Here is a 288358-nt window from a genome sequence, read left to right on the forward strand (position 1 = left end):
AAAGTGACCTATTGGCCTCACTAGTAACAGCCTAATCCCATCAAAGGCTGACTGCAGTAGCTTGCTGACGTACTTGTCCCTATAACAGTAGGAGCTTGTGGTGAAACCGCTGTGAAGAGAAAAAGATTCTACACTATACTCTGTACACTTGTCCAATACTGCTATCAAGAACATAACCAGCATAGGTTGAGCGAGACAACGACCCACTACCCTCACCCAGTGATCACATCAAACGTGCTGGTGATCTAAAAGCAAAAGTTACGACCTAACGTCCGTTTCGGCGCTATTAGAGCGCCTTTGTCAAAGGTGAACCGGTTCGAGTGCCTGGCTGGGTTTATATATCCCACCCGGTAGTGTAAGCGACCAATTACGGCGCTGGGCGTGTCTTGCCTCTTCGCGCCGTATTGCCGTGTAGCCCGTCATTGGTCCGTGAGATCGCCCACGTGGGTGTCAGTGGGGCGGGTCTAAGGACAGGGGGAGGGTGTCAGTATCACACTGACTGGAAGAAAACTCCTCCCCTGTAAAAAAGAGACGGCTTATACGGTTAACCCTTCGTACCTTGTCCAAATACTAGTTTGAAACCCTTGTTACACGGTAATATGGGTTAAAACCCATGGTCCGTTGAGGCTTAAATGCTAAGAGGGTTTAACATGTGCCGATTGGTTCCGTGTTGGTGTTAGGGAGTGCAGGGCTGTAGTGACCCTTTCAGGGCTTCAGGACTATAATAACCCTTACTCGTATGTAACAGGAATCATGTTACAATGGAGGGCAAGGCAGGGTATGTCACCCACATACATAATTAATTTATGCAGGGGGAGACACTGATATTAGAATGGTCCTAAGGATAACTGAACCCTATAAAACGTATTGACGGACCTTATCCCTTCAGCTATTAGGCTACAAACACAACCTCCAGCAATGTACCTAAGGAATGTAAACTTCTACAGGCCTTTACAGACTTTGGATTACAAATACAATTACTACTTTTAACTTTGGATTACAATTCGGATCTGGATCCATCCAAGAATATCTTACTCTGGAACTTGGTGTTCTTTTCAATTCTTTCCTAGACAAAAGCTTTGCTCATTTTAATCAACCACCTTTACAGGCAAAGATCACACTACGGATGTTTTACTGTTACAACAATGATCAAAGATGCTGGGAGCACAAAAAAAACCTAGACTGTTGGAGAACTTTGGTTCACTAATTTAAGGAAGAAATTATCTACAATGCCCACAGTTTAATGGAGAGGGTGTTATGGGCAAATGCAAATATTACAAGTTTTAGAATGAAATGTTGTATTACTTAAACTGTGTACTTTGTCTTTAAGAGATATTGCAAATTGACAAGGTGTTAGAAATGGAACATATTGTTTTTCATAGATGTTTCTTTAAGCAATAACCTCAGTGCATAATATGTTTGCGCCATTTTGTCCCAGACGAATTACAATAACAATAATGCATAAACAAGCTTCAAGGCTATACTACGACTCTTTCAGTACACAATATACTGTGGTAACCCCAAGTTAATGGAACTTCCCCAAATCCGGGAATCTCCCACGACTGTGCACTTACGTCTTAGTATAAACAAGAGATAAGCTATTCAGACTTTAAGATGCCATCTTGAACTAAGTCAGGAAAATTTCCATGACGTATGCACCCTTTAGTTATTGCCTTGTATCTTTGCCAATTAAGGGAGGTCCTAAATTGATTTAAAGTAGACAAGTTACTTTTTCATATATGAACTATGGTGACTCTAAAATGACGACACTTAAGGTATAAATAAGTGTACTTTTAAATGTTAAGAAACAGAGGAGATGCTATTTCACTGTTTAATAGACTTACCCAGTATTTAAGGACGACATGTTTCTTGCAAAGTAATCGGGACTTTGAGGGAGGTTCTAACTATGTTTAATTAATTAATTAATTTACTAAAGAGAAAAAAAAAAGGAAAAAAGGTTTTGTTTTTTTTCCCCTGCAAGTGAATTTTCAGCACAAGGTCATTTTTTGTTCACAGACTATTCGGATTTTAAAAAAAGCTGTTCTTTATCTCACATTATGAACGGCCTTGTAATTCCTATGCACACTAAAAGTTGGCTTTTAAATGTTATTGTTTTAACTTTAATATTTCATAGTTAATACAGAGGATAAAGTAATTTAAAGAAAATATATTGAAAGTATATTAATTGATAGGAATTGATCTCGAGTCTCAGTCTGGTGTTCAAACAGTTTTTCTTACGATACGTTGTGAGTTTATATCCACAACTGCATTTTGCTTTGTGGTAACAAATTGAAAGCCTGGCATTGTAATATGTGTATGGACATGCTTATAACAAAGCATGGTCCCTCTCCTCATATAGTTGGCCGTTAACAGGCACTTTGATGCAATGTGTTAATGGTCACTGGATCACAAAAGCATATCCTATCTCTCAGTCATGATGCAGAGTTTATGCTTGCAAGGATATCCAGACCTTATCCACCTGGTATCCGTATAAATACTCCTATGGTTTAGAGGGGTTAATTACATAATAACCATTGAAGGTAATATGTTGGTTGTTCTTCCTATAGAGGAAAGATAGACTTGCCCTAAAAGCTTTTTCATGGCTAGGACAAGCTCTTATAGAGAGAGGTAATGTACTTCTGACTCCTGAAAAGGAATATTGGTGGTCCAATATGGGACATACTGTAATTCATGTCATAGGCATTTGCTTATTGTCACATTACTGATGTACGGTTTATTGAAATATTAATATCTAACGTACTTTTTGAATTACTATACATTGGAAGTTTGTCAACATCTCATGGTTATAAATACCGTATATACTCGAGTATAAGCCGAGTTTTTCAGCACATTTTTTGTGCTGAAAAACCCCAACTCGGCTTATACTCGAGTCAGAGTCTGTATTATGGCAATTTCCATTGCCATAATACAGACTGGGGGGAGAGGGGTGCTGGCAGAGCTGTACTTACCTTTCCTGCAGCTCCTGTCAGCTCTCTCCTCCTCCGCGCCGTCCGTTCAGCACCTCGGTCAGCTCCCAGTGTAAGTCTCGCGAGAGCCGCGGCTCTCGCGAGACTTACACTGGGAGCTGACAGAGGGAGCTGCACAGACCGCGCGGAGGAGGAGAGGGCTGACAGGAGCTGCAGAAAAGGTAAGTACAGCTCTGCCAGCCCCCCTATCCCCCCCACTGAACTACCAATGACACTGGACCACCAGGGAAGGAGCCCCCCTCCCTGGCCAGCTAGCAAGCAGGGAGGGGGGACGAAAAAAAAAAGATAATAAAAAAATAATAATAATAATAATTAAATAATAATAAAAAAAAAATAATATAAATTTTTTTTTAAAAAAATAATAATTAATAATATATCAAATGCCCACCCCCACCAACACATACACAAACACACACTGCATCACACACTGCATCACACACTCACACTTCATTCATATACACACACTGCACTCACACACACACTGCACTCACACACACACTGCACTCACACACACTGCACTCATTATATACACACACTGGAAATAAATATTCAATTAATATATACGCACACACACTGCACTCACACTGCACTCATACACACACACACACTGCACTCATACACACACTGCACTCATACACACACTGCACTCACGCACTGCACTCATACACACTGCACTCATACGCGCAATACACTCATACGCACACTGCACTCATACACGCACTGCTCTCATACACACACACTGCATTCATTATATACACACACTGAAAATAAATTCAATTAATATATACGCACACACACTGCACTCATACACACACACACTGCACTCATACACACACACACTGCACTCATACACACACACACTGCACTCATACACGCACTGCACTCACACATGCACTGCACTCACACACTGCACTCGTACACGCACTGCTCTCATACACGCACTGCACACACACACTGCACTCATACACACATGCACTGCACTCATACACGCACTGCACTCATACACGCACTGCACTCATACGCACACACTGCATTCATTATATACACACACTGTAAATAAATATTCAATTAATATAATTTTTTTAGGATATAATTTTATTTAGAAATTTACCAGTAGCTGCTGAATTTCCCACCCTAGTCTTATACTCGAGTCAATACGTTTTCCCAGTTTTTTGGGGTAAAATTAGGGGCCTCGGCTTATATTCGGGTCGGCTTATACTCGAGTATATACGGTATGTTTTTGTATGTGTTGATGCATGTACCAGGTTTACTTGGATATATCCTGTTCGAAGTGCAACCTCTGATGCCACGTTTTCTAGTCTCACTTCCTTAGTATGCATTTGATAATCCCAGGACCATCCATTTGGATGGTGGTCCTGCAGTTACTGCAAAGGAAACCTAAAACTGGGCAACCACATTTGGGTTACTTTGGGATTTCAGTGCCCCAACCACCCCCAAAGTAGTGGGGTTGTGGTCTGGGAAAATGCTGAGGTTAAATGATTATTAACCAAGTTACCAGTTGCTTGCCCCACACAGTGGTATCTATTTATTCCTATGGTACAGATGAGCATTCACAACATACCTGATGATACAAATGGTGAGACACCATATGAAATGTTACATGTTTTTCACTGACAAACAAATTTCTGTACCAGGGACAACCATTGGTTCTATTAAAGAAATTTAGGGAATTTTTTTTTCCAGCCCACCTCACCATGCACCACCAACTTTTTCTTACTGTTGGCCAGTTTGTCCTGGAGATGGTGACTCCGAGAACTTTTACTACAGAGAACAATCAGAGCCAACAGAGAACAGTAAGTTTTGATATTTTACTAACAGGACGTTCACAGAACCACTGACTGACACAGTGAATGCTGTTAAAGATGACAAGATAAAACAAACAGAGGACGACAGAAAAGCCACCAGAACACAGCCACCAGAATCATAGCCACATAACAGACTGAATCATGATCTGACATCTGAACCTGCAAATGTGAAGGAGAAAGGATGAACAGACAGGCGTGATACATTCACAGTTAACATGGAATGTATGAAAAATGAATCATCAACATCATTATAAGAAAGACTGAACCTGAATTATCTTATACAGTAAGAAAGAAATGCAAAGATGGAAGCAAAAGGATGCTAGAAAATTGGTTATGGTGTCTCCTTCTTACAATCTGCAGCATTATCATAACATCAACCCTAGCTGTCGTTTTAAAACTGCATTGGGATTATGTTAACAAGCAGGAAGCGCCTGAACTGAATTGGACTGCACACTATACAAGTTCTTTGATCGTGAGGACTACCTCCAAGAACCATCTCAAAAGGAGAGACACAGCTCACAGTGAAATGAACACACTGGTATTTCACAAGGAACCTATTGAGATCATTCCAAAAACCGATTATACATGAGAGAGATGTGATTGGACTATTTCAAATCCTAATAATGGACTCAACGATGATGGCAAAGCATGCTGAAAACAGAAAAAGATGGGACAGAAGCTTGTGAAAGACTTTGGATGCACCTATGAAGGTGATGTAAGAAAAGACTATGCAATATAGTTTATCATTGAATGACTACCGCAAACAGCCTTCTTATGCTGAAAAGAAGTGCTATGTTAATTCTGGACATTGCTATTATCCAGACAGAAGATGACCGGAAAAAGAAATAAAGGCTGATAATTGTCAACACCCAGCTGTTTCTCAAGATGGAACATGGTACTGAGAAAACCTGATTGACTATCAAAGCGCCTCACAGTACAAGACACAGATTGTTGCCTACAACTCAGAAAACGTGGTTAATAGGAAGGAGCAGAAGAAGAGGAATATAGATTTCCTACTGGAGTGAAAAACCATCCTGGAACAATATTCTGTAACAATGAACTTTATTATGACATTTGGTGGCATATGAATTTGAATTCGGCAGAAACATATCAATTAACGAAAGAAACCTTGATGCAATTAATCAATAACAACACAGGCCTACTAAGAGCAGATGCCCTGCCAAGAGAATGGAATATAAAAGACCAGCAAAATCTGTCAGAAACCTTACATCATGGGACACTTGTACTAAAGCACGATTTGCAGCTTTTCTTAAACTCTACATATTATGTACATACCTGCAAAGCAAGGAACTCCTGTAAACATAAACACAGAGACATTGCTACAACAAGGAATCTGTAATTGTTCTGTTGCAGATGTGATCTACCGATGTACTCCTTGCTCTTTTGGTATAACTATACCAATCAAAACGGTAAATGGCTCCATAGAATCAAACGACAAAGGATTTTTGCTATATTCTGGACTTCCAGGAATGTGGTGCATGGACAGAAAAATTATAATTACTGAAGCAATCATGCTATTGTTTTCCCTGTATAAGAAATGTGTCAGTGACAACGTGTAATATAATACAGATACTATAATTAATGGTATAAAAAAAACACAATGTGTTAATTACAAAGGTGGATAGACTTTGTGAATATCTGAAACGCAATTGAAGATTATTGCTAAAATGCCATATGCAGCTGCAGTCTGGCCTACAAACAAATATATTAGATAAAGTATAAGAGCATAACAGCTAATTACCCAGATAAATAATTGAATCATGATAGTTAAAGATCATATGATTACAATAACAACTGCAATAATGAGTTTTTTTTAACTTTAAAAGAAAATGTGAAATGTTTTTATTACATCAGAAACTACTTGATATTCGTTTAAGTTTGCAGAGTGGTATAATTAATACAATCTAATTAATATAAGTGAAGTACTTCAACAGTTAAAATGTAACTGAAAGACAGGCAGAAACTTTACTTCACCTATCAAAAAGTTTATTTACAATGATAAACATATTCAGTCTGCCATAGCTAAAGCCAGCCAATGGAAATCAAAGAGTATTATGGATTAACCCGTCCAGGTGATATACATGATGATTTTGGAAATTGATCATTTAGGTCACCTATTGCAAACTGGTGAAAAGATGTCAAAGATATAAATTCAACATCCATACCACTCTATGTATATATATTAAAATACATGTAATAAAATATTTTATCGGTTTTTCAAATACCAAGAAAATGTTATTTGGTTTGTGATGGTTAAAGGTACATAACGCCACCTATACAAAGGTAGCGTTATAATATAAATACCTTCAATATTGTATCTGAGTGCTTTCTTAACTCACTTTTAGAAATAATAAAACATTCAAATCATCTTAAGCCACACCCAACAGCCACTGAAAAATATACTTAAACAATTAAGATTCACATTGTTAAGCATCCAATGTCACGAACGTAACTTTCCACAATGGCTGTCAGATCTTGGTAAAAAAAAGTTTTTTAATTCAATTTTTGGGTGTTTCTGGTATTTTAAGCCACTAATAACTGTAGTTATTATATTATCTAACCGTAACTTAGGGAATAAGTTGTCTTCTCCCTAACAGGACAAAGAAAGATGAATAATGTCATATTTCCAATTAGCAACGATTCTAAATATATTGAGAGATTTTGAATAAAAGAGTATTTTTAACATTTAAAGAGAATATAATTTTACATATCATTGTGAACAAAGGTGGTAAATACTGTTTCAAATTATCCTCATATCTCTAGATCATATACAATGGTTTTATCTCTAAAACAAAACACTAGAAAGATTAACTATGTTACTATTTCATCTATCATTATTATACAAAGTATAACAAATGTAAAGATTTTTCCACAGATTTTACCTGTTAACATTTTTAGCACAACAGCACCTGATGTCATTGAGATGTCTATCACTGAGAAAGAGGCGTTCTTGAGAATCCACTTCGATTACTGTATCAACATAACATTTACTATAATGGGATCCATGTCACTTAAGACAATGTCTTGGAAATGCTGTAAATTAATTTAAGGCGATGTTTGTATTGCCTGTTTTGCTGTTCCAGGGCTCGTACTGTGAGTTGCAGTGTAGCAACGTCCAGGGCCTGGGATTGTGAGGAGCTCTCCAGTTTGGATATGCGGCCTGTCAGGCCTTTCAAATCTGCGCGGAGTGCTGTAATGTCCTCGTGGAAGCTGTGTTTCAGGTCCGCCAGTAATGTCTTCAGGACCACTATGGTGATCGGCTCTGTGTCTTGCACTTTGTCGCAGCGCTGTGCCGTTTGTGGTGGGTTAGGAAGCTTTAGTATTCCCCTCTCTTCCTCGTCGGACAAGTCCTCGGAGAAATCAGAGCACCCACCGTGTTGAGCCGCCATGATTGTGTCAGAGGCTCCTCCTGTCTGCCTCCATAACTCTCCGATCGTTAGTCCCGATGTGGGTTTGTGGGGTAATGATTTTTTCCCCTTTCTCCCCATTAGTGCTTGGGGTAGTTGTTGGTTAATTGGGTTGTGAAGGGAGGGGGTTTGTCACGCTTTTTCCCCTGTTCAAGGCTCGGAGCTCGCTTAGTGTGCGTCTGTTTGCTTCAGTGTTCAACCGGAAGTCATAATGTACTTTTAAATGTTAAGAAACAGAGGAGAGACTTGGAGACAGACGCTGCTCCATCTTAAAATGACAGAGAGGCTCACTGTCAGGATCGGGACAGGGATCCAACACGCAGAGTACAAACAGGTGGTAGGTACGTATACCGGACCTTAGAATGGCCGGACTTAACGTAAGGAGTAAGTAGAGAATGGTCTAGGAACAAGCCGAGGTCGAGGGAACGAGAGGACAGGTAAGCGAGAGACAAGCCGAGTCAAAGGGTAACAGAGATAAACAGGGTAGTACAGACAAGCCGGGTCAGAACCAAAGAGACAACTAGAATACAAGAGCACTGAGTGACTAGACAGGCTAGAACCACGACAGGGCAATGAGCAGATGCCGAAAGCCTTACTTTATACCTTGATTCTAGAGGGTAATCACGCCCCCGACGAGTCCTGATTAGTGCTCGGGACTTGACTGACAGGTCGACCCGGGTTGGCGTCATGACGTCGACTACTGAGCGTCGCGTCAAATAAGGAAGTGGATCCCTCGCGGTCGGCGAGGAACGGAAGAAACAACCCCTCTGGGAGGATAAATGTCTAAGTCTCTCACCTCCTCTGAGGTAGAGACTACAGGTACCCTGACAGTACCCCCCCCTCTCAGAAACGCCCACCGGGTGGAAGGAACCGGGACGAGATGGAAAACGGGAGTGAAAAGCCCTGCGGAGGCGAGGAGCATGTACATCCTCCTGATGTACCCAAGTCCTCTCCTCAGGACCATATCCCTTCCAGTCAATAAGATATTGTAACTTCCCCCGGGAGATTCGAGAATCGATGATGGAGTTGATTTCATACTCCTCCTGACCCTCAACCTGAACAGAGCGAGGTTAATTCGAGTCAGAACCCTGTAAGGACCAATGTAACGAGGAGCGAATTTCATAGAAGGAACCTTCAAACGAATGTTTCTAGTACTCAACCATACCCTATCACCTGGAACAAAAACCGGAGCCGCCCTTCTGTGCTTATCAGCGTGTTTCTTGAACAACATGGAATTATGTAGGAGAATTTGTCGAGTCTGATCCCACAACTTCCTCAAATTGGCAACATGAACATCAACCGACGGTACCCCTTGGGAAGGAGAAACCGAGGGAAGAATGGAAGGATGAAAGCCATAATTCATGAAGAAGGGACTGGAACGAGTAGAATCACAAACGAGATTATTGTGTGCAAACTCCGCCCAAGGAATCAAACCGACCCAATCGTCCTGGTGTTCAGAAACAAAACAACGCAAATATTGTTCAATCTTTTGATTGGTACGTTCAGCAGCTCCGTTAGACTGAGGGTGATAGGCAGAAGAAAAATTCAATTTGATGCCTAGTTGAGAACAGAAGGATCTCCAAAAACGTGAAACAAATTGGGAACCTCTATCGGAAACAATTTCGGAAGGTATCCCATGTAAGCGAAAAATCTCTCTCGCGAATATCTCCGCCAATTCAGGAGAAGTCGGGAGTTTAGTTAAGGGCACGAAATGAGCCATCTTAGTAAACCTATCAACCACCGTGAGGATCACAGTCTGTTTTTTAGAAACAGGCAAATCTACAATGAAGTCCATGAATGTTCAAGGGATGTAACAACCCACATGGAAGCGTATGAGGTTGCTTAGTCTTCATACAGACCTCACATGCTCCGATGAAATCCCTAATATCCTTCCGTAAAGAAGGCCACCAGAAATCTTTAGAGATCAAGGAACATGTCTTGTGAATACCCGGATGCCCAGCCGCCTTACTGTTGTGAAAACACTGTAAGAGTTCCAGTTGGAGTTCAGGAGGAACGAAATGCCTTGCCCCAGGAGTCTGTCTAGGCGCCAGATGCTGCAACTTCATGATCTGACCAAGCAACGGAGAGTGAATCTTAAGACTCGTGTTGGCGATAATATTGCACCTTGGTACTATAGAAGACAAAACCGGCTCAGATATCGCAGAAGGTTCATATTGTCGAGACAAAGCATCGGCTTTAGAATTCTTAGAACCAGGTCTATAAGTGAGCACGTAATTGAAATGCGTGAGGAATAAAGACCAACGAGCTTGCCTGGAGGACAAGCGCTTGGCCTCCCCAATATAGGACAGGTTCTTGTGGTCTGTCAAAAAAGTAACAGGATGTAAGGTGCCCTCCAATAAATGTCTCCACTCCTTTAAAGCCATGATAACTGCTAGTAGTTCCCTGTCACCAATGTCATATCTGCTCTCAGGGCCTGATAGTTTCTTGGAAAAAAAACCACATGGATGTAAGGGCTTATCCACACCTAACCTTTGGGACAGGATAGCACCTATACCTGTCTCTGAGGCGTCTACCTCGAGTAGGAAAGGCAGAGTCGTATCAGGGTGAACTAAAATTGGTGCAGAAGCAAACAGTTCCTTGAGTGTTTTGAAGGCAAGAAGGGCTTCAGTAGACCAGTTCTTAGTGTCAGCCCCCTGTCTGGTCATATTGGTAATAGGAGCTATAATTGAAGAGTAACCCTTAATGAAGCGCCTATAATAGTTGGAGAATCCAATAAACCTCTGAATGGCCTTGAGGCCCCTGGGTAAAGGCCAATCCAAAATGGACTGGAGCTTATCCGGGTCCATCTTAAACCCTTCCCCAGAAATCACATAACCAAGAAAGTTTATCTGGGATTGGTCAAAGCTGCATTTCTCCAATTTGCAGTACAGGCCATGTTGAAGAAGCTTGCGCAATACCCTTCTGACTTGTCTGTGGTGAGTCTCAATCTCTCTAGAGTGTATAAGTATATCATCCAGATATACAATAACGCAGTCATGTTGAAATTCCCTAAGAACTTCATTGATCAGGTCCTGAAATACTGCCGGTGCATTACAGAGGCCAAAAGGCATTACTGTGTATTCATAGTGCCCATAACGGGTATTGAACGCCGTCATCCACTCGTGTCCCTGCTGAATTCTCACCAAGTTATACGCCCCTCTGAGATCTAACTTGGTGAAAATCTTGGAGCCTTTTAGACGATCAAAGAGCTCGGTAATCAAAGGAATTGGGTAGGCATTTCTAATGGTTATTTTGTTCAAACCTCGATAATCAATGCAAGGTCTTAGTGTACCATCCTTCTTTTTAACAAAAAAAAACCCAGCCCCGGCAGGAGAGGAGGATCTCCTAATGAATCCTTTTTCAAGGTTCTCACGAATATACTCCTCTAAGACTAAGTTCTCTTTAGTGGACAAAGGATATACATTACCCCTGGGGGGCATAGTACCAGGTAGTAGATTAATCTTACAATCAAAAGACCTGTGTGGAGGTAAAGTATCAGCATTCTTTTTGTCAAATACTGCCTTTAAATCCAGGTACAGGGGCGGTATTTGTACCTCTGTAGAGTAGGTAGAATTAATCGGTGTGTTAACTGCGCAAAGCGGTGACACTGTCCGTAAGCACCTGTCCTGACAACCCTGACCCCATGAGATTATCTCCCCTAATTCCCAATCAATAATAGGGTTATGTTTTTTTAACCAAGGGTACCCCAGGACTATGGGAGCAGAAGGAGAAGAAATAAGCAATAAAGATATGTCTTCCTCGTGTAAGATACCAACAGTTAATTTAACGGGTATGGTTTCACGGAAAATAACAGGCTCAACTAAAGGTCTACCATCTATGGCCTCAACGGCCAAGGGTGTCTCCCTTAACTGGGATGGGATAGCGTGTTTGGTAACAAAAACTTGGGAGATAAAGCTCTCAGCAGCTCCGGAATCTATCAATGCCATAGTTTTCTAGTACTCCCTTCTCCCAAGTTAAAGAAACGGGTAGCAGAAGCCTGTGATCTTTATAATTAAGATTAGAGGACAAAATAGAAACACCCAAGGCCTGTCCTCTAGAGAAACTTAGGTGCGAGCGTTTCCCGAGCGATTAGGACAATTTAGGCGTAAATGACCTCTGACTCCACAGTACATACACAACCCCTCCCTTCTCCTGTACTGTCTCTCCTCTTCTGAGAGGCGAGTATTGCCTATCTGCATAGGTTCTGGAAAAAGTGAGGTTGTGGATTCAGAACTTAGGTTTCTCTCTCGAGTGTTCTGCCTCTCTCTTAAACGTTCGTCAATGCGAGAAATAAAAGAAATTAAATCCTCCAAATTTTCAGGAAGCTCTCTAGTAGCAACCTCGTCAAGGATTATGTCTGATAACCCGTTTAAAAATACATCTATATAAGCCTGTTCATTCCACTTAACCTCTGCCGCCAAGGACCTGAACTCTAGTGCAAAATCCACAAGTGTTCGGTTTTCTTGTCTAAGGCACAACACTAATCTAGCTGCATTGACCTTTCTACCTGGAGGGTCAAAAGTTCTTCTGAAAGCAGCTACAAAGGCATTATAATTATATACTAACGGATTATCATTCTCCCACAATGGATTGGCCCATCTCAAAGCTTTCTCAACAAGTAATGTGATAATAAATCCAACCTTCGCCCTATCTGTAGGATAGGAGCGGGGTTGTAATTCGAAATGGATACCTATTTGGTTTAAGAAACCACGACACTTCTCTGGAGAACCACCATAACGTACAGGTGGAGTGATACGGGAAGAAGCACCTACAGTGGCTACCTCTAGACCTGAACTCACAGGAGAGATAGAAGTATTACGCATCTCCTCTGGTTGATTACCAGAACGAGATAGTAACGCCGGTAGTGCTAGAGCCATCTGGTCCATTCTGTGATCCATGGCGTCGAACCTAGAGTCAGAAGGACCAACCTGAGTGTTTGTACCTGCAGGATCCATTGGCCCTGTCGTAATGTCAGGATCGGGACAGGGATCCAACACGCAGAGTACAAACAGGTGGTAGGTACGTATACCGGACCTTAGAATGGCCGGACTTAACGTAAGGAGTAAGTAGAGAATGGTCTAGGAACAAGCCGAGGTCGAGGGAACGAGAGGACAGGTAAGCGAGAGACAAGCCGAGTCAAAGGGTAACAGAGATAAACAGGGTAGTACAGACAAGCCGGGTCAGAACCAAAGAGACAACTAGAATACAAGAGCACTGAGTGACTAGACAGGCTAGAACCACGACAGGGCAATGAGCAGATGCCGAAAGCCTTACTTTATACCTTGATTCTAGAGGGTAATCACGCCCCCGACGAGTCCTGATTAGTGCTCGGGACTTGACTGACAGGTCGACCCAGGTTGGCGTCATGACGTCGACTACTGAGCGTCGCGTCATATAAGGAAGTGGATCCCTCGCGGTCGGCTTGTAAATGGCCGAGAGAACCGCGAGGAACGGAAGAAACAACCCCTCTGGGAGGATAAACGTCTAAGTCTCTCACCTCCTCTGAGGTAGAGACTACAGGTACCCTGACACTCACATGATGACATGTTCAGAAGGGTATGTTAACCTATTAATGATATTTGCAAGCATTTAATTTCATCTTATAAACTCTGCTATAATGGATTTGATATGTCTATATTTATATATAAGACAATCCAAGACAATCCTTATTTTATATTGTATTCTCAATTATTTATATATGTAAATAGAGGATCTCTTACTAACTATATAAAATTATGGCTAAGATATCTGTATGGTTAGCCCTACTAAGTTCTATGCTAAGACATTATAGTGGTAAATAAGGGAACCGCCAGCGGTTACAGGGGTAAGAAGGGGAGGTGGGAGTAAGAAGGAGAGGGAAGGGGGAGTAAGAATGAGAGGGGAGGGGGGAGTAAGGAGGGGAGGGGGAGGAAGAAGAGGGGGAGGGGGAGGAGGAAGAGGGGGAGGGGGAGTGAGAAGAACACAGGGGGTGAGGAGAACACGGGGGTGAGGAGAACACAGTGAGGGGGGTGAGGAGAACACGGGGGGTGAGAACACAGTGAGGGGGAGGTGAGAAGAACACTGGGGGAGTGAGAAGAACTGGGGGAGTAAGAAGAAGAGGGGAGGGGGGAGTAAGAAGAAGAGGGGGCAGGGGGAGTAAGAAGAACACAGGGAGGGGTGAGGAGAACACAGGGAGGTGGGTGAGGAGAACACAGGGAGGGGGGAGGTGAGAAGAACACAGGGAGGGGGGAGTAAGAAGAACTGGGCGAGTAAGAAGAAGAAGGGAGGGGGGAATAAGAAGAAGAGGGGAGGGGGAGTAAGAAGAAGAGGGGGAGGGGGAGTAAGAAGAAGAGGGGGGAGTAAGAAGAAGGGGCGGAGTAAGAAGAAGAGGGGGAGGGGGAGTAAGGAGAACACAGTGAGGGGGAGGTGAGAAGTAAGAAGATCTGGGGGAGTAAGAAGAAGAGGGGAGGGAGGGGGGTGAGTAAGAAGAACACAGGGGGTGAGGAGAACACAGTGAGGGGGGAGGTGAGAAGAACACAGGGAGGGGGGAGTAAGAAGAACTGGGGGAGTAAGAAGAAGAGGGGAGGGGGGAGTAAGAAGAAGAGGGGAGGGGGGAGTAAGAAGAAGAGGGGAGGGGAGAGTAAGAAGAAGAAGAGGGGAGGGGGGAGTAAGAAGAACAAGAGGGGAAGGGGGAGTAAGAAGAAGAGGGGGGAGTAAGAAGAAGAGGGGGGGAGTAAGAATAAAACAGGGGGAGGGGGAGTAAGAAGAATACAGGGGGAGGGGGTGAAGAGAAGGGGGGATGTGGAGAACATGGGGGTGTGAGAACACAGGGAGGGGGAGGTGAGAAACACACAGGGAGGGTGGATGGGTGTGAGAAGACAGTGCTAGGGGAGGGTGGGGGGAGAGGAGAGACCACTAAGGGACAGAAGGGAGAGCTCTATAGGACAGGGAGCTCTTTCACACTACGCGCACACACACACAATGCATCCCTACACACACAGAAACACAACATGCTTCCCTTACACACAGATAAACACACAATGCATCCATTATACACACACACAATGCATCCCTTACACACACATGCAAACACACTGTTTCTCATTCATACACATAGAAACACAATGCATTTCTTACACACACTCAATGCACACACTTACAGACACACCTAGAATCCCTTATGCATACAACACACAGATTCACACAATGCATCCCTTAAACACAACCAGAAACACACAATACACATACTGCTTCCACTACACACAAACACACTGCATCACCTACACAAACCGGTATCCCTATACACTACATTCCATAAGCACACACATTAGATCCTCTACAATAACACATAACACATCCCCTACACACTCCACTCCTGTGAGCGAACATATAGGTGGACTTATGGGTGGGCCTTATGGGCATACTCACCGTCAGGCCCTGGGGTCCAGACCTTGAGCTGTGTAAGGGGCCCCAAAAAATTAAGCTGCTTCCCGTTCTCCCAGAACATTGAATTTTGTGACCACAGTTACAAACAGCCTCCAGAGATCCTGTTCTATACCAGACGTGTGGAGCCAATCTGCAGCCAGAGCCCATCACCATCCTCATCTGGTTGTAAGTAGGCAATCTAGTATATTATCAGTGACACTAATCTCTAATTTACCTCACATTAAAGGGACACTATAGTCCCCATAACCACTGCAGCTTAATGAAGTGGTTCCGGTGTCTATAGCCTGTCCCTGCAGGCTTGTTAATGTAAACACACACTGTGTGCAGCACTGGCGTTAGTTCATATGGCAGATCATATGGGTGGGGCATTGTGATGTCACATGGGGGGGCGGCAAATTTTTATTTTGCCTAGGGAGGCAAAAATCCTTGCACCAGCCCTGTTAGCCCACACACGGCTTTGTATGCACAGCCCCATAGCTTGAGGTCTCTAAAGCAAGTTTACAGAGGTTTTTCCCAAGAGTCTCTAGGTCTGAGAGATAATTGAGCTGGGAATTTTGAACTCCATTATCTCTCAGTTACAGGGAATACAGAAAATATTACAAAACACCCCAAAAACATTACAAGAACCCCACAATTCTTATATTCCTGAATAGCCTGTGTCTGAGCGCACAACATATCCGAACAGCGCTCAGATTGGTTAGGTGGAACGGGATCGCTACTCGGGAGAAGTTTTGACCGGCCGGCCGCGAGGTGATTCCCCAAAAGAGTTCCAGAGAACCTAGGGTAGGTTCAGGAGCTCCTGCACGAACACCGACGAACGCTTCCCCTGGCTCTTAGGTAGCAAATGCTCCTCCCTGCCGGTAGATTCTATCTTCTGAACGTGGTTCATCTAGTTGGTCGGGAAAGTATACAGGCAGCAGTACCATCTTTACAGGGGTTCATAAGAACATGTAGCCGAAATTATTTCCACGCACTTGACGACCCAGTACCGCTGCCTTTGTTCGGGAGGCAAAATGGCCATGCACTGGACCACATGCATTCGGTTATACGAACGGTGGCCAACCAGGGAAAGCACACGAGTTAATCCTTTAATTGTGGCTAACAGCCAAGGGTGGTCGGTGTTCAAAGTAAAAAAAGAGGGAGACCACACAAGTTCTGTTCGGTTCCTGAACAGGGAAATACGGGAATGTTCGGGAAAATGAAATGTGAGTTCGGGCAACCTCAGGGACTGCTACCAGGTCCACCAGTTAGGATTGCCTGTGAGTTTATATTTTTACATTTTATTTAGATATATGTGACCCAGGTATATATAGACGGACTGCTTTAGGATATATATAGTCTGTGAATTATGTCATATTTTTCTGATTTATTCATGGGTACTATGTAGATGTTATGTTTATCAAATAAAGTTGGTTAATATTTTTATTGGTTGTGCTCCTTGTTCATATATTTATGGTATAAGCAGCCAGTTTCTTATCAAGTTCCTCTGTTGCCATTCTGAGATGAGTGAGCCATCTTCCAGAAATCTGTCTTTCCCTCTTGCCAGTAAAAGGTAATTACAAAAAAGAGTGTTTTTAGAAAACACTGGATTTTTGTTGGAATAACCCTTCCTAGTCTGGCCTGTACCACCCCTCCCCCCCATCCCCCAGAAGAAAAAAAAAAACCTCACCTCTATCAAGTGCCGTTCTTCCCTGAGACTTATCCTCCTCCTCTGACCCACCTGGAGGAAAGTTAGACTGAAGGGTCAAACAAGGTGGCACAGGGGATGGGAGGAGTAATGCTGTTGGCTGTCTAGAGCTAGCCCGCTGGCTTGCTGTGGAAGCTTGCTGTTGTCAGATGCCAATTTTGCACAGAATTCACATTGGGTAATGGTGCCCAATGACTCTGCCGGAGGAGTTACACCCCCGGCAGCAGAGAGGTTAATTTTCATGTATGCATTATTTCAAATAACTAAAGTGATCATGGTGTTTGGAATAACCCTTTAATTGGGCTATGTATTAACATAGATGTGCAGTAGGGCTGGTGTGACATACTTTTTCCCGATCCTGGTTACCTTGATTGACAAGAAGTACTTTATAGAACACTAATACTTACCATGGGCCATCTCTTATATGGCGGATCAGCCAATGCCTCTATCAACTCATCTGAGTCTTCACCTTATATAGTTAACAGTGGGAAGACAGGAGCTATTCAAGCATGTGACTCACACACTGCAGACGCGTTGGGTGCAGAAATGTGTTTCTATTTTTTAATATTGTATTCATTCTTAATATTGTGTTATGTATCCACGTAGGGTACCAAATGAAAGGCAAAATCCACCATTGGTTGAATGAGCACATAGGAAAAATGCATGAAAGGCCTTGGTCATAAATGTTTCACCTCTCAAAATTAGTCTTGGGCCTTAAGGGGTAAACATTCAATTAATAAAGCAAGAGACAGAATGTAAACACATTGCACTGTATAAATGAAACCTTTTCTTTCCATGCAGATTGTGTATGTCACAGTCAGGGTAGGTGTGGCTAGGGCTACATTAATAAAGCGAGAGAATTGAACACTGACTCTGCAATGATATGATCTGCACACCAAAGCTGTTCTATTAAGACCCAACTGTCATCAAATTTTCACTTATGTTTCTTTAAAAGTTTATTACATTTTCTAGAATCTAATGTATTTTTTTCATGATGTAAATTGAGGTTATTGACTAAATCTCACTAGAATATTTAGATACAAATATTGAGTTGGATTCTGCTGTTGGTCAAACTAACTTCACTCAGGGCAATGATATTTTCCCTCATTGCCCTGTGTGCAGGTAACCCTATCAGAATATCTGTGTGCTCTCTTACGCTTTCTCCCCTGAAGCCAGGCCTGGACTGGACTGGTCTTACGACAAATGCCAGGCAGGCCGCGATGGCCACGGGCCGAGGACGACAGGGGATATCTCTCTCACCAGACCTTCATTCCAGAAGAAAGAGAGGAGATTAGGTTCAGGGAGGATCTATTCCTCCCACGAGCAGTCATAAATTTGGAGAGTGGCCATTGTTGCAACACTCCTATGATCTTGTAGAGTAACTCACCTCCACTGGACCAACTGAGCCTGCACTGTCCCTTCTGAGATAAGGTAAGAAGAAGGGGGGACCTAAATAAGTGACATTCATATTAATAATAAGTAAAACTCACACATTACAGCCTTCCACGCACACTGCATACCCTTCCGCTATACACACTCTATATTCCTTACGCACATTAGATCACCTTTAGACACACACTGCACCTCCTACGCACACTACATCCCCTATACACACTCTAGATCCCCTCTGCACATGCTAGATCCACTGTACCCAAAAACACACACTACATTCCCTACACACACACACTCTCTACAGCCCCTACACACAATGTCACCTATACACACATACACTACAGCACCTATGCACACATACGCTGCATCCCTTACACACACTATGGCCTCTATACACACAGCACATATACACTTACTCTCTACAGTCCCTAGCCACACAATAAACACAACTGAAATGGAAAGAAAAACAACCCAACAACTGCAGACACCAGAGACAAGTCACAAGCAAATGCAAGAGTGTAATCAAATTTGCTTGCTCTGCGCAGAACAAATTCAGGGCCTTTTTCTAATGCAAAGGCTCTGAGCATTGCCTGCCCTGGGAGAGCATTGAACCAACATGATCACGCTGAGGGGTTGGGGGGTGTGCTTGTCATTGGTGGTGACACAAACCCATCCCCCTCTGGTCCCTCCCCCTTGCCTCTGGGCCGCTGTGATTGCAAAATGCCCAGGACAAATTTTTTAACCAGTCCAGCCCTGCCTGCTGCCCACATCTCCAACAGATTTCTGCTTTCATAACAGAACTTTTTCTACTAGATTTATATCTGTTCCCAGTCTACTCCCTTGTAACTCTGACAGTTCAAGAGACATAGAAAGCAGTTAGATACAGTAACCGGATGATTAAGTAAGAGCTTGTTGTCCTGTGTGAACATACAGCACGTTAGATTGACCAAAAGAAAGTCAGATCACAGCAGAATCTGAGTCAATATGACTATGCAGACAGAAATAAAGGTGAAATTCAGTTAAAAAGTCAATACACATATTACATTTTATAAATAAGTTGCTCTTTAAACGGACATTGCAAGCACCATATTAACTGATGCTCTTTACATAGGTTATACTGTAAGATCTCGCTGTACTTCATAGCTGCAAGATTCCACAAAGATTGGTGCATGCGTATGCATTGGTGGATGTTATGAGCTCAATGAAATGGTCTGGGTGCAGTGGATGCGATGTTTACATTGCAGGGTTAAATCCACCCCATTCTGACTGCCACTAGAGGTGCTTATGTGGCACGGACGGAGTGAAAAAATAAAATAAAAGGAAAACCGTAAAAAGGAAAGCATTGAATACAATGGTTTCCTATGCATACTTTTCAGGTCCCCGGTAGTAATCTATAAAGGGCATTGGATCGGACCATTGCGGAGGAGGTCATACCTACTCCTTGATGTCATGGGAGGCAGAGAGATGAGCAGCGCCGAAGGAGCCTCATGCTTGGGGAAAAAAAGGTATGTAAACATTATATTTTTACTAATTATTGCTGCACACGGTGGAGAGACCTGTATAGATCCATGGTCAGGGACACTATAGGGTTAGGAATAGAGTTTGTATTCCTTACCCTATAGAAGGGGTAGACAAACTTCGGCACTCCAGATGTTGTGGGCTATATCTCTCCTTATACTTTGCCAGAATTATAGCTGTGAGAGCATTATGGGAGGTTTAGTCAACAACATCTGCAGTGCCGGAGGTTGCCTACCCCTGCTCTATAGTGTTCTTTTAAATAACGCATGCAAAGCATGTGCTGCTGACACACATTTGTGCAATCACATCTAACCCTATTGTGAAAAAATATGATGGAGGCCTTTCAGCAGGCGCTTCCTATAGGCCAATTAGGTGGCCGCCTAGGGCGCTGCTTAAGGGGGTTGCTGGCAGTGGCTTCACTGCTCTGTTCGTTTGGTCGCCCTTCTAGGATGGAGTAGTTATACAAATCATGCCGCCGGCCATGTTACCGGTCTGGCAGTATCCACCTCAGCCTGCTCAGCCAGGCCCCCCACAAAGCGCAAGGGTGCATCAATTTCTCGCTCCCGCCCCTTGAATTGTACATGGTGATAAGTGGGCGAGAACACAGCAGGGTCGGGGCTGAGATGAAATTAAATCCTCCAAATTTTCAGGAAGCTCTCTAGTAGCAACCTCGTCAAGGATTATGTCTGATAACCCGTTTAAAAATACATCTATATAAGCCTGTTCATTCCACTTAACCTCTGCCGCCAAGGACCTGAACTCTAGTGCATAATCCACAAGTGTTCGGTTTTCTTGTCTAAGGCACAACAGTAATCTAGCTGCATTGACCTTTCTACCTGGAGGGTCAAAAGTTCTTCTGAAAGCAGCTACAAAGGCATTATAATTATATACTAACGGATTATCATTCTCCCACAATGGATTGGCCCATCTCAAAGCTTTCTCAACAAGTAATGTGATAATAAATCCAACCTTCGCCCTATCTGTAGGATAGGAGCGGGGTTGTAATTCGAAATGGATACCTATTTGGTTTAAGAAACCACGACACTTCTCTGGAGAACCACCATAACGTACAGGTGGAGTGATACGGGAAGAAGCACCTACAGTGGCTACCTCTAGACCTGAACTCACAGGAGAGATAGAAGTATTACGCATCTCCTCTGGTTGATTACCAGAACGAGATAGTAACACCGGTAGTGCTAGAGCCATCTGGTCCATTCTGTGATCCATGGCGTCGAACCTAGAGTCAGAAGGACCAACCTGAGTGTTTGTACCTGCAGGATCCATTGGCCCTGTCGTAATGTCAGGATCGGGACAGGGATCCAACACGCAGAGTACAAACAGGTGGTAGGTACGTATACCGGACCTTAGAATGGCCGGACTTAACGTAAGGAGTAAGTAGAGAATGGTCTAGGAACAAGCCGAGGTCGAGGGAACGAGAGGACAGGTAAGCGAGAGACAAGCCGAGTCAAAGGGTAACAGAGATAAACAGGGTAGTACAGATAAGCCGGGTCAGAACCAAAGAGACAACTAGAATACAAGAGCACTGAGTGACTAGACAGGCTAGAACCACGACAGGGCAATGAGCAGATGCCGAAAGCCTTACTTTATACCTTGATTCTAGAGGGTAATCACGCCCCCGACGAGTCCTGATTAGTGCTCGGGACTTGACTGACAGGTCGACCCAGGTTGGCGTCATGACGTCGACTACTGAGCGTCGCGTCATATAAGGAAGTGGATCCCTCGCGGTGTCAGGGTACCTGAAGTCTCTACCTCCGAGAGAGGTAGAGACTTAGACGTTCATCCGTCCGGACGCCATGTTTCCTCTGTTCCTCGCGGTCGACCCGCTCACACAAACGCCGGCCGCGAGGGAGTCTCTTCCTTTTGTAGCATGGTGCCCGGAGGCCGACGTCATCACGCCAATCCGGAACGACCTGTCACTCAGTCCGAGACAGACTAATCAGGTTTCGTCGGAGGCGTGTCTATCCTCTCTAGCCAGGGTATTTAAACATACTTCGCCCTGTTGCTCATTGCCCTGTCGTGGTTCTAGCCTGTCTAGTCACACAGTGCTCTGGTGTTTCTCAGTTATCCTTTTGGTTTCGACCCGGCTTGTTTCCTTACTCTGTTTACCTCCGTTATCCTTGACCCGGCTTGTTCCTCGCTTACCTGTCTTCTCGTTCCCTCGACCTCGGCTTGTCTCTGACCATTCTCTATACTCTCTGTACGTTAGCCCGGCCATTCTAAGGACCGGTATACGTATCCTGTACCTGTTTGTACTTTGCGTGTTGGATCCCTGTCCCGATCCTGACATTACGACAGGGCCAATGGATCCTGCAGGTACAAACAGTCAGGTTGGTTCCTCTGATTCCAGGTTTGACGCCATGGAACACAGAATGGACCAAATGGCCTTAGCACTACAGGCATTGTTGTCTCGTGCTAATAATCCTCCAGAGGAGACGCGTCCTACTCCTATTTCCCCTGTAGGTTCAGGCCTAGAGGTAGCTACTGTAGGTGCCTCTTCCCGTGTTACTCCACCTGTACGTTATGGTGGGTCACCTGAGAAGTGTCGTGGTTTTTTAAACCAGATCAGCATTCACTTTGAATTGCAACCTCGCTCCTATCCTACCGATAGGGCAAAGGTTGGGTTTATTATCACCTTACTCATTGAGAAAGCTCTGAGATGGGCTAACCCATTATGGGAGAACGATAACCCGTTGGTATACAATTATACTGCCTTTGTAGCTGCTTTTAGAAGAACTTTTGACCCCCCTGGTAGAAAGGTCAATGCAGCCAGATTACTGTTGCGCCTGAGACAGGAGAACCGAACATTAGTGGATTATGCACTAGAGTTCAGGTCTCTGGCGTCAGAAGTTAAGTGGAATGAACAGGCTTATATGGATGTATTCTTGAACGGGTTATCAGATGTTATCCTTGACGAAATTGCTACTAGGGAGCTACCAGAGAATTTAGAGGACTTAATTTCGTTCATTTCTCGTATTGATGAACGTATAAGAGAAAGACAGAACACTCGAGAGAGGAACCTAAGACCTGCCTTTAAATTAGCACCCGCATTTCTAAGTCCTGAGTCCAATACCTCACTAATTCCTGAACCTATGCAGATAGGCAATACTCATCTCTCAGAAGAGGAGAGACTGTACAGGAGAAGGGAGGGATTGTGTATGTATTGTGGAGTCAGAGGTCATTTACGCCTGAATTGTCCTGTTCGCTCGGGAAACGCCCGCACCTAAGTTTCTCTAGAGGACAGGCCTTGGGTGTTTCTATTTTGTCCTCTACGCATAATTACAAAAATCACAGGCTTTTACTACCAGTTTCTTTAACATGGAAGAAGGAAGTACTTAAGACCGTGGCATTGATAGATTCCGGCGCTGCTGAGAATTTTATCGATCAAGCCTTTGCCACTAAGCACACTATTCCTTCCCAGTTAAGAGACATCCCCTTGGCCGTTGAGGCCATTGATGGTAGACCACTACTCGAGCCTGTTATTACTCGTGAGACTATATCCATGAGCCTGTCTGTTGGTATCTTACACGAGGAGAGTATATCTCTTATGCTTATTTCGTCCCCTTCCGTTCCCATAGTCCTGGGGTATCCATGGTTAAAGAGACATAACCCTACTATCGATTGGGAGTTAGGGGAGATACTCTCGTGGGGTCAGGGTTGTCAGGAGAGGTGTTTACAGAAGGTATCCCCTTTGGCTGTAATTTACACACCTGACACTACTACCCAGCCTAAAGAGAGACAGATACCTCCTTTGTACATGGACTTAAAGGCAGTATTCGATAAAAAGAACGCTGACACTCTACCTCCACACAGGTCCTTTGATTGTAAAATTAACCTATTACCTGGTACCATGCCTCCTAGGGGCAATGTATACCCTCTATCCACTAAAGAGAATGCTGTTTTAGAGGAGTATATTCAGGAGAATTTAGACAAGGGATTTATCAGGAGATCCTCGTCTCCTGCCGGGGCTGGGTTCTTTTTTGTTAAGAAGAAGGATGGGTCACTCAGACCTTGTATCGATTATCGAGGGTTGAATAAAATAACCATCAGGAATGCCTATCCTATCCCCTTGATTACAGAACTCTTTGATCGGTTAAAGGGCTCTAAGATTTTCACCAAGTTGGACCTCAGAGGGGCGTACAACTTGGTGAGAATTCAGCAAGGCCATGAGTGGAAGACAGCGTTTAATACCCGCTATGGTCATTATGAGTATACGGTCATGCCTTTTGGTCTCTGTAACGCACCTGCAGTTTTCCAAGATTTGATTAACGAAGTTCTTAGGGAATTTCAACATGATTGTGTTATTGTCTACCTGGATGACATACTCATACACTCTAAAGAGATTGAGACCCACCATCGACAAGTCAGACAGGTATTACACAAACTTTTACAACATGGTTTGTACTGTAAACTTGAGAAATGCAGTTTTGACCAGACCCAGATAGACTTTCTTGGATACGTGATTTCTGGGGAGGGCTTTAAGATGGATCCTGACAAACTCCAGTCTATTTTAGATTGGCCATTGCCTCAGGGACTCAAAGCTATTCAGAGATTTATTGGCTTCTCTAATTATTATAGACGCTTCATTAAGGGCTACTCGTCTATTATTGCGCCCATCACCAATATGACCAAACAAGGGGCGGATACTAAGACATGGTCTACTGATGCTCTAGCTGCTTTCAAGAGTCTCAAAGAACTTTTTGCTTCTGCTCCAATACTAGTCCATCCGGATACGACCTTACCGTTCCTGCTTGAGGTCGATGCCTCTGAGACAGGAGTAGGGGCGGTTCTGTCACAAAGATTGGGGGTAGATAAACCATTGCACCCATGTGGTTTTTTTTCTAAGAAACTTTCGGGTCCTGAGAGCAGATATGACATCGGCGACAGAGAACTCTTAGCAGTCATTAAAGCCTTAAAGGAATGGAGACATTTATTAGAGGGAACCTTACATCCTATTACTATCCTGACGGACCACAAGAACTTGTCCTACATTGGGGAGGCTAAGCGCCTGTCCTCTAGGCAGGCTCGTTGGTCCTTATTCCTGACTCACTTCAACTATGTGCTGACTTATAGACCTGGTTCAAAAAATTCTAAAGCCGATGCCTTATCTCGCCAGTATGAACCTTCTACTGTACCTGAGCCGGTCCTTTCCTCTATAGTTCCGAAATGCAATATTGTTGCTAATACGAATCTCAGGATTCATTCCCCGTTACTGGCCGAGATCGTTAAGCTACAACATTTAGCACCAAGACAGACTCCTGTGGGTCGACATTTTGTTCCTCCTGCTCTTCAACTGGAACTGTTGCAGTGTTTCCATAACAGCAAGATGGCGGGACATCCTGGTATTCGCAAGACTTTTGCGTTGATCTCTAAGGATTTCTGGTGGCCTGCTTTACGTAGGGATACTAAAGATTTCATCGCTGCATGTGAGGTTTGTACTAAGACCAAACAACCTCATACGCTTCCTTGTGGATTCCTGCACCCCTTAGAAGTTCCAGAGAAGCCGTGGTCCTGCTTGGCCATGGACTTTATTGTCGATCTACCTATCTCTAAAAAACAGACTGTTATCCTCACCGTGGTTGACAGATTCACTAAGATGGCACACTTCATTCCTCTGCCTAAACTTCCATCTTCTCCCGAATTGGCCGAGATATTCGCTAGGGAGATTTTTCGCCTACATGGGATACCCTCTCAAATTGTGTCTGACAGAGGTTCCCAATTTATTTCCCGTTTTTGGAGGTCCTTCTGTTCGCAACTTGGTATCAAATTGAACTTTTCTTCTGCCTATCACCCTCAGTCTAATGGAGCTGCTGAACGTACCAACCAGAAAATTGAACAATATTTGCGATGTTTTGTTTCCGAACACCAGGATGATTGGGTCGGTTTGATTCCTTGGGCAGAGTTTGCACACAACAATCTCGTTTGCGATTCTACTCATTCAAGCCCCTTCTTCATGAATTATGGCTTTCACCCGTCTATTCTTCCTTCGGCTTCTCCTTCCCAGGGGGTGCCGTCGGTTGATGTTCATGTTGCTAATTTGAGGAAGTTGTGGGATCAAACTCGGCAAATCCTTACGCACAATTCTATGCTGGTTAAGAAACATGCTGATAAACGTAGAAGGGCGGCTCCGCTCTTTGTTCCGGGTGATAGGGTATGGTTGAGCACGAGGAACATCCGTTTAAAGGTGCCCTCCATGAAGTTCGCTCCCCGTTATATTGGACCTTACAGGGTGTTGTCTCGTATCAATCCAGTTGCGTATCGTCTAGCTCTTCCTGATACCTTACGCATCCCTAACTCGTTTCATGTGTCGTTGCTGAAACCTCTTATTTGTAACAGGTTCTCCTCCACAACAGCCCCTCCTTGTCCTGTTCAGGTGGAGGGTCAGGAGGAGTATGAGGTTAACTCTATTATTGATTCTCGTATCTCCCGGGGGAAAGTACAATATCTGGTCGATTGGAAGGGATACGGTCCTGAGGAGAGGAGTTGGGTACCTCAGGAGGATGTTCATGCTCCTCGTCTCCGCAGGGCGTATCACTCTCGCTTTCCATCTCGTCCCGGTTCTTTCCGCCCGGTGGGCGTATCTGAGGGGGGGGGTACTGTCAGGGTACCTGAAGTCTCTACCTCCGAGAGAGGTAGAGACTTAGACGTTCATCCGTCCGGACGCCATGTTTCCTCTGTTCCTCGCGGTCGACCCGCTCACACAAACGCCGGCCGCGAGGGAGTCTCTTCCTTTTGTAGCATGGTGCCCGGAGGCCGACGTCATCACGCCAATCCGGAACGACCTGTCACTCAGTCCGAGACAGACTAATCAGGTTTCGTCGGAGGCGTGTCTATCCTCTCTAGCCAGGGTATTTAAACATACTTCGCCCTGTTGCTCATTGCCCTGTCGTGGTTCTAGCCTGTCTAGTCACACAGTGCTCTGGTGTTTCTCAGTTATCCTTTTGGTTTCGACCCGGCTTGTTTCCTTACTCTGTTTACCTCCGTTATCCTTGACCCGGCTTGTTCCTCGCTTACCTGTCTTCTCGTTCCCTCGACCTCGGCTTGTCTCTGACCATTCTCTATACTCTCTGTACGTTAGCCCGGCCATTCTAAGGACCGGTATACGTATCCTGTACCTGTTTGTACTTTGCGTGTTGGATCCCTGTCCCGATCCTGACACGCGGTCGGCTTGTAAATGGCCGAGAGAACCGCGAGGAACGGAAGAAACAACCCCTCTGGGAGGATAAACGTCTAAGTCTCTCACCTCCTCTGAGGTAGAGACTACAGGTACCCTGACACTCACATGATGACATGTTCAGAAGGGTATGTTAACCTATTAATGATATTTGCAAGCATTTAATTTCATCTTATAAACTCTGCTATAATGGATTTGATATGTCTATATTTATATATAAGACAATCCAAGACAATCCTTATTTTATATTGTATTCTCAATTATTTATATATGTAAATAGAGGATCTCTTACTAACTATATAAAATTATGGCTAAGATATCTGTATGGTTAGCCCTACTAAGTTCTATGCTAAGACATTATAGTGGTAAATAAGGGAACCGCCAGCGGTTACAGGGGTAAGAAGGGGAGGTGGGAGTAAGAAGGAGAGGGAAGGGGGAGTAAGAATGAGAGGGGAGGGGGGAGTAAGGAGGGGAGGGGGAGGAAGAAGAGGGGGAGGGGGAGGAGGAAGAGGGGGAGGGGGAGTGTGAAGAACACAGGGGGTGAGGAGAACACGGGGGTGAGGAGAACACAGTGAGGGGGGTGAGGAGAACACGGGGGGTGAAAACACAGTGAGGGGGAGGTGAGAAGAACACTGGGGGAGTGAGAAGAACTGGGGGAGTAAGAAGAAGAGGGGAGGGGGGAGTAAGAAGAAGAGGGGGCAGGGGGAGTAAGAAGAACACAGGGAGGGGTGAGGAGAACACAGGGAGGTGGGTGAGGAGAACACAGGGAGGGGGGAGTAAGAAGAACTGGGCGAGTAAGAAGAAGAAGGGAGGGGGGAATAAGAAGAAGAGGGGAGGGGGAGTAAGAAGAAGAGGGGGAGGGGGAGTAAGAAGAAGAGGGGGGAGTAAGAAGAAGGGGCGGAGTAAGAAGAAGAGGGGGAGGGGGAGTAAGGAGAACACAGTGAGGGGGAGGTGAGAAGTAAGAAGATCTGGGGGAGTAAGAAGAAGAGGGGAGGGAGGGGGGTGAGTAAGAAGAACACAGGGGGTGAGGAGAACACAGTGAGGGGGGAGGTGAGAAGAACACAGGGAGGGGGGAGTAAGAAGAACTGGGGGAGTAAGAAGAAGAGGGGAGGGGGGAGTAAGAAGAAGAGGGGAGGGGAGAGTAAGAAGAAGAAGAGGGGAGGGGGGAGTAAGAAGAACAAGAGGGGAAGGGGGAGTAAGAAGAAGAGGGGGGAGTAAGAAGAAGAGGGGGGGAGTAAGAATAAAACAGGGGGAGGGGGAGTAAGAAGAATACAGGGGGAGGGGGTGAAGAGAAGGGGGGATGTGGAGAACATGGGGGTGTGAGAACACAGGGAGGGGGAGGTGAGAAACACACAGGGAGGGTGGATGGGTGTGAGAAGACAGTGCTAGGGGAGGGTGGGGGGAGAGGAGAGACCACTAAGGGACAGAAGGGAGAGCTCTATAGGACAGGGAGCTCTTTCACACTACGCGCACACACACACAATGCATCCCTACACACACAGAAACACAACATGCTTCCCTTACACACAGATAAACACACAATGCATCCATTATACACACACACAATGCATCCCTTACACACACATGCAAACACACTGTTTCTCATTCATACACATAGAAACACAATGCATTTCTTACACACACTCAATGCACACACTTACAGACACACCTAGAATCCCTTATGCATACAACACACAGATTCACACAATGCATCCCTTAAACACAACCAGAAACACACAATACACATACTGCTTCCACTACACACAAACACACTGCATCACCTACACAAACCGGTATCCCTATACACTACATTCCATAAGCACACACATTAGATCCTCTACAATAACACATAACACACCCCCTACACACTCCACTCCTGTGAGCGAACATATAGGTGGACTTATGGGTGGGCCTTATGGGCATACTCACCGTCAGGCCCTGGGGTCCAGACCTTGAGCTGTGTAAGGGGCCCCAAAAAATTAAGCTGCTTCCCGTTCTCCCAGAACATTGAATTTTGTGACCACAGTTACAAACAGCCTCCAGAGATCCTGTTCTATACCAGACGTGTGGAGCCAATCTGCAGCCAGAGCCCATCACCATCCTCATCTGGTTGTAAGTAGGCAATCTAGTATATTATCAGTGACACTAATCTCTAATTTACCTCACATTAAAGGGACACTATAGTCCCCATAACCACTGCAGCTTAATGAAGTGGTTCCGGTGTCTATAGCCTGTCCCTGCAGGCTTGTTAATGTAAACACACACTGTGTGCAGCACTGGCGTTAGTTCATATGGCAGATCATATGGGTGGGGCATTGTGATGTCACATGGGGGGGCGGCAAATTTTTATTTTGCCTAGGGAGGCAAAAATCCTTGCACCAGCCCTGTTAGCCCACACACGGCTTTGTATGCACAGCCCCATAGCTTGAGGTCTCTAAAGCAAGTTTACAGAGGTTTTTCCCAAGAGTCTCTAGGTCTGAGAGATAATTGAGCTGGGAATTTTGAACTCCATTATCTCTCAGTTACAGGGAATACAGAAAATATTACAAAACACCCCAAAAACATTACAAGAACCCCACAATTCTTATATTCCTGAATAGCCTGTGTCTGAGCGCACAACATATCCGAACAGCGCTCAGATTGGTTAGGTGGAACGGGATCGCTACTCGGGAGAAGTTTGACCGGCCGGCCGCGAGGTGATTCCCCAAAAGAGTTCCAGAGAACCTAGGGTAGGTTCAGGAGCTCCTGCACGAACACCGACGAACGCTTCCCCTGGCTCTTAGGTAGCAAATGCTCCTCCCTGCCGGTAGATTCTATCTTCTGAACGTGGTTCATCTAGTTGGTCGGGAAAGTATACAGGCAGCAGTACCATCTTTACAGGGGTTCATAAGAACATGTAGCCGAAATTATTTCCACGCACTTGACGACCCAGTACCGCTGCCTTTGTTCGGGAGGCAAAATGGCCATGCACTGGACCACATGCATTCGGTTATACGAACGGTGGCCAACCAGGGAAAGCACACGAGTTAATCCTTTAATTGTGGCTAACAGCCAAGGGTGGTCGGTGTTCAAAGTAAAAAAAGAGGGAGACCACACAAGTTCTGTTCGGTTCCTGAACAGGGAAATACGGGAATGTTCGGGAAAATGAAATGTGAGTTCGGGCAACCTCAGGGACTGCTACCAGGTCCACCAGTTAGGATTGCCTGTGAGTTTATATTTTTACATTTTATTTAGATATATGTGACCCAGGTATATATAGACGGACTGCTTTAGGATATATATAGTCTGTGAATTATGTCATATTTTTCTGATTTATTCATGGGTACTATGTAGATGTTATGTTTATCAAATAAAGTTGGTTAATATTTTTATTGGTTGTGCTCCTTGTTCATATATTTATGGTATAAGCAGCCAGTTTCTTATCAAGTTCCTCTGTTGCCATTCTGAGATGAGTGAGCCATCTTCCAGAAATCTGTCTTTCCCTCTTGCCAGTAAAAGGTAATTACAAAAAAGAGTGTTTTTAGAAAACACTGGATTTTTGTTGGAATAACCCTTCCTAGTCTGGCCTGTACCACCCCTCCCCCCCATCCCCCAGAAGAAAAAAAAAAACCTCACCTCTATCAAGTGCCGTTCTTCCCTGAGACTTATCCTCCTCCTCTGACCCACCTGGAGGAAAGTTAGACTGAAGGGTCAAACAAGGTGGCACAGGGGATGGGAGGAGTAATGCTGTTGGCTGTCTAGAGCTAGCCCGCTGGCTTGCTGTGGAAGCTTGCTGTTGTCAGATGCCAATTTTGCACAGAATTCACATTGGGTAATGGTGCCCAATGACTCTGCCGGAGGAGTTACACCCCCGGCAGCAGAGAGGTTAATTTTCATGTATGCATTATTTCAAATAACTAAAGTGATCATGGTGTTTGGAATAACCCTTTAATTGGGCTATGTATTAACATAGATGTGCAGTAGGGCTGGTGTGACATACTTTTTCCCGATCCTGGTTACCTTGATTGACAAGAAGTACTTTATAGAACACTAATACTTACCATGGGCCATCTCTTATATGGCGGATCAGCCAATGCCTCTATCAACTCATCTGAGTCTTCACCTTATATAGTTAACAGTGGGAAGACAGGAGCTATTCAAGCATGTGACTCACACACTGCAGACGCGTTGGGTGCAGAAATGTGTTTCTATTTTTTAATATTGTATTCATTCTTAATATTGTGTTATGTATCCACGTAGGGTACCAAATGAAAGGCAAAATCCACCATTGGTTGAATGAGCACATAGGAAAAATGCATGAAAGGCCTTGGTCATAAATGTTTCACCTATCAAAATTAGTCTTGGGCCTTAAGGGGTAAACATTCAATTAATAAAGCAAGAGACAGAATGTAAACACATTGCACTGTATAAATGAAACCTTTTCTTTCCATGCAGATTGTGTATGTCACAGTCAGGGTAGGTGTGGCTAGGGCTACATTAATAAAGCGAGAGAATTGAACACTGACTCTGCAATGATATGATCTGCACACCAAAGCTGTTCTATTAAGACCCAACTGTCATCAAATTTTCACTTATGTTTCTTTAAAAGTTTATTACATTTTCTAGAATCTAATGTATTTTTTTCATGATGTAAATTGAGGTTATTGACTAAATCTCACTAGAATATTTAGATACAAATATTGAGTTGGATTCTGCTGTTGGTCAAACTAACTTCACTCAGGGCAATGATATTTTCCCTCATTGCCCTGTGTGCAGGTAACCCTATCAGAATATCTGTGTGCTCTCTTACGCTTTCTCCCCTGAAGCCAGGCCTGGACTGGACTGGTCTTACGACAAATGCCAGGCAGGCCGCGATGGCCACGGGCCGAGGACGACAGGGGATATCTCTCTCACCAGACCTTCATTCCAGAAGAAAGAGAGGAGATTAGGTTCAGGGAGGATCTATTCCTCCCACGAGCAGTCATAAATTTGGAGAGTGGCCATTGTTGCAACACTCCTATGATCTTGTAGAGTAACTCACCTCCACTGGACCAACTGAGCCTGCACTGTCCCTTCTGAGATAAGGTAAGAAGAAGGGGGGACCTAAATAAGTGACATTCATATTAATAATAAGTAAAACTCACACATTACAGCCTTCCACGCACACTGCATACCCTTCCGCTATACACACTCTATATTCCTTACGCACATTAGATCACCTTTAGACACACACTGCACCTCCTACGCACACTACATCCCCTATACACACTCTAGATCCCCTCTGCACATGCTAGATCCACTGTACCCAAAAACACACACTACATTCCCTACACACACACACTCTCTACAGCCCCTACACACAATGTCACCTATACACACATACACTACAGCACCTATGCACACATACGCTGCATCCCTTACACACACTATGGCCTCTATACACACAGCACATATACACTTACTCTCTACAGTCCCTAGCCACACAATAAACACAACTGAAATGGAAAGAAAAACAACCCAACAACTGCAGACACCAGAGACAAGTCACAAGCAAATGCAAGAGTGTAATCAAATTTGCTTGCTCTGCGCAGAACAAATTCAGGGCCTTTTTCTAATGCAAAGGCTCTGAGCATTGCCTGCCCTGGGAGAGCATTGAACCAACATGATCACGCTGAGGGGTTGGGGGGTGTGCTTGTCATTGGTGGTGACACAAACCCATCCCCCTCTGGTCCCTCCCCCTTGCCTCTGGGCCGCTGTGATTGCAAAATGCCCAGGACAAATTTTTTAACCAGTCCAGCCCTGCCTGCTGCCCACATCTCCAACAGATTTCTGCTTTCATAACAGAACTTTTTCTACTAGATTTATATCTGTTCCCAGTCTACTCCCTTGTAACTCTGACAGTTCAAGAGACATAGAAAGCAGTTAGATACAGTAACCGGATGATTAAGTAAGAGCTTGTTGTCCTGTGTGAACATACAGCACGTTAGATTGACCAAAAGAAAGTCAGATCACAGCAGAATCTGAGTCAATATGACTATGCAGACAGAAATAAAGGTGAAATTCAGTTAAAAAGTCAATACACATATTACATTTTATAAATAAGTTGCTCTTTAAACGGACATTGCAAGCACCATATTAACTGATGCTCTTTACATAGGTTATACTGTAAGATCTCGCTGTACTTCATAGCTGCAAGATTCCACAAAGATTGGTGCATGCGTATGCATTGGTGGATGTTATGAGCTCAATGAAATGGTCTGGGTGCAGTGGATGCGATGTTTACATTGCAGGGTTAAATCCACCCCATTCTGACTGCCACTAGAGGTGCTTATGTGGCACGGACGGAGTGAAAAAATAAAATAAAAGGAAAACCGTAAAAAGGAAAGCATTGAATACAATGGTTTCCTATGCATACTTTTCAGGTCCCCGGTAGTAATCTATAAAGGGCATTGGATCGGACCATTGCGGAGGAGGTCATACCTACTCCTTGATGTCATGGGAGGCAGAGAGATGAGCAGCGCCGAAGGAGCCTCATGCTTGGGGAAAAAAAGGTATGTAAACATTATATTTTTACTAATTATTGCTGCACACGTGGAGAGACCTGTATAGATCCATGGTCAGGGACACTATAGGGTTAGGAATAGAGTTTGTATTCCTTACCCTATAGAAGGGGTAGACAAACTTCGGCACTCCAGATGTTGTGGGCTATATCTCTCCTTATACTTTGCCAGAATTATAGCTGTGAGAGCATTATGGGAGGTTTAGTCAACAACATCTGCAGTGCCGGAGGTTGCCTACCCCTGCTCTATAGTGTTCTTTTAAATAACGCATGCAAAGCATGTGCTGCTGACACACATTTGTGCAATCACATCTAACCCTATTGTGAAAAAATATGATGGAGGCCTTTCAGCAGGCGCTTCCTATAGGCCAATTAGGTGGCCGCCTAGGGCGCTGCTTAAGGGGGTTGCTGGCAGTGGCTTCACTGCTCTGTTCGTTTGGTCGCCCTTCTAGGATGGAGTAGTTATACAAATCATGCCGCCGGCCATGTTACCGGTCTGGCAGTATCCACCTCAGCCTGCTCAGCCAGGCCCCCCACAAAGCGCAAGGGTGCATCAATTTCTCGCTCCCGCCCCTTGAATTGTACATGGTGATAAGTGGGCGAGAACACAGCAGGGTCGGGGCTGAGATGAAATTAAATCCTCCAAATTTTCAGGAAGCTCTCTAGTAGCAACCTCGTCAAGGATTATGTCTGATAACCCGTTTAAAAATACATCTATATAAGCCTGTTCATTCCACTTAACCTCTGCCGCCAAGGACCTGAACTCTAGTGCATAATCCACAAGTGTTCGGTTTTCTTGTCTAAGGCACAACAGTAATCTAGCTGCATTGACCTTTCTACCTGGAGGGTCAAAAGTTCTTCTGAAAGCAGCTACAAAGGCATTATAATTATATACTAACGGATTATCATTCTCCCACAATGGATTGGCCCATCTCAAAGCTTTCTCAACAAGTAATGTGATAATAAATCCAACCTTCGCCCTATCTGTAGGATAGGAGCGGGGTTGTAATTCGAAATGGATACCTATTTGGTTTAAGAAACCACGACACTTCTCTGGAGAACCACCATAACGTACAGGTGGAGTGATACGGGAAGAAGCACCTACAGTGGCTACCTCTAGACCTGAACTCACAGGAGAGATAGAAGTATTACGCATCTCCTCTGGTTGATTACCAGAACGAGATAGTAACACCGGTAGTGCTAGAGCCATCTGGTCCATTCTGTGATCCATGGCGTCGAACCTAGAGTCAGAAGGACCAACCTGAGTGTTTGTACCTGCAGGATCCATTGGCCCTGTCGTAATGTCAGGATCGGGACAGGGATCCAACACGCAGAGTACAAACAGGTGGTAGGTACGTATACCGGACCTTAGAATGGCCGGACTTAACGTAAGGAGTAAGTAGAGAATGGTCTAGGAACAAGCCGAGGTCGAGGGAACGAGAGGACAGGTAAGCGAGAGACAAGCCGAGTCAAAGGGTAACAGAGATAAACAGGGTAGTACAGATAAGCCGGGTCAGAACCAAAGAGACAACTAGAATACAAGAGCACTGAGTGACTAGACAGGCTAGAACCACGACAGGGCAATGAGCAGATGCCGAAAGCCTTACTTTATACCTTGATTCTAGAGGGTAATCACGCCCCCGACGAGTCCTGATTAGTGCTCGGGACTTGACTGACAGGTCGACCCAGGTTGGCGTCATGACGTCGACTACTGAGCGTCGCGTCATATAAGGAAGTGGATCCCTCGCGGTCGGCTTGTAAATGGCCGAGAGAACCGCGAGGAACGGAAGAAACAACCCCTCTGGGAGGATAAACGTCTAAGTCTCTCACCTCCTCTGAGGTAGAGACTACAGGTACCCTGACACTCACATGATGACATGTTCAGAAGGGTATGTTAACCTATTAATGATATTTGCAAGCATTTAATTTCATCTTATAAACTCTGCTATAATGGATTTGATATGTCTATATTTATATATAAGACAATCCAAGACAATCCTTATTTTATATTGTATTCTCAATTATTTATATATGTAAATAGAGGATCTCTTACTAACTATATAAAATTATGGCTAAGATATCTGTATGGTTAGCCCTACTAAGTTCTATGCTAAGACATTATAGTGGTAAATAAGGGAACCGCCAGCGGTTACAGGGGTAAGAAGGGGAGGTGGGAGTAAGAAGGAGAGGGAAGGGGGAGTAAGAATGAGAGGGGAGGGGGGAGTAAGGAGGGGAGGGGGAGGAAGAAGAGGGGGAGGGGGAGGAGGAAGAGGGGGAGGGGGAGTGAGAAGAACACAGGGGGTGAGGAGAACACGGGGGTGAGGAGAACACAGTGAGGGGGGTGAGGAGAACACGGGGGGTGAGAACACAGTGAGGGGGAGGTGAGAAGAACACTGGGGGAGTGAGAAGAACTGGGGGAGTAAGAAGAAGAGGGGAGGGGGGAGTAAGAAGAAGAGGGGGCAGGGGGAGTAAGAAGAACACAGGGAGGGGTGAGGAGAACACAGGGAGGTGGGTGAGGAGAACACAGGGAGGGGGGAGGTGAGAAGAACACAGGGAGGGGGGAGTAAGAAGAACTGGGCGAGTAAGAAGAAGAAGGGAGGGGGGAATAAGAAGAAGAGGGGAGGGGGAGTAAGAAGAAGAGGGGGAGGGGGAGTAAGAAGAAGAGGGGGGAGTAAGAAGAAGGGGCGGAGTAAGAAGAAGAGGGGGAGGGGGAGTAAGGAGAACACAGTGAGGGGGAGGTGAGAAGTAAGAAGATCTGGGGGAGTAAGAAGAAGAGGGGAGGGAGGGGGGTGAGTAAGAAGAACACAGGGGGTGAGGAGAACACAGTGAGGGGGGAGGTGAGAAGAACACAGGGAGGGGGGAGTAAGAAGAACTGGGGGAGTAAGAAGAAGAGGGGAGGGGGGAGTAAGAAGAAGAGGGGAGGGGAGAGTAAGAAGAAGAAGAGGGGAGGGGGGAGTAAGAAGAACAAGAGGGGAAGGGGGAGTAAGAAGAAGAGGGGGGAGTAAGAAGAAGAGGGGGGGAGTAAGAATAAAACAGGGGGAGGGGGAGTAAGAAGAATACAGGGGGAGGGGGTGAAGAGAAGGGGGGATGTGGAGAACATGGGGGTGTGAGAACACAGGGAGGGGGAGGTGAGAAACACACAGGGAGGGTGGATGGGTGTGAGAAGACAGTGCTAGGGGAGGGTGGGGGGAGAGGAGAGACCACTAAGGGACAGAAGGGAGAGCTCTATAGGACAGGGAGCTCTTTCACACTACGCGCACACACACACAATGCATCCCTACACACACAGAAACACAACATGCTTCCCTTACACACAGATAAACACACAATGCATCCATTATACACACACACAATGCATCCCTTACACACACATGCAAACACACTGTTTCTCATTCATACACATAGAAACACAATGCATTTCTTACACACACTCAATGCACACACTTACAGACACACCTAGAATCCCTTATGCATACAACACACAGATTCACACAATGCATCCCTTAAACACAACCAGAAACACACAATACACATACTGCTTCCACTACACACAAACACACTGCATCACCTACACAAACCGGTATCCCTATACACTACATTCCATAAGCACACACATTAGATCCTCTACAATAACACATAACACATCCCCTACACACTCCACTCCTGTGAGCGAACATATAGGTGGACTTATGGGTGGGCCTTATGGGCATACTCACCGTCAGGCCCTGGGGTCCAGACCTTGAGCTGTGTAAGGGGCCCCAAAAAATTAAGCTGCTTCCCGTTCTCCCAGAACATTGAATTTTGTGACCACAGTTACAAACAGCCTCCAGAGATCCTGTTCTATACCAGACGTGTGGAGCCAATCTGCAGCCAGAGCCCATCACCATCCTCATCTGGTTGTAAGTAGGCAATCTAGTATATTATCAGTGACACTAATCTCTAATTTACCTCACATTAAAGGGACACTATAGTCCCCATAACCACTGCAGCTTAATGAAGTGGTTCCGGTGTCTATAGCCTGTCCCTGCAGGCTTGTTAATGTAAACACACACTGTGTGCAGCACTGGCGTTAGTTCATATGGCAGATCATATGGGTGGGGCATTGTGATGTCACATGGGGGGGCGGCAAATTTTTATTTTGCCTAGGGAGGCAAAAATCCTTGCACCAGCCCTGTTAGCCCACACACGGCTTTGTATGCACAGCCCCATAGCTTGAGGTCTCTAAAGCAAGTTTACAGAGGTTTTTCCCAAGAGTCTCTAGGTCTGAGAGATAATTGAGCTGGGAATTTTGAACTCCATTATCTCTCAGTTACAGGGAATACAGAAAATATTACAAAACACCCCAAAAACATTACAAGAACCCCACAATTCTTATATTCCTGAATAGCCTGTGTCTGAGCGCACAACATATCCGAACAGCGCTCAGATTGGTTAGGTGGAACGGGATCGCTACTCGGGAGAAGTTTTGACCGGCCGGCCGCGAGGTGATTCCCCAAAAGAGTTCCAGAGAACCTAGGGTAGGTTCAGGAGCTCCTGCACGAACACCGACGAACGCTTCCCCTGGCTCTTAGGTAGCAAATGCTCCTCCCTGCCGGTAGATTCTATCTTCTGAACGTGGTTCATCTAGTTGGTCGGGAAAGTATACAGGCAGCAGTACCATCTTTACAGGGGTTCATAAGAACATGTAGCCGAAATTATTTCCACGCACTTGACGACCCAGTACCGCTGCCTTTGTTCGGGAGGCAAAATGGCCATGCACTGGACCACATGCATTCGGTTATACGAACGGTGGCCAACCAGGGAAAGCACACGAGTTAATCCTTTAATTGTGGCTAACAGCCAAGGGTGGTCGGTGTTCAAAGTAAAAAAAGAGGGAGACCACACAAGTTCTGTTCGGTTCCTGAACAGGGAAATACGGGAATGTTCGGGAAAATGAAATGTGAGTTCGGGCAACCTCAGGGACTGCTACCAGGTCCACCAGTTAGGATTGCCTGTGAGTTTATATTTTTACATTTTATTTAGATATATGTGACCCAGGTATATATAGACGGACTGCTTTAGGATATATATAGTCTGTGAATTATGTCATATTTTTCTGATTTATTCATGGGTACTATGTAGATGTTATGTTTATCAAATAAAGTTGGTTAATATTTTTATTGGTTGTGCTCCTTGTTCATATATTTATGGTATAAGCAGCCAGTTTCTTATCAAGTTCCTCTGTTGCCATTCTGAGATGAGTGAGCCATCTTCCAGAAATCTGTCTTTCCCTCTTGCCAGTAAAAGGTAATTACAAAAAAGAGTGTTTTTAGAAAACACTGGATTTTTGTTGGAATAACCCTTCCTAGTCTGGCCTGTACCACCCCTCCCCCCCATCCCCCAGAAGAAAAAAAAAAACCTCACCTCTATCAAGTGCCGTTCTTCCCTGAGACTTATCCTCCTCCTCTGACCCACCTGGAGGAAAGTTAGACTGAAGGGTCAAACAAGGTGGCACAGGGGATGGGAGGAGTAATGCTGTTGGCTGTCTAGAGCTAGCCCGCTGGCTTGCTGTGGAAGCTTGCTGTTGTCAGATGCCAATTTTGCACAGAATTCACATTGGGTAATGGTGCCCAATGACTCTGCCGGAGGAGTTACACCCCCGGCAGCAGAGAGGTTAATTTTCATGTATGCATTATTTCAAATAACTAAAGTGATCATGGTGTTTGGAATAACCCTTTAATTGGGCTATGTATTAACATAGATGTGCAGTAGGGCTGGTGTGACATACTTTTTCCCGATCCTGGTTACCTTGATTGACAAGAAGTACTTTATAGAACACTAATACTTACCATGGGCCATCTCTTATATGGCGGATCAGCCAATGCCTCTATCAACTCATCTGAGTCTTCACCTTATATAGTTAACAGTGGGAAGACAGGAGCTATTCAAGCATGTGACTCACACACTGCAGACGCGTTGGGTGCAGAAATGTGTTTCTATTTTTTAATATTGTATTCATTCTTAATATTGTGTTATGTATCCACGTAGGGTACCAAATGAAAGGCAAAATCCACCATTGGTTGAATGAGCACATAGGAAAAATGCATGAAAGGCCTTGGTCATAAATGTTTCACCTCTCAAAATTAGTCTTGGGCCTTAAGGGGTAAACATTCAATTAATAAAGCAAGAGACAGAATGTAAACACATTGCACTGTATAAATGAAACCTTTTCTTTCCATGCAGATTGTGTATGTCACAGTCAGGGTAGGTGTGGCTAGGGCTACATTAATAAAGCGAGAGAATTGAACACTGACTCTGCAATGATATGATCTGCACACCAAAGCTGTTCTATTAAGACCCAACTGTCATCAAATTTTCACTTATGTTTCTTTAAAAGTTTATTACATTTTCTAGAATCTAATGTATTTTTTTCATGATGTAAATTGAGGTTATTGACTAAATCTCACTAGAATATTTAGATACAAATATTGAGTTGGATTCTGCTGTTGGTCAAACTAACTTCACTCAGGGCAATGATATTTTCCCTCATTGCCCTGTGTGCAGGTAACCCTATCAGAATATCTGTGTGCTCTCTTACGCTTTCTCCCCTGAAGCCAGGCCTGGACTGGACTGGTCTTACGACAAATGCCAGGCAGGCCGCGATGGCCACGGGCCGAGGACGACAGGGGATATCTCTCTCACCAGACCTTCATTCCAGAAGAAAGAGAGGAGATTAGGTTCAGGGAGGATCTATTCCTCCCACGAGCAGTCATAAATTTGGAGAGTGGCCATTGTTGCAACACTCCTATGATCTTGTAGAGTAACTCACCTCCACTGGACCAACTGAGCCTGCACTGTCCCTTCTGAGATAAGGTAAGAAGAAGGGGGGACCTAAATAAGTGACATTCATATTAATAATAAGTAAAACTCACACATTACAGCCTTCCACGCACACTGCATACCCTTCCGCTATACACACTCTATATTCCTTACGCACATTAGATCACCTTTAGACACACACTGCACCTCCTACGCACACTACATCCCCTATACACACTCTAGATCCCCTCTGCACATGCTAGATCCACTGTACCCAAAAACACACACTACATTCCCTACACACACACACTCTCTACAGCCCCTACACACAATGTCACCTATACACACATACACTACAGCACCTATGCACACATACGCTGCATCCCTTACACACACTATGGCCTCTATACACACAGCACATATACACTTACTCTCTACAGTCCCTAGCCACACAATAAACACAACTGAAATGGAAAGAAAAACAACCCAACAACTGCAGACACCAGAGACAAGTCACAAGCAAATGCAAGAGTGTAATCAAATTTGCTTGCTCTGCGCAGAACAAATTCAGGGCCTTTTTCTAATGCAAAGGCTCTGAGCATTGCCTGCCCTGGGAGAGCATTGAACCAACATGATCACGCTGAGGGGTTGGGGGGTGTGCTTGTCATTGGTGGTGACACAAACCCATCCCCCTCTGGTCCCTCCCCCTTGCCTCTGGGCCGCTGTGATTGCAAAATGCCCAGGACAAATTTTTTAACCAGTCCAGCCCTGCCTGCTGCCCACATCTCCAACAGATTTCTGCTTTCATAACAGAACTTTTTCTACTAGATTTATATCTGTTCCCAGTCTACTCCCTTGTAACTCTGACAGTTCAAGAGACATAGAAAGCAGTTAGATACAGTAACCGGATGATTAAGTAAGAGCTTGTTGTCCTGTGTGAACATACAGCACGTTAGATTGACCAAAAGAAAGTCAGATCACAGCAGAATCTGAGTCAATATGACTATGCAGACAGAAATAAAGGTGAAATTCAGTTAAAAAGTCAATACACATATTACATTTTATAAATAAGTTGCTCTTTAAACGGACATTGCAAGCACCATATTACCGTAACTGATGCTCTTTACATAGGTTATACTGTAAGATCTCGCTGTACTTCATAGCTGCAAGATTCCACAAAGATTGGTGCATGCGTATGCATTGGTGGATGTTATGAGCTCAATGAAATGGTCTGGGTGCAGTGGATGCGATGTTTACATTGCAGGGTTAAATCCACCCCATTCTGACTGCCACTAGAGGTGCTTATGTGGCACGGACGGAGTGAAAAAATAAAATAAAAGGAAAACCGTAAAAAGGAAAGCATTGAATACAATGGTTTCCTATGCATACTTTTCAGGTCCCCGGTAGTAATCTATAAAGGGCATTGGATCGGACCATTGCGGAGGAGGTCATACCTACTCCTTGATGTCATGGGAGGCAGAGAGATGAGCAGCGCCGAAGGAGCCTCATGCTTGGGGAAAAAAAGGTATGTAAACATTATATTTTTACTAATTATTGCTGCACACGGTGGAGAGACCTGTATAGATCCATGGTCAGGGACACTATAGGGTTAGGAATAGAGTTTGTATTCCTTACCCTATAGAAGGGGTAGACAAACTTCGGCACTCCAGATGTTGTGGGCTATATCTCTCCTTATACTTTGCCAGAATTATAGCTGTGAGAGCATTATGGGAGGTTTAGTCAACAACATCTGCAGTGCCGGAGGTTGCCTACCCCTGCTCTATAGTGTTCTTTTAAATAACGCATGCAAAGCATGTGCTGCTGACACACATTTGTGCAATCACATCTAACCCTATTGTGAAAAAATATGATGGAGGCCTTTCAGCAGGCGCTTCCTATAGGCCAATTAGGTGGCCGCCTAGGGCGCTGCTTAAGGGGGTTGCTGGCAGTGGCTTCACTGCTCTGTTCGTTTGGTCGCCCTTCTAGGATGGAGTAGTTATACAAATCATGCCGCCGGCCATGTTACCGGTCTGGCAGTATCCACCTCAGCCTGCTCAGCCAGGCCCCCCACAAAGCGCAAGGGTGCATCAATTTCTCGCTCCCGCCCCTTGAATTGTACATGGTGATAAGTGGGCGAGAACACAGCAGGGTCGGGGCTGAGATGAAATTAAATCCTCCAAATTTTCAGGAAGCTCTCTAGTAGCAACCTCGTCAAGGATTATGTCTGATAACCCGTTTAAAAATACATCTATATAAGCCTGTTCATTCCACTTAACCTCTGCCGCCAAGGACCTGAACTCTAGTGCATAATCCACAAGTGTTCGGTTTTCTTGTCTAAGGCACAACAGTAATCTAGCTGCATTGACCTTTCTACCTGGAGGGTCAAAAGTTCTTCTGAAAGCAGCTACAAAGGCATTATAATTATATACTAACGGATTATCATTCTCCCACAATGGATTGGCCCATCTCAAAGCTTTCTCAACAAGTAATGTGATAATAAATCCAACCTTCGCCCTATCTGTAGGATAGGAGCGGGGTTGTAATTCGAAATGGATACCTATTTGGTTTAAGAAACCACGACACTTCTCTGGAGAACCACCATAACGTACAGGTGGAGTGATACGGGAAGAAGCACCTACAGTGGCTACCTCTAGACCTGAACTCACAGGAGAGATAGAAGTATTACGCATCTCCTCTGGTTGATTACCAGAACGAGATAGTAACACCGGTAGTGCTAGAGCCATCTGGTCCATTCTGTGATCCATGGCGTCGAACCTAGAGTCAGAAGGACCAACCTGAGTGTTTGTACCTGCAGGATCCATTGGCCCTGTCGTAATGTCAGGATCGGGACAGGGATCCAACACGCAGAGTACAAACAGGTGGTAGGTACGTATACCGGACCTTAGAATGGCCGGACTTAACGTAAGGAGTAAGTAGAGAATGGTCTAGGAACAAGCCGAGGTCGAGGGAACGAGAGGACAGGTAAGCGAGAGACAAGCCGAGTCAAAGGGTAACAGAGATAAACAGGGTAGTACAGATAAGCCGGGTCAGAACCAAAGAGACAACTAGAATACAAGAGCACTGAGTGACTAGACAGGCTAGAACCACGACAGGGCAATGAGCAGATGCCGAAAGCCTTACTTTATACCTTGATTCTAGAGGGTAATCACGCCCCCGACGAGTCCTGATTAGTGCTCGGGACTTGACTGACAGGTCGACCCAGGTTGGCGTCATGACGTCGACTACTGAGCGTCGCGTCATATAAGGAAGTGGATCCCTCGCGGTCGGCTTGTAAATGGCCGAGAGAACCGCGAGGAACGGAAGAAACAACCCCTCTGGGAGGATAAACGTCTAAGTCTCTCACCTCCTCTGAGGTAGAGACTACAGGTACCCTGACACTCACATGATGACATGTTCAGAAGGGTATGTTAACCTATTAATGATATTTGCAAGCATTTAATTTCATCTTATAAACTCTGCTATAATGGATTTGATATGTCTATATTTATATATAAGACAATCCAAGACAATCCTTATTTTATATTGTATTCTCAATTATTTATATATGTAAATAGAGGATCTCTTACTAACTATATAAAATTATGGCTAAGATATCTGTATGGTTAGCCCTACTAAGTTCTATGCTAAGACATTATAGTGGTAAATAAGGGAACCGCCAGCGGTTACAGGGGTAAGAAGGGGAGGTGGGAGTAAGAAGGAGAGGGAAGGGGGAGTAAGAATGAGAGGGGAGGGGGGAGTAAGGAGGGGAGGGGGAGGAAGAAGAGGGGGAGGAGGAAGAGGGGGAGGGGGAGTGAGAAGAACACAGGGGGTGAGGAGAACACGGGGGTGAGGAGAACACAGTGAGGGGGGTGAGGAGAACACGGGGGGTGAGAACACAGTGAGGGGGAGGTGAGAAGAACACTGGGGGAGTGAGAAGAACTGGGGGAGTAAGAAGAAGAGGGGAGGGGGGAGTAAGAAGAAGAGGGGGCAGGGGGAGTAAGAAGAACACAGGGAGGGGTGAGGAGAACACAGGGAGGTGGGTGAGGAGAACACAGGGAGGGGGGAGGTGAGAAGAACACAGGGAGGGGGGAGTAAGAAGAACTGGGCGAGTAAGAAGAAGAAGGGAGGGGGGAATAAGAAGAAGAGGGGAGGGGGAGTAAGAAGAAGAGGGGGAGGGGGAGTAAGAAGAAGAGGGGGGAGTAAGAAGAAGGGGCGGAGTAAGAAGAAGAGGGGGAGGGGGAGTAAGGAGAACACAGTGAGGGGGAGGTGAGAAGTAAGAAGATCTGGGGGAGTAAGAAGAAGAGGGGAGGGAGGGGGGTGAGTAAGAAGAACACAGGGGGTGAGGAGAACACAGTGAGGGGGGAGGTGAGAAGAACACAGGGAGGGGGGAGTAAGAAGAACTGGGGGAGTAAGAAGAAGAGGGGAGGGGGGAGTAAGAAGAAGAGGGGAGGGGAGAGTAAGAAGAAGAAGAGGGGAGGGGGGAGTAAGAAGAACAAGAGGGGAAGGGGGAGTAAGAAGAAGAGGGGGGAGTAAGAAGAAGAGGGGGGGAGTAAGAATAAAACAGGGGGAGGGGGAGTAAGAAGAATACAGGGGGAGGGGGTGAAGAGAAGGGGGGATGTGGAGAACATGGGGGTGTGAGAACACAGGGAGGGGGAGGTGAGAAACACACAGGGAGGGTGGATGGGTGTGAGAAGACAGTGCTAGGGGAGGGTGGGGGGAGAGGAGAGACCACTAAGGGACAGAAGGGAGAGCTCTATAGGACAGGGAGCTCTTTCACACTACGCGCACACACACACAATGCATCCCTACACACACAGAAACACAACATGCTTCCCTTACACACAGATAAACACACAATGCATCCATTATACACACACACAATGCATCCCTTACACACACATGCAAACACACTGTTTCTCATTCATACACATAGAAACACAATGCATTTCTTACACACACTCAATGCACACACTTACAGACACACCTAGAATCCCTTATGCATACAACACACAGATTCACACAATGCATCCCTTAAACACAACCAGAAACACACAATACACATACTGCTTCCACTACACACAAACACACTGCATCACCTACACAAACCGGTATCCCTATACACTACATTCCATAAGCACACACATTAGATCCTCTACAATAACACATAACACATCCCCTACACACTCCACTCCTGTGAGCGAACATATAGGTGGACTTATGGGTGGGCCTTATGGGCATACTCACCGTCAGGCCCTGGGGTCCAGACCTTGAGCTGTGTAAGGGGCCCCAAAAAATTAAGCTGCTTCCCGTTCTCCCAGAACATTGAATTTTGTGACCACAGTTACAAACAGCCTCCAGAGATCCTGTTCTATACCAGACGTGTGGAGCCAATCTGCAGCCAGAGCCCATCACCATCCTCATCTGGTTGTAAGTAGGCAATCTAGTATATTATCAGTGACACTAATCTCTAATTTACCTCACATTAAAGGGACACTATAGTCCCCATAACCACTGCAGCTTAATGAAGTGGTTCCGGTGTCTATAGCCTGTCCCTGCAGGCTTGTTAATGTAAACACACACTGTGTGCAGCACTGGCGTTAGTTCATATGGCAGATCATATGGGTGGGGCATTGTGATGTCACATGGGGGGGCGGCAAATTTTTATTTTGCCTAGGGAGGCAAAAATCCTTGCACCAGCCCTGTTAGCCCACACACGGCTTTGTATGCACAGCCCCATAGCTTGAGGTCTCTAAAGCAAGTTTACAGAGGTTTTTCCCAAGAGTCTCTAGGTCTGAGAGATAATTGAGCTGGGAATTTTGAACTCCATTATCTCTCAGTTACAGGGAATACAGAAAATATTACAAAACACCCCAAAAACATTACAAGAACCCCACAATTCTTATATTCCTGAATAGCCTGTGTCTGAGCGCACAACATATCCGAACAGCGCTCAGATTGGTTAGGTGGAACGGGATCGCTACTCGGGAGAAGTTTTGACCGGCCGGCCGCGAGGTGATTCCCCAAAAGAGTTCCAGAGAACCTAGGGTAGGTTCAGGAGCTCCTGCACGAACACCGACGAACGCTTCCCCTGGCTCTTAGGTAGCAAATGCTCCTCCCTGCCGGTAGATTCTATCTTCTGAACGTGGTTCATCTAGTTGGTCGGGAAAGTATACAGGCAGCAGTACCATCTTTACAGGGGTTCATAAGAACATGTAGCCGAAATTATTTCCACGCACTTGACGACCCAGTACCGCTGCCTTTGTTCGGGAGGCAAAATGGCCATGCACTGGACCACATGCATTCGGTTATACGAACGGTGGCCAACCAGGGAAAGCACACGAGTTAATCCTTTAATTGTGGCTAACAGCCAAGGGTGGTCGGTGTTCAAAGTAAAAAAAGAGGGAGACCACACAAGTTCTGTTCGGTTCCTGAACAGGGAAATACGGGAATGTTCGGGAAAATGAAATGTGAGTTCGGGCAACCTCAGGGACTGCTACCAGGTCCACCAGTTAGGATTGCCTGTGAGTTTATATTTTTACATTTTATTTAGATATATGTGACCCAGGTATATATAGACGGACTGCTTTAGGATATATATAGTCTGTGAATTATGTCATATTTTTCTGATTTATTCATGGGTACTATGTAGATGTTATGTTTATCAAATAAAGTTGGTTAATATTTTTATTGGTTGTGCTCCTTGTTCATATATTTATGGTATAAGCAGCCAGTTTCTTATCAAGTTCCTCTGTTGCCATTCTGAGATGAGTGAGCCATCTTCCAGAAATCTGTCTTTCCCTCTTGCCAGTAAAAGGTAATTACAAAAAAGAGTGTTTTTAGAAAACACTGGATTTTTGTTGGAATAACCCTTCCTAGTCTGGCCTGTACCACCCCTCCCCCCCATCCCCCAGAAGAAAAAAAAAAAACCTCACCTCTATCAAGTGCCGTTCTTCCCTGAGACTTATCCTCCTCCTCTGACCCACCTGGAGGAAAGTTAGACTGAAGGGTCAAACAAGGTGGCACAGGGGATGGGAGGAGTAATGCTGTTGGCTGTCTAGAGCTAGCCCGCTGGCTTGCTGTGGAAGCTTGCTGTTGTCAGATGCCAATTTTGCACAGAATTCACATTGGGTAATGGTGCCCAATGACTCTGCCGGAGGAGTTACACCCCCGGCAGCAGAGAGGTTAATTTTCATGTATGCATTATTTCAAATAACTAAAGTGATCATGGTGTTTGGAATAACCCTTTAATTGGGCTATGTATTAACATAGATGTGCAGTAGGGCTGGTGTGACATACTTTTTCCCGATCCTGGTTACCTTGATTGACAAGAAGTACTTTATAGAACACTAATACTTACCATGGGCCATCTCTTATATGGCGGATCAGCCAATGCCTCTATCAACTCATCTGAGTCTTCACCTTATATAGTTAACAGTGGGAAGACAGGAGCTATTCAAGCATGTGACTCACACACTGCAGACGCGTTGGGTGCAGAAATGTGTTTCTATTTTTTAATATTGTATTCATTCTTAATATTGTGTTATGTATCCACGTAGGGTACCAAATGAAAGGCAAAATCCACCATTGGTTGAATGAGCACATGGGACAAATGCATGAAAGGCCTTGGTCATAAATGTTTCACCTCTCAAAATTAGTCTTGGGCCTTAAGGGGTAAACATTCAATTAATAAAGCAAGAGACAGAATGTAAACACATTGCACTGTATAAATGAAACCTTTTCTTTCCATGCAGATTGTGTATGTCACAGTCAGGGTAGGTGTGGCTAGGGCTACATTAATAAAGCGAGAGAATTGAACACTGACTCTGCAATGATATGATCTGCACACCAAAGCTGTTCTATTAAGACCCAACTGTCATCAAATTTTCACTTATGTTTCTTTAAAAGTTTATTACATTTTCTAGAATCTAATGTATTTTTTTCATGATGTAAATTGAGGTTATTGACTAAATCTCACTAGAATATTTAGATACAAATATTGAGTTGGATTCTGCTGTTGGTCAAACTAACTTCACTCAGGGCAATGATATTTTCCCTCATTGCCCTGTGTGCAGGTAACCCTATCAGAATATCTGTGTGCTCTCTTACGCTTTCTCCCCTGAAGCCAGGCCTGGACTGGACTGGTCTTACGACATGTATGTACGTAGTGGGGAATTACGATGCAGCATAAACATAATTAAACCCCATTCAACCTCCCCCCAATAACGACAGACAACGTGGTATGGATGAACAGGCCACAGCATTTATTAAAACATAAATAAATTACTGTATAACACACCCATAACTCCATATATTAAACTCTTCTTTCTGTAACGAAATTGTTAGCAACAAAACATAAACAACATATATATATAAATAACAATTCAACATAAAGTGCTATACAGAGAACCCCCCGTCCTTGCCAATAAAAACCTGCAGTGGCTCCTAAACACCACTGCCTCTCACCTCCCCCCCCGTCATAAAAAACATATTCCAATGCCTGCCATCAGCCGACCTTATCCACGCTCGATGGGCACGAGACCTCAGGCAACCTAAAGTTAAACCTTTTGAAGCAGGGGAGGCTGAGACCTGTAAACATGAGGAACTTATTCCATCCTTAACATAACCACACTTAATTGGCAAGGACATACCCCCGACTCGCTGTGACTAACTAAATCTACTCGGGGTGGGCGGGCGGGAAGCTGTTCACTGGCCCGAATCCCAAGTGGCACTGAGGTAAGACCTCCCCCCTGCTAGCTCACATAGCCCTAACCCCCACCCACACAATACACCCACTGTCAAAGACCCTCCCCTGCATCTATCCCCACACTCCTACATGTGCCCTTGTCCGCTTAGCTGCGCTATCTCCCCAGGGCCTTGTATGTACGTAGTGGGGAATTACGATGCAGCATAAACATAATTAAACCCCATTCAACCTCCCCCCAATAACGACAGACAACGTGGTATGGATGAACAGGCCACAGCATTTATTAAAACATAAATAAATTACTGTATAACACACCCATAACTCCATATATTAAACTCTTCTTTCTGTAACGAAATTGTTAGCAACAAAACATAAACAACATATATATATAAATAACAATTCAACATAAAGTGCTATACAGAGAACCCCCCGTCCTTGCCAATAAAAACCTGCAGTGGCTCCTAAACACCACTGCCTCTCACCTCCCCCCCCGTCATAAAAAACATATTCCAATGCCTGCCATCAGCCGACCTTATCCACGCTCGATGGGCACGAGACCTCAGGCAACCTAAAGTTAAACCTTTTGAAGCAGGGGAGGCTGAGACCTGTAAACATGAGGAACTTATTCCATCCTTAACATAACCACACTTAATTGGCAAGGACATACCCCCGCCACCAGACCCGCTGTTTTACCCCTAAATCAGCGGGGAACCCCACCAAAACCAGCCATGGCCTGTTCCACCGCCTCCTGTAGGGCGAGATTAAAAAGGTCGAGCCCGACATCCGTGAGATGTACCCCGTCCCTGCAAAAAAAATGAGCCGCCTCCTTTTCAAAAACCCTATGGCGGACCGGGAGTCCATGAGCCCCCAAAACAAACTGGGAATCCCGCCTATTCAACTTGCGCCGGCAACGCTCCATGGCACTCTGACTCCTGGCGCCACGCCAATAGTTGCGGGCGACAACTTCAGACCAGATTAAGCGCACGCCCGGGAACAAAACCAAGATGCGGGCCAAGTCCCGCTTCACTGCCGAGATCAAATCCCAAATGGGCACCGAACCCAGATCATTCCCCCCCAGGTGGATCACCAGGACACTCGGCGCGCCCAGGAGCTGAGACAGCCGCACTAACTCGGGGAGGAGCCGTGACCACCTCATACCCCGCGCACCGAGCCATCGAACTTCCGCTTCGGTAGGCGTGAAACCCAACCTCGAACCTCCAGGCCGAACCGCCGCCCGCTGCCCAGCCCAGTAAACATAAGAGTGTCCGACGATCCAGATCCTGGGGGAAACAGAAACTGTGGAAAGAAATCACGTCAATAAACCGGCCGGACGAACATAGGAAATGTAGCGCCCTGAGTCCCACCTACCAATCCTCTGAACCACTTGCGCTGGCATGCCTAGCCGAGAGGCCTCGGTCGCCGCCCCAATACGGAAGGAATGGCCCCCGAACTCCCTGCTATCCAACCCCATTGCTTCCAGCCCCAAACGAAACACTCTAACAAACTGGAAATGGGAAAGGAAACTACCATCTCCATGCACCAGGAGAGGCAGCGCAGGAGAAGAGCGCACAGCACAATATTCCCCAAAGGACCACACGGGGCAAATGCCGGAACCCGGCACAGCCCCCAAACGGACCCACTTACCCTTCCCCAAGACATCCGTCTTAGAGCGGCGTATTCGGAACGAGATCTGATCAGTGACGCACGAAACGTCACCAAATAGCACCCCCCCTACCTGCCGCCGGCTGGGGCATACTAGCTCCCCAATCCGCATGGCGCCGAAAAACGCCAGGGAAAAGGCAAGGCGAAACAGCCGAACCTCGAAATCCGAATGGCAAACCTCGTGCAACGCCTCACACAAAGCAGTCAGGAGCGTGCCCGAGACCGGACGCCTTGAGTCCGGCACAGACACCCTCCCCCGTCTCAAGCCTTTTAGTGCCTGCCGCACAATGAACGCCTTAGTAGCGTCCTCCCAACCCCGTAACTTAAACAGGAAGCTGAGTCCCGACAAGCGAGCCGAAATGGCCGAGGGCGACAGTCCTGCGGCCTCCCAATCCCCCAAGAGCCGAACCAAACCCTGCAGACGAGAGGATGAGTCCCGGAAGCCCCCGTGGGCTCCCTCCCACCCTTCCCATTCCCGCCAAACCTTATTATAGCGGTCCCATGTTGCCGCAGTGACCGACCCACGGACCAGCTCCATCAGTCTGCCAGACCCAAGGACCACATCTCTGCCGGACACGGGACACCCTCCATTTCGGCCTGTGGAGCCACGGCCCGAAACACGTCCCACTGTGAACGAGAGAGAGCATCGGCCATCACATTACGCACACCCGGGATGTGCACAGCCCTACAATACACATTCAGCTCCAGACAGCGCAGCACTAGGCGCCGGAGCAAGCGAACCACGGGGGGGGAAGATGCAGACAGCTGGTTGATAGCCTGGACTACACCCAGGTTGTCACAATGGAAAACCACCCGCCTATCCACCAGCAGGGAACCCCATACCTCCAATGCTACCAAGATTGGGAAGAGCTCCAGAAACGCCAGATTCCGAGTGAGCCCCGCCGCATACCAGGACTCCGGCCACGAGTCAGCGCACCACCTAGCCCCTAGAATGGCTCCAAAACCGGCAGAACCCGCCGCATCGGTAAACAAATGGAGGTCCGCATTAGAGACCTCCGGTGCCTGCCAGTAAGACCTGCCATTATAGGAGGCCAAAAAGGAGTCCCAGACAGCCAAATCGGCCCGCAAGGGCCGGGTAAGCCGGATAAAATGCAGCGGATGAGCGACCCCCGATGTCGCCGCCGCCAGGCGCCTATTAAAGATCCGCCCCATTGGCAAGATCCGACAGGCAAAATTAAATTTCCCCAGCAAAGACTGCAGGCAGCGCAGCTGGATCTTACGCCGACCCAGTGCACGGGACACCGCAAGGCGCAGGTCCAAGACCTTATCGGGCGGCAGCCGACATTCCCCAGCCATCGAATCAATTTCGATGCCCAGAAAACTCAAGCACGTGACCGGACCCACCGTCTTGTCGTGCGCCAGCGGGACCCCGAAGCGCTGAAACACCTCCCCGAGAACCCGCAGCAGGAGAGCACAGACGTGCGACTCCGCCGGGCCAACACACAGGAAATCATCCAGGTAGTGCAGGAGGGAAGCGACCCCCGCTTCCCTCCGCACCACCCATTCCAGAAAAGTGCTAAAGCACTCAAAATAAAAACAAGATAGCGAGCAACCCATGGGGAGGCACATGTCCACAAAAAACTGGCCCTCAAAGGCACACCCCAAAAGATGATGGCAATCCGGATGCACCGGGAGCAGCCGGAAAGCGGATTCCACATCCGCCTTAGCTAGCAGCGCCCCCGGGCCCGCTGCTCTCACCATGCGAACCGCCGCATCAAAGGATGCGTAGGAAACCCTGCAGAGTTCCGTGGAAATGTCGTCATTCACCGAACCACCACGAGGGTATGACAAATGGTGAATCAAACGATATTTCCCGGGTTCCTTCTTGGGCACCACACCCAAGGGAGAAACCCGCAAATTCGCCATCGGTGGGGCGGAGAAAGGGCCGGCCATCCGACCCAAGGAAACCTCTTTATCCAATTTCTCCCGCACCACTTGGGGAAAGGCCCGCACGGACTTGAGGTTCTGTACGGTGAGCATAGGAGGGCGCTCCGTGAACGGGATCCAAAACCCCTGTTCAAACCCCTCCACTAAGATACGCGCCGCAGCCCGATTCTCATAAAGGTCGAGCCACGGGCGCATCGCGTTTACGAGGACCGGCGTCGTCGCCCTTTGCCCCCATGTCCCCTTTCTCCCCCGTTTTGCCCCGCTTGAAACAGCGGGAGGCAGGATGGGCCCCACCGCAGCCGGAGCATTCGTGCTTAAACCGGCACGAGGACCCCCACTTACAGAGACTGTCGTTAAATTTCCAACAACAGCCGGACCTCGGACTGGAGGCCGATGAGGAGGAGGATGCGCCCCCACCGGCCCCCCCGAGAAAAGACGAAAAAGCACCCTGTTGAGGGGCAGGACGAGTCATGATGGAGAGCCACAGACCGATATCCATCTGGTCCCACGACAGCGAGGGACGCACTGCCAGCCGCTGTCGAAACTGCTCGTCGTACCTCCACCAACCTAATCCCCCATAGGTGCGACAAGCGTTCCAAATCGTGTCCTGATAACAGAACAGAGCGGAACACTTCTGGGGAAACTTCTCCCCCACCACACTGGCCAAAATAGAGAAAGCCCGAATCCAGTTCCCAAAGTTTTTGGGAATTTTGCGATAACGGTACTTCTCCCTATCCTTTTCTGACTCCTTGCTGTCCTTGTCCGCCACTGGAGGAGCCTCCTCCAGCGGCAGAAGGGAAAATATCTCTACAAACTCCCCCTTCCAAATTTTTTCTTTAGTCTCCTGCTTCAAGTGCAAGCCCAGGGGGCCAGACCAGCACATGTAAGCAGCACCTCGCGCCACGTCTGCGACCGCGAGACAAGCATCGTCCGCGGCGGAACCAACACTGGCCACCGTGGGCGCCGGGGAACCCAGAGGCACCGCACCGCCACCCGACCCGGGAGGGGGCCCAGTAGTAGGAGAAGACTGAACCTGAGGAGGGAGCAGGGCAGGGGACCACGCTGACCGGAGCTGACCATCAATAGTATTACCGCTAACCGCCACCCCCTTCTCCCACTGATCCAAAAAACCCCTAAGACCTAAGAGGAACCCCCCCAACCCGGGACCCGCAGCGCTAGAAACGGAAGGAACAAGGTACTCACCGGTCGCAGACTGGCGATCCAAGCCCGGTACTGCGCTCCCAGAAGGCTGAGGCAAGGAAACTGCAGTTCCAGCATCCACTGAAGACGTCAGTTGGGATCCAGACGCCACCTGCTGGACGGATCCATGAAGTGCAGCAGTATCCTGAGAAGAGAGCAGCAGAGAGGACGTGAGCCCATGCCCCAGCGGAGATGGCCGAGGTAAGTGACCTGCAGGGGGGGGAGGGGGGCCAGGCAGGGCAGAGGAGGCAGGATAGAAGGGAGGGGGGGTAGACAGGGAGGAAAGGGGGGCAGAAGAAGGGGAAGAAAAGACAGGAGGAGAAAGAAAAGAGGGGGAGGGGTAAGAAACGAAGGGAGAGGGGGAGGGGGCCCCCCAGAGGAGGAAAGGGAGGGGGCAGAAACCGGGCCAGATGGAGGGGGACCAGGGGGCCCATGAAAGGGGAGGCTGGGCCCCCTGGAGGAGACAGCAGAACGAGGAGGGGAGACAGAGCCCTGGGAGCCATCCTCACTGGCAGAGGAGGCTCCCGACGGGCAAGGAGACCCCCCACGGACCCTCAACGGCGGTACAGAGGTACCCCGCGCGGCCCGCGAGGGCCTACTCACCGCCCTACTGCCCCGCCGGCCGCGGGGGGACCTGGAACGTTGCCGGGCGGCCGCCTGCCGCCCGGATGGCATATGCCGCCGCCCACCGCCCCCGGACCGCAAACCAGCACAGGCGGCCGGGGCGGCAGGTGTAGTAGGGGATCCACTGGTAGGCCGCGCGGCACCCGCACCAGGGGGCCGCGCGGCGGAAGCAGGCCGCATCCCCGGCCTGGGAGTGATAGGCCGCGTGGCCGCAGGCCGCGCGGCGGACGTAGGCCGCGTCCCCGGCCTCGAGTTGGTAGGCCGTGCGGCAGTAGAGGCGGCTGGCCGCGCGGCAGTGGCAGGCCCCGTGCCTGAAGGCCGTGCCACGCGCGCGGCCGCAGAAGGCCGCAATTTACTCCTAGTAGCAGGCCGCGTGTCTGGAGCCCCAGACACGCGGTCCTGGCGACGACTCGGGCCCGGGCTCCCAGTCCTCAACCGGGCCCGAGGAGTAGGATCAGGGGAGAGCCTGGCAGGCGGCCGGGAACGCCTGCCAGTGCTGGTGCGGCCCCCAGGGGCAGGGACCGTAGAGGGAGCAGCAGGGGGGACCACAGAAGATACCCCAGGGGAGGGTAGGCCACGGGGGGTGCCCACACCGCTAGCCATACCTCCAGTCATGTTGGCAAATTGCTCCCTCAGTTGCCGGCCACCATCCAGCGCAGCAGCAGCCCTGAGGGACGACAGGATCGCCTCAACATCCATCCCTCAAGCTGTGGAGACTAAAGGCCCAGGCAAACAGGAGCAAGAGACAGGAAGCTGTTCACTGGCCCGAATCCCAAGTGGCACTGAGGTAAGACCTCCCCCCTGCTAGCTCACATAGCCCTAACCCCCACCCACACAATACACCCACTGTCAAAGACCCTCCCCTGCATCTATCCCCACACTCCTACATGTGCCCTTGTCCGCTTAGCTGCGCTATCTCCCCAGGGCCTAATGCCAGGCAGGCCGCGATGGCCACGGGCCGAGGACGACAGGGGATATCTCTCTCACCAGACCTTCATTCCAGAAGAAAGAGAGGAGATTAGGTTCAGGGAGGATCTATTCCTCCCACGAGCAGTCATAAATTTGGAGAGTGGCCATTGTTGCAACACTCCTATGATCTTGTAGAGTAGCTCACCTCCACTGGACCAACTGAGCCTGCACTGTCCCTTCTGAGATAAGGTAAGAAGAAGGGGGGACCTAAATAAGTGACATTCATATTAATAATAAGTAAAACTCACACATTACAGCCTTCCACGCACACTGCATACCCTTCCGCTATACACACTCTATATTCCTTACGCACATTAGATCACCTTTAGACACACACTGCACCTCCTACGCACACTACATCCCCTATACACACTCTAGATCCCCTCTGCACATGCTAGATCCACTGTACCCAAAAACACACACTACATTCCCTACACACACACACTCTCTACAGCCCCTACACACAATGTCACCTATACACACATACACTACAGCACCTATGCACACATACGCTGCATCCCTTACACACACTATGGCCTCTATACACACAGCACATATACACTTACTCTCTACAGTCCCTAGCCACACAATAAACACAACTGAAATGGAAAGAAAAACAACCCAACAACTGCAGACACCAGAGACAAGTCACAAGCAAATGCAAGAGTGTAATCAAATTTGCTTGCTCTGCGCAGAACAAATTCAGGGCCTTTTTCTAATGCAAAGGCTCTGAGCATTGCCTGCCCTGGGAGAGCATTGAACCAACATGATCACGCTGAGGGGTTGGGGGGTGTGCTTGTCATTGGTGGTGACACAAACCCATCCCCCTCTGGTCCCTCCCCCTTGCCTCTGGGCCGCTGTGATTGCAAAATGCCCAGGACAAATTTTTTAACCAGTCCAGCCCTGCCTGCTGCCCACATCTCCAACAGATTTCTGCTTTCATAACAGAACTTTTTCTACTAGATTTATATCTGTTCCCAGTCTACTCCCTTGTAACTCTGACAGTTCAAGAGACATAGAAAGCAGTTAGATACAGTAACCGGATGATTAAGTAAGAGCTTGTTGTCCTGTGTGAACATACAGCACGTTAGATTGACCAAAAGAAAGTCAGATCACAGCAGAATCTGAGTCAATATGACTATGCAGACAGAAATAAAGGTGAAATTCAGTTAAAAAGTCAATACACATATTACATTTTATAAATAAGTTGCTCTTTAAACGGACATTGCAAGCACCATATTAACTGATGCTCTTTACATAGGTTATACTGTAAGATCTCGCTGTACTTCATAGCTGCAAGATTCCACAAAGATTGGTGCATGCGTATGCATTGGTGGATGTTATGAGCTCAATGAAATGGTCTGGGTGCAGTGGATGCAATGTTTACATTGCAGGGTTAAATCCACCCCATTCTGACTGCCACTAGAGGTGCTTATGTGGCACGGACGGAGTGAAAAAATAAAATAAAAGGAAAACCGTAAAAAGGAAAGCATTGAATACAATGGTTTCCTATGCATACTTATCAGGTCCCCGGTAGTAATCTATAAAGGGCATTGGATCGGACCATTGCGGAGGAGGTCATACCTACTCCTTGATGTCATGGGAGGCAGAGAGATGAGCAGCGCCGAAGGAGCCTCATGCTTGGGGGAAAAAAGGTATGTAAACATTATATTTTTACTAATTATTGCTGCACACGGTGGAGAGACCTGTATAGATCCATGGTCAGGGACACTATAGGGTTAGGAATAGAGTTTGTATTCCTTACCCTATAGAAGGGGTAGACAAACTTCGGCACTCCAGATGTTGTGGGCTATATCTCTCCTTATACTTTGCCAGAATTATAGCTGTGAGAGCATTATGGGAGGTTTAGTCAACAACATCTGCAGTGCCGGAGGTTGCCTACCCCTGCTCTATTGTGGTGGAATCTCGGTAAAAATAAATTTAGTAGGCCGCGATTACCACGTGGCATGTGTACGTGCATATGCTGACGTATCGATCAGTTGGTTGCACGAGGCAAGATACGATCAGTAGTGTACGGAGCATGTGCAAGAATACAGGATATAGTATTCCCCTCCTCCATTGTGCTGGACAAGCCATGCGGTCAAACAGGAAGTTAATTCTTATTTGTGTTGATTGGTTAAGAGAATGTGCGGGTGGAGCTTAATATGGGAGGAGTTATATGCCTATATAAGGAGCCTGCACAATTGTCCGGGGCTCAGAATTTGCTGTATTTTGGTGACGCTAGTCCCTCTGAGTCCCGATCGGTGATCCAATAAAGAATCTCTTCCTTCCTGAAGAAACCTGTGTCCATCTCTCTGTGCTTGGCTTCCGTCAGTTTCTCCGGTATCATTTGGTGCATTGGCCGGGAAACTCATCGTTCAACGGTAGCTGAGAGGCAGAGGCGTGAGACGGTCTATCTTTGCCCACGTTCTCTACGGCTGCACCCCTGAACTTCTGCGTGGACCTCCCTTCGTCTCGGCGCCACTGGTCTGTTGTCCAGGAGATCATCGGCCTCTACGTGAGAAGTGCTGGGGTGTCCCCGTCGATGAGTGTGAACTCAGGTTCAGGAACGAGGAGGTAAGACAACTGCTGTTTTAGACGGCAGGACCCACTAGGGGTATACCGATTGTGCGGTAGGCCCAAAGGGGTTTTGAATCTGTGTATCTGCCCCCTCTGTCGGAGGGAAGGAGCGAAGGCGCACCGCTCGATCGAACGCTCTTTAGTCAGACCGTTTGATTTGGTTAGTCAGGCGGGGTCCTGGTGTAAATAGCCCTAGCCGGACACCGGTGTCTTGTCTAGACTAGCGTTCTAGGGTGTATATTACGTTCGCTAGGTCGGAGGGACCGGGAGACTAAGCGGCGCCTGTGTAAATTCGGTTCGCTAGTTCTCATCCTATCTGGGCTAAGTGGGAAGGCGTGTAAATTTGGAACCCACTAGACTTTTGATAGTGCGACTAAGAGGCGCCTGTGTAAATTCGGTTCTCTAGCTCGCTATATATGTGGTGATTGGGCAGTGTGGCTAACCAAAACGGGTGTATATAGTTTTAGGTAGTCCATTCAAGGTACTGGCCAATAGTTTAGTTGGGAATTGTAAATGTGTTAACGATTGTTTTAGTAAAGTGTATATCTTGTTAGATAGCGCGAGCTCAGCCGTCTAGCGAGAGTGTTAATAGTGTGTTGCTGTATTATAGTGCACGGTACCATAACCCTGTATATTTACTGACACTGTATATAAGTACTAATCATTGTCGTCCATTGCATGTTTAACACCATAACCACTAATAATTGTATTGTGACCTTAACTTGTGCTTTGACCTATGCTAACCGTACTGTAACCGCTATTTGTAAAAGACGATGTTACTGGGGTGTGTTATAGACGGGTAATTCGTATATAGAGAATTATAGCGTGGGTGACTGTATAGTTACGCCAAAGGGCATAATATTGATTATATAGTGACTGGTGTAACAGCTGTGTGTGTACGGGAATTCCCTGAGTGTTTATTGTTATTGTGTACGTTTCACTTGGTAACCGTACCACGTGGTGCTGTTGCCAGAGGAAACGGGTGTGACTGTTGAATAGTACGCGTGTATAGTATTCGTTGTCGACGACGTTCCATTGTTAAGTATGGGTGCGTCGCAGTCAACGATTCCGGATCCCTTAGGTTGTATGGTGAAGAATTTTAAAAAGGGATTCAAAACTTGTGATTTTGGGGTTAAAATGTCTCCTGTACGTTTGGTCACTTTGTGTACTAGGGAGTGGCCTACTTTGGTTGCGGCATGGCCGCCACGTGGCAGTTTGGATCTAACTCTGGTACAGCGCTTACACGTGGCTGTATCAGGTAGGCCTGAACTTTACGGCCAGTTTCCTTATATTGACTGTTGGAGACAGGCCGTAAATGACTCGCCAAAATGGCTCCAGACATGCCACGAGGAGCAGTGTCGCCTCATGGTAGCTAGGACTTGTTCGTCCACTAGGACTGGTGTTAGGCCCATTTTGGACACGCCCCCTGAGTCCGAGATCCCTTTGCCGCCCCCTTACTTTCCGTTAAGAGGAAGTGACGCAAACGCAGGAAGTCCTGCAGCCCTCCCCTCATTACCCCCATCCACTTCCGCTTCCTCCTCCAGTACAGGATCTACCCCCCCTCGTACTAAATCTCCCCTTCCGGAACCAGAACCCACCCCCATTAGAAACGAATATCCTGATTTGGCGCCACTTCAGACTTCCGGTCAAGCTTCATCTAGCTCGGCTCGAAGTGTTTTATTTACGACCTTTTCCCAAAACCAACCTCCCACATCCCCATACCCTATCTCTCCCCGACCGGAACCCATGACTGACGCCTCTCTACGTAGCCCCATCCAAACCCGACAGTTGACTGGTGCCCAACAATTAAAGCACTATCAGATGCCTCTTCGTCTGAATCCCGGGTCAGCTTATATCGATGCCGCAGGTCAAATGGCACACGCTGACCCAGTTTTCGTATATGTCCCATTTACCACAACCGATCTTTTAAACTGGAAGACCCATAATTCCTCGTATACTGAGAAACCACAAGCTATGACTGATCTGTTCACCTCAATAGTACAGACGCATAATCCGACATGGGCTGATTGCCAGCAGTTACTAATGACTTTATTTAACAATGAGGAAAGGACAAGAATAAATCAAGCAGCCATAAAAGCACTAGAGGATAGAGCCCGTGTTTTGAACCAAGCTAATCCAGCAGCATGGGCCGCAACACATTATCCCAACACTGATCCCGATTGGAACGTAAATGGTGCTGATATGGTTCAACTCAGAGCCTATAGAGACGCTATAATTGCTGGCATGAAAGCAGGAGGAAAGAAAGCCATTAACATGTCGAAGACAGTTGAGGTGATCCAGAAAAGCGATGAAGCGCCCAGTGTCTTTTATGACCGATTATTGGAGGCATACCGCTTGTATACCCCCTTTAATCCGGAAGACGCAGACAATTCCCGAATGGTTAACTCCGCCTTTGTCAGCCAAGCATACGGAGATATTAAGCGCAAGCTACAAAAGTTAGAAGGGTTTGCAGGTATGTCCATCACCCAACTAATGGAGGTAGCAAATAAGGTCTATATGAACAGGGATACAGAAAGTAAGAAAGAGGAAGAGCGCAAGATGCGTAAAAAGGCTGATATGCTAGCGGTAGCGATCGCAGGCGTAGATAAACGGGGCCCAGATAGAGGCAATAATAGATGGAGTAGAGAGCCTTTGAGTAGGGATCAATGCGCGTATTGCAAGGAAGAAGGGCATTGGAGGAACGAATGTCCGCAAAGAGAGCAGTACGAGAGAGACCAACCCAGGGCAGGCTACGGAAACTTTAGAGGTAGAGGAGGCCCCGGAGGGAGTAATGGTTATAGAGGGAGTAATGGGAACAGAGGAAGTGTTAGGGAAGACAGGTATATTCCAGCAGCGCAAAGGTCCCGCGATAGAGAAGGTAGGGACTTTGTAGGATTGGCTGACACGGTCATGGAGGACTATTGATACCGACCGGGCTCCATCCCCCTTGGTCGAGCGGAGCCTATGGTCGATGTATCAATAGGGGGAAAAAGGAGTGCGTTCATGATCGACACTGGTGCTGAACATTCAGTGGTGACTAATCTAGTTGCTCCTCCATCTGGAAGGACTATTACTGTGATAGGAGCAACTGGAAGAAGTGCTGAAAAACCGGTTCTTAAAAGTCGACTCTGTACATTGGGAGGCCACGTAGTAAAACACCAATTCCTTTATATGCCTGAATGTCCAGTCCAATTGCTGGGACGTGATATGCTATCAAAATTACAAGCGCAGATTACGTTCCTACCAAATGGAACAACATCCTTAAAGTTTAATGGACCTTCAGGTATTATGACTTTATCCGTACCAAAGGAAGAAGAGTGGCGACTTTATACAGTGTTGACTAGCCAAAACCCTAGGAGTGATGAGACATTGTTTAACATACCAGGAGTTTGGGCAGAGAACAACCCACCAGGACTGGCCCGCAATATTCCACCTATAAAAATTGAACTGAAACTTGGGGTTTATCCAGTAAGCCTAAGACAATACCACATCCCACAGAAGGCTAAGAAGAACATCCAATCCTATCTGGATAAGTTCATACGGTATGGTATCCTAAAATTCTGTACTTCCCCCTGGAACACCCCATTGCTGCCTGTTCAAAAGCCCGGTACAGATGAGTATCGACCTGTGCAGGACTTGAGAGCAGTCAATGATGCGGTTGTTAGTATACATCCAGTTGTACCCAATCCATATAACCTGCTTGCTTTAATTCCGGGCGGGGCTACTTACTTCACAGTCTTAGATCTCAAAGATGCCTTCTTTTGCCTCCGAATTGCCGCAGAAAGTCAATGTATTTTCGCTTTCCAATGGGAGAACGCTGTAACGGGCTCAAAACGCCAAATGACTTGGACAAGACTGCCCCAAGGGTTTAAAAATTCACCTACCCTATTTGGTTCAGCTCTAAGTCAAGATCTACTGGATTTCGAGTCTATCCCAGGAGAATGTGTATTGTTACAATATGTAGATGACTTGTTGATAGCAGCAGTTACAAAAAAAAAATGTCAGCAAGCAACGCACGATCTACTACATATTCTCTGGAAGGCAGGATACAAGGTGTCCAGGAAGAAGGCTCAGTTGTGTTTGCCAACTGTCAAGTATCTGGGATTCCATATCTCTGAAGGTCAAAGGATTATGGGGCCAGAGAGAAAAGAAGCTGTCTGCCAAATACCAATACCCAAGAATAGAAGACAAGTGCGAGAATTCTTGGGGGCAGCAGGCTTCTGTAGGATATGGATTCCCAGCTATGCGATACTGGCAAAACCTCTGTACGCAGCTATCAAAGGTACAGAGCACGACCCCTTCTTATGGACCCAAGAACAGCAAACGGCATTTGAAGATGTGAAGAAGGCTTTGATGAGTGCCCCAGCATTAGGTCTACCTGATCACACACGACCATTCTACTTATATGTACATGAGCAAAGAAGAATGGCTGTGGGAGTATTGACACAGTACTTGGGATCATGGCAAAGACCCGTTGCCTACATGTCTAAGCAACTGGATGCAGTGGCCAGCGGACTTCCACCTTGTCTAAGAGCCGTAGCTGCAGCCGCCCTGCTAGTAGCTGAAGCCGATAAACTCACTCTGGGTCAAGAACTTTATGTACGAGTCCCACATGCAGACGTTGTTGGATTACAAAGGAAATCATTGGTTTAGTAACAGCCGTATGACCAAGTATCAAGCAATGTTGTGTGAAAACCCAAGAGTGCATTTAGAGACTGTAAACACCTTAAATCCAGCTACCCTTTTGCCGCAACCTACTGAAAGTCAACATGATTGTTTGGAAGTAATGGATGAAGTATTTTCAAGTAGACCAGATCTTCGTGATTTTCCCATCCAGAACCCCGATGTTCAATATTATACCGACGGCAGTAGTTATGTGAAAGAAGGGATTCGCTATGCAGGATATGCAGTAACAACAATAGACAAGGTGATAGAAGCTCGGCCACTGGCGAAAGGAACATCAGCACAAAAGGCAGAATTAATAGCACTAACACGAGCGTTACAATTGGCTGAAGGTTTAAGAGTGAATATCTATACGGACTCTAAGTATGCGTTCTTAACCACTCATGCCCACGGAGCTTTGTATAAAGAAAGAGGACTACTGAATTCAGAAGGCAAAGAAATCAAATACGCAGCCGAAATCCTACAACTATTGGAAGCAGTGTGGGAGCCGAAAGAAGTCGGTATCATACATTGTCGAGCGCATCTGAGAGGAGATGGTGATGTAACCAAGGGAAATCGGATGGCAGATAGTGCAGCTAAGCGTGCTGCTGAATCAGGAAGACAGGAGTATGTGGGGCATATAGCTGCTCTTATACCAACTCCACTGTCCCAATGGACTCCAGTTTATACAGCTCAAGAAGAGGAGTGGTTAAAGACTGAACCGGGAAAGTATTTGGAGAACAAGTGGTATCAGCTAGAAGATGGAAGAATAGTTATACCAGCATCACTAGCGGTAGAAATTGTCCAAAATTATCACAACGGGACACATTCTGGGAGAGACAGTACTGAAGAATCTCTCAGGAAACATTTCTACATACCAAGATTGTCCAACTTGACTCAGGCCATTGTACGCAGATGTGTAACGTGTGCTAAGAATAATGCAAGACAAGGACCAGTAAAGCCACCAGGAGTCCAGTTTATGGGGGGACTCCCCATGTCCGATCTACAAATAGACTTTACAGTAATGCCTAAATCGGGTGGACATCGTTACCTGTTGGTAATTGTGTGCACCTATTCAGGCTGGGTAGAAGCATGTCCTACTCGTACAGAGAAAGCAGGAGAAGTTGTAAGATTCCTGCTACGAGAAATAATACCCCGATATGGACTACCCTGTTCTATAGGATCGGACAATGGTCCAGCTTTTGTTCACCAGTGCCTACAACAACTGACTCATATGCTTGGTATAAAGTGGAGGCTTCATACTGCATATAGACCCCAGAGTTCTGGTAAGGTAGAGAGAATGAATAGAACTATTAAGAACCAGTTGGCTAAAATGTGTCAGGAAACCCAACTTAAGTGGAACGTTCTCTTACCCATAGCTCTATTGCGAATCCGCAGTACCCCTACCAGAAGGATGGGCCTCTCTCCTTTTGAAATCATGTATGGGCGACCACCTCCCGTACTTGGTAACTTAAGGGGGGATTTGAGTCAGTTGGGAGAAGGAATTACCCGGCAGCAGGTTGTAGAGTTGGGTAAGACTATGGAGGAGGTACAGAAATGGGTACAAGATAGATTACCTGTGAATATTTATCCCCCTGTTCATAGTTATCATCCAGGAGACCAAGTGTGGATTAAAGAGTGGAATAATGTACCGTTAGGGCCCAAGTGGAGAGGTCCTTATGTTGTTCTTTTGTCTACCCCTACAGCGATAAAAGTAGCCGAAGTAACTCCGTGGATACATCACTCCAGGGTTAAACCAGCAGCAGTCGATTCTTGGCAAGTTACAGCAGATCCAGAGAATCCCTGCAAGATCCGGTTGAAACGCACTACTCAGTCGGAGTAACGAGGAATTATTGTGGATTACAAATTTTATTGTTACAGGTGTGAGTGAGAAGGCCATAATAAAGCCTGTCCGCTTACCAACACATAGTGTATAAGCCAGGAAAGTCTCGAAGGGACACCTGTGAAGACGAGCAGAACTCCATTCCCTGCAGCCCTCACATCCTGGAAGCTGAGGTTCCATCGCACGGACGAAGACTGAGGATGACGGCGAAAGATGTGCTTTTGATTGTGTTTATTTATATGTGTTTTTATATTCAGGAAGGTAGAGGTACCGACACTCCTAGCTGTGAGGTATGCATTAAGACTACGAGAACAGGTAACCATATTTCCCAAACCCTAATTTGGCATTCACAATACGAGTGTAAAGGAGATGTATCGAGATGTAGATACTTAAATATAGACTATAGTGTGTGCCATTTAGGAGTAGGAGAACCTAAGTGCTTCAGTCCAGAGTATCAACCTCGTACAATTTGGTTGACTCTCAGGAATGGAGATCCTCAGGGGACCCTAATTAATAAGACGGTGTTAGAATCCGTATATTCTTCGGGTGTTCTGTTATTTGATGCATGTAAGGCGATATCAAGTGGTAGAAAACCGTGGAATGTATGTGGGGATCTTAGATGGGAGAGGACGTATGGGTCTAATGATAAATATATTTGTCCCAGTAGTAAAAATAAATATGTAAGTCCTAGATGCCCAAATAAAGACTATAACTTTTGCCCATATTGGTCTTGTGTGGGGTGGGCGACTTGGGGACAGACAGTAGATAAAGACATGATAGTGACTAAGTTGCCGACTAGCCCTTATTGTAAGTCTATGGAATGCAACCCAGTCCATATACTTATTAATAACCCCGACAAGTTCCTAGATAAGTATGGAAATTTATTTGGGTTTCAGATATACGGGACGGGTTTAGATCCTGGGACATTATTGTTTATAGGAATAGAGACTGATACGGTATCCTCCCAGACTCATCAAGTATACCATTCCTTTTATGAAGAGATGAGTATAGATAATAAGATCCCCCATAACGCTAAAAACCTGTTCATTGACCTAGCTGAAAGTATTGCCGGTAGTCTTAATGTTACCAACTGCTATGTGTGTGGAGGTACTAACATGGGAGACCAATGGCCTTGGGAAGCAAAGGAGGTAATGTCCGGTTCTGAGGCAGTTGACCAACTAATATCTACACAAGCCGATTATCATTTGAGTGTTAGAGGTAAATCTGAGTGGAGATTAAAGACCTCCATCATAGGTTATGTTTGCATAGCAAGGAAAGGAATAATGTATAATACTTCTGTAGGAGAATTAACTTGTCTAGGGCAAAAAGCTTATGATGATGATACTAAAAATACAACTTGGTGGTCGGCTTCAAATGTCTCAGAACCATCTAACCCGTTTGCTAGATATGCCAGTTTAAAGGATGTGTGGTTTGATTTATCCATCACATCTACCTGGAGAGCCCCAGCAAATTTGTACTGGATCTGTGGTAAGAAAGCCTATTCGGAGTTGCCACAGGACTGGGAAGGGGCATGTGTGTTGGGTATGCTCAAACCATCCTTCTTCTTGTTACCGATTGAAACAGGTGAGACTTTAGGTGTTAAAGTGTATGATGTGAATCATAGGAAGAAAAGGGGACCCATAGAGATAGGCACCTGGGAAGATAATGAATGGCCTCCCCAGCATATCATAGATTATTATGGGCCAGCCACGTGGGCAGAAGATGGTACCTTTGGTTATAGAACCCCTATTTATATGCTCAACCGCATTATAAGATTACAGGCGGTGGTTGAGATTATCACTAATGAAACATCACAAGCGCTCAATCTCCTAGTGAAACATAATACCAGGATGAGGACAGCAGTATACCAGAATAGATTAGCCTTGGATTACCTTTTGGCAGTAGAGGGAGGTGTATGTGGGAAGTTTAACCTAAGCAATTGCTGTCTTCAAATAGATGATGAAGGGCAAGCAATAGCTGAGCTTACTAGCCATATGGTTAAACTAGCGCATGTGCCTACTCAGGTATGGAAAGGGTACAATCCAAGTAGTTGGTTTGGTAGCTGGTATGAGTGGTTTGGAGGGCTTAATGCAGTGGTAGGTGGAGTCCTACTGATTTTACTGTTGTGTCTACTCCTACCGTGTCTTATACCCTTAGTAGTTAGGTCTGTGCAAAGCCTGATAGGAAGTATAGCAGAGAGGAAGGCTGCTGCACAGATAATGGCGATATATAAGTATAAGGCTCTAGATCAAGGAGAACCAATGCAGGAAGATGAGTGTTAAAAGATTCACATCATAAGATAAGTCTGGTCTGGTTCAAGGTAACTTGCGGTGTAAGCAAAACTAAAGTTATGTGATGCCTCAAGTAATTGTAAAATATCAAGAGGCATCAAAGGGGGGAATGTGGTGGAATCTCGGTAAAAATAAATTTAGTAGGCCGAGATTACCACGTGGCATGTGTACGTGCATATGCTGACGTATCGATCAGTTGGTTGCACGAGGCAAGATACGATCAGTAGTGTACGGAGCATGTGCAAGAATACAGGATATAGTATTCCCCTCCTCCATTGTGCTGGACAAGCCATGCGGTCAAACAGGAAGTTAATTCTTATTTGTGTTGATTGGTTAAGAGAATGTGCGGGTGGAGCTTAATATGGGAGGAGTTATATGCCTATATAAGGAGCCTGCACAATTGTCCGGGGCTCAGAATTTGCTGTATTTTGGTGACGCTAGTCCCTCTGAGTCCCGATCGGTGATCCAATAAAGAATCTCTTCCTTCCTGAAGAAACCTGTGTCCATCTCTCTGTGCTTGGCTTCCGTCAGTTTCTCCGGTATCACTATAGTGTTCTTTTAAATAACGCATGCAAAGCATGTGCTGCTGACACACATTTGTGCAATCACATCTAACCCTATTGTGAAAAAATATGATGGAGGCCTTTCAGCAGGCGCTTCCTATAGGCCAATTAGGTGGCCGCCTAGGGCGCTGCTTAAGGGGGTTGCTGGCAGTGGCTTCACTGCTCTGTTCGTTTGGTCGCCCTTCTAGGATGGAGTAGTTATACAAATCATGCCGCCGGCCATGTTACCGGTCTGGCAGTATCCACCTCAGCCTGCTCAGCCAGGCCCCCCACAAAGCGCAAGGGTGCATCAATTTCTCGCTCCCGCCCCTTGAATTGTACATGGTGATAAGTGGGCGAGAACACAGCAGGGTCGGGGCTGAGATGGAGTAAAGGCGCAGTGAAGCTGCCAGGAACACACGAAAAGTCATATATGCAATAAAGGTAAGAGGGTTAATGGGACATCACAATGTCTGTTTCAAATAATTTGTGTATGTCAGTCTGCTTGGGTCAGTGTGTATGTCAGTATGTATTTGTGTGCATGGGTCAGTGTGTGTGTGCATGGGTCAGTGTATGTCTGTATGGGTCAGTGTATGTCTGTATGTGTGTGTCTGTATGGCTCAGCGTGTGTCTGTATGTGAGTGTGTGCATAGGTCAGTGTGTTTGTATGGCTCAGTGTGTGTCTGCATGGCTCAACGTGTGTCTGCATGGCTCAGCGTGTGTCTGTATGGGTCAGTGTGTGTCTGTATGTGTGTGTCTGCATGGGCCAATGTGTATGTGTGTGTCTGCATGGGTCAGTGCGTGTGCGTCAGTCTGCATGGGTTAGTGCGTGTGCGTCAGTCCGCATGGCTCAGTGCTTGTGCGTCAGTCTGCATGGGTCAGTGCACGTCAGCCTGCATGGGTCAGTGCGTGTGTGTACGTCAGTCTGCATGTGTCAGTGCGTGTGTGTCAGTCTGCATGGATTTGTATCACTTTGCTTGTGTCAGTGTATGTCAGTCTGCATGAGCGGGTGGAGCAAATGTGTGGCAAAAATCCTTGCACCGGCTCTGAAGCCTTTTAAAAAAGCTGAGCTGTAACATTGACATCATTTGTGCCTCTTCATTGACTTAACCCCTTAAGGACCAAGCTTCTGGAATAAAAGGGAATCATGGCATGTCACACATGTCATGTGTCCTTAAGGGGTTAAAGTGACACTCCACCGCCTAAATGCAAAAAAAATTAAAATAAAATCACTGTTTATTAGATATATCCCAACGGAAATACGCATTATTATTATCATTGCCATTTATATAGCGCCAACAGATTCCGTAGCTCTTTACAATATTATGAGAGGGGATTTAACTATAAATAGGACAATTACAAATAAACTTACAGGAACAATAGGTGGAAGAGGACCCTGCTCAATCGAGCTTACATTCTATAGGAGGTGGGGTGTAAAACACATTAGGACAGGAATTTACAATCAAATAAGGTGGGCTGCCCTTTAGGAGAGGGCAAGAAACAGGTATGTGAGGTAGGGGTTAGTCTTGGAGGCCATAAGCTTTCCTAAAGAGATGGGTTTTAAGGCACTTGTTAAAAGATGCAAGAATAGGGGAGAGTCTGATGGCGGTAGGCAGGCTATTCCATATGAAGGGAGCCGCCCGCGAGAAGTCCTGCAAGTGCGAGTTGGCCGTACGGGTGCGGACAACGGACAGGAGGTGGTCACGGGCAGAGCGGAGAGAGCGAGAAGGGACATACCTATGGATCTGTGAGGAGATATAAGAGGGGCTAGAGTTGGTCAGTGCTTTATAGGTGTGAGTTAGTACCTTGAATTGACTCCTATAGCATACAGGAAGCCAATGTAAGGACTGGCAGAGGGGTGAGGTGTGAGAGAAACGACTAGAGAGGAAAATCAGTCTAGCAGCAGCGTTCATTACGGGCTGTAGGGGTGCAGTACGGCTTTTGGGAAGACCAATCAGGAGAGGGTTACAGTAATCCATGCGGGAAATTACTAGAGCATGGACAAGCTCCTTGGTAGTATCTGGTGCAAGAAAGGGGTGGATGCGGGCTATGTTTTTAAGATGGAATCTACATGATTTGGCAACATGCTGGATGTGAGGCTCAAAGCTGAGACCAGAGTCAAGTATGACGCCAAGACAGCGCGCTTGCAAGGATGGACTGATGTTGGTACCACAAACTTGAAGGGAGAGCGAAAGAGGAGGATCAGTATTAGGAGGAGGAAAGACAAGGAGCTCAGTTTTTGAGAGATTGAGTTTCAGAAAGCGGGAGGACATCCAGTCAGAGATGGAAGAAAGGCAAGCAGTGACACGTTGCAGGATGGCAGGGGAGAGGTCCGGGGAGGAGAGATATAGCTGGGTGTCATCAGCGTACAGGTGGTAGCGGAATCCAAAAGAGGTAATAAGTTTGCCAAGAGAGGCAGTATAAAGAGAAAATAGAAGGGGACCAAGGACAGAGCCTTGGGGGACTCCAACCGAGACAGGACGAGGGGAGGAGGTATCATTAGAAAAAGAGACACATGCATCTATTTCATTGGGGGTATAACTAAAACAGCTTGCAAAAGTAGATCTATTGCCTGCAGCTTTTGCAAAATTATTAATTCAATGACTACATTTGAAACATGATCTGGGTATTTTGAATAACCAATGTGACATTCACTGTTTTATAGAAGTGGCCATGATAACATCTCAGGCGAATTACAGTTGAGATAAGGCTGTGATAACATTTTTTTGCAATCTATGGTTCTCCCTGAAACAATAAAAACACTTTCTTGCTTTCCCCTCTGTCAGGAATGCTAGCAGGCTCTAGTTTATTCGGCACAGTCATTTTATAGAATTGTGCATGCTGCTACTGGCTTTCTATGACTTAAATGAATCAGTAGAAATTAATTAATATAACTTTTTTTTTCTGAATTCTGAAAGAAAATATGATACTATGGCCATTTTACAATTAAAAAACATTATTTTTCACTTCTATTTTTTTATCATAGCTTGGAGTTTGCATTTCATTTATCCTCCCAGTTTTTTTAAATATTTTTTTTTCACCACGCCTGTTATTTTGTTCCACTCAATTCTTAGTCACAGGATTCTTAGATGGAATGACTGTAAACTGTGGAATTCTCAGCCGTTAACATTTTAAACAATATCAGCATTGAGGAAAAGAGGTCAAAAAGGGAAAAGGCACATGAAAAAATGTTGCACATTCACATCACAGACATGCATCTTTCTGATGGAGAGGAGAATTCTGATTTGAGGGCTAGCCTTAAGATAGCAATAAATAACCACAACTGGCAAACTTCCTGTATCTACTGTAAAAAAGCTTCTGCTAAACGAACACAGAAACATAGATTATGCTGTCAGATTACAACCATTTAGCCCATCTAGTCTGCTAAAATTATCATAGTATTATTTTCAAACATTCGTAGGATTCTTACTCCTATATCTAGCAAGTATGCATATGTATGGTCTGAAAAATAAAATTAAATGTAAAAATCTACATAACTTTTGCCCTATTACGCAACTAAACATGTCCAGCTTGCCTTCTTGTCAATCATTGTTATAAATTCTGTATCCTATCCTTTCCACCTGGTAGTTTGCATAGAGAAAGCATACAAAGAGGATAAATGGAAAAAAATACATTTTTCTCTTCATTATTAATGTTTGCCCTGGGTTCACTGAACTGTAATGTGATGAGCATATCTGACAGTATTCCCGTTTAGGTGACGAGGGCTCTATAGCGTTAGGAATACATATTTGTATTCCTTACGCTATAGTGTTCCTTTAAATCACTCTACAAGACGGGATATCAGCATATCTTGCAATATTTTTAATATCACATCCTAACTGAGTAGCATTGCTGGCAATATGCATTATACTTAGAGATTCATTTTGATCCGAACTCCGGTTTGCCAGAATTTGGGCAGATTGGGTGATCGATCAAATTACTGAAGTTCTGTTTGGAGAGATTGTTATGTTTAAAGCAACACGGTCATCATCTGGGGACTTTACATATTTTGCAAAGACCCCAAGCGGAGACATCGCCACTGGAGGTCCAGTGATTGGAGGGAAAGGTGAGATTTACTTACCTTAACTTGTATCTCGCAGGCACCATCTTCCAACCGGTCTCTTCTTGCGCATGCACGAGAGTACAGCATTGAGGTCTATGGAGGATCCCGCGAGACCCTCTATAGATACAGCTAATATCTCTGCAGCCTTCACTGGTGATGGCTGGGGGAGTGGCACTTTCAGATGGCAGTAGCTCCACCCAGTGTCTAGAAGTGTCAGGCATAGGAAAATTAAGTGTGCTGACATCCAGTAAGAAATAGCAAAGTGACATTTGGAGACATGATTCAAAATGGAGACAGATCAGGAAAAGATAGATAGATTTCTGTCATCAGCACAATGAAAGCCAAAGTGACTGATTTGTTTACCAAGGGAGACAGTATAGTTTTTAAGCAGTAGGGGACCAAGGACAGAACCTTGGGAAACACCAACAGATAGAGGTTGCAGAGGAGATGAAGAGTCAAAAAAGTGACACTGAAAGAGTGCTGGGAGAGGTAAGAAGAGAACCAGGAAAGAGCAGTCTCATACACTGTGGTTGTGAAGGATGAGAAGGGGGTGATCAACAGTGTTGAACACAGCAAAAAAGTCATGGGAGATGTGACCACTGAATGGACCATTGCATACTATGGTCAAGGCTGTTTTGCTTGTGTACAAGTATATGACTGATATGTGATGGGTTCCAAGATGGTGAAACTGCTAGAAGGTGATGAAATACATCACTCAGATGCCTACTTACACCCCTTAGCTGAGCATCACCATACAAGCTGACATTGTTATCTTAGGTCTTGGTAAAATAACATGCCATACACCATAATGCTGCTTTCATTTTTGATACTTGTACATAGGACACGTTGGCGGGTTTTTTAAGGGAATGGGCCAGTGACGCACTGCCAATGGGGTAGGTCCACGATCATGTTAGACTTGAGTGAATGCTTGCCAAGCTGACAACCAATCATAAAGGGCGGCCTTGTTTGGAGTTATTATGCACTAAGGGCTGAACATGGGCAGAGCACTGTAATAGTAATCACGGGTTCAGAGCTGTTATAGTAATCATGGGTTCAGCTCTGTTATAGTGAGCACGGGTTCGGCGCTATTATAGTGAGTGCGGGTTCGGCGCTGTTATAGTGAGCGCGGGTTCGACACTGTTATAGTGGGCTCGGGTTCAGCGCTGTTATAGTGAGCGTGGGTTCGACACTGTTATAGTGAGCTCGGGTTCGGCGCTGTTATAGTAATCGCGGGTTCAGCGCTCTTATAGTGAGCGCGGGTTCCGCGCTGTTATAGTGAGCGCGGGTTCAGGATTGTTATAGTGAGCGCGGGTTCAGGATTGTTATAGTGAATATGGGTTCAGCGCTGTTATAGTGAGAGCGGGTTCAGCGCTGTTATAGTGAATATGGGTTCAGCGCTGTTATAGTGAGAGCGGGTTCAGGATTGTTATAGTGAATATGGGTTCAGCGCTGTTATATGGGTTCAGCGCTGTTATAGTGAGCACGGGTTCAGCGCTGTTATAGTGAATATGGGTTCAGCGCTGTTATAGTGAGCACGGGTTCAGCGCTGATATAGTGAGAGCGGGTTCAGGATTGTTATAGTGAATATGGGTTCAGCGCTGTTATAGTGAGCGCGGGTTCAGGATTGTTATAGTGAATATGGGTTCAGCGCTGTTATAGTGAGCGCAGGTTCAGCGCTGTTATAGTGAGCGCGGGTTCAGGATTGTTATAGTGAATATGGGTTCAGCGCTGTTATAGTGAGAGCGGGTTCAGCGCTGTTATAGTGAATATGGGTTCAGCGCTGTTATAGTGAGAGCGGGTTCAGGATTGTTATAGTGAATATGGGTTCAGCGCTGTTATATGGGTTCAGCGCTGTTATAGTGAGCACGGGTTCAGCGCTGTTATAGTGAATATGGGTTCAGCGCTGTTATAGTGAGCACGGGTTCAGCGCTGTTATAGTGAATATGGGTTCAGCGCTGTTATAGTGAGAGCGGGTTCAGGATTGTTATAGTGAATATGGGTTCAGCGCTGTTATATGGGTTCAGCGCTGTTATAGTGAGCACGGGTTCAGCGCTGTTATAGTGAATATGGGTTCAGCGCTGTTATATGGGTTCAGCGCTGTTATAGTGAGCACGGGTTCAGCGCTGTTATAGTGAGCACGGGTTCAGCGCTGATATAGTGAGAGCGGGTTCAGGATTGTTATAGTGAATATGGGTTCAGCGCTGTTATATGGGTTCAGTGCTGTTATAGTGAGCACGGGTTCAGCGCTGATATAGTGAGCGCAGGTTCAGCGCTGTTGTATTGAGAGCGGGTTCAGGATTGTTATAGTGAATATGAGTTCCGTGCCCATTATTATTAGCCCACCACTATGCTTCCTGGGGACAGCTCTGTGATGTTCATACAGGCAGGTTACTGGAGATCACGTGTTCTGCATGGTGGGAGTCCTCAGTCCGGGCCAGACAGCTGAGAGGTCTGTGAGTGAGCTACAAAAAATACTTGAACTATGTAAACTGCAGAAAGGGTTATGTACTAAATAGCGAGGTACAGGAAATCAGCCGCTCTATACCTGCTTTAAGATATTGTTTCTACAGTACGGCTTTCAATTCACTACATTTGGTTGTTTATTGAATAGGCTACTTTACCCCGCCCCCTCGCCGAAGTTGACAGACAGGAGAACACCACGTGACCTGCCAGCACTGCCCGGAGTCTTCCTCCCACGTGACCTTTCTGCAGCGCGTTCCGTAGAGCAAACCTCACCCTCTGCCTTGGCTCTGTCGTAATCACCCAGGCCTGGCCAATCAGGGCACGCCGTCATCTTTTCATCTGACCCACCCGTGTCACGTGACCGGCAGCCACTAGTCAGCGGGGGAAATTCAAATATTTGAACTGCTCCCGAGACTGTTAGCGGCAGAGGGTAGAGAAACCTGGAGCGAGGAGTACACACACACTGCATCACCCCGGGCCCTGCTAATACACAGACATGGATCCCTTCACAGAGGTGAGATGGTCCTCTATATAAACATATTATTATTATTATTCACCACGGCTCCCACAACGTTCAGCCAGCTGTCATGGGGTGTCCCAATGTTAGTCACTGGATCAGTACCCTATTTATAATGTCTGCATACAGTGTGTGAGAGCAGCATGTAATATAAACTGATAGACCTTATTAATAATGCCTGCATACAGTGTGTGTGAGACCAGCATATAATATAAATTGATATTAGAGAATGACAATGCCTGCATACATTGAGAGCAGCCTGCATTGTATACTGATATTAAACATTATTAACAATGCCTGCATATAATATAAACTGATAGACTTTAACAATGCCTGCATACAGTATGTGATACCAGCATATAGTATATACTGATATTAGATCTTATTAACAATGCCTGCGTACAGTATGTGAGAGCAGCCAATATATACTAATTTTCAGGGCTAATAAAAGGCTCCTTGTACATCTATACAAAATAGAGACTGAAGTATTCTCAATATCTGACAGCAGTGTTTTTCCAATTGTCAGAGTTTGAAAAAGGAGAGTTATTTTTATTAAAAATTAATTTAAAGCCAAAATTGCCACATTGGAATGATTCCCAAACTTATTGTCACTTTGACAGTCTTGGTCTAAAATGTGAAATTCACTTTGACTTCCCATCCATTATTACTTTAGTTCATAATTGTATTGTTTTCACTAACTTCCTCTTTAATGTGTTTATTGAATTGGCTTTACGTTTCCGTTTTAATTGCATTTCTTGACAACTTGTTTGTATGATGCATATGTTTTATATTTGTAAGCCTAACTGTAACCGATCATTTTACTGTGTTTACTGTGTTTTTTTTTGCATGTCATAAACCTGCATCTTTCGGTAATATAACAATCTGGGATACATGCAGTTATCAGCATTTTGTTTTGAGCTGGAAAAGTGTTGCCTATGTTGTCAGTTTAATTTGTAATACAAATATAACTTTTTTGCATCCAGACATGTATGCTGGCATAATTCCTTCAGATTCATTATCCATGATCTACACGTTGTACAGCGCTACGGAATCTGGCGCCATATAAATAATAATAATAATCATGATGCATAATTGGTTGTTGGTTCTAAAGATGCTGACGCACAATGGTTTCTATGGTGACTGCTCCACTTCTAGGATTTTGTCTCACAATTGCACTATTCTGGCAAGTGGCAACCATGTCAGGCATCTCCACTTTTAGTGAAGTACAGTATCTTTTCTTTGCTGGTTTGCACAAAACAAAGCTTCACGTAAAATTGACTTATCAATTGCCCTTTCTTTCTATGTGAAAGAACAATTGGTGTTGTCTTTTAATTCTCTCTATGTACCCCAACAAACTGGGTAATATGTGTACATTTTAGAAAAGCCACCTGTTTATCTAGTATTTTTACATATTTTGTAAGCACTCTATCCCATAATTATATATGCACTTTAAAAGCAAGCAGTGGTTATAATTCAAGAGTAATTCTTGGGTAAAGTTCTAGAAATGGAACTTTGTATCCATAGCAACTACAACACTTTTAGAGATGCCCCTTAATTATTCTTCATGCACAAACCCCCGCTGTATAAGATTGTTTTTCATGAACTGCTGATGTAGGTCTGTATGGAAGAAAAGATCTGGTTCAAAGGAACACTATGCGTTAGGAATACAAAGCTGTATTCCTAATGCTATAGTGTTGTCTTTATTTAGTTTCATCCCACCCCCAAATCAAAATAAAGTGTGTGTGACCGACTTCCCCCCCCCCCTTCCACAGCAAAGATGGTCCATGTAGCCGCTTGATCTGCCTCCTCAACATCATGCCCATGCGTCTAAATATGCATTCCAGTGACTCTCACAGAGAAGTATTGGGTGCAGAAAGCGCATGTGCAGAAATGCTGCGGTCCTGTTGGAGATTGGCTGTGAGAACAGAGTTTGACTCTGTTCTTACAGTAGGCACCTCTAGTGGCTACCAGGAAGACAGCATCTTTACATTGCATGGTGAAAACTAAAAGCCCACTGCACACAGACCACTTCATTGAGATGAAGTGGACTGCATACCTTTAGTGGTCCTTTTAAACTTTTTTGTTTAGTTGTAATTACGATCAGATTGCACAGCACTGTGTATGCATACATAACTACATGAAGGGTGACTTGCCAACACAGAAGGATTGACATTCCTGCTCTTGTGAGCTTGCAGTAGATCAACCTCTTTTTGTTATCACATTCTCCCCACCCCATGTGAATATTTTTTTTTTTTTTTTTTTTTTTTTTTTTTTTAAATCACTGTTACTCAAATAGTTTGTAGATGTTCTAGGGCAAGGCTTTATTGTTCCTGTAGTAATTTTGTTTACTAACCTGAGACTAAAGGTCAATCTGATCTTTGTCTTGCAAGTATTTCCTGTTTAGGAATAAATGTGAGCCTCTCTCCCATGGAGCTTCAAGGAGTTTCATTTAACTCACTGGAGATCAACGGGGCTTTATTGCACATGATTTAAAAGTTATTGAATACATAATTTTCCATACCAAATGACTTGGGTTATTAGTCTATATGTATCATGTTGATGTACTAGAGTTTGAAAACAACTCAAAGGGAGCTGCAAGCACCATAATTATCCCAGCCTGCTGTACTGGTTATCATAGTTCATTGTCAAACCATTCAAACTGTTTCACATAGAACTGGGAAATGCCAATGTAGGCACCATAACTATACAAGTGCGTGTTTTTTTTTTTTATTTTTATTTTTTATTTTATGTGTCTTATGATTCACAGTACTCAGGAGAATGTGCAAATTGTATGCTTACTAAATGATTCTGCTTCTCAGGCAATTGTGCTAAATCCTTTACAGACAGTCTTGTTAATATTAGATATTATAACTTTTATAAATTGCTGTATTTATTTTTTTCGCTCTAGCTAGAACCTTCCTCTAGGGTACTTCCTTAGTTTCGGTGAACCATTGTGTTATGCCTTCCCATCCTCTGTTTGCTAATTCTGGCTGGAACAGAGAGCAAGGCGTCTTCCTCGTATGTTATGCTAATTACGTTTTCATTAGGTGTGAAAAGTGTATTGCTACTCCATTACAACACTGGCTGCTTTTTGTTTTATTTCTTTTGTTATACTGTCTCCACTTCTTTTAAATTAAGTGCTCTTTTATTGTATCTTAATTCTTGGAGTTTATGCCAATTTAAATACGTCTACACACACTGTCCCTGAAACTAATGATCTAATCCTAGTGTTTTACTCTGTGACATCCTGTTTTCCTTAGTGCTATGTAAAATATGCAGATCTAGATTACTAAGCTTTTTCCAGAGTTCTTTTTGTTTAACATGTTAGAATTTGTAAAAGCTGTATTTGCTAAGGGTGAAGAAGCAATAGACACCCAGGGATTGCATAATGGACGTGCACGGTTTTCCAGATAAGATCCCTTCTCGTTTCTTATTCGTGATACTGATCAAATCTAGTTAAATGCTGCAGAAGATAGCTATTCTGCTGCTGAGGGCTAATGCTGGCCAACTGGTACGATTGATAACTCAATCATATGACATGACCTAATTTTGCTCAGAGCAATGCTAAAGAAGTAGAAAATGAGATTTTATGGCTGGTTCAGTGCCCCCTCTGCCCCACCCACTTACAATACAAGATGGTGTCTGAATAATAACCATATGGGCAAAGTAAATGCAAAACAGACCTAAAAATACTATGATGCCTTTTAGTGATCCTGCAATACATATGGAAACTGGCTTATTCCGCCACTTAAAGGACAACGGACACCTCAAACTATATATATTTTTTTAATAAATCTAATAATTGTTTCATTAGGTTTTCAAAGGAATTTCCTTTTTCGTCATACTTTATTAAAAAAATAAGATCTCATCTCAGACTCATGTCTACGTTTAGTATATGATTGATGAGCCATATACATGCACCTAGAGTCGAACAGTCTCTGATCTTCCCTGCTTCACTCCCTGCACAAAAGCAGGAAAGACCATAAATACTACCTGTTTTCAAACACATACCCCATGTCATGTACTAAAGGTAGACATTTAAAAAAAAATAAATAAAAGCCTTTTAAATGATTTATATAAATATTATAATGGCATATTCTAAAAGATGCTTGCATTTGATGTAAATCCCAAGGCTTCTCCTAATCCACTGTTGAAACTAGAAAAAGGGTCAATCAACCCAGATTCCTCCTTTTTAATGGCAGTGCTGGGTTTATACTACAAAACCTTTCCCAGCAATGCTTAATGAGCACAACTTTCTGTTTGCAATTTAATTCTTGGCTTTCTACTGTAGATAGCTGACCACCAGCCCTAAAAGGCCAAAACTGTGCAGCAGAGGGCAGCATGCCTTCATCCTGCAACATATTTGCGGACAGGGGGGATCAGCTGCAGGAAGACTGGGATACAGGACATGGGAGCCAATCAGCAGATCACTATATGTTGTAGAACTACAACTCCCATTGTGCTTTGCCAAAATGGTAAAGCATCACTAAAGTGTAGTTTATATAAAAAAAACAAAAAAAAAACGGAGATTTTCTTTTTGACCTCTTCTGCGTTATAACCTCTGCAAGGAGTAGCAATTATAATATATCTTTTAATGATGTGTACGACCATGATGGAATTTGATTTACTGCTAGTCATGCATGGGTTATATGTGAAGGTAAAAAAAAACTACACTTGAGCATTCCAATGCTTTATGAGACCATTGAATATGGTATAAACGTGTTTGGCTTACCCTTGCTATCTTCCATACATCTGTTGGATGCACGTGATGAACAGTGCACGGGTTACTTTTCCAAACCTCACATTATGGATTTCAGTTTAGACTGGGTGACAGCAACTGAAAGATCCTCAACTGTTGTAGAATTGCTCCTACAATGCTTTGCCAGCCATTTTGATAGCATTTTTAGGGGTCTACATTTTGTCCCTCCTTGTTGGTGCAGTATACAGAGCAACTAACATAAGCGATCAGATGGTGATAAGCTCTCGGCCAAAGGCTCAGTCACTATGCTAAGCTCAATGGGGCCATTGTGAGAATGTAACACTCAGAATGGGCACTCTGACTGACTGGTCCACAGCTACACAGCACCATATGCAGCAAAAAAATAAAACACTTTTATTAATGATGTAGGTGTGTGTGTGTGTGTGTATATGTGTGTGTATGTGTATATATATATATATATATATATATATATATATATATATAATGTATATGTACTTTTATATACACCTACATCATTAATAAAAGTGTTTGTGACAAGTGGCTACTAGAAATGACTGGACATATACCCCATTTGTAATACCTTAGGTTGTCTACTTTTGCAAATGGTATGCCATCATGGGGGTAATTTTCATTTGTGGGCTACCATTTGGTCTCAAAGGCAACATAACCAGTCTGTCAAATTTCAATGTGTATAAACTGAAAAAATGTAATGTGCTATATTTGACCCTGTCACTTTCCAAAACACCATACTGTTTTACCCGTGAGACATCGCTGAACACAAATATGTGTACTTCATTGCAGTAACAGCTAACAGTATTGTGACATTCACAGTTAAAATGCTATGCAGAACGAAAAAAATCGTAATTTTTTTTTCTTAAATATATTTTATTTATATTAAATTGGTTAATATACAAATATTTGATGTGACATGAAAGCTCTGTTTCTCCTGAACAAAATTATATACAAGTGTGGGTGCACATAATACGAAAGAGGTGAATTATGCCTGAACAGACATATAGCGCAAATTCAAGGTTTTGTTTTGATCACAACTTGTACAATTGGCTCAGTCCTTAAGTGGTTAATTCTCATCAAAAGCTGGACTTCAGTATGGTTATTCAGCTGCAGCCTATAAACCACCTAGCACAAGCCTTGTAGGGTGGCAAAGGATGATGGGAATTTAACCCAAAATATTTGAGTGACAGTTTGACAGCAAGGAATTGTAGAGGACCGTAGATATTGCATTTCCCTGTTTAAAAAAAAATTAAATAGTTTGTTAGCCTAACTTTCGATTTCTATATATTTTTTTTACTTCCATAGAAATTCATGTTTTATAGAATTAAAAGATAATTATAATGTATACAGCCATCATATTGGTATGACTAGTGTGCATGTGCAGTAGTCTCTGCGCTGGGCAAATCAGCATCTCCTCCTCGAGATGCTTTGACTCCATGCATCTCTATGGGGAGCATTCATTGTTTCCATGCAGAGTAACCAGAAGGGACAGTGTATTCATTGCAGGGACTGTCTTTATTCACCAGAAACAAATGAAGCTGTAGTGGTTGTGATACCTAGTGTACCTTCACTTAAAGGAACTGTGTTGGGGATACAAACATGTGATATAGGTTCCTAGCCCCAGGAAGCTACAAGCAAAGGCAATTGTACTCTGTATGCATAAAGCTCACGGAAGGACATATGACTATGTGTTTATAGATTAGGGATGCGATGGTAGGTTGAGTGTAGTAGGAATATGAGATTTGACAAATCTGAACAGAGGAAGTGGAGCTTGCTTTAAGGTCTATCTCTTGTCAAGATTTGTCAGTTGTAGGAAAAGTACATAAGAAAATGTAGTCTTTCCTCATTTATTTTGAGACCAAGATCAGAAAGGGTGGTGGTTGTTGTTAGAATGGGTGTGCAGCTTCAGTAATTGGTTAACGCAGACCTTTCACTTTTGTACATTGGCTCTGGGGTGCAGTAAATATATGTTTACTCATGCCCCTCATGGCACTTCATTTGCCAGGAGCTGTCAGTGTGGTGCTCTCACGCATACACGAGAGTACAACATGGAGTTCTATGGAAGATTCTGCACATCCAGGGAACCTCCATAGATCACATTTCGTGAGGAGAGAGACCGTGCATGAATCCCACAGCCGTCACTTGTGCTGGGATTGGACAGAAATTTATGACGGAGCTCCATCTTTTTGCAATCTTAGGGTTGTCCATTAGACAATGTTTTGGAATCTTTGGATTGTGTTGGAATAGCAATGTAGTTGCAATGCAGTTGGCATAGTATTTTATTCCTAGATGTGAAATCTGGTCTATCACTAACCAGACTTAGCTGATATGCTAGTGTTCATTTCTGTTTTATCTTTCTGTAATTAAATACAGGAATCAAAACCTATACATTCTCTTTCTGCAGGTGCTCTGCCTTGGCACAGTTACTCCATCTATCATAACCACTACAGCCCATGGCAAAGTTCCCTGGTAATACAATGGTTTGCCCTCTTACCTGGTCCTGCCAGGTTCCTTGTCTCCTGTTAAGCAGGATTTACAACATCCCCTTTTCCAGGCTGGTAGTTGAAGCCCAAGACCCTGCTGGAGGCAGTTACACCCTCTGTAGGAAAAAGTTAAAGTGAAACACTGACTGCGTACCTGGCCCACCACTCCCCTGCCGCAATCTTATTAAAGAGGCGGGTGTCACAGAAGTGACGCCACTCTGTTCCTATTCTCCCTAGCCAACACTAGCAGTGCCAGCTTAAAGATTAACCCTAGCAACCACAGCGCGTGCTTTAGGAAGTATCTGCTCTCCCTGTCTCTCAATTCCTCAGCGTTGAGTACCTGCCGAGGAAATGAGAGCTGGTCAAAAAAACTATTTTGAAATGGGTTTTTCTCAATGTATACATTTGCTTACAAAACTGCTAGCATGATGTATATATGGAATTTCAAGCTCTTTTAAAAGAACATAAGTAAAAAGTAGCATGGCCTTTTAACTTTAAACTCAGTAAGTGTAGCATTTCACAGCAAGACACTGCACATACAGTTTCCCGGCACAATGGCCACTTCAAATCCCTGGAGCAGTGACGGTGCCTGTAGTAACAGATTTATAAATTGTTTCCCCCTCCCATTATTTGAAAATTAACTGTCTTCTCATTTTGTTTACTTTGCTCCCAACATCTTTTCTCCATACTTGGTAGGATGAATCTCCTTGCGTGGCAGTTTTAGAACAGGTCTGTTCTGTCGGTTAAATATACTGGGCAATGTTCCAATACATAGCTGTGAAAATATTCAGCATCACAGCTTGGCAAGTCGCAGCCTGACTGAATGATATAAGCGAATGATTGTCCCGATGGCTAAATGCTAAACCTGATGAATGACTATTGGCCCATTTAAACAAAACTGGGAGGAGAAGCCTTGTATAAAGCCTTACTTTTTTATTTTATTTTTTCTTCTTCTTCTTCTTACAAACATCTCTTAAGTGAGATAGATAGATCTAGCTCTCTCACTGAAGCGATGTTTGCAAGATTGTTATACCAGAATATATATATATTTTTTTTATAGGAATTCTAGAATTGAATAAATGGTTAACCATACAGCGAAACAGCTATGATTGAGCAAAATGCAATTTTACATAAAGAGTGTATTTCTCTTTGAATAAAAGAAAACACTCTGCAGATCTGTTAAAGCAATACATAAAAAAAAAAAAAAAAAAAAGTATACACAAACCCAGTGTGCGCTCCTTCCCTCATTTGTATGTAGCCAAAGACTATTGTGGCAATTTTTTGTTTGTTTAACGTTTTGACTTACTTGAGGTCTTCTGGCGCTGCAGGAACCTATGAGACACTGTGCTAATGAGCTGGCACTACACTGCCAGACTTGGCTCAGTAACATTAATAGAAGCTTCCAACTCAGTTGGTTGTTGAGTCGACCGCTCAAATACTTTTAAAATGGTTGACTACTTCTAAATTACAGAATTTGTAAAGACCCCCAGCAGTGACATTGGCGCCTGGAGAGCATGTAAATTAATGTGTTCTACTTACCTGAACCTGTCCCTCGGAAGCGCCGTCAACTTCTTCCCTATGCTCTTCTTAAATATCTTTATGCTTTATGAAATACTAATTTTTCAGCGAGAATTGAATGTACAGTTTTAAAGAATGGGTGGCACTGGGGCACTCTAGGCACCATAACCACTTTTAAAAAATGCATTTAAAATGGAAACTCTCAGCATTACACCAGTCCTCTCTAGTCGGGGGACAAAGAACAGGGTCTCCGTGTCTAGCACCTGCACTTAAAGGGACACTATATAGTTACCAGAACACCTACAGCCTATGGTAGTTGTTCTGGTGAGTATAGTCTTTCCCTGCAGGCTTTTTAAAGTAAACAGTGCCTTTTAAGTGAAAAGGCACCATTTACATTACAGCCTAGGTATACCTTCACTAACTACTAGAGGTTTTTCCTGGGGCAGTACTGCACTATGTGCAACACTGCCATTCAATGTCTCCACCGTCTGCACGGAACCACTGAACTTTCCTCATAGAGATGCATTAATTCAGTGCATCTCTATGAGGAGTTGCTGATTGGCCATGGCTGTGTTTTTTTTACTTGTAATGTCTCTGCCCCTGATCTGCCTCCTTAGCAAGCTCAGCCAATCCAATGTTTTCTTGTGTGAAAGCATTGTGATTGTATCAGAACATTACTTCTGATAATGCCAGCCAAGCAGGCTGATGAGAGGCGGCGGCGGCGGCAGCAGCAGCAGACTGAAGTAAAAGTAAGATTTTTGCTATATTTAGGAGAGAAAGAGGGTCCGAGGTGATTTTAACACTATAGGGTCAGGAATACATGTCTGTGTGCTCCTGACCCTATGTTGTTCTTTTAATGTATTGGTTCTGGTGTCTATAGCCTGTTTTCAGAGAAAAGACTGTACTTCTTATTGCCTAGTGACCACTCCTCTAACAGCCACTAGAGGTTGCACAGCTCTGCATGGAGATGCTGAAAGCTACCATAGAGATGCATTGAACAATGCATCTCTAGAGGAGATGCTGATTGGTTAGTGATGTTTGGCCCCTCCTCCTTGGCTGAGATAATCAGAATTGACCAATTATTGTTTGTGTTTTTCCCCCTCCTTATTTAGCTGGATAGCCTTGGCATTGCATACAAAGTTTTCTTTTGTTGTGACTATTTGGTACTTTTAACTTTGTCCTTTATTATTTTATTGCTTTTTTTTTTTCCCCTTCAGAAACTGCTTGAAAGAACCCGAGCCAGGAGAGAGAACTTGCAGAAGAAAATGGCTGACAGGCCTACAGCAGCAGCACGTTCTGCCCCTATGAACAAGAGGCCCAGAGAGCCACTCTCAGAGACAAACCATCAGCCTCCAACACCAGCTGAAGAATGTAAGCTGTTTTTAATGCTAGAAAAGAACACTAGCACATTCTTAGAGTACCCTTGAATGAAAGTGACATTAGAAATAATCTTGGTCTTAGGGAATTTATGGTTCTTTCCCACCACATTTCCTCATCTCTACCATTTTTATACCCTTTAACCCCTTAAGGACCAAACTTCTGGAATAAAAGGGAATCATGACATGTCACACATGTCGTGTCCTTAAGGGGTTAAAGAGACACTTGAAGCACCATACATAACCACTAAGCACACCCCACCCCTCATTGTAACGAGTCATCCCACTTTTAGAATGGCTTGACTTTTTACCTTGTCTGCTGTGCATTGCTCCCTTTTAATACAAGTGCTGCAAGAGCAAGTTTACAGTTTATTTTTATTACCTTTGGTATATTATGTTGTGTGTTTGTCTATACTTATTTATGTTTTGCCTTTTTTTTTGTTTAGCAAAACCTTGTTCGAAGCCAAGCCCTTCAAAGAAGCGCTGTTCAGATAATGTTGAAATTCAAGTTTCTGGCTCAGAAAATAAACAACCCAAAAGTCCAGAAATAACTAAAAGCCCACCATCTTCAGAGCTTTCACATTCCCAAGTGAAAGCCACAACTCGGACCTCTCCAGCCCTCATGCTGTCCAGAGATAAGGAAGAGCAGAGCCTGAGTTCTGAAGCTGATACTGCATCTTCAATGAAGTCGCGTATGCAGAAACTGGCAGCTCAAAGGCATTACTGGGATAATGGAGGTAAATCCCCTTTTTTTTTTTTTCTTTTTTTTTTTTAATAAACTGCAATAATTCTTCTGCTTGAAATTAAACTTAGAATAGAAGGATCAAATTCAGTTCAGCAGCACTGTCACACCCACCACCCCGTCCCCACTTCCAAAAACAAGTGTTTTTTTGAAGAGAACATTTATTTGTTTGATAATTTATGATATACTCACATTGACTATTGATTCAATGCGTCTCTATGAAGATGAAGATGCTGGCCAGGGTGGCATTTAACAATCTCAGCCAATCCAGTATTTTCCTATGGGAAGCATTGTGATTGGCTGAGATAATCAATTCTGATGTCTGCCAAGAAGGTAGATCAGGGGTCAGAGCCAACAGCAGCAGACTGGAATAAAGGTAAGATTTTGATAGATGGTACTTTAACACTATAGGGTCTGGAATACATGTTTGTGTTCCTTTAACCCCTTAAGGACACATGACATGTGTGACATGTCATGATTCCCTTTTATTCCAGAAGTTTGGTCCTTAAGGGGTTAATGTTGATATCTTGGTCGCCTGAAGCAAAGCCTAAATCAAATTATAAAGCTTAAGTTATGCAGTCTAAAGAGGCTGTGAGTATTTACAAGGTCTTTCCCCCACCCTCGTAATTTGTTATACAAGGAAAGCTTTATATTCTATTGTTCCAACTCCACTCTTATCTATTTTTCTTTGTAAAATGACTAAGAAAGGATGTAATGGATTTAACAAGACAGGACAGTTGGTAATTAAGTACCGCTTGTTTTATTGCTGCCACTATTGTGTAATTGAACTGGCTTTCCTTTTTTTTTCTCTTCAGCCAGTCCCCCAAGTTCTCCCCCTAAATCTATTCCACCAAAAGAAGTTGTGGTCTCTCCAACAAGAACCCCAGCTCTACTTGCTGGTACGGATACTCCTGTGGGCAGACGAGGTCGTTTCGCTAACCTTGCTGCTACTATTGGCTTGTGGGAAGATGATCTAAGTCACCCATGTGTCAAAGCGAACAATACACAAGAAAAGCCTGGCACTGCTTGTTTATCAAAAGTGTCTACTACCAGTTCAACATCTGCCAGCATCAATAGCCACAGTGTAAGGCAGGAAGCGGTGTCCTGTGCTCAAAAGCCAAAAGAAACTGCCGTGAATAAGACTGTCGTCTCTAGTGCACTGGTATGTATTTGATGTTTGTGTTTCATTTCACTTAATGATAGCTGAAAATGTTTTATGTATTCCACAAATCTTAACATGCCATTTACTGTGAAAAATTATTTTTATGTAAGTTTTCTTTTTATATTTTATTCAAATTATTTTCCATGAATATATTGACTGATATAACTATAAGACTTTTTACATTATTTTGTAATTTTTCATTATTTTATAACTTTTTATTAGAGTACGCCGTCTGCTAACAAATTTGGAAATATAACTGCTACCTCCAAAAACATCGTAGAGAAACCAAAATCTTCAGAGACGCATACAACTGTTGCTTCTTCCAGACAGCAAAACAATGAGCTGATAGCGTCTGCTGTGACGAAACCCTTGTCTAGCAATACTTCCTCCTCACAGAAAGCAGAGAGACCCACCTCAAGAATATTTCCAGCTCAGCCATCTGTATCAAGGGATGATTGTAATAAGGGGACTCCTGTACAACAGAAGGATAAGGCAGGGACGCCTGGTAAGTGCTAATGCACGGTCTGTCCAGGTATTTCTTTAAGCAGCACCTGAGGAGAAAGCAAACTGTATTACTGTTTCTTTAATATTTAGGGTGCTTTAATTTTTTTCTTAAACCTTACTTTTCTGATCTCAAATCCTAGATTTATTATTGCATTAAAAAAAAAGGCATTTTGTAACTGATTTAAAACGTTTATAAAAGTTGGGGGAGCATGTGATTTACAAAAAAGGCAATTAGCAACTGGATTGATTAACCTTGTACTGGCTAGATTAGAGCAGTTTAAAGGGTTACTCCAAACATCATAACCACTATAGCCCACTGAGATAACCCTGCTGCCGTTTTGTGATAATGGGGCAAATCATATAACAATGGTTTGCCCTCTAACCAGTGGCTGAGCCTTATGTCCTGCCAAGTGACTTGCATCAGACTTCTGCAGAAGCCAGATATCGATCCTGACAGCCATTCATTGGCTGAGGGCATCCGCTGAGTGCTCTCAGCCAATGAAGGAACCTCTGTGCGTAGAATTATGCGCAGAATTTACATGAATGATGTACTTATGACACGGTCAGAGGTGGGGTTGCATCATCCTAAAAAGCTGCATATTCAGACTCCAACACCATAACCACTTCAAACAACTGACATGAATATGGTCCTTTTGAGTAACCCTTTAAGGGCTATGTAATGGGAGTTAACTAGGTGTGCGTTTACTTTTTTTATTTATATATTTTTCTGTATCTTGTAATGTGTTCATTTGGAAAAAATTTTTATTTGAGAGTGAGGAGGATGATTGAGACAAAAAGAATGGGACATATTGTTAATTTTTGCCAATATATTTAGTATGAGTTTCTTTAATTCTTGAAATGCATCAAGATGGATGATGTACTATGTGTATGCATTTCAGGTGGTCCAGGAATAAAGTCTTTCTTGGAAAGATTTGGTGAGAAATGTCAGGAACGGAGTCCAGCTCCTTCAAGCAGTGGTAATAGGGCAGCAGTTCTGACTCCAAATACGAAGAGTATCCAGGAGAGGCTTCTAAAGCAGAATGAGGTCTCCAGCACAGCTAGTTTAACACAAATACAAAAGAAGGTACTAACACTTTTGACAAACACCATTTCGGACTGTTTCACTTTCACACTTAAACCCCACATGCATAAATAATTGGTAAATGTTCTTTGCCCAGGAACGTGAGAGAGAGCTTGCTGCTCTTCGTGGTCGTGTTGACAAAGGAAGTGTTTGGACGTCTGAAAAGGAGGATTTATCTAGAGCAAAATCTAGAGACATTCAAAAGGTAACATTTCATCTTCTTTTCTGATTTATTTCTATTCAGGATTATGAGAAATCTTCGTTTTTGTGCAAATCCAACTGTATGTGCTACCTTGCCTTAGTACCTATTAAATCTCTTTGTGAGCTAGTATATTTGCTTTTTAGTGTGACCCTTATGTCATCTGTTATAATTGAATTCCCTTGTACATCACGCAGAAAAAGTTTATTTTATTCTCTCCTTAAAATATTGCTGTCTCATATTGGCTGGCTTAGTGTAATTTTAATTGTACAATTGTAGTATGAATTCTAAAACGGCTTGCTCTCAGATTTATTTAAATACCTTTGTTTTGTAGGAAGTGCAGGCGCACCCACCTACTAGTGGCCGACCACCCCGGCCAGATGTAACCACCCATTCAGTACCTGAGAAAGCACCAGCCTCTTCCATCTCCTCCAAACACACTGATATTGATGAAGGTACACCTCCCCTCGCCCATTATGATGGGGGGAAAAAATAAATAAAGAATGATCAGTTATAATATCAATATCATTGATACTTTTTATTTGTATTCTAGTGGGTGCTTCCCAACCCAAAATGACAGAGCGGACTCTTGAGAAAGTTGTAAAGACACATGAAGAGCCAGCAACAGATAAGGAATCTGGTTCAAAGACAGGTATGGGTTCTGTGGACCTTCTGAATACGAAAGGGACACTCCAGATCTGTAGAGCACTTTACTTCCTGTCAATTTAGACAACTGGTTCTGTTGCTTCTTAGTTGTTTTGCTCAGTGGAGCTAAACTCAAGAAGCAGACAGTTGCCCTGTGCACCTGCCTTAAACGAAGGGCTTGCAAAGGCTGCAAACTAGAGATTTGCAGCCTTTCCAAATTGTTGTACCTTTATTTCCATGTAACAAGTACTTTAACACTGTATTGTGTCCCCAATAACTGTCCCAAGACACTTTCAAGGGAAAATGTAAACTGGTACAATGCCTTTCTGTCATTAACAAAACCCCATAGCACCATAATGACTGCAGCTTATTATAAAGGTTATTGAGCTAAGGATCTATTCTTGAATACTTGCCTTTTAAATCATTGCTTATTTCAAGATTGAGATTTTTCTATGCTGTCTGGGCTGCACCTGTTACCCACTGATGTCGTATGGTAAAGACTTGTTTGCTCATTGAGCCTTCCAAGCACCTGCTTGTGCGAAGCACACTCCCCCTTTCTGTTAGTCTTTCACTTGTAGGTGGTAATTGTGAGTACAACCTGCATTTGTGAAAATACTTAGGAGGCTCAGTGGGGAAATGGACATCCCTAATATGATGTCAGATTGAAGGAGAAATGGAGCCTAGTTAGAAACAGCTCAAATCATATTAAAATGGTGAAGCGAGGGACCAATTCCTTTCACCTTAACCACTATAATAAGCTGTAGTAGTTTTTGTACTTGGAGTGTCTTTTTAATAAGATTATATTTTCTAGTCATTCTGTTTGGAAATGGGTTTGTGATGTTTTAAATAAGTGGCTCTGAAATTACCATCTTCACTAAATGTGAGGACTATGTGCTGTATGTAAAATAAAAGGGTTACTAGTACGGAGACTCCTATATTTAGATTTTAATGTAATAACACTACAATCCTACTTTTTCTTCTAATAAGTTCACATTACATGATTAAAGTGTATCTACAAAGGGGAATGTAGGACTTTAATATAACTTTGCCTTTCTGGTTTAACATAGCTGAAGTAGTACGTGAAATTGAAATGAACGTGGATGGAGATCTTGATGAGATGAACAGCTCGGAGGTGATCACTGGCATTTTCAGTGAGGCTTTTGAGGATGAGGACGACGAGGAAGATGTGCAGGTGGCGAATCTTGCTGAAGGCTCCTCCAAGCAAGGAGATACTATTGGTGCTATAGAAAGTGATGATGGAAACAGTGAATGTGAAGATGATGATGATGCTTTGAACATTTCCTCAATGTCTTTGTTGACCCCTTTGGCAGAGACTGTTGGTGTTGGAAGTCCAGAGGTAAATAAACTAAACAGTACTTTGCCCTTCTCTATTGTGAGATGGTCAACTGCCTAAGGTCTTATGTAACAGCCAGGTTAACTGGAGATTATTTTAAATGCACAGGAATTTGTTTTTATGTTCTTTTAAATTAGGCTCTTCTGTCACCATCCAAGATGGCAGATTCAATATCTGAGAGCCCCAAGACTGTCAGGTTTCAGAGGGCACGTGTACCTAGAGCTGAATCGAAAAACAGCTGCATCTCTGCAGAAGAAAACCAAAATCTTTTGTACAGGTACCAAATGTGTTTTAAGTTTAATCACTACTTCATAAAGTTATTGGAGTTATGCATCAGGATTTGGGGAGACCTAGCAATGGACAACATTTAGCCGAGATAGCAGGGTTGAGAAAATCTTTTTCAATTAAGCTTTTTGTGTGAAATTTTAAAATTCTACTCTCTTCTCTCCAATTAACATTTTAGTGGATAGCCCACAGTTATTGGGCTCCATCGCTGCATACTTTCCACTGTTCAAACCATGTCTTTACAGTATTTTTTTGTTGTTGTTTTTAAATCTATTTTCACGGGTAAAATAATTAGTGTACATACAATGTTAACACATTGACAAAGCTGCACAAATCAGATACTTGGCATAACAAAGATGTCCTATTTTATAAGTTATAGCAACATCAGATCCTCCAATAATATGGCAAACTTTGTTGTAGAAAGGATAGATTATTAGAGGGCACAATCTGTCAAATTGGCGTACCCAAAGTTAGTCGGATAGCCTCTCAAAGAGGGAGGAACATTTAGTTAAGTATAAGGGGGAATTAAGCTGTACGACACATACAGAACAGTAGCCTTGGAGCCAAAACAAGTAAACCCAAGGAAATCTATATTAAAAACTAAACATGAGAGAACCCACCATTCCTAGGCTGCGCGCTCAAGTCATCCCTTCTGCTTGTGCCACTCTTGGCACAAACAATGTGATCAAATAAATTGTCCATGAAGGATGGCTAAGAGATGGGCTAGACTCAGGTGTCAGTTCCAGCATCCGGAGGAAAATGGGTGCTTGTTAATTTTAAATGAGTACATATCTTGCCACATTTTTCCACCTGCAATATGTGAGGGCCCATTTGTAAGAATTTTCATGCTTTCTGAGTAATTGAGTGGCAAGACGGTACTATGTTCTCTATAGGACAGTGTGTCTGGACAGATCTATGTAAAAAGTGAGCTAAGAAATCAGCACCCTCTCAGAGTCTCTAAATATTTTTTTTTATTTTTTTTTAATCTGGGTGGGGTGTGGAAGTGTCATTTGAGCTTCAGAAGGGATCTTTGTAGCCTTAGTAAGACTAAGGCAGTGATTACTCGTATAGTTGTCTTGCTTTGGGACAGCGCAGTAGAGAGAACCTACCATACATAGTGGGGTAACTTATCAACGGAATTGCTTTGCTCCCCTAAGTCAAATACTAGATTATGGCTCTGACTTCCAAACTGGCTGTTCAAGTATTTTTCAGCATATTGTTTCTTCTTCATTGACAATGTCGCTGCTTAGCTTAGCTACCTCCTCCATGAAAACCACTATATCCTCCTGGAACATGGCTGATATAATGCAATAAGCTATATGTCTGCTTTGGTAAATGGAACATTATCTTCCAGCACTGGAGATCTATGTGAGGTACATGGTACCTGAGGAAAGGCTTTTAGGTCATCATTAGGGCTCTTCTGATGATGCAGAAGGATAGGCCTTCGTTGGTGCCATCTAGACCAGAACTGAGAATCTCTGAGAGATCAGGAACTGGGGCCGGTATCCATTTGGTGCTTCTTGGCTCTCTTTCCCATCATGAACTACTCAAAAGGAGCTGCAATTGGTAACTACGAGCGAAGCGTAATCTTGCTACATCTGCTATAATTTATTATGTCTTGGATCTCAGTAGATTTATTTCCAGCTCGAATGGGCACATGGTTCACTCTCCCTCTCACTTGATGTGCCAAATATGTTTTGAATAGAACATTTTGATATCCTTTGCTCGTTGACACTTGTTATATTGCATAATTGTTTCTAACAGTACCTTATAATGTAAATTGCTGTGTTTTGATACATTATAAAAATGTAATTCTTTCTTCCTGAAGCATTGATGCATACAGATCTCAGAGATTCAAAGACACCGACCGTCCTCAAGTTGTCCAGACCATTGTACGTAAGGAAAATGTGACCTCTAAGTTGGATGATAAACGAGCTGCATCCCCAAGACCAGTCAATATCAAACAGAAAATGAAGGTACATTTTAGGAATCATTAAATACCACTAATTTGGTGAAATCAGAAGCACATTAAATACTTTTTAGTCCTCTTGAGGGGGAGAACATGTTGTATAGAGGAGATTACGATTATATAATGGAGTGTTTACATTAAATGTACACTAGGCACCCAGACCACTTCATTTTAATGCCCCCCTTGTTTTAACCCTGCAGTATAAAACTGTCATTCTGCATGGAAACAATGTTTACTTTGCATGGTTTAAATGCTGCTAGTGGCTGTAACACTAACAAACACTAGAGGTGCTTTTGACAAAATAGTGGAGTGAAGTTGTATTTCAATCAATGGTCTCATAGAACCTATCTGATTGGCTCAACGCAGCGTTTTTGCTGCACGTGAAAACATGTACACAATATGTATTCCGAACGCTATAAATATTTAAATATCTTGTCCATGGGTAGTAGACTCATTAGATCTTTAAAACCCCATCCTCCTTTGGATTTAGTGTTCATTTCTACTTAATTTTCCAAATAAATCTGGGAAATCTACATTCTGATATCCCAATGGGAAATTTCGACCTGGGAAGTGGAATTAGGTGCTTTAAAGCAACAAGATCTGCCTAAGAATACACACCAAGTGGACCTCAACACAACTTTTGAGATCTGTATTTCAAGTAAAATGTCAAGACCACTTATTTTATCCTTTTATTGATCCGTAATCCTAGTCTCCAAGTATGCATATCGAAAGTGAGTGAGTGAGTTTAAACAATGTACTGATTTAGATCAGTTTTGTTTTGCTTGTATGTATCTCCATTACATTTTTGTGGATACATCATAGGGTTACTATGAGCATCATAACTACTAGTGCCCACTGTAGTGGTTGTGATGCATGGGGGTACCTGTGCGCCGTACCCTGTTAATGGGCAAATTATTTTGCAAGGGTTTGCCTCTTGCATTCCTGCTAGTCACAAGCCCCCTCTGTCAGCTGAATGACATCTGAGTTCTGCGTTGTTGAACCTGGATACCGATCATTTATTCGCCAAGGACATGAGCTAAATTCAACGAATGAACATCTTTGCAAGGAATATACAGAGAATTGACATTAGCTGGCCTGGAGCTCTCATGCTGGGCCTTCTAGCTGCAATAGGTTGAGTTACACCTCAAGCAGCAATATACCATATTTAAATATGTGCAGTGTTTCATACTAAATGTTGCACATTTAGGGTCCTTGCACTGTATGCGTAACACTGAAGGGGGTCATGGTGTTTGGTATATCCTTTTAATTTCTATGTTGACCCGCCACCATAGCTAGTTACTTTATGTGCCCTCGATCTGGGCAACAGAAGAACAGGTCAAAACCTCATACAGTCATTCAGCAAGTTTCCCTTTTTAATGTTTAGATTTTGAACAATGAGATCAACTTGCAGCAGACAGTGATTCATCAAGCCAGCCAAGCTCTTAATTGTTGTTTTGACGAAGAACATGGAAAAGGAACACAGACAGAGGCAGAGGCTGAGAGATTGCTTTTGGTAGCAAGTAAGTAATTGTCTGCAATTTATAAAGCTATCCTGTGGTGCTGATATCTTGGTTTGGGCACAAAGGAAACAATATTGATTGCGTGATTATAATCTTAAATTCAATTTGAGCTTACAAGAGCAGTGTTACTTGGGATGACAGTTCTGCAAGAATAGCTCGCAATGTATTCTTGTTAAATATTCTTAATAGAAAGGTACAACCTATGTACAGTTCTTTCATGAAATTACATGTTGGTACTTTAATGTCAATTTCAACCATAATATCAATTGATGAATGCACTTGTAGTAGATACAAACCTATCGATATAGAGTTGAGTCAACGGTTGTTCGGGAAAAATATAACATACATCCAGTGTTGTAAAGTACACAGAGATGGTATGGACTGTCATTACATACATTTTTTCTATCCATTATATTATGTCGGGGTAGACATTACTGCATGAGCTTTTTATTAAAGGATCACTATAAGGTCAGGGACACAAACTGTGACAAAATCCTGACCCTATAGTGAAAACCAACCATTTAGGTGGTTCCCTCCCCTTGCGACCTCCCCTTAGCCTCCTCACAATGGGTTAAAACTCACCTTATTTTCAGCTCTCCAAGGGTCCGCAGGCGGTGGCCCGCCCCCCTGGTGACATCAAAATTGCCGAATTAAAAAAAAAAAAAAAAAATACTATTTTTTTTTTTTTTTTTTTGCCAATCCAATGCTTTCTCATGGGGAAGGCGGCGGGGCCAAACACCATTTTGGCCAATCAGCACCTCCTCATGGAGATGCATTCAATCAATGCATCTCTATGAGGAAAAATCAGCTGAATGGCAGAGCTTGCCTACTGTGCAGCCCTGAGCCAGGAAGCCCATCCAGTGGCCATCTAAGGAGTGGCCACTTGGAGGTGTCCCTAGATGCAATGTAAACACATGAAAATGCCTGAAGGGAGCTATTATACTCACCAGAACAACTACATTAAGCTGTAGTTGTCCTGGTGACCAATAGTGTTCCTTTGAAGTATCCTGTAAATGGTAGAACTTAACGTGATTTTAAGATTGTTTACCTTCTATGTGAGACGCATAGTTTTTATTTATTTCTATTTTTTACTCTAAATAGCTGAGAAAAGGACAGCTTTGATCGCAGAGCTAAATAGACTGAAGAATGAAGGCCCTCAGAGCCAGAAGAAACATGCCACCCAGGGTCATGACAGTACTCCGTCAAGAGGGTTTATATCGGTGTCGGACATATTTCTACCACTCAAAGCGGACTTTGTTTGCAGCACATCTCAGAGATCGGGTAAGTAAACCATCCTTAGTTTTCATTTTAACGGTTTCTTTGTATACCAAGGGCAAATCATTTTCAGTAAATCTTCTTTAATTTGTGGTAAAACTCTGATAGCTTATGCTCATGCTTTTCTAAGGCCAGTATTTTATCTTTGTCTAAATAGCTTTGGAGGGGGCTTATTGCACTTTTATAAAAGAAAAGATGTTTCATGATAGGAAAGCAGTTGTCTCCTTTTAAATAGGGAAACTTCTAAAAAAGAATTAGGCAGGTTAGGAGTAATTTTGATGCATGTTCATTGTACAAATGGGGTACATATTTATTAATGTATTATCTTTATAAAAGATTAACTTTTATAATTGAAGCACTGCAAAAATCTTAAGTGAACTTTGATGATCACTTGGGAAAAAGCCCTATGATATTCTGCAACAGATAAATGGCCTCTCAGCTCCTACTCCTTCCGTAAAGTTTTGTCATGTCCCCCAGACCTCACTAGCGATGACTGTGGGGAAAATAAAAGTCTTGCGCAAAACTCCCCCTATTTCCAGCGCTGCGCGGGTCCACCGATGCTGGGCCCTGCCTCCTTAATGACCTAATCAGAATTCCCATAGGGAAAGCATTGGTTGGCTGAAGGTGGGATGGGGGCGGGGTCAAACGTTGCTTTGGCCAATAAGCACCTCCTCCTAGAGATGAATTGAATCGATGCATCTATAGGAGGAAAATTCAGTGTCTCCATGCAGAGCGTGGAGACTGTGAACGGCAGTGCTGCCTACTGTGCAGCAGTGGCCATCTAAGGAGTTGCCACTTGGAGGTATCCCTAGAGGGCAATGTAAACACTGCATTTTCTTTGAAAAGGCAGTGTTTGCATTAAAATGCCTGAAGGTAATGAAAATACTCACCAGAACAACGACATTAAGCGGACACTATAGTGGTCCTTTAATGTAGGTAAAAGGTCATCTACCTAGAATTTTCCGTTATTTTGGAGAATGGAACCATTGTGCGACTGTTCTAAACTGTGGTTCATCTGGCAATCTTATATACTTCACCTTTGCATGCTTGTGGGCACAAGTGCTATCCTACAGTATACATACCTCATATGCTGAACTAAAGAAATCTATTGACAAAGGAGAGACAAACCAGCTTCTTTCAGTGGAATTGGTGCTGTCACAGCTATGTGACTTATTGAGTATATAAATATTACTATTTATTTAATAAATAGTTTAAATAATATTAACTGTTTGAATTTCACTGAAACATTAAAGGACCACTATAGTGTCAGGAAAACAAACTAGTTTTCCTGGCACTATATAGTCCATAGGTCCCCTCCACCCTCAGGGGCCCCCTCCCGCTGGGCTGAAGGGGTTAAAACCCCTTTCTGCCACTGACCTTTATCCAGCACCGGGCTCCCGAGTGGAGCCGACTGCGCATGCTTTCCTATGGACGTTCTGCGTTCTAAATGCGATTTTTCACATTGAGCGTCGGGGAAGCACCTCTAGCGGCTGTCAGGAAGTCCGCCACTAGAGGCTGGATTAACCTTGCAATGTAAACCTAGTTTCTCTGAAACTGCGATGTTTACAGCTGCAGGGTTAAAACCTGGGGGACCTGGCACCCAGACCACCTCATTGAGCTGAAGTGGTCTGGGTGACTATAGTGGTCCTTTAACTCAATCAAAATTTACAAAAGGAAAGCTTCTGTCGTGGAGTTTTGTCAGTCTCTATGGCTGTGGGAAATAGACATTTTCTTGTGTGTCGCAAGAATTTGTCTATGGAGGATTCTCCATAGAGTTTACATGCTGTTATTACATATGCTCGAGTGTGCGACGGTGAAACTTCAGGAGCTGAAGATTGATTCTGTAATGAAGATGGCAGTGTCTCTGATGGAGAACTTCAGGTAAGTATATCTCCCTTCAGCTTAACACATGCTTTGCTGCACACTGAACTGGCATGTACCCTTCAGGGGGTTTTGCAGATTAGGATTGACCGCTTTAATTTGCTTCATATAGAATAATGTGGTTATTTCATATATTATTTAGCTATTTTTTAGCATTCCCTCTCTGTATACTATGCATTGTTTAGTTCCTGTATAGATTAGAATTCCGGAACGTTTTATTCCAGCAGATGGCAGTCTGGTAGTTTTAAATTAGTTGACACTAAAATTCAAAGTCTTAATGCAGAAAGCATTGTAATTATAGTCTAACTGGGATGCTGATTTTAAAGTTGGAAAAAATATAATGAAGTTTTTTTTTTTTTTTATAAATGTTCTCTTCTTGTATATCTTGTCACAACAGTTGCAAGTAATGTTATCTTAACTTCTTACTTATGCAAATCAAATGAAGATTGTATGCTTTTAGCGCACTTTGCACTTGTGGAAAGTCACCCTGGCTTGCGTAATTGTGTTTTTTACTGTGTTTTGGGACTGGTGCGGAGAACCTCTTTACATCACAGCAAGGTGTCTGTGAATGGACAAAACCTCCCTGAGCTTACGATTGGCTTCATCCCCCTCCCATCTCAAACATGTTTGATCTCACTTATACTATTGCAGAGGGAACCAATGCCATTTACATATCCGTGGTCCTACTCGATCCATTATCTAAATGCAAGATAGAACCCTGAGAGACGTAGCAATCATTTCAGCCTTTTACCTATTCTTTCCCTGAAGCAGTTTGTACTAATTTTCCAAGAATTCTATGGTAGTCCGCAGTTGAACATTTGAGGTCTAGACCAGAGGATAAGCAACACTCGCACTCCAGGTGTTGTGGACTGCCTCTCTCCTGATACTTTGCCAGCAATGTGCTAAGAGCATTCTGGGAGATGTAGTCCACAACATCTGAAGTGTTGAAAATTGCCTACACCTGCTGTAGTTTTAGTAAAATTAGTGCCTATTGTAAAATTGACATTGAGGGGGAAAAGGTACTGTTATCTGGCTTGTTTGATAGTCCGTGCCTTGGTACATGCAGCATTCTTACAGCGGATGGGGGAAGGGGAGTTAAATATTAACTTGTTCTTTCTTTCTCTCCTCGTGTGTTATACCCTAGTGATGTCTAATATTTTCTCAGGGTGGATCACACCCTATTCATACATGTAACACACTCCCCAACCAGCGCACGTTTCCAGAAATACACTTTTGTGTGTGTGTGTGTGTAGGATTGCTAGATCAAGATGTTCTTGGATATATAATATTTAGTAGTAGCAGTATTTTTATTTAGCGCCAGAATATTCTGCAGCATTCTACAATTATACCAAGGGGCGAGGAAGTAAACCTAAATTAATCAGACAAAATATGGAATAACACCAATAAACTAAAGAGGGAGGTACTGCAGAATACAATGAAAAATTAAGAGTATAAAAGTAAGCAAAATAAAACCTATTCATGTGTTGATCCTCCTGAAATGCTGCCTCTGCATATGGCTTCAGCTGCAGTTCTTGTCAGCAGAATGTCCCGGGTGAAAATCTTGAATTATGTTTGAGGCCCAGGCTGTAACAGTGCTACAATGCAGTATGTGAAGAACGCTACCTTACTAAATGTAGACTTCATGTTGATAAAGGAGAAATTCTGCAGCATATTAATTCTTCATACCTGTAAGGTCACACTTTTCATGTACCTTTACCAGCATGATGAAGTAATATATCTCCAGGTTAAAATAGTTAATCTGGCAACCATCTGTGTATGTATCACATGGAAAACATGTTAAAAAGCATAGCTATTTAGAATAGCACTAACATGCCAGACTGGTTACTGAGAAGTTATGCATTTCATACTCTCAAAATTGTCACCAAAACAAAGATTTCATGTTGTTTCCCTAAACCATGTTCTACTGATGGCTGATATTAGAAGATGAGACTGGCTGCTATTGGTCTATTTTTTGAGTAACTACTTAATTAACTGCTAATACTGTTTGGAAAATAAAGGAAATATGTCACTATCTTCTATATCTACAGATTCTGCCAATTACTACTTTTTCATAATGATCCGGGCTGGAGCGGAAAACATGGTCGCAACACCTTTAGCGAGCATGCCAAGTTCCATGAAAGGAGACGCTCTCTCATTCCCAACATCATTTACCCTGTAAGTATATAGGTATTTAATTTAAAATTGCTTTTAATGTCAAAACTTTCTGTTCGATGCTGAATTCAGTTTTAGGAAATAGAGGTACATTTTGTTCTTTGGCATAGAGCGATACAAACTCATGCTTATGTCTTCTATCTCCTCTATAACTACTTTAATGTGGGCTCTGGTTATTTTAATAATTTACCTTTCCTTTTTGTCGTGTGCCTTGTGTTTATGTATACTAAGGCTGCTGTAGTACCTGTAACCGCTCTGCTGGATTGGCCATTTTCCACACAGGTTTCTTAAATGCTAATTTAGATCCAATAGAAACACCTTTATATTTCTATCACTCACGGTTAGTTTGCTTTAGATGGTTTATGGGTTCTCTGAAGTGTTCATTGGTACACAAAGAGCCATATTAGTCTTTAAAATAAATCCTGTTACTAGACCATTAGCCTCCAGTCCACCCTTCTCTGTTCAAGTTAACAATGTTAGAGACCTAAACCATAAGCGATTGCAACACATTGGCAATAAACCAAACCATGTGATAGCCACTGGTTCATTCACTAGTCATGATCATAGAGCGAAGCATTGTTTACTAGACGTATGTAGCTATCTCTATACTGCTTTCATTATACATTCTTATTGGTATGTGAACTCTGCATATGTGAGGTTGTTGGGGAGAGTTGGAGTAATAGATCAGTTATTCCCTATAACTTAATTTTCTTAGTTTATAACCAAGTTCTTTTGATTTTTTTTTTTTTTTTTATTGGTATATTTTTAATTAGATGTGTACATTTTTGACCGCCTGGTATGGTGTGTGTACATTTGTTTTGTGGGTGATGATGTATTAGGCAGCGATTGGCTATTGTCCACCAATCCAGTGCTTTTCAAAGAGATACCCTGAATAAAGTTCTTCTCTATAAGAATAATTAGTCACATTTTGGCATAGTCCTGCTGTTTGTAATGAGTCCAAATTTGTAGTCCTTTAAAATCAAAAGATGTACATTTTCTGATGGCCACCAGAAGCATGTTTGCATTTTAGAAACACAGCGCAAAACGTTACTGAGAAATAAAGCATCCGTGCACTAAAAATCATTACATAAAAAAAAGGGGGGGGGGGGGGGGATTTTTGGTGCTTAGTGTCCCTTGTGATGTTCCTATGAATGAACTGACTACAGCTGTAAAATGTGTCTAAAACACTTCTCATGTGCTTATTCAATGACATGCCAGGAGCATAAATATCCATGGTGGTTTATTCTGCTCAGTTTTGTTTTGTTTTTTGTTTGTTTTTTTAAATGTGTATCCTTAAATATTATTTTTTTCTCTCCTCTCTTCCAGTGATGATGTTTCCAATGACTTTGAAATTGAAATTGAAGTTTACAGTTTAGTAAGTAACCTCACTCTCCCTCTTTAAATATATTCAGATTATTTAAAAAAAAACTTCACAATTAAGAAAAAAATTAACTAACATGGAACACACTTATTAGTATAATATATTCCAGCACTCATCCCATTCGTGTGTGATGTGGAACCTCTATACTTTCCTTCCACCTGGTAATGCAATTAATCTATTATTCGGTTCATCATCCTTCATTAGAATGTGCATTACCCCATTTATATATTTTCTCCTGGCTTAGTGTGGCACAAGAACAGGACATGAAACACAGAGGCTGAAAGACTGCTTAAGAAGCTGTGTGTTTAAATATAGTGAGGCAATCTACCAGGACAGATCTGCTTAATTCACTTTGCTTAAAATGTTGGATGAGGTCCTTTTTTTATCAGACCGCACCATGCGTTAAAAGAGGCATCGTTTCATGTTAATTTTTATTGCAGGTACAAAGAAAGGAAGCCATTGCAACTGATAAGAAGAAAAAGTCAATGAAATCAAAGGTTAGTGTCCAACGCTTACATTTTTGTTACCGTTTTTGGGGTTTCTTGAAATTTAAAGGTTTTATTTATATTATGACTTTACTTTGGTGTTCCTTAACCACTCGGTTTGAATAAATCACATTTGTCAGACTGCAGACTAACTGAAATAAGTTGTTTAAGACTGGGTTATGGTTTTCTCCAGTGCAGTGGAGTTCAATGAAGGTATTTATTGCAGAACATATTTCAGTGAATATTCTAATTAAAAAAAAACGCCAAAACATTACAGAGCTATTCATTATTTTTTTTTTTTATTTCATCCAATGTGTAGGCTAAGGTCAGGTGCATAATTTGATAATCTTTAAAGATTAAAAAAAAAAAAAAAATCTAATTTCCTGCTTCAGAACAGTAGAACATACAGCAGCACTGTTCTTGGGGAAAGGCAATGATTAACAGAACTTTGCCAAAGGGGAACTGCAGTCCCACTGAAAAATTACTAAAACTGACCAGAACAGGCAAGCACAAAATTACTTTGGGTGCATAAGTACCCAACAAACCTTTTTAGTTAATGAGTGAATAAGGATCGCCAAATGTCTTCAGCAAAGCCCCCCACTAAAGGTACGGCTAAGGTGGAAATTGCGTTTTGCTTAATGGGTGGCTGTGACCTGCTTCAGTTGACTCACTCACCCAGTCAATGGCACCCTTCACTAATGGGGTTACAGTGGGAAACCTTAACCCAAACAGCACTGTGGGCTGCAGGCTGGCGGGGACCCTTTTTTTAGTTTCAAACAAGTCGAAAGAAATGATTTAATACTGAACTTGGAGATGGACTCAGAAGAATCCAGCCACCATAACTATGAGTTGAAGTGTTTATAGTTTTTTTTTTGTTTAAACTGACCGGAGCTTGCATGGTTACTCTAAGCACCATAACCCGTACACCACTGGAGACAATTTGACACAAGCCTGTGAATGGCGCTTTTTATGGTTAAATTAAATTGTCGTTTCTTGGGGGTTGTGGTGGTGGAGGTTTTTATGACGAGACTATTAACATCCATTAATATTCTGCTGTGTAATGTGCACATTACTATATTTGTGAATACCGTACTTTAAATGTTAATTTTGTCCAGCTTGTCTGCAGAGCACCAGATTTTTCCACATACCGTCTGGTACAGAAAGTCTTAAGCTACTTGGTATGGCTTTTCATGTGAACTTGGCTTGCTGTGGTGATTTGTGTGTCAGTACTCTATACTGGGCTGATATACCATAGAATACATCTAACAGACTAGCATAAATAAAAATGCCCTTATGCATGCACGTACATAGACATGTGTGTATGTTGGTAGATTTACAGATGAGTTTTTTTTTTTGGGGGGGGGGGAGTAATGTTTAGTTTTCTTGACTTAGTCAATGGGAGTACTTCATAAAACAACTCTGTTAGAATTTCACTGATATTCCAACACAGTCAAAAGATATACTAAGACAAAGTAGAAACTACTTTGTCTTAGTATATCCCCTATGCTTGACAACACTTGACTGCATTGGTTCTGCCTTTTGTCTAGTTTTTTGTCAGTCGTAACTAGTGACAGCTGTAGGGGAAATGGCATTGTCTTTTGAGGGTCTCTCAGGGTTTAGTGTTCTACTCTCACACACAAGAATACAACACTAAGGACCAATCTGATAAAGATGGCGGAGGCCGTGCTGGATTGGTTCAGGTAAGTAAAGTTCACTTTCTCCTGCACCCCGTGGCCACCAAACATCAAGCGTAGCAGTCCCTATATGGAGTTTCTGAAATATAGGAAAAGAGCACATTTAGGAATATGATCCGTATTTTAGAGTGTAATTGCCCATTTTCAAAATGGCTGCTTCTGATTTGATCTTTTTCTTCAGATTTGTTAGGTTATTTTTTAGTCTTTACTATTTTCTCAACCTTTACGACAAATAAACCACTTCTAAACAAATCAAATGCTTAAATTATTTTCCTCCGTGACTGGCATAGTTCCATTTAAACAAAATAACACGGTGATCTGCTTCCTATGTCGTGAGTTATTCAGTAATAGAAATGCAATCTCGCAATTTTATTTGTTTGGTATTAGACTCCACAATACAGAAACAGTGAGAGAAAATGACGGACAGAACTGTTCATCATACATCTCTGTCTGCTGAATGCTGAGAAAAACACTTCTGGATTTTTTTTTTACTTAAAAAAAAAATCAGAAAACAAAATCATAAGTTACCATTAACCACGTAGAGGCTTTTTACCATTACCATTCACATAAGACATAAGTGTACTATTACCAAAAAAAATGCATTCTCAAATATGTCTATCAAGTTTTTTTTATGAAAACTGCTTACCAGTCAAAGATAACCTGCCTATTTTATAGTGGTATAAACGTTTATGGTAAAGTAAAGGCACACTAAGGCAACCGGAAAATAAAATGAAAGCAGAGGCACATTAAAGGGTTGCTCCACCAACCACCTCAGTGATTTGAAGTGGTCATTACGGTGGGAATCTCTATGTGCAGTGTTTCTGCTTGAAACGCTGCACATACTGAAATCTATACGTTGTTGTGCCAGGAGCTAGTTGCACACGTGACTTTGGCAGCCCATAACTCCGTTCCAGAAACCAAACGTCTATTCAGTGCATATTGTTTTTACATCTGTCATTGGCACACACATCCTGCAAGGGGGAACCTATTGATAATGCCCAAGGCATTTTAAGTATAAAATAATGGGTTAGTTACCCTTTAACGTGTTGGCACTAATCTGGAAATAAATGGGAACAAATAGGAAAACGCAAGTAAAATCCAAGTGGGAAAAAAAGTGAACCCAACAATCCTCGTATGCATGAAAAAAAATATAAATTCAGGTGTACTCTCCCTGTGGAAACAAACTGTTGATAGCCATAAAGTTATTACTTAATCTAAGGAATAGTGGTAGAGTATTTTATTTCCTTGTTCTGTTGTCTGTCACTGGCATGTTTAAGGGCATCATCCATCTAATGCCAATTACTGAATTGTCTGTATTATTGATAACCTGTATGGAGTACTGCTTGCAAGTTTATTCACAATTTCTGCAAACTGTATTCACCGTAAGATATTACTGGCTATTTTCAACTGAAAACTGGGTGCACGGGATTGTGGTGGCTTTATGTTACATGGAGATTAGATTTCCTTGATGATGCAACAAAGTGACATTTTTGCAATTCAATACATGATACCATTTGCACATTAAAGGTGTTTGCATGAATAACCTTAATTAAACATGAAGTAGCTAATTGTGTTTTGTTTTTTGTGTGTGTTTTAGGCAATCACTCCAAAGAGATTACTCACATCTATTACAGTAAGTAGGCGACACCTATCGTAACTGCCCTTGGCATTGTGCCCTCTTTGTGAGGCTTGTTTCGCTAATCTGTCATATTGTGTGCCCAAGCTTGTTTTCATCACAAAAGTCCATGTAATCTTTTAACCCCTTAAGGACAAACTGCTGGAATAAAAGGGAATCATGACATGTCACACATGCCATGTGTCCTTAAGGGGTTAAAGCCCTTACCTGAGTGGGTATTAATAATAAGAATAATTATAAAGTGCCAACAATTTTGCAGTGCTGTACAATATACACAAACCAACACAAAAGTTAAAAAGGCTCTGCCTGCGAGCTGAGATCTAGCCATTGATGCTCGTTACAGTGTACTTGGTTAGCCTGTGAGCTTACAAACAGTGATCTGCTTCCATGTATTGTAGTGGATTCATTGGATACCAGCAACATTCAGAACGGTCATCACTATCCATTGAGATAAGTGTAATTATTGGTGTAGATGAAATCATCTTAACACTTTTTTTGTGTGTACAAGCATTCAGAACTCCTGTTGGCGAATCACGGTATAATGGCTTGTTACTTACAAAAGCATCCCAGCCTTTCCTGCATGATGATTCTTTTTAGTATTTTTTCACTTTTTTTTTTTTTTTTTTTTTAAACCCATTCTTGTATTCATTCTCAGAATGCGAAACGTGCATTGTACAACTAGGCGCATACAACGGTTAACGTAATACATGGTATCACATCAAAATTGTTGGAACTGGGTCTTAAGGCGGAGAAAATACTATAAACACGTGTAGGGTCATTGCATCTAGATGCATATTGATGTCCCATTGTCCATGGTACTAAGAGTACAAAATATATATTTGAAGTGGAAATTAGGGTGATATCCTTTTTGGAGCATATTACGAGACAACTGAGTAAGAACAGATCCCTAGTATTGTTAGTATTCTCAAGCCACTTGACAATAGACACAGTAAATACGTGCATCGGCTAGGTGCAATACTCTATCCCTGGTTCTGAGGGTTTTTCAAGATTTTAGAAGAAAGAGAAATAGAGGAAGACCGAGACGGAAGAGTGTCTGCCTTGGAAAAAGAGAGGAAAAGATAGAGGAGGAGAAGAGAGAAGATTTTAGTAGGGGGAGGGGGGGGGGGGGGGGGGGGAAGGAAGGAGGGAAGGAGGGGCAATCTCCTACGTCTCTAGGGTCATGTTCAATATGTATCTGTGTATGTTTACAATATGGATGTTTTCCATGGCTCCTAAACTTTTGAGAATGTCTTCATGGACCCCTGTACCTGAGCTGTCAGCTTATTTATCACCATTTTTTTTTTATTAAATACAAATCTGTAACAGACATACAATTACCTTTTGTTATACATCATGTTCTATAGTGCCTATTGTTCCCAACTGATCATTTTTGCATTTTTTTCATTTTCAGAAGAGCAACATTCAAACACCAGGTAATTAAAAAAAAAAAAAAAATTATTTGTTTTTAACTTGTGCTAAAGTAATCCCATTCCATCTATTAACAAAAGGTGTCTTGTGGTAAATGTAAGCTACAGGGCTATCTTTAAATATTGACTTATCCTCAAGGGTACCTATTGGGAAAGTGCCTCTAAAGATGAACCTATTGTATCTTAAACCTTAAAGGCTAGGTGTATGACAATTATTTTGTTTCCTGGCCTGACATTAAGGGATTTGACCAGCAAGATTTTCCATCTGCCTTGCTCGGATACAAGTTTAACAAGAACCAGATTATGTGCAGAGCTTCATACTAAAACTGCATACAAACTCCTTGCTCTATGACCACTGCAAATCTGTTTTCATGGTACTTGTGTTTTGGTAACAGTAGCTTGTTGTATCTAATGAATTCAGTGCAATATTTTACTCCAATTTTGTGATTAGAAAGATCTGTTGGCTAAATTAAGCCTAAATGTACGGTATATGCTTCCAAAACACTTGTTAAAGATGAATAATTTCTGTTTAGCATTACAAAAAAAAGTACAGATATGTTTCAGGACTGAAGAGCAACATAGTATGGCATTATTTTATGCTGATTTATGGACACTCTGGCCTGATTGGATATAATGATGAAAAGGGTTTTTAACCCTTTCAACTCTGGGAATATTGGTGGCACGGAGGCAGAAGGACACTTTTAGCATTGGGAATAGAGGTGTAATATGTGCAACATTTTCATGCAGAATCTCTACACATACAGACTCTTAAATGACCACTTCTAAAAGCAAATGTGGTCTTGAAGGGACACTTCAGACCCCTAAAGCACTTCAACTTGCAGTCTCTAACATTGTTACACCCACTGGCTGTCAGACAACTGGTCTTGCTACTTCCCGGTAGTTTAGCTCAGTCGAGCTAACACAAGAGGCACCAATTGCCCAGAGCACCTGCCTTGCAAAAAACATTTCTCACTGTGCTGCAAGTCTGATTGCACAGCCACGTAAAGTCTGGGCTGGATTAGAAGGAGAGGACTTGCTACGGCTGCAAATGAGATCTGCAGCTTTGGCAAGCTGTGCAGGGCAATGTCCCTTTAAGTATGGCATGCAGTAATACCACTATATATTCAGCATTTACATAATTGTGCACTTTGCTAATTAGAATTATACATTTCTAGTATATTTAATCAAACACAGAATATTGCACATCTGTTTCTATGCAGAACTGTGATTTAATACAGGGTCACAATGGTGACATTAACAATATCATTTTATTTGAATAATCATTCTAGCTTTTCAGTGTTTTTGTTTGATCCATCTCCTGCTACTCAAAAATAATAAAAAATTTTAACATTACACTTTTATAAAGTTATTTTTTTTTTTTTTTTTATTGTATTGACAACAAACTTGCATTACTTTATAAACTTGACTTTTCTGTAGGTGGCGTAGTTTAAGTTAGTAGAAGTATCAGATATTATGTTTTACCTTTTATTTAAATGTTGTACACTTTTTCTGTTTCCACAGTCTTAGCCAGCCCAGGAGGACCGAATGCTGTCCGCACCAGTAATTTTGTGCTTGTTGGATCTCACAAGCTATCCCTTTCATCTATTGGGAGCAACAAATTCCTTCTAGACAAGGTAGTGCATTTATGATCCCACATGTATCCATTACTTTTGAATACACTTGCTTTCTATTATATCACACTACATTTGTTATACACTGGCTGTGAGTTTATTTGCTTTTGTTCAGCGTTCTTTCACACAGACAATCCTATAGATAGGTTTTTGAATTGAAAATTTGGATCGCCATAACCAACGTTATGAGAGTTAGTGTTTTTTGTGAAGGATGTACAGTGTATTTTCCCTGTTCCTTCCCGTGTCACTGATCCTATTCCTTCACATGACCTTTCATTGTACATTTTGTCTAATTCACCTTCCTCCTTCCTCCCTGTTGTAGTACTCCATCAAAAGGTGGAACTGCAGTAAATAAAGTGTTGTACATTTTTGTTTTTAACATATATATATATATATATATATATATATATTTTTTTTTTTTATCTTCAGGTGCCATTTCTGTCCCCGTTAGAAGGGCATGTCTGCCTGAAACTGAAATGTCAATTAAATTCATTTGTTGAAGAGAAGGGATTTCTGGTAAGTTACCCCTGGCTATTGCAGATGGGAAGGGGGGAACTCATAATAACATGGGGGGGACATGTTGTTTCGTCTGTCAGGCAAGACTTTTCAAAGTTCTCTGATTTTGTTGGCTTACGTGCCCCCCACCCCCTCCCCCCCGAGTCATTTCAATGCATGGGAAGGCCTTTATTGTCTTGAAATGGCAGTTGACACAGAGCCCTTGAAGGTTGAATATCGTTTGGGGCTTTTTGTTTTGTTGTGATTAGGGAAGAAAGGTGTTAAGAAGTGTAATAGATTTATTGGGCTTATCCATTTTTATTAGGCTATGGGGTATTGATAGAGTTAATTTAAGCGGGGGAAATTATTGTTAGGGGGACCCCTAGCTACAGCTGGGGAATGGTCAACACTGCAACTTTATTGTTTCTTAGGCACATTTATCTCACCACCCCACTCTTTCATTTAAGCCCCACCCAGTTGACAGGTGCTTACTCCAGCCAATGGCTGCAAAATGCAAGTGAATGATTTTCATTCTGTCCTGATTTTGTTTAAACTTGGTGCTTTGTAAATATTCTAGGTCTTGTACTTTGTATAAAGTTCAAACGTGAAAGCCACTGACTTTAAACCAGACGATACATGCCTCTGAGTGGTGCAGATTCCGCCAGAGGGGCAAATCCCCACCAAAATGAAAATTGCCAATCCAGTCAGAATTCACACATTTTCTCCACATTTTGTCCATCTGACACAAATTCAGTACTTGGTAAATAGATCCTTAACTACTGATTACAAAAAACAATAAAAACTCTCCTTTCCCTCCCTCCTCCCGGGTTTATGTAAGCGCTTAATTATTGTATTCTGTGTAAAACATTCACACTGCCAGCACTGAACATGTGAGGAGTACGATGTATTTCAGTTTAGGGTAAATGCCGTCTGTGCTTTCTATAAACTAAAACAAATGCTGGTGCATCATTCTGTGGTGGATGCGTCTCAGTCGGCATTAGTACAACTAATGTTCCTTGTTATTTAATTAGTCCCTACAGGAGTCTGTCAAACTGGCACACTGATTTTCTTGGCAATTCACTGTTTCTTTAGTTTTACTCTTGTAGAAAATATCTCCCTTCCTCTTCCTGCCGTTTCCAGAATTCTGATCACTAAAACTTTCAGTTTAAATACAACCATGTATTCACCATCTATAGCAAAATAAGAAAAATCAAGTAACACTGGAAATCTATTATATAGCCAACTCCTGATGTACCAGAAAATGTAAATTATCTGTTAGACTTGTGTTGGTTTCGTTAAAATGAATTCCTTGGAGTACAATTAACCTAATGTGAGAATGTGCTGCTCCTTAAAGAGGGATTAATAGTCGTATATTTAAACCTCTCTCTTTAGGTTTTCTAGTCTGTCAGTTTGGAGGTGTTAAGAAGGGTAACAATTTGGTGCTGCAGTGTCCTGCTGCCCTGTCCCAAATAGAGAGCTTTAGATGTAGGGAATTCTTTCCTCCAGGACTTTGGCAGACGTTCAGGAAAAGGACAGAGACCCTACTCTTGTAGCTGCTTTGCACCAGAACATCTGCTAAATTAGGTAGTTGTTTTGATGCTTGGAGGGTTCCATTAACTCACACTTTGATGTAGGTTATAATCACCTGTACAAAGAACATCCGGTCTGTCCTAGCTGATCGCTTGGATACTGGCCGTCTCGTGGATCCGGAGTTATATACTGGTTCATACATATTTCAAATTCTCATATGCTTTTGCCATCACTTTCAATGGGATGGGGCTAATTATAGATTTATTTCTTGTAGACTATGTTTGAAGACGTAAGTGGCTTTGGAGCTTGGCACAGACGTTGGTGCGTCCTGTCTGGATATTGCATTTCCTATTGGACGTATCCAGATGATGAGAAACGAAAGGTTAGTTTTCTTTCTTTTTCTCTTTGCGTTTTTTTTTTATTGCCTTTTTAATAATGTGCAACTATTAATGGGGGAGCTATCAAATTGTTGCTGTCAGCTTGATCCCATTTGTTTTTTCATACTTATATATTTTTATCGATAAAATCCATTTTTTTTTTTTTGTGCTCTTTCTTTATGCAGAATCCAATTGGCAGAATAAACCTTGCGAATTGCACCAGCAAGAAAATTGAGCCTGCAAATCGAGAATTTTGTGCCCGTCCCAATACGTTTGAGCTTATAACAGTCAGGCCACAGAAAGAGGGTGACACAGAAACACTAGTCAGTCAATGCAGAGACACACTCTGCGTTACCAAGTAAGTAACTAGCAATGCAAATTATCTATCCGATCTCTATTAACTCTCCTGTCACAGTGCTATTCCTCTAGTTCCTACTACTAAAAAGACAGTGAGTGGTATGCTGGCAATTAACATATCAACTCTGTATCTCCTCGTTATTACTCCATGAGAAGTGGCACTACAGGGCACCCCACAAGAGGGCAGTGGAAAATGCAGATTTTCATGTTTACTCTTCTCTCTAGGAACTGGTTATCGGCAGACACTAAAGATGAAAGGAATCTATGGATGCAAAAACTAAACCAAGTTCTGGTGGATCTCCGTATGTGGCAGCCAGATGCTTGTTACCGGCCTTCAGTCAAGGTTTAATATGCAGATGTTGACCATAAACTGCCACTTGTTCTATGGAGACTTTGTATTTTATACAAGCTATTTTCTATTATTGCTGCAAGCTTTCGTATACAAAAATACCCCTGATGCAGTGTTTGTAATTCTCAGAAAATGGAAACAAAATCAACAAGGATTTCTGAATTTTATCACTGATAAACTTTCACTTGGAAACTTTTTAAACTTTATAAATTGTATGCGCTCTACTAGAGAATGGTGGTGTATGGGTAAAATGGGTCTAATGTGTTTAAACTCTTACAAATGAGACTTTGGGGTTGCATATATTTACTATTTTATATGTATTTGGTAATACCCTTAGGAGAGCTTTACTATTGGGCAGCGTGATGTGCAATATACTTATCTTATTTTCACTGCTTCCAACTGAACAGCATTGTATTTTATCAGTTTCTCTGCCGACATCCATGGTTAGTGGTAAGGAAACTGAAGGCTTACTTTATATTTTGACCTTTTTATGTACATTTAGGTGTTGTAAATGAAAGTATAGCATGTTTTAATAGCAGCGTTTCTGTATTCTATTCTGGATATGGAAGAACTGGGCTCCTTTTCCTCTCGATCTTATTTTGGGGATGTATTTCAGGGAAAGTAGCTAAGAGTAATCCTATAATAAATTAAGCACTAGCAGTTGTGCTTGTTGATACAAGGTTTGGAATATTTGTGTGAATCATTTTAAAGACATGTCAAGTTCCAAGCAAACCTTCCATGGTTTAGTAATATATCTTCCATTTCTTTAAATTCAATAGACTGTGGATATTGTGGAATGATTGGATTCAAGGATAGGAGAACATCTCCAACAGTCTGCTTTGGGTTAGATGTTTGCATATCCGCAACAAAGTGACGATATCAGAAATTAAAATTATGGTCCATTTTGTACACATGCAGTATTTTATTTTAGTGATTTTATTAAGCTGCTATTAATGCCAGAAAAAAAAAGCTTTACTGGCCACTTGTTTTTTAGTATAGTTTACGTTTTTGTAAATACTTCTTCTAACCAGTTCGAGTATAAGGCCTGTGGGATGTCTTTGTGTCCAATGACCAGATTTTACTTAAGGAATGGCTTTAAAAGTGTTTAAGAGAGAGTGAAATATTTCTAAGCTTGAACTCTAAAATTTACTTTTTTGTTTTTTTATGGTAATGGTGAAAACCAAGTGAAATGTGCCATGAGACCAAGCTTTCTGATTGAATGGAGGAAGATGAATGAAGTTCGAAATTAAGCAATAGGCTTTTAGTACAGTTAGTGGGAATGGTGGGGGACAGCAAGATTTTGTCTTATAGTTTCTATAGAAATCGTTTTTGGCAAAATACATTTACAGCTGGTTCTGCAAGATTGCAACTTTATATAGATCTCTCCTTTATGGGCACGAAGACATCTCAAGGCTTTTGTTTTTAAGCATTAATCATTTATAAATACTTGTAATAAACTTTTTTAGTCTCACCACAATCTTGGTGGCATGGATGATAGGTATCCTATATGATCACTATTTTTGTTTGCATCATTATAGCCAGATAATATAAGAAGTTAAAGAATTACGCTTTATTACGTCACTAAACACTAACAACCGTTCCTTTTCACGCTTTGAATACTCGTATTGTCCGTCTTCTATCCATCTCACTTTGAGTCCTTATTTTTCTATGTCTACTTTTTACACTATAAAAGATGTGTAAGTACTTCTGTGTGTCGATGTTGTACAAATAAAATATTTAAACTTACTGTATCTCGTCACATTATTGAAATTCTAAGTCTTTGACAATTATGGATGTTCTATATTTGTGTCAGTCTGTCTCATCTTTTTGATGGAGTAGCATCTACAAAATGGTACAAGATCCAACAAGTTTTCAGGGACACGTGTATAAATATTGATGGGCAGTACATGAAGTGTTGCCCTGCAGTATGTAGAAGATTAAAGGGATACTATAGTGCCAAAAATACAACGCTAAAATATATTACGACGATATCGTCTGACATTTTTTTGCATTTTTCACACATAAATTGCACTTACACTGACGATATAATTGTTGTGATACGTTTTTTACTGTTTTGAAACTAATATTTGTGTTCAGTGAAGTCTCCTGAGTATAACAGTACCCCTCATGTACAGGTTTTATGGTATTTTCAAAAGTTACAATTTCTGGGGAAATATATAAATATATATATATATATATATATATATATATATATATATATATAACAAAATACAGTTAGAATGAAATTACATATGTATATATAATTTATATTAAATTTTGTTTCAATATTTTATTTATTAATTTTATTATTTTATTTATTGTATTTTTATATATATATATATATATATATATATATATATATATATATATATATATATATATATATATATATATATATATATATATATATATATATATATATATATATATATATATATATATATATATATATTTATTTATTTTATTTTTAAACATGTTTAATAATTTTTTTTTTCACTACCTTCCAGCAGGGGGACTGTCTAATATTTTAGACAGTCCCCCTGCTGGCAGATCCACAGCCAGCTATAGGGGGCCAGATTTGCCGTGGGGGGGCTGCCTGGGCTGTGAGGCAGTCCTCCCGAAGCGGAGCGCCGGGAAGGTAAGTATCCCGGGCGCTCCGGGGCTCAAAGCCGTTACGGCGTTCTATGCCGTCACAACGGCTTTAAAGCCCACTTAAAGCGTGACTGCATAGAACGTTGTAACGGCGTTAAGGGGTTAATGTAACTGTGAAGCACTTTGGGCAACAATGTTGCAATTAAATGTGCTATATAAATAAATAAGTTACTCCGCCCACTCCAGTTGTAGACTACTGGTGGAGGCAAGAACACTTCACACAATTTCCCCAGAAATTGTAGCTTTTCTAGTTTCCATTGTTCCTTCTTTTGAATATATTGATTTGGTGCCAAGTATTGAATGAACTTTACGGGAACGAAAATTTTAAAGTGGATCTGTCACTTTTCAGGGTCACTGCATATTTTGCAAACACCCCTGGAGCTGCCATCTTTGGTTAGAGTCTGGTGCCTGTGACATGGAGGAAGGTAGGTTTGCTTAACCCCTTAAGGACTAAACTTCTGGAATAAAAGGGAATCATGACATGTCACATATGTCATGTGTCCTTAAGGGGTTAAAGAGACACCTATAGGCACCCAGAACACTTCATCTTATTGTCCTTAGTCCTGCAACGAAAAACATTGCAGTTTTGGAGAAGGATGGAGGGGCAAGAGGGCACTATAGTGCTAGGAATACACTTTGTATTCCTAACACTATATAGTTTTTTCTTTAACTGAAGCTGACCCTCGCAGCTTCCACCACCTCTCTCGTGGAGGTTTTCTTCAGCTACTGGCAGTTTGTGTGCGCGGAGCCCTTTCAGTGCTGTACTCTCACGCTCCAAGTTTAATGCAGTAAAGAGAGACTCCATTTTGAATGCTCATTGTTCCTTCTCCACAAACTTGCACGTCTCATTGTCTATGTCCATATATTTGTTATTTTCAGACAATAAGTTTTCAGACAACAGATTTATTGGAGCAAATGAAAGTAATGTTTCGGCCCACACCACAACAGGGGCTTGACCAATAAACCTGTTCACTTTGGATTTACCTTGAGTACCTGGGCCATCACTTATTGTCTTACATTGTGAGGATTGGACAACCTCAGGCCCAGTTGCAGCCTTGGATCCAGGAGTGTGAGGTATCCTTTACAGTAATTACAAATGTCATGGTCTCTGTGATTTCATTTTGTTGGTGTGTGTGACTTAAAGCAGATCTGTCACAAGATTGATCCCTCGTTCATTCAAGTCTCCAGAACCCCCTCCCCCTACCTTTTTATTGAACTTTGTATCTGGTTTACTACTGTTTAGTACTGTTGTTCGGTCCGACCAGATCTATTTATTTATTCCCCCAGGCACCACCATTTTAAAGTTTCTAAGATGGCGCCTGGAAATATTGTAATCTGCCCTTAATCTAACTGGGTGTGTGCAGATTAACGTGGTTGTTCTTGGTAACTTGTATGCATTACTGCAGAGAACTTCCTAACTAATAGATATTTGCAAATTGCAAGCCCAATAAGGGATCTTCTGCTGACCACAGTTGACTCTCGTGATTGTGTGAGGGTCAACAGGGAAAATCGGTGATCCAGCACATGGCGGTAATTATGGAAACGGCTGGTTAATGACAGTTTACTAAGGCTGTGGAGATTGTCTAAAACTCCACCCCCAATCAACTCTTGTCAACCATCTGCCTATACATATAGAAAAGTATACCCCCTTTCCCCCCCAAATACCCTCTATTTTTCCTCTAGTTTAAATACTCTTATTGTCAGTCTATACTTTTTTTTAAAAGAACTAGCAGCCTCCCTAGTAATCAACAATGGAGCGGGACAGCTTGGCATAAATTGCAGTCACAACTTTCCTGGCCCTATACTGAATAAATCAGAGCAAGTACATTCTGTTATACACCATGCTTTAGTAAAATATTAATCGATCATATTGCGTGAAGTATTTGAACTACAATAAAAACTATTAAGCAAATGTAATTTTTTTGACTGCTTTATAACAAAGTGTGATATGGCCAATAAATAAAAACCCCACACACCCTCCTGATACTGATGTAAATATCCAAAACAGGAGTAGGCAACCTTCGGCACTGTAAATCTTCTCTTATGATTTGCCAGCAGTATGGCTGTAAAAGTACTGCAGGAGATGTAGTCCACAACATCGGGAGTGCCAAATGTTGCTTCCCCCTCTGATAGAGCAGGGATAGAAAGCCTTTCGCACTCCAGAAATTTTGGACTGCATCTCCCATTATGCTCTTACAGCCATGATGTAATGCTGGCAAAGAATCATGGGAGATATAGTCCACACCTGGAGTGCCAAAGGCTGCCTACCCATGTAATGTGATTTAATTTTTCTTTTATAAATAATTTGGGCACCATACCATCGAAAAACTATTGGACAATTAAGAAGCTTTGAGCTTTCAAACGGGTGTTTAATCCAACTTTAAGGGACACTATAGTGTCAGGCATACAAACAGGCACACTGAGATGGGAAGCGCCTCTAGTGGCTGTCTCAGTGACTGTCATTGGAGGTATTACTAGGCAGCAATGTAAACACTGCCTTTTCTCTGAAAACAGGCTATAGACACAAGAACCGCTACATTAAGCTGTAGTTGTTCTGGTGATTATAGTGTCTTTTTAAACTATTCTGTCAGACAAGCAGGACATTTTATTCATATTCTATACACTCTGTTCCAAATTATTATGCAAATTATATTTTTCTAATTTACCTAAATAATTGATGTAAATAACAGTCAGCATAATTCTCATGTTATCAACTATTGACAGTCTCTGACAATCCTATGGGAAAGCATTACGATTAGCTCACATAATCACTTTGGATCATGTCAGCAAAGCGGGCAGTTCAGAGGCAGCAGCTGCAGACTTGAATACAAGTAAGATTTTACAAGATTTAGGGAGGCGGGGCTAGATGTTTTTGTGTTTTTGCTAATGATAAATGGCAGGTTGCTACCACACTGTCATTCTCTGAAGATCAGCCTGTGCATAACACTCCGAATGACAGGCAGATGCGTATTAGGGACTTTAACATGTGGCTTGGTGAATGGTGTCGGGAGGAAGGATTTGGCTTTTTCTCATGGTAGCTCTGTTTGGAATGGAAATAAACTGTACAAAAAAGATGGTTTGCATCTTTCTCAAAAGGGAACAAATGTTCTCTGTGAGCAGTTCAGAGGTTTTGCTAGGATGTATTTAAACTAGGAGGGGGGGGGGGGGGGGGGGGCGTGCAAAGGGTGATAAAACATCAATCCAATTGGTGAATGGTGTCGGGAGCAAGGATTTGGCTTCATTTCCAATGGAATGGAAATAAAGTGTACAAAAAAGATGGTTTGCATCTTTCTTATAAGCGAACACATGTTCTCAGTGAGTGGTCCAGAGGTTTTGGTAAGATGTATTTAACCCCTTGGTGACCAGACCGTTTTTCAATTTTCTTACCATTAATTTCTGTGGTGTTTGGGTTTTGCTGTAATTTTCCTCTTACTTATTTACTGTACCTACACATATTCCGATTTTCTCGCCATTAAATGGTCTTTCTAAAGATACCATTATTTTCTTAATAATCATATCATTTACTATAAAAAAATATATAAAATATGATGAAAAATTAAAAAAAACACACACTTTCTAACTTTGACCCCAAAAGTCTGTTGCGCATCTACAACCGCCAAAAAACACCCATGCTAAATGGTTTCTAAATTTTGTCCTAGGTTTAGAAATACCCAATGTTAACATGTTCTTATTTTTTTATTTATAGGGCTAGAAGTACAAATATATATCTATAAGTACAAGTAGGACATTGCTGTTTCAAAATATATATTTGTAAAATTTATCAATAGTGACATTGTAACACTGTTATCTCCGAATCACACCTCACATGTACATATTTATTTTAAAGTAGACAACCCAGGATATTCAATATGGTGTATGTTCAGTCTTTTTTTAGTAGCCACTTAGTCACAAACACTGGCCAAAGTTAGCATTTATATTTATGTGTTAAAAATGCAAAAAACTATTATGAACGCTAACTTTGGTCAGTGTTTGTGACTAAGTGGCTACTAAAAAAGACTGAACATACCCCATTTGCAATACCTTGGGTTGTCTTTTTTTGCAAATGGTATGCCATCATGGGGGTAATTCTCATTCCTGGGCTACCATACGTTCTCAAAGGCAACATAACCGATTTGGCAAATTTCAAAGGAAAAAATTAAGATTAATTAGTATTAGTAAATTATGCCCCTACTCGCTATACTCGCTATGCCTGTGGCTGCTCACTGTTTAAAAAAAATTGGGTGGGGGACCTAATGTAAAATAATGGGGGGGACCTATTGTCCTCCCCCCGCCCCCCACCCCTAAGCGGTGGGTGGGGGCCCTAAATTATAATAAGGGGGGGACCCTAATGTCCTCCCCCCTGGCCCCCACCCCGAGCGGTGGGTGGGGGCCCTACAGTCACATAAGGGGGGGGGACCTAATGTCCTCCCCCCTGGCCCATCCCTGAGCGGCGGGTGGGGGCCCTAAATGGAAATAAGAGGGAGGGACCTAGTGTCCTCCCCCCTGGCCCCCACCCCTCAGCGGTGGGTGGGGGGCCCTAAATACTAATAAGGGGGGGGACCTAATGTCCTCCCCCCTGGCCCCCACCCCTGAGCGGCGGGGTGGGGGCCCTATATCAGATTATATTGTCGCATGAAAAGATATATCATAAAATATTTACAAAAATGTGAGGGGAGTACTCTCATCCATAAATGTACAATTTGTCGTACTGAAAAGCTCAGTGACTTTAAACATACCACAGTCGTAGGATACCATTGTGATATCTCTGCCATGCTAAATCCACCCTGGTCAACTGGAAGTGCTAGTACTGTGAAGTGGAAGCATCTAGGAGCAAACTCAGCCCACCCACATAGTGGTAGACCTCACATACAGACCTGTAAACAAGTCCCCTGTCAACATGTGCAATGCCAAGCATTGGATAGAGTGGTGTAAAGTCCACTGACACTGTAGCAGTGCAAATGTGTTCTCTGGAGTTATGAATGCTTCTCTAACTGGTCTAATGGAAGAAACTTGGTGTAGCATATGCCAGGAGAATGCTACCTACTGGAATTCATGGTGCCTGCTGTGAAGATTGGTGGAAGAAGGACACATTTCTATGAGTGTTTTTCAATGTTTGGGCTAGGCCACTTTGATCTAGTAAAGAGTCATATTACAGGGTACAAAGGCATAAACGTGCCTGACATCACACATTCCTTTATGGTTGAAGGGACACAAAATGCCACATACAAAAATCCTTGTGGACGCCTTCCTAGAAGAATGTAGGCTGTTGCAAAGGGGAGACCAACTCCATATTAATGCCCATTGCTTTGGAGATATCCTACAAGCTCATATAGGTGTGATGTCCATGTACTCTTGGCCATATAGTATGTCCATCCATAACTGTCCATCTCAACATCTGATCGGCATTTTATCTGCAGGATTCTTCAGGGATGTTCAACTCCATCTCTTAGATGAGTGCCATAGGTGATGGACACATATCTGTCTCCCTTAAATGCAGAGTGCCGCACTCCACAATGTCTAGTGTGTGTCGCATCCACAGTGGTACGCATATTTATATACCGTAAATCAAAAAGACCAGGATGAATACATGGAACAAAGGTGTAATGTATTTTTTCCAAGAGTTTATATCACATTTAGCAGCAATGATGACACACAAATGCTTCCTTTAGCTATTAATCAGGAAATATTTGGGCAGTTTTCAGGTAGTAAATTACATATGCTTATTAGTTAAACTATGATATAGTTGGGAAGTATGAAAATTCAGGCCGATTTACAAAAAAAGAAAATCACCCAGAAACTAAGCAGGTGCACTGGAAAATTACATTAAATCGCATCCAAGAATCTTTCTTTTCACTATTTATAAATCCCATTGCATTTACATATCAGCAACAAAACAACACTCCATGTGTTTCATAATATAATACAAGCACTAAAGGAATACTCCAGCACCATAACCATTACAGCCCGGTTTGACTACTAATTCTGAGAGGGCACCAGTGCACAGCTGGCACTATAACCACTACAGTAGGCTGTAGTTGTTACGGTGCCTAGAGTGTTGCTTTCATTACCACAATAAATGTAATGTGTAAGATGTTTTTATTTCTATGAAGAAAATCATGTAGATAATATGATAAAAAAAATGGTGAAAATGAAGATTTCTGAATGTGCTCCAATTACATAAGCCGGAGGTAGGCAACCTTTGGCGCTTTGGATGTTGTGGACTACATTTCCCATAATGCTATTACAGCCATAGTGCTGTAAAAGCATCAAGGAGATGCAGTCCACAATATCTGGAGTGCCGATGGTTGCCTACCCCTGACCTAGGCCATTTTACAGTGCACCTACTAAATTCTGAATGATTTATGGTGTAGGATTGAGCAGATCCAAGAAGGGGAGTACTTACTGATAGACTATGCAGCCTTGTCTAGTGAGAGCTCTTTCACATAACCTAGAGTTCACAGGAAGTCCTACTGTTAGAGACCATTTAGTTCAAAGCAGCTACAGAAGTGAAAAATGTAAACACATATTTTATGAAATTTAAATAAAACCACTGTATCAACATATTAAAATCAAATTAAATCTTCAAGTGACATATCAGGATATTACCTATGGCTTTTGACAATGTGTCTAAAAACAATACAGTGCTGGATAGAAAACTAGACGTTAACTTGGCACTTGGACATGACCCTTCCTAAAATGTCCACAAATTCACAGATTAACAGCTGACAATATTTTTGTAAAATTACTAGATAATAAAAATCTCTATAGAAAAATGTGCAAAGAACCAATCTGGTGCATTCTAATTACAGCTCAGTGTCCACCCTGGTCTCCAAACATCGCAATAATTTCTTTGTTATGTGGATTCTCTTTTCCAAAAAGTTCTGGCCATTTTTCTGTTGCCACCTTCCATATAATATCAGCTCCAATTGCAGAGGCGAGCTGTAATTGAAATAAGATCGCATTAATCTGGCTTGTATCTGAAAGGTGAGTTAACACTATAATGATATATTGTTTTTGAATGGAAACACTACACATAAGACAAATGCATTGCTTACTGCGGTCAGTCTTGTTTACTGTTCATCTAGAGACTGACCTGTACTTATACATACTTTAGATGAATGTACCATTTTCTTTTAATACTTGTTTTATTGATCATTCACATACCAAAATAAAATAAAGACAAGTAATTTGTAAATACAAAAAAAACATAAAAGCAAAAATGTTGCAAAGCAAAATTAAACAGGAATTACTTTTGTACAGTTAAAAAGGGCAGTAAACACAAAGGAGAAAAAAAAAAGGAAAAAGAAAAGATTACGTAGAATGGAGGAATGTTGAATTTCATTCATGTTTTGGTTCAGTGAGTAGAAAGACAAAACAAAACAAGCCAAAAACAGATATAAGTGGTTCTTAACCTTTTTGGACAAGGATCTAAATTGCGTACATGGAATTAGCTTGGAGAGCATTCTTCAGTTGTAAAATTAGCTTAATTCTCAAGGGTGGATAAACCACCAACCAATCACAACTTGGGCTAACAAGGTATTCACACAATCAGTTCTTTAGTTGACTTACATGGTCAAAAATTCCTCTACATGGTAGATATTGGGGGACGTCTCCCAGACCTTCCATTACCATGGACACATACTTTCAGGTGTGACATTATTTCCACTCTATTAAACAACATTTTATACCGGCAGAATGGGAACACACCCTAGATACTCTATTATGCAAACTCTGCCTCATATTCCCTCTCCAAATTATACTAACTCATAAGATGTACTCCAATTTGGCACACTAAACAAACAGGATTAGTCAGATGGAATGATATCAGAAAAATGTGTTCTCTAACAGATGCCCTCCTTGCACACTACACTCAATGCCAACGACTACCAATGGTCTCCTATCAAGACATGTTCTTAAAAAGCATTCATTATGCCTACTATTCTCCACACCACCTTTTTCTAATGGTTAGAAAAGACCCAGCAACCTGTTTCAAATGCACACACAAAAATGCGGACTTATGTTACTGTCTATGGGAGTGCAGCATAATCAATTGTTTTTGAGAGAAAATTAGACAACCACAACATGCCCTCTTTCCCTCTGGTCTTGGGATCCCTCCTGGGTAATTCCATTCCATACAAACCTTTTTTAACCATTGTAGCAGCAGTGGACTGAAAAGCAATACTCCAGGTTTGGAGCCTGCTGGGTGCACTTTGTTTTCATCTATTATTAAACAAATTCAGATTTCTTTAAAAAAGGGATTGGTTGAACACTTTGACCAACAAATACATTTTAGTTAAAATAAATTCTTCAAAATGTGGAAAATCTACATTCTCGCCTTGGACAAGTCCTTCCAATCCATGATTATAACAACGGTGGAGTACACATCTGAAAACAGCAGCTATCTCTGCATACTCACACCGCTATGGTGGAAACTGCATGGGCGGGGGTGCTATATGGTGCTGCTAAATTGTTACAGTTTATCAGTTAGGTTTAGTGCTTAGAGGACCACTCGCTTTATCATTTAACCAGACACATTTTGATTCATGGCTTATTGGCCTATTCCAGTGGTGTATTTTGGATTCGTGCTACCCTAGGCATGACGAAACTCGGGCACCCCTCTAATCTAAATTTGCCCCACCCCTTCCTGTCAAAGCCGCACCTCTTCCTATTTAGGACCAACATGAACTTTGACTGATACACACTCACATACAGACACCACACTAACAGACATACTCACAGACATACATTGACAGACGCACACTCACCAGACATACATTCACTGACAGTGTATGTTTGTGAGTAAGTGTGCGTGTCTGACAGGCACACACCCGTCACCTACAGACACACACACATTCACTGACAGACACACACATTTGCTAACATACATACACTGGCAGACACACACACATTTGCTGACAGACACACTCACTAGCAAACATACACTGGCAGACACACACACACATTCACTGACAGACACACTTATTAACAGACATATACTGGCAGACACACACATTACTGAGTTCAGAGCCGACCTGAAGGGCTCTTGAATATGTGAGTGTCCTCCTGTTTTTACTTACACAGATACCACTTTTATACAGTCTGCGCTGTCGCTTTTATGTTTTTATTAACAGATTTGTTGCTGCTGTAAAATACTTCTACCATCTGTGCGTTATCACCTTACTTTTTATCAAGACTTTATGTATGTATAAGTGTTTTTATGGTATAACACTTGGATGATGTTATTCTGCACTGGTTATTTTTAGTATGATTGTAGTGCCAGTTAGCTTTAAATATCTTTTGGGATTTACCCATTCACTAACAGACATACACTGGCAGGCACACACAGATTTACTGGCAGACATACACACACTCACTGACACACACCCTGATACTGACAGATTCACACTCACAAACATTGCCTCACACACTAACAAATTATTTGGAAGATCTGGAGTGGATTCTTTCCCTGGGTCCAGTGGGGCAGCTGGTCTGGCTGCTGCTGCCTCCTGGGATCTCTCCTGGGCTGTCTGCTGCTGTCTGGAAGCTGCTGGGCTCATGTGCAGCAGAGTGGATGAAACGCCGGTCACTGCAGGCAGAGAGGGAGCTGTAATTTTCCTACTCAGCTCCCTTCTCTTCTTTACAACTGAGAATATACATTTAAAATGTTTTGGAATGCTGAACGTTGTATAATTCTGTATACCACTTTACCTAACTTATCTAAATGTTTATTCTTTATTGTCTTAAAGGAACACAATAGTTACCAGAAAAACGACAGCCTATTGTATTTGTTATGATAAGTAGAATCATTCCCTTTATGCTATTTGCAGTAAACACTGTCTTTTCAGATAAAATTCAGTGTTTACATTACAGCTTAGGGATAACTCCACTGGCCACTCCTAAAATGGCTACTAGAGGTGCTGCCTGGGGCAGTGCTGCACACTGTACTGTACTGCCATTCAGTGTCTCCACCCTCTGCATGCAGACACTGACCTTTCCTTTTATGATGAGATGCTGATTGCCAGGACTGTGTTTGACCTGTGCTGGCTCTGCCCCGATCTGCCTCCTTGACAGTCTCAGTCAATCCTATGGAAAAGCATTGTGATTGTCTCACATGATCACTTCTGATGTTAGGCAAGCAAGCAGCTCAGGGGCAGAGCCAGCAGCTGCAGACTTAAATACAAGTACGATTTTACAATATTTAGGGAGGCAAGAGGGGCCAGATGGGTGGTTTTAACACTATAGGGTCAGAAATACATGTTTCTGTTCCTGACCCTATAGTGTTCCTTTAACACCATAAAATATGCATAGAGAGTATCTTCTGTCATCAAAAATTAGGGTGCTACCCTAAAGAGGCACTCCCTTAAGTGCCTAAATACAAATATAAACAAAAAGGATGCACACCCCAAAAAATTATGTGTCAAGTGCAAAAGTTGACAGCACATATGCAAAACAACCATATATACAATATATGCAAAATAACCATATACACAGAATATGCAAAACAATCATGTATGCAAAAATTGTATATATACAATACATACAAAACATACGAAAATGTGACCAATGCTAAATCAAAAAGACAATACAAATAATAACTTACATAAGGCCCATCCCAGCAAAACAACCCCACAACATTTTGGCACTAGCAAGAAGGCCTTTCTCAATACAGTGGGACCTCGGTTTACAAACGCCTGGGTTAACATAACTTTCAGTTTACAAATGAAAATCCATTGAAAATAATGCCACGGTTTTCAATTTTTTTTGCCAATACAAAACAAGTTTCCCAAGGATGCATTGCACCTGGGAAGTTTATTGCACTGCCCCCTGCATGCTGGAGCATGTGGGTAGCATGTGGAGGTGTTGGAGCGGCTTTTGCATCGAGTTTTGGAGCCATTCTGGAAATTAATTTCAGTTGTTTTGGGACTTTTTGGTGCATTTCTCAAGCTGTGGAAAGGTAGGGAGCTGAGCTTCATCGTTTGCATGCCTTTTATTGTGTGTTCTGCATTGTGGGTTGGTTTCCATGCCAGCTAATTTTGACTTATTTTCTGATCTCCAGAATGGATTAATTGGTTTTCAATGCATTCCTATGGGAAACCGCTTTCGGCTTACAAATTTTTCGCAATAAGAAACGTCCTGGAGAACGCATTAAATTCGTAAACCGAGGTTCCACTGTATTCCCAATGTCATAGGGGTCTCCAATGCATTGGGGAAGGCAGCAGTGCAGTAAACAACTTATTGTGGCCACTTACTTGGGGAACAAGATGTCCCTGTTGCAACCATTAAGAATCCATTAATATAGCATGGGAAACTAATTTCGGACCATAATCCACAGGTTACATATAAATAGTGATGTCGCGAACACAACATTTTCGGTTCGCGAACGGCGGACGCGAATTTCCGCAAGCGTCCGCGAACGGGCGAACCGCCATTGACTTCAATGGGCAGGCGAATTTTAAAACCCATAGGGACTCTTTCTGGCCACAATAGCGATGGAAAAGTTCTTTCAAGGGGACTAACACCTGGACTGTGGCATGCCGGAGGGGGATCCATGGCAAAACTCCCATGGAAAATTACACAGTTGATGCAGAGTCTGGTTTTAATCCATAAAGGGCATAAATCACCTAACATTCCTAAATCACAATGGATATGGATTGACACCTGACATATGACATATTGACACCTGTCCTCAGAGACCCTGATACACACTGACACAGAGCAGAATAGGGACTGTTCCCCCTACATAGGGTCACTTGGCAGATATGGATTGACACCTATCCTAATGATCCCTGATACACACTGACACAGAGCAGAATAGGGACTGTTCCCTCTACATAGGGTCACTTAGCAGATATGGATTGACACCTATCCTAATGATCCCTGATACACACTGACACAGAGCAGAATAGGGACTGTTCCCCCTACATAGGGTCACTTGGCAGATATGGATTGACACAAGTCCTCAGGGACCCTGATACACACTGACACATAGCAGAATAGGGACTGTTCCCCCTACATAGGGTCACTTGGCAGATATGGATTGACACCTGTCCTCAGAGACCCTGATACACACTGACACAGAGCAGAATAGGGACTGTTCCCCCTACATAGGGTCACTTGGCAGATATGGATTGACACCTATCCTAATGATCCCTGATACACACTGAAACAGAGCAGAATAGGGACTGTTCCCCCTACATAGGGTCACTTGGAAGATATGGATTGACACCTATCCTAATGATCCCTGATACACACTGACACAGAGCAGAATAGGGACTGTTCCCCCTACATAGGGTCACTTGGCAGATATGGATTGACACCTGTCCTCAGAGACCCTGATACACACTGACACAGAGCAGAATAGGGACTGTTTCCCCTACATAGGGTCACTTGGCAGATATGGATTGACATCTGTCCTCAGAGACCCTGATACACACTGACACAGAGCAGAATAGGGACTGTTCCCCCTACATAGGGTCACTTGGCAGATATGGATTGACACCTATCCTAATGATCCCTGATACACACTGAAACAGAGCAGAATAGGGACTGTTCCCCCTACATAGGGTCACTTGGCAGATATGGATTGACACCTATCCTAATGATCCCTGATACACACTGACACAGAGCAGAATAGGGACTGTTCCCCCTACATAGGGTCACTTGGCAGATATGGATTGACACCTGTCCTCAGAGACCCTGATACACACTGACACAGAGCAGAATAGGGACTGTTTCCCCTACATAGGGTCACTTGGCAGATATGGATTGACATCTGTCCTCAGAGACCCTGATACACACTGACACAGAGCAGAATAGGGACTGTTCCCCCTACATAGGGTCACTTGGCAGATATGGAATGACACCTATCCTAATGATCCCTGATACACACTGACACAGAGCAGAATAGGGACTGTTCCCCCTACATAGGGTCACTTGGCAGATATGGATTGACACCTATCCTAATGATCCCTGATACACACTGACACAGAGCAGAATAGGGACTGTTCCCTCTACATAGGGTCACTTAGCAGATATGGATTGACACCTATCCTAATGATCCCTGATACACACTGACACAGAGCAGAATAGGGACTGTTCCCCCTACATAGGGTCACTTGGCAGATATGGATTGACACCTGTCCTCAGGGACCCTGATACACACTGACACATAGCAGAATAGGGACTGTTCCCCCTACATAGGGTCACTTGGCAGATATGGATTGACACCTATCCTAATGATCCCTGATACACACTGACACAGAGCAGAATAGGGACTGTTCCCCCTACATAGGGTCACTTAGCAGATATGGATTGACACCTGTCCTCAGGGACCCTGATACACACTGACACAGAGCAGAATAGGGACTGTTCCCCCTACATAGGGTCACTTGGCAGATATGGATTGACACCTGTCCTCAGAGACCCTGATACACACTGACACAGAGCAGAATAGGGACTGTTGCCCCTACATAGGGTCACTTGGCAGATATGGATTGACACCTATCCTAATGATCCCTGATACACACTGACACAGAGCAGAATAGGGACTGTTCCCCCTACATAGGGTCACTTGGCAGATATGGATTGACACCTATCCTAATGATCCCTGATACACACGGACACAGAGCAGAATAGGGACTGTTCCCCCTACATAGGGTCACTTGGCAGATATGGATTGACACCTGTCCTCAGAGACCCTGATACAGACTGACACAGAGCAGAATAGGGACTGTTCCCCCTACATAGGGTCACTTGGCAGATATGGATTGACACCTGTCCTCAGAGACCCTGATACACACTGACACAGAGCAGAATAGGGACTGTTCCCCCTACATAGGGTCACTTGGCAGATATGGATTGACACCTATCCTAATGATCCCTGATACACACTGAAACAGAGCAGAATAGAGACTGTTCCCCCTACATAGGGTCACTTGGCAGATATGGATTGACACCTATCCTAATGATCCCTGATACACACTGACACAGAGCAGAATAGGGACTGTTCCCCCTACATAGGGTCACTTGGCAGATATGGATTGACACCTATCCTAATGATCCCTGATACACACTGACACAGAGCAGAATAGGGACTGTTCCCCCTACATAGGGTCACTTGGCAGATATGGATTGACACCTGTCCTCAGAGACCCTGATACACACTGACACAGAGCAGAATAGGGACTGTTCCCCCTACATAGGGTCACTTGGCAGATATGGATTGACACCTATCCTAATGATCCCTGATACACACTGACACAGAGCAGAATAGGGACTGTTCCCCCTACATAGGGTCACTTGGCAGATATGGATTGACACCTGTCCTCAGGGACCCTGATACACACTGACACAGAGCAGAATAGGGACTGTTCCTCCTACATATGGTCACCATTTTTAGCCCAAGGCAGCTCATCTCATCAGGCCTTTTTTAGTCGAATGTATCGCCCACTGTCAGTCCCTTCGGGATCCATCCCTCATTCATTTTAATAAAGGTGAGGTAATCTAGACTTTTTTGACCTAGGCGACTTCTCTTCTCAGTGACAATACCTCCTGCTGCACTGAAGGTCCTTTCTGACAGGACACTTGGAGCGGGGCAGGCTAGAAGTTCTATCGCAAATTGGGATAGCTCAGGCCACAGGTCAAGCCTGCACACCCAGTAGTCAAGGGGTTCATCGCTCCTCAGAGTGTCGATATCTGCAGTTAAGGCGAGGTAGTCTGCTACCTGTCGGTCGAGTCGTTCTCTGAGGATGGATCCCGAAGGGCTGTGGCGATGCGTAGGACTTAAAAAGCTCTGCATGTCCTCCATCAACAACACGTCTTTAAAGCGTCCTGTCCTTGCCGGCGTGGTCGTGGGAGGAGGAGGATGACTTTCACCTCTTCCGCTGTTAGATTCCCGTTGTGCTGTGACATCACCCTTATACGCTGTGTAAAGCATACTTTTTAATTTATTTTGCAAATGCTGCATCCTTTCCGACTTGTTGTAATTTGGTAACATTTCCGCCACTTTCTACTTATACCGGGGGTCTAGTAGCGTGGACACCCAGTACAGGTCGTTCTCCTTCAGCCTTTTTATACGAGGGTCCCTCAACAGGCACGACAGCATGAAAGACCCCATTTGCACAAGGTTGGATGCCGAGCTACTCATTTCACGTTCCTCCTCCTCAGTGATCTCAATAAGGGAATGTTCTTCCCCCCAGCCACGTACAACACCACGGGTACCAGATAGGTGACAACAAGCACCCTGGGATGCCTGTTGTGGTTGGTCTTCCTCCTCCTCCTCAAAGCCACATTCCTCCTCTGACTCCTCTTCCTCACAATCCTCTTCCAGCGTTGCCGCAGGTCCAGCAAGCGATGCTGATAAGGCTGTTTCTGGTGGTGATGGTGACCACAACTCTTCCTCTTCCTCTTCACGCTCATCTACGGCCTGATCCAGCACTCTTCGCAGGGCACGCTCCAGGAAGAAAACAAATGGTATGATGTCGCTGATGGTGCCTTCGGTGCGACTGACTAGGTTTGTCACCTCCTCAAAAGGACGCATGAGCCTACAGGCATAGCGCATGAGCGTCCAGTAACGTGGCAAAAAAATTCCCAGCTCCCCAGAGGCTGTCCTAGGACCCCGGTCCTACAAATATTCATTAACGGCTTTTTCTTGTTGGAGCAGGCGGTCGAATATTAGGAGTGTTGAATTCCAACGTGTCGGGCTGTCGCAAATCAAGCGCCTCACTGGCATGTTGTTTCGCCGCTGGATATCTGCAAAGTGCGCCATGGCCGTGTAGGTACGCTTGAAATGTCCACACACCTTCCTGGCCTGCTTCAGGACGTCTTGTAAGCCTGTGTACTTATGCACAAAGCGTTGTACGATCAGATTACACACATGTGCCATGCACGGCACATGTGTCAACTTGCCCAACTTCAATGCAGCCAACAAATTTGTTCCGTTGTCACAAACACCTTTGCCGATATCCAGTTGCTGCGGAGCCACTGTGCGTTCAGGGCGGACAGGAGTGCTTGTCCAGTGTGACTCTCTGCTTTCAAGCAAGTCAAACCCAAGACGGCGTGACACTGCCGTATCCGGGATGTGGAATAGTACCTGGGGAGCTGGGGGGGGGTGCCGTTGATGTGGAGCAAGACGCAGCAGCAGAAGAGGACTCAGCCGAGGAGGTTATGGAAGAGGATGGAGTAGGAGGAGTAGAGGAGGTGGCAGCAGGCCTGCCTGCAAGTCGTGGCGGTGTCACCAACTCCTCTGCAGAGCCACGCATTCCATGCTTGGCAGCCGTCAGCAGGTTCACCCAATGCGCAGTGTAGGTGATACACCTGCCCTGACCATGCTTTGCAGACCAGGTATCAGTGGTCAGATGGACCCTTGCCCCAACACTGTGTGCCAGACATGCCATTACTTCCTTTTGCACAATCGAGTACAGGTTGAGGATTGCCTTTTGTGAAAAGAAATTTCGTCCGGGTACCTTCCACTGCGGTGTCCCAATAGCTAAAAAATTTTTGACCGCCTCAGACTCCACCAGCTTGTATGGTAAAAGCTGGCGGGCTAATAGTTCAGACAAGCCAGCTGTCAGACGCTGGGCAAGGGGGTGACTTTCTGACATTGGCTTCTTACGCTCAAACATGTCCTTGACAGACACCTGACTGTGGGCAGATGAGCGGGAACTGCTCAAGGCGAGAGACGGAGTGGCGGATGGTTGAGAGGGGGCACGCTATTGTGACACCAGATATGAGTGGCAAAGTGCACTTGCAAAGGTTGGCAGAGTACACGCTGAAGGCCTGACACCCAGACGCTTGCAGACAACTAACTGCTATTAGCTTACAGTGAAAAACTTTTTTTCTTTTTAAAGGCACACTATTGTGACACCAGATATGAGTGGCAAAGTGCACTTGCAGAGGTTGGCAGAGTACACGCTGAAGGCCAGACACCCAGACGCTTGCAGACAACTAACTGCTATTCAACCTATTACAGTGAAAAATTTTTTTTTGTTTTTAAATGCAAGCTTAAGCTATTGTGTGTCAGGGTACCTGTGGTCTCTACCTCCGAAAGAGGTAGAGACTTAGCTGTTCCTCCATCCAGACGGTCTGATGGCTCCCTTCCCCGCGGTATATCCGGTCATGCTAGGCCGGCCGCGAGGGAGTGACTGCCTTTTACAGCATCTAGGCAGGAAGTAGTCATCAGGACACTCCCCCGGAACGACCTGTCAGTCAATTGCTGCAGGACCAATCAGGACGCCTCGGAGGCGTGGTTACTGCTCTGAACAGGGTATTTAACAGAGCTTCTTTCATTAGCTCATTGCCCTGTCGTGGTTCTAGCTTGTTCTAGTCACTCAGTGCTTGTGTATTCTATTATCCCTTTTGGTTTTGACCCGGCTTGTTTACCTTACTCTGCTTATCTCTGTTACCCTTGATTCGGCTTGTCTCTCGCTTACCTGTCTTCTGTTACCCTCGACCTCGGCTTGTCTTTGACCATTCTATACTGTACTACTTACGTTAGTCCGGCCATTCTAAGGTCCGGTATACGTATCTGGCTACTGTTTGTACTCTGCGTGTTGGATCCCTGTCCCGATCCTGACATTACGACAGGGCCAATGGATCCTGCAAGTACAAACAGTCAGCTGGCTGCTCCTGATCCTAGGTTTGAAGCCATGGATCACAGAATGGATCAGATGGCGCTTGCGCTACAGGCTCTATTAGCTTGTGCCAATAACCCACCAGAGGAGATGCGTAATACCCCTGTTTCTCCTGTCGGTTCAGGTCTAGAGGTAGCCACAGTGGGTGCTTCTTCTCACATTACCCCCCCAGTACGCTATGGTGGGGCTCCTGAGAAGTGTCGTGGTTTTTTAAACCAAATTAGTATCCACTTTGAATTGCAACCTCGCTCTTATCCTACAGATAGGGCAAAAGTAGGATTTATTATCACCCTACTCATTGAGAAAGCTCTGAGATGGGCCAACCCACTATGGGAGAACGATAATCCATTAGTTTATAACTATAACGCATTTGTAGCTGCTTTTAGAAGAACATTTGACCCTCTAGGTAGAAAGGTTAATGCAGCCAGATTACTGTTGCGCCTGAGACAGGAGAACCAAACACTGGTGGATTATGCACTAGAGTTCAGGTCTCTGGCGGCAGAAATCAAGTGGAATGAGCAGGCGTATATGGATGTATTTTTGAATGGCCTATCTGATGTAATCCTTGATGAGGTTGCTACCAGAGAACTCCCTGAGAATTTAGAGGATTTAATTTCGTTCATCTCTCGTATAGATGAACGTCTAAGAGAGAGACAGAACACTCGAGTGAGGAACCAGAGACCTTCTTTTAGGTTAGCTCCCGCTGTTCCAAGTCCTGACTCCATGATATCTTTGCTTACTGAACCTATGCAGATAGGGTATACCCGCCTCTCTGAGGAGGAAAGACAGCACAGGAGAAGAGAGGGTTTGTGTATGTATTGTGGAGCCAAGGGTCATTTACTCTCGAACTGTTCTAACCGCCTGGGAAACGCTCGCACCTAAGTCTCTCTAGAGGACAGGCCTTGGGTGTTTCTATTTTGTCCTCTACTCCTGATTATAAAGATCACAGGCTTCTGCTACCAGTTTCCTTAACTTGGGGGAAGGAAGTAGTAAGGGCTATGGCATTGATAGATTCCGGTGCTGCTGAGAATTTTATCGACCAAGCCTTTGCTAGTAAGAACAATTTCCCATCCCAGCTAACGGAGACACCTTTAGCCGTTGAGGCCATAGATGGTAGACCACTACTAGACCCTGTTATCTTTCGTGAGACCATACCCATTAATTTAAATGTTGGTATCCTACACGTGGAGAATTTATCTCTTATGCTCATTTCGTCTCCTTCCGTTCCCATAGTTCTGGGGTACCCATGGTTGAAAAAACATAACCCTATTATCGATTGGGAGTTAGGAGAGATACTCTCGTGGGGCCAGGGCTGCCAGGATCGGTGTTTGTGCAAGGTTTCTCCATTAGCTAATATTAACATACCGGAGAATCCTACTCAGTCCACAGAAAGACAAATACCAGACCTTTACCTAGACTTAAGGGCAGTGTTTGACAAGAAGAATGCCGATTCTTTGCCTCCACACAGGTCATTTGACTGTAAGATTAAGCTTCTACCCGGCACTATGCCTCCGAGGGGCCATGTATATCCTTTGTCTGTTCAGGAAAACTCGGTTCTAGAGGAGTATATTCGGGAGAATTTAGAAAAGGGATTCATCAGGAGGTCTTCTTCTCCGGCCGGGGCTGGGTTCTTTTTCATTAAGAAGAAGGATGGCACGCTGAGACCTTGTATCGATTACCGAGGCTTGAATAAAATAACTGTCAGAAATGCCTATCCTATCCCACTGATTACCGAGTTATTTGATCGTCTTAAGGACTCCAAAATCTTCACCAAGTTAGATCTCAGAGGGGCTTACAATTTGGTGAGAATCCAGCAAGGTCACGAGTGGATGACGGCATTCAATACCCGGTATGGCCATTACGAATACACTGTTATGCCATTTGGACTATGCAATGCTCCTGCAGTATTTCAAGATTTGATTAATGAGGTACTTAGGGAGTTTCAGCATGATTGTGTTATTGTTTACCTGGACGACATACTAATACACTCTAAGGAGATTGAGACTCACCATAGACAGGTCAGAAAGGTATTACACAAGCTGCTGCAACATGGTCTATATTGCAAATTGGAGAAGTGCAGTTTTGATCAGTCTCAGGTAGACTTTCTGGGATACGTGATTTCTGGGGAAGGTTTTAAAATGGATCCTGTAAAACTTCAATCTATTTTAGACTGGCCCTTGCCCAAAGGACTCAAGGCTATCCAAAGGTTTATTGGTTTTTCCAACTACTATAGGCGCTTCATTAAAGGATACTCCTCTATCATTGCGCCTATTACCAATATGACCAAACAAGGGGCTGATACTAAGTTCTGGTCTAAGGAAGCTCTGGGTGCTTTCAAGACTCTCAAGGAACTTTTTGCCTCGGCTCCCATTCTAGTCCATCCTGATACGACTCTGCCTTTCTTGCTCGAGGTCGATGCCTCTGAGACAGCAGTTGGGGCTGTTCTGTCTCAAAGGTTAGGGGTGGATAAACCGTTACACCCTTGTGGTTTCTTCTCTAAGAAATTTTCTGGGCCTGAGAGCAGATATGACATCGGGGAAAGGGAACTGTTAGCAGTCATTAAAGCCTTAAAGGAGTGGAGACATTTGTTGGAGGGGACCCTATACCCTATTACGATTTTGACGGACCACAAAAACTTGTCCTATATTGGGGAGGCTAAGCGCTTATCCTCTAGACAAGCTCGTTGGTCCTTATTCCTGACTCACTTCAATTATGTACTGACTTACAGACCTGGTTCTAAAAACTCTAAAGCCGATGCATTATCTCGCCAATATGAACCTTCTACTGTACCTGAACCAGTTCTTTCTTCTATAGTTCCGAAATGCAATATCATTGCTAATACGAATCTCAGGATTCATTCTCCATTACTGGCCGAGATCATTAAGTTGCAACATCTAGCACCTAAACAGACTCCTGCGGGCCGTCATTTCGTTCCTCCTGCTCTTCAACTGGAACTTTTACAGTGTTTACATAATAGCAAGATTGCGGGACATCCTGGTATTCGCAAAACTTACGCGTTGATCTCTAAGGACTTCTGGTGGCCTGCTTTACGGAGGGATATTGAGGAGTTCATCGCTGCATGTGAAGTTTGTACTAAAACCAAACAACCCCATACGCTTCCATGTGGATTCCTGCAACCCTTGGAGGTTCCAGAAAAACCATGGTCCTGTTTGGCCATGGACTTTATTGTCGATCTACCTATCTCTAAAAGACAGACTGTTATCCTCACCGTGGTTGACAGGTTTACTAAGATGGCACACTTCATTCCCCTGCCTAAACTCCCGTCTTCTCCCGAATTGGCAGAGATATTCGCTAAGGAGATTTTTCGCCTACATGGGATACCCTCTCAAATTGTATCGGACAGAGGCTCCCAATTTGTTTCCCGCTTTTGGAGGTCCTTCTGCTCTCAACTTGGTATTAAATTAAACTTTTCTTCTGCCTATCATCCTCAGTCTAACGGAGCTGCTGAACGTACCAACCAGAAAATTGAACAATATTTACGATGCTTTGTTTCTGAACACCAGGATGATTGGGTCGGTTTGATTCCTTGGGCGGAGTTTGCACACAACAATCTCGTTTGCGATTCTACTCATTCAAGCCCCTTCTTCATGAATTATGGTTTTCATCCGTCTATTCTTCCTTCGGATTCTCCTTCCCAGGGGGTGCCGTCGGTTGATGTTCATGTTGCCAATTTGAGGAAGTTGTGGGATCAAACTCGACAAATCCTTGTGCACAACTCTATGTTGGTCAAGAAACACGCTGATAAACGTAGAAGGGCGGCTCCGTTCTTTGTTCCAGGTGATAGGGTATGGTTGAGCACAAGGAACATCCGTTTAAAAGTGCCCTCCATGAAGTTCGCTCCTCGTTATATTGGACCCTACAGGGTGCTGACCCGTATCAATCCAGTTGCGTATCGTTTAGCTCTTCCTAATACCTTACGCATCCCGAACTCATTTCACGTTTCATTGCTGAAACCACTCATATGTAACAGATTTTCCTCCACAATAGCCCCTCCTCGCTCCGTTCAGGTGGAGGGTCAGGAGGAGTATGAGGTTAACTCTATTATTGATTCTCGAATCTCCCGGGGGAGAGTACAATATCTGGTTGATTGGAAGGGATATGGTCCTGAGGATAGGAGTTGGGTACCTCAGGAGGATGTTCATGCTCCCCGTCTCCGCAGGGCGTATCACTCTCGCTTCCCATCTCGTCCCGGTTCATTCCGCCCGGTGGGCGTATCTGAGAGGGGGGGTACTGTCAGGGTACCTGTGGTCTCTACCTCCGAAAGAGGTAGAGACTTAGCTGTTCCTCCATCCAGACGGTCTGATGGCTCCCTTCCCCGCGGTCTATCCGGTCATGCTAGGCCGGCCGCGAGGGAGTGACTGCCTTTTACAGCATCTAGGCAGGAAGTAGTCATCAGGACACTCCCCCGGAACGACCTGTCAGTCAATTGCTGCAGGACCAATCAGGACGCCTCGGAGGCGTGGTTACTGCTCTGAACAGGGTATTTAACAGAGCTTCTTTCATTAGCTCATTGCCCTGTCGTGGTTCTAGCTTGTTCTAGTCACTCAGTGCTTGTGTATTCTATTATCCCTTTTGGTTTTGACCCGGCTTGTTTACCTTACTCTGCTTATCTCTGTTACCCTTGATTCGGCTTGTCTCTCGCTTACCTGTCTTCTGTTACCCTCGACCTCGGCTTGTCTTTGACCATTCTATACTGTACTACTTACGTTAGTCCGGCCATTCTAAGGTCCGGTATACGTATCTGGCTACTGTTTGTACTCTGCGTGTTGGATCCCTGTCCCGATCCTGACATTGTGACACCAGATATGAGTGGTGGCACTGGGCAAGTGGGCACAGTATCCACTGTGAGCCTGACACAGAAGCTGGCAGGCAGGCAACTGCAATTACATTACACAGAAAAAAAACAAAAAAACAGCAGACTGATGTTCTAGCCCTAAAAAGGGCTATTTGGGGTGCTGTCCTTACAGCAGAGATCAGATGAGTCCATCAGGACTGTAGTGGACACTGAATACCCTAGCCTAGCTATCAATTTCCCTATCAAATGAGCAGCAGCTACACTTTCCCTCCTCTATCTAAGAATGCAGCTTCAGAATGAATCTAAAATGGATGCTGTACAGGAGGTGGGAGGGTCTGGAAGGGAGGGTCTGCTATTAATTTGCTGGAATGTGTCTGCTGAACGTGAGGCACAGGGTCAAAGTTTAGTCAATGATGACGAATAGGGGGCGGATCGAACCGCGCATGTGTTCGCCCGCCGTGGCGCCAGCGAACGGTTCGGTACATCACTACATATAAAACTAAAATGTTACATTCTTTGACAGGTTCTCCTACTTTATACAATTGTACTAGCCCAGGAATCACATTTATATCACTATATTACCTAGTTTTTTGTGAATGCTCTTAACTAAATCATTGATCTCTTTAAAACTTCAAAAGTAATTAGAGATAAACAGTCTCTATCAATTTGCTAAATGTCAATATGTATTATTAAAACATAGCTTCATAAAACCTTTTATTTACACTTTTCGAATGTTTGTACCTTCATAATCTCCCCACCACTGCCTGGTGATGAGATAATTCAATGCATAAATCATATAAAAAAAAAAAAGGTCTTAATTTGGAGACTGAAGTAGAAGAATGTCGTTTTAAATGATGTGGTTACGTAGTGTTATTAAAGTTACATTTGTGATACTATGTTAATGAACTATGATCGTCACTTGCTAAAATGCTGTTATATTAACATTGAAGACTGTCACTGAATTAGTTTTAGAATTGAAGAATGGGTCCCCAAACAAATGTCATTATTTAGATCTCTAGCAATAAAAATAAAAAATAGGCAGGTGCTGACTTACTCTCTTTGTATGCATTATACAGAGTAACATACAAAAAATTATATCCAAAAAAGTACAATAAAAATACAAGAAAATCTAAACTCCCAGGCTGCAAATGTTCTATCATACTCTTTTAGCAAACAATACATGTTCACTTAAAGGAACACTATAAAGTTTGGAAACACAAATGTGTATTCCTAACGCTATGGTGTCCTAGTTACCATTTAGGGGATTCAATCCCCCCTAGATGACCCATACCCCCCATTAGGTTTAAGAGAGTCTACTTACCATTTCTCCCAGGCTCTCCGCAGCTGGCCTCGCCTCCTTGACTGAGATGATCAATCTTGATGATCTCAGCCAATCCAATGCTTTCCCGTGGGAAAGCATTGGGAGGCTAGTGCGCATGTGCATCAAAGCACGGCACTGTACCAATTAGATGGTCTCTATGACCACCTGATTGATGAAGCCAAGTTTTATTTGGCTATTTCTGCCTAAGTGCCAACCAGTGGCTGTGTAACCTGCAGACAGACCATGTTTTCGCTGTGAGGGTCAAAACTCGAAGGACACGGTACTCATACCCCATCTTTGGGATGAACTGGTCTGCGTGCCTATTGAGTGCCTTTATGTTTGTACCGCACTATTAAGCTAAAGCCATAGGTTTATGGGCACACAATGGTTTCAGGGAACTGTGGTTCAACTGTCAGCTTTCTACTGAACAAAGCGAAGAGTTGAACTACAACTACACTCTGCCCAGCAGTATTTGTGGAGCAAATGGTAAACATTGCAAGTTAGGTGGATGCGAAGTGAAGAAACCACTAGCATAACCAACTGTAACATTATAAATTACACCAAACAAAAGTGGGTCCCTTGAGGACTTCTTTAAAAACCATCCTGTTATGTTACCTGATTAGGATGAAACCCATCCACTGGTTCTATTAGCTGCCACGGTTCTCCTCCCACTTTACTCCACTCAGCAATCACTATGAAACAAAATGGCATTTATTAATGTATACAAAGAAACGAGAAGTGTAATAATAGGGCAAAAGCTGAAAAGAGTCCACCGGAGGTGGTCTTTCTATGTACTAAATACAATGAAAGGGTGTTTTTGCTCGATGGCAGAAAGACACAGCTTTTAAAAAAAAAAGAAGCAATAAATAAAGGCAGGCTAAGGACAATAACCAGAACATGTCATTGTAGTGTTAATGGCCACGTTCTCGGCTATTGGTAATGTAGAAGTTAAGTATGTCAGTGTCGCTTTATATGCATCTGGTTTTCTTCCACATCTGGTGGCATTGTTCTCATACTACTGCTATAGTTTTGTCCACATTCAAATCTCAGTTTATTTGCTAAAAAAAAGAAAAAAGTAAAGTTTTGCAGCGTTCTACACCATAACCCCATGCCTTTAGCCATGACCCCTCTGTCCCAAAAAGTAATTTCCTTCTTGTATGTACTTGGTTAGTACGAGAGCAGTGTGAACTCTGCCCCCCTAGCTAAAATCACTGTCCTTTTATTACATGTTCCCATTCTCTTTAGTATGGCTTTGAAATACTATACTTACAATATAAGGACAGTGAGTGGTTGTGAGAGTGGAGTTACATCAGCAGCTTAATTTACTCTGATCTCACAATGGCTGAGCTACACTGTTTACATCACAAGCAGGAAGACATTTTGTTGAAAGGGGAGGCATGGCTAAGGCGTTAGCGTTATAAAGCAGAAAGTTGTTTATTAACAAACCAACAAATACATTTTAGTTAAAATAAATTCTTCAAAATGTGGAAATTCTACATTCTCACCTTGGACAAGTCCTTCCAATCCATGATTATAACAACGGTGGAGTACACATCTTAAAACAGCAGCTATATCTGCATACTCACACCGCTATGGTGGAAACTGCATGGGCGGGGGTGCTATATGGTGCTGCTAAATTGTTACAGTTTATCAGTTAGGTTTAGTGCTTAGAGGACCACTCGCTTTATCATTTAACCAGATACATTTTGGTTCATGGCTTATTGGCCTATTCTAGTGGTGTGTTTTGGATTTGTGCTACCCTAGGCATGACGAAACTCTGGCACCCCCCTAATCTAAATTTGCCCCACCCCTTCCTGTCAAAGCCGCACCTCTTCCTATTTAGGACCAACATGAACTTTGACTGATACACACTCACATACAGACACCACACTAACAGACATACTCACAGACATACATTGACAGACGCACACTCACCAGACATACATTCACTGACAGACACGCACACTTACTCACAGACACACACACATTCACTGACAGACACACACATTTGCTAACATACATACACTGGCAGACACACACACATTTGCTGACAGACACACTCACTAGCAAACATACACTGGCAGACACACACACACACATTCACTGACAGACACACACATTACTGAGTTCAGAGCCGACCTGAAGGGCTATTGAATATGTGAGTGTCCTCCTGTTTTTACTTACACAGATACCACTTTTATACAGTCTGCACTATGTCGCTTTTATGTTTTTATTAACAGATTTGTTGCTGCTGTAAAATACTTCTACCATCTGTGCGTTATCACCTTACTTTTTATTGAAAATGTATGTATGTATAAGTGTTTTTATGGCATAACACTTGGGTGATTTTATTCTGCTCTGGTTATTTTTAGTATTATTGTTTTGTTTTGTTTTTTTTAAGAAAAACTAAAGAGAAAAATCCCACAATGAGGCCAAAACCTATCAAATGCACTTAGGCCTTGTTGGTGCCTTAAGTGTCCCTTTAAGAAGCTACTCACTAATATCTGCAATGCCAAGCACTTTTTATTTTAAGAAGATTGTTAGCATAGCATTGATTTGAAATGTGCATAGTGAGCGCACCAATGAAACAGCACGTTTTTGTGTAGATTTCTGTTCAGAAATGGCATTTTTACATAGTATCCATTTTCTTGCAATGTTTCTGAAAAATGATTAAAGCGGCACTGTCATGCCGAACTCTCCTTTCCTCAATCGCTTCCTCTTCTCTCCCTCTGTCAGGATATGTTCATTTCTTCCTGTCTGCTCTAGTTTTCTTTAAAACTTAAGACAAAGTAGGACTATTTATTTTATGGAGGTTTCTTACACCATGACCAAGAATGGGGGGGGGGGACACCTACTGTCCTCCCCACGGCCCCCACCCCTGTGCGGCGGGTGGGGGCCCTAAATAACAATACTGGGGGGGGGGGACTACTGGTGGGGGCCCTAAATGACAAATTCCCCCTCCTCCAAGGTGACTAAGGGTCCCCAAGCCTATAGTCCCCCCCCACCCAAATAAAAACTATTCCCTACCTACCCCCCTCACCCTAAAAATAGTGAGGGGGGAATAAAATAACTAACATGTAAAGAAAAAGAAAACTCACCATTTGATGTCTTCTTTCTTCTAAAATCTTAATTTTTAGCCCCAAAAAAGGCCAAAAAAAACCATCATACCCGTTGAACTTAAAATAAAAATAAAAACCCGAGCGCATAAAAAAACAACTTGTGCAGGGGTGGGGGCCGGGGAGGACATTAGGTCCCCCTCCCAACATTTTTATTTAGGGCCTCCACCCCACCCGCCGCGCAGGGGCGAATGACGAATGAATGGATGAAATTCACGTTCGCATGCCCAAGTGTTTAACTGGGCATGTGCGGGAATCTCACAGGCTATCTAGTGTGGGCAGATGACGTGTCTCACAGGGACTTCACCTACCCACACAAAGATGGCGGTGCCCTGAATATAGGTCGGGGCTGAAAACGAAGATGAAAAGATTGGTAAAATGGGAGGCTTAGGGACATTTGGGGTGACTAAGGGGTCAGTTAGATGTAGTGGAGACGGGAGGGGGGTTTTAAAAAAATAAAAAAAAAACAGGATTCAGCCATGACAGTGACGCTTTAAATATAAGCATAGAAGCCGAAAAAAAACCTCTGTTTATATTTCATAATTCAGGTTGTATGTATCAATCATAGATTCTCAACAATGTGTCTTACCACATGTAAATGTGTTTAGAAATTAATTTATGTACACAAATATTTAGTTTTTTTTCTACATGAGTTTCTCTGTTGCATTATTAAATATCAGTAGGCCATCTATAGTCTGTAAAAACTCCTGTCCTGTAGCCACACCTCTAGACACACCCCTCAAAATAAAAAAGTGTTTATCTTGAAATAACAGCAGAAAATAGATTACATATTTACCGCAATATACCACTTATAGATAGCTCCTCCCGAGCCTCAGAAACAGGAATGATTAATTAAGCAATAAACTACTGAAAAAAGCCCCATCCCTGAGCTCCCCAGTCTATTAGTAAGCTGTAAAGAAATCAACCCAGAACGGAGGGAGCGTGATGCTGCCATTTAACATAGCCAGAAAAACATTATAAGGAATCTAGACACTACCTTGGGAAGGAGTCTGGCCTGCGAACCAAAGCTATGTGATCATGATGGAATACTGTATGGTGTTCATTAGCCAAAAGAGCTTCCAATTCAGAAACCTTTCTAGCTAAGGTCATCGCAACCAGAAACATAGTTTTAAGAGAAAGCAAAAATTATTCTTTCTTGTCTAAAAGTTCAAAAGGTGAGTCTTACTGAGTCCAATGAAAGATCCCAAGGAGATGTAAGGTGTTAAACCGGAGGTCTAATCCTAAGAACTGTCTTATGAAGAACCATCATGAAAAAAAGACTGATGACCCATTTAATGTTAGTAATAGACATATGCATTTCATTTCATTTCGAATGTACATTCGGCCGAATTTCGTTAAATTCAGACATTCGAATGATTCCGAATGTCCAAAGTTTGAATTGCCGTACCACCGAAGTTCCGAATTGCGGTAGTGCTACGGATTTCTGAAAAGTGGCAGAACAAGTGGTTAGGGTTAGGGGTTAAGGTTAGGGGCAAAACCATTTGTTAAAGTTAGGGATGAGGTTTAGGGTTAGGATCCGAATTACCGAAGTTCCGAATAGAAGTTCCTGAATTGGTGCCGAACCGAATGCAGACACATTTTTTTACTTACCCGAATTTCCAAACCGAACCAAATATTTTGCCCATGCATGTCCATAGTTAGTAAGGGCAGATAAGGCAGATACCTGAACTTTCAAGGTGCTTAGACGTAAGCTTTTGTCCATACCGTGATCTATACACCAAGACTTTCCCATTAAACTAAAATTGTTTTGGTGCCTATAGTGTCCCTTTAAAACAAAATTAGCTCTTCTTATAATCAGCAAATTCAGCCCAAATACCAGACTTTGATAAATATTCTTGACTTTTCTAGCAGAAAATGTATTCAGTCTTGGAAAGAAGGAAAATTCAAGCTTCCGTTCAGATACACCATATAGTAAATTAAAGTGAAAATAATAGTTTGGATAACAACTTCCAGTCATACTGATTAATTATTGCACTTTGGTCCCACAACAATTACTGATATATCTGTTTTCTCATGTGTGATCGTTACAATGTCATCCACAAACATTAGCAAAATACATGGGAAATATAATATGTTTGCAGTGGGGAGGCTGCAGGAAATTATTATTTATTAAAAGCATTTTTTTGCACAGAAGCTCACTAAGCATAAATGAATGAAAATTATTGTGAATCGGTGCATGTAGCTCTTCAATATGATGACAGGGTGACTTGTGCCATGAAATAATTTTTAATTACAAGTCATTATATCAGCCAGAATGCTTTCGACTATACTGAAAACATAATGAGTCAAAGTGTTGGGGGTGTAAGATTTTTCTTAATAGTGCCATTTGCAAACAAGCATTTTTTTATAATTTTCTTTTCTTTCCGTACGCAGGCAGACTGTCTTGCTTATGTAACCACGTTTTTTGATGCAAATTACAAATAACCTCGCGGCTAAAAGAAAAAAAACAAAAAAAACACAAAACAAACCTGATGTCTTCAAAAAGACTTATGTCTTATGTAGAGGGGACACGGTGTGGGCGAATGAAATATGATGGCAACTCTCTTGAAATGATATTTGTAAATCAGGGCATTGGCACGTTATATCCCTGGGGCATAATAATGTAATATATCTTGTCTGACTCAGAAATAAATGCTGAGCTTTTTATTAAAATATAAAAAAAAATTCTCCTATTTACGTCACTGTTTAAAATGCTAAGCTGAATAGTAAACAGTGCACCCATCAATGTAGAAAAAAAAAGAGTAAGTTCCAATATAAGGAGACGGTCCAGGAAACTGTACAAAAACCATGCATCTTAAAGAAAAAAAAAAAACACAAAATTCACTCACACCACATTTCCATGGTTAGAAAGGAATCTGTACAGTATCTTTCCCATAACTCCCTATGCCGTTTTTCACACATTCTTAAAGCAAATGAAATCTTTCCTTAAAGGGAAACTGACTTTAAATTTTTAATGCATTACAAATTAATTGAATAAAAAATATATGAAACAAATAAAATGCTTACCTTTAAATTTCACTACATGCACACTGTTTAGTGGGTCTATCAGCAGCTGTGTGCAGCCCCCATCTTCAACAAGAAGAGGCAGTGCAATCTGGAGCGTCTTATGCTGGTCTCGTCTCGACTTATCCTATAAACTCCCTATGGAATCAGTAGTCTTTCTCCAAGAGGAGTTCCACTCAGGTTAAGTGGAACTGCTCTGTCAACTAATTGCAGCCACACCAAGTGCTATCAGTTTACACCTATCAGGCACAGATTGGCTCCTTCTTCTGGGACACAAACTAGATACAACTGATATCTGGCATTTTGCAAACTGCTGCAGTTCTGAGCCACTCTCATAGCTGACAAGTAGATGCAGGATACTCTCTACTCCATTAACTTTGCAATAAATCATACCCTTTAAGGAAGAGCTCCAAGCACAATAACCCTCTACAGTGCTGTGTAGTGGTAATGGTGCCAGAAATCCATTCGCACAATCCCACAGCAAACAGTCAAACCGTTTGTAAGCAATCTGACACTTACCTGGTTCCTTCAGACTCCTTCAGTCCTTATGGTGATGTAGTGGAGCCCTAGTCCAGGACTTTCCTCCACTGGATCACCAAGAGTATAAATCAGGAACATGAAATTGCCAAGTAAATAGCCCACCTCATCCCCAGTAACTGGACAGCACAGTTCTGGGAGTACAACTGAAGTTTATTCTACCACACACGGCTTTTGTGCACTGACCCCTAGCATGGGGTTTTCACATCAAGAACACAGGGGTTTCTTTCCAAGAGTCTTTGTGTTTAAGAGACAATTGAGCTCAAATCAGGATAACTCAATTATCTCTCAAATACAGAAACTTACATACATTTTTAACAAACCCCCATAATACACAAAACTAATACAGGAACCCAACAAAAATCATATTCCCAAAGAGCCCCAACATATCCAAAAAGCGCGCAGATCGGTTTGGTAGAACAAAAGTTCTGTTCAAATAAAGTTTGGACCTACAGCGGTGATAGCCCAAGACAGTTCCAGAGGATTGGGCAGGATGGCTGGTCAGTTTTCGGGGGTTCCTGTAAGACAAAACGCTCCCCCTGGAAGCTATGGAGCGAATTTTCCCCCTGTTCGGTAGATCGTCTAATTGGTTGGGACATGGAATGGGCAGCAGTACCATTTTACCCCGGGTTTGCAGAGACGAAAGGCCAAAAATAGTTCCAGGCAAATAGTTGCCTGCGTTCGGGAGACATAATGGACCACGTGCATTCGGTTATATGATTGGCGGCCACCCAGGGAAAGCACTCAAGCGAAGGTGTAAAGTTGTTAATTTGTGGTTAACATTCAGGGTAGATAAAATAGAAAGGTGAACAGCGCTAAAGATCAGAAAATTTACATACGTTTAGTAGAAATACTGGCCAGCGGAGTAAACTTTGAGGAGCTATATCAGCTCGGTGTTAAGAGCCTGGACGGAATAATCCCCGTCTATGGATTTCTTTTTTTTTTTTTTTGTCAATCTTTCTTTTATTAAGGCATGTGCAATAGGGTACAGAATAATAAGAGGGGAAATGCAATGGTAATATACAGATAAGGGTTAATACAGCGTTAATTACATTTCCTGCTGAACAATGCCTAATTTTTCTTTTTTGTGTTGGTTAACGGGAGTAGGTTCACGTTTGGTTTTAATTACGGTTGGACAAACATGTTTAAAACAGAGTTATAACATTACTCTAGCCCAATTACGTCGTGGCATAGGTGTTGGAGCAGGTAGCCCCTGCCTTGACTTGTCGTCTGATTGTCAGCTGGTCAGTGCTGATCTATGGGCTATACCGATGTACATGTTCATTAGAGGACTAGATTTGAACATCTTTAAACTTAAATGCAGTATGACAACAAAAAACGTTACTACGGGAGCGAGGCATGCTTTAAGCATTATGGCTGGCAGCGCTTCTCTGACATGGATATGTCCATGATTATGCAAATATGTAGACAGCCTAACGAAGCCTGTGCAGTTGAGTTTGCAGTAACTAAATAGATTACATATAGAAGTTAAACCAAAAAGCTGTAGTAAGGAGCTCCAAACGGCAGTTATCAGTGCTAGATGCAGCCTATAGTGTGTAGTCATGTGCTATACTCTCTAAGTATAGAGATGCCCTGCATAAAATCTAGGGTGGGACGCTTAGAGGAACTCGAGTGGGTCATTAAGTATAACTTTTGAAAGCGGTCAGTAGAGTCCACACATTGTCAAATACAGCGCTTATTTGCATGAGGGTACAATTGCTTTGGGTATAAAACCGCTATGTGTTCAGTGGCTAACGAGCTAGTCGCCTGCGGTAAGTATATTGTATGGTATGCTGCACTGCTGCTACATGGAACGAATATTCTCTGCTGCGTGGGAACACTCATGAGTTCTGTAAATTAGTTAGACAACAATCTGGATACTCATCAGTAAGACGAATAAATTGCAAGGAGACACCTATATGGGACAAGCAAACCGTGGGGGCTGTACTCAAGTCTAACTATATATGGCTGTGTGAATTCACTAGGTGCCTACATGTACAATTCACTGAGCATACGAGAGGTGCATACATAGAGATTAATATACAACATTTACGTAAAGTTATACCAGTGGGCATCACGGTAAGTATAGTTAAAAGCAAAAATGACAGGCAGTTCGCTGTGGTCAGAGCCTCACGTTGGAAGCCCGATTCAGGTATGCCCCGGTGTGCCCTGCTTGTGCATTAACCACTGTCTCCGAGGTCCTAACTTGTATGGTTGTCTCTGGTACTCTTACTGTCGTTGTTGTCCCCATGAGGCGGCCGCCTGCACGGAATAAGTTCCGGAAAAGAAAAACATGAAATGCATAACACAATATAAACATCCAAACTAGTGGCTTTGCCTGAGTCCCTAAGTCGTGATCGCAGCGTATGTCTCCGGCGTGGAACTCAGGGGGACGAATGGGACACTCTTGTCCGGGTCCCATACATGGGTGCGGTTGGGGGAGCTGCGACTGTCTGTTGTAGTTGGGTTTGCCGAGGTCATCAACTCTTGCGGCAAGTCCAGGAGCTGGAGGAACGCCGGGGTGTCTTTGGCGTCCTGTATAGTGTGATGTTCCGTTCCTCGTGCAACAGATAGTGTCCTGTGGGGTCGCCAGCGGTACTCCACCTTGTGGGCACGCAGTACCGTGGTAAGTGGCCTCATCGTTCTTCGCCAAGCTAGAGTGCTGTTCGAGAGATCCGGGTAGAGCGATATGTCCATATTCTCGAATCGGAAGGGGGATTTGGTTCGAAAAGCGGACAGAATCGCCGTCCTGTGCCCACTGCTGCGGAGGCTCAGAATAATATCCCGTGTGGCCGTAGCCGGTGCTGTCGTTGGTTTAGGGATTCTGAAAACCCTTTCTGGGGTGATCTTTGCCCGGTTCCCTTGCGGAAGAATTGCGAGCAGCAGCCGATCGATTAAAGGAGGTAGATCTGCCTCGGCAATGTTCTCACTTACTCCCCTTACTTTTACGTTGGACGCCCGTTTAGCGTCCTCAAGCGCCGCGAGGCGCTGGTCGAGTTGCCGGTTCAGTGTATCCAGGCCTAGTAATGCGTGTTGTACCGTTGTCAGGTCTTGAGTATGGGTCATGGACGAGCCCTCCAGTTTAGAGATGCGGCCTGTCAGGCCCTGCAGGTCTGCTCGGAGCGTCTTAATCTCTTCATGGAAGCTGACTTTTAAATCCGCCATGAGCGCTTTCATGACCGAAACCGTGACCGGCCCTTCATCCTCCGCGGTGCCCCTTTGTCGTGCCTTCTGAGGCGGGTTTGGGGTCATCAGATATCCCTCTTCGTTGTCGGAGATGTCGTCGGAAAAATCCGAGCACCCGCCATGCTGGGCCGCCATGTTGGCCTCGGTTGCGCCTCGTGTCTGCAGCCACATCTCTCCGATTGTGAGACTCGTTGGGGGTTTGTGTGGCACCGATTTCTTCCCCTTTCTCCCCATGTTGTCTCGGGGTGTCTGCTGGCAGGTAAGGGTAGAAATGGGGCAGATTTGGGGAAGTTTGTCCCGCTTTTTCGCCGTTTTGAGAGCGGAGCTCCCTGTGTATGCGACTAGCCTCTTCAGCGTCCAGGCTCCGCCCCCCGTCTATGGATTTCTTGAGGTTCAAGACCGTTGGTGAATTTATAGGTGTAAGTGTTCGTTATATGAAAAACAAGAGTAAAATACGCCACATGGTATAGTACGTAAATAAAAATGTTGTAGTAAAAGTAGATGATCCTACTTACATATACTAGAGCAACGACCTGCTCTAGTTTGGAGAATTTTAGGTGGAATAATCCCCACCTCGGGATATAGTGGACCCAGGTATAGCAGCAAAGCAGTATTAGATAGGAAGGAGGACAAGAGAAATGACTGGATAGTTTAAAAAATATATATACTTTAATACAATAAGTAAAAAGTGAATAATAAACTATAAAACCAGTCCTGTATAAAAGTCCAAAATTCTTCCTCACTTGACGCGTTTCGCCGAAGCTTTCTCAAAAGTGAATCAGTGATTTTATGTTCTTCCTCCTCCTCTCTCCATAATATTAATCAATAAATGTCTAGGATATACCTGACTACCATACATGAGTGAATACTTCTTATTGACATGAATGAGAGTGGGAGGATTATCCTTAATAGTGCTTAAAGGGTCGCACTAAGCTTTATCACAACTTTGCAAAATTCCAAGCCGACAGTACAGAGAGTACCCTGCACCCACTCTCGGCTCAAATAGGCTGCCTATTGTCAGTTCTGTCTAATTGGAGCATGCAATGTGCACATTCCTCAAGCACAACTTGGGCCGAGCTCTCCTCAAAGAACAGAACCAAGTCATTACTCGTCCCTGCTCTCCCAACTGGTGCTTATAGCTTGGTTCACTAAACAGCCAAGAGCTGAATTTACATTTTCATGGGCCAGAATTCTCAAGCAATTCTCAATTCTAAAAAAAAAAATCTTGCTTCATATACACACGGTGCATGTATTTCTGTATTAGTATGCATCTCAGTTTGTGTAGTAGTGTATATGTGTCTGTATGTGATAGTGTGTGTCAGCAAGTGTGTCTGTACCTGCGATGCATAATACTCTACTCACTCCATATCTTGGCTTCATCGAGTCTGAGATCACTGTGTTAAGTCTGAGGGTGTGTGGCCATGATCAGATTTAACATAGCAAACTCTTAGAGTACTCCAGGCAGAGTAGGCACCTGTGACACCTCTATCATGTATGTGTCTGTAGGCACTCTGCCTAATTATAAATCTGACTCTGACCAGACCATGTGTAAAACGATAGCCAAAACAGAATGGATGCTATTAGTTTACAGAGCAGTTCAAATTGAGGGAACTGCTCCTGGGGATAAACTACTTATCCCATGAATCTCTTTTGAACTGAAATATATGAGATAAGAATAAGCAGCTCCTACGTTATGAGATAAGAATAAGACGCTGCTAATTGGATTGTTTCTTCCTGCTGAGGGAAGGTCTGTCTGTGGCTGCAAGTAGCCTTACTAAAAATGGATCTTTAAACATAAGTTTATTTTTTATTTTTCATTATTATTTTTGCATTATGTTTTTTTTTTTATGCATTATCTATATAATGCCATTTAACAACTATTAATCAATGGCTGATGAAAGATTACATGTGTAGTAAACAGTTTAATAAGAAATGATAGTAGCCTTGTTACCATGCTTGGTGGTAAAAATTGCCATCATGTCTGATTCAGTCATTAGATCACAAAACTTTTCATCAGGTTCACTAATAAGGAAAATACAAGTTGGCAGCTACATTTAACCTGTCTTATATGTTCTGATGAGAATACAAACTCTTCAATCATGCTGAGTGGTTCTCACTGTCCTCTCAGCCATGTGGAGTGGTGGTGACCAGCAGTGTGGAGCGCTAAACCTTTGGGGCAGTATTTTTTTTTTAGCAGATTCTCAATTTTATTTGTAAATCGAAGAAAATCTCAGAATTGTCACACTCCAAACAGGACAAAGCAGGATTTGTTCTTGATACAATATTTATAAAAATAACAAATATGAACAAAATGTAAAACAATTAAATCATTTTAAATATCGCACAACGCTTGGAATAATTGCTATATAACAATTAGAGCTAAAGAAAAATACAATGTATATATGGCATACATTCCAAACAGGTTTGGGGGAAAGTCCATTTGTATGTTAGAACAGGTGCATGTTTCCTCCAAGCTGACTTGCCACCTTTGATGGCCATGGCCACCGAACCCATTGGGCAAACCAGTTAAAGGTCTCCCAAAGTAAGGAGGAATAGATGAACATTCTTTACACATTGGTTTTTTTTCAATGAAATATGCATCTGTTTTTGATATAATTAAATTAACTTGTTTTAATGTTTACCTTTCTGGTAGAGGTTGTCAAAGTAAACCATATCAAAGTTATTAAACTTGTATGATGACGCTACTTCATTAAGGACACCAGACAACTGGTCGGCTCTCTGAAAAATATACGAACATTAATTAGTTTACATCACTGATTAAATCCAGTGTGCCACATAACCCAAAAACTCTCTTGTTGAAGAAAAACATCAGGGTAATGACATTAACACACTCAATCTGCAAAAAAAAAAAAAAAACTTACATAAGGGCTTCAGGAACAGCGTTAAGGCCTAATAATAATGCATGATAAAATAGTAATAGAGCCCCTGTGTGTTGGCAGAGGTTGGGATGTGTTAAGGGATTACTTCAAGCACTGCAGCGTTTTGTAGTAATTTTCGTGCCAGGAGTGCCCTGGGGCTTCCTGATTGTAACCTTACCAGGGGTCTGCTGGGCTCATCTTCCTGCATTCTCTCAGTAGTCAGGAGAGACAGGGGCTCCTGTTTACGAGCTTCCGCTAGCTAAGCTGAGCTTAGCCCTGCAGTGCAGCACTAGCTCACTGGCTGAGAGCATTAGCACCACTGGACTTAGCTCAGACATAGGGCTTCTGGCACCATATCCATTACAGTGTGATGATTAAATTAGACAAATATATATATGGAACAAGGGGGCTGTAATCATCTAAACATTATAAGGACCATTCTAATTGTAGGAAAAAATGGTACATGATTCATCTAGCAGCCTTAGAACCAGCAGCAAGAGTTCTATTCTTTTTAGGGTTTGCATTCCATTAAGAGTTCTATTCTTTTTTGGGGGGGCATTTAATGTAGTCATGACAGGTGTCGGCACAATTGTCTACCTCTTAGCATGTTGTGACGTCCAATGTAATTATATTGAAATATTCTTCCTCCTGTTGAATGGAACAGTATTTTTCAAGTAGCACACTAAATACCATAACCACTGAAGCTCATTGTATGGGTAGCTTCCCTAGCTTTTCTTAAACATTTTGAAAAGGTTTGACAAAAAAATGGGCAATTGCTAGTACCTATCACCCATCCCTGTCTTCTGCTGCCCTGATAATTTGTAAACTACTTTATATCATTAATACTCTGTACAACAATGATAGGCTGAGAGCCGTGGGGGGAGGGTTAGCTACTCAGTCCCTGTTTATTCCCTCTTATGACAAGGATTATAATGTGTATTACGATGGTTAAAGGGATTCTTTAGTGCCAGGAAAACAAACCCACGTAGAATTCCCCTACTCCCTCGCGGCCCTTCTTCCGCACGGCTGAAGGGGTTGAAAGCCCCTCAGTCACTTACCTGCCCACGCTCCTAAGGCACATGCTGGGCAATGGTTGCGCTCACATTAGGATTTCCCCATAGGAAAGCATTATTCAATGCTTTCCTAAGGGGAAAATCTGACCCTGGAGGTCCTCATGCAGAGCATGAGCATGAGGACCTTCAGCGTCAGATAACGGACCAAAGGTCTGTTTGGATTCCGGAAGTCCCTCTAGTGCCTATCTGGTAGACAGCCCAGTAGAGGAGGAGTTAATCCTCAGTGATAATTATTGCAGATTCTCAGAAGCCAGTTCAAAGCTAGTTTCTCAGAAACTGCAATAATTACCTCTGTAGTGCTAAGGGACATGGGACAATGCACCCAGACCACTTCACTGAGCTGAAGTGGTCTGAGTGCCTACAGTGTCCCTTTAAATTACACACAGTCTTTAGTTTGAATTGGAAAATAAATTATTAATTAAATGTTTCCAGACAAAATACAAAGAACAATTGTAAGATTAAAGTTCACCCACACAAGTAGATGATCAGACACAGTTTTGCTGTTTTAAGTTTAAATCTGCACATTCTCTTAAATACCTTACATATAAGGTAGGGAGCTAACAATCTGGGAGTGATCTTATTATACCTCAGTAGTTAAATTTCGAAGTGTTTCATTGGCACTCATCCATCCTTCACATGGGTTGCTCTATAAAAAAAATAAAAAAAAATATATAATTTTTTTGTAAAATACTGAATGCCTTACATTATATGAATTCATTGCTACCAAACAAATACATTTCCACATAAGACTAGTACGCTGTGACATTAAACCAGTTATTGCTGTATCAAATCAGTACATTGATGCAACAAACTGGCACATTGACATATCAACGCTATGATTTAGGAGGTGAACTGCAATATTGTAAAATAGTGTATAAGAATAAGATAGGGCCAGTACAGGAACCATAGAGAATGGTAGGCAATATGTGGGCAACCTGCAACTAATAATTCTGCTCTTAACCAGCACTGGGTGGTCAGACTAAGGCTCTGGATTCTAGTTAAATGACAGCTAGTGTGTCACATATTGACTAGTCCTGAGGTACAAGCTTCAAATCCAGAGAAACAGCAGTCCACCACCGTTGCCACAGCAACAATGTAAAAATGGCAAGAATGAATTTAAAAATGAGATTACCACTTTTGAGGCAACAATGTATTTTAATAGCTAAAAGTTAGCTATTAGTTGTATTTTAATGACACAGTCAGAACTAAAGGGGATAGAACCAAAGCATTCGTAACAGGCCTAAACCTATGAAATGCACTTAAGCTGTGTTGGTCCTCAGAGTGTGCCTAAATACCGTATTTATCGGCGTATAACACGCACAGGCGTATAACACGCACCTCATTTTTAGAAAGAAATTCCAGGAAATTTCCCCCCTCATGCCATAGTATTCCCCCCCCTCATGCCATAGTATTCCCCCCTCATCCCATAGTGTCCCCCCCCTTTCCATAGTATTCTCCCCCCCCTCCCATAGTATTCCCCCCTCCTCCCATAGTATTCCCCCCCTCCTCCCATAGTATTCCCCCCCTCCTCCCATAGTATTCCCCCCCTCCTCCCATAGTATTCTCCCCCCTCCTCCCATAGTATTCTCCCCCCTCCCATAGTATTCTCCCCCCCTCCCATAGTATTCTCCCCCCCTCCCATAGTATTCTCCCCCCCTCCCCTCCCATAGTATTCTCCCCCCCTCCCCTCCCATTGTATTCTCCCCCCCTCCCCTCCCATAGTATTCTCCCCCCCTCCCCTCCCATAGTATTCTCCCCCCCTCCCCTCCCATAGTATTCTCCCCCCCTCCCCTCCCATAGTATTCCCCCCCCCTCCCCTCCCATAGTGTACTTCCCCCCCTCCCCTCCCATAGTGTACTTCCCCCCCTCCCCTCCCATAGTGTACTTTCCCCCCCTCCCCTCCCATAGTGTACTTCCCCCATTACCCTCCCATAGTGTACTTCCATCCCCTCCCATAGTGTACTTTCCTCCCCCTCCCCTCCCATAGTGTACTTCCCCCCCTCCCCTCCCATAGTGTACTTCCCCCCCTCCCCTCCCATAGTGTACTTCCCCCCCCTCCCCTAACCATAGTGTACTCCCCCCCCCCTCCCCTCCCATAGTGTACTTCCCCCCCCTCCCCTCCCATAGTGTACTTTCCCCCCCCTCCCCTCCCATAGTGTACTTTCCTCTCCCTCCCCTCCCATAGTGTACTTCCCCCATTACCCTCCCATAGTGTACTTTCCTCCCCCTCCCCTCCCATAGTGTACTTTCCTCCCCCTCCCCTCCCATAGTGTACTTTCCTCCCCCTCCCCTCCCATAGTGTACTTCCCCCATTACCCTCCCATAGTGTACTTTCCTCCCCCTCCCCTCCCATAGTGTACTTTACTCCCCCTCCCCTCCCCTCCCCTCCCCCTCCCCCTCCCCTCCCCCTCCCCTCCCCCTCCCCCTCCCCCTCCCTGCGGAATTTAAACTTTATCCTCGATGTTAATTTTGTCTAACCTGCACAGTTTGGATAAGTTGAGAGCACTGGACATCTACCCAAACACTCTCAGCCAGTCACCAATCCTTTCATAATGCAGAAGTATCCATTTTATCAATGCAACTGAAGAATGGAAAATCTCAGGTTTCTGCCAAATCACTACCAAATAGCTTGTTAAATCTGCGCTATAGGCGTTTTTACAAACTGTATAAAAAAGCGCATTCAGACGCAACCAAATATACAGTTCCTTATCATGGCCAGACTTCCTGTTTGGGATATAGGGTTATAGATGGCCCTAGATACAAATTAATATATTTAAAAAACATGATCATTAAATTGCTGCAATTCTATGTATTTATACAAACCCACAAACTTAACATGGCAGATCTGGCTCAGTGATTTTGTTGTTCTTCACAATTTCTTTTTACAGAGGAATATATTATTATTGTAATATACTAAACTTCACATTGCAGCACATTAAAATCTCAAAAATGGGGCTAAACTAGTCAAGCTGTGATTGGAGCCAAGCTGGAGAAACGTTCCACACCAGGTGTTGTCCCTTCAATTTTGCCTTTAAGCTTCCAATTGTAGCAAATTAAAATCTTTAATCAATAAACCTCAATGGCTTTGAGTGCACAAGCAGGAAAGATGTAGATTTACCAGGTTTCTGTAATTCTCTTGTTATAATCAAGGAACATTGTTTTATTTAGAATCATATAGTAGAGCAATACGCATATAACAATACGTTTACTTCGATGCAGTGCTCTGATCAGATGGTGGTCCTGTACAAATGGACAGGAGTTGGTGTTTCAGTTGGACAGAAGGAGATGCAGATGGGAAGACTTGAGCAAGTGTCTGGATTTTATTTTCCCATATTAATAACACACTTACATAAGCCAACAATGGGCATATGGCCCTATGCGAGGATCTGTACATTCATGGGAAGAACATGATTAAAAACAATAGGGATCCTGCAACAAAGATTGTTTAATGCAGCAGCTTGAAAATCGCAAATTAAATGTTCGTGACATAATTTAAAGGGACACTCAGTACCACAGCCACTACAGATATTTGTATTGATTATAAAAAAATGAGTTTTTGCGTGCAGTCCCCATGTTTGTCATACCATTTTGTTAAATTTGACAAAAATCAGGGTTCTCCTAGCACACAAGATCTAATTCCTTTGTTGCTGCCAAGATAATTTGGAGATTTCACTTTCATATTATCTGTACAAATCCATGCAATTTTAGATTATAAAGATAGACTATAAACGCTAATGTATGCTTTACCCAGTGCTCTCAGCTATATAATCATAAATACAAAAACTTGAGACACATAAACAATTTAACTTTCAGCATTCAGATAATATTCAATGCAGGAGCCTTATATTTGCCAGGTAAGCATTCCAAAAAGCATTACGGCATTATCGCCATTCCGTATAACTGACAAAATGCAGAATAAACCCTTGGATTAATGAAGTTAGAGCCAAATTCTGATATTACCATCTACCATGTCACAGCAGAAATCTAAACCAGATCTCACTCCTCACATCCAGTGAGTTCACCATTTTCTACAGAAAATTATTTTTTTTACAAACTGATTAAAGGGAAGCTATAGTCATCAGAACCTCTACAGCTTAATATAGTGGTTCTGGTATCTATAGTCTGTCTTTGCAGGTTGAGCAATGTAAAAGCTTTCAGAGAAAAGGCAGTGTTTGAGTGACTGCCACTAATGGTGTTCCTAGGCAGCCAGTGGGGTACATACAGGGGTCGCAGCCACCCTGCGGACCTCTTTGACTGGGTGCCCGCCGCCATGTGTTGTGGCCCCGGCACACGCGGTAAAACCGCCGGGCACGCATGTGAAGGGGGGTGGGTGGGTGTGTTTGTATGTATGTATGTGTGCTTGTATATATGTGTGTTTGTTTGTATGTATGTACGTGTATATATGTGTCTGTGTGTGTGTGTGTATATGTATGTGTGTTTGTTGGTATGTATGTGTGTGTCTGTATATATGTGTCTCTGTGTGTGTTTGTATGTATGTGTGTGTGTGTACAGTGGCGTCTATACTGGGGTCGCAGTTGCGACCGGGCCCGTCACTCCAGGCGGCCTTGCTGCCCTGTGGACCCCTGCTTCCAGGTGTCTGCCGCCATGTGTTGCAACCTGGCCCGCCGAGGGGGAGGAGGGGAGGCATGGATCAGTTTTCGTACCAGGGCTCCATGGATCATGTGTACGCCACTGTAGGCAGCAATGTAGATGGTTAGATTAATTCAATGCATCTCTATGAGGAGATGATGATTGGCACAGTGCAGCGATTTTGCCGCTCATGCACAATAGCCTTACAATGTTTTCCTATAGGAAAGCATTGGATTGGCTGAGATCATCAAGAGCGATGATCTCAGCCAGCGAGGCGGAGCCAGCCACGGAAGACCAGCGCCGCATGGGATTATCACCTTACCGTGCTATCTAAGGGGGGCAAGGGACCTAAATAGTTAAACACTATAGTGTTAGGAATACATATTCCTGACACTGTAGTATTCCTTTAGCATCCAAAGTTCTCATTCCCCGTGCCACATATATATATATGGAAACCTATATATTAACCACATAAATCCCCCATTTATAGCTTTTTAACCTCTGTCTCACTTCCACATTGCCTATCTTAACCCACTTTAACGTGTACCATAAGCTTTTACCTGGACTATTATCCCTACTTGACCCTGTAGGTAAAAATTTTGTCGCAATTATAATGTATGGCCTGGTTGAATATGTTGGTGGTTTAAAAAGAATAATAATTTTAATATTTGGGACACAGAAAAGTCAGATGTTTTGAGGTGTTTTAAGCGCCATGTCTGGTCATGGATCTTCATGATGCATCTTCTCCACTGCAATGTAAGGCCAAGTAACAATACAAACTCTGCATGCTATAATCCACATTGGATATTTTCAATAATGAGCCAGTTTAACTAGCAAAATGTCCAGTATGTGAATTGTCCTCATAGTTTTGTGTATGCACTAGGTATAAACAGACATGTCCACAAAGCTATCTTTTGCACACAGATAATGAATTTAGATGTTAAACAATATTAGTTTACCTGAAGACAGGTCAGGAAAGAATAAAATTGCTCATATGTCACATCTTTATTTAACTGACCTGTATAGATGAGAAATAGATTAAAATCCATGTGGTACATCAAAAAGCATAGGTCACACAAATATAATATGCACCTGAGTGAGTAATGTTTACATATAAAACAGGCATATTCATGACGAAGATACCTGCTTTAGTGAAAATCAAATGACTTCTCCATGAGCATAGTGTAAGCAAACTCTTAATGAAATCACCAATGTAAATTAAAATACCTATTGGATGATAACGGTCGTGTAATGAATTCCACAAGAAACGTCCATCTGCTAATTGGATTAACACAATATGGCTTCCGTTTGGCAGACGAGAGTCCATGAATTGCAGGGTTTTCAAGAGACTGGATTTCATATTCTCAGGTGTTGTCATGTGTTTCAATGTGTCCTCATAACTAGAGCCAAGGAAAAGGCAACATTTTACCAAGGCCGGGAAAAAAATCTCCAGATGTCTCCATCCTCTAAACAGAGTCTAGAAAAGACCTGTTGGAACATGCACGAGTCCTTCAAAATAAAAGTCCTATTCTTTAATTTTGAAAATGTAAATGTAAACACCTACTTGTGCATTACTCTGCCTTAACAACTTACTACTTGCCTACTAAATGGTACCCAGTCCTAGTTCTAGTCTCTTTCCTTAGCTTGTTTTTCTCCCCTCGGTATAAGCTGTTCGTTCTTGTTATATGACAGAAAAATTAGACAATGGCAAATGGTTCCTTACTCAATATTGCATCTTTATGAAGTCTTTTCACGAAAAAGCGCATGCAAGCACAGTGCCCTGAGCCAAGTATTAAACTGCTGAGTCAGCATATTAATGCAATCACCGCTCAGCTCATTAGAGGTGACTGGCTTTCCATAACTAAAACTATACAAGTATATGGGCCTGTGATTATAAAAGCTATGATTCTCTAAAAGTATGTAAGATGGTGGTAGGGTCTGGGCACTGGAGGTTTACATAAGAATAAAGAAAATGGTTGAAAATTAAATTATGGGAATGTAGTGACAGCTTCAATGCACAATAACTAAATAATAAACTACAGTGGTTATGGTGCTTAAGATATCCTGTAAAAGTTTTTCTGAAGTAAACCTTGTTGTCTCTGTTTGAAAATTTTAAATGTATTTGTATAAAATGGCTCCACATAGTCGCCACATTATCATAAACAATACACAATTCACAAATATGTCCCGTCGAGGCCCCTGCGCTCTGCCGAAGACCTACGCCTATCCTCTGTCCATACTCCCACGTCTGATGCTCGCCTCCAATACTTCTCCAGGGCCGCACCTTTTCTGTGGAACTCCCTTCCCTTCTCCGTTAGACTTTCACCCAGTCTCCACTCATTCAAAAAATCTTTGAAAACACACTTCTTTAGGAAAGCATATCATTTAAACTGTTAGAGGGTTTTCATAGCCTCCCCCATCACTTCTCTACCGCAACTCTCAAAAATAACCTAGTAAGTTCTCAGTGATTACTTTTCTAGCAACCTATTTCATTACCCCTACTCATACCCTTTGTGTCACTATACCCCATTCCCTCTAGCATGTAAACTCATTGAGCAGGGCCCTCAACCCCACTGTTCCTGTGCATCCATTTGTCTGGTTACAATTACGTGTCTGTTAGTCCACCCATTGTACAGCGCTACGGAGTTTGCTGGCGCTATATTAATAATAACATAATAATAATAAAAACAAGTATATCTATATAGTGAATATATTTTCTGTACTTACTCATTGCACACATCGTTACCAATCAGAGCATAGAACACAATTGCAGGCTTATCTAGCTGCTGGTTTCTTGCCATACTATACGAGAGGAGAGAACAAATTCAAATTGCTTTTTGGAAACACAGATAACAGGGCAGTGGAACATAATGAGAATCTACTATTTGTACACAAGACATTGTACAGAGAACTGTATGCTAAACTACATGCTTATCTGCCAAGATAGAAACTAGTAAAGTTAGAAGTTCTCATAACTGTTACTACTGAGAGAATGAATTTGCTTGGCTGTTCCATTTAAAGATTTTGCAGTTTTCCCTGTATATCTGCATTTGAAGTTTGACCTGTATGTTGAGAATTTCAAAAAAGGATTTAATCTAACTCTGGTATTTCATTAGTGACATGTAAAATAGTTATTTAACTTCCGCCCTGCAATTAAAGAGACACTATAGTCACCAGAACAACTACAGCTTAATGACAGTGTCCTGGTAACTATAGCCTGTCCCTCCAGGCTTTTCAATGTAAAAGCTGCCTTTTCAGAGAAAACTGCTACCTAGTAACACCTCTAGAGGCAGTCACTCAGACGGCCACTAGAGGTGCTTCCTATCTTCCCATCACAATGTGCAGCACCTACGTTCAGCATCTCCACGCTCTGTGTGGAGGCACCGAACGTTCCCCATAGAGATGCACTGATTCAATGTATCACTATACAGAAATGCTGATTGGCGCAGTGCAGTGTTTTGCCACGCATGCGCAGTAGTCTCCCAATGGTTTCATATGTGAAAGCATTGAATTGGCTGAGATCAGCAAGATTGATGATCTCAGCCATGAAGGCGGAGCCAGCTGCAGCGACCGGCACACCGCGGGAGAAAGGGTGAGTAAAAAAAACTTTTCCCTCTACAGAGAATGGGGCCGGCGATCTAAATAGTCACTCCAGCACTATAGTGCCAGGAACACTTTTTTGCTATTCTTCACACTATAGTGTTCTCTTAATTTAAATATGTTTATTACATTAATCATATTAGTCATATTTTTTATTTGTCTAACATAATCTTATATAATTGAATGTATTTGTATTTCTACATATGTAGCCGAGGGGATGTGGACTTGTATGTTTATATGTGTTAAACACACAGATCCAAAATTATAAGGCAAATACATACTGTGGGCCTTTTAGTAGTTAAAGAAAAATAAACCTAAAATAATTATACATGGTGGCATTTTTCAGTGGTTCGCAATGGAAGAGCACTTGTTTTCAGTTCCAAAGCATCTATAATCAAAGTGGCAAAATACAGAGAAAACCGTAGAAAGCATCCCTGTTTTTCAGTGCAGTTTTCTGCTAACGGGGCCTCTTACAGCAAACTCCAGCCATCACGGCAACACAAAAGGGTTAACAAAAAGTTGTTTGAGTTCTAAGTAGATTTTTAAGCCAAAATAGACAAAACCATAGCTAGCTATTTTTTTCCAATTTGGCTATTTTGAACAAAACTGTCAAATTCGCTTTGAAATACTAAAAATTCACATTTCAGTGAGATATTACATTAATGTCATTATGAACACACAAATGGGAAATTACCTTTCAATATAATTATGAATGTTGCCATAAGAACCACCTGTTAAAAATAAAATAAAACTTGTTTAAATAAGGCATCTCCAATTTAAGATAATGCAGTTCTGGATACTGAAAATAAAATTCTGCCGTGCAGTCCATGCAATAAAAACTATAAAGGTATTGGGGAACACACGTGGATCATGCACCAATCCCCCCTTTGCTTGTTTAAAGGGACACTATAGTCACCAATGCAACTACATGTATTCCTGACCCTATAGTGTTAACACGACCATCTAGCCCCTCATGCCTCCATAAATATAGTAAAAATCTTACTGTATTCAAGCCAGAAGCTTGAATCAGGAAAAACAAGCAGTCTGCTGACATGTGATAGCCTGATCCAACCACAGTGCTTCCCCATAGGATTGGCTGAGACTGACAAGGAGGCAGATCAGGGGCAGAGCCAGCATTAATCAAACACAGCCCTGGCCAATCCGCATCTCCTCATAGAGATGAATTGAATCAATGTATCTCTATGAGGAAAATTCAGTGTCTGCATGCAGTGGGAGGAGATACTGAATCATAGGATGCTCGTGCACAGCAGATCTGAGTGGATGGAAGCATATTAAGTCCCTCTGGTTCACTCTGAGTGACTGCAACTGGAGGTGTTCCTAGCTTTCAATGTAAACACTGTATTTTCTCAGAAAATACAGTGTTTACATGAGAAAGGCTGCAGGGAGCTATAGTTCTCACCTGAACAACCTCATTAAGCTGAAGTTGTTCAGGTGACTATAGTGTCCCTTTAAATAATTTTACAATCTATTCAAGAACACATCCTAATAAAAAGCATACATACCATTCCGTGCTATGCTCTGATAATCCCTGTGGTTACAGCGATTCAAATTCCTTAAATGCAGATATAATGAATTTGTAGGAATTCTGCATAAAAGAAAAACTATACAGGTTACAATATGAAAAAGGTTACAGAATTGTTTACTATAGTGAGAATTTTGAAGAATTCAAAGTGAATTTAAAATTCAAGGCTAAAGTAGTCAAACTGTAAAATGTCTCACAGTCAGTTATGCTTCCAGTTTGGCTGTTAGTCTTGACTTAATTTAATTAAGACACCCTATGTTTATTGTTACCTATGCATAAGTTCTGGAGAAAGGGCATCCCTACCCCTCAACATCTGTTTATTAAAGGAACACTATATTGCAGCGTTGTATTCCTAACACTACAGTGTTCCTTTAAACTTACTTTACTGCAAATTGTGTTCAATTTCGAATATATTATCTCCTGAGCTAAATATTCATCTAAAAAACATCTAAAGCAAATTAACATCTGTTTGAAAATGAAACTATATTTTCCATGCTGGCTAAGGTTGCAAAACTATATTAGGCCATTGTTCCCTACCTACGGTCTTCTGCTAGAGTTCACATGAAAGCAAACCCCTGGCTAAATTACTGGTTACTTGTACATACCTGTTATGTTTCCACAACCCTAAATATGTTACTGTTTTTATAATTCATGTTTTTACCATTTTAGATACTGCAGGAGTAGCTAAAGCTAAATATTCAGAGCAGTGCAGTTGATAAAAACATCTAAAGCAAGTTAACATCTGATTGAAAAAAAAAAAGAAACTATATTTTTCATGATGGCTAAGGTTGCAAACCTATATTAGGCCATTGTTCTCTACCTACGGTCTTCTGCTAGAGTTCACATGAAAGCAAACTCCTGGCTAAAGTACTGGTTACTTGTAAATCCCTGTTATGTTTCCACAACCCTAAATATGTTATTGTGGTTATAATTCATGTTTTTTTTTTTTTTTTTTTTACAATTTTTGGCTCGTAAAGGCTATAGGAATTGCGATTCCAGCCAATGTGAGTTATTTAAAAACAAAACAAAAAAACATGTACACTACAGTTTCTCAGAGTGAAGAGAAGAATACATTCCTTGAGATTCACTGTGACATCAATCTCTTAAGATATGTCTAAACAATGGGACCCCTGGTAGTGACCATCACAAGACGATACACAGTTCTTGATGCGGTGCACACTGTTATAGTGTGTAAAGCAGAAAACATTCTATAGTTTAATAATGAATAACACTTACTTTGAGTGCTTGTTAAGTATTAGGAAAAAGTCACTATAGCTATGCAAAAAAACAAACAACCCATAAAAGTACAGACTATTATGCCTTAAGGACCTTTAGATCTGTTATTTATAATACATCATAATATACCAAGACAATGGGTAACAGGTTTAAGGCTAATCCTTTTAACATAAATTTACAGTTTTGCCAAAAGGACATATTATTGTACTAGAAGGTACATTGAAATAGACTTACCATACAAATCCACATAGAGATCAAATTAGCTAGACAGGCACTAGAAATGATCCACTTCCTTATGTTATACCATCTTCCCTATCACGTAAGAACAGTTTTATTATCTACAACACAGATATTTACCCATTTGTAGAGTTCTGGAACCCAGTATACAGAGAGAACTGAGGCCAGTCGAGTTCATTGGAAAGTGCCATGGGTAGATCAGCAAATGTTTCCTAAATCAATGCAACAATATAATAATAATCTTAACAAGACCAATAGGGAGTTTACAATGTTTCACAACAGCAAATACATTTATTGTGTTTACAAAGAAAGCACAAACACCCACTTAAAATTATACAAATAAAAAAAAAAATGTGGCTTATATAAATATGTATTAGATTCCTGTACCTAATGTAAAAATTTAAGTTAAGTACTTTGTAATTCACAATTTAAATAGATTTTTTTCAGTAGGGAATTGTCTAAATTCAATGCACTTACATATCAATATTCTTTACCTCTTCCACTCATCATTGTAGGAATCAAAGAAAATCTAGGGTTAATAGTCCCAAGCACTAGTTAGGGCACTAGTTAAGGAGAATACATTAAGCCAGTGTTTTTTACAGGTAAAATTATATATTATTATTAGGAAGTACCGTATATACTCGAGTATAAGCCGACCCGAATATAAGCCGAAGCCCCTAATTTTACCCCAAAAAACTGGGAAAACGTATTGACTCGAGTATAAGACTAGGGTGGGAAATGCAGCAGCTACTGGTAAATTTCTAAATAAAATTAGATCCTAAAAAAATATAATGTATATAATGTATATAATGAATGCAGTGTGTGTATGTGAATGCAGTGTGTGTGTATGAGTGCAGTGTGTGTGTATGAGTGCAGTGTGTGTATGAGTGCAGTGTATGTATGAGTGCAGTGTATGTATGAGTGGAGTGTGTGTGTATGAGTGCAGTGTGTGTGTATGAATGCAGTGTGAGTGTGTGTGATGCAGTGTGTGTGTTTGTGTATGTGTTGCAGAGCCTTGGTGGGGGGGGGTGGGCATTTTTATAATTTATTTTCTTAATTATTTAAATGTTTTTTATTATTATTTTTAATATTATTTTATTTTATTTTATTATTATTTAGATTTTTTTCGTCCCCCCTCCCTGCTTGTTAGCTGGCCAGGGAGGGGGGCTCTCACTCCCTGGTGGTCCTGTGTTATTGGCAGTTCAGTGGAGGGGGGCTGGCAGGAAGCACTTACCTCTCCTACAGCTCCTGTCAGCTCCCTTCTCCTCCGCGCCGGTCTGCTCTGCTCCCTCTGCAAGTCCCAGTGTAAGTCTCGCGAGGGCCGCACTGGGGAGCTGACCGGACCGGTGGAGAGGAGGAGGGAGCTGACGGGAGCTGCAGGAGAGGTAAGTAAACGCTCCCTGCCAGCCCCCCTCCTACACAGCCCCCAGTCTGTATTATGGCAATGTAAATTGCCATAATACAGACATTGACTCGAGTATAAGTCGAGTTGGGGTTTTTCAGCACAAAAAATGTGCCGAAAAAAATCGACTTATACTCGAATATATACGGTATATTAGTAGGGGTAACTAACTATTTTAACATATGTTTTCTTTTTCTTATACAGTGGAACCTTGGAGCTCGAACGTTCCTGTTAACAATTCGGAAGTCGAACTCAAATTTGGCAAAGGAATGTCTCGGTACGCGAACGATCCTTGGTACCCGAACACATCACGCGGCATTCCCATCTATAGTAATCTCGTTGGTAAACTATCAACCTTTTTAATGCCGCATTGCATAGCCCCACATGGGGGTCTGATCCTGGGTGCTGGCAGGGCTGGAAGCTCTGATCCTGGGTGCTGGCAAGGATGGAAGCTCTGATTTCGGGTGCTGGCAGGGCTGGAAGCTCTAATTACGGGTGCTGGCAGGGCTGGGGGTCTGATACCAAGTGATGGCAGGGCTGAGGGTCTAATCCCGGGTGATGGCAGGGCTGAGAATCTGATACCGGGTACTGGCAGGGCTGGGGGGGGGGGGGTGTCTGTGGGTTACTGGGTGCAGAGCAGTGTATTTAAAAAAAAAAAAAAAAAAGCATTTTAAAAAGGTTAAGGATAAAGTTTTTGAAACTTAAAATAAGTTCTATGATGTCACAGCAAGAATTCAGGGCTGTTCTGTTACATAATGCATAGTGCATTTTCTAAACATATCTATTAATGCTGTAATGTTGGGGGTCTGGAAGGAAATAATCAAATTTCCATAAATTCCTATGGGAAATGTTGATTCGGTTTTTAACATAGAAACATAGAATGTGACGGCAGATAAGAACCATTCGGCCCATCTAGTCTGCCCAATTTTCTAAATACTTTCATTAGTCCCTGGCCTTATCTTATAGCTAGGATAGCCTTATGCCTATCCCACGCATGCTTAACCCCTTAAGGACCAAACTTCTGGAATAAAAGGGAATCATGACATGTCACACATGTCATGTGTCCTTAAGGGGTTAAACTCCTTTACTGTGTTAACCTCTACCACTTCAGCTGGAAGGCTATTCCATGCATCCACTACCCTCTCAGTAAATTAATACTTCCTGATATTATTTTTAAACCTTTGTCCCTCTAATTTAAGACTATGTCCTCTTGATGTGGTATTTTTTCTTCTTTTAAATATAGTCTCCTCCCTTACTGTGTTGATTGCCTTCATGTATTTAAATGTTTCTATCCTGCTCACAGAGACAGGAGACGTATCTGTAATATTGTTAAGCGAGCAAAGCAGGAAGGCGAATTGGATGTACTTGTCCATCTAGGGACAAATGACTTGGCTTGCAATGAGGTTTCAGAGGTTAAGGACGTTTTTAGTGTTTTTGCCAATGATATACGGCAGGTTGCTTCCACACTGTCATTCCCTGAAGTTCTGCCTGTGCATAACACTCAGAACGACAGGCGGATGCATATTAGGGACTTTAACTTGTGGCTTGCTGATTGGTGTCGGGAGCAAGGCTTTGGCTTTATTTCTCATGTTTGGAATGGAAATAAACTGTACAAAAAAGATGGTTTGCATCTTTATCAAAAGGGAACAAATGTTCTCAGTGAGCAGTTCAGAGGTTTTGCTAGGATGTATTTAAACTAGGAGGGGGGGGGGGCAAAAGGGTGATAAAACATCAATCCAATTGTCCCCCAAAACAAGGACAGAAGGTGCCTGTAGCAAGTGTGTTAAAAAATGATAAGCTTAGAGTCATGTCTACAAATGCTCGCAGTTTAGGGAATAAGATCCATGAACTTGTGGCAATAATGGCAACTGATAGTGTAGATTTAGTCGCTGTTACTGAGACATGGTATAATGAGAAAAATGACTGGGACATAGCAATACCAGGGTACTCTTTATATAGAAAAGACAGGGAAGGCAGGAAAGCGGGAGGGGTGGCCCTGTATGTGAAGGATAGCATAAAATCTAGCCTAATAAAAGTTAGTGAGGCGAACATAGAGTCCGTTTGGGTTACGTTAGAATTTGGTAATCACACAGTAACTCGTGTAGGTGTCATTTATAGGCCCCCAAGACAAATTGAATAGTTAGATAATCTACTAGTTGAGGAAATAGCTAAAATGACAATGAAGGGGGAAGTTATCATCATGGGTGACTTTAATCTTCCTCATGTGAATTGTAAAATAAAAATAGCTGCTTGTGCCAGGAGCACACATATTCTAAACTCCCTACTGGGATTGTCTCTAAAACAAGTCGTTGAGGAGCCAACTCGTAAAGAGGCCATACCTGATTTAGTGTTAACAAATGGAGATTTGGTATCTGATATTACTGTAGGTGAACGTTTAGGATCCAGTGATCATCAGTCAGTGTGGTTTAATATAAGAACAGTGACTGAGTCACACCACACAAAAACAAAAGTTTTAGACTTTAGAAAAACAGACTTTTCTAAAATTAGAATACCGTATATACTCGAGTATAAGCCGACCCGAATAAAAGCCGAGGCCCCTAAATTTTACCCAAAAAAACTGGGAAAACTTATTGACTCAAGTATAAGACTAGGGTGGGAAATGCAGCAGCTACTGGCAAATTTCTAAATAAAATTATATCCCCAAAAAATTACATTAATTGAATATTTATTTACAGTGTGTGTATATAATGAATGCAGTGTGTGTGTGTGAATGCAGTGTGTGTGTATGAGTGCAGTGTGTGTGTGTATGAGTGCAGTGTGTGTGTGTATGAGTGCAGTGTGTGTATATGAGTGCAGTGTGTGTATGTGATGCAGTGTGTGTGATACAGTGTGTGTGTGTGTGTGTGTGTGTGTGTGTGTGTTGCAGAGCCTTGGTGGGGGGTGGGCATTTTTATGATTATTTTTTTTAAAATATATTTTAATCATTTTTTTATTTTATTATTATTTTAAAAATATTATACTAGGATAAAGGCACCAGGACACTCCTGAAACTATAACCACTACAGTGTGCTTGACACTTGCAGTGTCCTTTAAAACTCTGTCATCCTGTCTGCCCAGACTCTTTAATAAATCTCGTGCAGATTGCGGGTTGGGTGCGGAAGGGGCAGGGCTATATAAAATTCTATCTACATATGTGGCATCTAAACCGGAACTAGATTGGGCAGACTGAGGCCTTTTAGAGATTATCTTGTTCACATAATGTAACTACAACTACTAGAAATGCAAGGCTTTAAATATCATGGAAAGGTCCCACAATAATAATTGCCAGACTGTGAATCAATCAAAGAAACAGTGGCTGGTTGGGGAGATCTATATATTAATTGTGGTTTCTCATCTGAAAAAGCATATATGTATTTACGTTATTGGGATGCTGCTAAAATGTCCAAACCACTTACCCAGTGTGTATAAAGTGTTTTGAATGTTCTTCCACTCTGTGGTGGTTAAAATCACCACTATTTTACCTGCTGGCAAAGCGTTTCATTTTACAAAGTAGCTGTCTGTTCAATGTATGTTGGTAATTTTTCAACTGCCCATAAAAGGTTTAATTAGTGAATACAGACCGTGAAAATGAATTCACTAAAGGCTGGTCGATATTTGTGGGCAATCCATATAGCAATGTAATGGATTACTAGTGAGCTATGAAGCTTATAGGATTTTCTTTATTTCCAATACAATGTATACATGTTGCCTTAAATAAAGAGGAGGTTATCAATCTTTCAGGAATAATACAAATGGACTGTTAGAGATTATTTCTTCCATATCCTAATTTTGTTCCTGCTGTACTTTCTGTATTGTCATACACATACTATTCAACCTTATCATACACAATGAAACACAGCTTTTGGCTCCAGAATGAGACATTTACAAATGACCAATATTTTTTAGAAATTGTTGCTAGATGAAAATTAAGAACAGATTTGCTATCATGGGAAGGAAACAGTTGTTCTTCAGTCCGATACAGATTTAACCATTTCACAAAGCTATATTATTACCTTCTATTAAGATAAAACGGAACACTGGCAAGTAACTTAAAAACCAGAAGACTGCTCATCATACCCTTTTCTTTAATTGATTTGAAAATATGAACAGAATAACGTGAGTTTATACAAGATTAGATAGGGCTTGGCAATATAAATGGTGTACAACACGTCAAAGTCATTTCAATTATAGACAAGATTAGGTAAGATTTGAAGGTAGGAAAGGTCTTGACAGGTCATACATAGACTTGACAAGGATGTAAAGGATCAAAAACCCAGAGACCATTTTAATAAGAAATCTAGGAACAGTGAAACGCCTACAAAGACTGAGACCTTTAAAGGCTAAAAGTGCTTGCACAAAAATATGATCATGCTGCAGATTAGCACTTATTGCCAGCGCTACATCACTACGGTAGCATGATCAAAATGGAGGACAGCATCAGCCTCAGCTTCACTGAAGTAACATTTCCACACAGGCGACATTCATTTGGCTGAGCTTTGTAAATAAATGTCTAGCACGCCCTGGTTTCTCCAAAAATCAGATGCTCAGTTTGGGTTCAAAATGTTAAAAACTGCATGTTACTTTCTGAGACATAATTCCAGTCAGAAAGAGTATAAAAAAAACATATTACAGACCAAAAACTGACACAAGAGACAAAAATTCATCAAATTTGTTACTCAATTATTTTCAGCGATTTCAAACATATAAAACGACACTTGAATATGTAAAGAAAATTTTCTACTACTATGGCAAAAAAATGCTCTGGTCTATTACTGGACATTACTTGATCCACCACAGCTTAAAGGAAAACTCCAGTGCCAGGAAAACAATCCATTTTCCTGGCACTGGAGGTACCCTCTCCCTCCCACCCCCCAGTCCCCGGTTACTGAAGGGGTGAAAACCCCTTCAGTCACTTACCTGAGGCAGCAACGATGTCCCTCGTCGCTGTCTCCTCCTCCGCACCGCTCCTCCTACTGTCTCCGTCGGCCGGTGGGCGAGACTGATCCCCCCCACCGGCCGAGGAGACCTAATGCGCATGCGCGGCAATGCCGCGCATGCGCATTAGTGCTCCCCATAGGAAAGCATTGAAAAAGAATTTCAATGCTTTCCTATGAGGAAATGAGCGACGCTGGAGGTCCTCACACATGTGCTATAGAGCAGGAAGTTCCCTATAGTGGCTGTCTAGTAGACAGCCACTAGAGGTGGAGTTAACCCTGCAAGGTCATTATTGCAGTTTATAAAAAACTGCAATAATTACACTTGCAGGGTTAAGAGTAGTGGGAGTTGGCACCCAGACCACTCCAATGGGCAGAAGTGGTCTGGGTGCCTGGAGTGTCCCTTTAAGGCTAGAATCAGTCAGCCCTGTGAAAATGTGAATTGGTCAAAATTATCTTTTTTTTCTTGTAATGCTGTATTGTTGGTTTTCACAGACCAGTGGCAATGATATAATAATATAATGTGTATATTGTCTGAAATATTCATGTGCAGGGATTGGGCATTCTAACTGTACAGTTAAAATGTCGAGAATATGTGCTATTTTTAAAGATTCTTATATATTGAACACCCACTTAGGTTCATAGATAACGAGCACACACTTACCTTGGACATTTTTAGAGCAGTCATCCATTGGGGAGGTATATGGAAGTGGGCAGCAGCAGAATCCCCCAATACTATGATCCCTTTTGTATCAGTACCTTGGAAACAAATAACTCAAATAAATGCATTGCTTTAAACTAGTTTTATTCAAAACTGAGTAAACCACAGCTGTAAGTGGTATTATCACCACCTCTCAAACAAAACATAATGTGCCTTCATAATATATATGTCATTAATATGGTAATTAATGGATTTCTCAAAAATGTCACCCATTGGATTTTGCCTATACTACATCAGAGACCTCTGTGTATCCCATTTTGGTTATCTTCATGTAGTCCTATGGTTGTTAAAACCGACCTCTAATACGGTCAAATTTTTCATAGAATACCTAGCAATAATGTCAAATATCAGTGTGCTTTTTCTTTCCAAATTCCTTTTCAACTAACTACAATTAGTTGAAAAGTTCTAAAAGTGAGTATAACAGGGTTATTCACTAATGAGCGCATACCAAATGGGGCAAAGCCATTAGCTGCTATGCAGGACCATTTGGACTGCACAATACAGAGATTGTTCACAGTATTTAACAATGTCTAGATTTTGCAGAGCAAGCTCCAAAGGAGCCTGAATTTGGTCCAACTTTGACGTGTTCAAGACTAAAACCGGCTGAGATAATGACCTGGATTGTTAAAATACAAATCAAGACTTCAAAAATCCAAGTTATTTTCCCACTGGCAACCATGCCGCTGGTGAGGGCAAATTTACTAAGAGTGAGCAGGAGGTGACCACTCACTGTAACATTAAATAGCAACTGAACAGAAAATTCCTTCCCATTCATTAAAAAGGTATCATCCCAAGGGGATGTGGTCTGTAAAACAACTAGGGGATTACCAGTTCCAGAGTGGGAGAAAATTATTTAAATTAAATAATGGGCTGTGTACAAATCACTGCCCATCCGCTGCCATTACCCGTAGCCAACAGGTGGGGCTATTAAATAAATTAAAATGGGGGACACACACTAGTATCGACCCCTGCCCATGTGGGGCTACTTATTAAAATAAAGTGGGAGCAACTTAATGTCCCCACTAGTCACCACCCATGGGTAGCGGTTGTCAACCCCCACCCCCCCAAAAAAAAAATCCTGCGTACTCTCCTCACCCTACTCACTACTTCCTGTCTTTACTTTCAGAAATTGAGAACATCACCTTAGTAGCAGCAGGCCGGTAAAAAGTAGCAACTGATATGCTGATATGTCCATATAAGAGGTTTTTTTTTCTCCCTCAGTGAGTTTCTAGTTAATCATAACTGATTAGATACGGTCAATAGTAAGTCCCATTTTGATGTAACTTTTACATAACACCACATTTTTAATGCCAGACTTAAGGCAATCAAGGGTTTAATCTGCAAAATATATACCAATGGATATCATGACAGCTGCTAATTAACTTAAAAGCGGTTACTAATTGCTATATCCTGTAGACCAATTCCCCATATTTCAATAGATGTTAGACCCATTGCCATTAATAGATTAGACATTTTTCAGAGGAAGGGAAATATAATATGCAATGTTCCATCCAACACAGGAATGACCAATTCCAGTCAACAGGTACACCATGTTTTCAAACTAAAGTTTATGTGTTGCTCAGTGATAAATGAAGATATCTAGTATAATCTGCACTTGTAATACAAATATTTAATCCCCTAGTGAAATATTCAAGTGTTTTCCCCGAATTCAACTGAAAATGCAACTTATAATGACTTTTCCAGTCTCAAAATTATTCAATCCCTTCATGGCAAGAAACTTTAGTACTTACTAGAGCACCCTTTTGCTGTTATGATCTGCTGAAAACCAGATGCATAGCCAGACACAAGCTTCCGGCAGAGTTCCTGAGGAACCTTAGCCCATTGCTCATGGGCAATGGCCTCCAGTTCAGTAATATTCTTGAGTTTGTGTGCTGCAACGGCCTTCTTCAAATCCCACCAGAATTTCTATGGGGGTCAAGTTAGGTGACTGTCATGGTCACTGCATCATTTTCCAGGACTTCTTCTGCAATCAAGCCTTTGTGGAATTTGATGTATGCTTGGGATCAACGTCTTATTGGAGGGTCCAATGACATCCAAACTTCAGCTTCCTCACAAATGGCATGACATTGTATCCTAGGATTTCCTGATATTTCAATGAATCCATCTTGCCTTCCACATGCTGCAGATTTCCAGCCCAAGAGCATCACGGAGCCACCACTTTGCATAACTGTACGCAGAGTGTTTCTCCAGACATACTGCTGATCTATTGGGCCAAATAGTTAAAGTTTTGTTTCATCACATCACAGAACATAACATGCGGTTTATTTATATGATTTTGAGCCTATTGGAGCCAACGTTTCTTGTACTTTTGAGTCAGTAGTGATGCACGTCTTGGAGTTCTGGCATGGAAAACTTCTGCATTTAGTACGCACCTTACTATGGTCACTGAAACCTCAGTGCCTGTTGCCACCAAGTCTTGCTGCTGGTATTTTGCAGTCATTCAAGGGTTTTTCACAACCTGCCTTCTCAGAAATCTGGTTGGCAGCCATTGATTGTTTCCTTTTTCTGCCTGCCTAGGTAGTGTACCCACTGTTCCTTCAACCTTGAACTTGTGAACGATGCTTCCAACGCTGTCTCTAAGAGCATTCAGTACCTTCCATATCTTTTTGTATCCTGTTCCTTGTTCCTTGTTTGTGAATCTCTTCTCTTAACTTTGTGGAGCATTCTTTTGACTTAGCCATATTTCTAACATGCAGTCAAACATGACACTTCACAAATACTAGCCAGTTTAGGTATTTCAAGTGTTCCAGCTCAAGCATACATAGTGCAACTGATGAAGCCCTTGATTAATTGTATCAGGTGAGACCACCTGTTTTGCATATTTGTGCTGTTGTGAGGATTTCTATTCAGGTGGTTGAATAATTTTGAGACTGGAGAAGCCATTATAAGTTGCATTGGCCGTTGAATTTGTGGAACCCACTTGAAGCATTCGTTGTGTTGAGCTATTTCAGCTGCTTTTGTTTTATTTGTTCAATGCAAACAGCTGAAAGTCTGTACATTTTGGCAATAAACCTGATTTTCAAAAGTGGCAAGCCGGCCAGCTCTTGAGCCCCGCAGGACACGAGGAAAACAAGGGATCTGCCTGGGCATTTGGGGGCGGCTTTCTTTTGCTGCCCCCTGCAAAGTGCCGCCCAAGGCAGATGCCTTGTTTGCCTCGTGTAAGATACTTCCCAGTGTGTATGTGTGGGGCTCTTTGGGGTATTGCATGTGAGAGACTGCATGTGCGGGTTGTGTGTATGTTTGTGTGTGGGCTGTTTGTATTATTTGTATGAGGGGAGGGTTATTCTGCATTTCTGTGTATATCTAGTAATGAGGCTTCCCTGGGGTTCAATGGGGACTTGACTGGCCAGGTACAGGTCAAGGACAGAAGCTGCAACAGCAGCTGCAGGCTGCTCTACTCCAGTGTGGATTCCCATTCACAAGTGCTAGAATGAAGTGATCAGAGATCACTTCCTTTATGCATAAATTTGGGATTGTCTTTCATCACACCTTTTTGTATTAGCAGATATCTCAAGTTTCACTGGGACTCCTGATAGGCCAGAGCCTGTTTGGCTCTAGCAGCCTTGAGTGCCATGCAAAGACACCTTGAGTTGCCTACCCCTGCATTAGACAATGAATTTGCTTTTGCAATTTCGGATGTTTGCTTTTTACTTAGTTTGGTAGTTAAAATTCCTCTGTGGTTCACAGTATTCACTAAGAAACAAATGGTAACTGAATTGAGCCAAATAGATCCTGCTATTGTCATATAGATCTCGTTGCTATAGAAAGATTGATTGAAGATTGATCAAAACAGATCAATTAAATTGAAACCAAATTGTAGCAAATTTTAACAAAATGCCACTAATGCAAGATTCAGATTTGGAGGGATCATTTAGGATTTGGGTATCTCGGGAGTGTTAATGGTGAGCTTGGGGTATCATTGGACTTAGGGGGCTTAGAACAACCCAATAAAGACAATTCACTTGCAATTGTTTTATTTTTTGACTAGTTGAATAACCCATCATAAAGGAGATTCGCCCTATTAAAAAGTGAAGCAAACTGCTTCCAAATCGAATCACATTTGGTTGCATTAACTGAATTTGCCTTTTTTGAGCAGACAGATGTGTAAATGTAAATTGTGAATTTGGCTGCTGTTTAGATGGCATTCAGTGTTTAGTGAATAGATTAGGCAATGTAATGCCCATCTAGGTTATGATCGTGGTTTGGCTTGAGCTGTTGTTTGTTAAAAGGGCACTCTAACCAACATAACTGCAACACTAGTGCTCTCCATAGCACCTTGGTAATGCAGAATTTACACCTTCTTGTTAACAGTGCCAATTTTGGCCAGCTTGAAAGGAAGTGATTGGTTGAGAATGATGGTGATGGGTTAGCGTTCAGTGCTGTCCAGGCTGGCCAAAAATTGTCATTTATTATGGGGAAGTGTAAATTTTGCATTATGAAGCAGGTGAAAAAGGGGCAACCTCTGGGTTGAACCCTGGTTTATATCAAACAGCACCAGATGTTTTGGCAAGCTATGGTTGTTATTATAGTGCCCCTTTAAGTGAGAAATAATGCTTCCAATATACTACCGGTATATTAAGTCATCTTCAAAATGCATTGACTCTCCTAGTGTCAAAAATGTTTTTAATTCACAATGCCAATCTTTGGAAATCTGGATAAACAAGCTATTGCTCCATTCTATTGCATGGGCATATCTTAATATTGTCAACAGACCTTCACAGAATTTTTTCTCATGAGGTATTCCATCTTCTGGATCAAAACCCTTTAAGAAAAATGAAAAATGAACACAATGATGCAATAATTATGTTTAAAATCTCTATTATTATTATTTTATTTTCTGAATGTTCTCACAGACCCTCATCCCATTTTTTCACCAAGTCCTATTAAAGTCCATGTTCCAATTACGTTAATTGAAGCATGTATTGATCGGGGCTTACACAGTGAACTAATCGGACGTGGCAAAATGTTCCTGTATTTCACTATATGAAACATTCAAGAATAATATATAGGTTTTGTTCAATCCTGATAATTACATTTTTTACAGGGTCTCTAACATCTAATCTGGTAGATATTCACCTCGGATTTCATCTCATCTGATTGCTGGCTACACTGCTTCTCCTAACAAATGACACCACAGTCCAGGTCAGTCCAGCTTCGCATTGTATTGGGGAGGAAATGGAAACATTGATTCTCTTTTTCCTCATCTCTCCGACTCACTCTTTATTGACTGACCGGTGTAAAGGTTAGGTTTTTAAATTATAGAAAAAACAAAAAATATCAATGACTGAAAGGGAGCCAGATGGAGGCACTTAGATCCAGTAAAAAGGGTTTAGATTTTGACATTCAACTTAATTTTCACCCAGCAGCATATTGGCAGGGTTATGAGGAGTCCTGCTAGTTAAATTCCTTTAGTTTACTGCTGTTACATTTGTCTCTGCAATATGGGACAAGGGGACATTTGGAATAACTGTAGATAATCTGGAAATTATGCATAAAATGGCAAATTATGCACCTATCATGATTTTCTTCTGGTACCAATTTCTGCGGTCATTGAACTTTATTCATTAAGAAAGGAATTTTGTAGAAACGAGAAGATTTTATTTGATGCCAAAATAGATGAGCTGGAAAAGTATTTCTGTTATATTGGCCTAAAATGAATTATTCTCTCGTCAATTGCCCACAATTACCGGTTTAGTGAATTCAAATTGACAATTAAACTTAGCATGCCTAAAATTATTTGTATGATACATACCCTGCTTAAAAAACTTTGATACTGTGTTGCCTCAGTGATTAAACATTTTTGCCCAAGCTTCCTTTACTACTTAATGAGATGAAAACCTCACTAGAAGAATTTTGACAATGCTATCATATAGTATGGAAATTACTTACCCATATTCCATTGCAGTTAGAATCCTTCAGTGCATCCCAATCCCTTGGCCTGCATAAATATAATGTACATATTACAGTTGAAAATAATTCCCAGAAGATTCTAACAAATACCCAGTGTTTAATCTGTAGTTATTGTATGATGCAAAATAATAATTACACATATGAATTTGTTTTTGGTGGAATCACTAATTTTACGAAAATGTAGATTTTTCAACTAATATTGACCGATAACTTGCCGACTGTTTGAATGACCAGATTGAAAATCATATTAATTGCATTTGGAGTCATTCGGTCATTTGTCAATTGTCTGCTGCTCTTGTTGGTGCATAATAAGTAAAATACCATATTTACGCAAATCTAATGCGCACCTTTTTTTGAAAATAAAGTTTCCAAAATTTGAATGCGCATTAGATTTGATGGTGCATTACATTTGGGGCGAATTTTCCAGGGAAATGCATTCTGGCGATTTCACACAGGCAAATTCAAACTGGTGAATTCAAACAGATGAATTCAAACAGGTGAATTCAAACAGACTAATTCTTCAATGGTGCAACTATAAAGTAATCAATTTCCCATATCAAATACACTGATCAGTCACAACATTAAAACAACTTACAAATAAAGTGAATGAATGACTGGGTCAGAGCATCTCCAAAACTGTGTGAAGTGAATAACATTGATTATATTGTTACAATGGCACTTGTAAAGGGGTGGGATATATTAGGACACAAGTAAACAGTCAGTTCTTGAATTTCATGTGTTGGAAGCAGGAAAAATGGGAAAGCATAAAGGCTTGTGTGACTTTGACAAGGGCCAAATAGTGATAGCTAGACAACTAGGTCAGAGCATCTCCAAAACGGCAAGTCTTGTGGGGTGTTCCTAGTATGTAGTGATTAGCACCTACCAAAAATGGTGCAAGGAAGGACAACTGGTGAACCAGCATCAGTGTCATGGGCGACCAAGGCTCATTAATGCACGTGGGGAAGGAAGGATAGCCCTCTGGTCTGATCACACAGAAGAGCTACTGTAGCTCAAATTGCTAAAAAACCTAATGCTTGCTGTAGCGGAGCTCCCTGTACCCTGGCTGGGTGCCTCCGCCAAGGACCGCTTCCTAGCTGGAGCAGGGGAAAACCTCAGCACTTCTGCCCCTGTCGCCGTGGCTTGACTGGGGTCCTCCTGGAGCCTCTCCATCCTGGAGCAGAATAGGGGACTAGCTCTATTCACTCCCAGGGACTGGATGACACACAGTCCTGGGAGCTCTAGTCCTTACAAGGACTTTCCCCGCTGAATCCTCCATGAGCTGGAACAGTGATTAGTCCTTTCCCCTCCCAGTAACTAGACGACACTGGGAGTACAACAGGTTTAATGTATCTAAACACAGCCTTTTTATACACAGACCCCAGCAGGGGGTCTGCATTGTCTTCACCACAAGCCCCTCCCAGGAATCTCTGGGCCTGGGAGATCATTCAGTTAAAGACTAATTATCTCAAAGGAACAGGGAGGCAGACATAAAAATACCCCAAAACAGAATAAAAACATAAAATTACTCCACAAATAATACATTGTTAAATAGCCCTGATCTGAGCGCCCAAGTTCTCCAAATAGCACTCAGATCCATGAAGTGTAGGGGAAACGCCACTTTGTTAAAGTTCTGACTGGCCACACACGTGGTCCTATGCCCAAAATAGTTCCAGGGCGTTTGGTGCTTTTGCTGGTCAACTTTCGGGAGCTCCTGTGGCCGCAATACGGGGTGCTCAGCCTGACTCTTAGGTAGCATTTGTTCCCGTTAGTCTCAGGCATCTTTCCATCAAAAAGTGCTCTCCTGGCGGATTTCAAAGTTGTTCAAAACAGCGAACCAAGTTGTCCGGGAACCACATGGTCACCTCATGCTGAAAACAGTTCCATAACATTTGCGGCTAAGTCCCGCTGAGGTGACCGGGAACCCACAAAGTCCTCATGCCGAAATAAGTTCCACAGCGGTCGCGGCTAAGTACCGCTGGGACTATTTGTGGGTTTGGTTCATGCGAACGGCCGCCAGAGAGTCAGCATTTGGTTCCTTTTGCATGTAGGGAAGGTACCGAACCAGGGGCACCCAGGGAAAGCTGTTAATGGCGGCTGGGCAGAGTAAATCCCAAACGGTGTCCCAGACCTGCACCATAGTCAGTGGGCAGGAGGCCGGCTTCTACACTCCTCCAGGAGTCCATGGCAAACGAATGTGGGAAGGAGCATTTGTCACACTGGCCATGACAGAAATGTAATGCTGGCCATCACAGTGTGCTGTGTAAGGGGCTGCCTAGCCATGGACAATGTTTTTTCCTGATGACAGTGGTCTGTTTCAGCAGGATAATGCACCCAGTCACACTGCATAAATTGTTCAGGAATGGTTTGAGGAACATGACTTTAAGGTTTCAATGTGTTGCCTTGGCCACCAAATTCACCAGATCTAAATCCAATAAAGCATCTGTGAGATGTGCTGGAACAACACATTTAATCCATGGAGGCCCCATGTCACAACTTGCAGATGATCTGCTGCTAGAAGGACAAAGTAGAAGGAAGACAGAACAATAAAAACAGAGGAAACTGTGTTACCTTTTCCCAGGGTAGATAGACATGTCAAAGTCATTGCAGTCTCTTCCTCTCCAGTGGTATCCTCGCAAGGTCTGCAACATATCACAGAAAACAATAGGGTTACTGCACGGATACATGCATATTATGGACTAGTGTGATTTTAATAAACAAATTTAACAGAGATTAGTTAGCTTTGTTTGACTCCTTTGACAATGACCAAAATATCAGTTAAATAGATAAAGCTTTAGTTAGATCTCTACTTCAAGTGTCAGTTTAAGCCAGGGGTAGGCAACCTTCGGCTCTACAGATGTTTTGGACTACATCTCCCATAATGCTTTTACAGCCATATTGCTGGCAAAGCATCAAGGGAGATGTAGTCCACAACATCTGTAGAGCCGAAGGTTGCCTACCCCTGGTTTAAGCAATAAAACAACTTTATATGATTGTAAAGATTATAGTTTAGAGGTTACTGTGCCCCGACTCTCCGCTCTAAGAGTGGCATATGACTTCTGTGATTTGACTATAGTTGCCAATCAAGGATCCAGAATTCTTCGTTTTTTGTCGATGTTATGTATAACATGTGCACGCACCACACTCACAATACAAACTGGGCTATCTCTCCACCCCAGAAAGACAGCCAAGGAAGTGTGCTGTCCGTGGCTCTGACAATCACAGTGAGCAAGGCTGTTCGTAAACTTATAGTAGCCATGTTATAGATTAGTTTGACTAATAATATGAAATTAAATAGAAGGCAGTAAATCATTCCACTATGTTACTTGTGCTTTTAGAATATGTGGTTTTTGCACTTTTGTTTATGAAATCAAATAGTAGGCAAAGTAGCATAATACTTCGTAGACAATCCTATAGGACAACAATTTATTAAATTCCAAATGATGCCTGGGAAGAGACACAAGTGTAATTTGACTTACATACCGGAAAACCACTGAAATTGTCATGGTCGAAATCTTCTAGAGGTGTTGATCTGGCAATATAGAGTGTAAACCACTTTTTGAATATAACATTTTTGAATGATCAAACTTGTGCCTTCTACACTTTGAACACTACATTTATTACATTATGGCATTGGTATTTTGATGCGCTAACACACAAAACAGTAAACTAAATGAGATGCAAGCCATTATGAGGATATAATGACATTAACAGGTTCTGGAGACTTCATAAACCACAAGACTGAAGTTTGAATAGTTTATGAATATCACAAGATCTCCATATTGTGTCCAATTTAACATGCCCAGCAGTTTAGACTCCGTAGACCAGAGTGCAAGGCTGCTGATTTGCCAATCTACTTCCTGAAGCTCAAGGCTGATGATGTAATATGTGGGGATTTGCACAACAATAAATTGAATTGAATAAATTGAAAACTAAATACAAATATTCAATGTATTATCTATGCAATATATTATCTATATAAAAAGAATAGGGCAATCCTAGACTGGTGTGCTAGATACGGCATTGTTTATACAATACATTTGTAAGTAGCAATTATTACAAATATCTTAAAATGTAAAGAAAAAATGTACAAGAATATTAAGAAAAACCTAAAACCTGTTTTTATGCTAATCAAAATAAATGCAACAGTTTTTCTTTAAGTTTGCATTTGTCTAGAGTGTTTTTTAAAATTCATAAAACATATACAAAGATGTTCTAGCGTAAAAAAATTTCCTTCGGTTCATTACTGAAATTGCTGTATGTTGAATAAATGTAAAATGGCAAATCAAATGTACATTAAGCAACTTATCTGTAGTCATTCACTGTAAGAATGAATGACATTTGTAACTTACAACTATCAAAATCTGTTGGGAACATTTCACACATTCTGAGCAATCACAAAAACATTGAAATGCACATCAGATGTCAAATGAAAAGCTGATATGCAGCACAGTGATCTGGAAGTAACGTGGCTAACACAGACAAATATCTCGCTTACACGCATATTCATTTGAGCACTTACGTTTCCATTGCGTCACATATATTGCGTAGTATTGGAAGTGAACAAAGCTTCAAGAAAATATTAGAAACAATTTCAGATTTTTTCTGGAAAAAGATAAAGATAAATGAAGCATGAGAATTTAAACAGAACATTCCTTTTGAGACTCTAGCAAAGAACCCCGAAAAACGCTAAAAACCAAAGCAAATCAATTTGTCACAGATCATTAATCTAATATAATAAGCAATAGCTTAAAAAGGTACAGTGTCTTTACTGTTTTTATTTAATGCTACATTTACTTATCCTAGAGAGAGAGAGAGAGAGAGAGAGAGAGAGTGTGTGTGTGTGTGTGTGTGTGTGTCCAAGTCTTCAGCTCTCACATAAGAATGAGAGTGCATAACAGTGTACATAACAGTCTATTGAAGACTCCTGTGAGGGCTTTTTAATCTGTCTCGTTTGTATCTTCTGATTTTGATAAAATTACTATCCATACTGAAAACCAACAATCGATATGAAAACTCTATTAGAATTCGAACAACTCAGTGTGATAGTGCTGCTTTAAGGAGATATGTTTTGTAAGGTAATGCAATACAAAACTCAACTGTAACAGTTGATAAAGTACTCTCTAATTTGACTTGAAAGGTTACTCGTTTTGACTAGGTGCACGACTATGCCACAGTTTTATGATCTGATAACTCTTCTTTAGCCTTTCATGTGTATATCAAGTCTGTACTAGCGCCCATCAGATCCGAGTGCAAAACAGCAAATGTACACGTAAACCCTATAGGCATGATTGCTCATTCATAAAACTGTTTCCGTTAAAAGCCTTCTTGGCTGCCTGCTCAGTGCCAAAACAATGGCATTCGTACAATTATCCTCGTGTTAATCGATTAATTTACATATTCTAATTCATGAAACGTTTCATTGAACTGGTCTCATGGTTTAAAGGAACACTATAGTCACCTAAATTACTTTAGCTAAATAAAGCAGTTTTAGTGTATAGATCATTCCCCTACAATTTCACTGCTCAATTCACTGTCATTTAGGAGTTAAATCACTTTGTTTCTGTTTATGCAGCCCCAGCCACACCTCCCCTGGCTATGATTGACAGAGCCTGCATGAAAAAAAAACTGGTTTCACTTTCAAACAGATGTAATTTACCTTAAATAATTGTATCTCAATCTCTAAATTGAACTTTAATCACATACAGGAGGCTCTTGCAGGGTCTAGCAAGGTATTAACATAGCAGGGGATAAGAAAATCTCAATTAAACAGAACTTGCAATAAGGAAAGCCTAAATAGGGGCTCTCTTTACAGGAAGTGTTTATGGAAGGCTGTGCAAGTCACATGCAGGGAGGTGTGACTAGGGTTCATAAACAAAGGGATTTAACTCCTAAATGGCAGAGGATTGAGCAGTGAGGCTGCAGGGGCATGTTCTATACACGAAAACTGCTTCATTAAGCTGAAGTTGTTCAGGTGACTATAGTGTCCCTTTAATACAATGCCTCTAGATCCCCTTTATGGTATTAATTTTCCCTAATATCACAGTAGAGCATTATGTATCTTCCCACTTTATCTCTCTCTCTCTCAGAAACCAGACTTCAGTAAAAGAAAATTTAATCCTTTATTTATCTCTCGTAAAAATATCACAATAGAAGGTATCCGGTTAAAATGAGGGGAATGGGACATACTGTTCCTCTTCCTTGTTTTCCCTGGACTGGACTCAGTCTGCCTCTTTTTTACATTTCCTTAATGGGAATGGTCTACTCCGGTTAATTGGTTTTCCAGACGTGGAAACCTTGCACTCAGACGACCTGGGAATTGGGAACTTACATCCTCATGAGGTTAAGTTTGTTTCCATTATTACTGAGCTTTGAACGTTTCAGCATTATCATAATTTGATATGAATGAAGCTATTTCTGTCAAATAAACCACGCTGAGCCTTCTGCTACCTAGATCAAAAATCTTCATTCATTGTGGCCATGCATGGTGACTGCACAAGCTCTCTCATGAAAAGCTATGAGACTTTGTGCAATTACTTTGTATATATTACACATACTTTGTCGTTGTATCTGACAATGTCATGTAAAGCTGTAATACTGTAGTGAATAACGTATCCATGAGAAATATGCTGGTGTTATATAAATGATAATAGCAATAATAAGTAGCACTGCTTGAAAACTTACCATAAAATTAGACTGTTTTACGGTCTTTTCAGCCTGCATAATTGCCTTTCGTATTCCACCCTTAAGAAAAACAGAAAATTAATGTATCGACTGTACACTGAAATACTTTTCAACCAGAATCATTTTTTTATTTTTTTTTTTATCAATTTAGAGTAACACAATTATAGCTCTTGCTATATACAGAAAATATATGACAAAAAATATCAGATATTGACTAAACGCAGATATAAAATGGCTCCGATATGTTGCATAGTATATTTAATGGCAGGCCATAAAGATTCTAGTCCTGGTCTCATTTATTTTGTAATCAGAGCAAGCCCTCTGTCACTTATGTACACCCCTATATATATATATATATATATATATATATATATATATATATATATATATTTATTTTTTTATAAATTATTATCCATACAATAATAGATATTCCAAACACAAAAAACAAGACATAGATATATACAGTAATACAAAATGTAAAGTGCAAAAACAGAAAAAAACATATAGATATATATTCCAACAGACAAGATGATTCCACTGGATTCCAAATCAGTAGTGTTTTAGAAGTTGCTTGATAAAGACCGTTAGGTCGGAACGTTGATCTTTTTTTGCAACTTATAAAGCACTATTTATTTGGAATCCAGTGAGTGCATTCATCTTGTCTATTGGTATATATAATTTCAGCGCTGTTCAGCACCTAGGTATATATTTTTTATTTTGTGAATTTTTGAGGCTGAGTGCCAGACTTACTGCATTATATATATATATATATATATATATATATATATATATATATATACAGTGGGGGAAATAAGTATTTGATCTCCTGCTGATTTTAAATGTTTGCCCACTGACAAATGATCAGTCTATAATTTTAATGGTAGGTATATTCTAACAGTAAGAGACAGAATAACAAAAAACAAATCCAGAAATGTCAAAAAAGTTATAAATTGATTTGCATGTCAATGAGTGAAATGAGATTTCTGGCTCCCAGGTGTCCTTTATTCAGGTGAAGACCTGAGATAAGGAGCACTCTCTTAAAGCTTATCTCAGCTCATTACCTGTATAAAGGACACCTGTCCGCAGAGGCAATCAACCAATCAATCAGATTCCAAACTCTCCACCATGGCCATGACCAAAGAGCTGTCCAAGGATGTCAGGGACAAGATTGCAGACCTACACAAGGCTGGAATGGGTTACAAGACCATCGCCAAGCAGCTTGGTGAGAAAGTGATAACAGCTGGTGCGATTATTCGTAAATGGAAGAAACACAAAATAACTGTCAGTCTCCCTCGGCCCGTCTGAAGTTTGTCAATGAACATCCGAATGATTCAGAGAAGAACTAGGTGAAAGTGTTGTGGTCAGATGAGACCACTCCTCTTTAATGGCTGTGTGAAGTTGCTGGATATTGGCAGGACCTGGAACACAATGTCGTATACGCCAGAGCATCCCAAACATGCTCAATGGGGGAGATGTCCGGTGAGTATGCTGGCCATGCGAGAACTGGGATGTTTTCAGCTTCCAGGAATTGTGTACAGATTCTTGCAACATGGGGCCGTGCATTATCATGCTGCAACATGAGGTGATGTTTGTGGATGAATGGCACAACAATGGGCCTCAGGATCTCATCACAGTATCTGTGCATTCAAAATGCCATCAATAAATGCACTTGTGTTCGTTGTCCATAACATATGCCTGCCCATACCATAACCCACCGCCACCATGGGCCACTAGATCCACAACGTTGACATGAGCAAACCGCTCACCCACACGACACCATACACGCTATCTGCCATCTGCCCTGTACAGTGAAAACCGAGATTTATCCTTGAAGAGAACACCTCTCCAAAGTGCCAGATGCCATCAAATGTGAGCATTTGCCTACTCAAGTCGGTTACGATGGCGAACTGCAGTCAGGTCGAGGACTACAAGCAAGCAGATGAGCTTTCTTGAGACGGTTTCTGACAGTTTGTGCAGAAATTCTTTGGTTATGCAAACCGATTGTTGCAGCAGCTGTCCAGGTGGCTGGTCTCAGATGATCTTGGAGGTGAAGATGCTGGATCTGGAGGTCCTGGGCTGGTGTGGTTACACGTGCGGTTGTGAGGCCGGTTGGATGTACTGCCAAATTTGCTGAAACGCCTTTGGAGACGGCGTATGGTAGAGAAATTAACATTCAATTTACGGGCAACAGCTCTGGTGGACATTCCTGCAGTCAGCGTGCCAATTGCACTCTCTCTCAAAACTTTCGACATCTGTGGCATTGTGCTGTAATAAAACTGCATATTTTATAGTGGCCTTTTATTGTGGCCTGTCTAAGGCACACCTGTGAAATAATCATGCTGTCTAATCAGAATCTTGATATGCCACACCTGAGAGGTGGATGGATTATCTAGGCAAAGGAGAAGTGCTCACTAACACAGATTTAGACAGATTTGTAAATATTTGAGAGAAACAGGCCTTTTGTGTACATAGAAAAAGTCTTAGATCTTTGAGTTCAGCTCATGAAAAATGGTGTGTTGCATTTATAATTTAGTTCAGTATATATATATATATATATATAGCACTGATGACTAACTTTGCCACGCAATAACTCTGTGAAACAAACTTCCCAATAAGCTTAGCCGGCATGATGTTCACAGCCCTATGGGGTGGTTAAGTTAACGTTCTATTACTACATTAGAGAGATAAGACACAACATTCCACCAGTGATGCTTAAATAAACACAATCTACTGTAACTGCATTAACTAATTGTAACTAATAGGCTACACTATAACAACACAATATATTAGCCAAACATATCAGATTACACACTTACACATTTAATTACACACACACACACACACACACACACACACACACACACACACTACACTAAATAAACAGACACACTACTCCTAACTAGCAGCCACAGATCCACACATTACTTCTAACTAGCGGCCACAGACACACACACACACACACACACACACACACACTACCCCTAACAGCCACACACACACTTCTCCTAACTAGCAGCCACAGATATAAACACACATTACCCCTAACTAGCAGCCACACACACACTACTCCTAGCTAGCAGTCACAGCTATACACACACTACCCCTAACTAGCAGCCACACACACATACACTACTCCTAACGAGAATCCACAAATGCACACACACGACCCCTAGCTTGCAGCCACAAATATACATGCATGCATATCTAGCTACACTCTGTTATTTTCTCTCACTTATGCATCACAAGCTACACACTTTCTCTTTTAGCTGCCACTTATTTTATTTCTGAAGACTGAGGGGGAAGATGAGGAGAAGGGATCCTGAACTTTGCAGCAAAGCTTGCTCTCTGGAGGAGGTAGAGAAGCTGTGCACAGACCCCTCCTGCTTCCTCTTGCAGGCTGCAGCCTGACAGTTAGGGTTACCTGCCATCTGATTAAGCTAGTGACGGGGGTTGGAGAGCTTGTTATTAGGGGAGGCTGTGCTGTCCTAGTACAATGTACATGGTTCCAGCAGCTCCACATGGCGGCCCTTAAGCTATGCAAATAAGTGAAAAGTATACCCTTTGCCTCTAGAAAAATACACAATTATTTTATTTTTCTAGAGGCAAAGGGTATACTTTTCACTTATTTGCATATCATTTACTTAATAGGTTGTCAGGTTTCCTATTATATATACCCTCCTCCTTAGGAATTTAAGTAGCGCTCCACTTTTTGCACACTATTGGCCCTTAAGCTATACCTAGTTAGTCTATACAGGAATGAGGTTACAAGGGGGTGTATGCATCAAGGTTTTATATTCACCACACACCAAATTACAGTAAAAAAATAAATAAATAAAATAACAGCCAAGCTATGACTATAGCTGAATTAGAGATTTTTTTTCCAAATCGTGTTTAGTAATAAAAACCTAAGTAATTACTGAACTAGAATTCACGGTTACCCACAGCTAACAGAGCACCATTTTTTGTCCCAATTTGTGACGCAAACTCCTATTATCCTCATGCTCTGAATTGTTGACAATAATAAGGGTAGGCAAGAGAGGCAAGCCAGATGCTGATCTGCTCCTGCTTTTTGTTATTATAAAATATGTCTTCCACTTTCCATCTCAATGTGAGTTTAATTAGATATTTGTTTCTCACCAGCGTCAGTAGATACCTATGAAGATATTGTAAAAGAAAGCATCAAGGAATTATCCCTGTAGGATTCCTCATTTTGGCAGCTTCACAATATATCTCTGGGTGACTGAACAAATAGTTCAAACAGATGAATACATCTGACAGCGCACACACCATCTACTATAAAGAAAACTTTGTACTTTCTAATTCAGGCTTGCTAATTTCTGTGTATATCCTATTCTATTAGCTATTTCTGCATTTACCATCGAGTTTTGCTAACTGAATGTTAGTTGTTCACAATAAACATACCTACACACACACACACACACACACACATACACACGGAAACACACACACTTTTATATTATAATAAAACCAGTCTGTTTTATACTTATGGCCTCACAGATTACATTCTGTCACAAGCCTGTCTCTGGCTCCCGCCTAAAGAGCCACAATCCACTCTCACCTCCAATTCTGCTAGTTTCCCACCTTGTTTGTTTATTGCTCCCCTATAATGCCCTTCCTATTGTATCCTTATACTCCACACCTCTAGACTGTAAGCTAGAGCAAGGTCCACATCTATCTATTGCTTCTGTGTAATTTTCAATTTGTTTAATTGTCTCATTTATTGTTAAATTCCCCCCTTTCTTTATATTGTTAAGCGCTGCGCAATAAGTTGGTGCTATGTAAATACCAATAATATATATATATAAATAGATATATATATAATATAATATATACATATCTACACACACACACCATACACAGAAACACACACACACACACAGAAACACACACACACTTTTACATTATAATATAAAAGTGTGTGTGATGTGTGTGCAGGCATGTATATTGTAAAAATACGTTATTAATGCAATCACAGGGCTTTACATACTTTAAACATTTTAAACTTGTGATCTAGATGTGAGACAATAGGGACCTGTCCCCAAAGGGCTGGCCAGCTGGTCTGTCAGTTAGCCTGGTATGAATTCACACCAGGCAACATACCTCTAGTACGATCACTGGCATGCCCCCACAAGCCTGCAAAACTGCCCTCATTTTATAATTCTCAATGTTGGTAGGTATCCATCGCTGTCCAAATACATGACATAGACAGCAGTAACACAGTATAGACTAAACCAGGCCAATGTTTAAATTTAGAGGAATATCATTTACCAAATCAAGCCTCTAAAAAATACCGCTTTCAGTAATTGTCTTGTGTGCCTAAAAGAAAATCTAGGGTCAGATACTAAATTGCTGCAATTTTTTTTTTCTTTGACCTATTTAACCTCTGACCTGATCTAGTCCTTGTTTTTACCTAATTTTTAATCTCTACAAATTTTGTTCTGTGCATATTAGATAACAGTTCAGACATCAGTCTGATGGATTAGCTGGTCGATGTTTAACTGAGACGTAATACATTTAGTGGTTTAACAAAGTGGCTGAATACAGAGGGGTCACGCTCTGCTCCTTTCAGACTTAGATAACTTTGTAAACAGTATTAGAAAAACAACATCCCACCAAGGTGATGTGTATTAATTAAACCTGTATTTATATTACAAATGGGTCCCTTATATAGATTTTCCTGCTTTACTGCATGATGATAAATCTTCAGAAACACCACTTACGGTAACTTCTTTTGTATTGATTACTGTACTGTGTATAACTACTATAAATATTCAATAAGTAAATGCCCCCCTATCTGTAATAGTGGGACTCAAGAGGCCTCTGATGTATGGCATTAATGTGCATAAACCACTTGATAAACAGAATCTAAACTCAGCAATATGATCCAAACTCACATGTAAGCTTCTTATGCAGTTCTACATTTGTTTATTATAATTACCGGTATTTATTTTATTTGTGCAAAGATATGACAATCAGGCTTGCCATGCCACAACAGCTAGGGCAAACATTCCAAGACATGGAAAGACAGTTGTATGGCACGTAATAATACTGCACATTTCTATGAAATAAAACATTGTAGAACAAGAGAAATAAGCTAAGCCTACACTTGCTAAAGTGAGTGATGTATTAGCAGAGTATGCAGACATGTCCCAACATTAGACATAACTAACCATAACATAAACATAGCTTGAGTGTAGGCATGAGATGAATATACAGAATTATATATGTGCAAGATTTCACTCGCATCTAGGTTATAGGCTGAAATTAATATATTCTCAGTGTGTATCCAGGTGTGTTCTGATCAATATCATGAGAAAAAATACAAGTTACAAACAAAACAAAACACTGAGACACAAAGAGCGTGCTAGACATGTTAGGCAATGAGATGTATCATACAAAATATACTTAAACATGCTATAAAGCAGATAACTGCAAGAAATAGATTCCCCGGGAAACATATAGTGAGTGAATAGATCACAGTAGTAGAAGGAAACAACTGAAAGATAGCAGGCATGATGTATTGTGAAAACAGCGTTTTAACATCCCAGCTGTGAAAGACACTGATATGCCACCTAACCGATGCCCGTACTTGCAGCACAAGTCCTCCGAAAGTCCGTTACGATCGCGGTTGCAGAACTGTGGTCTTGCGCTCCCGGCAGCATAAGGTAAAGACCTTCCGTTCAGGCTGGTTGTGCTGGAGGTAAGGGAGCTTATCCCCTTGCTGGTGAGGCGAGTGGTAGTGGGAACACGGCGTTGGATGAAGTAGAGCCATTCGCCACTGCGGCTTCTTGCGCCGTCTCCTGTGCAGCGCCTCTCGGGAAACACGTGGGAGATGCTTATGCCTGTGGTAGCGAGCAGCAGGATGGCTCCGAGAAGCCACAGGTTGGTCAACAGGAGCAGTGATAGGTGCCCTTTCATGGAGCTTTGCCCAGAATAAGGTACAGGTGCGGTTGAACGCCATAAATAGCAGTTCCACACGTGTTGGTCCCAGCGGGGCGGCCATGTTGCACTGCTGTGTAGCAGGGGAGGTGAGTGTGTCAGATCTGTGTGTAATACGCTCCCAGAACCTCCAGCAAATTTGATCAAATCTTGTGTTAAAGTGTTCTCTCCACTCCTGGCCCACTCAGCATGGTTAGGGTTTGTGCATGGCGGCCATCTTGGTCGCACCTCGCGGCTTCAAAGGCTGCAGGATTATCTTGCACAGCGGGATAAATTTTGCCCAGTGGGGAGTGGGATATCCGCTGCCGGTCCAAAGAGGGAGGTAACGGGGCTCCTGGAAGCTGCCACAAGGCTTGTACACTGCGTCGGGAGATTGTCAGCCTCTCGCCTCTGCCGCACCAGCCTCAAAGATAACAGACATGAATGTTGGTAAAAACATTCAGCCCCAATATATAGTAAAAACCAAAGGAAAAAAAAAGTTACCTGTGCTCTCTCCTTAATCCATATGTATATTTAGACAAATGGAGGTCATTTAGTTGCTCCAATGGCCATTGGAGGGAATGCCCGTCTGCCAACGTCAAGGCAGACCCCCCTAAGCAGGTCCTAACACTGACCCTTCAGCCTGCTTCCTTGAGCTTCTGGCAAAGATATCTCTAATGAGACAGAGAGGAGTATTTTTTATATACAACCCTATATACTTATTAACCCTTAATAGGGAACACATGGGATGGGCGGCAGCATTGTAACAAGGTTGTGTGATACAAAGTAAATACAAATACAAAAAGAGAAGTCCTGCGCTCACTCCCATCACTACTGGGCTAGCAGCAATGACTACAGTACACATCAGCCCCAATATATAGTAAAAACCAAAGAAAAGAAAAAGTTACCTGCCCTCTCCTTAATCTCTATGTATATTTAGACAAATGGAGGTCATTTAGTTGCTCCAATGGCCATTGGAGGGAATGCCCGCCTGCCAACATCAAGGCAGACCCCCCTAAGTGGATCCTAACACTGACCCTTCAGCCTGCTTCCTTGAGCTTCTGGCAAAGATATCTCTAATGAGACAGAGAGGGGTATTTTTTATATACACCCCTATATACTTATTAACCCTTAATAGGGAACACATGGGATGGGCGGCAGCATTGTAACCAGGCTGTGTGATACAAAGTAAATACAAATACAAAAAGAGAAGTCCTGCGCTCACTCCCATCACTACTGGGCCGGCAGCAATGACTACAGTACACATCAGCCCCAATATATAGTAAAAACCAAAGAAAAGAAAAAGTTACCTGCGCTCTCCTTAATCCCTATGTATGTTGGAGCAACTAAATGACCTCCATTTGTCTAAATATACATAGGGATTAAGGAGAGCGCAGGTAACTTTTTCTTTTCTATGAATGCTGGTAAGCAGAGTATTCTGGGCCAGATTTATCAAACTGCACTCTTTTAAATAACAGCTTGTGTGTATTTCGGGACCTCTGGTGTCAGAATGTCAGTTTTAGTCACTTGTTTAGAGCGCAATGTGCCAGGAGCTAGTGGAAAGCACGTCTGGCCATCTTGGATGTCAGGCTCCACCCCCCAAAGTTCTACATTTATGACAACCCATAGTTACAAATTTCTCTGGTATTTTCTTCCCCAAATAGCATAATCCCTTCTTCTACTGTCATGGCCCCATATTGCAATATTGCCCTGTTTTTATGTGGTCTTTCTATTTTACTGTTGTAAGTACGGGATATTTTTGATGCAAAAATTATGTTATTCTTTGCTGTCCACATATTATTTAGTATGTTATTGTGTTCTATATAAAACATAATACTCACATGGTACACACTTTGATATATATATTATTATTTGTAGGTTAACTATAACATGTGGTTGCCTGAATTATCCCTTTAATGCTACTGTTCCATATAGCGGTTGACCTAAACACAGATAATGACTTGAGATGTCTGTTGTATTGTGGTGGGGAATTCCAAGTTATGTAGAAGAAAAACACAGATCAGCTGGTCATGTGCTTCTAGTTATGCGAATCAGAAAAATCTGTTACCTTTGGCTGTTGATAGATATGACAAACTGGTTGGTCCGGATCATTTTTGCATAGTTTCATTGCATGGCAAACAACATCCCCGTTCCATTTATGATTTAGCCTGTAAGCAAAAGTATGAGATAATACACATCCGACTTCCTCGTTTTAGAACAGAATGTAATCATTTGTTTCACACGCAATTCTAACACAAGACTGAGACTGAGAAACCATCATGAAAAAACAAATTATTACAAATTAGCTTTCTGTATTTATTTATTATTCTCTACTTTGTAAACTAATCATATGCCATTAAAATTGCTTCAACAATGATAGAAAAAATAAAAAAAAATACAGCAAATGTATTGCAAGATTGATGCTTAGTTAAATCAGAGCTTTTCTTTCTACATAGGATAACTGCCTATACGCAATCACAACATTCATGGACATTATAGTAATTTTTTGTAAATATAACAATAAATATTGACCTGAAACATTTGGTAGGTCTTAACTTGGAAGGGGAATGGGCATAGCTTTAACATAGACAACCTGCCCACCTCTAATGGTGGCATGTCACCCTAGTAATAATGGGCCGCAGGATGGCAGAATTCCTTAGAGCAGCCAAATGGAGCTGCCCATATGCCAAGCACTTCTGATAGCTGGTGTTTGGATTGAAATGCCCTGAATATGCACAAAAGTGAAACTCATGGACTCGCACTTTACTTCCTCTCAGCGCTCCCAACACCAAGTGATAGAGCAGGTCTACTGGGTGATCGGGAGGACTGAGGCAAAATCGTGTGTCACATAGAATGACTGCGTGGCTTGGTGGTGTGTTTCCCTACACTGAGAGAGATTACCTTGAGTGTCAGTAACAGAAAATAACTGACTTTAACTATAGTTAAGCAGTAAGACTTACAACTTGATTATCTCTGGTCCATAGATTTCAATTAACACAGTGCAGAGGCCACTTACATTTGGGTTTTCTGCAAAACAAAACAAGTGTCATGAATGTAATATCAAATGACAACAATTGGTCAATATATATTTTAGGTATTCACAAGTTTAACTCAGGAATAATTTATGTACTAGAATGTCCTAGTGCTACTCTTAAAAGGTTGTGGTTATAGATGTATATCTACTTACAGTACAGTGTATAAAGGCTCAATATATGTAGGTTAAGATTGGAGAACATGTAAGAATAATAGGTTCTCCTCACTTTCTGTACACTTTGGAACTGAAATCTGTAACAGTAGATTGTATTTAGGGATCTCATCGATAAGACCTGATTACCTATATTATTTTTATTTTCTTTATTCCAAAATATATAGAATACAGACAAAAGGGAAACAGTTACAGTGTGAAAACCAGCATGGAACCCCTGCATCCAAATGATTTGATCAAACCAGAGCAAGGTGGACCTCACAACTATAGAACCCTAGAGAGAAAATGCAGCATCCAACACTGAGTAGATATAAGAAAATAAATCAGGGAAAAACAGATCGGTACTGGATGGGGGACACATAAGGGAAGACCTAGAGTTTTTGAAGGACCAGAAGTGCACCATATTTAGAACTATTTAGGGAGCAGCATATGATATAACCCCATAAGCAGTGTGGTAGGTATGGTTTCCAAATATGGGTAACATTTCCAGATCTATTTTAAAGAGAGGCTGTAAGCACCATACTTCAAATATTCCCAATTTTGGAAAGGCGTTGAACAATAAGAGCCATGCTTCCCATTGTTGGGAGATTTGTTCTCCACTGCATACTCTTGTGTGACTTTAAACTGTATATATTTACTTAGACCACTAGTTGAATAATTTATGCTTATTGATTTCCTTTCGTGTAGGAGCAACTGTGAATTCTAAAGGTGGAGAAAGTAATTTGGTCTCTGTTGTGTTTGCTCAATTTTAGAACTTCACACACTCTATTCAAAAATTCTACTCTGTGGTTTTTGAGTTATAAGGACTCTGTAATTCCCTTATAATCAACAGGAGCTGTGGATTTCCCAGTCAACCTACAAGAATCAGAGAATACAGGCTGGAGAAGCAATCCGATACATCCTGGGATATTTATTGCTTATTTAAGAAAGCAGTTATGGTTTTTAATACCCTCCTTATCTTTAACCCCGTAAGGACCAAACTTCTGGAATAAAAGGGAATCATGACATGTCACACGTGTCATGTGTCCTTAAGGGGTTAAATACTGCCTTAAAAGAGTTTCACAATTTGGAATTCATGCTTTTCATATTATCTTTGCTTAGCTTCTGAAAGTTTAGAAAGACTTTCACCATGAGATTTCTTTATTCTTAACCTTGATATACTATGCTTATTCATTGACGGTGATATTCCTTCTTCGTCTTTGAAGGTGTGAAAACGTATTATATGTGTGTAACATAGAAACACAGAATGTGACGGCAGATAAGAACCATTCGGCCCATCTAGTCTGCACAGTTTTCTAAATACTTTCATTAGTCCCTAGCCTTATATTACAGTTAGGATAGCCTTATGCCTATCCCACGCATGCTTAAACTCCTTTACTGTGTTAACCTCTACCACTTCAGCTGGAAGGCTATTCCATGCATCCACTACCCTCTCAGTAATGTAATACTTCCTGATATTATTTTGAAACCTTTGTCCCTCTAATTTAAGACTATGTCCTCTTGTTGTGGTAGTTTTTCTTCTTTTAAATATAGTCTCCTCCTTTACTGTGTTGATTCCCTTTATGTATTTAAATGTTTCTATCATATCCCCCCTGTCTCATCTTTCCTTCAAGCTATACATGTTAAGATCCTTTAACCCCTTAAGGACACACGACATGTGTGACATGTCATGATTCCCTTTTATTCCAGAAGTTTGCCTTTCCTGTAAGGGCAGAAAAGATTGAAACCAAATGTAAAAGTATTAATACGATACTAACTGAGAGACCTCATAGAAGCAGCCTCATTGTGTGGTGCTATTGACAAAAAAGAAAGGAGCTTTTTTCTTTCAGCACAAGGGGAGATTCCCATTTTTTACTACCTGCCTAAGGTGCATAAGTCCCTCAGCAACCCCCCTGGCCGCCCTATAATATCGGGTATAAATTCATTAATCTCACCTATCTCCAAATGGGTTGATTTCCATCTACAAAGATATGTTCCCCATCTGCCATCCTTTGTGAAAGACACAGGACATGTGTTGTCCCTGGTTAAGGAGATCGAATGGTCTGAACAATTTTGTTGGCTAACGATAGACGTAGAAGCCCTCTATTCAAACATTGACCACACTTTGGGCCTAAAAGCCCTTTCCCTGTATTTAGGAGCAGATCCACTCCTTCCAGAGAAACAATCAAAATTCATTATTAGTTTCACTGAATTTATGTTGAAACATAATTATTTTGAATTTAATGGAAAATTCTTTATACAGAAGAAGGGAACTGCGATGGGGGCGAGTTTCGCTCCTTCCTACGCAAACTTGTTTATGGGCCATTGGGAACAAGAAATGATCCTTGCGGAACCACACTGGATGGAGCGGCTCGCCCTGTATCGAAGATTTATCGATGACATCCTAATTGTCTGGAGGGGGGATTGGAAAGATATTGACAACTTTATGACCTACATCAACAACAATAGATGGGGTCTTTCTTTCACGCATAAGAAACACAGGTCCACTATTGATTTTCTAGACCTAACTCTTACAGGCCTTGGGAACAGAATCATCACCAAAACTTTCCAAAAGAGTGTGGATGTAAACGGTTATTTACACGCCAATAGCTGTCATCACCCCACATGGATTCATAACATCCCTCTGGGACAATTCATCAGAATCAAACGGAACTGTTCGTTTCTGTCTGATTATGAAAGAGAATCCTTTGTTTTATGTCAACGTTTCGTTGAAAAGTCCTATCCATCGCACAAAATACTGAATGCTTATTTGAAAGGGCTTAATTACGGTGATACCCCCACCCTTGTTATGGATCTTCCCAGCTCTAGACAATCCCTCGTAAGTACATATCACGAGCAAAAATCACACACAGATGAGCATTATATGATTCTCCAACTTCTGGACAATGTTCAAGTCCCGAAATGTAAGGCAGCTAAGTTTAACATCAGCACCAAGGAAGTGGGTATGGGTACTACACCTATCTTTACAACTTCCTTTAGTAAAGCATATGATGACATCATCGAGATCTTTCATAAGTACTGGCCCATTTTGAGGAAAGATCCTTGGCTATCTTTTTGCATTTCGGATTCACCAAGAGTTACGTTCAGGAAGGCACCTAGCTTGAAGAACATCTTAGCACCTTCCAAATTGCCATGCCACAAAGAGAGGAAAACGACACTGACACAAAAAAAGGGCTTCACAAGTAAACGTTGTGGCCACACTAAATGTTTGACATGTGGCTACATCTGGCATTCTACTCCAAGTTTCAGCCCCTTTAACAGCTCTGAATATTTTTTTGTTCAATCGGATATCAGCTGTAACACCTCCTTTGTGGTATACTTGTTAATTTGTCCCTGTGATCGGCAGTATGTGGGCCAAACAATAAGACCCTTGAAATGCAGGTTCCGTGAACACAGAACGGCTATAATTCGTAACAACTGCAAATCTTCAGTAGCTCGACACTTTTCTACTTTTCACGATAAAAATCCTTCGGGCATTAGGTTATTGGGCCTAACACATATTCCCCCATCCCAAGATTTGGCTAAAAGGAAAAGGGAACTTATCAAATGCGAATCCATGTGGATTTTTAGGTTGAATACCATGACACCCAACGGCCTGAATGAGGAGTTAGATTTGTTTTAAGGGCTCTATTATTAGTTTTTCTTTGTTTATTCACATTTATATACCTTTATGTTGGTTCTGTGATTTTGGGCTTTGATTAGATGGTTTTGTGCAAATATCATGGGGTATGTACCATAAGCACTTGCGATTACAGATCGCGCTCTAAACCCCTATACATAACGAATGTTTGCCCCTATATATAACTAATATGGGTTCCATATTATAGTCATTTATTGCTGTAATGTTTGGCCCCCCCCCCCCTTTTTTTGAAAAGGTAGTAACATCTTTTAGGGGCTTATACCTTCCTTCTGTGTCTTCTATGAAGAGTCAGATTTATATTAAGGTTTTTACCATCTGGTTCGTTTATTTATTTGTTTACACTTGCATATTTCCATGTCGGTGTATTTAAGGCTCGAACTGTGGCTGTTTCTGCATCTTGAGAAAGTCCCGTGGGCGGGACGAAACGCGTCGATGAGCCACAGCTGCTAGCTTGATACCTCGATCAGCTGTTACAGGAAGAGGTCGGGTGCAGGAATCCCCGTGAGTATCTACTTGAGGCGTGTTCTGCTGCCGGCCGGTCTCCACACACCGCGGTCTTTTTTGAAGGCACCGACCGTGGTGCAACGCGTCCCCTGTTGGAGTGCCTTCTCTATTCACCACGGTCTTTTTAGAAGACACCGACCGCGGTCCAGCACTACACTCCTCACACGTCGGACTTCGTCCTGCTCCCGAGCATTCCTCTGGTTTATACCTCGGTGGGGGCCCCCACCGAGGTTAGGTACTTTTATTGAATTTTCTCATTTATATTTTTGCTTCATTTTTATATAATTGTGTGTTTTTTTTTTATATATCTAGATAGCTTTATTATGTCATTTGTCTAATATTATATTAACTTTATCAATTATAGATCTATTGAGCTATCTTTTTATTTATCATTGAATAATAAATACATTTATATTTGTATAAATTTTGATTATCCTTATAGTTTATTTAGGAGCGCACATGCATTCTATATCGTGAGCTTACACTCATATTTAGTCGCTTGTATATGTATGTTGCTGCCCATTTTTATTTTTTGATATTAACTACACCGTGTTCTTTGATCTGTTACTTTCCTTAATACGATACTATAAAATATGAAAATACAAACCATTAATTTTTTGATAATTATTTTTAGCACAAGTTCCTTATTTTGCAATAGTCATCCTTTACACTGCTGTCTATTTCAGCTTGCAGACATTTATATTTTTTTACTAGTAGTGAACAATAGACTCCAAACTACTACACAATAATTTACAGATTAATGGCTATAGTTTTAAATGAATTTTCACATGATATTAACAGAATGTTAACATATAATTTTATAACATGACAGGAGGCTTCGTATTTGCTTAAGTCTCTCTTTACTAGAACTCCACAGCAGCACAGAAAAAACAACCAATCAGAAAAAAAGTTAGGTACTATAAAACTCCCCTCCTCATGCATCATTCCCTCTTTCTTTGCTGCTCTGCAGTCAGTACAGGTCAGAGTACCACTGCCTCCTGCTTATAGTGGGTGGCTTTGGGTTTTTATTGCTTATATTCAGTCTTTTAGCCTTATAAATGCAGTATTGTTGTAATCCTTAGGGGATTTTATTCTTATATGCAGTATGTTATATCCTTGTGGGATTCTATTCTTATTATGCAGTATGTTCTATCCATGTGGGATTGTATTCAGGTAAATGCAATATTTTTTATCCTTATGGCATTCTATGTTTATAATGCAGTATGTTTTATCCTTATGGCATTTTATTTTATTATGCAGTATGTTTTATCCTTCTGGCATTTTATTTTTATATACAGTAGGTTTTTATCCTTATGGCATTTTATTTTTATATACAGTAGGTTTTATCCTTATGGCATTTTATTTTTATATACAGTAGGTTTTATCCTTATGGCATTTTATTTTTATAATGCAGTATGTTTTATCCTTATGGCATTTTATTTTTATATACAGTGTTTTATCCTTGTGGCATTTTATTTTTTATATACAGTAGGTTTTATCCTTATGGCATTTTATCTTTATAATGCAGTATGTTTTATCCTTATGGCATTTTATTTTTATATACAGTGTTTTATCCTTGTGGCATTTTATTTTTTTTATAATGCAGTGTGTTTTGTGCTTATGGGATTTTTTCCTGTAAATGCAGTAGGTTATAGGCCTTGTGGCATTTTATTTTTTATAATGCAGTGTGTTTTGTGCTTATGGGATTTTTTCCTGTAAATGCAGTAGGTTATAGGCTTTGTGGCATTTTATTTTTTATAATGCAGTGTGTTTTGTGCTTATGGGATTTTTTCCTGTAAATGCAGTAGGTTATAGGCCTTGTGGCATTTTATTTTTTATAATGCAGTGTGTTTTGTGCTTATGTTTTTTTTTCCTGTAAATGCAGTAGGTTATAGGCCTTGTGGCATTTTATTTTTATAATACAGTGTGTTTTGTGCTTATGGGATTTTTTTCCTGTAAATGCAGTAGGTTATAGGCCTTGTGGCATTTTATTTTTTATAATGCAGTGTGTTTTGTGCTTATGGGATTTTTTTCCTGTAAATGCAGTAGGTTATAGGCCTTGTGGGATTTTTATTCGGTGTCTGTTCTTCGGATCATCGCTGCTTCTACCTCCAAAGCATTTGCCTCCTCTGTCCCCCGAGATCTGGGACCGCGGAGTTAATCTCCGCCAGCCCAGTGTGTTTTTTTCCAGCTGCCGGTATGCTCGCGAGTGAGCACGACCACCCGGCGGTCGGATCTTCTTTCCCACGTGGCTGCTTCGCTGCAGCCGTCCCCCCCCTCCCCGTGGGTCCCGTGTGTTTTACCCGGTCGCAGGGGTACTCGCGAGTGAGCACGAGTACCCGGCAACCGGATCTTCTTTCCCACATGGCTGCTTCGCGACAGCCGTCTCCGCTGCGGACCACGTGGGTCCTGTGTGTTCTACGCGGTCGCAGGGGTACTCACGAGTGAGCGCGAGTACCCGGTGGTCGGATCGTTTCCTCCACGTAGAGGCTTCACTGCGGCCGCCTCCGCCCGCGGACCGCGTGTGTGCAGGGGGTGTGCCCACGCGCAGCTCCTTCCCCGCCAGTACCGTTCTTGGCGGAGGTCTGTGGAGGGGCTTTCTCCTCCCCCATCTATAGGCAGGGTGTATTCAGACCCCAACCTAATTCGCTGGCAGTCTGGGAGGACCACCTCCCACCCTGCTCAGGGTGCATATCCATATAGAGACATATAGCAATTATGTGATCAAACATATATATTATATATTTTTACTTCTATATTTCTTCAAGGGCTGGAGATCAGCCTGTAGGCAATACACCCTGTACTTCTGAGTTTTCCTGCAACAGGATATCCTTATTTTTGGCCACAAGCATTAAGGTCTTACAGTTTCCTGTATATCTGTAGACACATTACCTCTGCCTAGGGGGGTTTGCATATTGGAGTTATTTCACCCTAGGTTCCCTGGTTTTCATTACACATATAGGGGCTCTACACAGATTGACCCCCTGCTATTGTCGGAATACAACACCGGGGTATGCCCTGCTATGTCTGTGCCCCATTGATTGGCCTGCTATGTCTGTGCCCATAAGAACGGCCTGCTATGTCTGTGCCCATAAGATTGGCCTGCTGTGTCTGTGCCCATAAGATTGGCCTGCTGTGTCTGTGCCCATAAGATTGGCCTGCTGTGTCTGTGCCCATAAGATTGGCCTGCTGTGTCTGTGCCCATAAGATTGGCCTGCTGTGTCTGTGCCCATAAGATTGGCCTGCTATGTCTGTGCCCATAAGATTGGCCTGCTATGTCTGTGCCCATAACATTGGCCTGCTATGTCTGTGCCCATAAAATTGGCCTGCTATGTCTGTGCCCATAAGATTGGCCTGCTATGTCTGTGCCCATAAGATTGGCCTGCTAGGTCTGGCCCATAAGATTGGCCTGCAATACCTGTGCCCAATAAAATGGCCTGCTATGTCTGTGCCCCATTGGATAGCCTGCTATGTCGGTGCCTACTTGGATGGCCGGCTATGCCTGTGACTATTTGCTTGGCTAACCTTTCTGTGTCCATTCGTTTGACCTGCTGAGACTATGCCCAAAGGACGGGCCTACGCTATTGGTACCGAACCCCTTTTGGCCGCAGGCCTGGGGTAATATCACTGAGGAAAACCCAGTGCACACCAGTGACATGGAGATAGGCAGGTGTCCGGGCAAACACCATTGCCATAGTGTTCGAGAGGACACCAGTATACGGCCATCTGAATATGGCGGGAAGGGTGAAGGCCCTAAACCTCATGCCTGAAGGGCAAAGTTTCTTATGAAGACCCCGGACACATCCACGGTTTACACCAAACCGGCGACTGCACGTCTCCAAGGAGAACTTCGCACCGGCAGGGACCGGTATTCAGACTCCTTCAGGAGAAAGCTGTGTTTTTCCCTTGTCTTTACCATCTACTCTGTATATGCCTCCCGGAGTCCCTATAGGTTCGGTAGTTTTTTCCTGCGTTAGGTTAGCTCCTGGCCCTGTCCAGTGGGATTTACTTTTCTTACCTTCCGGCCTGCTGTTTACATTCTATCCGAGATAGAATGGGTGTATTTTCTCTTATCTTCGTTTATTGTTGCTTTTTTTTTTTTCTTTTCATGACTTCCTTTTCCTATTCGCTCGGGTCGTCGTGAGGCCTGACTTGGTCTCCTCCGACCTCCCGGGCACTCGTGGATTGCGGAGAACGTCTCCAGCTTTCCTCGGACTACCAACAGCCTACCAGGACCCCGCGCGCGCGCGCACGGGATCCGGATAGTCGGTTGATAGTTTTCCATTCCTTGTTTCCCAGATTGCCCTCAGCCTTATGCTGACATTTGTAATTGGTGCGCCCTACGGTTTTGGTCACCCTGAATCTCTAGGGACTCTAGTTTGCACCACAGGAGGGTGCGGCCCTCCATCACCTCGATCCGAGTATATTTATTTTCAGGAGCAGTGGGCGAATCCTCTCATACGGAACCGGATACTGATTTGTTATTAGAGGGCGCAGTCCCTCACTCGTCATCAACCAGATACTGGGCTGGATACAAAGTACAAGTTGGGTGGACCCATTCTCATAGAGAGAACCGGTCTCGGATGTAGACTCTGCTGTTGGTTACTAATGGGTGCGGCCCGCTCAGGCTAGCACCCGGACGCTCTCACGGTATGCGATCACAGTAGTAGAGAGCGCGGCTCTTTCATGCACTCGACGCTCTACAGTACCGGCCATTTGTTCATCACACAGGCTTGTGCCTGTGCAAGACATTGATGACTACATAGAGGGGCGTCCCTCCGGAATTCAATTAGAGCTGCCATCCACGCTACTGGCTTCGTCCTAGAGGACTGCCTGGTCATGCAAGTATTACATGTTTGGACTAGATCCCTCTATTCTATCTCCCGTGATGGATCTACTGGATCCGGGCTGCTGTAAAACACGCGAGAAATACTCAGAGGTATAACGGGGGGAGTCTCCCATTTATTACACACACTCCTGGAGATGGTACACTAACGGATGGTCCTCCGGTATTTTGAGAGTGCAGGTTTTTGGCATATTCGGCGACATATAATACAGAGTTTGCTTTCTGTTTTAGATATCCAGACCATTACTAGCAAACTGAGCAGAAAGTTTCCCCCATGTCAAGATGTCGGGAGATACGGAGACCTTCATGGAGCAAACAGGCACCGCCTTGCTCGGGTAACAACATTAAGGAAGGACTATTGCCCGGTCTGAAGGTAAAACCGTACGTATGGGTCATATGGTAAATCAGGAATCCTCGTTTGTCTTGACTTCTCCGGTCTTTACGATCTTGGGATAAAATCGAAGCGCATACCTGGTGAACATGGTTCGGAGATGGAGGACCCTTCGTCTATACTCTATTCTATACCCCTCACGGGAGCCGTCTGTTTTTGGATTCGCGCTACCCCCTTTTTTTCAACTACCGTCGAGGGGATCTATGAGACTTTACGGAGGTACCTGGTGTACCCCGACTCCTACAGACATCTTTCACTCTTTGACGAGGGCATTGCTGGATGGAAATCTGCGTTCCGGTTGGCTTTTCCCTTCCTTTGAAGGTTTCCAGGATTCGCTATTCCCAGTATAGTCGACCACCGTCCTTCCACACAAGTTCAGTTCGGAACCCTGAATGGACGTCCTTTGGAGTCTTTCTCTACTGCGTCCAAGGTTTACTCAGTCCATTTGGAATCTTAGAATCACTTAGAATACGGCTAGTTTGGCCACGCTCTTGCCTGCATTATGAAATTATTCTCGGATGAGACATATCACCGGGTAGGACAGGAAGGAACGAAAGTTCCTCCTCGGTTTCTAATACGATTTTGGTAGTGGACTTGGGCGCATTCCTTGAAATTGGAGATCTACCTGCAAGACCGCATCGCCGAATATCCCTGGCACGATCGGAGGAACCGCCTTACGGATCATGAGTTGAGACGGTGACAGTTTCTTCTCGCGTCCCCAAGTCCGAACTTGACCTTTGATATTAAAACTACAGGAAGGTGGCTGATAGGTCAGCTTGCCAGCTCATGGACCGGCTGCTAGGAAACAAGTCGCAACCACATACAATGGATTTACCAGCGGATGGTACTTTTTTCCGTAATTGAGATGCTTCGTCGGCTGGCATTTTCTTTTATCCGTCTACTGTCAATTATCGAACTTGGAATGTCCAATTAGGATTACTCTGATATTTCCTGCAATAGATACCAGCGACACAAACAGCGTTGGATTGGTGAATTGAGCGTTGAAACAGCAAATACGAAGCCTCCTGTCATGTTATAAAATTGTAGATTATGCTAGCTTTAGTGTACCTATAATCTTAATTTTATTAATGACAGGAGGCGAGTATTTCCCACCCATTCTTGTCCCTCCCTTGTTTAATGTTATAGTTTAGATTATCAGGTACGTATGCAACTCTGTTTGTTGTCTCTGATACCTGTCGCTTGTTCATTATGTCTGTGTTTCTTTTCATAAGTAGGGTTGGGATATCTACATATTAAGGTTAATTTTGGTTGCTACATTGGGTACCTACATGTTTATTCTGAGTACATTTAATTGGATAATCAACCTGTGCGATTCTGTTTTTCTCTCGTTTCAGTTTACAGTCCATCAACACTATCTAGTTTGACGGTTACTCTCGGATGGTGGACATCGTTATATTCATCGTATCTAGGACTTCGTTTCTTCCCCATGATGTTCTCTGCCTTTTATTCTGTTTTGTCGCAGCTTGAAAGAGGAAATGATGCATGGGGAGGGGAGTTTTATAGTACCTAACTTTTTTCTGATTGGTTGTTTTTTCTGTGCTGCTGTGGAGTTCTAGTAAAGAGAGACTTAAGCAAATACTCGCCTCCTGTCATTAATAAAATTAAGATTATAGGTACACTAAAGCTAGCATAATCTACAATTTTAATATCTTTTTTTTTATAGGTATAACCTTCCGCTGCAAGCAATTTGTATTAATATCTACATTATCTTTACATCAAGGTCATTTTATTTTCTTCTGTCAGCAAATTAAAATCACTGCAACTGATATACTATACAGTAAAAATCATCTAATTTGCAGCTCATGTTATCATTACTTTTGGCATGGAAGTATACAAAGGCAAATAAAGATGGGCTGCAATAACAGATGTTGGGGATCACATGAGATGTAAATATATAACTTGAAGGTACTCTCAAGCTAATTTTAATTATAGATCAACTGTCACACCATGGGTTATTTCACAATTGGTTGCTAACTAACTATTAACTACAGGTGTCTGATGAAGCCCAGCCCAGGTGGGCGAAACGCATTACGTCACGAGGAGAAGCTCTTTATTTAAGCATTATAGTGGAATTTCTGCTTTGCAAACTCACTTTGCTCAGAAGGATTTTATTGCCATTGGGACACCTGTGAGATCTATTCCCTCTCCATTGGAACCTCTCTCACTCATAGCCAGGTTTTATAGTGCTCTGGGAAATGATATTGTTACCCTTGTATAAGTGTGTGCGTTATTGCATAATTGTACCAGATGATCTGCGCTATGTATATTTTTATATGATTTTTTCAGACTGTATTTTGAGGTTTATCATTGTTTTTGGTTAAGTGTTATTTATTATGTATTATTAACGGGTTTTTAAGCACAACACCTATTTTGGGTTTTGTACTCTAATTTATGAGTACATTTTAATTATAGAGGAACTGTCACACCATGGGTTATTTCACAAGCTGTTGCTAACTCTTAGCTACGAGTGTGCTATTAAAAAAAAAATGTTTTTTGTTCATTATATTGTTTAAATGATATCTTATGCAAGTCTGCCAAGTTACACACTGGCATACCACACCATCACTACTATAGAAGCACAATGTCACACCTGAGAAGCTGACTTTTAACAACTTTTTGCTTGAGTTGTAATGTTTGCTCAGACTTAATTTGCTGTTCATGTGTACATTACATTCCGTTGTACACTTTGCATTTTCTCTATAATGAAGTCACAGGGAGAAGGCTGTGCATTTGCTCAGTGCGGCACAGGTAAGTGTGTTTTATTCTTACCTCGGAAGCAGTCCTCACCTGTGAGGTGAAATGGAATTTTTATCCCCACCTCAAAGGGGTGACAGTGGGTCTATATGTTCACAAAAGTAGCCAATATTAGTACAATATTTTAAACACAAACATCTAGGATAGCAAAAAAAATAACAAGAAGAAAAAAAGGTAAACATACTTAAAGGAACAACCTAAGTCTTGAAGTGTGCTCCCCCCCCCTTTACAAAAAAAAAATATATATATATTATGGAGATAACAAAAAAGGAAAAATATTAAAATGAAAACAAAAGATACCTTTATAAGCACTCTAACATTAAAAATAAATTAGGTTTAAGTCAGACCCCTTCAACATCTCCTACGGGACGAGATAGGGCTGCCCACTGTCACCCCTATTGTACGTATTGGCCCTCGAACCCCTTTTACGCATCATCAGAGCTCTCCCTCTCATCCATGGCATTACTGTAAAAAATGCAGAATACAAAATTAGCGCTTTCGCGGATGACATCTTACTTTACATCACGATACCCCCTGATTCCCTCCACAACCTTATGCAGACTATACGAGACTATGGCTGCCTATCATACTACTCCCTAAACACAGCAAAACCCAAGCTATGGGGATAGGCCTCCCTGCATCCCTGATACAAACCTTGAGCAAGTCATACCAATTTGAGTGGAGGGAAATACCTGGGACTCCTTTTCACCAGGAAACCCACTGACCTCATAACAAGGAACTACATCAGAGTCTGGAATGAGTGTAAGTTAACCTTAAAGACCTGGGGTCCCCTCTTCCTTACATGGACTGAGAGAATAGTTGCACTAAAGATGTCTGTACTCCCAAGGTTACAATATATCTTTCAGACTCTTCCACTAAAAATCCCCCAATCCTATTTCAAAACGATTCAAAGGGACATGAATAGGTTCATTTGGGCAGGAGGGAAACCATGAATGGCGCTGAAACTACTAAAAGCACCGCTAAGAGACGGATGTCTGGCGGTTCCAGATGTGCGCTCCTACTACCAGGCATCAATACTAGCATCCGCACTGCCACATTTTGTAGACCGATCCCCTGCACATTGGGTGACTTCAGAAAAACGATTGTTAGAGCCATACGAAATCCCACATATCTTATGGCTACCCAAACCGCTCAGACCAACAATCCACGACATACCCAACCAATTGTCACTGCTATTGCACACATAGTACTTGCACAGGGCTAAACTGAGCACTAACTCGCAAATCTCTAAGGCCACGCCCACATGGGCCCTAACATACTGCATTCCCACGTTCCATGCTAGACCATGGCACGAGAAAGGCCTCCGGCACTTAACCCACTTCTACACGGGAGCAACGATCACAGACTTCGCCACACTACAATTAGAACACGGTATTCTACATACCTCACACTTCTCTTCTAGACAACTCCAATCCTTTCTGCACAAATATAAATATTCCCAAGAACTCACATCGCACCATAGAGGCGCGCCAACCCTTACCCTATGGGAACAGATATGTATTAACAAAAGACTGCCTACGTCAAACTAGCGGTTTGAGCACAAAAAAACAATTCCTGAGGTCTAACCTTTGAGCCCCCACCTTGTAAAAAGAAACAATTAAAAAAAAAACAGCTTCACACTGTACATCAAGCATGTCAAACTCAAAGACTAGCAAGGGCAAAATAAACAAGGTTTAAGTTTATGTGGGCAGCAAAAAACCCAAAAACTTACATTTTCATAGAAACGGTTTATTTTGAAAAGTACAGTATAAAAACAAAACAAAAAACAGCGACCCCCTCTACTAAACCCCCTGTCCCATGTCTACTTAACCCCAGCGCTCCCTCGTCTACTAAACCGCAGCCCCCCTCGTCTACTAAACCACAGCCCCCCCCTCGTCTACTAAACCGCAGCCCCCCTCGTCTACTAAATCCCAGTCCCCCCCTTCGTCTACTAAATCCCAGTCCCCCTTTGTCTACTAAATCCCATTCCCCCCTCGTCTACTAAATCCCATTTCCCCCTCGTCTACTTAATCCCATTCCCCCCTCGTCAACTATATCCAGCCCCCCCCTCGTCTACTAAACCGCAGCCCCCCTCGTCTACTAAATCCCAGTCCCTCCCTTTGTCTACTAAATCCCAGTCCCCCTTTGTCTACTAAATCCCATTCCCCCCTCGTCTACTAAATCCCAGTCTCCCCCCGTCTACTAAATCTTAGTCCCCCCTCGTATACTAAATCCCAGTCCGCGTGTCTACTAAACCCCTGCCCCTGTTTAAAAACAAAAAAAACATTAGCCAACAAGCAGTGTCCGGAGTTCGGCCTCTGGTATACCCCCAATGGCCCCATCTGCACCTTTGAAAAAGTGGATCCTCCCGTTACTCCTTGAAACCCTCACACACACACACACTGACATTCACACAGAATCACTCCGACACACACATACACTCACATTCATTGACAGACACACACTGGCAGACACACACTCAATCACACAAACAGACACATGCAAAGACAGACACACACACACACAGAGCCATACACACACAGACAGCCATACAAACATCCATGCACACAGACAGCCATGCACACAGACAGCCATACACACAGCTAACCATGGACACAGACTCACAGATAGCCATACACACAGACAGCCATTCAGACATACACACACACACACAGCCATGGACACAGACAGCCATGCACACAGCCATGGACACATACACCCACGCACACACACACAAACATACAATTCCCCCCCAACTCTAATTTTTTTATTTTATTTTTTATTTAAATCCACCCAGTCTCCCTACTCTTGGGAGAGCTTGGTGAATTTCTTATCTGGGGTCTAGTAGGGCTGCTGGGCAGGTGAGTGTGCAGGCTGGGGGCAGACAGGCGGCGAGGGAGCGCTGAGTGTAAGCTCTCCCTACTCAGCTCCCTTGCGCGCCTTAGACTGATGCCAGGAGATGGAGTGACGTCATATTCCGGCTCCCGGCATCACTGCAGGGAGCTGAGAAGGGAGAGCTTACACTCAGCGTTCCCTCGCTGGGGCCCATGGGCAGCAAACATATTAGTTGTGGGCCACATGTTTGACATGCATGCTGTACATTACTATGATGTAATGGTCATATTACTAAATGTGGAACAGCTTGAGCAGCTTTAGCATTGATAGTAACTAGGATGATTCACTATTAATAGAAAAGTTAATTGAGAGCATTTTAACTCTAAACTAAACTCACAACATTGCTTAAAGGGACATTTTAAGCACCAAAACCACTGGATCTTCATGAAGTTTTTGGGGTGTAGATGTTGTCCCTTGGACAATATAAGTTTTGCTGTTTCTGGGAAATAGTACATGTCACATTTGTCCAAAACATACCTCTATTGGCTGTCACACTAAAAACTCATGAGAGGTATTTTCTGTCTAAGACAATTGATTTTCTAAGGTTTTTTTAGTCAGTGTCTTCACAAACAACATGATGATGCCAAACATGATGATGCTATATTCTCATATAGAAGCATTGGATTCAATCCTATAGACTGTAAGCTTGTTTGAGCAGGGTCCTCTTCAACCTATCATTCCTGTAAGTTTTCTTGTAATTGTCCTATTTATAGTTAAATCCCCCCTCTCATAATATTGTAAAGCGCTACGGAATCTGTTGGCGCTATATAAATGGCAATAATAATTCTCTAAGAGAAGTTCTAGACTAGCAGAGCACAGTGATTGCCATGTATGTGGAATGTCTCCTCAATGCTTCTCTACGAAAAGCATCTAAATGGACATATATCATCAGAATTGATGACTTCATAGGAAGAGGATTGTCTCATAACTGGAATAAAGGCACGCTCTATGTAGATTTTAACTATTAAAACAAAAACAAAACAAAACAAGGGGTATTCTGATTTACATGTACAATGAGCACATCTGATATAAAAAAAATATATATTTTTTTGTGATATCATTTTTATTGAAAAGTTATCATGTAAAATACAAAATGTAGGCGAAGAGAAATCAAGTAGTATCACTAAGAACAAGAACACGATGTACAGAATAAATCATCAAAAGAATAAAGGTATACGATATACAGTTGCAAGAAAAAGTATGTGAACCCTTTGGAATGATATGGATTTCTGCACAAATTGGTCATAAAATGTGATCTGATCATCATCTAAATCTCAACAATAGACAATCACAGTCTGCTTAAACTAATAACAAATACAAAAAGAGAAGTCCTGCGCTTAAGCAGCAAGGACTACAACACACATCAGCCCCAATATATAGTAAAAACCAAAGAAAAGAAAATGTTACTTGCGCTTTCTCCTTAATCCCTATGTATATTTAGACAAATGGAGGTCATTTAGTTGCTCCAATGGCCATTGGAGGGAATGCCCGCCTGCCAACGTCAAGGCAGACCCCCCTAAGCGGGTCCTAACACTGACCCTTCAGCCTGCTTCCTTGAGCTTCTGGCAAAGATATCTCTAATGAGACAGAAAGGGGTATTTTTTATATACACCCCTATACTTGTCTCATTAGAGATATCTTTGCCAGAAGCTCAAGGAAGCAGGCTGAAGGGTCAGTGTTAGGACCCGCTTAGGGGGGTCTGCCTTGACGTTGGCAGGCGGGCATTCCCTCCAATGGCCATTGGAGCAACTAAATGACCTCCATTTGTCTAAATATACATAGGGATTAAGGAAAAAGCGCAAGTAACATTTTCTTTTCTTTGGTTTAAACTAATAACACACAAAGAATGAAATGTAGCCATGTTTTTATCGAACACACCATGTAAACATTCACAGTGCAGGGGGAAAAAGTATTTGAACCCTTGGATTTAATAACTGGTTGAACCTCCTTTGGTAGCGATAACTTCAACCACGTTTCCTGTAGTTGCAGTTAATAACGTTTCCTGTAGTTGCAGATCAGACGTGCACAACGGTCAGGAGTAATTCTTGACCATTCCTCTTTACAGAACTGTTTCAGTTCAGCAATATTCTTGGGATGTCTGGTGTGAATCGCTTTCTTGAGGTCATGCCACAGCATCTCAATCGGGTTGAGGTCAGGACTCTGACTGGGCCACTTCAGAAGGAGTATTTTCTTCTGTTTAAGCCATTCTGTTGTTGATTTACTTCTATGCTTTGGGTCATTGTCCTGTTGCAACAACCATCTTCTGTTGAGCTTCAGCTGGTAGACAGATGGCCTTAAGTTATCCTGCAAAATGTCTTGATAAACTTGGGAATTCATTTTTCCTTCGATGATGGCAATCCGTCCAGGCCCTGATGCAGCAAAGAAGCCCAAAACCATGATGCCCCCACCACTATACTTCACAGTTGGGATGAGGTTTTGATGTTGGTGTGCTGTGCCTCTTTTTCGCCACACATAGTGTTGTGTGTTTCTTCAAAACAACTCAACTTTGGTTTCATCTGTCCACAGAATATTTTGCCAGTACTGCTGTGGAACATCCAGGTGCTCTTGTGCAAACTGTAAACGTGCAGCAATGTTTCGTTTGGACAGCAGTGGCTTCCTCTGTGGTATCCTCCCATGAAATCCATTCTTGTTTAGTGTTTTACATATTGTAGATTCGCTAACAGGGATGTTAGCATTTGCCAGTGACTTTTGTAAGTCTTTCAGAAAAAAACAAAATACAAGTGGAGCTCTGGTTTACCTGAACAAACAGTTGTATTGAATGAGTAGATAGAATGCTATTACAATAATCTGCAAATAATAAACAATCAAATCTTAGTGCAGATGGTTGTTACAGAATAGAAATAAATAGAAATATAATATAGATGGGTAACTCACAAACATAGAGCCAAAAGGTCACTTGGCTCTAGTGGTAAACGCCTTAGGATCTTTCAAGGGAGATCCACTGCCCTCTTTTTGTCTCCTCCTGATCTCCTCCACCTTCAACCATATAGGTAGGAATGGATAGGGAAACTACAAAGAAGGTTAAAACAAAAAGTATTGAATAAAATATAAAAAATCTATGTAAAATTACAAATCCGAAATTAGTTGATAAAATGGCATAAAATAAGTCCAAAACGCGTTTCGCCAATGACTGGCTTCCTCAGTTGGTATAATTTTCACTGCGTTCTTCTCCTCTTTTATGTGTCCCTGATGTTGAAATTACCGGCATCTGTGAGACCGGAAATTGGCTCCGTGGAATGCACACGGAGCTTGTTGAAACGCACGTACGTGTGTTAGTCACGTGATTCGGCTTTTCACTTCCTTATTCTTCGTGGAATGCAACGCATGCGTTTCACAGCCGCAATATGTTTCAATACGTGCTATTCAACATCAAGTCTTTCAATTAAACAGTTCGTTGATTCTCACACAAAACGGGGAAATAGAAGTAATGAAGAAAGAAAACACAAATAGCAACATTAATAGACACATTGCTTCCAATGTAATATTGGCTATTATACTTAGGGAAAAATACTTATTAACCCAAACAATATTTAAAAGAGATTAAAAAGTATTATATGCATTTAGTTTTTATTATTCATACATGGAAATAAGAAATTAAAAAAAAAAAAAAAACATCTTTCTGATATATATAATTACCCATAGACATAAACTATTTTGCTACTTATTGTGGATAAGGGGAATTTCTACTTTCTCAACAAAACCACACAATAGTATACATGAAAGTATAAGAGAAATTAATAAAAATTTAAGATAAACTAATAAAAAATTGGAAGGGCAGAGGAAGTATTACACAATATAGAGATAAAAAGGGGTATAATACAAACTTGTAGAATTTAGACCTAAAAGGTAAAAAAATCACGATAAGAAATGACATAATTCAAAATCTAAGTTTAGTCCATGAGGAACCATGGTATTAAAATTAAAAATAAAAGTCATTTCTTCTATCCCAATTTAAGTGCACAAAATATAAGACCCTGTGTGTCAAAATATAAGACCCTCTGAACATGTGAGAAACATTAAAAAAGGAGTAGAAACACACAGCGTCTCCCAGCACTTTAAACACTATCACAACCAAAATCCACAGGGTCTTATATTTTGTGCACTTAAATTGGTCAAAAAAAGTTGGAGGGGCGGAGATTTCATAAAGAAAATTGTGATAGAAGAAATGACTTTTATTTTTAATTTCAATACCATGGTTCCTCATGGACTAAACTTAGATTTTGAATTATGTCATTTCTTATCGTGATTTTTTTTGACCTTTTAGGTCTAAATTCTACACGTTTGTATTATACCCCTTTTTATCTCTATATTGTGCAATACTTCCTCTGCCCGTCCAAGTTTTTATTAGTTTCTCTTACATTTTTATTAATTTCTCTTATACTTTCATGTATACTATTGTGTGGTTTTTTTGAGAAAGTAGAAATTCCCCTTATCCACAATAAGTAGCAAAATAGTTTATGTCGATGGGTAATTATATATATCAGAAAGATGTTTTTTTTTTTCAATTTCTTATTTCCATGTATGAATAATAAAAACTAAATGCATATAATACTTTTTAATCTCTTTTAATTATTGTTTGGGTTAATAAGTATTTTTCCCTAAGTATAATAGCCAATATTACATTGAAAGCAATGTGTCTATTAATGTTGCTATTTGTGTTTTCTTTCTTCATTACTTCTATTTCCCCGTTTTGTGTGAGAATCAACGAACTGTTTAATTGAAAGACTTGATGTTGAATATCACGTATTGAAACATATTGTGGCTGTGAAACGCATGCGTTGCGTTCCACGAAGAATAAAGAAGTGAAAAGCCGAATCACGTGACTAACGCACGTACGTGCGTTTCAACAAGCTCCGTGTGCGTTCCGCGGAGCCAATTTCCGGTCTCACAGATGCCGGCAATTTCAACATCAGGGACACATAAAAGAGGAGAAGAACGCAGTGAAAATTATACCAACGGAGGAAGCCAGTCATTGGCGAAACGCGTTTTGGACTTATTTTATGCCATTTTATCAACTAATTTCGGATTTGTAATTTTACATTGATTTTTTATATTTTGTTTTAACCTTCTTTGTAGTTTCCCTATCCATTCCTACCTATATGGTTGAAGGTGGAGGAGATCAGGAGGAGACAAAAAGAGGGCAGTGGATCTCCCTTGAAAGATCCTAAGGCGTTTACCACTAGAGCCAAGTGACCTTTTGGCTCTATGTTTGTGAGTTACCCATCTATATTATATTTCTATTTATTTCTATTCTGTAACAACCATCTGCACTAAGATTTGATTGTTTATTATTTGCAGATTATTGTAATAGCATTCTATCTACTCATTCAATACAACTGTTTGTTCAGGTAAACCAGAGCTCCACTTTTATTTTGTTTTTTTCTGCATGTTTTGTGTTGTGAAGGTTAAGGGAATCCTTCACTTAAGTGTAGAGCCTGCTTTCACCTTACTGTTGTTGTGTGCACCTTTTTTCTTTGTATACATAGTATTTTGTAAGTCTTTAGCTGACACTCTAGGATTCTTCTTCACCTCATTGAGCAGTCTGTGCTGTGCTCTTGCAGTCATCTTTACAGGACGGCCACTCCTAGGGAGAGTAGCAGTAGTGCTGAACTTTCTCCATTTATAGACAATTTGTCTTACCGTGGACTGATGAACAGCAAGGAGATACTTTTTTTTTTTGGAGATACTTTTATAACCCTTTCCAGCTTTATGCAAGTCAACAATTCTTAATCGTAGGTCTTCTGAGAGCTCTTTTGTGCGAGGCATCATTCACATCAGGCAATGCTTCTTGTGAAAAGCAAACCCAGAACTGGTGTGTGTTTTTTATAGGGCAGGGCAACTGTAACCAACACCTCCAATCTCATCTCATTGATTGGACTCCAGTTGGCTGACATCTCACTCCAATTAGCTCTTGGAGATGTCTTTAGTCTAGGGGTTCACATACTTTTTTCACCTGCACTGTGAATGTTTACATGGTGTGTTCAATAAAAACATGGCAACATTTCATTCTTTGTGTGTTATTAGTTTAAGCAGACTGTGATTGTCTATTGTTGTGACTTACATGATGATCAGATCACATTTTATGACCAATTTGTGCAGAAATCCATATCATTCCAAAGGGTTCACATACTTTTTCTTGCAACTGTATATAAATATATATTTGTGCTCTGAATTTATCTAATACGTAATGGAATGTAGAAGGGGACGCAAAGTTGGTTGAGGTGTGCCGAAAGCAGGGCCGGCCTTAGGCATTTGGGCGCCCTGTGCAAAAAAATCTTCACAGCGCCCACCCTTCCCGTCCCCCCCCCCCCACTCCTTACCCCTTCCCACACACACACACACACACGCAGACAGTCACACACACGCGCAGACAGTCACACACACACACGCGCAGTCTCACAGACACACACTAACAGACACAGACACACACTAACAGACACAGACACACACTAACAGACACACACTAACAGACACACACTAACAGACACAGACACACTAACAGACACAGACACACACACACTATCAGACACACACACACTAACATACACAGACACACACACACTAACAGACACACACACACTAACAGACAGACACACACTAACATACACACAGACACACACTAACATACACACAGACACACACTAACAGACACACACTAACAGACACACACTAACATACACACACTAACATACACTAACATACACACACTAACATACACACTAACACACACAGACACACACTAACATATACACACACACACAGACACACACTAACATATACAGACACACACTAACATACACACACACTAACACACACACACACCCACCCACCCACATTAACACATTTTTTTACATTTATTTAGACCCCCCCGCCCCCCCAGCCTCCTTACCTTTGGGAATGCTGGGGGGGGGGGTCTCTTCCTCCCTGGTGGTCCAGTGGCTGCTGGGCTGGGCGGTCGGCTGGCGAGGGAGCACTTCCTCTGAGCTGTATGCTCAGCTCCCTCGCGCGCTGCAGAGTGAGGCTGGGAGCCGGAATATGACGTCATATTCCGGCTCCACCTCCCAGCCACACTGTGCGGCGCGCGAGGGAGCTGAGCATACAGCTCAGAGGAAGTGCTCCCTCGCCAGCCGCCCGCCAGCGCCGCCCGACCGCCCAGCAGCCAGGCATGTCTGTTAGCCGCAAGGCTAACAAGACATTTGCCTTGGGCATTTGGGGCGGCTTTTTTTTGCCGCCCCCTGGAAAATGCCGCCCAAGGCAAATGTCTTGTTAGCATTGCGGCTAACAGACATGCCGTGTGAGCTATGCGGCCGCAGGGCGCCCCCTGCACCATGGCGCCCTGTGCGGCCGCACAGCTCGCACACCCCTAAGGCCGGCCCTGGCCGAAAGCACCATACGAGTAGGCCTGTAAAAAGAGGGCCACAAAGGTGAGTGTTAATATAGATGGGTGTAGGTGGGTGGGAACAAATGGCTTGCAAGACAAAGGTAAGTAGGAGGGTAGGGTTTATATAGGATCATTACTCCTCCCACAAATGTAATGTGACTGTCCGGCGTGACACTCCGACCGGCACCCTGACTAGTGTGTGGGGTGGGGGGGGGGGGTGGTGAGCCGTAGAAGTGACTGTTGTGCTAGTGAAAGTAGTTTGGGAGGTCAGCAGTAGGGCCATGGAGTTAACTTCATTATCAATGGAAATGCCCTTTCTGATGAAGTCAGGGACAGGGCGAGCCGGGGAAACGTATGAAGTGGGTATGGCTGAGACCGTCAGGGGAAGGTTTGCCGAGTCCAACAAGGCACCTGGTGTGGCTATAGCAGATTCCAGTTTCGCTAGTCTGTGATTGATTGTTTGGAGGTTGGTGAGTATAGCAGCCAGGGTGTCTCGTGTGGAATACGAAGTGTGAGCTGGCACGATTTGTGAACTACAGCCTGGCCTGGGAACGTTGTCCTGAGTGGTCATGAGCCTATATAGTTCGGCCTTTCTGGCCGTGGCAGGAAAGGGGATACCCCTGCTTCTGAGCTCCGCTGAGATTTTTGGAATGGTCCAGTATCTCAGGGACCTGTGGGTAAAAGTGGTGAGGGATTTCTCCAGAGACCCAGGCCTGATTGGCGCGCTGGCTATGTTGCCCGATGGTAGATTGATGATCAGCTTTTGTGACATCTCAAAGAGAATAATGAGTTGAATAAGTAGGGTGAAGAGGAGGTGAAGGTGAGACCTCCGGAGAACTGGCCTGCTAGCGAAAAGTTTACCTAGACCAAGTGACAGGTGAGGCCCTGCTAGTGCCAAGTGGCGGAGAAAGGCTCTATCTATGATTTGGCCTGAGGGGATTTTGTGGCCACATGCACGTGGTGGCGGGGTGTAGGCCTCTCGGTGACCGTAAAGAGAGTCAAAACGTGTGGCCGTGACTTGGGAAGCCCTAGCTATAGCCCACAAGAAGGGCGAGCGAGGTGGCCAACTATGATTTGGTCGTGGGTCGAACCTCCGTGTATGAGGTGGGGGTGTAGACCTCGCGGGACCGGGTATTAATTAGATAGCTAAGGCCAGATCCTAACCCTAGGAACCAGTTCTCTAAACTACTGGGGCTTGTCTCTCGGAGTGATGTATATGTACGTATGTAAATACTTAACCTTGAGTATAAGTCCTGTTTGTTCGGACTTCAATAGGGCTATAAATTAGCTTATGCAGGAAACGGGCTCGATCCATAACCTAAGGGAAAAGGAGATGCTAGTGGGCCTGATGCGTGCCACCGGTGTGCCAAGTGTGAAAATGTAGAACGTACGGGTAGGTGTGTACCAGAGATACTGTAACGTAAGCATGAGTAAGCTGAGGGACCTGAACGTTGGTCCACAATAAGAGACAAGCCCCTGGGTACCCAGGGATATGAATTTATGAATGAAACGAAGGCAAGTGAGGCCTTAATGAGAACGTAATCGTAATGAGAAAGATAAAATACCTGATACTGAATGCCGGAGAGCGGGTAGCCAGTTGGTTGTTGATAACGTAGAGGAACTGCGTAAAATGGCGTAAGTCTAAGTAATATTATGTAGAAACGATAAACAGGTAATGATACGTTAATACGATAGTAACTCGTTGAGCAGGTTTATGAGAGTAGTTGGTGTCTAGGTGCCGTTTTTAAACCTGTGTGTATAAACGTTTAGAACCCACTTTGGGAGTTGGGGGTGAGGTTTACGCAAGGCCGTGGAGGCTGAATGAGGCCTCAGGAGAAACGTAAAATTGGTAAACCTTTTTTTACCTGATATCGTGAAACTGGAACCTGGAAATCACTTCTTGAAGATTTCCTTGAAGAAGAGTAGATGAACCTAAAACAAATGTATTCTAAGAATGATGACCCGGAAATAGTATATTTAAGGAACAGATTATTCATATGTATTGCTGGTCTGAAATGAGCCTAGGAAAAGGGGGGGGTCTGAGTGATCCAGTGATATAAAAAGGGGTTAAAAGGCCAACTGTTCCTTTAAGAGGGTTACCTTTGTGTGGAAACCGCAGAGCTCTGGGAATTAGTTCATAATTAAATGTAACGGTGGGTCGGGAAATGGTGCCACACGGCCTTTGATATATGCAGGGGGAAATACACTTTAATTATAAAAAGGAAATAGTCATGTATAGTTTCATACTGGGGTATATACATAACATATAGGGAATACCTGTTTATCCCTCCCGCGTTCGCATAAACGAAGAGAAGAGAGGGATTTAACATATAAATCAACTGCAGTCTGTATGAGTAAATGAAAACGGCTGTATTAAAGCCGTTCGTAAGCATGTTCGGCTGTATGACCGTGTGAAACAGCCGAACGTAGGGTAAGTATGAGCGATCGGTATATAAATTTTTATACGAATGAAAAAGAAAGGTGAGTATGAACTTCTGCGTTCGGCTGCTAGACGCACGAACGCAGAAGTAAACGAACGGTGTAAGGAACGAAATGGGTGAGTAAATAATAATAGGGAGCCTATCCCCGCGTTTTTAGGCCCGGACGTGGGAAATAGCCGAACGCCATTTCCCATGTTTGTGCTTACGTGTAGGTGCCGGTCTCGTGACCGGAAGCCGGAAAATGAGTAACGAAGGTGGTTAAGAAGCCGTTGAAGGAGCCCGGAGGTTGGTGACAGGAGCTGTAACGAGGGACAGGATACTCGAGGCAGGATTTGGCGGCAACCTCGACCGGAAGTGCAGGTAACTAAGGAAACAAACGGCTTGCAAGACAAAGGTAAGTAGGGGGGTAGGGTTTATATAGCATCATTACGCCTCCCACAAATTCAGGCCAAATGGCCTTCCAACATATATAAAATTACATAAAATTATGATACTTACCAGGTAGGTAGGAACACAGTGATTCCATTGCATCTTGTATTGAACTGTTATGCACTTGTGCAAGCTGTTCCGTTAATGACACTAATAGAACACACCCTGCAAGTAAAAAAAAAATAAAAAAAAAAGTCATATTACAATCTTCTATTGAGGTTTATTATATTCTTCAGCTTTACATGTTGTCATAATAATGGGATGCTATCACTTTTAAAAAAAAATAAAAAATCTTTTATTTTGTGTTTCACAGTGATCAACAGGGACATACATGTCTTAATTATTGCAGTAATAGTTAATTCTACTACATTTCAATATAAAGGAATCTAAAATCTCGTCCACATATTATTATATGTATTATGATATACATTTCGTATATTATCAACACTGGTACATATGATACACCATCCTTTCTCTTCAAAACATGTCATAGTAAGCAAGTGGGCATTCTTTATCCAGTGCAAGTGCTTGGTTACTAGTGCTATACTGTGTCTTGAATCTGATGGCGCTATATAAATAATAATAATTCTTATTATTTTGTCTTAACATTTGCAATTCTCATGTCAGTTCTCCACAATTCTTAGCTCAGTGAGTAACTCTGAAAATGTTAGGATTGTATTCAGATTATTGTTGTTGTGCTAAATACATACGCGTTTCTTGTCATATTTCACGTTTGAATTATAGTACCTATAATTGTAGATAGTTTGGAAACCCATAGTTTTTTATTTTTTTACACATCCTATTAAGCCAACTCTCCTATACGGAGATATCTGCTGAGTCTATTTAATACACTTAGACATTTAACTGCGGTATTTTTGGAATTCACAAACAGTGCATGATTAAACTGTGTATCTCTACCTTGGTACCTTGCTCTGTTATGCTCTCTTTTTAAAGAAAATATAAGTAAATATGCAGTTTTACATAAATTTCAGCTAAATCCATCCGTTCTATTCATTATGACAAGATGGGGAATCTTTATTTGATTATTGTATATGTCTTGATGGTGAAAGTATTGCCTAAACAAGATGAGCTATTAAAACATAGGCAGAGAGCACACAATCTATTTCAAATTCTATATTTACTTACACTGTAGTCATTCAACTTTAAACATTTTTTAGATATTTATTTTAATACGCTTCATAGTTAAGTGATTTGTTTTCTGCATTCTGTGAAGGCCTTGATACATGTCTTTACAAATTTCCTATTATTAGCTTGTCCTACATTTTTGTGCAATTTATGTGCAGATGACATCATAGAATAATGATCCATTGCAACTTTTCATTGATTATCACTAATCAAAATACTCAGTGCTTCTAATGAAAGTCAGGGTGATGCTAAGTGAAGTCACAAGGCTGGTGGCAAGGGAGTTCAAAAAGAGAGGCGTAATGGGAACTTCAGTAGAACAACAGGGGTAGGAGAGTTAAACATTAATAACAGGGATTTATTAAGGAAGACATGATGGAGAGAATAAATAGTGATAGGTTCTTTTGTGGGAATTGTGGAGGAGAACTTAAATAGAAACTTGTTGGATTGTCCTGTGTGTCCAACTTGTCTGGTTACAACTACATGTCTGTTCGTCTACCCATTGTAAAGCGCTGCGGAATTTGCTGGCGCTATATAAATAACATCATAATAATAATAATAATATTAAAAAAGTGTTTGCTATTTGCAGGCACATCCAACTATTTATTTTAATTAAGCATGACTCTATAAATTACACTAGCTACAGTGACATGAAACAAATACAAAAAAACAAAAACAGTGCGTCAAATTACACAAAAAACAAAACCAAAACAGAATGCTAAAGTTTTAAGGTAAACCCAGCTGGGGGCAATTTTGTTACAGTCCATAGCACCTTGAGGGCTGCTACCTTCTAACCCTAAACATATACCTCCCTAAGTCTCTTTTTACTTTAACCCCTTAAGGACCAAACTTCTGGAACAAAATGGAATCATGACATGTCACACATGTCATGTGTCCTTAAGGGGTTAAAAAGTCTAGCTGCAGGTTTTGTAAGCTTGGTGTTTTTTTAGTTTTTATTATGTATTGCAGAGTTTTCAGATGATGTGGTCATATGACCACAGCGTTATTCTCGTCACACAATTTCTCAGAAACATCTAAAAAGCACCTTTTTTAAAATGAAAATTCATATGTATTAGAATGTATTCAATAATTTAGCCAAGATTACCACAGCTGCTGGGTTCCTCCTCAATGTATCCACTCCACTTTTGCAGTCAAGACCTTTTGACCACCCCTCCTCTAAACAATAATGAAATAAAATACTAATCCAGAAAATTATACAATTTAAATTAAGACACTCTACAAACTTAATGAAATATTGCTTTAACTTTTTTCATATAAACTTCTAAGTATCTCAATACACATATAACAGAATGTAGGGGATGATAAACAGCATACATACAGTTCCAACTATTATTTCCCTGTCACTGATGATGAGAGGGGAGGTGTACCTACCAATACACGAAATCCTGTTATCCACACTGAACCCAAGACTCTGCTTTTGATAGAATTTCTCATATGGAATGCTAACAGTACTGCTTGATCCACACAGCATTAAGAGAAGGATCAGCCACGCTGGACTCATCGTCCTCACACCAGTTGTACAGAGACTGTTTTAGCAGGCAGCAGGTCAGATGACTGAATAGAGAAAATACACACTTCAAGTCAGATGACTGAGAGAAGAAAACAGCAAGCAGCACAGTTTGTTCCTCCTAGCTAGTTGCACTGCTTGTTGGACATTACCAGGAATTGTTGCAATAAATACAAATATGTGAGCTATGCAAATGCAGAGAACTGTTGATTTTTTTTTTTTTTTACCTTACTAGAATTCGGAATGTGTATCCCCGATGCATCGATCTGTGATTCATTACATGACTTCAATTACACTCATTTATAGTTATATGAACTTCCGTTAACCTACTTCCTCTTGAATGGTTTCTTGTTTTACTTTTTTCTGATAACTGCAGCAGAGATACAGTAGCAAAACTTCTTTTGTTGGTATTTTACATTTTTCATGCCAGCAGCACGTGACTTGCTGTAACCTTGGCTCAGTACAACTCCTAGAATATGGTTGCAATAAGGGAAGTGTGTCATAATTTCATCATCAAGATATCTGTCAAACTTCAAAACAACCACATATTTCAGAATAAATAAATACAGCTAAATAATATTAGATTAACTTGTATAACGGGAAATGTAGGCGTTCACATCAGAGTCCATGATTAGGGACTTCCTTTTGCAGGGGTGCTCAAAAGGTAGAACCCCAAATGTTTTCAAACTCTCACGATGCTAAAGCAATTTAAGTTGGGCTTAAAAACTTACTGACTGTAATATACCTTAGTTGGACTTTGGCAGGACCCCAACTATCCTAGATTCTGTTGGACCTTTCACATTCAGTTTCTTCCCCAGAAACCAGTTTCTGATGATACCAGGCATCATGCCCCACAACCTGATGATTTCAGCAGGATAGTCTTGATTTTAGGGTTTTGTCCTGACTTTGTCTCCTGATGTTCCACTTTTGGTGACACCAGGGAACTGTACCCAAAAAGCATAGCGCAAGTGAGTTATTATACTCGTTCTATGCTCAGAGCACTAGGATGCCACAGAGAGTGCTGAAACAGTGCTCTTTGCATTGACTGGCCCAAGTGAGTTGACTAGGATGACCTGACAGTCCTTCAGGCATCCCCACCAGGGCCGGATAAACAAAGGGGCTGAGGGAGCTGCAGCTCCAGGCCCAAGCCCATGGAAAAGAGTTTTACACACTACTCTTAGGGTTGCCAAGTATTTCTTGGAAGTATTTCTCAGGTATTTGAGGCTGCCTAGCCTCTCTCTCTACTCACTGATCCGTGGGGGTGCAGCTCTGCACAGAGAGTCCAGACAGCAGCTCCGAGCATATGTCCCCCCATATGTCCTGCCCACCATGTGACATCACAATGCCCCGCCCATATGCTCTGCCATATGGGCCAATGCCAGTCTTCACAAAGTGTCTTTTATCTGAAAAGACAGTGTGTTTACATTAAAAAGCCTACAGGCACAGGCTATAGACACCAGAACCACTACATTATGCTGTAGTGCTTCTGGTGACTATAGTATCCATTTAATGTGAGGTAAATTAGAGATTAGTGCCACTAATAATATATTGGATTGCCTACTTACCACCAGATGAGGACAAGAGGCTGATGATGGGCTCAGTCTGGCTCCACAGGTCTGGTGTAGAAGAGGCTCTCTGGAGACTGTTTTTAACAGTGCTCACAACAATTAACGAACAGGAAGCAGCTCCATTTTTTAGGGCCCCTTACACAGCTCAAGGTCTGGGCCCCCAGGGGGCATACGCCTACAATGCCCATCCATAAATCCACCTACATGGCCCATCCATGAGTTGGGGATGTTTTATGTGTGCAATTTATGTAAGGGATGTAGTGTGTTTATAGGGGTGTTTATAGGGGATGTAGTGTGTGTTTGCGTGTAAGGAATGCATTGTATGTTTCTGTGTGTGTGTGTGTGTGTGTGTGTAAGGGGTGCAATGTTTGTTTCTGTGTATGTAATTGAATGCAGTGTGTGTCTGTAAGGGATGCATTAATTATGTAAGGGATGCATTGTGTGTTTCGGGTGTGTCTGTGTGTGAGTAGGAATGCATTGTTTCTGTGTGTGTGGGGGGGGGATGCATTGTGTATGTGTGTAGTGTAAAAGAGAGGGTTTGTGGGGTAGGATAGGGACTGAGAGGGGAACAGCTATTTTTTTTTAAAAAAAAAAATCATAGTGCTCTCCCCTCCGGTCAATTATTGATTTCCCCTTCCCTTCTGTCCCTCCGTGTTCTCCCCTTCTGTCACTTAGTGCTCTCCCTTGGCCCCCTGTCCATCTGCAGTCCCCCCTTTGTGGTCTTCTCACTCCCCCTCCCCCCCTTAGTGGTCCTCCCTCTCCCAAACCCCTTAGTAGACCTTCCCCTACTCCCCCCACCCCCTTAGTGGTAATCTCCCCCCCCCTTAGTGGTCCTTACCCTCCTCCCCTCTCCTTAGTAGTCCTCCCTCCTTACCCCCCTTTGGTGGTCCTTCCCCCCCTTAGTGGTCCTCCCTCTCCCAAACCCCTAGTGGACCTCCCCACCCCCGTTCCCCCTGTGTTCCTTCACCCCCCTCCCCCAGTGGTCCTGACTCACCCCTCCCCTAGTGGTCCTTACCCTCCCCTCCCCTAGTGGTCCTTACTTCCCCCTCCCCTCCCCTAGTGGTCCTTACCCTCCACTCCCCTAGTGGTCCTTGCTCCCCCCTCCCCACCCCTACTGGTCCTTACCTTCCCCTCCCCTAGTGGTCCTTACTCCCCCTCCCCTCCCCTAGTGGTCCTTATCCCCCTCCCTCCCCTAGTGGTCCTTATCCCCCCTCCCCTAGTGGTCCTTATCCCCCCTCCCTCCCCTAGTGGTCCTTATCCCCCTCCCCTAGTGGTCCTTATCCCCCCTCCCTCCCTTAGTGGTCCTTATCCCCCCCAACCTCCCATAGTGGTCCTTATCCCCACTCTCCCTCCCCTAGTGGTCCTTATCCCCACCCTCCCTCCCCTAGTGGTCCTTATCCCCCCTCCCTCCCCTAGTGGTCCTTATCCCCCTCCCCTAGTGGTCCTTATCCCCCCTCCCTCCCCTAGTGGTCCTTATCCCCCCTCCCTCCCCTAGTGGTCCTTATCCCCCACAACCTCCCCTAGTGGTCCTTAACCCCCCCTCCCTCCCCTAGTGGTCCTTATACCCCTCCCTCCCCTAGTGGTCCTTATACCCCTCCCTCCCCTAGTGGTCCTTATACCCCCCTCCCTCCCCTAGTGGTCCTTATACCCCCCCTCCCTCCCCTAGTGGTCCTTATACCCCCTCCCCTAGTGGTCCTTATACCCCCCTCCCTCCCCTAGTGGTCCTTATACCCCCCTCCCTTCCCTAGTGGTCCTTATACCCCCCTCCCTCCCCTAGTGGTCCTTATACCCCCCCCCTCCCCTAGTAGTCCTTATACCCCCCCTCCCCCCCCTAGTGATCCTTATACCCCCCTCCCTCCCCTAGTGGTCCTTATACCCCCCCTCCCCTAGTGGTCCTTATACCCCCCTCCCTCCCCTAGTGGTCCTTATACCCTCCCCCCCTCGTGGTCCTTATACCCCCCCTCCCTCCCCTAGTGGTCCTTACCCTCCCCTCCTGCCCATGTAGCATGGCCGGGCGGCGCGGAACGCGGGACAGGAACCTCTGTTTCCTGTACCCGGCCGCCGGCGGAATGACAGGAAGTGCTCACTCAGTGAGCACTTCCTGTCATTCCGCCGGCGGCCGGGTACAGGAAACAAAGGTTCCTGTCCCGCGTTCCGCGCCGCCCGGCCACGCTACATGGAGAGACCGGCAGGAGGGAGCGCTTTGCGCTTCCCTCCTGCCGGTCACTCAAATCCGGCCGCCCTCCATGCAGCAGTGCTGCGCCACCTGGGGCTTGTGAAAGCGCTCAGGCGGCGCAGCATGAGGAGGCGCAGCGGGGACAGGGATCTGGCGCCCCCTGGTAAGTTGCGCCCTAGGCAGCTGCCTAGGTCGCCTTACAGGTGGCGCCGGCTCTGGCTCCGAGCCTGCAGAGACAGACAACAGCTCAGGTAAGTGAGGGATGGGGGAAAGGCTGCAGGGAGACATGTGGACACAGGCACTAGGGGACACTGAGAGACACTGTTGGACATTGGGAGACACAGAAACTAGGGGACACTGTGAGACATGGGGACACACACTAGGGGACACTGAGACTCTAGGGGCCACTGGGAGACATAGGGACACTTGGGAACACTGAGACACTAGGGGGCACTGGGAGACCTGGCGACACAGACACTAAAGGAAACTGTGAGAGATGGGGACGGTGAGAGACTTGGGGACACTGGGAGACATAGGAACACTTGGTGACACTCAGACACTAGGTGACACTGGCTGGTAGACCTGGGGACACTGATACACTGGGAGAAACTGTGAGACATGGGGGCGGTGAGAGACTTGGGGACACTGAGACACTGGGAGACACTGGGGAACAGAAAGACACTAAGGACATAGTGGCCCCATGTCTCCCAGTGTCCCCAAATCTCTCAGTGTCCCCATGTCTACCAGCCAGTGTCCCTAGTGTCTCAGTGTCCCCATGTCTCCCAGTGTGTCTGTTGTCTCTCAGTGTCCCCATGTCTCCCAGTGTCCCTGGTGTCTCTCAGTGTCCCTAGTGTCTGTGTCCCTAATCTCCCAGAGTCCTCTAGTCTTCCAGAGTCCCCTAGTCTCTCAATGTCCCCATGTCTCTCCCAGTGTCTGCTAGTGTGTCAGTGTCCCAATGTCTCTAAGTGTCCCCTATAGACATGGGGATACTGGGAGACATGTTGACACAGACTCTAAGAGATACTGGGAGACATGGGGTTACAAACACTAGGGGACACGTGGCGACATTGCGGACCCTGAGACACTAGGGGACACTGGGTGACTTTGAGACCTGGGAGACATAGGGCATTCCCAGTGTCCCTATGTCTCCCAGCCAGTGTCCCTAGTGTCTCAGCGTCCCCATGTCTCCCAGTGTCCTTGGTGTCTCTCAGGGTCCATAGTATGCTAGTGTCCCTAGTGTCTCAGTGTTTCCCTGTTTTCCCTGCTGTTGGCCCTGCCTGATGGGAGACCCCCACCTGATCGTATATTGTCTGCTCATTTACCACTAACTGTGCATTATGTCCAGGGGTGACCCCTTCTTATTATCACAGGCCTCCTACTCCTGGCTGTTGGCCCTGCCTTGTGTGTGAGCATATGGATGAGCACTGTTTTTATTTATATGCAATGTTGGGTTCTACCCTGATGTTCTGTGTCTATTCACAGTATCTTCCTGACTACATTAGGTCTGTAGACACTGAGTTCCAGATCCCAGAGGGCATCCAAGCATGACTGTGATCCATCCAGTGGACTCTTTGCCAAAGGCAGTGACTGCGGTCCAAGGGGCCACTCAATCCTCAACAACTGGTGCTTTCCAGACTAAGGAAGGTGATGCCGTCACTCCCAGCTGGTGCTATGTGACCACCAGGCCGGCTCTACCCAAACTACATTGAGCAGGGCCCTCCACCTCTCTGTTCCTGTACATCCAGCTGTCTGGTTACAATTACATGTCTGTTAGTCCACCCATTGTACCGCGCTACGGAATCTGATGGCGCTATGTAAATAATAAAATAATAATAATAATGATATGGTTTCGAGCGATAGTTCTGTTACGGTTATGTAGTGTGCGGGGGGGAAACATGGACTTTTGGAAAAAACTGTGAGTTCACAAACCAGTCCCTTTCAGCCAATGCCTATTCGTGGCAAAGCATCAGCGCCTGCAGCGGGCATTCTTCCTGCAGGGTGGTTGATGCTGCGGAACCTAGGTAGGTAGCCTAGGTAGGCTTTGTGCGTGTGTGGTTAGCGTGGAAATAAATGCTTTGCCCAGAGTAGGCCACCGCATCCCTTTGCTTTCAGCTCCGTTTACCATTTGCTCTGTATGGCTGGGTGTTGGGAACATGCGTCTCTCCAATTTTCTCCAGAAGCATTGAAAAGTCTTGTTCAGACTTTCTAGTGTACGATATATTGCTTTGGAGTGGTCTCCGCCAGGCTGCAAGCAGGTGTGCTTCATCCTTGGAGGTGCATCCGCCATCTTGACAGGCCTCCGTCTGTGTTACATGGACCGTGGTAGGCCACAAGAATCAGCCGGGTGCGTGCCTTACGCCAGTGGGAACCGGGATAACCCCCACCGACCCAGGGGGGCGGAAACGAGGCTGGGGAGATGTTCCTTTAAGGAGCTTCACTGTGGCAGATGGAGATTATGCAAGGCGGCGGCCGTCCACCTCACCCCTCTGCAAGTAGGCCGCAGACTCCGGGTGTGCAATCTCCCAGCAGGGCTGCTCAGCGTCTTAGTTAGGGCCGTCCCTTTGTTGCAGGGTTTGTACAGGTGTAAGGCTGTCGGTGTTGGGCCTCAGAAGGATTTGATTTCACGTAGGTTCAAGGGGTGTAAGATAAGTTAGGCAGGAGCCTGTCCAACATGCGGCTAGCCAGCTTGGCGGTCCGGCCCTGCCCCCCTTGTTATATGATTATGATATTCTGTTATAACCTACAGTTGAATATGAATCCCACAAGAAATAAAAGAAATGTGTTTTGCCTGCTCACTCGTGTTTTCTTTTTTTTTCAATTTGACAGTTTTTATTGTTTTTGTAAAGTAAAACTTTGGGTACAGAAGAGAGTAGGGGGGGGGGGGGGGTACATTGTACGTTCAACACAAATCACACTCTTCCATCGATTCGTTGGTACATTAGGCTTAGTATTACACCACTATATATACACTCTTGTGCCTAGCTAGTCCCTGTAGACCTTCCATGTATTCAGGGTCTGTGATCTCATCCGGTGTGTATCAACTCGCTCTCAGTACCTACGGCTGATCAGCCAACTCATGTTTTCTATAAAAATAATATATATCATCAATTCTCTAAGGGTATGCAAACTTTTGAGCACAACTGTAAATGCTTTTTTCCCCCCAGGACCCTTTTACTGCTGTGCCATGCAACACCTGGAGGCACAACACCTTTGTACAGCATTTTCCTACATTCAAGTGATTTTTGATGGGCTGGGTTCAGGTGGAATTCTGCTAGTGGCTGCATCACATAGAGACATGAAACGGCAAGGCGATCTTTGGCTCTCATCAGGACTTCATTCTGGAATTCAACAAGTACAATGCATCTTGTGGCGGCATGGCGACGGATTGTGTTTGTACTCTACAAAAGAGATCACTTTATGTAACTACCTTGAGCTGATCACAGGGTCCTTTGTGATTCGCAGCTTCACGATGGATCAAAGTTAATGTTTCTTGGTTCTGCGGATGCATAGCACATCTGCGGTGTGCTACAAATATTGATTGGAGATCTCTCTATCCTTCACTTAAGTAGCGCCAGTGTGTGATGGTTGTACTGCTCACTCCACTTGAGATGCTCAGCCCTGGTTACTATTGCTTCTGGAGAAGACTTGTGCTGATCCTTTGCGTATGCCACAATCATCTTTGCTCTTTCAGGATATGGAGAGGAAACCTCATGATATCTTCTGGGATTCCTGGGTTATGTCAGGACTATCATCAACAACTAGAGATTTGCTATCGGATTCTTGGGTCTCTCGTACGCAGTCCTCCTTGCAGGCCTAACGAGCGTTGCACAGCTGGTGTCTGAAATGGGAATTGTATCCTTTTTACGATCCTTGTTGAGGTAGTCTTGAACTTTCTCTCCTCTTTGTTTCCTCTTCCTTTGTCTATCAAGTTGGCTTTGCTTCTCTGTTTGGTCTCTTTTTGTTGGGTGTTGGACATTCAGGCATTCATTGTTCATTTCTTTTCTCCTGAGGGTGTTTCCTTCATGGTTTCTTGTAGGACTGAGTCCAACTCTTCTGCAGTTTTCTATCCCTTTTTTTTTTAACTGGCCTTGTTTTTGTGTGGCTTACTGTATATGTTGGTTATCTTGAGGTAACTTCTCCCCTCCATCCTTCGCCTCTTGGTCAACTTTTGATCTCCTTAAATTTCAGTTGTGGCCCCTGATGTGGCCCGTTGGGTGCATTGCATTCTGCACCTGGCGGGTGTAGAAGGCTCCTTCAGCGTTCATTCGGTTAGGGGTACTGCCGCCTTGGCTGTGTTAAAATTGGATGGTCTGTCCGATATCTTGAAGGCGATAGAGTCTACATTTTGGAAGGTTTTCTTCATGTGTGTCTCTGCTTATCTTTTAGCAAGATTTATTTTCATATGTTCCAGTTTGCACTGGTTCGTTTTCACTGGTTTACTTTCAGTTACTCTAAGGTGGCAGTTGATTTCTTGTTCTAAGCCTTCCCTATAGGAAAGCATCTAATCAAGGATTCATGCAGAGTGTGAGGACATCCAGAGTCAATTTAGGTGACCAAAAGTCGCCTGGCAAGCAGAAAGTGCCACTGGAGACAGCCACTAGAGGCAGACTTGCTGCTGCAATGTAAAAATTGCAATTTCTCAATGTAAACATTGCAGGACTAAGGGCAATGTACCCAGTCCACCTCAATGAGCTGAGGTGATCTGAAGTGTCCCTTTAAATTGTTACATTTCAGCAAAATAATGGTGACCATTTTAATATCAGCTTGTTGCTGTCTGTCTAAAACAATCTCAAAGTGTGTGTTACCTATACAATTTTATTTAGACTATCAACCAGCGTACTCTAAAATTTCATATAATTTTCTTATCTTGAAAAGAGTTTACTGTTCAACTGTAGAGGGAATAAAGTTTTAGCCTGATAAAACCAACGGCACAGTCAAAGTGTGACTGTGAATAAGAAAATTGAAGAAAAAAATAATAATTGTACAGTGAGCCTGAATAATATTCCGAGTAATGTATCTACTGTATTCTGCCAGTGAACCTATCAATGCATTTATATGCTAATATGACCAATCTTTCATTTTATTTATTCCTGTGAGAAGTCCTTCCAATCTTAAAAAGATCCAATCATTCAGTATATAATGAAATTGCATTTGTCGCCCACATATTTTAATATTAAAATATGTCTTGCACCTCCTTTTTTTATGTTATTGGATAATTCGTGGAAAAACTGTTTTTACGATGAAATAGAAAAGACACTTATGAAATCAGACATACAGATCGAATGTGAAGCAAATTTTTTTTCTATTAGTATTTGTAATCTCTATCGTGTGAATACCTTTTTATTAAAGGGACACTATAGGCACCCAGACCACTTCATCTCATTGAAGTGGACTTGGTGCACTGTTTTGGTCTTCTTAACCCTGCAAATGTAATTATTCAGTTATTGAAAAACTGCAATACTTACCTTGCAGGGTTAACTCCACATCTAGTGGCTGTCTACCAGACAGCCACTAGAGGTACTTCTGGGTCCTTAGTGGACTTTTGGTCATCGTTCGGCAGTGATGCCTATAACCCCTTAAGGACACATGACGTGTGTGACATGTCATGATTCCCTTTTATTCCAGAAGTTTGGTCCTTAAGGGGATAAAAGTCGACCAATAACATATCTCTGAATTTCCCTGTTAATGGATATACGTACTTTGTGCTAATTCAGGTTTAATTGATTGCTCCATGAATGTCTGAAGTCCTTTTATGTCACCGGATATCTATTTTTATACATGGAAATTGTTTTCTTTATTTTAAAGAAACGAGAAGGAAAAATGTTAAATATAAATATTGTTTATTAAGTATTAAGATAACATACTGAAGGTGTAAGTTGAATTGCACATCCACTTGCACTTTATGGTAAAAAGAGCATACGATTAATAGAATTTTTCATCTGTTCAATAATAGTTAATTTTATATTTTCAGATTTCAATCTACCACAGTTCACCAGGTGATGACTACCCGTGTGACGGTTTACTCATGTGAAATTCCCTTATTGGTTGAGTAAAAATGATTATTGGAGTTTCAAAAGAAGGCAACAGGATATTATTGTTCTGCTGCGTCAGAAGGAATTCGGTTTACAGCACACGTACACCTGAATTAAATAAGTATTTCCAGTTAAATAGTTAAACAACCTGGATCTATTTTATAGATTGACCTTACATCTGCAGTGGGGTTTTATCCATTAACCCCTTCAGGACCGGGCTGTTTTGGCCATGTTGTATGTTAAGGACCAGAGCTGTTTTAACACTTTTGTGGTGTTTGTGTTTAACTGTCATTTTCCTCTCTCTCATTTACTATTCCCAAACAAATTTTATATTGGGGTTTTTTTCAGAACAAGAAGGGCTTCTTTACATACCATTATTTGTATCATGGCATATATTCTTTAAAAAATGATAAAATAGGGTGAAAAATTTAATAAAAAACATGTTTTTTGACTTTTACTTGAAAAATCTTTTACTTCTCTACAAAAGCTAATGAAAACAACTTCTAAATAGGGGGGCGGAGCTAGGTCCCGATACGAGCAGTCGCACGATCGCGGAGCTCCGTGCTTGCAGGCTAAAAGAGCCTAAATAAAGGCTGATCAAGGGACACCCTAACCCGTCATTAAGCCTATAGGGGTGCACTACGTGATGGGGAGAAAGAATAAGAAGTCGAGACCGGATCACCCCAAGTTTACTGCCGATATCGGAGACTTACTGCGAAGGCCGCATGGGGAAAGCGTGCCCAATATGGCGGCGGTACTCAATGTTTTCTTTGATGACTCAGGCGATTCACTCCTCCACAGCATGGATGATCTGGGCTACAAAGCTCCACCCAAGTCTTCCCCCTTGAAAGGGATCACCTCTCCACCTGTCACAACAGCTATACTAACCAATCTTTTGGCAGAGCTCAGGAAATCACTTTCTGCTGAGATATCACAGGTGAGGGAGGATGTTCAGGGGTTCACTGCATGCATGGCAACAATGGAACACACCACAGACACCCATAGCAAACAGATAACAGAACTGCAGAAACAGGTTCAGGACCTTACCTCAGCCCAAGTTCTCCTAACCCACCAACTGGCAGCGCAGGAGGATATGAGAAGGTGGAAACACCTCAAGATCAGGGGCATATCAGAAAACATCACCATGGCAGAAATGCCACATCTCCTACGCAGGCTGTTTGCAGCCATACTACCTCCAAAACAAGCAAAGGGCATAACACTTGATAGCATGTTCCGACTGCCCGAGCGCGGCAGCTGCGTCTAGCGATCTACTGGTTTAAATTCCAGAATGGGCCTCCTTACTGAACGTGACTAGGGGGAAGACGCCATACTAGTTTGAGGAGATGGACCTCACTTTTTTCTCTGACCTCTCCCACAATACCCTACAGATGGCGATCTCCTCGCTACCTTACTATCCTGCACCGAGACACAGAGCTCAAGGTATCAGATGCCTCAGAAATGGATGCTATTCTGTCTAAACTGGGCCTAGGTATAGGCCCCCAGCCTACCACCACCACTGTTTGGGATCCTGCTAAAGTCATTCCCTTTGTCCCAGCGACCCATGGCACAACGAGTGTGGCAAAAAATTACTCTCTGTTTGGACGTATTTTCTTTTCCTTATTGATAGGGTCTGCCCTAGGTTTTCTATATAGTTTTTTCCCGTTTACACCTTTCTGGACGCTCTGCAGTATCTATGCCAAGGCCATGATTAGTGGGATGACCCAAGTCAAGACTGGGATAAGCCTGACTATTCTAGCTCCCATCATCACCAACGACCCACAGCTCCAATATTTTCATACCCTACACTACCCAAACCTGTGGAGCTGTCCTTCATACCAAGTTATCATTTCCAATGTATCTCAGTTTCTCTAAGAATCTACTTGAACCTTTACTGTTTTATCTGAAACACCATCAACTCTCTATTACCTGTACACAATTGTGGTTTACTCTGCAAAAAAATAAAAAAATAAACAAGCACAGTCTGACCACTTACTCTTAATTGGATATCAGTATAATATGCACATTATTGTATCCTCTTATATTTGTTTACTATTATGCTCCTCTTTCTCTGATTGTGGAATAAATAAAGAATTTAAAAAAAAACTAAGTAGATTCCAAATTTTGTCCTGAGTTTAAAAACACCCAACGTTTACATGCCTTTTTTTTTTGCAAGTTATAGGGCTATAAGTACAAGTAGGATATTGCTGTTTTAAAATTTAGCAATAGTGACATTGTAAAACGGTCATAAATCTCTGAATCACACCACACATGTACATATTTTTGTTTAAAGTAGACAACCCAGGGTATTTAATAAGGGATATGTCCAGTCTTTTTTAATAGCGACTTAGTCACAAACACTGGCCAAAGTTAGCATTTACATAGTTACATAGCTGAAAAGAGACTTGCGCCCATCACGTTTAGCCTTCCTCACATTTGTTTTTTGCTGTTGATCCAAAAGAAGGCAAAAAAAAAACAGTTTGAAGCACTTCCAATTTTGCAACAAACTAGGAAAAAAATAAATTCTTGACCCCAGAATGGCAGTCAGATTAATCCTTGGATCAAGCAGCTATTACCCCACTAATGAGAAATTATATCCCTGTATGTTATGTTTTTGCAAGTATTTATCCAATTGCAGTTTAAACATCTGTATAGACTCTGATAAAACCACTTCTTCAGACAGAGAATTCCACATCTTTATTGTTCTTACAGTAAAAAAAAAACTTTTCTTTGCCTTAGACGAAATCTTCTTCTAGTCTAAATGCATGACCTCATGTCCTATGTAAAGTCCGGTTTGTGAATAGATTTCCACATAATGGTTTGTATTGGCCCTGAATATATTTGTATAATGTTATTATATCCACTCTCAGGCAATGTTTTTCTAAACTAAAGCGGTTTAAATTTGTTAACCTTTCTTCATAGCTGATATGTTCCATTCCTTTTATTAATTTTGCAGCCCGCCTCTGCACTTTTTCTAGTGCCATAATATCCTTCTTTAGAACAGGTGCCCAAAATTGCACAGCATATTCAATATGTGGTCTTACCAGTGATTTATAAAGAGGCAATATGATATTCTCATTCCGAGAATGAATGTCCTTTTTCATGCATGACAATACCTTACTGGCCTTAGCCACTGCTGATTGACATTGCACATTGTTGCATAGTTTGTTGTCTATAACAATTCCCAAGTCCTTTTCGTGTGTTGTTATCCCTAATTTGCTTCCATTAAGGGTATACGTTGCTTGTGCATTCTTTACGCCGAAGTGCATAACTTTGCATTTTTCAACATTAAATTTCATCTGCCATTTCAGTGCCCAGTCCTAAAGTCTATCTAAATCCCTCTTCAGCAAGGTAATATCTTGCTCACATTGTATTACTTTACAGAGTTTTGTGTTATCTGCAAACACTGAAACATGACTTTCAATGCCTTTTTCAAGATCATTTATAAATATGTTAAATAGAAGGTGTCCCAGAACAGAACACTGAGGGACACCACTTGCCACCTCTATCCAGCTTTACGATTTACCATTAATGACAACTCTTTGTACTCTATTTTTAAGCCAATGTTCTACCCAAGAACAAGCATTTTCATCTAGACAGATTTCTTTGAGTTTGAACACTAATCTATTGTGTGGAACTGTATCAAATGCCTTGGCAAAATCCAAATAGATCACATTCACTGCAACACCCTGATCTATACTTCTACTTACTTCGTCATAGAATGCAATCAAGTTAGTTTGACATGGCCTGTGCTTCATAGAACCATGCTGATTTTTGCTGATAACCATGTTCTTCTCAAGGAATTCTTGAATATTACCCCTTAATAACCTTTCAAATACTTTTCCAGCCACAGAAGTTAAGCTCACAGGTCTATAATTTCCAGGCAAGATTTTGAACCCTTTTTGAATATAGGAACAAATATACATTTGTTTTTGTGTTAAAAATGCAAAAAACAATGAACGCTAACTTTGGCCAGTGTTTGTGACAAAGTGGCTACTAAAAAGGACTAAACATACCCCATTTGCAATACCTTGGGTTGTCTTCTTTTGCAAATGGTATGCGATCATAATTCTCATTTCTGGGCTATCATACGCTCTCAAAGGCAACATGACTAACCTGGCAATTTTCAATGTGAAAAAAATGTGACCCTTATATTTGACCCTGTAACTTTTAAAAACACTATAAAACCTGTAAATGGGGGGTACTGTTATACTCTGGAGACTTCGCTGAACACAAATATTAGTGTTTCAAAACAGTAAAACGTATCACAACAATTATATCATCAGTGAAAGTGCTGTTTGTTAGTGAAAAATGCAAAAATACTTCACTTTCACTGACAATAGCATCACTGTGATATGTTTAACTGTTTTGCAACACTAATATTTGTGTTCAGAGAAGCCTCCAGAGTAAAACAGTACCCGCCTATGTACAGGTTTTAGAGTGTCATAGAAAGTTACAGGGTGAAATACAGTGCTAGCAAATTAAATTCTCTGGAATTTTGGCCATGGGTTGTCACGCAGGCCCCTTAAATTGCAATCAATAAAACTACTTAATTATGTAAAAATATTACATAAATATGCACGTAGAATTTAAATATATACATATTTATATATTTGAAGTCTACGTGTATATTTTAATTCTTTATTTTTGCAGTGCAAAGAAGAAACATAACAGTAGGCGTGTGGTGCCCCAATAGCATTCCTCACGCTTAGAATTAAAAATTTTAACAATGGGGTTATCATAAATCCGTGCACATTTTTCAGTTATTTATATCAAGACTGTCCACATTCAAACTGTACGCTGGGTATACAATTAAAATGAGATCACAGTTTAGCTGAGAAGTCTACGTGTATTTTTATGAAATTATTTATGTAATTTTGTATATGGATATATATTTCGTATTATTTTTATTTATATATACATAGATATATATATATAACTTCATTTTAAGTGTATTTTGATATAAATATATAAATATATATATCAAAATACAGTTAGAATAAAATTACATAAATATATATACACATATATATATATTTTTTTTATTATTTTAAATATTTTTATTTATTTTTATTTACTTATTATTTGTATTTTATAATATATATATATATATATATATATAGAATACCTTGTAGGAAAGCACTCACAGGACTTGATATGGTTCAAAAATAGGGCTTCTTTATTGCAGCAAAAATTTAGTATTTTACTTGAAATTTTTGCTGCAATAAAGAAGCACTATTTTTGAACCATATCAAGTCCTGTGAGTGCTTTCCTACAAGGTATTCTATATTATGGCCAGGATTAGGACCAAGGCATTACAAGACCGGGAGCAGTGAGTGCGGGACACGAGGAGTATGTATATATATATATATATATATATATATATATACACATATATAGTTATTATATATATATATATATATATATATTATATATACATGTGTAATTTAATTATAAGTGTATTTTATATTAATATATTTATATATTAATAGAAAAATACACTTAGTATGACATTATATATATATATAAGATATATAGACATATATTATATAGATATAATATATGTTTATATATATATATATATATATATACACACGCACATATCTAATTATATTTTTATTGATTAACATTTTTTTTATTTTACAGATGTAGGGAGACTGCCTGTCAGCCTGGGCTATCACGCAGTCCTTCCACACCGGAAGCAACGTTGATCACTGCTGGGGGAACGGCAGCGATCAGATAAGTAAATATTTCCGTTAAGACTGTTCAGGAACCGTCAGCGGTCGTGAAGGGGTTAACCAGATAGAGTGCTATTTACAATAATAAGTACCCTACTTAAGGGAGGGCAAGATGACATTTTGAAGAATTTAGCTCACACGATTACTATATAGTTTGGTACTTCACGCAGGCCTAACTAGAATCTCGATTAGCAGGTAATACACAATTTACAAATATTCAGGGGAATTCTTCCATGAAACAGTGTACAAGAAGTTGGAATTTTACTGGAAATTCCATATACAAAACTTATAAATCTATAGATCTTAGTAGATGGAAACCTACATATTTCATTCGGGAACCTAAGCATATTACACATACAGGGTTATGTACTAAAATCTTGTGAAAAATGACCGAATTCTGACCACAATGGTAATTCTTACATTTACTGACATACTGTCAGAATGTGATCAGCCCAAGCAAATCTGGAACAATTTCCTGGATGCATTTGGTGTCTGAATCAAAATAAGCCCTTTCGCATCTGAAATTTCGCATTTGAAATATATCACATATCACTGGTTTTAATAAAACTCTGAACCGAATGACATTCAGCAGGATGCACATTTACAAATCATTATTTACTTGCTTTTATGCAAGCAAACGATAAGTTTCCGAACAATTTATCCACTAACAGCGCTAGCAGCCAGTGGACAAATATTTAAAATAAGGCACCCATATTCCTATAATGGAGGTTTAAATCCTCCCTTTCCCCCTATAAAAAATATTTAATGGGGAGGACTTAATGTCCCCCAACCATTGGCGGCAGGTGGGGGCCCAAATTATAACTTAAAAACTGGAGGAAATAGTTACCACCCATTGGCCACCAACCACTGGTGGGGGCCCTGTGAGGGCTTACTGCAAACTGAGCTCCCAGTCAGACTGTTACGTAAGAGTACTGTCATTGGTTGGCTTACAAGCCATAGGCTTTTTTAAAAATGTATTTTAGACAATTCTAATAAAATTCCCACATGATGTAATGCTGACCCCCTGAACTTTATTCATTTATTTTGTTTTTTTTTTAGAAACTTTTAATCAAAGGGGCAGCTGGCCAACTGCCACATGATTAACCCTTGCCCACTGGCTGTTTTGACTTGTTTTAAAATCCAGACCTGAATTCAAAGCATCAAGGCATGAATTTAAAGCCTTCAGATCCGGATTTTAACAGACTGAAAGGCGAACTAAGTTCAGATCAGTTCAGGACCTGAATTGCACAATCTGGACTTTGTTGAATAGTATGAACAATGTCTGGATTTTGCAGGCCGAATGGACCCTTGTGCAGCCAGATGGTTTTGCCCTATTCCGTACAGGGTCATTTGGACTTTAGTGAATAACCACAATCGTATTTACTAAAAAAACAAGGCGAAAGAAAAGCAGATGGTTATGGTTAGCTGGTTTGCATTGTTCATGTTTCAATACATACACCTGGAGCACAGTGAGTTACAGAGCAGGTAACCCTAGCCAGGGGTTTATATGAGTGTTTCCAGTGAACCACTGAGTTCTCAGGTGTAAGTCAGTACAGAATAGACTGTACAGTCATGCAAAAAAGTCCTGCCTTTATTTTTGTTAAATAAATCATGACACAGTGTAATATGTCATGTGTTGTTCATCTGAGCTTGTATTTACCTAATTTTAAGACCTGCTAAGGAACAGATGATTATGAAAATCATAGAATTCAAAGAGGGTGTACTTTCTTTTCCCCGTGAATGTACATTGTCTCCCAGCATTCTTTATTATTATTCACATGGATACAATGGAGGATTGTTATATATATATAGAAATATGGACCAGGTCTCACAATTTGGGGTTCTCACTAGTGCACAAGAAAAAAGAGGAATTAAATAACAAAGGTAACTTGTTCTTTTTAAAACTTTGTATTATGTTCCGAATAGATGTAGTTGTTCTGTGCACTTTGAATTGTATAACTGGGTAGTAATGTTTGCTTTTATTAATTTAAAAAAAAAAATTAAATATGGTTTAAAACCACACTCTAAATCCTAAAGCACTTCAGTTTGCTGAAATGATTTATGTGTAAAGAGTGTTTAATCAATGTGTGTTTTTTTTTTTAATTTTACAAATAGTACAAATTTTAATTGAAATTGGACAAATTGAGGCCCTGATGACTTCTCTACAAAATAGGACTGAAAGATACAATGTGGTTCCCTGGATAGACTTTTTAATCAGGCAACCCGAGCTAGATGGGTGCTGCCAAATAACACCCCATGGGGGCAGCATAATTGTGTGGGATGGTGACAGTGTGGGGGGGAGGGGGAGAGGCGGGGGTCAGTGTGTTGAGGAGTGACACTGACTGTGGAGTGCAGGGTGGAGAGGTGGCAGTATGTGGAGAAGAGCAGTGTGGAGGAGGCAGTGTGTGGAGAAGTGCAGTGTGTGGAGGGCAGTGTGTGGAGTGGGGGCAGTGTGGAGAGGGGGCTCTGTGGAGAGGAAGCAGTGTGGGGGGCAGTGTGTGGACGGGGGCAGTGTGGGGAGGGCAGTGTGTGGAGGGGGGTCTCTTTGGAGAGGGAGCAGCGTGAGGGAGCAGTGTGTGGGGAGGGGGCAGTGTGTGGGGAGGGCAGTGTGTGGGGAGGGCAGTCTGTGGAGAGGGGGCTCTGTGGAGAGGGGGCAGTGTGGGGGAACATTGTGTGGAGAGGGAGCAGTGTGTGGAGAGGGGACTCTGTGGGGGGCGGTGTGTAGAGAGGGGGCAGTGTGGGGAGGGCTGTATGTGGAGAGGGAGCAGTGTGGGGAGGGCAGTGTGTGGAGAGGGGGCTCTGTGGAGAGGGGGCACTATGTGGACAGATGACAGTGTGGGGAGGGCAGTATGTGGAGATGGGGCAGTGTAGGGGCAGTGTAGGGAGGGCCAGGGCCGGCGCGTCCATAAGGCGGCACAGGCGGCCGCCCTAGGGCGCACCGGCTCTGGGGGCGCAAGATTCCAGTGACCGGCAGGAGGGAAGCTCTCCCTCCTGCCAGGTCACCTCCTGGATCCCCGGCGTGCGGCCGTGTTCTAATGAGAGGCGGCGAGGGAGCTCTAACCTGTCTGCTCTGTTCCCTTGCGCGATGTTTGCTGATGCCGCGGGACCCGGAATATGACGTCATATTCCGGCTCCCGCGGCATCAGTAGACAGCCCGCGAGGGAGCAGAGCAGACAGGTTAGAGCTCCCTCGCCGCCTCTCATTAGAACACTGCCGCACGCCGCCCAGCAGCCCCACTGGACCCCAGGGACGGATCCACGCCAGCTCTCCAGGTAGGGAGGCTGGGTGGATATTATTAATAATTTCTGTGTGTCTGAAAGTGTATGTGTGAGTGTGTGTTTGTCTATGAGTGTGTGTGTCTGTGTATGTGAGTGTGTGAGTGTGTGTCTGTGTTTGTCTGTGTTTGTCTGTGAGTGTGTGTCTGTGTATGTGTGTGTCTGTGAGTGTGTGTGTACCATAATACTACAATTCCCCTTGTTATTCCCATCTTCTTTTGCTAGATAAAGTAAAAAAAAAAAAGCCTAATCAGATTTCTGGACGATGTCCCAAAACTCTGATAAAGCTCCAGCCTGGCTGCTCCCTGTTGTTTTCCAACTGAGCTTTTAAAGGTGGCAAATAGGTGGGACAAAAATAGCCCTTAGTAAACAGCTAAGAAGAAAGGACCACAGGCACTCCAAATTGAAACCGTATGCAGATTTATTAGGAAAAAATGCAACGCCAAGCAACGTTTCGACCACCAAAGGTCTTTTTCAAGCAGCTTGAAAAAGACCTTTGGTGGTCGAAACGTTGCTTGGCGTTGCATTTTTTCCTAATAAATCTGCATACGGTTTCAATTTGGAGTGCCTGTGGTCCTTTCTTCTTTTGTGTATAATTCTGGGATTGCTGGTCCTGATCCGGAGCACCCTTGGCCGCTGGGATTGAGTGCGGTTTCCACCATCTACTTTGCGTCTTACTTTGCTAGTCTACCAGCCTGCCTACTGGTCTCTGATTGATAGTTTGCACCAGGGAGTGGAGGTCTCGGACCCTGCTCCCTCCTCCCCTCCCACAGCTCAGCTCTCTCCTTCCCTCCTAGTTCCCCAGCACAGCTCCAGCTCCTTCCGTCCCAGCTCTTCAGCTCCTTTCTAGCTCTCCAGCACAGCTCCCTCCCAGCTCCCACACATAATTAAAAGAAAGGAAACTAATGTATTTCAGCTTATTAGCTTTGATTTAAGCTTAACTTGTTTGTGTGTGTGTGTCTGTGTTTGTCTGTGAGTGTGTGTGTCTGTGTATGTGTTTGTCTGTGAGTGTGTGTCTGTGTTTGTCTGTGAGTGTGTGTGTCTGTGTATGTGTGAGTGTGTTTGTCTGTGAGTGTGTGTCTGTAAGTGTGTGTGTTTATGCATTTGTGAGTGTGTGTGTGTTTGTGAATGATTGTATGAATGTGTGTGTCTGTCAGTGTATGAGTGTGTTTTGTCAGTGTGTTTTGACAGGGAAAAGAGGGGGGAGGGGAGAGGAACACTAAGGGACAGGGAAGAGGGAGGGGCTGTTTAGGAGGCACATAGGTGAAGATGTTAATTTTAGAGGGGGCGGGGGGCGGAAAAATGCATCTTCGCCTATGTACCCAAAAATCCTTGCACCGGCCCTGGGGAGGGCAGTGTGTGCAGAGGGGGCTCTGTGGAGAGGGGGTAGTGTGTGGACAGGGGACAGTGTAGGGAGGGCAGTATGGGGAGAGGGGGCAGTGTGGGGCAGTGTAGGGAGGGCATTGTGTGGAAATGGGGCTCTGTGGAGAGGGGGCAGTGTGTGGACAGGGGACAGTGTAGGGAGGGCAGTGTGTGGAGAGGGAGCTGTGTGGGGCAGTGTAGGGAGGGCAGTGTGTGGAGAGGGGGCTCTGTGGAGAGGGGGCAGTGTGTGGACAGGGGAAAGTGTGGGGAGGGCAGTGTGTGGAGAGGGGGCTACATAGTTACATAGCTGAAAAGAGACTTGTGTCCATCAAGTTCAGCCTTCCTCACATATGTTTTTGCTGTTTATCCAAATGAAGGCAAAAAAATCTAGTATGAAGCGCTTCCAATTTTGCAACAAACTAGGAAAAAATTCCTTCTTGACCCCAAAATAGCAGTCAGATGTCGCCTTGGATCAAGCAGCTATTACCCCACTAATTAGAAATTATATCCCTGTATGTTATGTTTTTGCAAGTATGTATCCGATTGCAGTTTAAACATCTGTATGGACTCTGATAAAACCACCTCTTCAGGCAGAGAATTCCATATCCTTATTACCTTAGATGAAATCTCCTTTCATCCAGCCTAAATGTGTGACCTTGTGTCCTATGTATAGCACTGTTTATGAATAGTTTTCCAGATAATGGTTTGTACTGACTCCTAATATATTTGTATAATGTTATCATATCCCCTCTGAGGCGCCGTTTTTTCCAAATTAAAGAGATTTACGTTTTTTACCCTTTTTCGTAACTAAAATGTTCCATTCCTTTTATCAATTTTGTAGCTCGTCTCTGCACTTTTTCTAGTGCCATGATATCCTTCTTTAGAACAGGTGCCCAAAATTGCACAGCATATTCAAGGTGTGGTCTTAAAATGGATTAGGTCTTACTGAGAATGTATGGCCCTATTTATACATGACAAGACCTTACTGGCCTTAGCAACTGCCGACTGACATTGCATATTGCTGCCTAATTTGTTGTCTATAACAATTCCCAAATCTTTCTCGTGTGTGGTTATCCCTAATTCACTACCATTTAGGGTGTAAATTGCTTGTGTATTCTGAACCCCGAAGTGCATAACTTTGCATTTCTCTATGTTAAATTGCATCTGCCATTTTAGTGCCCAGTCCCCTAATCTATCCAAATCCCTCTGCAACAAAGCAATATCCTGCTCACATTTTATTACTTTACAACGTTTTGTGTCATCTTCAAACACTGAAATATGGCTTTCAATGCATATTTCCAGATCATTTATAAATATGTTAAATAGAAGCGGTCCCAAAACAGAACCCCGAGGGACACCACTTACCACTTTTGCGAGAAGGAATGGGATTTACAAAGTTTACTTTTAGATTTATTTAAACTCTATATTGATTGTAAAGACTCCTTTTACATGTTTATCACACTCCTATTTTATATTAATAGAGATAATATTCACTTCAGAGACTGTGATCCTAAGCAGTGAAATCACAATAGGTGATGTCATGCTGTGATGTCATAAACATAACTCCTGCTGTAACTGCTTGAACATTTTGTTTCTCCTCAGTTATAACTGAGGCTCTTGTGGAGCAACAACTGTATTCATGGTTCTCACACCATCTCAATGGCTTAGAGATCTATGCCTCACTTGGATGTGTCAATAGACTTGAAGCTCAACTACAGTCATTCTGATCTCAGTAATGGAAGTTCTAGCAGGGGAAGTCATATTTTGCGCAGCTGCTCGTATACCCAAATATCAGTGCTTTTTCAAGTGGGATTGTAAGCATTGAATATGCTGCGTTGGGTGTATTGCAAAAAGGAAAAAAGGGGGTTGCTAATTGTACAGTTGTTTGTACCAGGTATTGGTATCAACTGTCAATCTCTGTTTTACATGTCTCGGTAATCTATCCATATATCTGCCTGTCTGTCTCTCTCTCTGTCAATCTGTCTGTTTATATCTCTGTCTGTCTCTCAGCCCTGTTAAATAGTTTATAAAAGAGTAAGCCCTCAAGGGTAGACAACCTTTGGCACTCCAGATGGTGTGGACTACATCTCATCTGTGCCTTGATTATGGCTGTAAGATCATTATATTCTCTTTATTTTGCCTCTCTTGGAAAACGTATTGCCTCTTTTGGATTCCACTACCACCTGTACGCTGATGACACCCACATATATCTCTCCTCCCCAGACCTCTCCCCTGCTGTCCTGCAACATGTCACTGCTTGCCTTCCTTCCTTCTCTGACTGGATGTCCTCCCGCTTTCTGAAACTCAATCTCTCTAAAACTGAACTCCTTGTCTTTCCTCCTAATACTGATCCTCCTCTCTCGCTCTCCCTTCAAGTCAGTGGTATGTCCATCTTTGCAAGCATGCTGTCTTGGCGTCATACTTGACTCTGGCCTCACATTTGAGCCTCACATCCAGTTTGTTGCCAAATCTTGTAGATTCCAACTTAAAAACATAGCCCGCATCCGCCACTTTATTACAAAAGATGCTTCCAAGGAGCTTGTCCATGCTCTAGTAATTCCCTGCATGGTTATTGTAACCCTCTCCTGATTGGTCTTCCCAAAAGCCACATCAACCCGCTACAGTCTGTAATAAATGCTGCCGCCAGACTGATTTTCCTCTCTAGTCTGTCCTCTCACACCTCACCCTCTGTCAGTCCTTACATTGGCTTCCTGTATCCTATAGGAGTCAATTCAAAGTGCTAACCCATACATATAAAGCACTGAACAATTCTAGCCCCTCTTATATCTCCTCACAGATCCATAGGTATGCCCCTCCTCGTTCGCCAACTCGCGCTGGCAGGACTTCTGGCAGGACTTCTCACGGGCGGCTCCCTTCCTATGGAATAGCCTGCCTACCCCCATCAGACTCTCCCCTGCAGTTTTAACCCCTTTAGTTTTAACCCTGCAGCTGAAAGCATAGCAGTTTCAGAGAAAATGCTATGTTTCACTGAGGGTTAATCCAGCCTCTAGTGGCTGTCTCACTGACAGCAGCTAGAGGAGCTTCCGCGATTCTAAGACACTGAACGTCCATAGACTCTCCTCTAGTCTTCAATCCTTTAAGAAGTGCCTTAAAACCCATCTCTTTAGGAAAGCTTATGGCCTCCCAGAGTAACCTTTACCTTACACACCTGTTTCTTGCTCGCTCCTAAATGGTAGCACTGTACTCTCTCCTCCAGCTCTGCTTCACTCCCACCTTATTTGATTGATATTTCCTATCCTAATGTGTTTTATACCCCATCTCCTATAGACTGTAAGCTTGTTTGAGCAGGGTCCTCTTCAACCTATTGTTCCTGCAAGTTTTCTTGTAATTGTCCTATTTCTTGTTTTTTCAACCTATTGTTCCTGCAAGTTTTCTTGTAATTGTCCTAATCGCCTATGGGCGATTTGAATGCGCGCACAGCTCTTGCCGTGCATGAGCATTTGGAGCTGAGAGGTGGAGGGATCCCCAGCGCCAAGGGAGTCCGGCGCTGGAGAAAGGTAAGTGCTGAAGACACACACACTCTCACGAACAGACGCATACACACTAGCTAACAGACACACACATTTACTGACAAAGACACACTCAGCGACAGACATACATACACACTCACTTACAAAACATACACTCTCACTGACAAACACACACTCACTAACAGACATCAAACAGACTCACTAACACACACAAACACACTCAGTAACAGACACACACAGTAACACACTGACTGACACTCACTAGCAGACACACACACTAACACCCACACTAACACACACTAACACTCACAGTAACACTAACACACACACTAACTCACACACTCACACACACTAACATTCACACTAACACTCACACTAACACACACACTAACACTCACAGTAACACTAACCTTTTGGAGTGCTGAGGGGATTCCCTGGGGTCCAGTGGTGCTGCTGGGCTCCTGGGCGGCCGTTCACTGGGCGGGAGAGCAGGCTGGCCGGCGAGCGAGGGAGCACTCTCCCCTGAGTGCTTCCTCTTCAGCTCCCTCGCGCGCCGCGTAGGGATGCCGGCACTGGAAGATTACGGCATCTTCCAGCTCCGGTATCAGTGCGGCGTGCGAGGGAGTTGAAGAGGAAGCACTCAGGGGAGAGCGCTCCCTCGCACGCCTGCAGGACCGGCCGTGGGGTGACAGCAGGGCCAGCCTTGGGGGGCCCTGAGGTGGTCAACTCCTGGGTCCCCCAGGAGAAGAGGCTGGCCACAGTGCGTACATACTGTGTCGCAGGGGCGGCCGGGCCCCCTGGTGGGCCGGGCCTGGTTGCAGCCGCGATCCCTGCGACCCTGGTATGTACGCCACTGACAATGGGCTAACTTAATAATCACAGGCAGAAAATACAGTTTTACACAATATTCATAACTTCCAAACCATATATGTCATTTCCATAAAGGAAATAAATATTCTGAATCAGCATAATCAGTATACAAACATATCCAAAAATCATACAATTTAGTCCAGTGGTTCAAAAGATAGGTGGAAGTCCTATTTGACCGACTGCAAGCATGGCTTTCCTGCCCAAAAACAGTTCCACAGATTTAGGCTGTGCAGCCGGTCTGTCTTCTCCTCTATCCTGAAGATAATTGGCTTAAGTGGGTGTGGTAACTTAATTATCTACAGGTACAGGGAATATCTCCATTTACAGCAACAGTAAAAATACATAAACATACATAATTCCTATTATACTGAACAGAACTCCCACATTCAACCTATCCCCACATAGATTGGATCTGAGCGCTCAATATATCCAAACAGCGCTCAGATCCTACAAACAGAATAAAATCACCATGGGGTTAAAGTTTAGCAAGGGCTGATGAGAGACTGAGGAGGGACAAAGCAGCTAGTTTAAACTGGTCTGCCAGTGTCCCTGGGACAACGCCCTGTTGGAGAAACAATAGACAGGAAAAAGGAGGAGGGAAAGAGGCACATTTTCTCATGGAATTAAAGGGGCAGAAAAAGTGTGTTACAATCCACTATGCCCAAATAATGTTTTTAAAGGGCCATACACTCCAGGGCCATAGTCACAAGGCAAGAGGCTGGCCAACAGGCCTCTCCAAGACCAAGTGGCGAAGGGCACTTCGTCACAATCTCCCATAATTATTATTGCCATTTATATAGCACCAACAGATTCCGTAGTGCTTTACAATATTATGAGAGGGGGATTTAACTATAAATAGGACAATTACAAGAAAACTTGCAGGAACAATAGATTGAAGAGGACCCTGCTCAAACAAGCTTACAGTCTATAGGAGATGGGGTATAAAACACATTAGGATAGGAAATATCAATCAAATAAGGTGGGAGTGAAGCAGAGCTGGAGGAGAGAGTACAGTGCTACCATTTAGGAGCGAGCAAGAAACAGGTGTGTAAGGTAAAGGTTACTCTGGGAGGCCATAAGCTTTCCTAAAGAGATGGGTTTTAAGGCACTTCTTAAAGGATTGAAGACTAGGGGAGAGTCTGATGGACGTTCAGTGTCTTAGAATCGCGGAAGCTCCTCTAGCTGCTGTCAGTGAGACAGCCACTAGAGGCTGGATTAACCCTCAGTGAAACATAGCATTTTCTCTGAAACTGCTATGCTTTCAGCTGCAGGGTTAAAACTAGAGGGACCTGACACCCAGACCACTTCATTGAGCTGATGTGATCTGGGTGTCTGTAGTGGTCCTTTAAGTGTGTGTGCACTGGCGTACATACCATGGACGCAGGGGTCGCAGCCCTGCAACCCCTGCGACCAGGTGCCCGCCGCCATCTGTTGCGGCCCCGGCCTGCGCAGAGTAAGCGCGGGGAGGGGGGCCCACGGATCAATTTTCGCACCGGGGCCCCATGGGTCATGTGTACGCCACTGCCCATTGTGTTTAGTAATTACATCATAGGCAGAGGGGAGGGTTTTGCTGTAATGAATGGGAGTGTTTAACTGTGTATCTGTTTATGATTGGTTATTCCACAAGGTCCACGTGGATGGTAACCTTGTGGAGAAATGTGTATAAAAGAAGCAATAAAGCCTTAGTGCATTCAGTTCCTGCTTAACCCTCAATCTAGAGTCTTGTCTCTTATTGGGGGAATTGCTATATCACTACAAGGGATTGCTATGCTCTGCATACTCCTTTGGATAATCACTACTAAGCTCTTTTAAGAGCTTGTTCCTGCTTCGCTTTCTTGGAGGAGAGGTTCACCCACTGGAAGCTGGAGCCCGGTCTTGGGTCCAGGGTGGGTGGAGGACGGTGAAACCCCAACCAATCTACGGCGGTTCGTGGGGTTGGCGGTGGTTGTGGTGTCAAGTGCGTTGCTGATGGTCCTTGGTGAGCACTAGGAGCATCTTTTGGCGAAGGCACCCAGTCGGGGTGACAGGCGTTCCGTCACAGAGAACAGGCGTTCCGTCACAGTCAATAACATCTGGTGTGATGAAGGTTGCCTATCCCTTCCCGGCATCTGTTAGATTCTCTGTAATGGCCTCTTAATGCCCAGAGGTAAGAATAATCCTTCTAGCCATGGTTCCCCAGAGGTTTCCTCCAAAGGGGTATTTCCTTTCCTGAGTGCTGAAGGATGACTCTCCATGAGTCCAGAGGTACTCACATTTTGGCAGTTTTTTTGGTCAAATTTGTATTAATATAAAAATGTCCAAGATATATCTTGGCCCCTGAGTTATCAATTTCCCTATTAGAGACTGTAAAATTATTATTAAATTATTATCATGAAATATGCTTAATACATGTAGCATTGATTCATATTCATGTTTTATGTACATTTTTGGTAAATTGATTGGTTTGGTCTGGAGAAGTGAAATGGTTTCTGATAGGAGTAGAGAGCAGTAGAGATGTCCCGAACGGTTCGCTGGCGAATGGTTCGCTGGCGAATAGTTCCTGGCGAACAAAACTTGTTCGCGTTCGACCACGGATGGCGAACATATGCGATGTTTGGTCCGCCCCCTATTCGTCATCATTGAGTAAACTTTGACCCTGTACCTCACAGTCAGCAGACTCATTCCAGCCAATCAGCAGCAGACCCTCCCTCCCAGACCCTCCCACCTCCTGGACAGCATCCATTTTAGATTCATTCTGAAGCTGCATTCTTTTTTTTTTTTTAAGACAGAAGTGTGTTATATTTGAGCATGCTAGGCTGAACGTGCGTATATCATGGCTAGTTGCACTGAGGGTATGAGTATATAGCAGTACATTGTTGTGAAAGATGGCTGTCATGTTTAGGGTGTAGCTTGCACGTTATCAACTGTGTATTTATATCAGCAGCTCCACCACTAGTTATAAATCAAGTGTGAGTCGCCCCATGAGATGAGACTAGTGAATAACATAATACATCAATGGTTAAGGTAAAGGCATGTAAGGAACTACGACAATAAACTCTTTAGGAGGTAAAATAATGACATGTTTAAACGCTTGCTACTTTAAGATTAGTTAATGTGCAGAGAGCAGTTCATGTGATCAAAGGCATGGTGTGGAGGATCGGCTATAGTGGGACATGCTTGGCAGGCTGCTGTTTACTGCTTGTGCTCATCCGATCCCTTCTGGGCGCCAGGTGCAGACCCTGGGAGTCCCTGATACCTGGAACAACAAAGGCAAGTCTCTGGCTGAGTGCCAGGTTTGCAGCTTGAGGTGGTGGAAGCTTGTTTTGTCGGGTGGTCGGATCTGTCCCGGTGGTGCTTCACGTCTGGTGCGGGATTGTGGTGGCTTAAGGTGGAGGCGAGTGCTTGACGTGGGGCAGGCTCTGCATTTCTGTTTGTGCCTCCGGTCCCGTCTTCGACGCCTTTTGCGTTGGTGTATTTTAATGGGGACTGCTTCACTTAGCTGTGGTGGAGCTTGTTGGGGCTGTGGTGGAGCTTGTTGGGGCTTCCTGCTTGTTATTTGCTTCCAAAATTGATTAAAGAGTCTGTCCAGCTTAGACTCAATATCCTGCCATGCTTTGCTGGTACCAGGAGGACACGCGGCTGCCGCCATATTGGGAGAGTCGCAGATGAGTATGTCAGCCTGGGCGGCTGTGCTCTGTGCGTCCATTAGCTCCAGACAGCCTCTCAGGGTTGGACCGGGATAACCCCCACCGGTCCGAGGGCCCGGTTGAGCACCAGGCCACACTTGCCACACGGAGGTAAGTAAGACTCTGTCGAGTTGCTGACCGCTATTAAGCATGTCGGGTCGGTCAGGTAGGAGCAACATTGCTGGGTCATCCCCTTCTGGGGTGAAATTCGCTTGTTGATAGCTGCTTAAAGTGAGATATTGAGGGAGCTCACACGAAGTGCGTCTTTCCTCCATGACAGCTAGGCCCCGCCCCCCGGAAGCTGCATTCTTAGTGAGAGGAGGGACAGTGTAGCTGCTGCTGATTTAATAGGGAAATCGATAGATAGGCTAGTGTATTCAGTGTCCACTACATCTGATCTCTGCTGTAAGGACAGCACCACAAAAAGGGCTAGAACATCAGTCTGCTTTTTTTTTTTCCTGTGTAATCTAATTGCTGTTGCCTGCCTGCCAGCATGTGTGTCAGGCTCACAGCGTATACTGTGCCCACTTGCCCAGTGCCCCCACTCATACCTGGTGTCACAATAGCTTGCATTTAAAAAAAACTAAACTTTTTGGACTGTAATATAATAGCAGTCAGTTTCCTTCACACGTGTGCGTTTCAGGGCCTGCCAGGGCACAGTGTCACACCAGTGCAACTCATATCTGGTGTAACAGTAGTGTACATTAAAAAAAAAAACTAGAAATTTGACTGTGAAAAAATAGGGGGCTAAAAATACAGGGGGCTTGTTGTCACCTTTCGGGAAACCTTGGTGTTGTACGTGGCTGGGTGGAGGAAGAGACCTTCAATGACATCAGTGAGGACAAGGAACGGGACATGGCTAGCTTGGTATCCAACCTTGTGCAAATGGGGAGTTTGCGGTTGTGCAAATGGACCGTTTGCGGTTGTTTGCGGTGCGTTAAACGGGGAGTTTGGTCTGTCACTGTGAAGCGGGCATAACCCTTACACTACCTGATCGATACAACATCATACCTGATGTTTTAAAGCACGTTATTCCAAACAATTTAGGAATGTTAGGTGATTTATGCCCTTTATGGATTAAAACCAGACTCTGCATCAGCTATGTAATTTTCCATGGGAGTTTTGCCATGGATCCCCCTCCGGCATGCCACAGTCCAGGTGTTAGTCCCCTTGAAACATCTTTTCCATCACTTTTGTGGCCAGAAAGAGTCCCTGTAGGTTTTTAAATTCGCCTGCCTATTGAAGTCTATGGCGGTTCACCCGTTCGCGAACATTTGCGGAAGTTCACGTTCGCTGTTTGCGAACGGAAAATTTTATGTTCGCGACATCTCTAGAGAGCAGCCATGTTGAATTTTTGGTATGGTGCTCGAATTAAAGCAGGAGGGTGTTTGTGGTCATATATTGGTGGTGTACAATAATGAGGAAGTTTGCACTATTACAGTCTCAATTATTGATTTATCATTGCTCTATCATGATTTACTTTATAAGTACATTTTTGAAAAATGAGGAAGGTAAATGATTGAGTAATTTTGGAAACCAGATAGATGATTAGGTGCTCACTATTGCTAATTATAAGGCAGCGGTAAATCTTACAAGGATTCCCTAACCTTGTGACAAATGATACAAGCAAAAAAACAATACAGATGAAAAACCATGCCTGAGATGACATAAACGTTTAAGTGTGATATTTTAAAGACAATTTAAACTAAAAAGTATAATAAAAAGTTTCTAGCGCTCTCAAGCTTGTATAAATATGCTATAGCAGAAAGTGGAAGTTGCAAAGCAATTAAAGGACTGCATTGCCCATAAAAGAAAACAAAATCATGTCTGCTGTTCCTTCAACCAGGCTTCTATGGAGAAAATGTGATGCAGACTGTACAGATGGTTTCTAACAGGAGTAGAGACTGGTAGCCATGGCTCTAACAGCTACTTGTAGCAGAAATTAGCAGGCTGAGGCTAATGATATTGGCAGAAAGAGACACAGCCAGGAATTGAAGACTAGGAGACTAGGAGCCTAGGAGAGGCAAGCAGTGTTTTAATACACCGAACAACTCAGAAACACAAAGGGGTTAAGAGACACAGGGGGATTAGTGACACTAAAGGGGAGAGTAAGAGACACAGGGGAGTTAAAAAATACATGGGGGTCATAAACATGGGGGTAACAGAGGAAAGGGAGGTAAATAATAAAAGAGGTGACACAAAAAGGAGTGCGAGATACAAGAGGGATATGAAAGGACTAAGATATGTTTGGGTGGAGGTCTGACGGGTGGGAAAGGAATGGGGAACTGGTACGGACCGCAGAGGTGCAATGTACCAACAGTGATGGAACAAAAGGCAGGGAGTAACAGCCCTCACACTGGAAGGGGCCGAGGGATTTGGGTGGATGGGGCAGGGGACGCATCGGAGGTGCGTGTCGGGACTTTGTGAGTGGACGGGGCCTCTTGCAGATCCAAACGCAGGGTGACCCTTCAGACTTTGCAACTGGACAGTGGGGATTCAGGGGCATGTGCCTTGGACAGGGAGGCGGAGAGCGATAGATAGCTAACATAATGTATAATGTACCACGTAAGTTTCTATGATATGTTTGTGTATAATCCTATACCCACAACCACACGGCTTGGGCCTAGCTTCTGTCCTCCACCTCAGCGGGTAATCTAGCAGCGTACTCTAGCCGGGGGCGACAAGAGATGGGGATGGGCACCTGGACCCTTAGCCTGGGATAGACAACCGGAACACCCAGGGCGACTTGACCAACTGCGGAACAGTCTGGTAGCGTACGTACGGGCCCCACACGGGAACTCGGAGGCGGGTGGGGCCCCGCCCAGCGCAAGGCTACTACACAGGTGACAGACTTAATAACGTGCTCGCCCCTAAAGCAGCCTAGACCCTGTATATCTAAAAGCATTTCCTGACAGCCCATAGGACCCTTAGATAAGAAGGGTAGGTACGGGGGTTGGAATGGAGAAGGGGAAGAGCGAGGGTTGTCGCAGAGAGGATAGGAGGGGGGGCACAGCCTACATCGGCTAAGCGACATGCTTGGGGACACTGTATAAAAGCCATCTTTCCATGGTTTCAATGAAACAAAACACACCCCAAAAAAAGGGGGGGAATATATTGAATGGGGTATATAGGTGCCTCGGCCTCCATTGGGACACTGTAACCCCCCCCCCCCCCCAACTCCCCTCCCCCCATGTGGACAGTATCTGGGGAGACCCTTAGATGAAGACCTCACCACGGGTCCTCCCTGGCATAGCTTAATTGATGGTATCACCGATACCCTGACACTTCCGGGTAGCCGGAGCCTGGCCACGCCCCCTTTCTATGACTCGGTCATCCCGCGCTACTTATGGAGACCGCGCCAGATCTAAATTGCTGGATTATTGAAAAAGGTTACGACCGCAATCACATACCCGGCTGAAGTTCTTCGCTCTCTTTACACGTGTACCTGACCCGGACTGGATATCGCTGACTCCCTCTCTTCTCGCCACGACCTTGGATTGTATCACGGACCACCCCTCCATGCTCAAGAACCTCCCCAGCTTAGCGACAAGCTAAAGGCAAGCTGGAACTACTCTCATCAAAAGCTAAGTAGAATCTTCAGTGCTAAATCGGATTTTACCTACACGCAAGTCTGACTTACTTTCTATTTCTACAACTAACAATCCTTCCTGCAAACTTGCCTCATTGTTACTCCCAGGAAGCAGTCATTTTTCATGGACTAACTAATTGCTTCTTGAAATTGCAAACTACTTCTGCTTGCTTCATCTAACCACTCTGATATTTAAAGCTACAGTATCAGTATTAACTCTTGCTTCAATTGAATCTGCTTCAACTTGCTTTGCCTAACTACGCTGATAATTAAAGCTACAGTATCAGTATTATTACTTGCTTCAAGTGCAAACTGCTCTACTTGCTTGTCTAACTACGTTGAGATTTAAAGCTACAGTATCAATATCTTTGTTTGCTTCAAACCAAATTAATTAATTAAAGAACCATCAGATATCTGCAGTTGTGTTCCAAATCTATTCTTATTATTCAAGTGAGCCTTACACTTCCGCCCTGACCCATCTCTACCACCCCATGGACCGCCAATACCGGTGGATGCACCGCTTCGGGGGCTATGCCCCCCCCTCTCTTGGTACTGGCCCTCTGACCTGTACTCACCGGCGGCAGCCTTGGGGCGACTTAAGTACCCCTTACAGGCCCGGATAAAAACAAGGTCTATCTTGCCCAGACTCAAACTAAACCACCCAATTGTCCTCCAGACACCATAGGACGGACACGAGCAACTGTGCACCCCTAGCGGGAAGCCCCACTCGTACAGCATACAAGCCCTTCACACCGAGGGACGGAGACAATTGGGCCCATACTGACACTGGTCATTGTTCGGGAGGGAGATCCCCCGCAAGTCATGCGATTCCTACAGAGTGAAAATGTTAACACAGCGTTTAATGGCAATGACACATGGACCTTCATCTCCCACGAGCGCTACGCGCGATGGAGGTGGTGGAACCTGTCCCACATTTAGGTCTGGCAGGTACTAAGACCAGACGTCTTATCTCTATTTCTCGGTATGAACAAAACGTACCTATCCTTCTCTTCCCTCTTCAGTTCTCCCTACCCTATTCCTCATCTCGGGGGCGCATGGGCGGGGGGGGCCGATGGACCAGACCGTCACACGAAATGTGAGGAGACCACTGGGCAGACCGACACTCAAATTGACCCATGTCAGTGAATATTACTTCCTTGAATGTAAAGGGGGTGAATGCACCCACTAAATGACGCCTTATGTTCCGTGAATTAAAAAGAATGAAGTCAGATATTGCTTTCCTACAGCAAACGCATTTACCTAAACAAGTAAGTGCTTGTCTAATAGTCCACCCATTGCACAGCGCTGCAGAATTTGTTGGTGCTTTATAAATAATAATAAAAATAAGCACTAATGTTATGTACATTGGTCAGGTTTAAATGTACATTGTTATATGTTTTGATTGTTTTGTTTGTCGCATTATTCGCATTAATTTTGTGGTGTGCTATGAGCAAATGCTGTTAATTTTTCTGTGTGGGAGTAAGTACATAGCAGCGCAAATTTGGGACTCAAAGGGAAAAAAAATACACAATTTGTTTCCTCTTTATCTCTTGTGCAAAGGTCAACTGTAAAGAGGAATCCAAAAGAAACGGAAGATACAAGACTGCTATCGATTTGCTTTGATTTGTGTATTTCTTTTGGTGCTTTCCATTTATTTTATTATAAAATATTAGCACCAGAGAGCCATATTATTGTTTTCCTATCTCCTTCCTTGTCTGAGTTCATTTGAATTTTTGATAAACTAACGCTTTGGAAGAACCACATGTTCACAACAGAATTTTTCTAAAAAAAAAAAAAAAAAAATCTTGCATATTTTTTTTGTTGGCACTGATATTGGTCACAATATTTTTATGTTGTGATGATACCATTACATATACATATACCGTATTAAATTTCCCTATATGGCAGTAAACCCAACTCATGTAAAATTGGGGACTAACTGCTGCTGTCTAACTGCACAATGCTAAAATATATTAAACACCAGTATATATTCACTTTTATTTTATGCTTGTTTTTGCTGTATAAAACATTGTATTCCTGACCCTATAGTGTTAAAATTACCACCTAGCTGCCCTGGGCTCCCCCCCCCCCTCCACCCGCCTAAATATAGTAAAATCTTACTTGTATTCCAATCTGCTGCTACTGGCTATGGACGTTATCTGCCTGCTTGGCTGACATCAGACGTGTTGCTCAAAGCCAATCACAATGCTTTCCAATAGGAAAGCATTGGACTGGCTGAGCTTGTCAAGGGGGCAGATCACGGGCAAAAAACACAGCCCTGGCCAATCAGCATCTCCTCATAGAGATGCATTGAATCAATGCAGAGGGTGGAGACACTGAATGTACTGCCCCAGGAAGCACCTCTAGTAACCATCTGAGGTGTGTCCACTGGATGTATCCCTACGCTGTAATGTAAACACTGCCTTTTCTCTGAAAAGACAGGGTTTCCTGCAAAAAGCCTGAAGGGAATGATTATACTCACCAGAAAAAATACAATAAGCTGTATTTTTTTCTGGTGACTATAATGTCCGTTTAAGAATGAAAGTAGAGCATGATGGGACAATATGCTGGTTTAGTCACATGTTTGGCTATTTCTAGTCACTCCTTGGACTTATGAAGCCCTCCCAATTATTACTAAGTAATTTTATTAATCACTCTCTTAAGGTTATGGTTACCAAATATTTCCCTCTTTCAAACATAATAGTTTTTGATAATGTGTTCCATTTCCTAGATATTGCAGTTAGAGATACAGTATAACAACTTGCACTTATCTATTATGTGAGAGCTCGGAACAGAACAAAGAAAGTGATTCTGATTCTACATACTGCTATCTCTTGCATCCTAGCATTTACAGATTGCAGACTTACTTAAATATTAAAATAAATTGCAGTGGAAAGCCAATGAATGCTTACTGCTGTAATCCTCAAATCTGCTTATATGTGTACAGTATGAATGCTTGTAGTTACATAATGGAGATAATGTCAAAATATGTAGGAAATCATTTTTGATCTATACACGTTCTTTATAAAAGACTGGGCTATATATTATATAGTACACTTCTGTTTTTGTGCATAGCTAATATGATTAAGTTAAACTGGTCTATTGTGCGAACTTCTTTTCCCTTTATTAATATTTTATCGTTCTTTATTGCACTGGAATTATTACAGCAGGAGACAGTGATTAATTTCATCGTTTAATCTGGAGGGTTTATATTTGCTTTTAACGAGAGGCAATTCATTCTGATGGAAAGAATTTAATCCCCCTTTGAGCTTGAGCATTTCCCATTCCTGCATTAATTTGATGAAAAGAATTGAGATTGAAATGCTTTCTTGGTAACAAATAAACAGCGTTACAATCTCAGGAATAATGGTTCTATGGAGTCAAACCTTACTAGGATTGAAAACGATTCTGAATGTGATACCTTACATTGGAGGAAAAAAGGAGGAAAATCAGGAGAAAAAAAAAGTATAAATATATAATAAATATTTAATTATTTTTTTAAAATACATTTATGATAATTTAGAGGAACATCTGATCTGTGTTTATTTATTACTGCATGAAAAAAATTAAATACTGCATAATAAAATGCATAATAAAATAAAATATTTGCATGTATATCAGTGTTTTTCTTTTTAGTAGCAAGTTGCATTAATTACTCTTTGAGTTCTCAAGGGTTACAGACAACTAGCACAGTGATTGGAATTCCATTCAATATCCACTCAGTTTATTATACTGTTTTTTTACATTTTGCTGCTGCTTGATCTACGTTGAAGAACAATTTGCTGTGTTGTCATTTAGAAGGGAATTCAATTTTGTTAGGAGATACAAATGCAAAATAAATCAACATTTTGCTCCAAGCTGCTATCATCAAAGCCAAGATGCAAAAATGTTTTCAGATAAAATTAAATGCATTATTTGTTTGGTGCCTGCATAAGGAAAATGAGTAATATGTTTGCCATATGTAACAAAGATATTTGCATACACATCTCTTACACAGTTGCAATCCCTAGAGCCAGTAGATCCCCATGCCATAAAATTAAAAATAATGATGACAATCTTTTTGGCAAGAATATTGGTGAAATGTTGGTGGGGCATGATAAAAAATAAAGACAGAACAGGTGAAAAAATGCAGTGCAACTAAAAAATAAATTATATTTTCATATAGGTATGGACCAGCATTGTGGCAGGGAAGAAGATCAAGCAGTTTATTGTAATATATATTGGGGTTCAGCGAGAACTAAATTGGGGTTTGCGGCATTTTGCCACATCCAACATGGCCGCCACTACCTTCTGTTCCCGGAAGGTCAGCAACAGCAGAGATTGCGGGAGTACGATCTTAAGCCTGCCCTGCCGTCAGCTCGCCTTGCTGTCAACACGCCTTGCTGTCAGAGCCCGCCCTGCTGCCCCCCGCCATCAGGGAGCCACTTAGACTTAGCTCATCCGTGAGAGAGCACGCCCAGCCATCAGCCAGCCTGCCCAGCTGTCAGCAAGCCCTCCCAGCTGCCAGCCAGCCCAGGCAGCAATCAGTCAGCCAGCCCTGCCATCAGCCATTTTCTATCACTCGTGGTAGAGGAGTGATAGAGTGGAGCTTATAGTTAAAGCTCTGTTATTGTCAGATAGAATGCTCAGTTATGTAGAGACATAGAAATTTGTTAGGTAGGGAAATGGAAAGCTCTGTTAGGTAGGGAAACAGAAAGCTCTGTTAGGTAGGGACATTGAAATGCTCTGCCAGGGGCATTGAAAGACTCTTTGAGGGGCATTGAAATTCTCTGTCAGAGGCATTAAAATACTCTTTGAGGGGCATTGAAAGACTGTCAGGGGCAATGAAAGACTCTTTGAGGGACATTGAAAGACTCTGTCAAGGGCATTCAAAGACTATTTGAGGGGCATTGAAAGACTCTGTCAGGGGCATTGTAATTCTCTGCTAAGGACATCAAAAGGCTCTGTAAGGGACATTACAAGGCTCTGTCAGGGGCATTGAAAGACTCTGGCAGAGGCACTGAAATACTCTTTGAGGGGCATTGAAATTTTCTGTCAGAGGCATTGAAATACTCATTAAGGGGCATTGAACGACTCTTTGAGGGACATTGAAAGACTCTTTGAGGGACATTGAAAGACTCTTTGAGGGACATTGAAAGACTATTTGAGGGGCATTGAAATTATCTGTCAGGGGCATTGAAAGACTCTGTCAGGGCCATTGAAATTATCTGCTAGGGACATTATAAGTCTCTGTCAGGGGCATTGTAATTCTCTGCTAAGGACATCAAAAGGCTCTGTAAGGGACATTAAAAGGCTTTGTCAGGGGCATTGAAAGACTGGCAGAGGCACTGAAATACTCTTTGAGGGGCATTGAAAGACTCTGTCAGGGGCATTGAAATTATCTGCTAAGGACATCAAAAGGCTCTGTAAGGGACATTAAAAGGCTCTGTCAGGGGCATTGAAAGACTGTCAGGGGCATTGAAATTATCTGCTAAGGACATCAAAAGGCTCTGTAAGGGACATTAAAAGGCTCTGTCAGGGGCATTGAAAGACTGTCAGGGGCATTGAAATTTTCTGCTAGGGACATTATAAGACTCTGTAAGGACATTAAAAGTCTCTGTCAGGGGCATTGTAATTCTCTGCTAGGAAAAATTGAAAGGCTCTGTAAGGGACATTAAAAGGCTCTGTCAGGGGCATTGAAAGACTGTCAGTGGCATTTAAATTCTCTGCTAGGGACATTAAAAGGCTCTGTAAGGGACATTAAAAGGCTCTGTCAGTGGCATTGAAAGACTCTGTCAGTGGCATTGAAAGACTCTGTCAGGGGCATTGTAACTCTCAGCTAGGAACATTGAAAGGCTCTGTAAGGAACATTAAAAGGCTCTGTCAGGAGCATTGGAATTCTTTGCTAGGGACATTAACCCCTTAAGGACCAAACTTCTGGAATAAACGGGAATCATGACATGTCACACATATCATGTGTCCTTAAGGGGTTAAAAGGCTCTGCCAAAGGCATTGAAAGACTCTGTGGGGGCAAAAAAACAGTTACATGTATTTTTCAAAGTGTTCAAATCTTTTTGCTCCATGTCTAACTCAAAAATCCTGCTTAAGTTCAGTTCTTTCTAAGAGTGTTATCCAAATCAGCATCCTTTTCAGTAAGGTTGTGAGATATGTATTGTTCTAAGTGTTTTGCTTTGTTTTTACCAATACACAACCATGAATTTGGAAAGCTGGTTAAAGCAGGGGACTCTTCAGAGAAAGATTATTACTACTTCTACCTGTTCGGCACTTATAGAAAGAGAGCAAAAATATACAACTAAAAATCCAGAAAACATGCCCAAAATAGTTTTATCTACTGTTCCTCAAAGAGCAGAGACAAAGGACAAGTAAAAAAAAAAAAAAAAAAAAAATAAAAGCACACAATGCTAGCCAATCTTCTTCTCAAACAAAAAAAAAATGAAGATAGCTACTTGTCATTTTAATTTACGAGTGCCAGAAATGAAGATTGTCCTGAAGCACAATGCGTACTTTGCAAAAAAATATTGCCAAAAAGTTAATTAGCACCTGCTAAATTACGTCGTTATTTTGAGCAAAACCACGCAGAGTACAAAGATAAAGATATTGACTTTTAAGCGAAAGCTAAAGGAGTATCAAAAGTGTAAATAATTTATGAGCAAAAAAATTCAAAATACTAATAAAAAAGCCACAGAGGCTTCTTACAGAGTGAGTTACAACATAGCACTTGCAGGAGAAGCACACACAATTGGGGAATCACTAATAAAACCATGTGCAAAATATATAGTGTCATGTATTTTAAGTGAGAAGTTGGGTAGAAAATTGAGGCTGTGCCACTTCCAACAACACAGTTTTGCACCATATTCATGATCTTGCTGATGACATGCATACTGAAATAATTTCTCGACTGCATCAATGTGACGGGTACTCACTGCATTAGACAAGTCCACAGATGTTGCAGGACTTTCAGTTTTGTTGATTTTTGTTAGATATAATTTTGACAAACAGATTGAAGGAGACTTGCTTCTGTGTGAAACTTTGAAAACTCATACCACTGGTGAGAACATATTTAACTGTATCCAGAAGTTCATGAACACACACAGTATAAATTGGGACAAATGTGTAGATGTGTGCAGTAATGGTGCCAAAGCAATGGCTGGGAAAGTGGCGGGCGCTGTGACACGAATAAGAAATGTAGCAGAAAAACAGCAACAGTTCTCATTGTGTTCTTCACAGACATTCACTGGTAGCTAAAAATATTTCAATATTTCAATCTCACTTAAAACTGTGCTAGACAAATCGGTCCAGATTATTCATTTTATAAAAAGTCAACCATTACAGTCACGACTATTTAAAATAATATGTGAAGATATGGGTAGTCACCACTCTACTCTGCTTTTGCATTCAGAAGTCTGTTGGCTATCATGAGGTAAATTCCTTATTAGAATGTTTGAATTGCGTCAAGAGTTGTTTGCATATTTCCAGGATCATAAATTTGGATTATCTGATCGATTAACAAACACTCTGTGGTTATCCAAAGTAGCATATCTTGCAGACATAGTCACAAAATTAAATGACGTATGTTTATCACTCAAAGGAAAAACCACTAATATTTTTAATGCAAGAGATAAAATCTTTTCACTCTCTCGTAAACTGCAGTTTTGGACCTCATCTGTTGAGCAAAATAATTTGAACTCTTTGCCAAAACTTAAGGATTTTCTTGAAGAATCAGAAATTGAACTTGAAGATGAAGTTCGCAATGCAATTGTAGATCATCTTTGCCATTTAATCACATCTATTAATCAGTATCTTCCATTCTTGAATGAAAACAATAATGACTGGGTTCGAAATCCATTCATAAAAGACAAGCCAGACAATTTTTCTGATGTAGATTTTGAGAATCTGATCGATATAACTTCCGACAGTCAACTAAGCCAGAAATTTAAAGAAGTTTCTCTTATTGCTTTTTGGGTTAGTTTCCGGAAAGAATACCCAGAATTGTCCAAGCGGACAATCAAAGTTCTGTTGCCATTCGCAAGCACATACTTATGTGAAACTGGATTCTCGCTTTACTCTGCAACAAAAACAAAGTATCGAAACCAACTTGATGCAACTGCAGACATGCAAATAAAATTGTCAACAAATAAACCAGATATAAAAAGAATTTGCCGGGGGGCGGGGCCTGACCTTCAAGGGAGCAAGATGTGCAAAACTAGAGCTCCTATACTAAGCTAAGAAAACAGGGTATTAAACCAGTTTAACCGGCCAAAGCGACCTAAGCCAAGCATTCCCGAAGGCAGGGGATCCAAAGGCAAGCAACCTGCGCACTTGCAACCTGAAAAGACTGGGGAGTCCTGTTGCGGCCTACCGAGAGCGAGGCGGGGGAGAAGCGGCCGATCTTCCCGAGCTGAACTTCTGGACTGGGTCCACAGACACCCCTGATCCTGGTCCCCTCGGAACTGACCTAGCATGCCTACGGACACTCACCAAGCAAGAATACTGTAGTGACCGGCTCCGGGATCCCAAAATGGCGGACGTCCACCATTGCGACACACGCACTGAGAGTGCCCACCAGGATGATCCCCGCGACCAGGTCACCGAAGCCCTGAAACGGCTCGACCAGATTTTTGCCCGATTCTGGCTCAGGCTCCAGAGGCGCATCACGGCTGGGCACAGGAAAAGAGCAGGACATAGCAGATGACCAGAGGCGCAGGGACCTACTCCGGGCACATCAAAGAAGACAGCAAGCAAGCATCCAAATGGCTGCCCTCCCAGGCCGAGAGCCACACAGGGCTCACAAGCCCTGCATCGTCCACGAGGACGGAAGACGATCAGCAAGCAGAAGCGCACAGCACCTACACCCTCCGTCCACCCCACTACAGGGACAGGCTCGGACACTGGTAGTACCTGAGTCAGTGGAACAAGGATGCCGGCTCTCATCCAGATCTGGGGCTGGAGGGGTACCCGACCCAGGAATGAAGCTATCTCTGGCCGGTCAACAAACATGCCACCCAGGGGCATCGGCTGAAGCTAAAGGGCACTCACCCAGAGACACTGGTCACAGACACCCGGACTCGAACAGCACTCACCCTGCAACTGATAATTTGTGTACTCGTAAGGTAAAGCAGCATTTTATAGTTACGTCCTAAACCCGAGGTTAAAACTCTCTTCTGCCTAATCAGACCATGCCAGGAACTCTACACCAATTCATACAAGCCTAGTACTTATAAGTATTCACCACTAGTCTCAGCCAGAAAGCCTTGTCTGTCCTCTATGTATGGTTCTATGTGCAATGTTATAACCCTAAAAATGTGCATGTTCATACTAATTGCCACTTAAAATGTTAGCTCTGTTTTATGCTATTTGTGCTTCCTGCTGTTGTGGCAACTCACAATTGTATGTTTATTTCTGCACAGCAAAAATACTAAAAAAAAAAAAAAAAATAATTTGCCAGCAAAACAGAACATTACACTCTGCTCATTGAACGGTTTGTGCTGCGTTGCGCCACTCTATGGCACACATTCTTTTGCTGGAGTTCCAAAGTTTTGCTATACCATGTCAAAGGGTTCCAAGGGAAAAATTTATTTGGAAACCCTGCATTAAACACATGGTAAACTAAAACAAACAGCATATATACATGAAGAGCTTTAGCAAACAGTTTCAAGGAATATGCTAAGCACGAGAACAAATTTAGCTGAAAGGGGCACAATAGTCACCAGTAGGGATGTGCATGGGCAAAATATTTGGTTCAGTTCGGCACTTTCGAAATTCGGAACTTCAGCAATTTGGCACTTCAGTTCGGTACCTTTGAAATTCGGGACTTCGGCAATTCCCTTACCCCTAATCCTAACCCTACCCCTAACTCTAGCCCTAATCCTAGATGTGTAAGTGGTTATGGTGATTAGGTTTAGGGATTAGGGGTAGGTTTAGGGGTAGAGGTATGGTTAGCGGTTAGGGGTATGGAGTAAGGTTAGGGGTAGGCTTAGGTTAGATTCCTGTCATCATTCACATAATTTTCCTTCACTCTATAGTTTTGCCACTTTTCAGAAATCCAAAGCACTTCGAAACTTCTGAAATTCGGCACTTCTGCAATTCGATTCGGTTGGCACTTCCGAAATTCTGCAGTTCGGTTTGGAATTTCGGAAATTGGACACTTGGGAAATTTGGACATTCGCAAGCATCCGAATGTCCGAAAATCCGAAATTCTGCCGAATTTACATTCGGAACCAAATGAATTGCACATGTCTACTCACCAGAACAACTACAGCTTATTGTATTTGTTCTGGTGAGTAGAATAATTCCCTTCAGGCTTTTTTTGCAGTATACATTGTCTTTTCAGACAAAATGCAGTGTTTACATTACAGCCATGGGTGTCCACAGGAATTTTTCAGTTGGGGGGGGGGGGGGCATAATTGTAATGACATCCATGCTTGGTCCGTTTTTGACAGTGTCATGAAAGGGAAGGGACATAGTCATTATCACATAAAGCCAGGGTGAATAGCGTTTTCACAACTATGGTGTCAGGAATTCATGTTTGTATTCCTGACACTATAGTGTTCCTTTAAGCAAATGAAAGGAACATTCTGGTCACCATAACAACTTCATCTAAATGAAAATGCTATGATACCAGGAAGCCCCTGGGTGTTCTCTTTCCTTTAAGGGGTTAAACCACTCTCAAAGGCTTCCTCCAGCTCCATATCTCCAGGTAGTTCAGTGGTATTCGGCTTCTGAAACGGAGTGCCAGGAAGTGCAGATTGACGTCAGGCATGTGTGCTGCAGATTGGCTAGAGGGGTCAGTTGACGCTCTAAGCCATTCGCTAGTTTCCAGTTCATAAATTTTTTTTACTTTTTTTGGCTTAGAGTGCCAATCAGCGACACCCCTACCCAGCGGCACTCTGTGCGTCCTGACACTCGGTAAATAAAAGTGAACACATTACCACTGATATTTTTTTTTACCTGGGGAGATGAGTAGGTCCAAAAGTTTCCCTGCCAAGCCCAGGTACAAAAGCCTTATGATGTGGTGTCCAGAATAAAGTGGAGGGTTCACTTCACGTGTCCTTCCTGCTCCAATCTCCTTTTCTTCTCCTTCATTTGACACAGTCTTCTTTTTCTTCTGACAATGTCTTCTCTCCTCCTTGGCTCCTTCTGCTCCTTTACCTTTCTGCTACTTTCTGCTTATTTTGCGCCCTTCTGCTCCTTTCTCTTTCTGATCCCGTTCTGCTCCTTGCAGACCCTTTCTGCTCCTTCTCCTACTTTACTTTTGTGCTCCTTCTGATTCTTTCTGCACCTTTACCTTTGTGCTCCTTCTGTCCCTTTCTGCTCTTTGCAGACCCTTCCTTCTCCTTGCAAACCCTTCCTGCTCCTTGCTGCCCCTTGCAGACCCTTCCTGCTCCTTGCTGCCCCTTCCTGCTCCTTGCTGACAATACCTGCTAATTTCTGCTCCTTCTCCTACTTTACGTTTGTGCTCCTTCTGCTCCTTCCAGCTCATTGCTGACCCTTTCTGCTCGTTGATGTCCCTTCCTGCTAATTTCTGTTCCTTCTCCTACTTTACTTTTGTAATCCTTCTGATTCTTTCTGCACCTTTACCTTTGTGCTCCTTCTGTCCCTTTCTGCTCTTTGCAGACCCTTCCTTCTCCTTGCAAACCCTTCCTGCTCCTTGCTGCCCCTTGCAGACCCTTCCTGCTCCTTGCTGCCCCTTCCTGCTCCTTGCTGACAATACCTGCTAATTTCTGTTCCTTCTCCTACTTTACCTTTGTGCTCCTTCTGCCCCTTGCTGCCCTTTCCAGCTCCTTGTTGACCCTTTCTGCTAATTTCTGCTCCTTTTCCTACTTTACGTTTGTGCTCCTTCTGCTCCTTCCAGCTCATTGCTCACCCTTTCTGCTCGTTGATGTCCCGTCCTGCTAATTTCTGTTCCTTCTCCTACTTTACCTTTGTGCTCCTTCTGCCCCTTGCTGCCCTTTCCAGCTCCTTGCTGACCCTTCCTTCTCCTTGCTGACCATTTCTGCTCCTTGCAGACCATTCCTGCTCCTTGCTGCCCCTTCCTGCTTCTTGCTGCCTCTTCCTGCTCCTTCCTGCTCATTTCTGTTCCTTTGTGCTCCTTCTCCTACTTTACCTTTTGTGCTCCTTGCTGTCCCTTCCAGCTCCTTGCTGCCCCTTTCTGCTCCTTGATGTCCCTTTCTGCTGCTTGATGTCCCTTCCTGCTGCTTGATGTCCCTTCCTGCTGCTTGATGTCCCTTCCTGCTCATTTATGTTCCTTCTCCTTTCTGCTCCTTCTCTTAGTTTACCTTCCTGCTCCTTGCTGACCCTTCCTGTAGGCTGTCTCCCCCATCCCTCACCTGATCTATAGGCTGCCCCCCATCCCTCACTTACCTGATCTGTATGCTGCACCCCCCATCTCTCACTTACCTGATTTATAGGCTGTCTCTCCCCCCTTCCCATCCCTCACTTACCTGATCTATAGGCTTTCTCTCCCCCGTCCCTCACATACCTAATCTATAGGCTGTCTCTCCCCTCCCTCACTTTCCTGATCTGTAGGCTGCCCCATGTCTCACTTCCCTGATATATAGGCTGCCACCCCATGTCTCACTTCCCTGATCTATAGGCTGCCCCCCCATGCCTCACTTCTCTGATCTATAGGCTGCCCCCCATGCCTCACTTCCCTGATCTATAGGCTGCCCCCCATGCCTCACTTCCCTGATCTATAGGCTGCCCCCCATGCCTCCCTTCCCTGATCTATAGGCTGCTCCCATGCCTCACTTCCATGATCTATAGGCTACCCCATGCCTCACTTCCATGATCTATAGGCTGCCCCCATGCCTCATTTCCCTGATCTATAGGCTGCCCCATGCCTCACTTCCCTGATCTATAGGCTGCCCCCCATGCCTCACTTCCCTGATCTATAGGCTGCCCCATTGCCTCACTTCCCTGATCTATAGGCTGCCCCATTGCCTCACTTCCCTGATCTATAGGCTGCCCCCATGCTTCACTTCCCTCATCTATAGGCTGCACCCCATGCCTTCCTTCCCTGATCTATAGGCTGCCCCCCATGCCTCACTTCCCTGATCTATAGGCTGCCCCCCATGCCTCACTTCCCTGATCTATAGGCTGCCCCATTGCCTCACTTCCCTGATCTATAGGCTGCCCACCCATGCTTCACTTCCCTGATCTGTAGGCTGCCCCCCTTGCCTCACTTACCCGATCTGTAGTCTGCCCCCCATGCCTCACTTCCCTGATCTATAGGCTGCCCCCCATGCCTCATTCCCTGATCTATAGGCTGCCCCCCATGCCTCCCTTCCCTGATCTATAGGCTGCTCCCATGCCTCACTTCCATGATCTATAGGCTACCCCATGCCTCACTTCCATGATCTATAGGCTGCCCCCATGCCTCATTTCCCTGATCTATAGGCTGCCCCATGCCTCACTTCCCTGATCTATAGGCTGCCCCCCATGCCTCACTTCCCTGATCTATAGGCTGCCCCATTGCCTCACTTCCCTGATCTATAGGCTGCCCCATTGCCTCACTTCCCTGATCTATAGGCTGCCCCCATGCTTCACTTCCCTCATCTATAGGCTGCACCCCATGCCTTCCTTCCCTGATCTATAGGCTGCCCCCCATGCCTCACTTCCCTGATCTATAGGCTGCACCCCATGCCTCACTTCCCTGATCTATAGGCTGCCCCATTGCCTCACTTCCCTGATCTATAGGCTGCCCACCCATGCTTCACTTCCCTGATCTGTAGGCTGCCCCCCTTGCCTCACTTACCCGATCTGTAGGCTGCCCCCCATGCCTCACTTCCCTGATCTATAGGCTGCCCCCCATGCCTCACTTCCCTGATCTATAGGCTGCCCCCCATGCCTCACTTCCCTGATCTATAGGCTGCCCCATTGCCTCACTTCCCTGATCTATAGGCTTCCCCCCATGCTTCACTTCCCTGAGCTATAGGCTGCACCCCATGCCTTCCTTCCCTGATCTATCGGCTGTCCTCCCCCCATGCCTCACTTCCTTGACCTATAGGCTTCCCCCCTTAATGCCTCACTTCCCTGATCTATAGGCTTCCCCCATGCCTCACTTCCCTGATCTATAGGCTTCCCCCCATGCCTCACTTCCTTGATCTGTAGGCTTCCCCCCATGCCTCACTTCCCTGATCTATAGGCTTCCCCCATGCCTCACTTACCTGATCTGTAGGCTGCCCCCCGTTGCCTCACTTACCCGATCTGTAGTCTGCCCCCCATGCCTCACTTACCTGATCTATAGGCTGCCCCCCCTTGCCTCACTTACCCGATCTGTAGTCTGCCCCCATGCCTCACTTCCCTGATCTATAGGCTGCCCCCATGCCTCACTTCCCCGATCTATAGGCTGCCCCCCATGCCTCACTTCCCTGATCTATAGGCTGCCCCCATGCCTCACTTCCCTTATCTATAGGCTGCCCCCCATGCCTCACTTCCCTGATCTATAGGCTGCCCCCCATGCCTCACTTCCCTGATCTATAGGCTGCCCCCCATGCCTCACTTCCCTGATCTATAGGCTGCCCCATTGCCTCACTTCCCTGATCTATAGGCTGCCCCCCCCCATGCTTCACTTCCCTGATCTGTAGGCTGCCCCCCTTGCTTCACTTACCCGATCTGTAGTCTGCCCCCATGCCTCACTTCCCTGATCTATAGGCTGCCCCCCATGCCTCATTCCCTGATCTATAGGCTTCCCCCCATGCCTCACTTCCTTGATCTGTAAGCTTCCCCCCATGCCTCACTTCCCTGATCTATAGGCTGCCCCCATGCCTCACTTACCTGATCTGTAGGCTGCCCCCCCTTGCCTCACTTCCCTGATCTATAGGCTGCCCCATGCCTCACTTCCCTGATCTATAGGCTGCCCCCCATGCCTCACTTCCCTGATCTATAGGCTGCCCCCCATGCCTCACTTCCCTGATCTATAGGCTGCCCCATTGCCTCACTTCCCTGATCTATAGGCTGCCCCCCATGCTTCACTTCCCTGAGCTATAGGCTGCACCCCATGCCTTCCTTCCCTGATCTATAGGCTGTCCTCCCCCCATGCCTCACTTCCTTGACCTATAGGCTGCCCCCTTAATGCCTCACTTCCCTGATCTATAGGCTGCCCCCCATGCCTCACTTCCCTGATCTATAGGCTGCCCCCATGCCTCACTTCCCTGATCTATAGGCTTCCCCCCATGCCTCACTTCCTTGATCTGTAGGCTTCCCCCCATGCCTCACTTCCCTGATCTATAGGCTGTCCCCATGCCTCACTTCCCTGATCTATAGGCTGCCCCCATGCCTCACTTCCCCAATCTATAGGCTGCCCCCCATGCCTCACTTCCCTGATCTATAGGCTGCCCCCCATGCCTCACTTCCCTGATCTATAGGCTGCCCCCCATGCCTCACTTCCCTGATCTATAGGCTGCCCCATTGCCTCACTTCCCTGATCTATAGGCTGCCCCCCATGCTTCACTTCCCTGATCTGTAGGCTGCCCCCTTGCCTCACTTACCCGATCTGTAGTCTGCCCCCATGCCTCACTTCCCTGATATATAGGCTGCCCCCCATGCCTCACTTACCTGATCTGTAGGCTGCCCCCCCTTGCCTCACTTTCCCGATCTGTAGTCTGCCCCCCATGCCTCACTTCCCTGATCTATAGGCTGCCCCCATGCCTCACTTCCCCGATCTATAGGCTGCCCCCCATGCCTCACTTCCCTGATCTATAGGCTGCCCCCCATGCCTCACTTCCCTGATCTATAGGCTGCCCCATTGCCTCACTTCGCTGATCTATAGGCTGCCCCCCATGCTTCACTTCCCTGATCTATAGGCTGCACGCCATGCCTTCCTTCCCTGATCTATAGGCTGTCCTCCCCCCATGCCTCACTTCCTTGACCTATAGGCTGCCCCCCTTAATGCCTCACTTCCCTGATCTATAGGCTGCCCCCCATGCCTCACTTCCCTGATCTATAGGCTGCCCCCATGCCTCATTCCCTGATCTATAGGCTTCCCCCCATGCCTCACTTCCTTGATCTGTAAGCTTCCCCCCATGCCTCACTTCCCTGATCTATAGGCTGCCCCCCATGCCTCACTTACCTGATCTGTAGGCTGCCCCCCTTGCCTCACTTACCCGATCTGTAGTCTGCCCCCCATGCCTCACTTACCTGATCTATAGGCTGCCCTCCCATCCCTCACTTACCTGATCTGTAGGCTGCCTCTGCAGGCTGGGATTTGCTGTATGCACTCTGTGCTGCTTCCCTGCGGATTCAGTCAGGAGAGAGAAGCAGAGATAAGATGTAGCTTCCTATCCCTGTCTTTCTCCATACACAGCGCCACCTGCTGGCACTGTTGCACTGTGTTCTCAATCTTACATGAAAAATAGCAGAAAAATCCAGGGGCCCCCCATGCCCCCCCTGCGGACGCCCATGACTGCCATTCAAACTGCTCTTAGTGGTATCTCCCATCTGGACTTAGGCAGGTACAGCCCATATTCTGTGCAACCTAGTTATGCTTCTCAATGTATGCTGTCCCTGGTAACAGCTTGTACCCAGTTACTATGTGCTGGGTTGTCTCAGAAGCCTCTTTGCACAATCTACATCTTGTCTGGTATGGTACTGACATGTAAAGTAGGTGGTTGATGGTAGATCCACTCTTCAGGATGATCTGGCTAAGAAGGTTGAGGTCTATGCAGAACAGCATTGGGGATAGCGCATCACCTTGGTATAAGCCACATCTGATGTTCACTTGTGTCATTGTCCTGAGAATTGGCTTCAAGAGTGGTTTTCCATCTCCATCAAGTTTTTGTAATGTACAGTGTGCACTGGGATATTACAACGTCCCAGTAATGTGGAGTGTGTATTGGGATATTACAGAGCCCCAAGTAATCTGCAGTCAGTGGCGTACATACCAGGGTCGCAGGGGTCGCGGCTGCGACCGGGCCCGGCCCATCAGGGGGCCCGGCCGCCCCTGCGACCCTGTATGTACGCTCTGGGCCAGCCTCTTCTCCTGGAGGGCCCTGAAGCCGGCCACCTCCGGGCCCCCCGAGGCTGGCCCTGCTTACACCCGGCGGGCAGTCAGGCTGGCTGGTGCGCGAGGGAGCACTCTCCCCTGAGTGCTTCCTCTTCAGCTCCCTCGCGCACCGCACTGATACTGGAGCCGGAAGATGACGTCATCTTCCGGCGCCGGCATCCCTACGCGGCGCGCGAGGGAGCTGAAGAGGAAGCACTCAGGGGAGAGTGCTCCCTCGCGCACCGGCCAGCCTGACTGCCCGCCGGGTGACCGCCCCCCAGGAGCCCAGCAGCACCACTGGACCCCAGGGAATCCCCTCAGCACTCCAAAAGGTAGGGAGGCTGGGGGGATTAAATTTTTAAAAAAAACATGTGTAAGTGTGTGTGAGTGTTAGTGTGTGTGAGTGTGTGTGTGTGAGTTAGTGTGAGTGTGTGTGTGTTAGTGTGTGTGTGTGTGAGTGTTAGTGTGTGTGAGTGAGTGTGAGTGTTAGTGTGTGAGTGAGTGTTAGTGTGTGTGTGAGTGTTAGTGAGTGTTAGTGTGTGAGTGTTAGTGTGTGTGAGTGTTAGTGTGTGTGAGTGTGTGTGAGTTAGTGTGAGTGTTAGTGTGAGTGTTAGTGTGTGTTAGTGTGTGTGAGTTAGTGTGAGTGTTAGTGTGTGTGAGTGTTAGTGTGTGTGAGTGTTAGTGTGTGTGAGTGTTAGTGTGTGTGAGTGTGTGTGAGTGAGTGAGTGTGTGAGTGTGAGTGAGTGTGTGTGTGTGTGAGTGAGTGTTAGTGTGTGTGAGTGAGTGTTAGTGAGTGTTAGTGTGTGAGTGTTAGTGTGTGTGAGTGAGTGTTAGTGTGTGTGAGTGAGTGTGTGTGAGTGAGTGTTAGTGTGTGTGAGTGAGTGTTAGTGTGTGTGAGTGAGTGTTAGTGTGTGTGAGTGAGTGTTAGTGTGTGTGAGTGAGTGTTAGTGTGTGTGTGAGTGAGTGTTATTGTGTGTGAGTGAGTGAGTGTTAGTGTGTGTGTGAGTGTGTGTGTGAGTGAGTGTGTGAGTGAATGAGTGTTAGTGTGAGTGAGTGTGTGTGTGTGTTAGTGTGAGTGTTGGTGTTTGTGTTAGAGTGTGTGTGTCTGCTAGTGAGTGTCAGTGAGTGTGTTACTGTGTGTGTCTGTTACTGAGTGTGTTTGTGTGTGTGTGTTAGTGAGTCTGTTTGTCTGTTAGTGAGTGTGTGTTTGTCAGTGAGAGTGTATGTTTTGTAAGTGAGTGTGTATGTATGTCTGCCGCTGAGTGTGTCTCTGTCAGTAAATGTGTGTCTGTTAGCTAGTGTGTATGCATTTGTTCGTGAGAGTGTGTGTGTGTGTGTCTTCAGCACTTACCTTTCTCCAGCGCCGGACTCCCATGGCACTGGGGATCCCTCCGCCTCTCAGCTCCGAATGCGCATGCACGGCAAGAGCCGCGCACGCATTCAAACCGCCCATAGGAAAGCATTACTCAATGCTTTCCTATGGACGTTCAGTGTCTTAAAATGGCGGAAGTGCCTCTAGCGGCTGTCAGTGAGACAGCCACTAGATGCTGGATTAACCCTCAGTGAAACATAACAGTTTCTCTGAAACTGCTATGCTTTCAGCTGCAGGGTTAAAACTAGATGGACCTGACACCCAGACCACTTCATTGAGCTGATGTGATCTGGGTGTCTGTAGTGGTCCTTTAAGTGTGTGTGCATCTGCATGCACTGGCGTACATTCCACGATCGCAGCCCTGCGACCAGGTGCCCGCCGCCATGTGTTGCTGCCCGGCCCGCGCAGAGTAAGCGCGAGGGGGGGGCGGCCACGGATCAATTTTCGCACCGGGCCCCATGGGTCATGTGTACGCCACTGTGTGCAGTGTGTACTGGGAAATTACAATGTCCCCAGTAATGTACAGTGTGTACTGGGATATTACACTGTCCCCAGTAATGTATAGTGTGTACTGGGATATTACAATGTCCCCAGTAATGTACAGTGTGTACTCGGATATTGCAACGTCACCAGTAATGTACAGTGTTTACTGGGATATTATAGAGCCTCCAGTAATGTACAGTGTGTACTGGGATATTACAAAGTCCCCAGTAATGTGCAATGTGTAATGGGAGATTACAGAGCTCCCGGTAATGTGCAGTGTCCTGGATATTACATAACCCCAAGTATAGAGCTCTAGTGTGTACAGTTTTTTTTTTTTCTGCTCAAACCATGATTTTTGCTAAAAAAAAAATCAATATGAAACACAAAATACACAAAACAGAGAATGTGTAAATAGGCGCTATTGTAATTTAAGCAATATTACATGATTCTATAGCTCCCATGCGTTTATCCCCCAAAACTACACACAAAACAAGTGTGAAATTTTTTTTTATGAATAAAAGGAGCCTTAATAACAAAAGCCACATTTTTGTAACTTTTAAAAAATATGTTACCTGTATGTCTGTTAAAGAATTAAGAATAAAAAAAATTATACCACATAGCATGATCTAAGTGTGAAGTGAAAAAAAGAATCCCCAAAATGGTCAACTCTTTTTCAGAGCTTCAAAGGGTATGCATACCTCTGTCACCTTATAGGGATTTTCCTGAAAATGCTCCAAAAAATAAATAAATAAAGGATAATAGGATAACATATAGTGCATAATATCTAAAGCTATAACTTTTAAAGAATATAACAGTTAAAGTGACACTATAGTCACCCAGACCACTTCAGCTCAATTAAGTGGTCTGGGTGCCAGGTCCCCCAGGTTTTAACCCTTTCAGAGAAACTGCTATGTTTACATTGCAGGGTTAATCCAACCTCTAGTGGCTCTCTTCCTGACAGCCGCTAGACGCGCTTCTGTGACGCTGGATGCGAAATTCGCATTCAGCGTGCAGAACGTCCATAGGAAAGCATTGAGAAATGCTTTCCTATGGACTGTTTGAATGCGCGCGCGGCTCTTGCCGCGCATGCGCATTCCGCTCCACTCGGGAGCTGACGTCGGCGGGGGAGGGGAGATCACCAGCGCCGAGGGAGACCGGCGCTGGATAAAGGTAAGTGGCTAAAGGGTGCCAAGGGAGGGGGACACTAAGGGTGGGGGTCCTAAGGATGCTGTAGTGTCAGGAAAATTAGTTTGTTTTCCTGACACTATAGTGATCTTTTAATAAATATGCAGCCATTACACACATACATGCACACTACATCCCCGACTCCTCACAGACAAATACATACACGGAACCATCTAGACACACACACACACATAATCTCTACAGCCACTACACACACATACCTGTGGAACACACATACAGCAGCTGCCTTTCTTGGCATTATAAATCGCTTGCATCCCCAATCACATCCTACATTTTTCCCTACATGAGCATACAGAATAAAGATTTGCATCTCTCTCAGATGGCAAACGGAAAGAGATGATCATCACTCTCCAAGGCATCCCCCAATTCACTAACCATCTTCTACAAAACAGAATGTGAAACTTCTAATAAAACTGGAGATTAAATGATACTTGAACATGCAGTTTCTCTAAGCAACTACATAGTTTGCGCTACGGGAAATCTCACCCTATACATTCGAAACAACACTTGTCAGCTGGATTAATGTAAGATATTATTTTAAAATAGATATTCCAGATCACAGGGTTTGAATTGAAGTATTGAGACTTTAACATTACGTCTTCACCTACCACAGTAACCCCGTTAATCTGCTTTTACATGCTGAATGTTTAGAAGGTTTCACTGTTGCAATGACGACCTTTATATTTTGAAAGCAAGATTTAATGGGTTTTCTGACATGATTTCACCAGCAGAGCCCTTCCAAGGCTTTTGTATCCCTCCCAGCTCAGCAAGTGATAATATGTATCATTATGTCTTAAGAATGTATCAAGTGAATGTATGCTATATAATGGCATTATTAATTGTCTGTGCTGTGGTAGAAATATTCAGTATTTCTACCCAGGGAATCATTAAACATTGAGCCATTCTTTAGAGTAAACCACATTTCCCATCCAAATTGGCAGTTTCGATAAAAACTACTATTGGTAGGAGTGTGTAGGATAATAGTGTGTTTGGAAAATTGTGAAGGATAAAATGGAGTCCGGTCTGACAGTGAAAACAGCAAAACAATAGCTAAAGGGCCATAACGGTCTCTTTTTTTTTTTTTTACTTTTATTAATGTAGCCTTTGTAAAGATAATTGAAAAGCATGGCAACTTATAACAAAAGATGGCTTATATTTAGTCAAACATCTTACATTTGAGCAGTGTTGTGCAAATTCAGGGCAGTTCTCAAGGATACATTAATCCCTTAAATACGGAAGAAATTTTACAAGTTCTGGACCAAAACAAAACCAATAATTTGAGCTATATATTTGTTCTACCATAATTTAGCTCTTTGACTGCAAGTGCACCCACACTTTTTATATAGCATTGTTCAAATGGGGTTTTCTTTTTACCTTAAATATTTACTGCAAATATGAACCATAGAAATTATTATTTTTATATTATTTTTCAGGGGAGTCGGGGCTGGGGGGGGGGGGGGGGGTTGCTTGGGATTATTTACTGTGAATCTAATACTACTAAAATACTGCAATAAAGTACACATATTTGTATTCTGAAATGTACATATGGAAATCTGACAAATGTATTTCCTGGGCTTTTGAGGAAGGAAATTAGCCCCATAGTAACATAGCATTTGCAAAAGTAGACAGGGGTATGTCCAGCCACTTAGTCACAATACCTGGCCAAATTTTGTGTTTATATTTATTTTTGCGGTTTTTACACAAACACTGCACTTTTCATGTCTGATATCCACCCTTGGGTGAATAAGGACTGTTTACCTTTTTTTAAATGGAAATTGCTTCAGATTGTGTTTTTCAATCTTTGGGATCAACAGCAGAAACAAAGATTTGTGATGGGTGAGATTAATGAGTCTCAAATTATTATGTATCCAAAACCTTAAAAACTTCAAACTGCTTTGATGTCAACAGAATTCCAAACGATTACTTGACTATATTTGCATTATGGGAGAAACAAGGATAATGCAACTACCAGCATAAATTGGGAGGGAGGGAGGGTGGGGGGGGGTTGAAAAACAAATACTTCCCAAATTTGCTGCACTTTATTTTACATTAATTTTCAATATATTCAATCAGTTATTGATTAACCACAAACAAGGAGAGAAAATGTTGATATTTTATTTAAAACATTGTTTATATTTAGTAATATAACTCTGTGCATTTTTTTTAATTTCTTTCAGAGAACATTTAGCTCCTAGTAGCTGCATCAAAATTCATCTTAAAACCAAAGACAACAATTCTGCAATATTCTCTGCTGGGATGGTCCGCTCTGGACAGCGCCCATGTACCGGGTCTGCACTATCCCATATTGTGCCTAAGACAGGCAGGATCACAAATGAGGATCTACAAAGTCCTTAGCCTAATGGGGAGCTCAAAATAGCACATTGAGCGAGTGGATTGGCAGGATATAACTGAATATCATAACCTGCCTTTTTGGACTCTCGCACTGCATGCTGGGGGAAAGGGGGACTCACTCTCCGGCTCAGGATTAATAGTAAATGCAGAAACTAAATTAAGAATAAAACTGTAGGTTAGAATCAAATAGTAAATTGAAAAAAGAAAGATTTAGAAATTGTAAAAAAAAAAAAAATTAAACCAACTTAAAACCTGTGGTTTAAATTGACACTCTAAGCATCTAAACAACTTTAGCTTGTTTTGCCGCCTCATTGCTTAAGCACAGTATGCTGCAGTGGTTATTGTGTTTGGAGTGTTCCTTTAAAAGTTATTTTTCAACTGGTTCCTCTTGATTTCCTCTAGCAGGATTTGTCAATCTTGTTTATTTTCACATAAATACTGCTTGCAATGTTATGTTAACCCCAAACCGATTGCTTAACAATACTCACTAAAGTGGAAACTTAAACATTTAAAGGAAAAATCTAATTTTGCTGATGAAATAAAAATGATACTATAAGTAATGCAATCATTATTTAGTATTTCATAGTATTAAAATATAAACAACTTTTAAAGTACAAGGCTACAATAGCTCTACTCCAGCAAATTTGATCCTGGGGAATGTACACTTCAGCATTATCAATATCATCTTGGACTGTAATCATAGGCTTAGAGCTCTGGGCAGAATTGATACTTATAATTCTGCAAGAGCAAATCACAGAAAGGGGCCAGTCTCTAGAAGCTGGGTAGAGTGCTGATTTTTGTCAAATTACTTAGTGATACTAAATTACTTTAGTGATTTAATGCAGGGGTGTGTTTGTATGTAATATTTGCTTTTGATTGCAGTGCATGTGTAGTGGATGCAGTGTGTGTGTGTGTGTGTGTGTAGTGGATGCAGTGTGTGTATATTGTGTTTATAAAATATACATATACACAATGTGTGTTTGAATGTAAGCATCTTTTTTGTATGGAGTATGTGTGCAGTGTATACACATACACACACATACAGAGACACACACAGACACACAAATACACACACTGACACACAATACACACAAATACTCACACACTGATACAAAAGGACACACATACACGCAGAGACAGGAGGTGAGGGTGACAGTGTCTGGGAGAGGTGAGAGTGATAGTGTGGGAGGGAGTGTGTGTGCTGGTAACAGTGTGGGGGTCAGTGTGAGGGCAGGGGGAGAAAGGGTTACAGTGGGCAGGCAGGGGGAGAAAGGGTTGCAGTGGGCAGGCAGGGGGAGAAAGGGTTGCAGTGGGCAGGCAGGGGGAGAAAGGGTTACAGTGGGGGGGCAGGGAGTGAAGGGGTTACATTGTGGGTAGGGGGCAGGGAGGGAAGGGGTTACAGTGGGGGGGAGGGGGGCAGGGAGTGAAGGAGTTACAGGAGGGGGCAGGGAGTGAAGGGGTTACAGTGGGGGGGCAGGGAGTGAATGGGTTACATTGTGGGGAGAGGAGCAGGGAGTGAAGGGGTTACAGTGGGGGGCATTGAGTGAAGGGGTTACAGCGTGGGGGAGCAGGGAGTGAAGTGGTTCCAGCGTGGGGGGGGGCAGGCAGAGAAGGGGTTACAGCATGGGGGCAGGAAGAGAAGGGGTTAGAGTGTGTGGGGGCAGGGAGTGAAGGGGTTACAGTGGGGGGAGGGGGCAGGAAGAGAAAAGGCTACAGTGGGGGGGGGCAGGGAGAGAAGGGGTTACAGTTTGGGAGGGGCAGGGAGTGAAGGGGTTACATTGTGGGTAGGGGGCAGGGAGGGAAGGGGTTACAGTGGGGGGGAGGGGGGCAGGGAGTGAAGGAGTTACAGGAGGGGGCAGGGAGTGAAGGGGTTACAGTGGGGGGCATTGAGTGAAGGGGTTACAGCGTGGGGGGGGCAGGGAGTGAAGGAGGTTCCAGCATGGGGGGGGGGGGGCAGGGAGAGAATGGGTTACAGCATGGGGGCAGGGAGAGAAGGGGTTAGAGTGTGTGGGGGCAGGGAGTGAAGGGGTTACATTGTGGGGAGAAGGGCAGGGAGTGAAGGGGTTACAGTGGGGGGGCAGGGAGTGAAGGAGTTACGGGGGGGGGGGGCAGAGAGTGAAGGGGTTATATTGTGGGGGGTCCGGTGGGTTAACGCTCCGGTCTGTAGCTCCGCCGGGTGCAGAGCTGCAGACCATGTAATAAAAGCCTTGCGAGCTCCCAGAGTGTTGCCATGGTGACGCTTGTGGTGCTCGCAAGACTTCTATCGCACAGTCTGCAGACCGGAGGTGCTGGGCAGACTGATTGGACGGAGCCCGGCGGCATGCTGGACCCCTTCCTGATCAGTCTGACTCCCGAGTCTCTGGCGGCCCTGGAGGTGAGGGTCAGCGTGACGAACTGGGAATCGCCCTGCGACCCACCAGTGGGTCGCAACCCACACTTTGGGAACCGCTGCTCTAGAATATAAGCTTGTTTGAGCAGGGTTCATGTGTGTCCAGCTTGAATTGTTGCAAATATGTGTCTGTTAGTTTAGTGCACCTATTGTACAGCGCTACGGAATTTGTTGTTGCGTAATAAATAAATAACACTGCTCTAGCTCATGGATATCTAGTGTTGCAAAGTCTCCTGTCTCTTTAAACTCAATGGATATCCTTAAATTTAATCTATTTTTTTTTTTAAACCATTCATTATTTCTTATTACAACCCTCATTACTAATTTCTTGCATTGAGTTTTGATTAGTTGAGTGATTAGCATATGCAGCAGCAGGCACCTCTCTAGTGGTTTCCACTTTTGTGATAATTAAAATGTTCTGTTCCTCTGCAATACTTTTCTCTAACAGCTTCATAATTCTATATATCTTTTTTATGAATAAGAATTGATTCTCATATAAAGAACAGCTTACCAACACAACCCTGCTCCACTCATCATACAAATATGCTCTTTTTGTTTTTTTGTGATTCTTTTTGCAATTCTTTGCAAAATTATAGAATGGTTGAGAAAGTATTTTGATTTTATATCATAATCCTACTTTTCTTCGTGTTTACGGACATTTTGTGCTCCCTCTGTGTGCGCTCTATCTGCTTCAAACCACAACTACTTCTACTTTACAACAATTCAACTGTAATATATTGCGGTGTAGGCTGTGTTTAAATCAGATACACAATTTCTATGATAGTGTTAGTTTAAAGCTTTCCTCTAACCATTATGCTGGTACACAGCCTCATCTGCTAACAGTTATGATGATCAAATCATATTTCTGTGCACTATTGTTTTACAAAGTTGCAAAAATTCAAGAAACATAGAAACTTTTTTCACTAGCAAGGTTATTCACCTTGAGAATTCAAAGTTAATTTCAAATTAAAGTTTAAAAAAGTCAGCTAGAGTTGGCTAGTCTGGCCTTAAACTTTAAATTCACTTTCAATACACTTAAACTCTGGCCCTAAATTCTCAATTCAGTGAATAACCCTGTAAGTCAAAGGGAATTTAAAATTAAATATTCTTCTACATAGCTGACAAACAAATTTCAGTTAATTTTTATAGTTTATTTGAGATATAAATGTCAACCAATGTGTGACTAATTGTGATTTTGTACATTATTAAGGAGCAAATCCCTAAAGTCACAATGTGCCTCTACTTAATGGGGAAAAAAAATATCCTGCTACACAGGGAGAAATTCGGACTGCAAAATTCCAACATTGTTCACTAGTGATGTTGCGAACATAAAATTTTCGGTTCGCGAACCGGGAACGCAAATTTCCGCAAATGTTCGCGAACCGGGCGAACTGCCATAGACTTCAATAGGCAGGCGAATTTTAAAACCCACAGGGACTCTTTCTGTCCACAATAGTGATTGAAGGGGGGGGGGGGGGAAGACCTACTCTCCTTCCCCCCCAGGGCCCCCACCACTGGGTGGCGGGTGGGGGCCATTAAGATAATGACGGGGGACCTACTGTCCTCCCCCTCTCCGGCCCCCACCCCTGTGCGGTGGGTGGGGGCACTAAAAAAACCAATAAGGGGGGGACCTACTGTCCCCCCCGGCCCCCATCCCCCCGGGCGGTGGGTGGGGGCCCTAAAAAAAACAATAAGGGGTGGACCTACTGTCCCCTGAGCAGCGGGTGGGGGCCCTAAATACAAATGGGGGGGACCCTAGTCACCCCCTCCCCCCCCCAAAAAAAAATCCAACTACCCACCCCTCTCACCCTAAAAATAATGAGGGGGGGACCTTTAACTAAGAACCTGTAAAAAAAAAAATAGAAAAAAATAACTTACCATTCGATGTTTTCTTTCTTCTAAAATCTTTTTTCAGCCCCAAAAAAGGCCAAATACAAAACCATAATAACCGACACAATTAAAAAAAACAAAAACAAAAAAAAAACAAGCGCAAAAAAAAATAATCCATCTTCACCCATGGAGGGTTCCGCGCAGACTGAGCTCTGCAGGGCGGGGGATGGCTTATAAAGCCTTGCCACGCCCTGCAATTAGGCTAAGAACACTCTGATTGGCTGTTTTTTATTGTTTTTTTTAGGGCCCCCACCCACCGCTCAGGGGTGGGGGCCGGGGGGGACAGTAGGTCCCCCCTTATTGTTTTTTTTAGGGCCCCCACCCACCGCTCAGGGGTGGGGGCCGTGGGGGACAGTAGGTCCCCCCCTTATTGTTTTTTTTTAGGGCCCCCACCCACCGCTCACGGGTGGGGGCTGGGGGGGGACAGTAGGTCCCCCTCTTATTGTTTTTTTAGGGCCCCCACCCACCACTCAGGGGTGGGGGCCGGGGGGGGAGGACAGTAGGTCCTCCCCTTCATTATTTTTATGGCCCCCACCCAACAAAACAATGTTTGGTATTTAGTGAATATTCCCCTGTATAACAATGTTTTGCATTTAGTGAATATAGGGGAATATTCACTAAATGACAAACATTGTTATACAGGGGAATATAACAATGTTTGGCATTTAGTGAATATCCCCCTATATAACAATGTTTGGTATTTAGTGAATATTCCCCTGTATAACAATGTTTGGCATTTAGTGAATATTCCCCTATATACAATGATTTGCATTTAGTGAATATTCCCCTTTATAACAATGTTTGGCAAACATTGTTATATAGGGGAATATTCACTAAATGCCAAACATTGTTATCCAGGGGAATATTCACTAAATACCAAACATTGTTATACAGGGGAATATTCACTAAATGCCAAACATTGTTATATAGGGGGATATTCACTAAATGCCAAACATTGTTATATAGGGGAATATTCACTAAATGCAAAACATTGTTATATAGGGGAATATTCACTAAATGCCAAACATTGTTATATAGGGGAATATACCAATGTTTGGCATTTAGTGAATATTTCCCTATATACCAATGTTTTGCATTTAGAATTAAAAATAAAAATAAAAAATAATAATAAAAAAAATAAAAAATAATATATTGCAGCTTCCGAATGAATCTAAAATGGATGCTGTCCAGTAGGTGGGAGGGTCTGCTAGGGAGGGTCTGCTGCTGATTGGCTGTAATGTGTCTGCTGACTGTGAGGTACAGGGTCAAAGTTTACTCAATGATGACGAATAGGGGGCGGACCGAACATCGCATGTGTTCGCCCGCGGTGGCGAACGCGAACATGCTATGTTCGCCAGGAACTATTCGCCAGCGAATAGTTCGGGACATCGCTATTGTTCACACTATTTAGAGGAACACTGTATCATTAGGAAAACATAGCTGTATTTCTAACGCCACAGTGTTCCTGTCTTTGCTTAGTTTTAGTGTCCCCTGGTCTGCAAAAAACAAAACCAAACCCCCCCCGAAAATTAAATCTTCAGCCTCCTCCTAGCGTGATGTCAGCCTGGAGGCATCCTCTATGAGGAGCATTGGGACTGTAGGCATAGGCTTGCCACAATGTGCCTACAATGCTGTCATAGAAAATCATTGCATGCAATGATGATGTGACAGCACGCTGCATATGCGCATGATGTCACAGTATGTTGTTATTATTATTATTATTATTATTATTATTGGTATTTATATAGCGTATTGGTATTTATAAGCATATTCCGTAGCGCTTTACAAAATTATCAGAGGGGGAGGTTAAACAATAAACTAGATAATTACAAAAAACATACAGGAACGATAGGTTGAAGAGGGCCCTGCTCAAAAGAACTTATAGTGTAGAGGAGATGGGGTATAAAACACAATAGGACAGGAAATAGCAATCAAACAAGTTGGAGTGAAGCAGAGCTGGACGAGAGAATAGAGTGCTGTCCTTTAGGAGAGAGCAAGGGACAGGTATGTGAGGTAGAGGTTACTCTGGGAGGCCGAAAGCTTTCCTGAAGAGATGGATTTTGAGGGACTTCATAAAGACTTGAAGATTGAAGACTAGGAGCAAGTCTGATAGTGGTAGGCAGGCTATTCCAAAGGAAAGGAGCCATCCGCGAGAAGTCCTGCAAGTGTGAATTGGCCATATGGGTACAAGCAGCGGACAGGAGAAGGTCATGAGCGGAGAGACTGAGAAGGAGCATACCTATGGCTCAAGAGATATAGGAGGGGCTTGAATTGTTCAGTGCTTTATAGGTGTGGATTAGTACTTGAAATGATTATAGGATACAGGAAGTCAATGTAAGGACTGACAAAGGGTAGAGGTGTGAGAGGAGTGACAGGAGAAAAGAATCAGTCTGGCGCCAGCATTCATGACAGACTGTAGCAGGACGGGAAGACCAATTAGGAAAGAGTAACAATAGTCAATGCGAGAGATAAGGGATAAGAGCCAGGAAGTATAGTGCCGGCCCTCATACCAAAAGGGCTTGGAGGTGTGGCTTCAAATGAGCAAAATAATTAGATTTGGGGCCACCAGGAAAGGGGAAACAACTGAAGGCACTATAACAGTGATGGCGAACCTGTGGCACGCGTGCCACAGGTGGCATGCTGGGCCCTCTTTGTGGGCACGTGGCCATAGGTTCACCTTCAATGCAGAGTAGGCACCTGCCAGCCCGAAAAGGGAGGCGCCTACTCTGCTTCCGGGTCGGGAGGCAGGGGGAGGGATCTGGGATGCAGCTTCCCTGTCCTCCCGCGCGATGCTGTGTGGAGCGTTGCCGAGCATTACCATGGCAACACTCCACACAGCAATGCGCGGGACGACAGTGGAGCTGATTCACAGATCCCTCCCCCTGCAGTGCTTACCACCACCGGACCACCAGGGATGGCTGTGCCGCCCCCCTCACTTCATTAAAGGTAAGAAGGAGGGAGGGAAGGAGGGAGGGAAGGAGGGAGGGAAGAAGGGGGGATACTGACACACAGCACCCCTACCCCCCCAGCAGTACCCCTACCCCCCCAAGCACCCCTATCCCCCCAGCAGTACCCCTACCACCCCCAGCAGTACCCCTACTCCCCCACAGCAGTACCCCTACTCCCCCACAGCTGTACCCCTACCCCCCACAACAGTATCCTTACCCCCCAGCACCCCTACCACCCCCAGCAGTACCCCTTCCCCCCAGCAGTACCCCTACCCCCCCACACACAGTACCCCTACCCCCCAGCAGTACCCCTACCCCCCACAACAGTACCCCTACCCCCCAGCACCCCTATCCCCCCCAGCAGTACCCGTACCCCCCCATAAGTACCCCTACCCCCCAGAAGTACCCCAACCCCCCAGCAGTACCCTTACCCCCCAGCAGTACTCTACCACCCCAGCAGTACCCCTACCCCCCCTCAGCAGTACCCCTACCCCCCACAGCAGTACCCCTATCCCCCCACAACAGTACCCCTACCACCCCCAGCAGTGCCCCTACCCCCCCAGCAGTACCCCTACCCCCCACACACAGCACCCCTACCACCCCACACTCAGTACCCCTACCCCCACACAGTACCCCTACCCCTCCACACACAGTACCCCTACCCCCCCAGCAGTACCCCTACCCCCCAGCAGTACCCCTACCCCCAGCAGTACCCCTACCCCCCACAGCACCCCTACCCCCCCACAGCACCCTTACCCCCCACACAGCACCCCTACCCCCACACAGCACCCCTCTCACACACACATTACCCCTCATACACACACACATACAGCACCCCTCACACACACACACACAGCACCCCCCACACACAGCACCCCCCCCCCACACACACAGCACACCCCCACACACACACACAGCGCCCCCAACACACTTACACAGCACCCCCACACACTTGCACAGCACCCCTCATACACACACACACACACACACACACAGCACACCCACACACACATGCACCCCCCACACACACACGCAATTGCCGTGTTGGCACTTTAAGGAAAAAAAAGTTGGCATGTATTGCGGTTTGGGCACTCGGGCTCAAAAAGGTTCGCCATCACTGCACTTTAACAACTTAATCTAGTTATTATAGTGAGCACAGTGTTTCTTTAACAATGTTTGGATTTTGGTCTGGGTTATAGCCAATTATGTTGTTGCTGGCCAGCGCTTGCCAGCCAACCTATCAAATAGTTTATAAATAAATAAACAAAATGCCTGTGGGGACAATATTACACTAAGGGAGATATTTCAGCTCTCTATGCCCCCATTTACTATACAAATAATGTGGGCAAGTCTACTAAATGTTTAGAACTACAACACCCCCAATGGCTAATAGGTGTTTAGAAAAATACCCCTCTCTGTCTCATTAGAGATTTCTCTGCCTGAAGCTGAAGGAAACAAGGTGAATTGTTAGTGTAGGACTCCCCTGAGAGTGGCAGGTGGGCTTACACCTAATGGCCATTGGAGTGAAACAAAAAAAGCTCAATTTGTCTAAATATGCAAAGAGATTTGGGGTAGTGTGCAGGTAACTCTTTTCATTGTTTTGTATTGGGGCTGATGCGTACTATGGCCATTGCTGCCACCCAGGAGTAGTGGACGTGTGAGCACAGGACTTAATTTTGTGTATTTGTATTTGCTTTTGTATCACACAGCCGTGTTACAGAGCTGCAGCCAAGCCCATGTGTTCCCTATTAAGGGTTGATAAGTATGTGAGAGTTTAGAAAAATACCCCTCTGTCTCATTAGAGATTTATTTTGCCTTAAGCTGAAAGCAAGGTGACTAGTTAGGGTAGGACTCGCCTAAGAGGTCTGCCTTGACATGGCAGGTGGGCTTACACCTAATGGAAATTGGAGTAAAACAAAAAACCTCAATTTGTCTAAATATGCATAGGAATTTGGGGTAGTGCACAGAAAATCTCATATCATTAGGTGTCTTATCCATGTACACTTACTGGTAAGGTGGTCTGACTGGGATACAAACCTAGGTTTCCCAGGTCTAAGGCAGCGATGTTACCACTGTTCTATATAGCTATCATGAGTTACTTTCAGCATTAATAAATCATCAGTTATTACAGGCCACTTATCATTTGTGCGCATACAGAGCATGACTGTTTAAAACCGAGAACTGTGTAGATAACACCAGTAATGCGAGTGGTAAAAAACTAAATTCTATAACAAAAACCTTTGCTCCCCTGCTAAATGAGAGCATAGGGGGAAGTTTAGACAATAGTAATTTATTAACTTGCCCTGAAAAAATTATGTGATATCAAAAAGATTAGATATGACTAAATAAATCATCCTGTTGGAACATTGTAAGGGAGCCTGTGCCAATCTGACAGGGCTGTAAGTGTTAATGAACATTCAGCATTGCAGCATTTTTTTATCACAAACAAATATGTAGCATAACTATTTTTATGTTTCCTATTGTCTGGATATGTCTCTCAGTGCATCTCTGTGCCTGCATGTCTCTCAGTGTGTCTGAGCTTTCGTGTCTCTCAGTGTGTCTGAGCTTTCATGTCTCTCTGTGTGTCTGTGCTTGCATGTCTCTCCGTGTGTCTGTGCTTGCATGTCTCTCTGCGTGTCTGTGCCTTTATGTCCCCCGGTGTGTCTGTGCCTTTACGTCCCCCGGTGTGTCTGTGCCTGCATGTCCCCCTGTGTGTCTGTACCAGCATGTCTCTCTGTGTGTCTGTACCTTCATGTCTTTCTGTGTGTCTGTGCCTGTATGTCCCCCTGTGTGTCTGTGCCTGTATGTCCCCCGGTGTGTCTGTGCCTGTATGTCCCCCGGTGTGTCTGTGCCTGCATGTCCCCCGGTGTGTCTGTGCCTGCATGTCCCCCGGTGTGTCTGTGCCTGCATGTCCCCCGGTGTGTCTGTGCCTGCATGTCCCCCGGTGTGTCTGTGCCTGCATGTCCCCCTTTGTGTCTGTGCCTGTACGTCTTTCTGTGTATCTGCACCAGCATGTCTCTCTGTGTGTCTGTACCAGCATGTCTCTCTGTGTGTCTGTGCCTGCATATTTTTATATTTGTATAACTACATGCATATTTCTTTATGTGGACTTAGGTATACTTGATGATATGGTATTCTTTAGGAGTAGCCCTCACTGGAACATAAAATGGATGCCAGTGAGGACTACTCCTAAAGAATCCAAGGTGGGGATTATTCCACTTACGCCCTATACATTGAGCAGTTTGTGTGCTCTACTAAATGTGAGTAACCATTTATTATTTAATTCTCCTGGCATTATTTTTTTTTACACAGTGCGCACTATTGTTGTGTCTTTTAAATTTATTTTATGGTCTACATATTGACAAAACATCTACCTAACAACATATCATCATGTATCCATAATTGGGTATTGTACCACTGCACGCTATTCAAATTAGAGCTGGTTATCAGCTCTTAAAAACGTGAGTAGGACTATATTATACTTTTTATACTTGTATTTTCTCTGTGATATATTACAGTATTAGTTTTTCCTGTTTGTTTTTACATAAGGATGAATACTAGACATGTGCATTCGTTATAGGACAAATTTGATTTTGTCCGAATTTTCTGACTTTTGTTTACTATAACATAAATGAAAGTCCTACATGTACATTATATACGAAACAAAAGGGCAAATGCTGAATGCATTACCTTTTCTTTTCAGTTCATTTAGTTTATTCCAAGGAGGGAACTACCTGCTTGCGGCTCCTTCCTTGTAATATGTGAAAATAGAAGCGGCAGGGAGCAGTGCTTCCCGCCACTTCCTAACTCTCACCATGCCCCCCCTCATCATTCTATGAGGGTCAAAATGACTCCCATATGACCCCCATATTAGCATATATTAGAACTATGCCATGAGTAAGGGCATGTCTACTAAACACTAGAACAGGTCCCCCATGGTGGGGCATCTTCTAAAATAATTAACAGGGGACGACAGTGTCCTCCTCCAGCCCCCACCTGTGCACCGTGAGTGGGTGCTATTCAATGGAACAGGGACCTAGGTTCCCCCCCTCGTCTCCCACCCATGATCGGTGGGTTGGGGCCCTAAACAACAAAAGAAGGTGGTCTACTGCCTCACCCCCGCCCCCAACCATGAGCGGCAGGTGGGGGCCCTAAGCATCAATAGGAGAGACCTAAAAACTAAATACCTGTAAATAAAAAAATAAAAAATTATACTTTCCATTAGATGTCTTCATGTTTCTTAAACCTTTTTTCAGCTAAAAAAAAAGAAAATATGAAGAAAAAATAAACTTGACGCCCAAAAAAAGCTTTAAGCCAACCAATAAGAGTGCTCTGAAAAAATTGAGCCTTGCCTTATAGGTAAATGTGAGCCTTGCAAGTTACCAAACAGAGCATTCTTATTGGTGTCACGTATTCATCCGCTTATAGAAATGTGGTTAATGACATTTACTGTCCACACAGGAAAAGTTGTGCCGAGCAGCAACCTAATCCACAGAAGGGTTAATGCTGAGCAGCAATTATGCAAATGAAACCTGGTAACTGACTTTGGGGTCAAAGGCCGGTTACAGCCTATCAGAACTAAAGGAGGGGTATTTAGGCCCAGTTCTCATCCTGCTCAGTGCCCTGTCGTGGTTTCCCTTGTGGTTGTCCGAGAGCGCATTCCTGTTATTAGTTTTCTACCTGGTTTTTGACTTTGGCTTTGTTTGTTGACTTCTCTATATTCTGGTATCCTGACTCCTGGCTTTCCTCATCGCTGTGTCCCTTTCTGTGTTCCCTGACCTCGGCTAGTATTCTGACTATTCTATGTACGTTAAATCCGGCCATTCTAAGGACCGGTAATACGTTACTTATTTGTCATCCGTGCTATACAGTTCTATGTTGTAACGGCTACCCAGGTAGTGAGAGGGTATCAGCCGTTGGAGACGTCCTTTTTCCCGGCAAGTATAGTAATGAGAAGTTATACACTAATTTACATACACAGTATGAAATAGTGAAAGTGTGTAGCGCTCAATTTTATAGACTTACTCCACAGGAAATCCTTCAGAATATGAAAGGTTCATAATCTATTTAAAAAATAGAGAAAAATATAGTGCACTCTGTGCAGAAGGTTGTGATTATACACCACACGATAAAAGACACACTCACGTGGTTTAGAGCCTATTGAGGATTGGCTCTAATCACTTCCGCCTTGTGTCCTTTAGGTGACACACACCTTTCACTCCAGGTAAAATTTATTCCTCAAAAGAGAGAGAGAGAGAAACAGGGAAAACTCGCCCTGGTGTTGAAATCCTCAATACAATATGACAGCAAATTATGCACATAGGTGAAGGTTGCTTCTCACCTGAGAGAGAGCCTGTGACCTGGCTCAAAGTAAATCAGCATATGAGTCCTTTAAGGGATGACTCCTTCCCTCTTTAGTAGGATGGAAAATGCACCAAATATGTATTCCAAATAAAATAACTATTTATTACATAAACTTTAAAATCAAATGATACATACAATATAAGGTGAATCCGAAACGCGTTTCGCCGGTTCCGTCCGGCTTTCTCAATCGGTATTTTCCATCCTGCTTGCTTCCTGGTTATGAACCCCGCCTTCCGCCCTGATTGGTGGCCGGAGATCGAATGCCATCCAATCACGGGCGTCGCTGCGAGGGAGGGCAAAGTGCTCCAACTGTATTGCTTTATCCCTTAATGCTGACGTCATCACGCACGCACGTATGATCGTGCGGACGGCGCCACTTCCGGGAATACGAAAGGGTAGCATTTCTTCCATCAGTCTCAAAGACCCAATCATTCTCTTTTAAAACGGTGGGCATCACTTCCGGTCTCACAGGTTTCCTCCTATTATAGTCTATTATAAAAGTTCATACGTCCATTTTGAGTGATGGCAAAAGTCCTGGAAAACCGGAAAGGCCATCCATAGCAATATATACAGTCTTCAATCCTAAAAATGTGCTCATATACGAGCATTTGAGGATAAATAATAGGCAATAAAGTGCATCAGTGGATTATAAATATACAGAAGAAAATATACATCTATACATAGAGGGGAGCATATTACAAATTAAAAGTATGGTACACAAGTGTTAATGATGTTTTTATCTAAGCCACTAAAAATCTTATATAAAAACAGAATCATTAAGAATAACTTCATAAAAATATATAAAAAATGTGCAAAATTGCAATTATAAAAAATAGACTATATGTTAAAATCATAAAAAGTGGCATAGTTCAAAATCATCATTAAGACCATAAGGTTGCATAGTGTTCAAGTTAAAAATCCATTTCATCTCTGTTTGTCCAATTTGTTTGTTAGGATCACCACCTCTCCAGTTACCTACTATTTTTTGAATTCCCATAAATTCCATCAATTGGGGATTACTATTGTGCTGGTTCTTAAAATGCAGGGATACACTATGATTTAGCCTTTTCTGATATTCCTAATATGTTCTTGGATCCTAGTATTTAGGGTTCTGTTAGTTCTTCCCACATAGGCTAATCCACACGGACATGTAATCATATAAATTACTCTAGTTGTATAGCAGGTGATTATTTGTTTAATCTTATAGTTTTTGTTTTTATCTTGTGGGTGGCAAAATTCTCGTACTGTCCTCCTGCTATTATTAGAGCCCTTGCATGCTCCACA

General features: G+C 42.9%; 2 protein-coding genes across 2 annotated transcripts; one reads left to right on the plus strand and one right to left on the minus strand.

Moving 5' to 3' along the window:
• Window positions 1-74737: 74737 nt before the first annotated feature.
• Window positions 74738-112825, plus strand: ANLN (anillin, actin binding protein). The gene is made up of 24 exons (XM_063452151.1): window positions 74738-74816; window positions 84770-84923; window positions 85375-85665; window positions 86486-86832; window positions 87055-87337; window positions 88236-88420; window positions 88515-88622; window positions 88951-89071; window positions 89170-89268; window positions 90329-90618; window positions 90753-90892; window positions 92729-92876; window positions 94254-94389; window positions 95491-95670; window positions 99594-99720; window positions 101044-101092; window positions 101539-101595; window positions 104875-104910; window positions 106325-106346; window positions 107862-107974; window positions 108401-108487; window positions 110271-110378; window positions 110559-110731; window positions 110956-112825. Exons 1-24 carry the CDS (start codon window positions 74799-74801, stop codon window positions 111077-111079), a joined length of 3396 nt encoding a protein of 1131 aa, XP_063308221.1. The 5' UTR covers window positions 74738-74798; the 3' UTR covers window positions 111080-112825.
• Window positions 112826-119576: 6751 nt separating this feature from the next.
• Window positions 119577-220591, minus strand: AOAH (acyloxyacyl hydrolase). The gene is made up of 22 exons (XM_063452152.1): window positions 220554-220591; window positions 220191-220345; window positions 217725-217820; window positions 192088-192154; window positions 191196-191295; window positions 182189-182248; window positions 180027-180109; window positions 178988-179036; window positions 178076-178146; window positions 175487-175535; window positions 174311-174359; window positions 169520-169614; window positions 162640-162731; window positions 161027-161109; window positions 160198-160234; window positions 158631-158705; window positions 157131-157303; window positions 156863-156921; window positions 151900-151959; window positions 150004-150100; window positions 138114-138190; window positions 119577-120670 (listed from the first exon to the last, which is right to left on the minus strand). The coding sequence occupies exons 1-22, from the start codon at window positions 220586-220588 to the stop codon at window positions 120542-120544; spliced, it is 1791 nt and encodes a 596-aa protein (XP_063308222.1). The 5' UTR covers window positions 220589-220591; the 3' UTR covers window positions 119577-120541.
• Between the last annotated feature and the right edge of the window lie 67767 nt (window positions 220592-288358).

The sequence above is a fragment of the Pelobates fuscus genome, chromosome 4 (assembly GCF_036172605.1).
Source record: "Pelobates fuscus isolate aPelFus1 chromosome 4, aPelFus1.pri, whole genome shotgun sequence".
Classification (NCBI taxonomy): Eukaryota; Metazoa; Chordata; class Amphibia; order Anura; family Pelobatidae; genus Pelobates; species Pelobates fuscus.

Bases quoted from the DNA above. Each gene is read 5' to 3' on its own strand.
- ANLN (XM_063452151.1), top strand. The intron at 88,421-88,514 runs GTACTAACACTT...TTCTTTGCCCAG, and splicing joins TAACACAAATACAAAAGAAG to GAACGTGAGAGAGAGCTTGC. The intron at 92,877-94,253 runs GTACATTTTAGG...TTTAATGTTTAG, and splicing joins ATATCAAACAGAAAATGAAG to ATTTTGAACAATGAGATCAA.
- AOAH (XM_063452152.1), bottom strand. From the start codon at position 220,588: ATGCATCGGGGATACACATTCCGAATTCTAGTAAG. The intron at 182,249-191,195 runs GTAACAGATTTT...GTTTTTCTTAAG, and splicing joins ATATCTATCAACAGCCAAAG to GGTGGAATACGAAAGGCAAT. The intron at 160,235-161,026 runs GTATGTATGCTT...TATTTTTAACAG, and splicing joins TCAGAGCATAGCACGGAATG to GTGGTTCTTATGGCAACATT.